The sequence below is a fragment of the Myxine glutinosa genome, chromosome 4 (assembly GCF_964187855.1).
Source record: "Myxine glutinosa chromosome 4, kmMyxGlut1.1, whole genome shotgun sequence".
NCBI classification, from domain to species: Eukaryota; Metazoa; Chordata; class Myxini; order Myxiniformes; family Myxinidae; genus Myxine; species Myxine glutinosa.
The window spans coordinates 28,634,732-28,923,089 of NC_136264.1; the positions used below are offsets into that span (position 1 = coordinate 28,634,732).

At 45.7% G+C, this 288,358-nt stretch overlaps 4 protein-coding genes and 2 long non-coding RNA genes across 10 annotated transcripts; 3 read left to right on the plus strand and 3 right to left on the minus strand.

Annotated features, from left to right (window-relative positions):
* Positions 1 to 7,960: 7,960 nt before the first annotated feature.
* On the minus strand, positions 7,961 to 13,345 carry SNAPC2 (small nuclear RNA activating complex polypeptide 2). Its single transcript, XM_078775546.1, has 7 exons — positions 13,216 to 13,345; positions 12,749 to 13,113; positions 11,642 to 11,734; positions 9,635 to 9,703; positions 9,451 to 9,516; positions 9,126 to 9,348; positions 7,961 to 9,035 (listed from the first exon to the last, which is right to left on the minus strand). Exons 1-7 carry the CDS (start codon positions 13,328 to 13,330, stop codon positions 8,797 to 8,799), a joined length of 1,170 nt encoding a protein of 389 aa, XP_078631672.1. The 5' UTR covers positions 13,331 to 13,345; the 3' UTR covers positions 7,961 to 8,796.
* A 3,165-nt stretch (positions 13,346 to 16,510) lies between these two features.
* On the plus strand, positions 16,511 to 17,853 carry LOC144891508 (uncharacterized). The gene is made up of 3 exons (XR_013622955.1): positions 16,511 to 17,491; positions 17,597 to 17,690; positions 17,789 to 17,853. It is a non-coding gene; the product is annotated as an uncharacterized LOC144891508 (long non-coding RNA).
* Positions 17,854 to 18,477: 624 nt separating this feature from the next.
* ANAPC11 (anaphase promoting complex subunit 11) lies at positions 18,478 to 22,911 on the plus strand. Its single transcript, XM_068112111.2, has 2 exons — positions 18,478 to 18,679; positions 22,137 to 22,911. The coding sequence occupies exons 1-2, from the start codon at positions 18,571 to 18,573 to the stop codon at positions 22,280 to 22,282; spliced, it is 255 nt and encodes an 84-aa protein (XP_067968212.1). The 5' UTR covers positions 18,478 to 18,570; the 3' UTR covers positions 22,283 to 22,911.
* Positions 22,912 to 24,748: 1,837 nt separating this feature from the next.
* BLOC1S2 (biogenesis of lysosomal organelles complex 1 subunit 2) lies at positions 24,749 to 44,245 on the plus strand. Of its 2 annotated transcripts, XM_078775547.1 has the most exons (7): positions 24,759 to 24,893; positions 24,930 to 24,977; positions 26,663 to 26,749; positions 37,706 to 37,792; positions 40,701 to 40,820; positions 42,479 to 42,583; positions 43,361 to 44,245. In XM_078775547.1, exons 1-7 carry the CDS (start codon positions 24,806 to 24,808, stop codon positions 43,390 to 43,392), a joined length of 567 nt encoding a protein of 188 aa, XP_078631673.1. In that variant the 5' UTR covers positions 24,759 to 24,805; the 3' UTR covers positions 43,393 to 44,245. The 2 variants fall into 2 exon arrangements, with proteins under 2 accessions (XP_067968213.2, XP_078631673.1); XM_068112112.2 differs by having other exon boundaries at positions 24,749 to 24,977.
* Positions 44,246 to 74,096: 29,851 nt separating this feature from the next.
* LOC137424547 (COP9 signalosome complex subunit 1) lies at positions 74,097 to 198,187 on the minus strand. Of its 4 annotated transcripts, none has more exons than XM_068112114.2 (15): positions 198,042 to 198,187; positions 186,743 to 186,835; positions 186,398 to 186,579; positions 182,489 to 182,659; positions 176,307 to 176,354; positions 152,987 to 153,122; positions 143,828 to 143,905; positions 143,671 to 143,728; positions 143,454 to 143,539; positions 143,237 to 143,331; positions 77,029 to 77,134; positions 76,789 to 76,869; positions 76,473 to 76,610; positions 76,149 to 76,283; positions 74,097 to 74,417 (listed from the first exon to the last, which is right to left on the minus strand). In XM_068112114.2, exons 1-15 carry the CDS (start codon positions 198,075 to 198,077, stop codon positions 74,343 to 74,345), a joined length of 1,518 nt encoding a protein of 505 aa, XP_067968215.1. In that variant the 5' UTR covers positions 198,078 to 198,187; the 3' UTR covers positions 74,097 to 74,342. The 4 variants fall into 4 exon arrangements, with proteins under 4 accessions (XP_067968215.1, XP_067968216.1, XP_067968217.1 ...); XM_068112115.2 differs by having other exon boundaries at positions 74,097 to 74,509; XM_068112116.2 differs by lacking the exon at positions 176,307 to 176,354.
* LOC144891695 (uncharacterized) lies at positions 79,941 to 104,098 on the minus strand. Its single transcript, XR_013623031.1, has 3 exons — positions 104,044 to 104,098; positions 80,933 to 80,990; positions 79,941 to 79,977 (listed from the first exon to the last, which is right to left on the minus strand). It is a non-coding gene; the product is annotated as an uncharacterized LOC144891695 (long non-coding RNA).
* Positions 198,188 to 288,358: the final 90,171 nt, after the last annotated feature.

The following is a 288,358-nucleotide window of genomic DNA, read 5'->3' on the forward strand; positions in this document are numbered from 1 at the left end:
AAGCACAGGGCCCAGAACACTACCTTGGGGAACTCCAGGCTGAACAGGAAGAGGAGATGAGAGAAACCCATTCAGGGCCACACGTTGACTACGACCAGAGAGGAAGTCCGCCAGCCATGCGTGGAGATTTCCATGGATACCAAAGGAGGGGAGTTTGGTGAGCAGAGCAGGGTGCCAGACCGTATCGAAGGCACGTGAAATGTCAAGGGAGACAGCTCTAATTTCCTGTTTGGCGTTGAGGACCTCCATCCATTGTTGAGAAAGCAGAAGCAGCATGTCCAGAGTGGAGTGACCAGGTCTGAAACCAAATTGATGATCAGAGATCAAGCCATTGGAGAAGAGGAAAGATTTCATATCTGAAGCAATGATGGATTCCATGACTTTGCTGATAATTGGGAGAAGGCTGATTGGTCTGTAGTTGCTAGGATCTGTTTTTGCACCTTTTTGTGCAAAGCGGTGATGTTGGCTGATTTCCAAGCAGATGGCAGATGACCTTGAGCAAAAGAGAGGGTGAAGAGAACAGAAAGAGGGAGTGAAAGAGCGGAAGAACATGATTTTAGGACCCGTGGGCTGATGCCGTCAGAAACAGTTGCAGAATCAGAGTCGAGGGTTGACAGAAACTTTTCCACCTTGTCAGGAGGAAAGGACACAGAGTCCAGGAGCAGCTGGGTACGACTGGGTACGGTGGGTACAGAGAGGGATGGGTTTGGGACACAAGATTTAGAGGCAAACACAGAGTTGAGGCATTCAGCTTTTTCACGTGCGGAGTCAGCCGTTAAGCCGTTTGAGGTGAGGGAGGGGATGGAGGGGGAACAAACACCAGAAACAGATTTGACCAGACGCCACCAGTATTTGGAAGAGGGAGACAGATAAGAGAGTTCGGTCTTGAGAATGGTGAGATATTGTTTCCTGGCTCTCCTGAGGGTGGACACACACTTGTTTCGGGCTTTGTGAAAGGAAATGAGATTTCCTTCCATTAGATTTGCTTTCCAGGAGACGAAAGCAAGTTGTTTCAGGGCAACAGCCTCACCACAAGATTCCGGGTACCATGGACGGGAGGAAGGGTATGACAACTGAAGACGAGATGGGATAAATCTGTGCATGAGAGAGAGCAATTTACTTTGAAAGAATTCCCAGGATGAGTTGATGTCAGAGGCGGTAGAGATGGGAGACCAGTCCAGATGATTGATGGCTGCTTGAAGACCGTGCCAGTTGGCCTGAGTGAAATGACAGACTCGTCGACGCTGAGGAGGCTCTCTGAGAATGGTCAGAGAGATGCCCACTTTGACAAGCACATGATCAGATGAGCCGATTGGAGCAGAAGAAGAGCAGCAGACATTTTCAGGGAAGTTAGTCATAACCAAATCCAGAAGAGAAGATGCTCCGTTGACTGAGATCCGGGTCGGGAAATTGACAGATTGTGTCAGTCCCAGTGAGTCGCAGAAGTCCTTTGCTGAAGAGCCATGGCTGGTGAGAGAGGTACTGGCATGGTGACAATTGAAATCACCACATATGAGGAAGAGAGAGTTGGGATGGGTAGATAGAAGTTGGTCCATATTATCAGACAGCGAGATGTAGATGGAGTCATCACTGTTTGGTGGATGGTACAACACACATATGAACAAAAGGTGGGAGCGAAGGGGAAGCCGTAGCCAAAGGTATTCCTGGGGGTGAGGTGGAGAGAGGGCAGTGGAGGGCGAGTGAGGAAGAGAGTTTTTTATAAAGATAGCAACCCCACCTCCAGGACGAGGCTCAGGTCTATCATACCGGTGGAGGGAGTAACCTGGGAGAGATACCAAGGCATCAGAGACATCATGAAGGAGGAAAGTTTCTGTTAAGCAGATCACATCTGGTTTGTCAGAAGCAACCTGTATGGAGAGATCAGTCAAGTTTGAGCGAAGGCCCCGGATGTTTGAGGTCCATACCGTTAATGAAGAGGAAAGGGGAGCATCGGGTACAGAACTGGGGGGGGAGGGGTAGGGTAAGATGTGGAAGAGGAGGAAGAGGTAGGGAGAGCTGTTGAAGGTGTGTCAGAGATTTCAGAGATTTCAGAATAGCTTGGAGAAAGGGAAGAATGGGGCGGACAAAAGGTTTGATGGAGATTGGGTGAGGCACAGTGAAGTGTTATTTGAGGAGGGGGAAGAGTGAGGCAGAAGGTTGGGGGAGATGAAGGTGAAAGTTGGAAGTGGGAAGAAGCAGGGAGGATGCTTTGAGGAGGAGGGGTGAGAGGGGAGTATAGGAGGGGAGGAGCGAGGGAGAGTCTCGGAGGGGAGGGGTGTGGGGGGAGTTTAGGAGGGGAGGGAAGGGGCAAGGGGGGAGATTTGAAAGGGATGGGTGATGGGGAGGATTTGGAGGGGAGGGGTGATGGGGAAGTTTTGGAGGGGAGGGGGGATGGGGAAGATTTGGAGGGGAGGGGTGAGATTGGATTTTGAAAAGTGTACGATTCATGGGAAACGAACATTTTTTGCAAAATGAGTTTGAGACCTTCGAGGCAAAAATACGTTTGAGGATACTGAAGGAGGGGTGGAGTTCTGGATTGTTTAGGGAATGTAGAAAAGAGGAACTGTAAGAGATGGTATTATATATATTTTTTGGAATGAATAGATTTGGTGAGCAAGACGAAAGCATCCTTTTGTAGGAGAAGAAGAAAAAGGTGTTATAATATATGAGAGAAAATAGTTGTTCAGGGGAGAGATTATACATTTCTAACCACGTGATCGCGTGATCGCGGACAACGTGAACGAAGAACGAACGAACAAATAAGAACAACAAATAAACGAATAAGACCTGAGAAGGAAATATTTTTTGGGGTTTTTTTTTTTTTGAGTAGAGATATTAAACAAGGAGGTATGGGGTGAACGACTGGGACGAAACAGAGAACGAAAACAATTGCAGCGCATTCGACGAACCGCTGAGAGAAAAACAAAACCACAAGGTCGGAGATGGTACGGTAGCCTAAGCCTACGAGTACTAGGCCTCAGAATACTCGATACGCATTTACCGACGATTGTGTATACACGTACGAAATCTTAGCACCGAAAATTTTCCTAAAGATACGCTGTAGGTACACACACCGAAAGATAGATACAGTCTCGACAAAAACACAATTGTGAAAGATTACTTAGCTTCGAAAGCGTGAGCGCATGGAACAGCTTCGAAAAGACGTGACCTCGCCGTGATCTCGCGAGATCTGAAGGATGGAGAGTTGCCGAGCTCGTTGCCGAGCCTTGCGGTCCCCATGACAATCTTCTCCATTTTTCCCTATTTTCTGCATCTCTCGTTAACCCCCTTTCCCGCATTTCTTCTCACACCATCTTTAGCCAAGTCTTTCTCGGTCTTCCCGGTCCTCTACTTCCTTCTACATTTCATTTCCATCACTCTTCTCAACCAGTCACTTTCATCCTTCCTCAACACATGACCAAACCATCTCAACCTGTTCCTCTTCACAGCATCAATCACAGGCTCTATTCCCATCATCTTTCGCAATTCATCATTTGTCTTCCTCTCTCTAAACGATACTCCACACATCCACCGAACCATTCGCATTTCCACCCTTTGTTGCTGCTCTGCGTTCATTACCCATGTCTCACTCCCATAAATCATAACACTTCTCACACATGCAGCATACACCTTTCCCTTCAGCTTCAACGACACTCTCCTCTTCATCAGCACGCCACTCAGTTCCCGAAACTTCTTCCATGCACATCTCACTCGAGCAATCGTTGCCGAGTCTGATCCACCTTCTCCATTCAGCATGTCTCCAAGGTAGCAAAATGTTTTCACACCTTCCAGCTTCACGCCGTCTCCAAGATCCAACTCAGCATTTCCTCCATCTGCAGCTCCCTATGTGCACACCTTACATTTGAATGTAGCTGCCACACTGGTTAATGACCCTCAGACCACTACATTTTTGATGAACCCACTCAGTGCACATTGTACATTGAATGGAGTTCACTCCGACACCCTTCCTGCACACAGCACATGGCCACTTCCCAGTTCTTTCCACCTCACCACATGCTTTACCACTTGCCATCACCTTCGTCTTTCCGATATTCACCTTCAGACCTTTTGTCTCCATACATTCCTTCCACTTGTTCATCTTTTCCTTCAGTCCATCCATACTCTCCACAATCAATACCAGATCATCTGCATACAACAACTCCCACGGTAAACCCTCCTTTACGTTCCGAGCCAGCACCTCCATCACAGCTACAAATAGTAGTGGACTTAGTACCGACCCCTGATGCACTCCGACCTTCACCTCAAACTCACCACTGTTCCCGTCCTTCGTCCTTACAGCTGTGCGCGCTCTGTTGTGCATTGACATCACTACTCTGATCAACCATTCCTCCACTCCTAACTTCCTCAATGCCCATGTAAATACTTCGCGTGGAACCCTATCAAATGCTTTCTCCAGATCAACAAACCCAAGAAACAACTTCTTCCTCTTCTCCATGTACTTCTCCTGCAACTGCCTCACAATAAAGAGCGCGTCTGTCGTTCCTATTCCTGGCATAAATCCAAACTGCATTTCGTCGATCTTCACCTTCTTCCTTATCCTCCTCTCCAACACCCTATCCAATACCTTCATTCCACGCTCCAATAACTTTATCGCTCGGTACGAGCCACTCTCCAGAGGGTCACCTTTCCCCTTGTATAGAGGGACGAGGGTACTCAGTTCCCAATCCACTGGAATGCGGCCTTCTTTCACCACCAGATTACAGATCTCTGTCATTCTCTTCACACCCCAACTTCCTGCTGCCTTCAACATATCTCTCACAACTCCCGTCGGCCCTCCCGCTTTTCTACTCTTCATTTCTTTTATCGCTTCCTCAACTTCCTTCTCAGTTATCTTCTCTGCCGGTCCTAAGACTGAGTTACTCTCTATGTTGCCATCCGATTCATTTTCTGTATTCAACAGCATTTCCATATGTCTTTTCCATCGTCCTTTAATTCCATCTGGGTCCACAACGATTTGTCCCACTTCATCCTTCAAGCAACTCACCCCCATCACATCACACCTCTCTTTCGCTATCTGCTTTGCAATCCTGAATACCGCTCTCTGACCCTCTTCCGAATCCAAGCGTTCTCTGAACATTTTCCTACATGCCTCCTGCGCCTTTGCTACCTCTTTCTTTGCAGCCTTCTTGGCTTCCTTATAACTTTCATGCTTTGCCGTTTCTGCCCCCATACCCTTCGCCTCTGCCACTCCTTGAACTTCTTCCTCTTCTCGTCAATCCTCTTTCCAACTTCATCATCCCACCACCATGTTTCCGAGTGCCTCGGTGGTCCTTTTGTCCATCCACATACCTCACCAACGGCTCCCAACAGACTATCTTTCATTGACATCCAACCACTTTCAAGCTCAACCACATCATACTCTACCCGACTCAGCCTCTCTTTTAATGCCTCCCTCACTGTCACCTCTTTCAACCTCCACACCTTCATTCTCGGTTGGTACTTCACCTGCCGAGCTCTCCTCACACCTTTCACTCTTATGTCGCAGACAACCAAGTGGTACTGTGAAACAGCCTCCTCCCCCAGGATCACCTTTGTGTCCTGGAGGTGCCCCCTATCTCGCCTACGCACCATCAGGTAGTCAATGGTTGTCTTCGACCCACCTGACGTGTATGTAACAAGCTTATTATCCTCTTTCTGGAACAGAGTATTACAAATCAATAAATCAGCTCCATCAGCAAACTCCAAAATCCTTTCACCTTCTCCATTTCTCACACCATATCCGTAACCCCCATGAACTCTCTCAAAACAGTCCATACTCCTTCCCACATGTCCATTTAGGTCTCCTCCTACCACAACAACTTCCTCATCTTTCACGTTTTCCATCAGCTTCTCTGTCGCACACCAGAACTTGTCCTTCTCTTCATCGCTCCGACCAACCTGCGGAGCATATCCCGAGATGACGTTCACCAAGAGCTTTCCAATCATCATTTTCACCATCATCAACCTATCACTCACTCTAGTCACTCACCACACTGTCTTCAAACTCCTCAGAAAACAGGACACCAACACCATTCAAGGCCTCCGGGCACCCTTGCCACACATACTTGTATTTCTGTCCCTGCCTACCCTTTACAATTCTCACACCACTTCCCTCCCATCCCGTCTCTTGCACACAACATATGTCCACTCTTCTTTTGACCAATACTTCCACCACTTCTCCTGATCTCCCTGTCATTGTCCCTACATTCCATGTCCCAAACCTCAGAAACCGATCTCCACTTCGGGCTGTACCCTGCCCATATGTAGTTGTAATTGTCATGGTTCTCTTTTTGAGGCAATGTTTTTATGACCGGATGCCCTTCCTAACGCCAACCCTCTTAGTCGCCTCATACGACATGCAGGGATACGGTGTACCTATTCTAAACCAGGGTACACACCGGCAGAGGCAAGCAGCTATAAGGCCGTGAAAACCAATTACATTTGGTCAGGCCCACACAAAAGTGGTGTAGAATTACTGTTCAACCAACTATATAATGTGACTTCGATAAAGGGAGAAATTTCAATTAATTTTCTCATAATCATACCGATAGCCTGGTGTTGGCTTAGTGGTTAGGGTGCCGGCTTGGGATCCTGAGTTTGAATCCCGGTTGATCATTGAATTAACACCAGAGGGGTTGACTCAGCCTTTCATCATTCTGAGGTTTGCTAATTAAGTACCAGCTTGCTGGGGTGAATGTGCTGGTGTGTGCCCCGGTTTATAACAGGTACACCATATCCCTGTGTGTCATAAGAGACGACTAAAGGGTTGGCGTCAGGAAGGGCATCCGGCAATAAAAACATTGCCTCAAAAAGGGAACCATGATGATTGTCATGGGGCCTGCAAGGCTATTGCCTGGAAAATGGCCTTAAAAAGGGAATTTTTTTTTAAATCTCATAATCGTACCTCAAATTGAGTGCTACGTCACATAATGCAGGATATGATTTTACATTGAGCATTTCATAGGGAATCACTAGGAATCACTGGGCTATTCTATTGGATTCCATGAAACCCATCATTTATTTAATAATTTTTAAACTTTCCTTCAACATTTTCCTTCATGCCCTCCACTGTGTACTCTACTGGACCTTTAACAGTAATGTACATACATGGAATACTGAAAAGTGCAGGGAGGCCGAGTTAATAATGTAGAACTAGTGGATTAGAGCAAAGCCTTTCCAGTTTTCATATGAAAACGAATCCAGGCACATCCGGGCTCCTCAAGCTCGGTTACCTGGAATGGTGATGGTGGACAAGCTTTCTTATGTGGCCATCTGATGTGTACGTGCTGAATGAGAGCACGCTGTCTCGTTGGGCGATGCAAGTCGACGTATGTATCCCATCCTCCCCTAAACCCCCAATGTTCTACGGAACTATCCTCGTGAAATGCAAGTCTTGGAGAATGTAGTTTTCACCTTTTGAAAATGGTTATCAGTGATTATTGAAATTAGTTTTGAAAACACTTCTATCTCAAGAGCCCATAAAGTATAAAAGTTGCCTTTTTCAAGCAGCGACTCCAATGAAGTTGAACTTGTAGAGAAACAAAAGCAGAAAAATCCTTTTAAAGATACATTATAGCGAATTCACCGATTTGTTCTCATTTGGCTTCGGTGTTAGTTACTTGTTGCTGGAGACATAAGACCACACACCTCCACTTCCCTTATCTCAATTCCATAAAATTAGAGATGCTGGAGATAATGTTAGTGGTCTTCAGGGACTGGATGCTCAAAGATTAAAATGCTGACCAAAGCTAGGAAGGTACTGTAATGCAAAGAAGTAAAACAGTCATCAAGTGTCGAGCAGAGCCTTTAGAGGAGGGTACATGTGGGAAGATTTGGGGAAAAAGTTTGGGAAATCCAAGGATATTCCTGGCTTTGAGAAACGATGCTGCACTGATGACTCACTGGATCCAAACTTTCACTTTGACCGTGGAATTAAAAGGAAGCTTGGACAACACCCCAGTTATCTCTGTTCCATATTTATTTGCATAACAATTATTCTTCACCATAATATTTGTACAACAAGAAAGGGCAATCAGAGATTGCAGGCCCTCGTCAGGACGTGATTGTGTGGTGTATTATATGTGGTGTTTATTAGCTGCTATGGGGTGGTTTATTGACGATGTAGATTTATGTTAAATCCAAAATGGCTGCCGAACCACGTGAATGACAATGTCATCAATTTAATTCTCACATGCAATGTTTCTGTAGATCACGCTCAAGAAATTTCAAACTGATCGGATCAAGCATTCTACGTCTAATTATGACATCATAATGAAGGCACCGATGACATCATGAATATCTATTGTTCCCCATGGGGAGTACTTGACAATGACATTTCATTTTTTTTTCCATGGAGTGGTTTTGGAGATATGGAGGTGTAATTTCTTTGGTTTTTCCAAGATGGCGCCCATACCACGTGACCTATGACGTCATAATTATCATTTAAAATGTAAACAGGGAGAGGTGCTCCTATGGTGAAACTTCATGTCAATCGGGCCAACGGTTTCAGAGAAAAGCATACTCGTTCTGTGCGGTCAAACAAACAAACGGACCCAAATGCAATAACTTCTCCTCTAGTGAGGGTAATTATCTTCACCATCTGGAAAGACTTTTAGACATCTATCTTTATTGTAACTTTATTCTTTATTTCAGTTTATATTTTCTTAAAATCCAAAAATGACGACAGATACACTTACGGAAACACTTTGCTTGCAATTTTAGATGAAAAAAAAAATCATAAACCTGATCGATTTCTGCATCGGACAGGTCAGGTTTGCTTTCTCTCCGAACATCCCGTTACTTCTGCTTCGATACGTTTAGCATGGCAAGAGAGGGAGGCAAAGCAAATGGGTTCAGAGGGGCAGGCTCTCCATCTTCCATCTCTCCTTCAATCGTGGCAGGTACCTCTGCACCTGCCTGCAAAGGGGTTGCCATTTTGGAAAAAGTACTTTGCAAATCTTTCCATTGCAAGTTTTCTTCATAGCGACTGATTTCCTCTGGAAGTGACAGTAGCAGGTCCAGAATAACCGCAGATTCTGGGGGAAAGGATTCCGAATGATGGTGTTAAAAAGATTTTTGTATAAAGATGACATATTCAGAACGGACCATTTTCACACGAGCCTTACCAAGGGGAGAGAGTTCAGGGGGTGAGATCTTGTCCTTGGCTTTGACGGCATCATGCAAAAAGAGGTAAATATTCTCGTAATCCAACTTTTGTGCAGCTTCTTGCATCGATGCTGCACCTTGAACGCTATCACTCGTCTCGCTTGTTCTCCCTCCATCGTGCTTCAAGCTTTCAGCATCTTGCGCTGCCATTCCACTCCTTTGTGGTTGCAGTCCTTGTTTGTTCTGCTCATCAATACGATTGCAACATATAAGATTTGACACAAGATTCATCTGACTCGTAATGAGAATACAAGATACTTCTCCTGCGCCTCCACACATACCCACCTGGGCTGTTAAAGCAGCTCTTTTTTTGACGTCGTCACATGCTACAGTTGCGGCCACCATGAACACCTTATGGGATCAAAAGAGACATGCGGATCTCAAATGCTTTTCAGCACACCTTCTTCATGCCCCTACCTTTAAAACTCACCTTACATCAAAATCGATTTTGTATTCCCAAATTGCTTACCCGAGCAAATGCATCTGTGATTTGGTCATTCAGGCTCCCAGTTGCTCTTTCTGCTAAGGAGTACCACACCTGTTGGCAAACAAAGCACGGCATTCACCTTCTTATATTTTAAAATCCTAAGCTAACACAGGAGCAATGTGCCATGCATATGTCAAAACAAAAACATTGTTGAAAAATAAAACCAGAATAAAGTCGATGTCGCACCATTGCAAATCCCCACGTTACCCACGAAAAGCAAAGGTGTGGATGATAGCTCGCCTGCACTTTGCGAAGGACACCGTGGGAACTTTAACGTCCACAAACTAATACCAGAAGACAGGATGCCCCTTTAATGTCTATCCGAGGGACGAGGGACGGCACACTCATCGATGAACCACCCTGCCTGTACTAGGATGACAGTTTATAGCTGGGTCCGGATTTGAACCCAGGCTACACAGCTTAGAGGCGAGTGTGCGTACCTCGAGGCCATCCTGCCAGTGCCAGCCCTTAATAGTGTTGTGGAAATGTCTCCTCAGGGCTAACATTGCTTAATACAGTATCGTTTAGTTCGCTACTTAGTAAATGTCTTGGCCTCCAATCAAACGGGACCCTCAGCCAAAGGTGAATGAGAGAGGAAGCGTGCGGCGTGTTATGGGTGACGTAGGTGGCAGTGGCAATACTGACGGATGCGTCGGCCGGAAAGAAAGAAAAGTTGGAATGCCTCTTATGGGGCGTGGGGGTGATTTGTGTTCGTGCCACAGCCCTGAGCTCCGCCCTGCCAGAGCCACACAACCTCTCGTCGCAAGAAGCAGTGATCTGCCTGGATCCATCCTGCGGAGTCCTGCCGGGGATTCCCTCTGCCTCTCTCCCATAGAATGATTAGGCCCGATAAGATTTACATACTTAAGAATCTCCGTTCGTCATCGTTTTGTGGGCACGTATGCACGAGGTGTTCATTGTTCATTCACTTCATTGCTTCTTGAATTTCCTCCCTCGTGACCACTGTTGTACTGTACAATTAAATATACCTGGTCTCAGGGTGAATTTGAACCGTGATGATCGTCATTTGCAATTAGGAGAAGTCTGTTGAGGACTAATTGGCAAGGGCAATTAATGCTGTATATCCAGACCATGCTGTATGTCCTCGGCTCGCTCGGCCAATTAGAGACGAGGAGCGTGGTACACGGTATCGGAGTGGAAAGACCCGTAATCTGGACCTGCATGGCCGAATTAGCTGGGAGTCACAGCCGCGGTTGCAGTGGCCCGCAGCTACATGTCACGAATGGATGATAAAACAAAAATTGGCTGCTGTACCCAGACTGCACTGTTGAGTGTTTAATAAAATTAATTAATCCATCAAATGTACCATACCCTTGACAAAGTGTCGGTGCTCTAGGCAACGGTTATGCTATGTCCGTTTGCCATTGGGTCAAAGCAAGAAATTGGAATTTTGGCCTCGTCTTTGCGAAAGACACCATGGCGTGTTTAATGTCCACCAACAACCAGCACCGGCAGACTGGTATTCCGGCTTACTGTCCATCCGACAAGTGCCGTGGTCATTCATGCATCGCCCTGTATCATCTCACGGATGCGTTTCAGCCAAGACCATGTTCAAATCTCGACCCAGTTATAAACTGCCACCCTGGTTCTTACATGCAGGGTACACACCAGACTCGGTGGCATAAGGGTATGACTCGGAATATAAGGGATGGTGTTGCACGCAGGTATGTCACTTCACCCATGCTCAGAAGCACACACTGCCTCACATTTTAGTAAGGAGCCATGTAATCTTCATCGCTAATAGAAGAGCACTCGCTGTCTAAACGTATACCCTGAAGAATGGCAAACCTCAAAGCAACAGGACCACAGTTTTGTAATCGTAGCTTATTCCAATGGGAATCAAACCCAGAGCGGACAACTCAGAAGTAAGTAAGTTACCTCCCATCAGTCCACACTCTCCTTATGATCATAAAGAGTACTAGAGCATCCCGTGCAGCCACGAGAAGAGCCGTCATGGCAGCTCCTTACCTCAATGTCTGAGAGACGTTCGAATATGGAATTGGTTTCCCGCTTCGTCTCCAACAGCACCATCTCCTTCAGGTACCGCAGCATTTGGAGCACCTGGAAAAGTCACCACGTGCTCATTCGAAACGGAAGTCAAAAGTGTGTGTGTGTGTGGTGTGTGCATTCGGAAATTAGACTGTCAGGATGATAGTGGTAAAAACTCCAATGCGTAAAGTATGACAAAACACACTCGGTAGAGCGCACACCTCCGCCAGGCTAAACAGTTTACGCTCTGTATCCCACGGATAGGCCGGATCTGGATTCGGACCTGAACCAAAAATTGTCTCGGCTTGTTCTCGTCACTGAACCAACTCACCCCCCAAGTTTTGTCATAACTCGTCCACAACTTCTTGAAATATCATGCCATACTGCTATAGTAACCGTCCCTATCTCTCAATGGTGAAGAATCATTTAAAATCTTTTTCTCATATCTGAATGTAGATTCGGATCTTCATCAAAATCGAATCAATTCTTCCTTGTCACACACTCAACCTGTCCACCAAGTTTAGTCCAAATCCGTCCACACCTTTTTGATATCCTGCTCACAGACAGACGGACAGGGGTTGAAAACATAACATCTGTCCCCTCCGTTGCGGAGGTAAAAACACGTGTATTAAAAGGTTACAGCTCTCCAGGTTAATGGAAAATCAGCACCCCATGGCAACATGCTCCTGTATGACAACAACTACTACTACCTGTACTACTGCCACGCCCCCAATCATTCCCACCTTGTGGGGTCAGCCAGGGAGCATCTCCAGCCTTTCACGAATTGGCTGACGAGGCCTGTCTATCTGATTGAAAATTATTTGTTCAGGGTGCCGGCGATAACTCGCCTACTCTTCGTGAAATACACGGTGGGATCTTTAACATCTACCAACTGATGCCGGCAGGCAGGACGTCCTGGTGGATGTCACAACAGGTGACTTTTTGTTTGTATTCGGATCAATAACAACCGGTTCCTTTCCGATTCATTGTCGGTGGGTAGTTGTGACGTCACTCTCGATAAGCCAGTTAAATTGGTCTACCTGTAGACCGCCGTTTTAAGTTAAGGTAAATGTCTGCGTCGCTCACCGCTTGTTCGTTGCGTTTTGGAAGACGTCGCAGCAAGCGGTGCACATCCGGGTCTACCTCCGGAGCGTCTCCACCTGGTGCCGCCCTTCCCGCCCGTTCTTTCTGCCGTTCTTCTCTCTGCATTCGCAGTTCCCGGTGCATGTTCTGTTTCTCTCGCAGGGTCCAGCTCCGCAGGTCAGGTCGGTCTGCGGTCTTCGCATTGCTGGACGCAGAGCTGCCGGAGTTCGGCTCGTTATCACCCAGACGGGACGGGAGGCAGCGTGTCCGTGGTGGAGGCTTCATCGAGAACCACCTCGATCGCAACACTGAGCTGGAGCTCAACACAGGAATAACCAGCAGAGAATTCCAATTTCCAACGGACTGAGCTGTTGTTGTTGTTTTAAAAAAAAAAAAAAAAATTTTTTTTTTTAATATATAAAAAAACATGATGCAGACCTTGATGTAAATGTGTAGAACTCATCTTTTACCTGGATGAAACCGCTTATCTTTATACTGACTGGATTGGCTGTTGCGACTGAATGTTGAAGTCAACTCGCCGCCATCTTGAGGCCCCCAAAAGAAGCGTCTGCACGCATTGTACATACCGAGCGTGACGCTTTAAAGTCGGCCACCCCATTCCCCAACGGCAACGAGCCGACAGAGAAATTTGGCGATTAATTTTTTTTCAAGTACATATCATTTACAAACGACCTGTCCTTAAAGTGTTTTTGTACGACTATTATTCCATGAGAACAGTGCATACTTTTATATCGGAATCATGTGATCATGTGATTTGATGTTGATATTCTATCAGTATCATTCGCCAAAAGTTTGTGGAATGCATCAACCACTTCTAGTGTGGTGGCCTCTTCAGGACATCCTGGTCTTGGCTCAGAGTCGGTGCCGTTTCTTAAAGAAATCCAGCTGCGCAGTTGTTGTTTTCCCATTGGCAGCCGAAGGGGCATCTTCCTCCAGTGTTGCCACCATGTCCTCATGGATTTCCTTTCGGGCCAAACCTGCGTTTTATCAAATAATTAATAATTAAATCAAAATATTTTTTCCATAATTTTTCGTTTTAAAATAATGAGGTAAACGCCCACTCGGCTGCTTGATATCTTCAGCGAGACGCCCATATTTTGCGAGAACACCTTGGGCGGTGTATAACGCTTCCGTACGCAAACGCTTCGTTTTATCCCCTCTTGAGTACTCAAGTCTACATTAGTAAACTATTTTAAACTAGTTTCGATGCGTTAGTAATTATAGAATGAAAGTTTTTATCCGCTAGTAAATCTCCAAATTGTAGCCGGCGAAGCCGGTGTTGTCAATAAACGCGTACGTATTATGTCGAAAACCAGATTATGCTGTATCCCTTGGCTTGAGAATACCAAAGCGCAATGGAGGCCGCCATCTTGCGGATGCGGAAGTATGCATAACAAATTGAAAAACGTTCAATAGGAGTTTCTTTCACCCGTCTTTGTTTGATTCACAATCTTAGGCACCTATAATTTATAATTAAAATACTTTAAGACCAACCTCGGCCGCACGGGCCTGGTTATCTTCAACGAAAATCGTCACCAAACACCGGAACCAATGAGATTCGGGCATTTGAAAAAATATTTCGAAAACCAAATCACGCAATGGAGGCCGCCATGGACCGGATGCGGAAGTTTGCGTAAAACAATTGCGAAAAAGTTCAATAGGAGTTTGTTTCACCCGTCTTTCTTTGATTCACAATCTAATGCACCTCTAATTTGTAATTAAAATACGTTAAAACCAACCTCGTTATCTTCAACGAAAATCGTCACCAAACACCAATCGTCACCAAATCGTCACCAAAAAATCGTCACCAAATCGTCACCAATGAGATTCGAGCATTTGAAAAAATATTTTTAAAAAGCTTATTACGCGTTTCGGAGGGTGAAAACGGCGTCAAATATTCTAAAATTGACGAAGAATTATTTTTTAGAAATCTCGCGGCCGTCGGGGATAGTTTTTCATGGCCAGAAATACGGTACAAGCGGTTTACATAGTGAAAGAAAGCTCGGTTTGATTAACGACAGTCACACATTGCCGGTGCATTAGATTGTGAATCAAACAAAGACGGGTGAAACAAACTCCTATTCAACTTTTTCGCAATTGTTTTATGCAAACTTCCGCATCCGGTCGATGGCGGCCTCCATTGCGTGATTTGGTTTTCGAAATATTTTTTCAAATGCCCGAATCTCATTGGTTCCGGTGTTTGGTGACGATTTTCGTTGAAGATAACCAGGCCCGTGCGGGCCGAGGTTGGTCTTAAAGTATTTTAATTATAAATTAGAGGTGCCTAAGATTGTGAATCAAACAAAGATGGGTGAAAGAAACTCCTATTGAACGTTTTTCAATTTGTTATGCATACTTCCGCATCCGCAAGATGGCGGCCTCCATTGCGCTTTGGTATTCTCAAGCCAAGGGATACAGCATAATCTGGTTTTCGACATAATACGTACGCGTTTATTGACAACACCGGCTTCGCCGGCTACTAGTACCCGACTGCAAAGCCGCAATGAGCCGGCGAAGCCAAAGCCTCTTGCCACTATTTTACCCATCACTATGGCATCAGTAGGTTAGGTAGTTGGTCGTAGGTAGATGTAGTCGGTACCGTCGGTATAGTAGGTGTAGTAGGTGTAGTAGGTACCATTTGCATTCTGGATGAGATTAAAATTGATAAAATATACTTTTTGATTAATTCGGTGAATTCCGTCTCAACTTCGGATATTTCCGGCCGTGAAAAACTATCCCCGACGGCCGCGAGATTTCTAAAAAAGAATTCTTCGTCAATTTTAGAATATTTGACGCCGTTTGCACCCTCCGAAACGCGTAATAAGCTTTTTAAAAATATTTTTCAAATGCTCGAATCTCATTGGTTCCGGTGTTTGGTGACGATTTTCGTTGAAGATAACGAGGTTGGTCTTAACGTATTTTAATTACAAATTAGAGGTGCATTAGATTGTGAATCAAACAAAGACGGGTGAAACAAACTGCTATTGAACTTTTTCACAATTGTTTTATGCATTCAAATGCTCGAATCTCATTGGTTCCGGTGTTTGGTGACGATTTTCGTTGAAGATAACGAGGTTGGCCTTAACGTATTTTAATTACAAATTAGAGGTGCATAAGATTGTGAATCAAACAAAGACGGGTGAAAGAAACTCCTATTGAACGTTTTCAATTTGTTATGCATTTTTGTTATGATCCGCATCCGCAAGATGGCGGCCTCGATTGCGCTTTGGAATTCTCAAGCCAAGGCATAATCTGGTTTTCGACATAATACGTACGCGTTTATTGACAACACCGGCTTCGCCGGCTATAATTAAAATACTTTAAGACCAACCTCGGCCCGCACGGGCCTGGTTATCTTCAACGAAAATCGTCACCAAACACCGGAACCAATGAGATTCGAGCATTTGAAAAATATTTTTAAAAAGCTTATTACGCGTTTCGGAGGGTGAAAACGGCGTCAAATATTCCAAAATTGACGAAGAATTATTTTTTAGTAATCTCGCGGCCGTCGGGGATAGTTTTTCACGGCCGGAAATATCCGAAGTTGAGACGGAATTCACCGAATTAATCAATAAGTGAATTTTATCAATTTTAATCTCATCCAGAATGCAAATGGTACCTACTACACCTACTACACCTACTACACCTACTACACCTACTACACCGACGGTACCTACTACACCTACCTACTACCAACTACCTACTACCAACTACCTAACCTACTAATGCCATAGTGATGGGTAAAATAGTGGCAATAGGCTTTGGCTTCGCCACCTCATTGAGGTTTTGCAGTCGGGTACTAGTATTAACATGTCTGTGTATATCAAGGTATTGCTGAAAAAATGGCAATCCCAGTGGGACACCACCATTAAAGGAGACCGGAAACGACCAAAACAACTTTGCAGATTTCGAAATAGAAACATATCTTAAACACTTCTATTGAGTTGATTTCACAAATATCTTCGCGGTTTTATTAGAATTTGTCAAAATATCGCCGAACAAGCAAAATCAGTTTTTTCAAAACCGCAAACCGGAAATGACGTTTGCGAAGTAACCCAGTTTTTGGCCCAGTAACCCAGTAACCCAGTAACCCAGTAACTCAGTTTTTGGCTTCGTGACGATCAGAACATCGCTTTGTTTTCGTTACGATCAGTTGGAATCATGCCCAGTCGTTGTGTGGCTGCTGGCTGTTCTAATTGTCCAAGTGAAACTGTCTCCGTTTTCAAATTCCCGAAGGATGTTAAGCTGAGAGATATTTGGACGAAACAAGTTCAGAGAACACGGGCGAAGTGGATGCCAACTTCATCGTCGGTGTTGTGCAGCGAACATTTTGAGCGCCACTGTTTCAATGAAATCCCACAACTTAAAGCAAGTTTGGGATTTGCTGTACACCATAAACGGGTGCTCATTCCCTCAGCTGTACCGTCTATTTTCGTTCGTTCGGCAGAGAAACCGGATAAAAAGACGCGCAAATCGAAAGCCGCAGAAAAAACTAGCAACGAAAAGGGCGAGTTGTGTGGCTTCTGTTTGTTTACATTTGACATTTGGTGACCTATATTCGAAATTTCTATCACTACATGCAGGTGAAATTGTGGTTTGTGATACATATTATTTATTTATTCACAGGAAGTTTCATCACTTCTCAAAGTAGCACAACCTGCTGCCACAACTTCTACATGTGATCAGAGCCAGGCACCTGCTGATTGTGAGGCTGTGTCCAGTGAGGTTCGTCACTTTGTCACAAATAATAGCCACAGCATAATTCTTGTTTTTGCAATTTTCTAGCGAAGTAATCGCATAACTAATGAAATATGTATGGTTTATTTCCAGGTTCAGTCAACAGAGACATCTCTTCAGCCTTGCACCAGACGACACGTGCGTGTTCAGGTGTCACAAACCAAGCTCGGCACTCTTAAACACAAAGGTATTACCTGCTGTATTATTATTAATATGCTTTTTCTGATTCTATTACTTTTCACTTGTTAATTGTTTTGATGTTTAATGTTCGCTGATGACTTCCAGGTACTCAAACTGATGTGCTCAGCCATGTGTCACACATTGGCACACAGACTGAGCCACTGCCAGGCCACTGTGTCGGATGTCGGAAACTCGGATATCTCACGATTCACGCATGCTGGAGCAACAATTTTTGCTCCAAACTTGATCTTTTTTGTTGCTACAATTAATTAATCTTAAGCATTTGATGTCTATACTCATGTCCGTTCTCCTTTAAGGGTCGGTTCTGTTGCAGGGTGACCCCAGAGGTGACCCCCCCCACCCCCCCCCCCCCTTTTCGGCTCCCTCAGTTGTTCCGCAGAGATCAGGTGGCTCTCTCCAGGCTTGGACTTGGGCACTGTCGCCTTAATTCGTATCTTCACGTGACCGGGTGTCACCCTTCCGGGACTTGCGACTCCTGGAGGGAACCCGAAGATTTATCCCACTTATTTCTGGTGTGCCGCCAATATGATGCTGATGGACCTACCCGTCGTCTTTGGTCATTTAAACCAGAAGCATCCCCGGTTGTGCAAGGCGGTCCGAAACGTTGTGAAAGCGTGTGGGAGACCTATATAGTTTTATGGATATCCCACAGGCCTCCTCTTCAATATATTTTCTTTTCAACACAGTCATGTTCAGCGCGTGGCGTGTATAGAGCCTCACAGCTCTAAAAACGCCATGAACACAAAATAAGCTGAAGAAGAAGAAGAACAATACCGCAGAAGAAGAAGCAGGCATTGCTGAATAACTCCAGCGACTCCGTCAGAGGTTCAGGTTCCGGAAGTTTCCGCGAGTCGTGTGTTTTCACCATGCGGGTTCGGATAAAGAGTTGGACTGGCGTGGCTACCTGGACCTGGGTGGCCAATGACGACAGTTGTGGAATCTGCCGAATGCCTTTCAACGGATGCTGTTCCGAGTGTTAGTAACAATCTCTTGCATTTTGATAGCGCCCGTTGGGCCTTTGCTGTTCCGAGTGTTAGTAACAATCTCTTGCATTTTGATAGCGCCCGTTGGGCCTTTGCTGTTCCGAGTGTTAGTAACAATCTCTTGCATTTTGATAGCGCCCGTTGGGCCTTTGCTGTTCCGAGTGTTCGTAACAATCTCTTGCATTTTGATAGCGCCCGTTGGGCCTTTGCTGTTCCGAGTGTTAGTAACAATCTCTTGCATTTTGATAGCGCCCGTTGGGCCTTTGCTGTTCCGAGTGTTCGTAACAATCTCTTGCATTTTGATAGCGCCCGTTGGGCCTTTGCTGTTTCGAGTGTTAGTAACAATCTCTTGCATTTTGATAGCGCCCGTTGGGCCTTTGCTGTTCCGAGTGTTGGTAACAATCTCTTGCATTTTGATAGCGCCCGTTGGGCCTTTGCTGTTCTGAGTGTTAGTAACAATCTCTTGCATTTTGATAGCGCCCGTTGGGCCTTTGCTGTTCCGAGTGTTGGTAACAATCTCTTGCATTTTGATAGCGCCCGTTGGGCCTTTGCTGTTCCGAGTGTTGGTAACAATCTCTTGCATTTTGATAGCGCCCGTTGGGCCTTTGCTGTTCCGAGTGTTCGTAACAATCTCTTGCATTTTGATAGCGCCCGTTGGGCCTTTGCTGTTCCGAGTGTTAGTAACAATCTCTTGCATTTTGATAGCGCCCGTTGGGCCTTTGCTGTTCCGAGTGTTGGTAACAATCTCTTGCATTTTGATAGCGCCCGTTGGGCCTTTGCTGTTCCGAGTGTTGGTAACAATCTCTTGCATTTTGATAGCGCCCGTTGGGCCTTTGCTGTTCCGAGTGTTCGTAACAATCTCTTGCATTTTGATAGCGCCCGTTGGGCCTTTGCTGTTCCGAGTGTTAGTAACAATCTCTTGCATTTTGATAGCGCCCGTTGGGCCTTTGCTGTTCCGAGTGTTAGTAACAATCTCTTGCATTTTGATAGCGCCCGTTGGGCCTTTGCTGTTCTGAGTGTTAGTAACAATCTCTTGCATTTTGATAGCGCCCGTTGGGCCTTTGCTGTTCCGAGTGTTAGTAACAATCTCTTGCATTTTGATAGCGCCCGTTGGGCCTTTGCTGTTCCGAGTGTTGGTAACAATCTCTTGCATTTTGATAGCGCCCGTTGGGCCTTTGCTGTTCCGAGTGTTGGTAACAATCTCTTGCATTTTGATAGCGCCCGTTGGGCCTTTGCTGTTCCGAGTGTTAGTAACAATCTCTTGCATTTTGATAGCGCCCGTTGGGCCTTTGCTGTTCTGAGTGTTAGTAACAATCTCTTGCATTTTGATAGCGCCCGTTGGGCCTTTGCTGTTCCGAGTGTTAGTAACAATCTCTTGCATTTTGATAGCGCCCGTTGGGCCTTTGCTGTTCCGAGTGTTGGTAACAATCTCTTGCATTTTGATAGCGCCCGTTGGGCCTTTGCTGTTCCGAGTGTTAGTAACAATCTCTTGCATTTTGATAGCGCCCGTTGGGCCTTTGCTGTTCCGAGTGTTGGTAACAATCTCTTGCATTTTGATAGCGCCCGTTGGGCCTTTGCTGTTCCGAGTGTTGGTAACAATCTCTTGCATTTTGATAGCGCCCGTTGGGCCTTTGCTGTTCCGAGTGTTGGTAACAATCTCTTGCATTTTGATAGCGCCCGTTGGGCCTTTGCTGTTCCGAGTGTTCGTAACAATCTCTTGCATTTTGATAGCGCCCGTTGGGCCTTTGCTGTTCCGAGTGTTGGTAACAATCTCTTGCATTTTGATAGCGCCCGTTGGGCCTTTGCTGTTCCGAGTGTTAGTAACAATCTCTTGCATTTTGATAGCGCCCGTTGGGCCTTTGCTGTTCCGAGTGTTGGTAACAATCTCTTGCATTTTGATAGCGCCCGTTGGGCCTTTGCTGTTCCGAGTGTTCGTAACAATCTCTTGCATTTTGATAGCGCCCGTTGGGCCTTTGCTGTTCCGAGTGTTGGTAACAATCTCTTGCATTTTGATAGCGCCCGTTGGGCCTTTGCTGTTCCGAGTGTTAGTAACAATCTCTTGCATTTTGATAGCGCCCGTTGGGCCTTTGCTGTTCCGAGTGTTCGTAACAATCTCTTGCATTTTGATAGCGCCCGTTGGGCCTTTGCTGTTCCGAGTGTTGGTAACAATCTCTTGCATTTTGATAGCGCCCGTTGGGCCTTTGCTGTTCCGAGTGTTCGTAACAATCTCTTGCATTTTGATAGCGCCCGTTGGGCCTTTGCTGTTCCGAGTGTTCGTAACAATCTCTTGCATTTTGATAGCGCCCGTTGGGCCTTTGCTGTTCCGAGAATGAATTTTTATTCTGTTTGTGCGAAAATGCCGTTCATGCAGCAATGTTGGACATAATGATAATATAATTTCCTTTTGTTATAATATATCTATCTATCTTTTAATATAATATATTTAATATAATATCAATTAATGGAAGAGAAAGACAAAGGATAAATAGGTAACGAGCGGACAGTGTGACAGATGCACAGACCAAGCCCACTCCCTCTTACTTCTCCTTCCTCACCGGCCTCCTCACCGACACTCTCACTCCTCACCCCTCCTCCCTCACTCTTCCCTCCTCACTCTCCTCCTACCTCACCCTCCTCCCTCACCTCTCCCCCCCCCCTTCCCAACCCCTCCCACTCCCTCTCACCCCCCCCCCCCCCCACACCACAACCTACCGCGTCCCTTCTCAACCTTCCCTCCTCTCCCTCTCACTCCTCTCCCACTCGCCGCCTCCCTCACCCCTTCGCCCCTTTCTATCCCTCCCACCCCTCACCCCCTACCCCTCACCCCCTACCACCTTCCTGCCCCCCTTCCTCCCTTCCCCCCTTCCTCCCTTCCCAACCCCCTCCCACTCCCACTTCATCTCACCCCTCAACTGCTCCTCCTCCTTCCTCACCCCTTCTCCTTCCTCACCCCTTCCCCCCTTCCTATCCCTCCCACTCCTCACCCCCTACCACTTTCCTACCCCCCTTCCCCCCTTCCTATCCCTCCCACTCCTCACCCCCTACCACTTTCCTACCCCCCTTCCTCCCTTCCCAACCCCCTCCCACTCCATCTCACCCCTCACCTGCTCCTCCTCCTCCCTCAACCCCTGCACCCATTCCCAACCGCCTCTCCTCACTCCCTCCCACCCCTCACCCCCACCGTACTCCTCCCCCCCTCACCCCACCGTACTCCTCCCCCTTATCTTTCTCTTGCCAATTGTCTTCCCTTAATTTTCTCAATTCCATTTTGTTCAACTCTATCCATCTGTACGTGATAAATAAATGGGTCATCATAGTGTTATTATTATGTAACATAGTGTTACTATTAAGATTGTAGTTCATGTCCAACAGATATTAACACCGATGATCCAAAGGATTCGGAAAAAAAAGAATCATTTTATTTCTGTTTGTTTACCTGTCGCCCTCAGGTCGCACGCCCGGGGATGATTGTCCTTTGGTGTGGGGTCAGTGCGGCCATGCTTTCCACATGCACTGCATCCTCAAATGGCTCAACACGCAGCAAGTGCAACAGCAGTGCCCCATGTGCAGGCAGGAGTGGAAGTTTAAAGAGTGAGCCGTGGGACCGTGGGTGCCATGGTGGAGCGAACGAGGCATCGTGGACACATGGACGGACAGTCGGACATCGGTCCCAGACGGACGTCGGTTTCGTGCCAAATCACGTTTCCTCAAGCCATGAACTCTCTGGATGAAAATGAATCAGTTCTTGAATAGATTTCACTTTTTTGTTTGCAGTTCATGAAACCTCTTTGTCGTTGTAGTCGTCGTCATTCGTTTGCAGCACCTGGCTGCGGATTAGTATCGGCAGGTGTGTGGCAATGTCGTTGTTGCAGTGCCCCCTGTCGGTTAGAGCATAAATTTGGTATGTTTCGTGGTGCTGGCGATAGCTTGCCTCCTCTTCATGAAGGACACCGTGGCATCTTTAATGTCCACCAACTAATGCTGGCAGAGGGGACGGCGTGCTCTTTGATGCCTTACCAATGCCTTACCAATGCCTTACCATGCACAACAACGAAACACCAGGAGTAATATAACACCAAAAGATGCCACTGCAGCCTTATGTCCCATTGGGACGAAGACGATGAGTGAGTGAGAAGGTGCCACTGTAAAACTAACACGTTTATCATGGTTGTCATTGACAGGTATGACCTATTTGTTCTAATAAAATGACTTTTTGCAAAGGTTTGATTTTCGCGTTTGTGAGTGCAGTGGTTTTCCCTCCAAAAGCTGTGCACTGTTAATCCTATCACGAATCAGGTGTCCCATTACCGAGCAGTTCACGAATCAGGTGTCCCATTACCAAGCAGCTCACGAATTAGGTGTCCCAGGACCAACCAGCTCACGAATCAGGTGTCTCCATTACCAAGCAGCTCACGAATCAGGTGTCCCATTACCAAGCAGCTCACGAATCAGGTGTCCCATTACCAAGCAGCTCACAAATCAGATGTCCCATTACTGAGCAGTTCACGAATCGGATGTCCCATTACCAAGCAGCTCACGAATCAGGTGTCCCAAGACCAAGCAGCTCACGAATCAGGTGTCCTATGACCAACTAGCTGACGAATCAGGTGCCCCATTACCAAGCAGCTCATGAATCAGGTGTCCCATTACCATGCAGCTCACGAACCAGGTGTCCCATTACCAAGCAGCTCACGAATCAGGTGTCCCATTACCAAGCAGCTCATGAATCAGGTGTCCCATTACCAAGCAGCTCACGAATCAGGTGTCCCATTGCCAAGCAGCTCGCGAATCAGGTGTCCCATGACTAAGCAGCTCACGAATCAGGTGTCCCATGGCCAAACAGCTGATGAATCAGGTGTCCCATTACCAAGCAGCTGATGAATCAGGTGCCCCATTACCAAGCAGCCCACGAATCAGGTGTCCCATTACCAAGCAGCTCACGAATCAGGTGTCCCATTACCAAGCAGCTCACGAATCAGGTGTCCCATTGCCAAGCAGCTGACGAATCAGGTGTGCCTTTGCCAAGCAGCTCACGAATCAGGTGTGTTCTGTCATCAAGCAGCTCACAAATCAGGTGCCCCATTACCAAGCAGCTCACAAATCAGGTGTCCCATTACCAAGCAGCTCACGAATCAGGTGTCCCATTACCGAGCAGCTCACTAGTCAGGTGTCCCATTACCAAGCAGCTGATGAATCAGGTGTCCCTTTACCAAGCAGCTCTCGAATTAGGTGTCCCATTAACAAGCAGCTCACGAATCAGGTGTCCCATTACCAAGCAGCTCTCGAATTAGGTGTCCCATTAACAAGCAGCTCTCGAATTAGGTGTCCCATTAACAAGCAGCTCACGAATCAGGTGTCCCATTACCAAGCAGCTCACGAATCAGGTGTCCCATTACCAAGCAGCTGATGAATCAGGTGTCCCATTATCAAGCAGCTCTCGAATTAGGTGTCCCATTAACAAGCAGCTCACGAATCAGGTGTCCCATTACCAAGCAGCTCACGAATCAGGTGTTACATTGCCAAGCAGCTCACGAATCAGGTGTTACATTGCCAAGCAGCTCACGAATCAGGTGTCCCATTACCAAGAAGCTCACGAATCAGGTGTCCCATTACCAAACAGCTCACTAATCGGCTGTCTCATTACCAAGCAGCTGACGAATCAGGTATCCCATTACCAAGCAGCTGTGTCCCGTTATCAAGCAGCTAGCTCGTGCTTGCCAAGCCTGCCGTTCCTCATCAACTGTTTCAAATGGAATGTTTAAGCCACTTGGGGAGTGCCCCACAGACATTGATAACTGAACAGTGAACACACCCCTGGTAGGTACTACCTAGTACAGGTACACCTACCTACCTACCTAAGGTAGGTAGGTGTACCGTTGGGCACGGCTAATATAGTAACAGTAATATTAATATTTTTCTTTTATCTCTTTCATTTACACAACTTTAGTAAATAATAAAATATGAACGTCTTACACATATAAGCTATAATGAGTGTTGTGTTTTGTTTGAAATTAATGAAAGTAATTAGGTCGTGTCGTCAGAGAACTTCGTTTAACAATAACAACCGGATATGACGTAATATATTGCCCGGGGCCGGGACTGGTTCCTTGCGAGTGTTATGGCTGAAGAAGTGGAAGAAAAGTGTTTGGTTGAAAAAGATGGAGATGAAGTGGAAGTTCGTCGAGAAGGCGAACAAGGCGAACAAGGTGAACGAGGTGAACAAGGCGAACAAGGTGAACGAGACACGGTAAATGAAGAAGCTAAATTGGAGGAACGTGAAGTTCAATCGGGTAAGTTGGTTCGAATCCCGACTCCGAACATATTTCAAGTGATGTGAGGAGTTTGCACATTTATCAAATGCAGGGCAGACTACACGATGCTAACATTGTATATAGAGGGTTTCCAGAGCTATCCCATAATGCCGTGCGCGCCGCAATGTTGGGTGTATTCACTTCCCTGGCAACGACAACATCTAGCACGTTTACCTCGTTATTCTGACTTGCTGCAATGGAAGGTTATACTAATGTTTTGGCCTTGGTCGATCTTGTTTACCTTTTCTCGCTTGTTTAGATTGCCAACCAATATGGCACCCACGCACCGAGGATAAATTGTGATCGGCTGATTTGTACGAGGAAATGGCTTTGTTGCTAAAGTCTGGTAAAGGAAGTGTATTAAAATGCATACATGAAAGTTCAAGTCTGATGACGAAAAATAGCCCCGTGGAGGACTGACGCTTATTTCCCCACAGTTTCTGAGAAGATTTTAAAAGAAATTACCTGAATTTGAGGTGAAACTCCCATTTTCATCTTCTTATAGGGGGGGGGGGGGGGGGGGCAGATCTGGATGAGGAGCATCACCCCATGAGACCTTGATGTTCTGATATAGGGTACCAAACTTGGTCCGTATCGGTTTGTGAGGAAAAATGTATTTTAGTGAATATTGCTATTAGGGGAGGGAGCTCGTGCCCCCTTTTCAGGGGAGATACAGCCATGGGGAGCACAACTTAAGGTGAGGGCATGGTCACGGTACCGTGTGGCCAGTTTGGTTTGGATCCTGTTGTTGGTTTCTGAGAAGATTTTGGAATAAAATATCAATATTTGGGGCAAAATCCCCTATTACCGTCTTTAAATGGATGGATTCGGTGGGGAGCACAATCCCATGAGACCTTGCTGTTCTGATACATCATACCAAATTTGGTCTACATCGGTCAGGTAGTTTGTGAGATTGTTTCGTAAAATGTTAAAATGACGGGCGGACACCGGGGACCACTCTGAGGTTATTTCGGGGAAATAGCCTAAAAAGTTAACGGTTTTCGATATGTTTTTTGGGATTGTGTTGCCAACTTCCTTGCAGTAAGAGTTCCGTACATAGCATGCTTGCAGTAGATGACGAGTGATAAGTGATGGACTTTGTTTCCGTTCTGCTATCTTCTGGTGCTTGAGGATGTTGAACTTGGCTACAATAAATACACACAGCGTGTTCCTCGTCCCACAGTAGAGGACATACACCAATGGAGCAGCATGGCCGCCTTTCACATTTTGCCCAAGGTTTGTGAGGGATCAGATAAATCGGCTTTACCTACTTTGGCAGTGGATGAATGGTGGCTGGTCTGTTTCTGGATCCAGAATCTCTGCAATGTGGGTCCATGACTCCACTCTGTCATCCAGTATGTCATCCTCTGACAACAACTGGTATCCAATGAGCCTAGAATTTGTACTTGAGTGAGGGGCGAGGGACGAGATGACGGTAAAACCATTTCTAGTAAAGTGCTCTCTATGAGATGTAGTTTGGTGGAAAAATAAATAAATAAAATAAATAATAAAGATCCATAAGGTTTCCTTCCCCCAGGAGTCGATAACCGAATGGATTTGATTAATCTGGTGTTGATTTTTGTGCAGGAATGATGTGTCCAATGGCCTTCTATGTTAAAGTTCCTCGCATATCCTACGATACATATTTAATGTAATTTTCCTAGTGGAAGATGGAGTGGAGAGAACAACAGAAATAAATGAGATTGAGGAGAAGCAAGTCGAGCCAAGAGGAAAGGATGAACCAGAACTCGGTGAGTGTGTTTTAAGCTTTTCTTTTGTCAATACGGCTCTCTTTGTGCACGACTGTCTTTTTGTTGCTTATGCAAATGTGTTGTTGTTTTGACCCCCACCTCCAATCCACATCTCCTCCAAAAGTTTTACCTTCTCTTCCCAGTCCTCACACTCCGCTACTCTCCTTTGTCCTATCATCCCATCCTACCTTGTCTCAATGTATTACCTTCCATCATATACGAGGTATATGCCCATTGCCATATAATTAATACCATTGCAATTTTTATACCATTGCCAAATAATTAATACCCCCAGTAAAGAACCCGTCGGTTAATTCTCATACTTTTATGGTTTATGGCATTTTATTATGACTTGTAATACCAGTCTTCACCAGGTGGCACCATATGATAAACAATTATTACATAGAGAAAAGTGGTGCTCCCCTAACCCTGAATCTCTGGAACTAAGGCATATTTGTTTTACCCTCTAAACCCCTTCCCCCCTCCAAAAAGCCCATGAGTACAATCACAAGTTCACATAATTGAGTTACATTTGAATTCAAAGATTTATTCGCCTTATGAATTTTCACACTCGCTTAGCCGATTATGTTTTACATTTGGCAATGTTATCATTATTATTATTAGGGTACTGAAGGAACCCTATTGTTACTGTTCCTTTTCTTATTATTTAATTATCCCGCCACATTTTTCAGGTTTATTACCTCCGCCACCAAAGGTGGAGGTTGTGTTTTCACCCCTGTCTGTCAGTCTGTTTGTTTGTCTGTCTGTCCGTTTGTGAATAAAATATCTCAAAAAGTTGTGGACGGATTCAGACGAAATTTGGCAGTATGTGACAAGGACAAAATGATTAGATTTAGGTGAAGATCCGGATTTTGATCCCGCTGGTATAATTTTTTTAAGTCATTCTTCACCATTGGGAGATAGGGCCAAAAACTATACAAAGCAGAATATCTCAAACAGTTGTGGACGGATCATTTTGATTAAATGTGATTCTGTATTGTGATTTTCTGGTCTACTCTGGGATACAAAACGTAAACTGTTCACCTGGCGGAGGTATGCTCTCTACTGAGTGCCATTCTAGTTCCCTTTTAAATTGCTTTTCTCCACAACTGCTTGAGCGATCGAAGCAAAACTTTAAAAGTAGGAGCGTCTACTGTTGGATAATCTTTTCATGATATTGTCACGCAACCGCGATTAACACCACAGTTGCGGATGGCCGATGACGAGGCTTTAACTCCCGAGGCGAAAACTCAATCGCGGATTCCAAATCAAACACTTAAACTAAAGTTAAACGCGCGGAATGGCGGGATGAGACACAGCAAAGCTCTGCCGCCTTATCTATTAAAATCCAACAGGAAAACTGTGTTCAGGTATATACAGAAAATAATATAAGGATTTATTAAATGAAAAGTAAAGACAGTGAAAAAGCACGCGCCGGTAATAACTCTAATAATAAGCCTAAATTGGGATCCCACACACAACAGATACCAAACACGATACGAGGGAGATGAATTGAAGAAAATAACACGTCTTTTATGTAAAGTGTATTCGCGGATACGGCCTTATCTCGTCCTTGTCGTCTTGGTGGCTGCCGTCCAACACCCAGCTCCTTTCGTCCCGCGGCACGCCTCGCTCCAAGTTCCAAAGCCCCGAGCACCACCAGGCCTCGTCGGTTCAACGGCACACCACGACTACGAGTTCCCTTGCTCCAAGGGTCCAACGCAGGGCTGTACGAAGCAAGCGAACTTCACTCGACCAGGGACAGGAAGGACTCTCCAAACTCGGAATCGCACCGGGACCTTCTCGAGCCGTGAACTCCTTCGAACTCCACTCACACCGGGAGTGCTGGCAGCCAACTCTTCTGCAGAACTCTTCTCAACTGCTGCGCAACTAAGAGCATGAACCACAAGAGACCAAAAGCTGCACTGCCAGACGCCAGAGAGGCAAGAGAACAAGAGCCAAGAGAGCGTTCGGCGCTCCCTTAAATAACCTCACTGGTGACGTCACGTCCCTTGGTGCGCCACCCAATCAGTGCCCTCCACCGAATCACAGGCCTGTAGTGTTGTGATAGCGCGTGGCACTCGAGGCCCAGCGGAGGTGTAGCTGGCTGCGGCCATCATCGGCAGTGTCCTGGCCTGGTTTCCTGTCCGTTTGTTCCGAAGTCATTGTCAGGGAAAGGAATTATTTAATGTTGCGCTAGGGACCTAACTAATGTTTATGTGGTCTGCAGTGCCATAATGGACAAAGGTTTGACTACTAGGTGAGACTCACAGGGGCGTTACCTTTAGTCCCTCACTACTTAACACTCGAATCTCCAGGTAGATCCACAATCATACATCTTACCCCGACAAATGCCTAAACATCAAGAACTTATTACATGTAGAGTCCCTGTCACGACAGTCGAATACCTACCTATACAGATCTACCTAGCTCTAGATATTGCTCTACCAAATTCATAACACAGTCCCCCCCCTGGAACCGTAGCTCCTGCAAGGTTCACCGCAGGCGCTACCATTCCAGCCTTAACACTTACTGTCACACACTTAATTAACCTATGAAATAAATCAGGAAGGGCTGTGGGAAGTGAGTCGGACTACCTACCTATACTTCCTTACCATGCTAAACCCCTTAACCATCATGCAAGTATGTACATTTTCTTCATTGTTCCTGCGGAGGGAGGAAACAAACAACACACCAAAACTCCTACCTTATCCACAAACTTAACCATCTTACAAAAACTCAAAACTCTAACCTTTGTACATACCCCGGTCTACAGACCGCGTCCCCCGGTGGATGCCACAAGACACAACCTTACCTGCGGGGCCATCCCAATGCACCCCCTAAATTTCCACGGGCCCTGTCCAGATGTTGCAGGTGAGTGACATGGCTCGGTGGATTTCGCCCACATTCATGCAACACAGACCCCTTAACCGCTCATCCTCATTCCAAAAATCAAGGCATTTCAAAAGTCAACAAAGCACTTATTTCAATACACCCCCCTGCAGGGCCATGGCACTGATGTCATTCGCGTGTGTGTGCATTCCTCAACTAGGCAGCGGGGAGGTACCGCACAAAAAGATGGTGGGGGCATATCAGGCTGTGGTGCCCGCAATCCCAAAAACAAGTCAACCGACTTACAAGTTCATTGCCCCCCCCCCCCCTTTACCTCTTGGCCCCGTGACAGCCCAACAGCCCCTTTCCGCCGTTACCTCGCCAGTGAGGGTCTCCACACACACCAGGCTCCCTTGCCTCCTGCTTCCGCGCAGCAACACGGGTCACCGGGGGACTTCCTCACCCCGCGGCGCCCAACCAGACCCTCCACCGACGAGCTCCAATTTCCAGTTACCACCGGCTGCCAGGGGTAATTGCCGCAGAGGGGGGGCCCGCAGGCATCGCTCCTCAGAGCTTGCTCTGTACCTGCGGACACACACACCTTCCCCACCCACAAGACCCCAAAACACACTTCCTCCCCCGCTGCCATTCAATTCTCCACACAACGCAGCACAATTCAGTACAATTCCATAGACGGTGTAAAAGGTGTTACAAGGCTTGCCATGGCCTGCTACATGTGAAATCCCATTCACAGTTCAAATCATTGAATCATTACACATTTCCATTTTCAAAACGCATTTCAAAACTCAATAATCACCACTCGCTCATATTTTTCCAACCTCACGACCACATCAAAACACATAACCACAACACAAAAACATACGCCACCCACAAGACACTGTGTGGCCCCCATTCCATCCCCTCACCGGCCATGTCATCACTCTCACCCGCCTCCCAACTCCAAATTACATGTCCCCAATTTCCAAAGCAAGTCCTGAAGCCTGGGACAGTACTCCTCAAAACACTCGCCTCAAATGCAGGTAGTTGCAGGTTGGTCGGGTCCAAAGTGCAATCCACCCTCAAAATACCAAAATTTCTCATTGAGCCTTCCAAATACTTCCAAATTTTTCTTTTGTCCCCATAACACTGGCAGGTATGTGGATCCGCATCCAACGGTGATAATCACTACACAACTACCTGTGGCCACGACAGCTCTGCACCTCTACCGTGCAAGGGTCACCGGGACAAGGTGAGCAGTCAAAACGCCAACATGGCCCATGAGTGTCCATAAGGGTGCGACCCACCATCCATCCTTCGGCCCCTTTTGCGAGGAACACAGCTACACCAGCCCCAGCTGGCCAATGTGGTGAGCACTTGCTGCCAAAACACACCCTACCGCACAAACAACCTCGGCCCTGGGGGCACGGTCGCAGTGCGTGGCATCCCTACAGCCACGTCCCCTGCACCTCCCCATCATCCCCCAGTCCGACTACCTACCTACTGCAGCCCCCCAGTGCTCACCCACACTTGACCACACCAAGGTCCAGTCAACAGCCATGCTCCACCAGGAGACCCATCCAGAAGACATGGTCCACACACCTCGGACACGCACAGCACCACGTTGACCCTCAGGCTACACAACTACATCCCCATAACCCCGCGTTCCAAATATCAGCACAGTTGCCCCCTCAACCAGTTGAAGCTGTGTCCTGCTACCCTATTAATTTTATCACAGCCTCCAACACTTTGGTCTACACACTGGGATCAATAATGGCGTCACTGTACAGTGTCCACCATGACATTTCAAAATCCACCCTTAAATTTCCATCTAACCCACAGATTACCCATGCCAAACATTTTTCACATTTCACTAACCTCACCAAAGAAAGATGCTTTGCCATACACATGCCAGCCGAGCACGGCCCATATGCTCGGCTCGTTATAGTTTCCCACACACTCTATTGCTGTTGGCCCAGGCCGAGGTGGTGGTCCTCTGTCTGGTGCCTGTGGACCTACTGGGGGCCCCCTCCTTTCTGGGCTGCGAAGCCTGTCAGGAGGTGGGGGCCCATATGGTTGCCGACAATTCCTCTGACTGTGCCCTCTTCTCCCGCATCTAAAACAAGTCCCCAAGAACGGACCCCTCTGGTAGCCAGGCGGAGCACCCCTTTCTCCCGGCCCAGCCCGATAAAAATCAGGCCGTCCCGATGGCAAACCTGGACCAAACTGTCGTGACTCGCTCCCTGCAAATTTGCCCCCGGTCAAATTTGTCAGCTGGCGGCAGATTCCCCTTAACATTCGCCCTATGTCATCCTCTGGCTTTTCCTGATCCCGCACCTCGGCCTGCCATACCGTCACAGGTGCCCTCTCCGATGCGCGGTTTGACCTTCTCAAAAAGGTCAGTCTCGCCGTGCATTCCGCCGCCCGGTGCACCGTGGGTGGGTCCTGTAACTCCACCAACGTCCGGACCTCGGGATCAGGAAGAGCCGCCATAAATTTTTCTATCGCCAACTTGTCCCACGCTTGTGCTGGTAGGTCCCTGTATGCTATCCTCACAGATTGGTATATATCCTGGCCCAGCTCCTGCAACGTCTCGTTAGGCTTTTGCCTGCGATGCAGCAGCTGTGCCCTGACCAGGTCGCACCTTGCGCCTGTCCCGTACCTGTTATTCAAGGCCTCACAGATGGCCTTGCTGGTCAATATTCCCTCTGGGGACTACGTTTAACACGTCTGCGGCTGACCCCCGCAGTGTCGCCACCAGATTCCCCATGCGCTCTCGCTCTCCCCAACCATTGAGCTGATACACGCACTCAAATTGTGTCAGGAAAGCCCCGAGGCTCCCTGATCCGTCAAAATGTACGAGGGGGATTGTTTTTCCAGAGACTCTATTCCCCGATTCCTCTCTGTCCAAATCCAGCCCGGGGCCAAAACACCCCCCCCCCCCCCCAACTGGGTATTCCGTTTCGGAGCCTCTGGTGTCCAAATGTGGCTCGTGGTGAGGGTCTCCTGGGTCACCTTAATCTGATCCTGAAGATGTTTAACCAACCTACTCACCTCTTCCCTCAGGCTCTCTTGAACCCGACCAACCTCCTCCTTGATGGTATTGTCCCAGGTCTCCAGTCGCTCCTGCATAAAATCACTCACCCTTTCATTATCCATTTGCGGCCCCCACAGGCCTTTCTCAATTAACCCTTGCTCCTGCTCTTTTATGCGGGTTTCCAACCCTTTCACCTTCTCGGCCAATTTGCCCCCCCCTGTCGGTTGAGCAGTCCCCATGCCTCACTCTGCTGTAGCATTCTGGCATCCACCCGGCCCCGATAGCCTTCCAGGTCCCCATTTGCTTTATCAATTCGACCCTCCAACGCTTCCCCCTTTCGGACAGCCTGGGTCACGCCCTCCTCTATTTTTGACATTAATTCTGTCCGTATCGATTCACTTGCCACCCCTATGGCTTTTTCCATCTCCCCCCCTCTAGTTTCTACTTTATCCTCCAATTCCCCCAGTCTGCCCGTAATTTGGTTTTGCACACTCCCTTCGATGCCATCAATTCGTTTCCCCGGCTGTTGTGCCATTTCCCCAATTTTTCCTTCCAATTTTTCAAATCCTCTCTTTCATTTGTTCATTCATTCGTTCATTCACTTTTCCCTCCAATCCCTCAATTTTGCTGTCCATCCCTTCGATCTGTTCTTTCAAACCCTCCTTTAATCTATCCATTTGCCCCTCCATGTTTTTTGTTTGGGCATTAATTTTGTTCTCCAATTGCTTGTTCTGAGCATTCATTTCCCCTTTTAATCCATTAATTTGGTCACTCATATCCTTCAGTCCTTCCCTCCATTCATTCCCCTGGGACTCAATTTTGTTTTTCATTTCTCCCATATCATTACTCATTCCCTCCATTTTATTTTCCATCCCTTCAATTTTATTTCCCATCCCTTCAATTTTATTTTCCAACCCACTTTTCATTTCTCCCATATCATTACTCATTTTATTTTCCAGCCCATCAATTTTATTACTCTGAGCATCCATTAATTCCTTTAAAAATTTCATTAAAGCCTGGTCGTCTCTGGGGGCCGTCCCACTTGTTCCCGGCTCCCCGGTAGGGGAGGGGCATAAGTTGGTGCTCGGGATGAGGGAGGTTCCAAGGCTCACCTCTACATCAAATTCCCCTATTTCCGGCTCACTCCCGACGCTGACGGAGGCCTCGCTGCGTACCTCCATTTCGTCCATCTCCGACATCCACCTTCCGGAAGATTATTTCCTGCGTGCGTATTTATTTTAATAATTCCAGTAACACTATTTAAATTTGACGAAGACGCGATATAGCGCTCCGTATGTCCAATTGACTATACAAATTTCTCCGCCTCGCCTATAAAAATTTTGCATTCGAACGTCGGGTGCAATGTACGCCTGACCGTGTCGATGTCTCGCCGCGGACAAAAAAAATATTTGTCCGATGGGTTCGAATCCTATACTTCTGACACCACTTGTCACGCAACCGCGATTAACACCACAGTTGCGGATGGCCGATGACGAGGCTTTAACTCCCGAGGCGAAAACTCAATCCGCGGATTCCAAATCAAACACTTAAACTAAAGTTAAACGTGCGGAATGGCGGGATGAGACACAGCAAAGCTCCGCCGCCTTATCTATTAAAATCCAACAGGAAAACTGCGTTCAGGTATATACAGAAAATAATATAAGGATTTATTAAATGAAAAGTAAAGACAGTGAAAAAGCACGCGCCGGTAATAACTCTAATAACAAGCCTAAATTGGGATCCCACACACAACAGATACCAAACACGATACGAGGGAGATGAATTAAAGAAAATAACACGTCTTTTATGTAAAGTGTATTCGCGGATACGGCCTTATCTCGTCCTTGTCGTCTTGGTGGCTGCCGTCCAACACCCGGCTCCTTTCGTCCCGCGGCATGCCTCGCTCCAAGTTCCAAAGCCCCGAGCACCACCAGGCCTCGTCGGTTCAACGGCACACCACGACTACGAGCTCCCTTGCTCCAAGGGTCCAACGCAGGGTTGCACGAAGCAAGCAAACTTCACTCGACCAGGGACAGGAAGGACTCTCCAAACTCGGAATCGCACCGGGACCTTCTCGAGCCGTGAACTCCTTCGAACTCCATCGAACTCCACTCACACCGGGAGTGCTGGCAGCCAACTCTTCTGCAGAACTCTTCTCAACTGCTGCGCAACTAAGAGCATGAACCACAGGAGACCAAAAGCTGCACTGCCAGACGCCAGAGAGGCAAGAGAACAAGAGCCAAGAGAGCGTTCGGCGCTCCCTTAAATAACCTCGCTGGTGACATCACGTCCCTTGGTGTGCCACCCAATCAGTGCCCTCCACTGAATCACAGGCCTGTAGTGTTGTGATAGCGCGTGGCACTCGAGGCACAGCGGAGGTGTAGCTGGCTGCGGCCATCATCGGCAGTGTCCTGGCCTGGTTTCCTGTCCGTTTGTTCCGAAGTCATTGTCAGGGAAAGGAATTATTTAATGTTGCGCTAGGGACCTAACTAATGTTTATGTGGTCTGCAGTGCCATAATGGACAAAGGTTTGACTACTAGGTGAGACTCACCGGTGCGTTACCTTTAATCCCTCACTACTTAACACTCGAATCTCCAGGTAGATCCACAATCATACATCTTACCCCGACAAACGCCTAAACATCAAGAACTTATTACATGTAGAGTCCCTGTCACGACAGTCGAATACCTACCTATACAGATCTACATAGCTCTAGATGTTGCTCTACCAAATTCATCACAATATGTATGACGTCTTCGGTGATGTGGTTTGGCAGCCATGTTGGGAAAAAGGAAAAACTTTGGACATCTCAGAAACCGCTGAACAAAAAATATATTAAACTTGGCACATTTGAACGCACTATTGGCAACATCATTTGATAACAATGGTGTCATCGGTGCCTTCATGATGATGTCATAATTGGATGTGTCAAATGCTTTATCCAATCAGTATGAAAAGATTTAATCGCCTCTACTATGAAAATTTTTGCTTCCAATCCTACACTCTTGACACCAATTTGTTCCAGAGGGTTCAAATCCCACTCCTCGACAACATTTGTCATGTGATTCCCCAGGTGAACACCACAGGGATCACGGCTAGCCAAAGCAAGCTTTAACTCTGAGGCGTTGATCACATGCGGGCTTTTATCATATGCGCCGGAGGAAGAAAGGGGAGGGGAGGAAGCTGAAGCGCTTACTTGAGCGATCCCGCCGGGCAGTCTTCAACCTGTAAAAAGTAACTCAAAACGAAACCGGATTTAAAATGTACAGGGAAAATAACAAAAGGGTTTATTAACACAGATTCCGATAAGAAACGCGACGGTAAACTAAATTCCTAAACGGAGCGCTCCCGCAACAGACCCAGACCCAGACACAGACACAGGGAAAGATAATGAAAATAAATGGGTGTGTGTGTGTGTGTGTGTGTGTGTGTGTGTGTGTGTGTGTGTGTGTGTGTGTGTGTGTGTGTGTGTGTGTGTGTGTGTGTGTGTGTGTGTGTGTGTGCGCTTAGCTCTGATCACTGGTGAGGTCTCGTCAGGCTGCGAACGGCCCCGGCGGTCCGTGCGCGCGAACACACCTTGGCGCGAAGTCCGTGCGTGGAACCAGGCCCGAGTGTTCGTCCACGCGTCGTTTCTGCCTGGCAAAACTGCAGCTCTCAGTCTGCGGCTCTTCCTCTTCACGTCAGACGAACAGGGGAACAAGGATACGATGCCGGCCCACAACTGCTTCCGCCAGAACCGAGGTCCAGAACGTCAAGACGGGGGAGAATCGTCAGCGCTCAACCGTCTTTCACCAAAGTCCGATACCAAGGGGCAAGATGTCGGTCAGCGCGTTCTTTTATCGGCCGTATCGTGACGTCGTCTGTGCCTCTCCACCAATGCCTGCAGGCCACCACTGCAGCTTTCTCAGCTTTCCATCAATCCACACGCAGTCCGCTTCTGACATCATCAGTCGAACCTTGCCAATCAGCGCGCTGCTTCCTCCTCGTCCTTCCTTCACCAATCAGCGAGTCCCTTCCTACCCCGGCCTTCCCGTTGGTCAACTCCCACCCAATCACTGTCCTTCTGGGCGTGGCTCTCGGCCTGCCTGAGCTATGTGTGCCTGCCAAGTCGGGGTTGTTAGCCCTAGTGCTTGATGCCTGGCTTCCGGTTGGTTTTTATTGTTATTTAGTGTCGTTTAATGGCAATTCTAACTAGTGTCTATGGTGCGGTGCCATAAAGGACAAAGGATAGATCACAGAGGTTTGACTAACAGGGGAATTAACATAATCCCTATAACAAGTTAACATGCCCCATTCCTCGTAATGGGGATGAAAATACACCTTAATCCGACATCTGGGCTAAACAGGTCCTCTACTTATTACAGGTTGGTGGTTGTTCTTCTTCACGACAGTCCAGAGCATGTTACCTACACAAATCTACCTGACCATATCACTACCCCACCGACATAACAATTTTCTCATAATAAAGCTTTGTTGGCTCACATTTGATGACAAAGACTCGATTGGTCACACACACACACACACACACACACACACACACACACACACACACACACACACACACACACACACACACACACACACACACACACACGCTAATAACAAAAACAGTGATCATATTGTAACAAAGCATATATTAATTAATACTAATAATATCAACAACAATAACAATAATAGTAGTATCATTTGGCCATAATAATAGCGAACGTATAATCCCCACCCTGCCCCAGACACATCTGGGCCTGGTGAAAGGTAAGCTTATACTCGAGGTGTACAGCAGGCAGGTATGCTACAAGAGCATGAAGATCAATGTAAATTTGGTCAAATGGACCAACGGGCCCACTAGTATAATAAGTAGGATTTCCCCCACCCCCTCCGACAAATGCACAATTTGATAGAAATGGCCGAAAGCAGAAAGATTGTTTTTTTTGGTGGTCATCGATATAATTTGTGTTCAGAAATCGGTTACCTTTGACAATTGCTTAAGAAATTTGACAACCATAACGTGATATTGCTGACAACAATTTGTCGGTTATTATTTGGGAGTTATCAATGCTGAATATTTTTTTCTTTTTGTTTTCTCTTGCAGGTGAAGAGCCAACTGAAATGGACGTACTCGACTTGGCGAGAGATATGTTTGACAAGATGGCTGTCTACCTGCAGGGAGAGATCACAGGTGTGCCACGATGCCCATTTAAGTGGTTGTTCAAGCCTTTTGGGCCAAAACCAGAAGCCTCGTGATTATAGAACCGGAAACCTCGTGATTATTATAGAACCGGAAACCTCGTGGTTATAGAACCGGAAACCTCGTGATTATTATAGAACCGGAAACCTCGTGCTTGTAGAACCGGAAACCTCGTGATTATAGAACCGGAAACCTCGTGATTATAGAACCGGAAACCTCGTGATTATAGAACCGGAAACCTCGTGCTTGTAGAACCGGAAACCTCGTGATTATAGAACCGGAAACCTCGTGATTGTAGAACCGGAAACCTCGTGATTATAGAACCGGAATCCTCATGATGATAACACCAGAAATCTAGTGATTATGGAAGCAGAAACCTCATGATTATCGAAGCAGAAACTTCATGGTTGTGGAAGCAGACACCTCGTGGTTATGGAAGCAGAAACCTCATGATTGTGGAAGCAGAAACTTCGTGATTGTGGAAGCAGACACCTCATTGTTGTGGAAGCAGACACCTCGTGGTTGTGGAAGCAGAAACCTCGTGGTTGTGGAAGCAGACACCTCGTGGTTGTGGAAGCAGACACCTCGTGGTTGTGGAAGCAGACACCTCGTGGTTGTGGAAGCAGACACCTCGTGGTTGTGGCAGCAGAAACCTCGTGGTTTTGGAAGAAGAAATCTCGTGATTGTGGAAGAAGAAACCTCGAGATTGTGGAAGAAGAAACCTCGTGATTGTGGAAGAAGAAACCTCGTGATTGTGGAAGAAGAAACCTCGTGATTGTGGAAGAAGAAACCTCGTGATTGTGGAAGCAGTAACCTCGTGATTGTGGAAGCAGTAACCTCTTGATTGTGGAAGCAGTAACCTCGCGATTGTGGAAGCGGTCACCTCGCGATTGTGGAAGCGGTCACCTCGCGATTGTGGAAGCGGTCACCTCGCGATTGTGGAAGCTGACACCTCGCGATTGTGGAAGCAGAAAGCTCGCGATTGTGGAAGCAGAAAGCTCGCGATTGTGGAAGCAGAAAGCTCGTGATTGTGGAAGCAGGGACCTCGCGATTGTGGAAGCAGTCACCTCGCGATTGTGGAAGCGGTCACCTCGCGATTGTGGAAGCTGACACCTCGCGATTGTGGAAGCAGAAAGCTCGCGATTGTGGAAGCAGAAAGCTCGCGATTGTGGAAGCAGAAAGCTCGCGATTGTGGACGCAGAAAGCTCGCGATTGTGGAAGCAGTAACCTCGCGATTGTGGAAGCAGTCACCTCGCGATTGTGGAAGCGGTCACCTCGCGATTGTGGAAGCGGTCACCTCGCGATTGTGGAAGCTGACACCTCGCGATTGTGGAAGCAGAAAGCTCGCGATTGTGGAAGCAGAAAGCTCGCGATTGTGGAAGCAGAAAGCTCGCGATTGTGGACGCAGAAAGCTCGCGATTGTGGAAGCAGAAAGCTCGTGATTGTGGAAGCAGGGACCTCGTGATTGTGGAAGCAGAAAGCTCGTGATTGTGGAAGCAGAAATCTCGTGATTGTGGAAGCAGCAAGCTCGTGATTGTGGAGGCAGAAAGCTCGTGATTGTGGAGGCAGAAAGCTCGTGATTGTGGATGCAGAAAGCTCGTGATTGTGGAAGCAGGAAGCTCGTGATTGTGGAAGCAGGAAGCTCGTGATTGTGGAAGCAGGAAACTCGTGATTGTGGAAGCAGGAAGCTCGTGATTATGCAAGCAGGAAGCTCGTGATTATGCAAGCAGGAAGCTCGTGATTGTGGAAGCAGGAAGCTCGTGATTGTGGAAGCAGGAAGCTCGTGATTGTGGAAGCAGGAAGCTCGTGATTGTGGAAGCAGGAAGCTCGTGATTGTGGACGCAGAAAGAAAGCTCGTGATTGTGGACGCAGAAAGAAAGCTCGTGATTGTGGACGCAGAAAGAAAGCTCGTGATTGTGGACGCAGAAAGCTCGTGATTGTGGAAGCAGAAAGCTCATGATTGTGGAAGCAGAAAGCTCGTGATTGTGGAAGCAGAAAGCTCGTGATTGTGGAAGCAGAAAGCTCGTGATTGTGGAAGCAGAAAGCTCGTGATTGTGGAAGCAAAAATCTCGTGATTGTGGAAGCAGACATTGTGGAAGCTCTGTATCCCAGTGCCCCATTGGCTGAAGCTCTGTCAACAGCCAATACAGCACCGAGATGGCCTCTTGTTGAGGCAGCACACCGCCATAAGGCTCGGGGCCGCGTGCACTGGTCCTTCCTCCTTTGGGTCTCTCTACCCATCTCTCTTTTAGCTTGCTATGTTCCTATTAAAGGGGAAACACGAAAGAACAACTTACCCAATCCCTTTCCCTCGCTGTTTACTGACAATTAAACATTAACCCCTTCCAAAAATGCACATTTAATAAACAAATTAGCACCTCTATGTTCCTAACATAATACATCGAGAGGCCAACGAATGGCATTTCCTATCTACACATTCTAACTACCCTTTGAATACTTAACCTCTTCCCCCCCCCCTCTAAACACAACAATATATACTTGTACCAAGTTTGGTCAAAATCCCATCACTGGTTCACAAGTTAACTTGGTAACAGAATTTTTACCTAACGAGACCGTTGACGTTTCACGTTTGTCCTCTTGACCCATAATCCAGTCGGGTCATCTTAACGTCGTAATACATACTTTTACCAAGTTTGACTTAGACCCCTTCAACTGTTTTTAAATTATCATGGTAACGAAAACATATCACAGACGGATGGTCAGCCGGACCCACAACCCGAAAACGTAATGCCTCCGGTGACTAAGTCGGCGGAGGCATAAAAGCATCTTTTATGGAAGCAAAAACCTCATGATTATGAAAGCAGAAACCTCAATATTATAAACGGATTTTATTTGTTAAAATAACAGCAATGCAGCTGATATTTAATACCTTATTCAGGTACGTCCGATGACTACCAACTGTTGAACCAGCTGACTAACGTATCGACCAGGCGAGTGCAAGCGATGGGTGAAACGGCGATGGCGGTGTCTGTGGCGATGAGGAAGCTCAACGAGCAGTGTGAGTGGGCGGGGATGGAAGTATTTTGGGTTCTGTTTTTGTTTCATCTGTTTGAATGAGATTAAGGAAAATGCGGCAAGTGTTTTTCACAGAGTGAAACATGTTGACCTCAAAAACGCATATTTCGTTGCATTTCTTTTCTCTGGAAGAGCTTGTGTGATTTTTTTTTTTTGATTTTTTTTTTTGATGCTCGGTTATTGATACAATCTCTTTGTGCAACAACATTGCCATTGATGAAAATATGTATAACTTGTTACCAATCCTTAAAGTTTAGCACTTTGTACTGGGATCAACGGAGCCTTTCTCGAGAATCGGAAGAAGAAACTTGCCGGATTTCGGTTTGTTTGTTTTTTCCCTTCATTTCTTGATCTTGATGAGATTTCTTTTCTTGATTCATTTGTCCATAAGCTTGAGGTTGCCCTTTTAGTATGGCAGATAGGTGCAGGAATTGTGCCCAGTGATGATACAAGCATGGCATTTGGCACACAGAGTATGTCCTAAGAAAGATATTTGGCGATAGGGCCATCGCAGATTTGTCCTTTTTTTGAAAAATGGCCGCCACTGTTGTCACAGGAAAGCTCGTGAATTTCAAATTTTGAAATTCAAAATGGCCGCCGAAGATACCGTTGAAAAAAATGGAACCAACTCTAGTCTTGTTGCCTATAGTATTAGGATGCCAAAAAACCTTGGTTCCACTAGTATAGCAAATTTTGCATCCAAATTACATAACACCGTGTATTATGGCTTTGACAGGCCATCACAGTTGGGTTTGGTAGTGGAGCAGTTTTCTACTGTCTGTATATGGTCTTGCCGCATCTCTCCTCTCAACTCTTGGAATCCCCTCTGAGTCTGCCATCAACCAAGTCATGATATCCTATGTCATTCTTTTTGATTCTCACTGACTTTTCTTTCCAGTCCACTTTCATTTACCCTTTTATAGCTCACCTGGAACCAAGTTCAGGGGAGTTTATGCGATGGCACGTCGTCCATCCGTCCGTCCATCCATCAGTCCGTCCGTAAACACTTGGAACTTATCTGAAACCGCTGAAGGGATTGTGACCAAACTTGGCACAAATGATATTTGTTGTGTTGTGACTAAAATTTATTCACGCATTAAGAAAATAGGGGTATAAGGGGGTTAACTCCCCCCCCCCCCCCCCCCAAAAAAGGTATTTGCTTTCTTCTCTGAAACTGCACATACGATTTTGATGAAACTTGACCAGAACCTTCACCACCCGTGATGTACCAATGTTTGTTCAAGGCATGAGAAAAATTGGGGTCTGAGGAGGTATACGGGGTTGCAGGTGGGAGGGGGGTGGGGGGGCTTTATCCCTCTTTGTTCCCTTGTATTGCCCATATGTCCCAACCTATTACGTGGCCTTTGTTCCTTACCAAATTCCCCATTGTTTGTCTACCTGGTGGTGGCGGCCACTTACCCCTCTGCAATGCAGCTCTTCCGCGAGCCTTGATTTGATACATTCAGTCTGGGTATTGGTGTGCTTCAATCATTGTCGATTTTTTTCTTCCTTAAAGCGTTGGAAAGCAGCGCACTACCCTTAACGCATCTCAGCCGCACTCACTCGTATTGTTTTGGATTATCTACTCATTAGCAGATGCCCTCTCTCTCCCGCTCCCCTTACCCCATTCTTTCTCTTTAGACATGGAGTTGACACCAGTGCTGGAACGAGTTGATGAGCTTGAGGAGGAGGTTTCTACTTTGGAACAGGCTGCTTACCGGTTGGATGCATATTCGAAACGACTTGGTAACTCACCTCCTCTCACATATTCATATGACTGTGCATGTTTGCCCTGTGCACTTGCATGACAGCTCAGAGGAAGCTTACTCACCTCAAGCCTGATTTGTTTTGGTTCAGTCCCTGCCAAAAGAAGGCCTGAATCCAACCTGTATTTTTGGTGCTTTAAACTTGGAGTCCATATTCTTTGGAAGAAATTGGGGCTGGCAGGATGGCCTTGAGGTACGCACACTCACCTCTAGGCTTTCTAGCCTGGCTTAGAATCTCGACCCAGGTTTGAACTGTCCTCCTGACACTTCCCAGGCAGGGTGATTCATCAGTACGCGTGTCGTCCCTTGAATGGACATCAGACTGGTGTCTGGTCTGCCAGCATTAGTTGGTGGACGTTAAAAAATCCCATGGTGTCCTTAGCGAAGAGTCGGCGAGCTATCACTGGCATCATAGCCAAATTCCAAATTTATGCCCAAACCTTAGTCGAGCTTCAGGCGTGGCCAACTGGTTCGTGAAAGACTTGGGCAAAAAACGTCCCCCGGCCAACCCCACAAGAATGTGGGAATAATTGTGACCACTAATGAAGAAGATTCTTTGGAAGAGATTAACGGATTATCCAGTTAAAATAATGTGTCCTGCACCCAACATATGAATGGTTTAGTATATCCTGGAGTATAAAAGTTCCATTCCTCAACAGATGGAGCTATTTGAATTGTTGATTTGCAAAATGTCTTCCTATGTCTCCTTAAATACAAGCTTACTCACTTTCCTCCACCATAACCACCTCCTTTGCAGAAGCAAGGTTCAAGAAGCTGGAAAAACGTTGATTGGATGCCATGAAATACTTGGACCACTTGGAAAACAAATTGCTTTTTTTCCCTCAAATCCTTGTACCGAATCTTTTAATTTTGTCTTTGTTCATTTACACGTTTAAATAAAACTGCACATTCAACCGTGGACGCCTCCTCTTCGCGGTGGTTGTACCACCCAACACATGGCGGGGGGCCAAATCTTCCCCATTCTTCCCTACTGCCTGGATTCGTCAGGCTAGCAGGGTCACGGTCAGATGGCCGATCAGTCCCCCATGGACAGGCCCTTTCCATCTTGTCTGTCTCATCTCTCTCTCTCCAACTGTCCTCGCCCTGACTTCGTGAAGGTGGGGGTACACCGTCCTGGATGTGGAGGGTCTCTAGGTCGCTCCTGGGACACCAATAGGCTTTCTTCGTGCCGCAGGCTTGTTCAAGAGTTACAAACTCCAAAGTCGGCTATACTTTCCAGTACACTGGATTGCTTTTTGTTTTTTTTAAACGTCATGCAATGAGAACTTGCTGGATTTTTACTCTTCGGCATGTAAAGTCCATTTACTCTTGTTTTTCTGTTTGTATTACAAATCTGCATATCCGATTTAATAGCCATCTTTATGTCTAAAACGATGAGTTGAACTCAGTCCTTGGAATAGCTGGTACTGTGTCCGTACAGCCACGGTTTAGTGTATCGTACTGCACCCAGTCATGACCTGTATATATGTTCGCAATGTAAGGGAAAATGTGCAGATTTCCGAATATTCCATCCAGCCTTTGCAGGCAAAGCTCTATGCACTCTTCAGTTTGTTGAAACGTTCCCAATAGTCTGTTACATGATTTATGAAAGTGCTTGACAATACATGTACTTTTGAAAGTCTTGCATGGTTTTTGGGCTATATACACAATACATATGGTATCATCATCATCATCATCATACTAAAATACGCCATTTGTGTCTGTCTGTCTGATGAATTTTTGACGCCAATACATTGTCCGTTACTTACCCAATCTCAACCAAACTTGACAGGATGCCGAAGGGTTACACAATGAAGGTTGTAGCGCATTCATTTCCCCCGTTTTCTCCCCCCAAGCGAGTTTGCCCGCCATTGCCGTCAATGGGGTTGCACGTTGAGGTGTATATAAATGTTAAATTGGCTTTATCGTGGCGTATTTCCAAAGACTCTTTTAATAACAAGATTAATGATAATCACATATTATTAATGTTATTACAAAACCATATTAATACTGTCGCGTGAACCCCCTCAGTGAAGACCGGGAAATCACGGATAGCAATCGAGCGTTACTCCGAGGCGTTGTTCAATAGTGGATTTATTATCTACGCGCGAGAGGAAGAGAGAAGAAGCTGGAAGCTTTTACCTGTCGATCCTGTGCGGCAGCCCCGATCCTGCAGGAAATGAACTCGCACGAAAAACGGAATTAAAATGTATAAAAATAAACAAGACTGTATTGCCGCGGATGCCGATAATACAAAATAAAACGCCATGCTCAAATAACTGTCCTAAATTGTGATCCCCACACCAGATTTGAACACAGACGGAGGGATAAAATAACGTTGGAAAGGAATCGTGATTATTGCACTTAGCTGCAAGCGGTTTGTGGGGTATCGTCAGGGTCGCCAAAAGTCGTCTGGTGCATTGGCGGGAGCCAGGCCTCGACGCGTGCTGCCAGGCCTCACCGTGCGCTGCCAGGCCTCACCGTGCGCTGCCAGGCCTCACCGTGCGCTGCCAGGCCTCACCGTGCGAAGCAAACGAGCATGCAGCCCGCTTGCTCCGCTGTGCAATGTCCTCACGAATTCAGCATGGAACTGCGATGCACCCAATGTCCGTATCAGAAGGGAGAGAGGGTCGAGGGTGAAGGAAGGCTGGAGGGTAAGAGGTCGGAGTAGAGGAACCGCAAGGGCAGCAGCGAATGATGTCCAGGCACCAAGGGATCCAAAACGAGAAGCAGAGAGAGAAACGTCGGTTTCTCTCCACCTTTTTATAATCTTCCCTTTGCCAATCAGCTCGTCGCTTCCCTATACCAATCAGCGGGTCGCTTCTTGTTCCGCCCCTGGCCAATCACAAGTCCTTCCTTACTCTGGCCTTTCATTGGTGTGATCTTCCCGTTAAACCCCCTCGACCAATCCATTGCGAGGTGGGCATGGCCTCAGTCTGCCTGAGCAATGTTTTATCGCCATGTTGGCGCAATGCATGGGCGCTTCCTGCCTGCACTTCCGGTGAGTTTTATTGTTATTCAAGTAGTGTGTGTGGTGCTATTGGGCCTTTCCTGCTATACGTGTTTAGTGCATTGCCATATGGGACGAAGGATAAATCACAACGTCTCACGAACAGGGGAATTAACATAATCCCTACTCTAGTTAACACAAGGCCATCCTCGTATGACCACAAATATACGAAATTAATCCAACATCCGGGCCAAACAGGTCCTCTACCTATGTACATCGAGATGGTTCTTCTTTACGACAGTCGGAGGGAGCATGATACCTACACAGATCTACCTGATCTATATATCACTCTACCCAAAAATTTATAATAATAATAATGTCCCACTTTCCCAAGGCGTTTTTCCTGCAGTGATAACGTGTATAAATAGCTTATCTTACTATAATTCACCAAATATCTGTCTGTCTGTTCGAAGGTACCGTAAAGACTGCTGAACCGATCGCAAAGATATTTTGGGTCTATAATGCTGGGATCCCCAGGAGTAAAATAGGCTATTTAGTTTTCCCAATTTCAGCTTTAGTCTCCAGCATTCTCAGGTTTGAACTCTCGCATAACATTCGCGTTTGCATGACGTTCATTGTGACGTCTTCTTACGTCGAGCAACGGTACCCGCCCCATGGGCGGGGCTTCAATTGGGAGACCCAAATGAAAAGGCTAAATATCGGAAATTGAAGCCTTTTTTTTCTTTTAAATGATTTTTATAAACCCGTCATGTGGAAACGTTATGCGGGAGCAAGTATCAGCAGGATGTGGCAGTGTGGGAGTCTACGTTTGCACCGATCGCTGCACCGTGTGCCGCACAAGGCTGCACCGATCGCTGCACCGTGTGCCGCACAAAGGACTGCACCGATCGCTGCACGGCTGCATCGATCGGATGTGGCATGAAGGAGGATCTGCACTTCGGCATGAAGGAGGATCAGATCTAACAGATCGCTGTCTCCATCGATCTTGCCAAGGCTGTAACACCTATCGGCTCAAAATCCTTTTAACTGTTGATTTAGTAGTTACACGTATCGGGAATTTGGTCCATGTATCGGGAGTACATACGACGTAGCGATTGTGAACACGATTATCGATCACGATCATCACGATCATAGTGTATCGATCACAATTTGAAACACGATGGAATAATATTTACCGATATGAACAATGTTGTGGCTTTTATTGAAATTCTAAAGATACTGTTTAGATTTTGATGATTTGCGTGTGATATGATTCAACGGATGTTTAAATGAATCGTTTAAAATAAAAAAAGCCTTCAATTTCTGATATTTTCCCATCGCCATATGCAGATTCGCCACGGACGCAGGATCGATGTTTCTCTATGTGAACGTACCCGTTTGTTTGCGAACAGGTATGTTTTTCATGGAAGTCATTCACGAACTTGCTGTCAATGTCTGACGTGCGACTGAGGGTGCTACAGGAATGTGGAATTTATTGGTTTCATGCTTTAGCATTCACCGTATCTATATTGCCTGTGTCCCTCCCAGGCCTCAAACCCGTGCGTAGCACGGGTATTTCTCTAGTAGTTATAATGGCGTTTCCGTGGGAGCAACGGCTTCTACAGGAAGTAAAACATTATAAACCACAAACACGTATGCTTAGCTTTTTAAACAGTCGCTAATGCTCTTTATAACACTAAATGAAGACATTTGGAGGAATCCCGACATCCGTGAAGTAAGGTTTACTTAGAGCTGAGCGAAGATCTACTGTACTCTTATATAACTCACAAATGTTGGGTTAATTACATGGCCCTTTCTGCCGCTACCGTGGCATTTTTTGTAGCAAACTTGTGAAACTCCATCCTGCTGTTTGATACGAAACTGAAAAGGAGAAGCTTGGGTTGTGCTCATTTACCAAGCAGCTAGCTTGCGCTTGCCAAGCCAGTTGTTCCTTAACGGTTTTGAATGGTGCTTGCTCAAATGCTTTAACCACTTGGCGATCTCCACAAGAAACTTCGTAAATGAACACACACCCAACGTTCTTGAGATCCGACCATAGATCGACTGTAATCTACATACCCCAAAGTGGAATGACCCTTTTTCCGCTCCCCTAGTGAGCGGATGTACTAGTCATACTAAAATACACCATTTCGTGTCTGTCTGTCTGTCTGATGAATTTTTGACGCCAATACATTCCGTCGTTACTTATCCAATCTCAACCAAACTTGACAGGATTACCAAGGGTTACATACTGAAAGTTGTAGCGCATTCATTTGCCCCCCTCCCCAAGGGTGTTTTCTCCCCCGAGTGGGTTTTCCCAGCCATTGCCATCAATGGCGTTGCGTGTTGAGGTGTATATCAATGTTAAATTAGCTTTATCGTGGCATTTGTCCAAAGAAGAAGATTTATCGTGGCCTTTTTCCAAAGACGCTTTTAATAACAAAATAAATGATAATCGCATATTGTTAATGTTATTACAAAACAATATTAATGCTAATAATGTCCCACTTCCCACTTCGCAACTGGTACTAACGTAGGGATAACGCGGATAAAAAATGTTGGCCCCACCCACTGATACAAAACGATGGTTGAAGTATCTTTTCGTACTCTCATAGTAGTTTATCGAGTGTATAATAAGTTTTGTTGACACTTCAAGTAAGCAAAACAGTAAACACCACAAGAGTGTCTTTCACATCCGGCCATGCATAAATTCCTCTCTCTCGAGGCTCCGCCCCTCCCCTCTGTCCACACCCTATTGGTTAGAGGGAAACTGCAGTAGTTATTTTTGGCATTTCTAAGTGCAGGTCATTGTGTGGCCTGAGGCTGGATGAAGACATTACTCTTTGAGAAATGAGCAATAAGACAGAGCTGCAAGATACAGTCAGGGTTACGTAAGACAATATAGGAACACATGCAGTGTTTAGAGAGTAGCTAACAGGATTTACCATCACATAACAATCCCTACATCACTGCCTCAAGACTAATGTCTAGGGCTAGGTCTAGCTAAAAGTATTAGAAGCTCCTATATGTCATTTCTGCATAAGTATAAGAAGCTCCAATATAATTTCAGGGACTTCTTGCAGCTTCAGTTGTCTTTCCAACTTTTCTTTTTTTTATCAACTTAGAGTAACCAATCACAAATACGGATAATTATAGAATGCTGTTATTAGAGATGTCCATGCAGTTTGTAAGAAGTTGATGATCATGTACTGATATTATAACATTGTACTCAGACTGCTAATTTGTAGTCTCAGTATGTGGCTACACTGGGTCATTCCATGTCAAATCATCAAAGAATCTGCCGTCATCTCTCAGATTTTTGTAAAACTTTGGGAACCAATTGGGACCCATGAAAAACGGCAAGAACTCAAATATTTTTGCTAACAGCCTCTTAATTAGTGAGATACAGACTAACGAACTTTGGACTAATTAGCGCGACGTCGCAAATTCAAATGGCCATATCTCTAAAAGTATAACACCTAGAGAGCTGGTTTTGGTGTCATTTTAAAGGTATTTTCATGCCCTATGAATTTGTCTGGGCAACATTTTCCTACCTCCAACCACAAAAAAGTTATCACAAAATATAAACTTCAATTGTGAATCCCCAAAATATGTATCCTTCAGATTTCCTCAAATTCATCCCAGAGGTACCTTATGATGTCAAGAAGCTTCCACATAAATTTTGTGATGGGCACTCCAATAGTTTCTGAGATATGAGCAATAATGTACATGTACATATGGCATATAGGTTCGAAAATCAGCATTTGTAATGTATTATACAATCAATAAGTGAGTTCAAGTACACAGTGTTCACTAACCTGACTTAGGCTTTCAATTTCCTCTTCAATGCAGCAACAGCAGCACTTGTTTCTTTCTTGGAAATACAATATGTCCTTCCAGTTGCAGTGGTTGGTTCAACAGTAGTAAGCACATCCTGGTAGTCAATAGTGAGAGGGTCTGCTGGTTCCGGAAATGTATATGATGGGGATGGTCCATGTGGATGGAGGAACTTAACATCCACCTCATGCCTCTCTGGGGTATGTTCCATGACACATGCAACCCACCAGTGACCATCATAATCCACTGTAACATAACCAGTTATGGCTGAGACATTGTGATCGATCATCCCAGGTGTAAGTTTCACATGTTCCTTTCGTTCTTCGGCTGAGAACGAAAAGGCTCGAACTGTGACTTTTTCCTTAGACACAGGAACAAAGCAATGTAGCTTTAGTGTACCTGGGATTGTGCGGGTCTCTTCGAATCTTGCTTTGAGTAGTTTAGATTCTTGTTCATACTGTTCTGCTGTTGCAAACTGGCAGTTGACATTTGCAATCTCTGAATCAGCAAATTCAAAAAGTTGGCGAGGAGTGATGATCTGTTGATCATATGGTCGTTGGAGACTGGCTTTAGCTGCTAACCGCTTAATTGTCCCGCCAACTCCATCAGATGGTCCCTTCCCATGCGACGTAGCAAAAAAGTGCCATTCAGCTGGGACACCGAAATCCTCTTCATGGAGGCATAAATTGCTGAAGTTCTTCCGATTCTTGTACTGGGCTGCCCAGATGAGAATTCCCCTCAGGCCCAGTTGAAAATGAAAGTATATGATACTTCAAAGCAATTGATGGTTGTTCCCTGTGTTCCCTGTCATGGCTAGGTTAGAATGATTGTATAATACATTACAAATGCTGATTTTCGAACCTATATGCCATACGTACATGTACATTATTGCTCATATCTCAGAAACTATTGGAGTGCCCATCACAAAACTTATGTGGAAGCTTCTTGACATCATAAGGTACATCTGGGATGAATTTGAGGAAATTTGAAGGATACATTTTTTTTGGATTCACGATTGAAGTTTATATTTTGTGATAACTTTTTTGTGATTGGAGGTAGGAAAATGTTGCCCAGACAAATTTATAGGGCATGAAAATACCTTTAAAATGACACCAAAACCAGCTCTCTAGGTGTTATACTTTTAGAGATATGGCCATTTGAATTCGCGACATCGCGCTAATTAGTCCAAAGTTCATTAACCTGTATCTCACTAATTAAGAGGCTGTTAGCAAAAATATTTGAGTTCTAGCTGTTTTTCATGGGTCCCAATTGGTTCCCAAAGTTTTACAAAAATCTGAGAGATGACGGCAGATTCTTTGATGATTTGACATGGAATGACCCCACTACAAGAGTAATCAAGTACTGATGTAACCAGTGGAGTGTAGTGAAGCAATAATTGATGAAGTGTAAATGAGGCAGTGATGTAGGGATTGTTATGTGATGGCAATACTGTTAGCTACTCTCTAAACCAACATCATCCCTATCTTATTTCGGACCTTTTTTAGACTAGTTTGTCATCCCTACATTGCCTTTTTAATTTAGCATAATTTTTTTTATTCACTTGTATTTATTATTAACAATCTGATTGCTCATATCCAGAGCTCTACTTTAGTTTCACAGAGTGACATTTTTCTTTCAAGAGTTATAAATGAAATGTGCGCAAGTCTTGTGTTGGTTTTGGAAAAGCTCGCAGGTATGCAAGACCCTTGAGATAAACTACTGAAAATGGACGGGTTGTGTGTGTGAGACATGTTTCTGTGGAGTTCCACTGGATCTTTCTGATGTGGAGTGTGAGACACTAAGATCGTCATGACCTCCTGAGTTGGTTACGTTATTTAACTACAAATAATCCAGAAGAATCCCATGTTTTAAATGCACGCTGTGTTGAGCTGTATAGAGCAGCTTAATATGTCCTTCAATGGCTTGGCCTTCTAAATACAAAGCAAATGTTGTAACAAATCAGATAATAATTCATCTTACTATAATTCACCAAATGTCCGTCTGTCTGTTCGAAGGTACCGCAAAAACGGCTCAACCGATTGCAACGTTATTTTGGGTGGGTATTCCTGGGACCCCTGGGAGTAAAATAGGCTATATTGTTTTTCCAATTTCTCCAAGTTTTCCAATTTTTCCAATTTTCCAGTTTTTCCAAACACGATGGAATACTATTTACCGATATGAAGTGATGTGGCTTTTGTTGAAATTCTACAAATACTGTTTAGATTTTGATGACAATTATGAACCTGCCACGAATGCGGAAGTGGACAGATGACGGAAATGTGTGGGTTTGATAATATCCAAATACAACCGTCATTCAATCGAGAAGATTGTCATGGGGACCGCAAGGCCAACCCCCGCTCTAGCAGGGAAAATGGCCTTTAAAATGCATGTTGTTGTTGTTGTTGTATTCAATCGTAATGTTAAATCGTTAAACGTTAATCGTGTTAATCATTTTGTTAAAGTATCAATTGATGATTGGAATTGAGTGAATACAATTACGATTTTGAATTCGTAATTGTATTTACCCAACCGTACAGAACTTCACATCAGGATTTAAATGTTTGTTTATGTCACAAATGTTGTTAAAAGTTTATTTTTTATATCAATGTTATTTCATTTGTGATTGGAGATTCGGACAAAACTTGGTGGAGACGTTGGGTGTGTGACAATTGGGTGAAATGATTAGATTTTATTGCAGATCCGAATCCAGATTCGGATACGAGAACTTTTAAAAGTGCCATCTAATTCTTCACCATTGAATGATTGGACCAAAACCAATATATAGCATGATATTTCAAAAAGTTGTGGACGAATTATGACAAAACTTGGTGAATGAGTTGGGTGACAAGAACAAGCTTCTTCGAGTTTGGTTCAAGCCCGGATCCAGATCTGACATATCAGTGGGATACAAAACGTAAACTGTTCAGCCTGATGGAGGTATGCGCTCTACCGAGTGCCATTCTAGTTGTATAATGGAAACATCAAATAACTAGAAACACTGCAGTTGTCAACGAGGTGAAACCAGCCAGCGCCAAAACCTTTGACAATGCAATTAAGTTATTCGTGCCATTCAGGACCAAATCAAAAGGGCTATTCGAGGGGACATAGTGTGGGATTGTTATTTTGAGCGCAACCTGAAAACACAGAAAGAAGGAACCATGGAAAATGAGCAAAAATAAGACTTTAAAAGTCAAATTTGCTTCCAAACAAACGGGCAGCAGTTTATTATTGTCGAAGACAACAAGTCGGAGCTCTTTGCCTTTCTGGAAAGACATGATTTGCAAATTGCAACAGACAAGGTAGTAGTTGCCACACAGACCCAATGTTTTGGGTATCCATCAACAAGATAGAAGCTCAGCTTTCTCGTCAGATCCATGAAGAAGCAGATACCGAATACTCCTGCACACAGCTCATGGTGCAAGCCAATTTTCCAGAAAGTAACTCGACATACAGTAAACACTGATATAGTTGCTATAGCTGTGGCTGTCACTCCCATAATTAATATCAAGGACCTGTGGTTGGCGTTTGTACAGGTCAGCATTTGAGATACATCCCTGCCCATGAGATTGCTACAATGCTACATCTTTCATCCAGAGAAGTAAAAAGCCCTTCCAATATCGCATGCATATAATTGTGGTTAACAACGGCAGAAAATATCATGGTTTACCACACCTGATATTAAAATTGGGGACGATCTGAGAAGGTGGTTTACCACACCAACATAAGTGCTAAAAGTGGGTTTTCAACACCAACACAAGTGCGAAAGGTTGTTTCCTACACCAACACAAGTGCGAAAAGTGGTTTTTCAACACCAACACAAGTGCGAAAAGAGGTTTTTCCACACTCATACAAGTGCGAAAAGTGGTTTCCTACACCAACCCAAGTGCGAAAAGTGGTTTTTCAACACGAACACAAGTGCGAAAAGTGGTTTCATACACCAACACAAGTGCGAAAAGTGGTTTTTCCACACTAATACAAGTGCGAAAAGTGGTTTCCGACACCAACACAAGTGCGAAAAGTGGTTTTTCAACACCAACACAAGTGCGAAAAGTGGTTTTTCCACACTAATACAAGTGCGAAAAGTGGTTTCCTTCACCAACACAAGTGCGAAAAGTGGTTTTTCAACACTTACACCAGTGCAAAAAGTGGTTTTTCCACAATAATACAAGTGCGAAAAGTGGTTTCCTACACCAACACAAGTGCGAAAAGTGGTTTTTCAACACTTACACCAGTGCAAAAAGAGGTTTTTCCACACTCATACAAGTGCGAAAAGTGGTTTCCTACACCAACCCAAGTGCAAAAAGTGGTTTTTCCACAATAATACAAGTGCGAAAAGTGGTTTCCTTCACCAACACAAGTGCGAAAAGTGGTTTTTCAACACTTACACCAGTGCAAAAAGAGGTTTTTCCACACTCATACAAGTGCGAAAAGTGGTTTCCTACACCAACCCAAGTGCGAAAAGTGGTTTTTCAACACTAACACAAGTGCGAAAAGTGGTTTCATACACGAACACAAGTGCGAAAAGTGGTTTCCGACACCAACACAAGTGCGAAAAGTGGTTTCAACACCAACACAAGTGGGAAAAGTGGGTTATTAACACTAAAACACAAATGCGAAAAGTGGTTTCATACACCAACACAAGTGCGAAAAGTGGTTTTTCCACACTAATACAAGTGCGAAAAGTGGTTTCCGATACCAACACAAGTGCGAAAAGTGGTTTTTCAACACCAACACAAGTGCGAAAAGTGGTTTTTCCACACTAATACAAGTGCGAAAAGTGGTTTCCTTCACCAACACAAGTGCGAAAAGTGGTTTTTCAACACTTACACCAGTGCAAAAAGTGGTTTTTCCACAATAATACAAGTGCGAAAAGTGGTTTCCTACACCAACACAAGTGCGAAAAGTGGTTTCATACACCAACACAAGTGCGAAAAGTGGTTTTTCTACACTAACACAAGTGCGAAAAGTGGTTTCATACACCAACACAAGTGCGAAAAGTGGGTTTTCAACACTAATACAAGTGCGAAAAGTGGTTTTTCCACAATAATACAAGTGCGAAAAGTGGTTTCCGACACCAACACAAGTGCGAAAAGTGGTTTATCAACGCTAACACAAGTGCGAAAAGTGGTTTCATACACCAACACAAGTACGAAAAGTGGGTTTTCAACACCAACACAAGTGCGAAAAGTGGTTTCATACACCAACACAAGTACGAAAAGTGGGTTTTCAACACTAATACAAGTGCGAAAAGCGGTTTCCGACACCAACACAAGTGCGAAAAGTGGTTTTTCCACACTAATACAAGTGCGAAAAGTGGTTTCCTCCACCAACACAAGTGTGAAAAGTTGATTTTCCACACGAATACAAGTGCGAAAAGTGGTTTTTCAACACTAACACAAGTGTGAAAAGTGGTTTTTCAACACTAACACAAGTGCGAAAAGTGGTTTTTCAACACTAACACAAGTGCGAAAAGTGGGTTTTCAACACCAACACAAGTGCGAAAAGTGGTTTTTCAACACTAACACAAGTGCGAAAAGTGGTTTCATACACCAACACAAGTGTGAAAAGTGGTTTTTCAACACTAACACAAGTGCGAAAAGTGGTTTTTCAACACTAACACAAGTGCGAAAAGTGGGTTTTCAACACCAACACAAGTGCGAAAAGTGGTTTTTCAACACTAACACAAGTGCGAAAAGTGGTTTCATACACCAACACAAGTGCGAAAAGTGGTTTTTCAACATTAACACAAGTGCGAAAAGTGGTTTTTCAACACTAACACAAGTGCGAAAAGTGGTTTCATACACCAACACAAGTGCGAAAAGTGGTTTTTCTACACTAACACAAGTGCGAAAAGTGGTTTCATACACCAACACAAGTGCGAAAAGTGGGGTTTCAACACTAATACAAGTGCGAAAAGTGGTTTTTCCACAATAATACAAGTGCGAAAAGTGGTTTCCGACACCAACACAAGTGCGAAAAGTGGTTTTTCAACACTAACACAAGTGCGAAAAGTGGTTTCATACACCAACACAAGTACGAAAAGTGGGTTTTCAACACCAACACAAGTGCGAAAAGTGGTTTCATACACCAACACAAGTACGAAAAGTGGGTTTTCAACACTAATACAAGTGCGAAAAGCGGTTTCCGACACCAACACAAGTGCGAAAAGTGGTTTTTCCACACTAATACAAGTGCGAAAAGTGGTTTCCTCCACCAACACAAGTGTGAAAAGTGGTTTTTCAACACTAACACAAGTGCGAAAAGTGGTTTTTCAACACTAACACAAGTGCGAAAAGTGGGTTTTCAACACCAACACAAGTGCGAAAAGTGGTTTTTCAACACTAACACAAGTGCGAAAAGTGGTTTCATACACCAACACAACTGCGAAAAGTGGTTTTTCAACATTAACACAAGTGCGAAAAGTGGTTTTTCAACACTAACACAAGGGCGAAAAGTGGTTTCCTCCACCAACACAAGTGCGAAAAGTGGTTTTTCAACACTAACACAAGTGCGAAAAGTGGTTTTTCAACACTAACACACGTGCGAAACGTTGTTTTCAACACTAACACAAGTACGAAAAGTTGTTTTTCATCACTAACACATGTGCGAAAAGTGGTTTCCTACACCAACACAAGTGCGAAAAGTTGTTTTTCCACACTAATCCTAATACAAATGAGGTAAAATACGCGAGCGGGAACCGTTTTAGCCAACAGCGTAATGGCGGCGGCCGCTGAATTGTGCGCGCAGGATGGAGATGCCGTAATGGCCTGTGCATGGGGCACAGGAGCAGGGAATTGCAATTGAAATTGAATGAGCGGGGGGAATTGATGAATGGAATGGAAGAGTGTGAGACCCAAGCCGATGTGCATGGGGCACAGGAGCCGGGAATGGCAGCAGAATTGGAATGTGTGGAAGTTAATGGGGAAGTTTGGGAAGGAAATGGGGAGTGTCAAAATTTGAATGGGGAGTGTCTGCAGGTGAATGGGGAGTGTCAAGATGTAAATAGGGGAGAATCAAATTTAAATGGGGAATGTTTGTCGCATGAAGGCCTGGAAGGTTATCGGGGCCGAGTGGATGCCGCAACACACCAACAGGAGGAGCAATTTGAATTTTTGCAGCACAAGAGCATTTGTGCAGAGCAAGAGGGGGTAGAGGTATTGGGGGTCCGGGTAATGGAGCCGGACCGAGTATTTATTGATGATGGCCTGTGGGGGCCAGAACTGATTGGTAATGATGATGTGCATGATTTGATCCAGCGGCTGGAGACCTGGGACAATAGCATCGAGGTAGAGGTTGACCAGGCCCAAAGGAGTTTGGGGGTTGAGGTGAGTCGGTCGGTTGTTGAGGTCAAGGTGACCGAGGGGACCCTCACCATGCACAATGATTAGGTACAGGAGGCTCCGAAATTGAATACCCAGCAGGGGGAGTGTTATGGCTCCGGACTGGATTCGGACATTGAGGAATCGGGAGATAGAGCCTCGGAGGATTTGGTCCCCGTAGGAAATGTGGAACAGCTGCAGGGAGGGACAGAACAATCTGAGGGAGGGGTTGTTACCTGCAGCTGCGGTTTGGCACAGGAGATAAAAATTGTTAAAAGGAAATTTAAAATTAAATGGAAATGGGAATGTGATTTGGAACAGCCTTGGTGGGAGTTGGTCCCCGGGCTGTGGAATGTGAACCAGGAGAGCTCATTGGTGATGGCCTCGGGGGAAAGGTGCCCCTTTCAAAATTTAGTTATGCCAGCCAGCTGGGGGGCTGTGCTGGCGATATTTGGACGTGGGGTCCGACCATGGGTGTCATGGTACGACCTGGGCCCCACGGGGGGTCTGGTGGAGTGTGGTGTCCCTTGTCCATCGGGGCGTCGCCCGAGCGGGTGTCTCGGGCCGGCAGGGTCACTGGACCCTGGTGGGGGTCAAGACCTCCAGGGGGTGTGAGTTGGTTTCTCAGGTACCTAGGATGGCATATTATGAGGACCACTAGGGGGAGGTGTTGTAGGTCACGCTTTGGTGGCGGCATTATGGATGGCCATCAAGGGCTTGATGTGGTGACTGCCCGGGCATGCGGCCTGGTACCCTCTCCCTGAGACTCTGGGACAGCCAGCATGTGATGACCTGCCACGCTGTGCTGGTCTATGGACGCGGGTCGAACCACATGGACAGGGATGGATTATAGCCCACCGGACAACCATTGGGGCATCTGTGGAACATGATGGTGTGAGAGTGATCTTCCACAGATGTTCTGTTATGATTTGTGGACTCTCGGCTTGGGAAGAGAGCCATGGGATTGTGGAATGGGAATGTGTAACAAGCCGAGCAGATGGGCCATGCTCGGCTGGTATGGAGAAGCAACCTTCTTTGGTGAGATTAGTAAAATGTGAAAATATTTGGCACTGGTAATCTGAGGGTTAGATGCAAATTTAAGGGTGAATTTTGAAATGCCATTGTGGATACTGACAGCAGTGACACCATTATTGATCCAGGTGTGTTAGACCAAAATGTTGGAGGCTGGGATAAAAATTATAGAGCAGCAGGACACAGCCTTCAACTGGTTGCGGGGGCGACTGTGCCAATATTTGGGAAACGGGGTTGTAGTTATGTAGTTGAGTAGTCTGGGGGTCAACGTGGTGCTGTGCGTGTCCGAGGTGTGTGGACCATGTCTTCTGGAGGAGTCTCCTGGTGGAGCATGGCTGTCTGCTGGACCTTGGTGTGGTCAAGTGTGGATGGGCACTGGGGGCTGCAGTTGTGTGGACTGGGGCATGAGGGTGGCGTAGGTGACGTGATGTGGATGCCACGCACTGCGACCGCCTCCCCCAGGGCTGAGGTTGTAAATGTGGTAGTGTTGTTGGCAGCAGGTGCTCACCACATTGGTCAGCTGGGGCTGTTGTGGCCGTGTTCCTCGCAGGGAGGTCGAAGGATGGATGGTGGGTTGCACCCTTATGGACACTCATGGGCCATGTTGACGTTTCGGCTTGTCGGCTTGTCCCGATGGCCCTTGCACGGTAGAGGTGCGGAGCTGTTGTAGCCAAATGTAGTAGTTTAGTACAGTTCACCGTTGGAGGCGGATCCACACACCTGCCTTACAGTAGGGAGAAAAGTATAATTTGGAAGAATTTGATTGGTCCCATGGGATAAATTTTGTGATTTTGTAAGGTGGATGGCACTTTGGAGCTGACCAACTGGCAAATACCTGCACATCAAGGTAGAGGTGAGTGACTTGATGGTTAATGTCCCAGGCTTCAGTACTTGCTTATGTAAATTGGGGACATGTAATTTGGAGAAGGGGACGGGTAAGAGTGATGGCATGGTCGGTGAGGGGATTGGAATATGTGCCACACAGTGTCTTGTGGGTGGCGTTTGTTTATGTGGAGGTGTAGTGTTTTTATGTGGTCGTGAGGTTGGAGTTTGAATTGTGATTGAGTGATTATTGTGAAATGTGTTGGAAATGGTTTAAAATGTGAATATGGGATTTCACATGGAAGCAGGCCATGGCAAAAACCTTTTTGAATGACATCTATGAACTATGTGTTGGAGAATTGAATGGCAGCGGGGAAGGAAATGTGTTTTGGGGATTTTGTGGGTGGGGAAGGTGTGCGTGTCCGCAGGTATGGACGAAGCTATGGAGGAGTGATGACTGTGGCTTAGGGTGGTCCAAAAATTTGAAGATTGGATTTTCATTTCTCCACAAGCCTGCCCCTATTCCTATTGAAGAAAGTAGTTTGTAGTGAAAATTTGAGCTCGATTGGACAATATTTAGAGGTTGCTCAAAATGTTGACAAATTTTAATGAATAATAAGATACATAATTTTTAGCTTCATACATCAATTCATAGATAATTATCTATTTTCAATTACTCAAATTATTTATTATTGTTGTTATTGTTGTTGTTTGTTTGTAAACTAATAAATAATTATGTACAATGTACCATTGTACAATATACATGTATGTTCAATTGTTCATTGTTCATTCATATAGTCAAATTAAGATTAAAAACAAAACAGTAGATTAAACATTCATGTATTCATTTGACAATAAATCATTTATCGGAAAAAATAAATCATCCATCAGAAAATATAAAATATCTATCAGAGACGATAAAACAAATCTATCGGAACAATTAAAACAAAGTAAACATCAGAATACACAAAATTTGTATGATTTTACGTAACATTGTTTTCAGAAACTTGTGTTTCAAAACATTGCCTACTTCTTTGACAATATGGCTTTGGTTGACACTGGAAAGTTGTCACGATGAAGTTTCACAACTCTCAACACAAATTGCTTCTGCTCTTCATTCTTGGTCAGAGTGTCATGGAAAGTTTGGATGAGAGCAACACCTCACTCAGCACAGTCATTGATAACCTTCATGCTGCGTATCTTCTTCTCAAGCTCTTGGTATGAGTTGGCTGTGTTCCAGAAGTGCGCCTCCTTTTCCAGAAAACTCAGTGATACTTATTTGTCAGACTCTGAGATGACAACACCAAATAATTCAAGAGATCGACTTGTGATGTAGGTGTCCACTGAGTCAGAAAGCCTGAAGGCTTTAGCATCTATCCTATGAAGATTGTTTGGCTTTGGAGCCCGCTTGAAGTTCTTCACCATCTTTGCCTTTGTCTCATCATCCACCTGGCTATCAAAAAGAGCTAATGCAGCAAGGTGTTCTGACAAATACCAGAGGTGTCTAGTGAATGCTTTGACAGCAGTTTCACGGACAACCATATCTGGGTAAGAATCAAGGGTTGAAAGAAGAAGCAAATCATTGAGAGGTGCCTTTGTGGGTAGCTGCGCCTCAAGCCAGAATCTCGCGTAGACAAGTGCAACAAAAAGAGCAATCTGTGTGATTCCCTTCAATTCACGTGATGTTAGCTTTATTTAGGCTTTGAAGAGAACCATCTTGAGAGCATATATGGCTTTCATCATCCAGCGGGCATTGTGCATAGCTCCTGGGGCACGGAATTTCACCTCTCTGGCCGCACATCCACCCAGAAATGTAAGGCATAGTCTCAGAAATTCTTCATAGTCATCACGTGGGTGTTGTTCTTCGAGTGCAGCTGCATAAAAATGTATCATATTCTGACGTTCAACAAGGTTATCGGAAAATATTTTATCTTCTCCTACTTGGAACCTCTTCTTGTCAATTAAAGGCCACTGTTTCTGAAACCTCTTGAACAGTCTGATCTCAGGTCCGCTAGTGGGTCCTATGACTTTAGTTGTAACATCAGAGACCATTACTTCAAACACATGATGACGACATGCAATCCAGACAAGCTTAGCATCCAAAGCTGCTTCAATGAGGGTACATGCTCTGTTTCTCAGCCCTGTGTTGGATGCAGTGGTGTCAAACACTATGCCTTTCACCAACTGTTTGACAATCCATTCCTCAAGAAGTTGTATGCATGCATTTGCTTGTGCTGCACCAGTGCCTTGGGGAATTTTTGGGACTCCAAGCAACTTCCCGGTATTCATACCTGTTACAAGTATCGCTACTCGATCAACAGATTCTTTGTGATTGCCAGTATAATCAGGGAGCAGTTTCCCATCCCAGTGTAGTAGGAGTGGGATATTACATGAGAAATTTGCCTTTTCTTCAGTGGCCATTATTTCCCTTCCACGAATTCGAGCACGACGAATTCCAATGTGTGACAGAGAAATGTCTTCAATGGTATGACCAAGAGATTGTGCAAAAGCACTGGCCACAAACATAGCATGCCGATCTGAGAGATTTACTCTGTCCAGAGTTGCCACTATTGCTGGAGTGATCACCTTGATGGGAGCCTTTTTCGCCTGTTTGGCAGAAGATGGACTTTGGAGTTTGAATTCATTGTCCCCTGAATCGGAGCTTTCAATTTCAGACTCCTCATCATCATCAACCACAGCCGATGTTGATGGAACAGATTGCATTGCTGTTGGAGTCTCAGCAGCATGTTTCTTCTTTCTTTTATCTTCATTCTCAAGCCTGATACGCTTTCTGTTCTCCTTCACTGCCAGAGTGTTGTCCACAGATCCCATACGTGAACTTGAGGGATCCTCACGCTGCATGATAAGGAATGCTTTGTCTTCTTCATTCGTCATTTTCTCAAGCTCATCATTTGGTGAGATATCGAAGAGGGATTGAAGATCATCTTTGAACATCTGCTCCTTCACTCTATAGTTTTCGAATGTCTTGGTTCTATTTTTCTTTACCAGTTTGTAGGCATAATACAACTTCAAAAGTTGGCGCTCTTAGGAATCTACTCTCTGCACTGGAATTTGTGCTTTCTCACAGTATGCACACACAGCTTGTACACTAAGTTTGGCACTTTCACGAACTGTATGGTGTTCTTGTATGTGATGGTACACCATTTTCTGCAATGTGTGTCCTTTGGTTGGTAGTCCCCCATATATTATTTCCTTTTCAGACTTGCCCAGCAACCAAACTGTGGAAGAGCTGCGAGTTTCTGCCATCTGAAAAAAACAGGATACATTAAAAATGTTATTTTTTGAGCAACCTCTAAATAAGTTCCAATTGACCTCATATTTAGTTCATATGATCTTTATAAACATAGGAACAAGGGCGGCCTTGTGGAGCATGGATTTTTAATAGTATTAAATATTACATATATTTGTGGACCACCCTACTGCGGCAATTACCCCTGGCAGCCAGTGGTGACTGGAAATTGGAGCCCGTCGGTGGTGGGGTCTGTTGGGCGCCTTGGGGTGGAAGAGACTCCCGGCGACCCGTGAAGCTGCAAGGAAGCAGGAGGCAATGGAGACTGGTGTGTGGAGACACCCACCGACGGGGTAACAGCGGAAAGCTCTTCTGCTGCTGCTCTTCTTCTGCTCCAATCGGATCATCTGATCATGTCCTTCTTAAAGTGGACATCTCTCTGACCATTCTCAGGGAGCCTGCTCAGCATCGACGAGTCTGGCATTTCACTCAGGCCAACTGGCACGGTCTTCAAGCAACCATCAATCATCTGGACTGGTCTCCCATCTCTACCACCTCTGGCATCAACTCATCCTGGGAATTCTTCCAAAGTAAATTGCTCTCTCTCGTGCACAGATTTATCCCATCTCGTCTTCAGTTGTCATACCCTTCCTCCCGTCCATGGTACACGGAATCTTGTGGTGAGGCTGTTGCCCAGAAACAACTTGCCTTCGTCTCCTGGAAAGCAAATCCAACGGAAGGAAATCTCATTTCCTTTCACAAAGCCCGAAACAAGTGTGTGTCCACCCTCAGGAGAGCCAGGAAACAATATCTCTCCGTTCTCAAGACCGAACTCTCTTATCTGTCTCCCTCTTCCAAATCCTGGTGGCGTCTGGTCAAATCTGTTTCTGGTGTTTGTTCCCCCTCCATCCCCTCCCTTACCTCAAACGGCTACACAGCTGACTCCGCACGTGAAAAAGCTGAATGCCTCAACTCTGTGTTTGCCTCGAAATCTTGTGTCCCAAACCCATCCCTCTCTGTACCCACCATACCCAGTCGTACCCAGCTGCTCCTGGACTCCGTGTCCTTTCCTCCTGACAAGGTGGAAAAGTTTCTGTCAACCCTCGACTCTGATTCTGCAACTGGACCTGACGGCATCAGCCCACGGGTCCTAAAATCCTGTTCTTCCGCTCTTTCACTCCCTCTCTCTGTTCTCTTCACCCTCTCTTTTGCTCAAGGTCAACTGCCATCTGCTTGGAAATCAGCCAACATCACCGCTTTGCACAAAAAAGGTGCAAAAACAGATCCTAGCAACGACAGACCAATCAGCCTTCTCCCAATTATCAGCAAAGTCATGGAATCCATCATTGCTTCGGATATGAAATCTTTCCTCTTCTCCAATGGCTTGATCTCTGATCATCAATTTGGTTTCAGACCAGGTCACTCTACTCTGGACATGCTGCTTCTGCTGTCTCAACAATGGATGGAGTTCCTCAATGCCAAACAGGAAATTAGAGCTGTCTCCCTCGACATATCACGTGCCTTCGATACGGTCTGGCACCCCGCTCTGCTCACCAAATTCTCCTCCTTTGGTATCCATGGAAATCTCCACGCATGCCTGGCGGACTTCCTCTCTAGTCGTCGTCAACGTGTGGCCCTGAATGGGTTTCTCTCATCTCCTCTTCCTGTTCAGGCTGGAGTTCCCCAAAGCAGTGTTCTGGGCCCTGTGCTTTTGCTGGTCTTCATCAATGATCTCTCTGACTCTTGAAAATCCTCTCTATCTCTTTGCTGATGACTCTACTCTCTGCCGCTCCATTCCTCATCCCTCAGATCGGCAGTCTGCAGCCTCCTCACTCTCTGCAGACCTGCACAAAATCACAGACTGTGCAAACAAGTGGAACATGTCTTTCAATCCTGACAAATCTCACACTCTTACGATGTCTCTCCGAAAAGACCGACTGGACAACCCTCCCATCTACTTTCTGAATAATCCTCTCCAAGAAGTTCTGTCACTCAAGCTTTTGGGTCTCACTATCTGCCATGATCTTTCCTGGGAAAACCACATTTCCAAGCTGGCCTCCAAAGCCAGTCGCCGACTGGGCATCCTCCGTCGTGCGAAGTCCTTCCTTGGCACACCTGAGCTCCTCACCACATACAAGGCTTTCATCTGCAGCTCAATGGAGTACTGCTCTCCCCTCTGGGCTGGTGCTCCTGACTCACACCTAGCCCATCTTCACGCTGTTGAAACCAAAGCGTTCAGAATCATTGGAATCTCCCGCGATGACGCTATCTCCGAGGGCCTTTCACTTAATCACCGCAGGCAGGTTGGCGGTCTTTCCGTCTTCTACCGACTCCTCTCCGGCCTTGCTCCCCCAGTTCTCTCTGGGCTCTGTCCCCCAAATATTCCTGCAGGTTGCACAAGATCTGCCTGCAACCCTCTTATGGTTAAACTGCCAAAATCAAGACTCTCTGCTCACCTTCACTCCTCTTTTCTCCCGCCTCTGGAACAAACTCCCTCACTCTCTTCAATCCCACTCCTCCCTCCAGGTCTTTAAAACGGCTGTTCACCACCATCTCTTATCTTCCCAAATCCAAAACCTTGATCTTTTCTACCCCCGCTAATTTCACCCCAAATCCACTTTTTTGAGGTGACTTTTGACTTCTTTCCTGGAAGTCCTTGGTGTCCTTGCGTTTTATACCTATCCTGCCTCCCCCCAGGCCCTCTCCCTCCAAAAACATCTCCCGATGTCCCTGCTCTCAAATGTTGTGTTTGTGTGCTTCCTCCCCTTCTCTCCCCACCTTGTCGACCGCTCCCCTTTTTATATACTTTGTTTGCTTGTTTGTTTGATTTGTTTGTTTGATAAATGTTAGCTCTTTCACGAGCCTCGACTCTGTACACAAAAAAAAAAAAAGGGGCTGTTTGACTGTCATGGGGCCAAGAGGTAAGGGGGGGTTGGGGGGAAATGAATTTGTAAGTCAAGTGACTTGCTTTTGGGACTGCGGGCACCACAGCCTGAAGCACCCCCACCATCTTGCTCATGCGGTACCTCACCGCTGCCTAGTAGAGAAACACACACATGTATATGACATCAATGCCATGGTCCTGCAAGGGGGTGAAATAAGTGCATGTGTAATGATTTTAGTGTTGTGATGATTTTTGGAATGTGTATGAGTGATTATGGGTTTGTGTTGAATGAATCAACCTGGTGTTGGCTTAGCCTGGTGTTGGCTTGGTGGTTAGGGTGCCGGCTTGGGATCCTCGGATCCTTGGTTCAAATCCCAGTCAATCGCTGAATTAACACCAGGGGTGTTGACTCAGCCTGTCATCCTTCTGAGGTCGGCAAATTGAGTACCAGTTCGCTGGTAATTCCCTGTGTGTCACAAGAGGCAACCAACAGGGTTGGCGGCAGGAAGGGCATCCGGCCGTAAAACATTGCTTCAAAAAGGGGACCACGGTGCCCGAATAAGGCCACCAGGGCTCTGCGGGGGAAAATGGCCTCTAAAGGTGGTTGGTTGGTTGTTGGATGTGGGCGAAATCCCCCAAGCCATGTCACTCACCTGTAACACCAAAACAGGGCCCGCGGAAATTTGGGGTGCATCGGGATGGCCCCGCAGGTAACATTACATCTTGTGTCATCCACCGGGGTCGCGGTCTGTAGGATGGGGTTGTATAAATGTTCATTGGAATTTTTGAAGTTTTGAATAAGGTTAGGTTTTGTGGTCAAGTTCGTTTTTGCATGTTGTTGTTTGTTTCCTCCCTCCGCAGGAACAACAAATCATAATCATTGTAAATATTTGAAATACATGGTTGGTTAAGGGGCTTAGCATGTTAAGAAGAAAAGGCAGGTAGCTTTGGCTCACTTCGCACAGCCTTCCTGATTTATTTCATAGATTAATTGTGAGACAGTAAGTGCTAAGACTTGAATGGTAGCACCTGCAGTGAACCTAGCAGGGGTTACGGTTCCGGGGGGGGGGGGGGGGGGGGCGTGGGGGGGCTGTATTATGTCGGTGGGGTAGGGGGATATGTAGATTTAGGTACATCTGCATAGGTAGGTGCTCCAATTTCACGAAGAAGATGAACCATTTCGATGTACAGTAAGTCAGGGACCTGTCCAGCCCGTTTGTCGGATTAAGTGTATATTCGTGGTCATACAAGGATGGCCCTGTGATAGGTAGAGTAGGGATGATGCTAATTCCCCCGTGTGTCAAACCTGTGATCATACCTGCGTCTCGTATGGCAACGCATCATATATATTAGTTATGCCCAATAGCGCACCACACTAATTAAATCCCCACTCCACCACAATAACTTGGGGAAGAACAGACAGGAAGCGACCACGTACTTGGGCTGACAACACCAGCATGGCGACAGACATTGCACAAGCAGGCCGACAGCCACGCCCAGGAGGACTCGTGATTGGCCGGGGGAGGGTCGAGTAACAACCAGGTCGCCGATTGGCAGAGTAAGGAAGGTGAAGGACGAGCCACACTGATTGGCCACCGACCGATGGCATGACACAAAAGGCACGAAGCGCTCGGCCAATCCAATAGGAGGGCACGAAAGGCGAGCAAGAAGCGACGCACTGGTTGGAGGGGAAGAGAGCTGACGTCATGAGACGGCCAGTAAAACCACTCACTGGCTGACATTTCCCTCTCCTCGGATTTGGATTCCTTCCTGCCCGGACCTCTCTTCCCTTCTCTCCCGTTTGGACCTCTTCCCGTTTAGACTTTCGCTTGTTGGGCGACGGCGAACGGTGGAGAGACGGTGGAGTGTCGACGATCATCCTCCCCTGTTGTTCTTGCTCCTGGTGCCTGCGTACGAGTGCTGTGGGGTGGGACGGACTGTGCAGCGAGGCCAGTGTTCACGCCAACGACCGAGCGGTTCGCGCCAACCAGAGCCGCGTCGGACAGAGCCTGACCGACCTGACATCCAGACAAAAGATAAGATGCATCACACGAACACGACATTTATTTTATTTATCCCTTCCATTTGTCGTGTAGTCGAAGTCTGTGTGGGAGCGCTCCATTGGAGGGGTTTAGTTCATCGGCGCTTTTCTTTGTTCTCCAGGTCCGGCAATAAAGCCGTGTTTATTTTTCTACCTTAATTCCGTTTGTGAGTTTCTTTTCAAAGGGTGAAGACATCGTCGAGGCCACCCAGGTAAGTCGGCATCCTCCCCAAACACGCCCCCTCGTGTATCATCCGCCATTGATTGAAGTGAACACCTCATTAAAGCTCGATTAGTCATCCGTGGATGCTCTGTCTTAATAGAGCCATCGACAGGACATTATTGTTGTTGTTTGTAAAAACGTATAAAAAAGTCACAGGGGGCAAGCCCATACTGGGAGAAACTAGCCTTAGACCCTACCTAGTTAATATAGCTCCACCACGGCACGAAGTCACAGGGGGCAATCACATACTGGGAGAAACTAGCCTTAGACCCTACCTAGTTAATATAGCTCCACCCCCTCCCCCCCCCCCCTCCCGTGTAAAGACACAAAAACAATCTTAAGCTCACAGTTTTTCCTACTTAAACACATCGAGATGTCTCCTACTCGTACACAGTCCATGCTATTACTATACAATCCTATCTCCAATATGGTATATCATCTATCCCCACAAACGTAACAATATGTACATGTAAAGGTGACGTTTATCTTGATTTCAGGCTTGTATCTCTTCATACTGTAATATATCTGTTCAACACAATACATGAAGAGACACAAGTCAAGGTGTGCAAGTCACAGAAGTTGGAACTCAAACTATAAATTATATATTATGTGTGGAGCATGGTCATGCAAATTGTTCTCGATATACTTGAAGGAATGGCTCAGAAGTCATCGTCCTCATTGTCACATGGCTCATCTTCGGCAGAACTATCATCACTCTCCACAGATGTTTGCTGATTGTCACAGGTATCGAGTTCGCACATGTCCGTGCACAAACTACTGGCCATGCATACACACTTGGGAAGCTTGCAGCTTTTGGGACAAAACCATGATCATGATTGATTGACAAAACCATGATTTTTGGGACAAAACCACCCCAATCCAAAACCATGATCTTTTTTGCCCTCGTTAATCCCTCCATCCCAAATCCCCCCCTCCTTCCAAATTTCCACTTTTCTCTCCTGAGAGTTTCCTTCTGTATCCATCTTGTCCAGCCCAAGCATCCTCTCCTGCTCCCCATTCGTCTGCAACACCCATTTGTTTTTGTCGAGGTCTCCCTATATCTTGTCCTTCAATTCTGCTGTTTGCGTTTCCCCCCTCTCTCTACTGTTCCTTTTGGCCTGTTGCGTCCTGATCTGTTCATTGTACTTGTATGAGCTCTTCCACGAGCCTCGACTATGTATATTAAAAAATGTTTTTGCTTGAGCGTTTTTATCTGCATTTGCTCTCAACAAAAATTTGACGAGGCGTTTATCAGGATGTGTATTTGCAGTATGGCTGTACTTGCGTTCATGATTGACCAAGATGGTATTTAGAAGCTACAATTTTAAATAGTTTCATTTTAAAAATTTCAATAATTTCCCTTTGTCATTATGGGGTATAATGGGGATCAGTGCCAAAAAAAAAATCTCAATTTAATCCATTTTAAATTCAGGCTGTAACAACAAAATGTGAAAAACGTCAAGGGGTGTGAATACTTTCTGAAGGCACTGTACATCATTTTAATGCAGATAGATATGCATTGCGAATGTGAGTTAGCATCTGTTCATGTTCTTTGCTTTTCTTCACTGGCACCTGTAGTGAAATTATACCAAAGTTGAACCCAGGGGAGTTACTCGCTTCAGCCACTGAAGGGCGTCTATAAAACCTGGGACGTCCGCGACGCGGAGCCACACCTGTGACATTTACTTTACATGTAGTCTTGAATGGTACGTATATGCTAGACTCGCACATATATGCTAGACTAGCTTGCTTTGTCTATTATTATCGGTCCGCTTAGTATGATACCAAGATCCTGATATCTATTGCATGATTGTATTTTACAGGATGATGTCAAAGATCTAATTGAGATTAAACCTACCTATGGGGCAAGTTGTGGATCTGGTTGATTTTCACAACACTTAATCTCAATTAGATCTACGGAAATGGCGGGACACAAGATGATCAACGTACTGATACTCGGCTCCGACCCACAAGCTGAGGAGTCGGGCTCGGTGTTCGCTCACTGGCTCAAAACGCTGGAGAACCAGTTCGGCGCCCAGGATGCCGTACCCACCGCTGAAACGAAGCTGTCTGTGCTACAGACCAAAGTCGACCACAACGTTTACAGGAGCACCGTTCGCTGTACGACGTACGATACCGCCATGGCGGAACTAAAGCGCCTTTACATTAAGAAACGGAGCGTGGTGTACAACCGGCATCTGCTCGCCACACGACGGCAACAGCCAACCAAGTCGATCGACCGCTTCGCTCAGGAGCTGCGGCACCTCCTCGCAGACAGTACTCAAGAGGTACGGACACACGAGCAAGTCCAGGACGATCTTGTCCGAGACGCTTTCGTCTCTGGAATCAGCTCTACAGATCTGAGACTCAGGCTCCTGGAGACAGCTGACCTAACGTTCGCGGAGGCTCTACGGGTGGCCAACGTTTACACTGAGGCCCAGAAACAATCCACCGCTTATGACCACTCTCGGATCGTTGCGGGGACTACTCAACTCGCGTGACTGGAGAGGGCTACCGCCGAGGATGCGGGTGCGGACTCGACTACGGCCGAGCCCCTGGGCGCTCCCGAGGTGGACTCGGCTTCCGGCCTAACAGCAGCTACAGCAGCCAGGCCCAGGCCTGACCGGAACGCGACGTGTTACTTCTGTGGCAACCGGCAGCATCCCAGGTCAGCGTGTCCGGCTCGGGAAGCCATATGCCATTTGTGTTCTACGAAAGGACACTTTGCTAAAGTCTGCAAGAAGGCCACGCGGGGCACACGAGCACGCGCGACCTTGAACGGGCTAATCGCCGAGCCAGCGGACCGAGCACGGAGTGGGGCGCCTCACCCGGCCTTAATGAGCTGTCCTCCTCCTCCCGGGCCCCTGGCTGCACGCATGTCCTTGGTGAAATACATCGGGCCGCCACAACAAATGTCGCGAACGCGACCGGCCGCGGAGCGATCGGCCTTGACTGGCGTTCGAACGCCTTCCTCAAACAAACGAAAAGTTCCGGCTTTGAAAGCTTCTCCTGATGTGCATGCGCATGCGCCATCTGACGGCAGTGAAAGTACTATTGACTGCGATCTTTCGCACGTGACACGAGCGCCATCTGACGGCGGCTCGTACGAACTACACGCTCTTGGATCGGCACGTCCAACTATGCGTTTGGCACGGGGGCCCTCCGGAGGCTCCTTCGACGACCGGAAAACTGCAGCCGGTGTGGGATCCACGCGTGAGGCGTGATCTTCTCGCTCGGACGGCGCAATACCTGCCGGATCTTCTGGCCTTGATCAGGCCATTATCCCGCTCTTGGTCGAAGGCATTTTTGCACGGGCCCTAATCGACACAGGATCTACGGATAGTTTCATCGATCAGCGGCTGGTGCGTCAACATGGTTGGCCGGTCATCGGGACTACACGACGGATCTTCATGGCCTCCCAGGGACTTTGGCTCAGCACGAAGGGGGAATGTCGATTAAAACTTGTGATAAAGGGACGCATGTTTTCCGATGTACATCTCATGGTCTTGCCTGCCTTATGTGCTGACATCCTGTTAGGACACGATTTCCCGAAGCGACATGGACGTTTGGAAATTGAATTCGGTGGGACGGACACGCTTGCTGTGTGTGCCCTTGCGAAAATGGAAATTGAGCCTCTTTCGCTGTTCCCCAACCTGACCACTGACTGCGCTCCTGTAGCAGTAAAATCACGGCGCTACTCACGAGCGGACGCGCAATTCATTGCGGAAGAAACGGCCCAACTCTTAAAGGACGGTGTTATCGAACCTAGCCGGTCGCCGTGGCGGGCCCAGGTCTTAGTGGTGCGAAGTGAGGTCCATCGCCGGCGCATGGTAATCGACTACTCACAGACGGTTAATCACTTTACACAGCTGGACGCCTACCCCTTACCGGGGATGGACGCGCTAGTACGACTGGTGGCCCAGTACTCCGTCTACAGCACTCTCGATCTGCGTAGTGCGTATCATCAGATCCCCATCTCTAGGGCTGATCGCATCTACACCGCCTTTGAATCGGGTCAAAGGTTATACCAGTTCACCCGATTACCTTTTGGGGTAACGAACGGGGTCGCCTGTTTGCAGAGGGCTATGGACGACCTCGTTACTAAGGAGAACTTGACAGATGTCTTTGTCTATCTGGACAATCTTACGGTTTGTGGGTATGACCAGGAGCATCACGATGCTAATCTGAGGCGCTTCCTCGAGGTCGCGCATAGGTATCGCCTAACCATGAATGAGGCTAGGTGTCGTTACTCTCAACGCACGATAGATCTCCTGGGGTACACCGTGACCCATGGCTCTGTCTCTCCGGATAAGGAGCGTCTGCGACCTTTGCTCGATATGGCCCTGCCCGGCGATCGAGCTTCGCTGAAGCGTGCTCTCGGGCTGTTAGCCCACTATTCGAAGTGGGTGCAAAATTTCTCCATGAAGCTCCGCCCCCTCGTGGCCTGCGACACGTTCCCCATGAGCCTGGCCGCCTTGGCGGCCTTAAGGCCGACATCGCTGGCGCCGCTGTGGCGACAATCGACGAGAGTGAATCTTTCGTCGTAGAAAGTGATGCCTCGGATCATGCGATAGCGGCGACTCTCTCCCAAGGGGGGCGCCCGGTGGCTTTCTTTTTGCGGACTCTCACCTCCGCTGAGCGGAGGCATTCATCTGTCGAAAAGGAAGCGTACGCGATCGTCGAGTCGATTCGGCGGTGGCGACCGTACTTACTCGGGCGATGCTTCCAAATCATCACGGACCAACAAAGCGTTGCGTTCATGTACGACACCTTACATGCTCAACGTATTAAGAATGAGAAAATCACTCGCTGGCGTATCGAACTCGCCGACTTCTGCTACACCATCAAATACCGCCCGGGGAAGGATAACCTGGTCGTCGACGCCTTATCGAGGCCGGCTACGTGCACGGGGATCGTAACTTTGGAGGGGCTGCGCACTCTGCACGACACTATGTGTCATCCCGGGGTGACGCGTTTCGCTCATTTTGTGCGTAGTAGTAATCTGCCGTACTCGGTTGAGGACATCCGCCGGATCTGCCGTGACTGCGCTATATGTGCGGAACTCAAACCGCGTTTTTACAACCCTCCCATGGGCTCGCTGGTTAGGGCTACTAGACCGTGGGAGAGATTGGCAATGGATTTCAAAGGACCGCTGCCGGTGTCGAGCAACTCTCGTTATCTGCTCACTATCGTTGATGAGTACTCGCGATTCCCCTTTGCTTACACGTGCGGGGATATGACGGCTGCCACGGTCATACGGTGCCTGCAGAATTTGTTTTCTATGTTTGGGTATCCGGCCTACGTGCATACCGATCGGGGTGCGGTGTTCCTGTCGCAGGAGGTGAGAGGTTATTTGCTCCAAAATAATGTTGCTTCGAGTTACACCACACCGTACAGACCCCAGGCGAATGGGCAGATCAAACGCTTCAATGGGATTATATGGAGGGCCGTCACGCTAAGCCTCCGGACCCTCGGCCGGGGTCTCGATAAATGGGCTTGGTCGCTACCTGCGGCTCTGAACTCGATCCGGGCTCTCCTATGTACGGCCACCAACCAGACTCCTCACGAACGACTGTTCCACCACCCTAGAAGCTCGGGTAGTATCCGATCTTTACCCAGCTGGCTCGCTGAGCCGGGGCCGGCTTATCTCAAACGAGCGGTGCGCACGAGCAAGTACGACCCCTTTGTGGATAAGGTGCAGGTACTCCAGGCTAATCCCGAGCATGCTCGTGTGCTGACGGCAGATGGACGCGAGTCCACTGTCTCCGTATGCCATCTCGCCCCTTGTGGGGTCATCGACCCTTATAGGGATATCGACGAACCGATTTACGAGTCTATGGACTCTACCAAAGCTTCCTCTATGGAACCTTTGCCGTCACCTCTGTCGTCACCTACACCCCTGCCTGAAGGCTCTGAGGTCCCCCCTCCGACACCTGCCTCCAGCGGCTACTCCGACGGGGACTCCGGGCTTGGGGACGCCGCACCCGGTAGTTTCCGGACGCGGGCTGGCAGGGTAGTTCGCCGCCCCGACCGCTACGGGTGGACCAACTGACATGGAATGACGTACCCTAATCAATTAATGCTGACGCACGCTTACGATCTACCTAGCGGCAGTATAGTTCTAACGGCGGGGAGAATGTAGTGAAATTATACCAAAGTTGAACCCAGGGGAGTTACTCGCTTCAGCCACTGAAGGGTGTCTATAAAACCTGGGACGTCCACGACGCGGAGCCACACCTGTGACATTTACTTTACATGTAGTCTTGAATGGTACGTATATGCTAGACTCGCACATATATGCTAGACTAGCTTGCTTTGTCTATTATTATCGGTCCGCTTAGTATGATACCAAGATCCTGATATCTATTGCATGATTGTATTTTACAGGATGATGTCAAAGATCTAATTGAGATTAAACCTACCTATGGGACAAGTTGTGGATCTGGTTGATTTTCACAACAGCACCAATAATGAATTCTTATGTTCTTCCTTGCGGTGGAGAATTTGGCCCAATTGGCTTGAAAGGGGAGTTGTCTGTCCCTCCGTGCTTCACGGAAGGAATCTCAGCAAAGGTCCCCTTTTGACCAATAAAACTCGGTTGCTGTGCAGATAGAGGGGACCTAGCAAAACACCAGAGGGACGGGGTGGGGTAGGGCATCGCCAACCCCGTTAGCCCAGCACCAACAAGGGGCCTCAAAGCCACGAAACTTAGGGGAGGGGAGAACCCATAAAAGACTACACGCAAGGGATTTTACAACAGATGAGATGAGAGATCGGAGATTCACACACAGATTTGCTCCTTCACTTGCTTTCTTTCCAACTTTTCTCTCAAACTTTCCTTTCCGATTTTCGTCTTCTCAGATCTTTACGTTCTCTTTCCAACTCCCTCTTTCACACACATGTGGGCACACACAGCCGCCGGTGTGGTTCCCCATCAACTTCAATAATCTAACAGGTATGGTAAACCGACCGTCGGCACGAAGATTCGGCCGGAGGTGAGTGTTGTGGATGGCGTCTGTGGTCTTTTTATAGACACATTGGCCTTTCGGAGTTATCTGGGCCACGTTTGTGACAATATACATGACGTTTCACTCCTTGAGTTAATGGATGAATCAAAACATTAATGACAAACATATCCAAGTTTGTATATAATTTATTCCACACCGTTAATGTCAAAATTATATCAGACCATTACTCAATTGTAATCGGTTAAAGCAACGACAGCAATATGCAAAGGTACTGATGGAACAAATAATGCACAAATTGGGAATTGAAGTGGGAGTAAGAGGTTCTGACAAGCATTCAAATCAGAGTTGGGAGAGATAGCTGACCGCAAGGTTGTGACGTATAACAATGAGGGTCATGTGAAAGCACAAAAGTTTCAGAGGTTGGTGCTGATTCGTGTCTGACTGTTGGCTGTGGTTGGATCGCCTTGACTTCCTTCACGTGGGAGGCACTGTGGTGTCAGGGTTACACAGTTTCACTGTATCAGTGAGTTCAACTGTTTACCGAGGAGCCATCTGCATATTGTGTACTTTGGAGAAGAGACTATGAGGGGAAAATAGAAGGAAAAGGAATAGAAAGGAATGAGATAGTTAAGAAAAAGAAAAAGGTGAAACCTTTCTGCCATTTCAATTTACACAATGTGCAAATGGCCCCAAAAATAACAGCATAAGAGAAATATTGGTTGTGAAGAAATATGCAAAAATAAATAAATGAACAGTTTTGTGGCTTCCTCAAACAGAAGCTGAACTCAAAAGTCCTCCAAATCTTCATTGTTACAAAAAACGAAAATCACGAATCATGTTGGCCTGCATAACATTTAGCGAGCATGTTATATTATCCAGGTCATGGTATGGCTGCTCAAAGATGCATCACACATGCGATTGCACTGCTCTTTTCATATATGATATATGGTCGTGGATAAGCAGAGGTGTAGTTCCTGCTTTAACGATTTTGTGCTGTTATGCCCTATTGTAACAACTTGTTGATGGATAAGCAGCATGAGCAAAAAACAATGATAATAAAATAAATGTGGAATACATTCTTGTTTGCCAAGTTAGGAGAATAATATTTATTTTGCGGAAGTGGAGTTTGGAGGGGGGTGAGGGAGGGAGTAGGAGGTTGGTGTGAAAATGTGGAGAAGATCAAGAAAAAGGAAAGGACGTGTTCTGGCCTTGATAGACAGGCGAATGGAAGTTCGTCGTCGTCATTCGTGGCTGTGGATTAGTACAATATCTGACAGGTGCGGGGTTGTGCCGCTGATAGTGCCCCTTGTAGGTTCGGGCAAGAATTTGTTCATGGTGCAGGTGATAGCTCGCCAAATCATCGCGAAGGACACCGTGGGATCCTTAACGTCCACTAACTAATACTAGCAGGCAGAACACCCCATTAATGTCCATCTGAGAGACAGCACCCACAAAGATGAATCAATCACCCTGGGAATGGAAGTTGAGAGTAAGGGAATGAAAATGGGATGTATTGGGCAGGTTCAAATTAACATTGTTCACCCAATACTTAGCCCCATACATTAATGCTCGAGGAAAATACTAAATTTAGGAACAACGTGCATGTGCGTGAATAGTGGTAGCCAACAAGCCAAGTTCTCTGAACTGCTTAAAATCTCTTCACCAACAGGTTTCCCTAAATCTAGGATAATGTGAATTGTCCACCGATTCTCTCCACTGACCTTTGCCCCTCACCTCCCACCCTACAATCCTTTTACTCATCACTGCAAATGTTACATTGCAACCAAACTACATTTAAACTTGTGGGAGGAATTCAGCAAGTCGACTTTTATTCTCAATTATCTTACATGGCCGAACATTAAACCAGGACACCAGCGTGACGTCACAGATGTGCAGGATGCGATGAAGGTGAGTGACTACATTACATCGTGATACTGCATTGCTGCATTTGTGGGTCACACAATTTTGAGTTGATAAAATGTCAGAGAAAAAACAAATTATGAGTAACTTAGAAACTGGAAGAATTCATGGGGCTGATGAGTGAACGTGGATAAAGTCTAAAAACAAAGGTAAGACCAGGTAGCATGTCATCACAAATATTTAGAAGATGCTGTAATTAAATGTCCGTGAATTTATTTCAGATACAGATGTCAGTCACAAACTTGGTTCCGATTTGAGGCGACCTGTGCTGTGGATCGCTCCCGATCTAATTCGCACACCTTGACGTGGATCTGGTTCCGCAACACTGCAGCACGCAGCACCATGGCCTTGGTTCGACGCTGGAAATCGCGGCCAATTTGCAAGGAGCGTTCAAACGTTGTGCTGCGTGCATCAACGTCACGTGCATACAAAGTCTGAACCACAACATCAGAAGGAGAGGAATAATGAAAAATAGATTGGAGGGGGAAAGGGTACAAAATTCAAAGTGAACAAGGACGGAATGAAAGAATCATAGGAAAAAAAAACAATTAGCAAATGGCAAATAAACGAAAGCACAAAATCAAAAGCAAAGAAAGAAAAATGTTGTAATAAAGATTGGTCACCTTGCTGTGGGAGTCGATGCGGGCGTTCAACAACCCATCAAGGATCAGCCGACTGACCTCATCTTCCAAACTGGCCAAAGAACTGTGGAAGGCTGCCGCCATCTTGTGCATGTCAGCTGACAAGTATGGACTGAAGTACTACCACACAACACCCACAGCATGCTCCAGTCAGCATCTCTTCCAACTGGTTCAATTGCAAGATGCAATCAAAGCATCCAATCAAACTATTTCGAGCATTGGTGGATACATGGCCGCCAGACAGACCCGCACAACAAATCCACATATATTCCCATATCTACTGAGAGGATAGACCAACCTGGATAAGAGCACGGTTGCGAATCTGCCCGTAGAGTGTACAAACGTGTGGAGCAAGATACATGTCCAAGAGAAGGTTGTCCTGTGTACAAAATAAGCGCCATATTCACACATATCAATCGTTTACTATACAATCTACTGCTAGAAGCTCACAGCTGCTGCGTGGATATCATTACAAAAATAACTACAAAGTACAACAATCCTACAGCTCTCAAGTGTACAAAACTGTCTTTCCGCTCACCCTCATGTCGTCGAGCATGCGAAGACAACAGGCGTACTTGGACTCGTAGAAATGGAAGATGACATCACGAACTTGAGGCTCCAACTCCAGAAAGAGCTTGAAGGAACTGCAAAGTGATGGAGAAATCCCTCTATGTTTCTTGAAATCCTATGATTATGTCAATGCCAAATGGTCTTCTTATTTATTCTCCCTTTATCCCCACATTTGGTGCAGATGGACTTTTAGGATCTCCCTCAAGAGCTGGTTTGTGTTGACTGTCTTTTTCAAAGTAATGTATAAATGTCCCATGTTTCGTGTGCAAAGGTCCCACCAAAAAGACCACTTGTCACTCGACACCGAGGTAGGAAACAACATCAGTAATTCCAGTGATGAGAAAAAGTTTGTGAACCCTTTATAATTTTCTGTATTTCTGTATAAATTTGAACGAAAACGTGATCACATCTTCATCCAAGTCCTAATAATAGATAAAGAGAACCTGATTAAACACACAGCACACAAAAAAAATGTACGTTTTCATTTATTTATTGAGCAAAATTATCCAACAACAAAAGTTTCTGTCAAACCTCGACCAATTCTGCAACTGCACCAAAAGGCATCAGCTCACGGGTCCGAACATTCTGCTCTGCCTCTCTATCACAGCCTCTCTCTTCCCTTCACCCTCTCTTTTGCTCAAGGTCATTTGCCATCTGCTTGGAAATCAGCCAACATTACCGCTTTAAACAAAAAGGTACAAAAACAGATCCATGTAACGACAGACCAATCAGGCTGCTTACAATCATCAGCAAAGTCATGGAATCCATCATTGCTTCTCATATTAAATCCTTCCTCTTCTCCAATGGCTTGATCTCTGATCATCAATTTGGATTCAGACCAGGTCACTCTTCTCTGCACATGCTGCTTCTGCTGTCTCAACAATGGATGAAGGTCCTCAACGCCAAACATGAAATCAAAGCCATCTCCCTTGACATATCTTGGTGCCTTCGATACAGTCTGGCACCCCACCCTGCTCACCAAACTCTCCTCTTATGGTATCCATGGAAATCTCCATGCATGGCTCGCAGACTTCCTCTCCTGTCGTAGTCAACGTGTGGCTCTAATTGGAATTCTCTCATCTCCCCTTTCTGCCTCGGCTGGAGTTCCTCAAGGCAGTGTACTGGGCCATGTGCTTTTTCTGGTCTTTATTAATAATTATCTCTCCGACTCTGGAAAATCCTCTCTATCGTTTTGCTGAAGGCTCCGCTCTCCGCCTTTGCATATCTCAACACCCAGATCGCCAGGCAGCAGCCTCTTTCAACTCCGAGGGCCTTTCAATTACTCACCGCAGGCAGGTTGGTGGTCTTTTTGTCTTCTACTGACTCCTCTCCGGCCTTGCTCCCCCAGCTCTCTCTGGGCTCTGTCCCCCAAATATTCCTACATGTCGCACAATATCTGCTTGTAACCCTCTTATGGTTAAACTGCCAAAATCAAGACTCTCTGCTCACCTTCACTCCTTCATTCCTCTTTTCTCCCGCCTCAGGAACAAACTCCCTCACTCTCTTCAATCCTACTCCTCCCTCCAGGTCTTTAAAACAGCTGTTCACCACCATCTCTGGTCTTCCCCCATCCAAAACCTTGATCTTTTCTACCCCCGCTAATTTCACCCCAGATTTACGTTTTTGAAATGCCAACTTCTTTCCTGGAGGTCCTTGCAGTGTCCTTGTGTTTTATACTTCTTCCACCCCCACCCCCCCCTTCCCACACCTCCTCCCCTCAAGCCCTCTCCCCCCACAGATCTCCCGATATCCCTGCTCTCAAATGTTGTGTTTGTGTGCTTCCCTTTCTCTCCCCATCTTGTCTCCCGCTCCCCTTATTATATATTTTGTGTGTCTGTTTGATTTTTTTTACGTGATAAATGTTAGCTCTTTCACGAGCCTCGATCCTGTATCCAACAAAAAAAAAAAAAAAAAAATCTCCTGCGATGAAGCCGATTCTGAGGGCCTTTCAATCTCTTGCCGCAGTCAGGTTGGTGGTCTTTGTCTTCTACTGACACCTCTCCGGCCTAGCTCCCCCTACACTGTCTATGCTCTGTCCCCCAAATATTCCTGCAGGACGCACAAGATCTGTCAGCAACCCTCTTCTGGTGAAACTGCCAAAAATCAAGACTCTTGGCTCACCTTCACTCTTTCATTCCTGTAAAGGGGTTTCGGTCGTTCGACCGATTAATTTGTTCGTCGGTGTCTGACTTGTGGGCATGCTACAATGAACATGACAGCACTTGTAGTAATTAAACAATGAACTGTATTGAAACAAATCTACAGTGGCAAATGCATAGGCAATATTCACTGTTATATTCGGTCAGTCCGATCTGCATCCGCGCACGGTGCTCCTTTGACGTTCACTAGTCTCCTCCTGGAATGTCCAATGATGCTTCCGGACGCCCGTGTTTGTCGCTCTTTAAATACCGTTCAGCAGTCACTCCACACACCTTTATCCACGGTGCAGTATGCCTTGGATCCTGCTCCGCAGCAAGTCGGATGATTAATCCACCATGCAGGCCTCGTCAGTATAATCAGAGCTCAACGGCGTTCTCACGCTTCACCAGAGATGCAAGCATTCCACCCGACACACAGTCCTAATGTAATGCGGTATGCTATACTGGCAAAATTTGTACATCAAACGTGACTTGAAACTATTATTATCGCTTTGCAAAAGCACTCGAGCAGCAATGCCCTCACTTGGCTCTCCTTCATCCTTTCGTTCTCGCGCGCTTCTCCTTACCCAATCAGCAAGTGCCACGGAACCATCTTGATATCTCGTGAGTAAGGCTTTGGTAGGTCATCGTACGATTGGTGGTATGCGTGGTTGTGCGATCACCAATGATTGGAGAAGATCGATCGCAAGATCAATCGTAGGTAATCGTGCGAATAGTGGTGGCGATCAGCGACCGATCGTATGGTCAATCATGGCGACCTGCGACCAAAACATTATTGCGACACCCTGCGCTTCCTTGTATTTTGAAGACATGAAACAAAGGTTCCCTTAGCCTGCGGTGCGATCCAACAATATAAATTAAACTATTTTCTAAACGAAACAATAACACCACGTAGTCAACAAATCATGCTTCCGCTTCCGGTGATCGATACATGGTTACATGGACACTTTAAAATTTCTTGCTCATTAACCAATTTTGTATGCTGTTGTATAATTTTGTATGCTGTTCTGTGTCCTTCTAAAGGGTTTCTCCTGTCGTAGAATAATAAATGTTTCCGTTCAAACTGCTGTGTGAATAAACCATACATTAGCACTTCTTCCTCTTCTTCAAACTCGCAAAAAGGCTTTTAGAACTAGCAAATTCGCGATTAAACAAACGATTTTTTTTACGGCGTAGAAGTTTGGTTCCTGTGTTTACAGCATTTGTCTCTCTGTATGTGTATGTATATCCCTCACATATTTATTCTACATATTGGGTGAGTTTTATAGACGACAATTACGCTTCTGAAAGGTAGAATGTAATGTCATTTGGCTTTGCCAGTTATGTTTCTTTCAATACCCTTGAGGGAACGTTCACATATTACGTCATATACTTGGTTGGGGTAAATTATCACACTTGATGATTGGGGGGAACGGAAATTATAACAGGGTAATGATATATTGATAATTATATTGGGAGAGAGGGGGTGCATGCCCCCCCCACCCCCCCGGATCATATATAATTAAAACTTTGATTAAGGGGTGTTCAAACATTGAAACATTTCTTATGACTGCCTTCAACCACCCTAAGCCTGGTGTTGGCTTAACGGTTAGGGCAGGGGCTTGGGATCCTAGGGTCCTGAGTTTGAATCCTGGTCAGCTGTTGAATTAACACAAGGTGTGGTTGACTCGGCCTGTCATCCTTCCGAGGTCGGAAAAATGAGTACCAACTCACTGGGTCCTCTCTCAAGGAGGTTGGTGGCAGGATTTGCACTCCGGCCGCTGTAAAACACCTCATTCCGTAACACACACAGTGGTGTGTGTCGGATGGTGCTGAGGTCACTTTGATAGTGTTGACTAACTGACCAACATATAGAATAAACCAGTCTCAATGCAATCTCTTCACTTCACTTCCATGGTGACAGACAGCTTAGAGACTTAAGAGTACTTCAAAATAATTTTATGCTTACATTGTTTGCTAACTGGTATCGCCACCCAGGTCATACTATCCTCTTCAGCTAAATTATCAAACAAGCCTGGCTACACTGCTGTTAGACTTCCGGTCTTGTTTTAAAGCACTCCGTTTAAACAGGAAGCTATGCTATATACAGTTGATAGTCTGCTCATACAATCAGCCCCCACGTTCTCAGATCCCTTAATAGCTTGGATATGGAACCGGTAGTTCTGGGGAAACAATGCCCACCGCATTATCCTCACACTGTCAATCTTGCACTTCTGAATGAAAGACAGGGGTTGATGGTTAGTGTGTATAATGAACTCTCACCCATACACGTAGTTCTGGAACTTATTGATGGAAAACACGATATCAAGACATTCACGCTCTATCGCCAAGTCTCTCCCTCTTCTTATGAAACTGCCAAAATCAAGACTCTCTGCTCACCTTCACTCTTTTATTCCTCTTTTTCCCACCTCTGGAACAAACTCCTACACTCTCTTCAATCCCACTCCTCCCTCCATGTCTTTAAAACAGCTGTTCACCCACCATCTGTTATCTACCCCCATCCAAAACCTTGATCTTTTCTACCCCCGTTAATATACCCCCAAATCCACCTCTTTCAATCTCTGACTTCAGTCCTGAAATTCCTAGTAGTGTCAATTTGTTTTATACCGTGTATCCCCTTCTCTCCCCAGAGAAGAGGAAGAAGTTGTTTCTTGGGTTTGTTGATCTGGAGAAAGCATTCGATAGGGTTCCACATGAAGTAGTGACATGGGCATTGAGGAAGTTAGGAGTGGAGGAATGGTTGATCAGAGTAGTGATGGCAATGTACAAAAGAGCGCGCACAGCTGTAAGGACGAAGGATGGGAACAGTGGTGAGTTTGAGGTGAAGGTGGGAGTGCATCAGGGGTCGGTACTAAGTCCACTACTATTTGTAGCTGTGATGGAGGTGCTGGCTCAGAACGTAAAGGAGGGTTTACCATGGGAGTTGTTGTATGCAGATGATCTGGTGTTGATTGCAGAAAGTATGGATGGACTGAAGGAGAAGATGAACAAGTGGAAGGAATGTGTGGAGACAAAAGGTCTGAAGGTGAATATCGGAAAAACGAAGGTGATGGCAAGTAAGCATGTGGTGAGGTGGAAAGAACTGGGAAGTGGCCGTGTCCTGTGTGCAGGAAGGGTGTTGGAGTGAATTCCATTCAATGTATAATGTGCGCTGAGTGGGTTCATCAAAAATGTAGTGGTTTGAGAGGGTCATTAACCAGTGTGGCAGCTACATTCAAGTGTAAGGTGTGCACAGAGGGAGCTGCAGATGGAGGAAATGTTGAGTTGGATCTTGGAGATGGCGTGAAGCTGGAAGGTGTGAAAACATTTTGTAACCTTGGAGACATGCTGAATGGAGAAGGTGGATCAGACTCGGCAACGGTTGCTCGAGTGAGATGTGCATGGAAGAAATTTCGGGAACTGGGTGGCGTGCTGACGAGGAGGGGAGTGTCATTGAAGCTGAAGGGAAAGGTGTATGCTGCATGTGTGAGAAGTGTTTTGATTTATGGGAGTGAGACATGGGTAATGAACGTAGAGCAGCAACGAAGGCTGGAAAGGGTGGAAATGCTAATGGTTCGGTGGATGTGTGGAGTATCGTTGAGAGAGAGGAAGACAAATGATGAATTGCGAAAGATGATGGGAATAGAGCCTGTGATGGATGCTGTGAAGAGAAACAGGTTGAGATGGTTTGGTCATGTGTTGAGGAAGGATGAAAGTGACTGGTTGAAAAGAGTGATGGAAATGAGTGTAGAAGGAAGTAGAGGACGGGGAAGACCGAGAAAGACGTGGCTAAAGATGGGGAAAATGCAGAAAATAGGGCAAAATGGAGAACATTGTCATGGGGACCGCAAGGCTAACCCCCGCTCTTGCAGGGAAAATGGCCTTAAAATGCCTGTTGTTGTGTTGTTGTATCCCCTTCTCTCCCCCTCCCAACGCTCCCCTTCCCCAGATCTCCCGATGGCCCTATTCTCTACTGGTGTGTTTGTTTCTTTTTCTTTTTCTTTTTCTTTTTCTTTTTCTTTTTCTTTTTCTTTCTCTTTCTCTTTCTCTTTCTCTTTCTCTTTCTCTTTCTCTTTCTCTTTCTCTCTCTCTCTCTCTCTCTCTCTCTCTCTCTCTCTCTCTCTCTCTCTCTCTCTCTCTCTCTCTCTCTCTCTCTCTCTCTCTCTCTCTCTCTCTCTCTTCTCTTCTCTTCTCTTCTCTCTCTCTCCTCCCTTTATTGTTTTATACTAGGGCATGCCCGTACGTGGGTGCAATGCCCGTACGTGGGTACGTGGGTACGTGGGTACGTGGGTGCGAGTACGGTGACAACCCCCCCCTCTATTTACATGAAATGGTTTGGTTCATGAAATGTTTTGGTCCATTCGCAACGCCAAAGCGAACGGCGAACGCTTTACATGAAATGGTTTGGTCCATGAAATGTTTTGGTTCATTCGCAACGCCAAAGCGAACGGCGAACGGCTTGCGAGTACAGTGACAATCCCCCCCCCCCCCCTCTATTTACATGAAATGGTTTTTATTAGTTTTAAAACATAGTTTAACGCCAACATAGCGCCAACATAGTTTGCAAACGTGAAATAAATGAATACGCTCTCAAATGTGCCATCCGAGGCAGAGTGTGTCCGCCACGTTCGGCACACGCGATAGCTCGCTGCTCTCTGATTGGTTGAATCGTTTTTTGGACATAGCTCGGTAAGTAATTGTCCGATTAATATGAAACCTTGAAAAGGCACATCCTCGGGTCCCCAGCAATATACCTGGCAAGTTTAAAGTATATCGGACCCGTGGTTGTCGAGAAACAGCGGTCACAGACAAACGTACAAACAAACAAACACACAGAGATTACTGGAATTATAGATAGATGTCCGTTTATGTTTATTGTGTTTTATATGCTAGCTCTCACACGAGCCTTGATACAAAATATAATAAGTAGTTCCTTTTTCGGGGTAAAAGCTTCTTGCTGGCGTACATGACAGAAACGTGTCCATCATCATATGCCTGCGTCAACACTGCTCCTACACCGATGTCCGACGCATCCACTTGTACTACAAATGGCCTGTTGAAGTCCAGCATCCGCAGGATAGGTGCTCTGCACAGAAGGGTCTTGATCCTTTGAAATGCCCTCTGTTGCAGTACCTCCCAGGGAATCTGGTTGGGTTGGCCCTTTTTGGTGACGTCAGTGAGAGGCGCAACTTCCTCTGCATAGTTTGACATGAACTTCCTGTAGTATCCCACCAAACCGAGGAATGACCTGACTTGTCTCTTAGTAGTTGGCACTGGGGCATCTCTGACGCGAGCAAGTTTCTCTTCCTCCATCTGCACTCGACCATTCCCCACTCTGTGTCCCACAAACTCCAGGATGTGGAATCCAACATGGCACTTGGAAGGCCTGATCGTCAAACCGGCTTCCCTGACGCGCTCGAACAGTCGCCGGAGTGCCTTGACATGGTCTTCCCATCTGACTGTGCGAGTCAGGATGTCATCCACATAATGGTCAATGTAAGATATGTTGCGCAGCATTTTCCTCATCATCCTGGTGAAGGTTGCTGCTGAGTTTACCAGTCCAAAAGGCATCTTCATGAACTGGTAGCAGCCATTTGAGGTCACAAATGCTTGCTGTCTTCTCCTTTGAAGCTTTTTCCATGGAGATTTGCCAGTAACCCTTGCTCAGGTCGATCTTCGTGAATAACCGATCGTGTTCCAGCTTCGCCATGATGGCTTCAGGATTCCCCATAGGTTCAGTGTCAAACCTAGTCACAAAGTTCAACTTCCGGAAGTCAATGCAGAAGCGTTTGGATCTGTCTTTCTTCCTGGCAATTACAACAGGAGAGTTAAAGGGGGATTTCGAAGGTTCGATAATGTCCACTTCTATCATGTTTCTACTTCGTCTTTGATTATTTCTTGCATGGCATATGGCATCTGATGCTACTTGACTCTCACTGGATCACTCAAGGTTGTCTCGATCTTGTATTTCTCTGGGTGGGTCGTACCCGGTACTTCAGTGAAAATATCCGCAAACTCCTGGAGTAACTTCTGGACTTCTTCCCTCTGTTTTGGTGGCAAGTCCTCACTGATGTTAACATCCTCGTGCTTCTCCTTGCCAGCCATGGGTTTCAGTTCCAGCAAATCTTCTTCCTCCGAGATAACTTATTGGTCACCGTCCGGCTCCAGGTCCAGGTCCATGTCAGTGTCCAGGTCAGTGTCCAGGTCAGTGTCCAGGTCAATGGTCAGTGTCCTAGGCCCCTTGTTCAATCCCCTTCATTTTGCGGCATAGCCTCCCTCCAAATTGGATTGCGCGTCTCTGCCAGCCGCAGCGCTGGCTCCAAACGCCATTAACCACGCAGTCAGAGCGGAGAAGAAGGGGGAGGAGTTATAAATTGTGTTCCCTTGCTTGACAGCAGCGTTCGCTGCCTGGCTCAAATGCCATTAACCACGTGATCAAGCTGGAGGAAAAGGGGGAGGAGTTGTCGGAGTGAGGCGTGGCCCCATCAACGTGTCACGAAGGGAGGAGCCGGTGAACCCTCGCGACCAATCAGGGCCGAGTCGTGTTCACCAGTAGGCGGACCTAAAAAGCATGCGGCTTGATACGCGAGCGCGTGATAAAAGCGCCCGCGTGGGACTACTTCAACAGAGAGAGAGAGAGAGAGAGAGAGAGGGAGAGATGGTGAGAGAGTCGAGTTGAGAGAGTTGAGAGTTGGGTCAAGAACGAGACCAGACACGAAGTTGAGTGAGAGAGTCGGTCCGCTACCGCGACAATACCAACTGCGCTGCCTGCCGGGTTTCGCCGCGAACTGAAGCGTGGACCGAACTGAAGCGTGCCGGAGTGGAGCGTGAACCTGGAGCTGGACCTCAATGCCTGAACCATCTGCCCGGACTTTCCTCCCCTGCCATCTGCCTGGACCTTCTCCTCCTTCCTGCTATTCCCCTTTCGTGTAAGTCTGTCTGTATTGTCCTGGGCGTGATATTTAAGACTGTGTAAGCTTGCCCTGTGTCCTTTTGCTCTACTCCCTGTACATGCCCTTCTTTCGTTTCCTCTTTCATTAATGTAGTTAATAAATGATATTTGTTCTTTCCTTACCTTTTCGTTTCCTCTCATCCGATCGTCCTTGTCTTTGTCTTTTCCCCATTGAGTATACGTGGCACGACTAGAACCGCTCAGAATCGGGTTAGTCTTATTGCTAACGGCTCTAGTCGCGGATTGCTAAACCGCTCGGCAATTTCCATCTCTCCGTGGTTCGAGCGGAAATTATCTCCCTGCTTTGCAGAGATTGGCACGCAGGTATTTGGGAATCCATCTTGTCCAATCACCCTGGCCAATCTCGACCGCAAAGGAGCGTATAATTTCCAGGGCTGGGGGGATCGGCCAGTGTAAAAGACAAAGGGATTAACCCCCCCTTGGTAAGGGGAGCGCCGACCCCCCGTATCCGCAACAATCACGCTCTGGCCATGTCCAACTGTACTACAGCACCAGCTGCATTCTCTGCCCTCTCATGGTACAACTTCATGAGGTTGGCATGGTAAATCTTAGTCTTGCCTTTGACGCAGATTTTGTAGTCCATCCTGTTGACTAATTCCTGGACTTCATACGGTCCTTGCCATTGGAGTGTCAGCTTGTTGTGCTCTGTAGGTAGTAGCACCAAGATTTTGTCTCCGACCTTGAGCTTCATGTCCTTAGCTTTCTTGTCGTATAAGTGTTTTTGCATTCCTTGCGCTGCATGCAAACTCTCCCGTGCTAGGCCGCAGGTGTCTTCTAGGCGATTGTGCAGGTCTAGGACGTACTGGTAGGTGTTACGGACATTTGGTGTGTTCTCTCCGGTCCACAGCAGTAGATAAGAAATGCTGATCCTGGAGCAGTCCCCCTCTCCCCCCCCCCAAAAATAAGTAATTAATTTAAAAATTAATTTATTTAAATTTCCGATTTTCTAAAATTTCAAAAAAAATATATAATTTCAGAATTATGACAATTAATGAAAAAAAAATTGAAATTTTAATTGAAAAAAATATATAAAAAAAGAATATTCTCAAAACGGTAAAAAAAAATTGTTGGAGTATATAAAATGAATGAACAACAAGACAGAATATTTCAATATATATTTAACGCAATTAAATGTTTGGTTGAGAAAATTCTAATATGTATACATAATTATAATAGAGATAACACACAGACTGAATGATTAAACGCTAAACCTTTTCAAAACCTATACAAAATGAATGATTTTTTACCCGTTTGGGAAAGTAAGATAAAATTTAATAATCATGAGAATCTCCCAAATTCATTAAGATGTCTAATAGTTGGTTCAAGTGGATGTGGGAAAAGCTGTTTGCTTTTAAAGATGCTCCTTACTCCAAACTTTTTAGATTATGAAAATTTAATAATTTTCACAAAGTCAAGTTTTCAGCCAGAGTATCAACTACAATCACAGGGTTTTAATGTGGACCTTCAAAAAGAAGATATAATCGGTTTATTTAAACTTCAACACAAACTAAATGAGTACAAGATTAAAGATTATAACACAACTATTTTATGATACTTCACAAAAAGTTAAAAAGAAATCAAAACTCACATCACCTACAGCTATAACTTGTATTCTCAGTGATAATACGGATGATTTTCCTTTACCCCAAGATTTAGATGAAACAAAAAAGAACCTCGTTATCTTTGACGATTGTGTTAATGAGAGAAACCAAATGGTTATGGACAGCTACTATACAAAGGGGCGACATTCTTCTTGTAATTGTATTTATCTCAGTTAATCATACTTTCAACTCCCTCGCCGCTCAATAAGAAATAATCCTAATACTTTTATTTTATTCAAACTAAATTCAATAGGTATAAATAATTTTTGGAGAGATAATTGTTCTACATTATGTAGTAAAAAGGAATTTGAGGGGTATATGAAACATACGGTTGAAAAATATAAATATATTGTTGTTAAAGAAGATGATATAATAACCAATTATATCATCATCTTTATTTATACAATTTTTTTTGTATAAATAAAATGAACGCTGAAGAACGAGCAAGAATATTTAAGGAATATAATCAATTAGTTTCAAAAGTTGTTAAACAACAGGAAGAGATAAAGAAGAAACGGAGACAGAAACTATCGGGTGAATAATTATTTGAAAGAAAACAAGAGAATATTTTTTTAACCTCCTTTAAAATCTTCCGAACAAAAAGCGGTTTCATTTCAAGTTCCTGCGATAGAATATACCCCCCAAAAAATTCATTTGTTGCGTGATTTCAGTCAAATGACGAAACAAGAACTTGAAAATATAGGAGCATCAAAATCTGATGATCAAGAATCATTCCGACACCTTGAGGAGATAAATCAACCGCCTGATTATGTTGTGAAAAAATAAAATAAAAAAACCACCTTTAGAGGCCATTTTTCCCCGCAAGCGGGGGTTGGCCTTTTTCGGGAACCGTGATTGTTGTTGTTTTTCGGTCCCCTTTTTGAAGCAATGTTTTACGGCCGGATGCTCTTCCTGACGCCAACCCTTTTTGCCGCCTTTAACGACAAACAGGGAATTACCAGTGAACTGGTCCTCAATTCCTGATTATGTTGTGAAAGCTCTTCAAAACAATGAATATTCAACGGAGACAAAAACCAAAGCGGGTGTCATTCCAACAGAAGAACCCGCACAGTTTTATCTTGTTAAAGAAAAGGTATTTATATTTAATGATAAATTGGCATTCTTAAGTTCTGACCTACCACCTGTTAAATTAACCCCTCGATTAATGTTTCTTCTCACAAAAGATGGGTATACTAATTCAAAATATTTTGATGAACCGCTTGATATGGAAAATGAGGAAGATAAGGTATATATTGATGGACTAAACTCACTTGATTATAAAGTTTCTGTTGCTGGTAAAAGTAAGAAGAATGAGAAGGAAAAAGATATTATTAATGCTTTAAGTAAGCTTGGTTCGGGTGTTAGTTTTCTTCCAAATGACTCATCACAATTAGTTAATAGACTATTACTGTTGTTGGGTAGTAAGGAGGCGGGAAACAACAATGGTTTCAATGAAGCATCAGCCATTTTAGATCAGTTGATGACTATGAAAATAATTAATAAATGTCAATACAAAGATATTTTATCACATATATAAAATGAGAAACACAATCCTTCGTTTTAATTTTAGAAAGAGTAATTCTACAGAATCATTCCAATAGCCGCTACAACTTGATCCCACAAAAGAATATGGAGCGGCGTTATTGTCTATGGAAACCGAAAATACCTTGTTTAATATCACAGAAAAAAATAACAAGTTTAGTTATAATCCAGGGAGTGGATATAAAACTATAGAAGTTACACCCGGAACTTACGAGATTTCTCAAATATCTTCTGAAATTGATCGTCTTATGAAAGAACAGGGAGATGAACCAAAAAATATTGTTATAGATATTCAAAAACACACATCAAAATCAACTATTCGACTTTAAAATAATTATAAAATTGATTTCACGATTAATAATTCATTCCGAGAGCTATTAGGTTTCTCTGCAAAAAAGATTGAAGGTAATAAGATGTTTTACAGCAATAGTCATTCAAATATCCACAGGTATAAATTCGGTATTGATTAACTGTGATTTGATTGATGGCGCTTATAACGACGGGGTAAAAACAAATACAATATTTTCATTCAGCGCTTACTCAACCCCAATAGGTTATAAATTCAATATGGAACCAAAGAATCTCGTCTATTTACCCGTCTCAGGAAAAAACATTTATAAAGTAAATTTTAGGATAACCGATCAAGATAATCGGATGATTTATTTCAATGATGAAATTATATCCATCAGAATTCACCTACGTGAAGTTTTTCAATAAATAAAAACCAGTTAATTAGATAAAGAATATAAAACTATTAATAAAATGAACATCCAACCGTTTTTTATGGAATGTAGTTTTAACACGAGTGATCAATATAAAAAGAAAACTTTCCAGGATTTGGCGTTTGGAAAAATAGGTCTTATATTTAATCGAGGGAAAAAAGAGGTTATGTTAACGTCGAGCGGGGAATTTTTAATTCAGTCAAAATTTTCAATGGAGGATAAATTCTATTTTGAAAAATTATTTTGGCCGGATACTAACTATTCTCGATTAGAACAAAAAATCAAAACGGAAAAATTGAAAAAAATTAAAACTAAAATGTTAAAAAGTTGAAATATTAAAAAGTTTTTATTCTATTTATAATAAAAACACGATGGTTGTTGTGAGAAAGCACGAGTTGAGAAAATATAAAATAATTACGAAAGATGCTGTTAAAACGGCTGGAGATGGGATTGGGGAAGGTATGTACCTTTCACTGAACTATAAGGGTGAAGGTATGTTTCTTGGGAGAGGATACTGTTATGGATTCGTCACTTCCGTTGTTGTGGTTTTCATCCACTGTAAACATTTTGATTCCATGTACTACTAGCAGAGGTACCCGGATTATTGTTGTCGTTTAAGGGAAATAGATATTACTATTTTCAAAAGGTAAAAAATTAATGTTTTAAATGAAACCGGAACCGAACGACGAGGAGGAGGAGGAAGAGGAGAAAAAGAAGACGGAGCGAGTGAGTCGGAGAAGAAGCATAGTTGCTTTGCGGTCTGGAGCGAACGTTGGCAAGCAAGAGTCACGAGTGAACTTTGGGTTTCCCAGGAAAGGGATTCCTGCAACAGAGTTGTTATCGCTGTGACGGATCAACCTGCGTGTCAGGTTTTTGGCGGTGGATTCCGAGGAGAATCATCGTCGGGCCGTTACGCCTCGAGAACGAGTCGTCGGCCATCTTGACTCGCGCTCTTTGCGCATCGCGCAAGGTCTTTGCTTCGCTTCAGCCGTTTTCACCGCGTTCAGACATTAATCTGGTGTGTGTGTGTGTGCAACGTGGCTTTTGAAGGTTAATTTGCGGTTCGCCGACTGTGAGCCGTGAAACGTCCATACCCGAGGGTGAGATTTCCCAGTCGCCTGTAGGGCGCCTTTGGATTTCCCAGTCGCCTTGAGGGCGCCTTTGTACAGCTTCGGCTGGGTGACTGTACTTGCCATCCGCACGGGATTCTGGTCTCGATTGGACATAGTTCTGGCGATCGCTGGAGCGAAACAACTTCGTCTTGAAGCCGGGAATAAGAGACATTGGGGAATGGTCTTGTTTCACTCACTTGGAGCACAGTGAGTTATATATTACAAAACTGATGGTACCATCATAGGACATATTCATATTGATTGTACTTTTGAACACTATTGTTGTTGTACTGTTATTCTTGTGTGATCTTAATACAATATTTGTTTGTGAGTAACAATTGGGGTGGCTTCTCCATTGATCTTTGACACACAGCATAACACATTTTTCTGCCGTGACTCCTCTCGGGGCTCGGAGGTACACTGTGACCAGGGGGTTTGGGGAGGAGCACGTAACAGAAATTGGGGGCTCGTCTGGGATAGAATAGAAATTGGAATTGAAATATTGGACATCCTAAAATAGAATCATCATAGAACAGAAATTGGAGGCTCGTCCAAAATTGGCCCAAATTGAAATTGGGGATTCGTCTTTCCTGACAAAAATCTCGTCCGGGATAGAATTCCCTAACATCCTCGTCCGGGATAGAATTCCCTAACATTCCCAAAATTCCCAAATTTGGAATTTTTCTAACATTCCCAAATTTGTCAAAAAAAAAAATTGGAAAATTTTTGTGTGAAGGTTAACAGGTGCTAACTAATAGTCACCATGGTGTTTGATGCAGAAAGGTTTGCGGCGTCCCCTAATGAGGCACAGTTCGAAGCGTTAAAAAGATCGGAACTCTTGATATTGGCCAAACATTTTAACTTGGAGGTCCGAGCTCATATGAAGAAAGCAGAGATGCAGACATTGGTGGTAGAATCTCTGGTGGGACAAGGAACATGGAAAGAGGTAGCCTTGGATTGATTACCTGAGGAAAAAGAAAATGTGGAGCTCCGGAAAATGGAGATGCAACTGCAGAGCCAGGAAAGGTTAAAAGAGTTGGAATGGAAAGCCGAGGAAAGAAGAGCAAAGGAAAGGAGAGCTGAAAGGGAACTCGAGGAAAGAAGAGCAGAACAGAAACGAGAACTCGAGGAGAGAAGAGCAGAGGAAAGGAGAGCTGAAAGGGAGTTAAAGGAACGTGACATGGAGTATCAGAAGGAACTTAAACTCAAGGAGCTAGAATTAATGGGAGAACGGAGAGAAGTAGTATCCATGCCGGCTAGTTCGACAACTAGTCAGAACACTTGGGATGTTGGTAGGCATGTGAGGCTGGTTCCACCCTTCAATGAAAAGGAGGTAGCCAAGTTGTTTTTACACTTTGAGAAAGTGCCTCAAATGCTAAAATGGCCTGTGGGGTCCTGGACTATGTTAGTGCAAAGTGTTTTGGTGGGTAAAGGTCAAGATATCTATTCGGCTTTACCGATTGACCAATGTGCAGATTATGAGAAAGTGAAGAAAGCCATTCTCAAAGCCTATGAATTGGTCCGTGAAGCTTACCAGCAAAAATTCAGGAATGCCAGGGAGAGGGAGAGTGAGACCCATGTGGAGTTTGCCAGAATGAAGGAAACCATGTTTGATCGGTGGTGTGACTCGAAGGGGATTGGGAAAGACTTCAACCTGTTACGACAATTGATCTTGGTGGAGGAATTCAAACAGTGTGTCCATGCGGACATTAAAGTACATCTGGATGAAAAGAAAGTACCAGAGTTGTATGAGGCAGCAACCGTGGCAGATGACTATGCCTTGACACACAGGATGGCGTTCCACAAACCTAACTTCCCGCCTAGAGTTAGCCAGGGGAGTTATGGTAAATCAGGTGCGGAGAACAAATATTCATGGAGGCGGCCTAGAGATTACTATGAGGACAAATCTGATACCGCGACTTTTAGGGATCAGAAGACTACAGTTCCAAGACAGACTTATCTTCCGGGGGGCCCGAGGCAGACCACTAGTTTTTCCTCCAGGCCTACTTGCGCTTTTTGCAAGAAACCTGGGCATTTGATGTCCCAATGTTATGCCCTGAAAAGGAAAAATCAGGAGCGGAGTCAGACTAGTACAACTCCGAATGCATTGGCCAATGCGAGAAATCGGCCTTGGAGGACAGTGCCTTGTGAAGGTTCCCATGCCAAAGTTACGGCATCACAGAACGACCTTGTTCAAGAGGGTTACAAACCTTTTATTTCAGAGGGGTTTGTGTCACTGGATGGAGACTTGACCAACCAGAGACCTGTTAGGGTATTGAGGGACACAGGAGCACATCAATCTTTGATGCTTGAAGGCATTTTGCCATTGTCAGAGAAGACAGCAACTGGTGTTAGTGTTCTTTTACAGAGGGTTGGTGGCTATGTTAAAGCTCCACTTCATGTCATCCATTTGAAGTCTGATTTGGTTTCAGGACCGGTCACCGTAGGTTTACAAGCCACTCTTCCTGTCGAGGGAATCTTTTATTATCGGGAATGATTTGGCCGGTGGTCGAGTTTCTGGTAATCCAATGTTGGTTGAAAAGCCCAGTATGGAAAATAACACTGCACAGTTAGAGCAGGAGATCCCGGGTATCTTTCCATCGTGTGCAGTGACTCGTGCTATAGGTAGGAAGCGCTCTGAAGAGAAGGGGAAGGAAGGCGATGTGGATTTGGGTTCCTTAGAGGTATTGGAGGAAAATTCTGAAAGAGGTAATAGGAAAGGGAGTGACATCAAGGAACTTAAGGAAAAGGTGGCATCTGGAACCAAAGAGGAAATGGAGTGTCCGTCGGAGATATCTGGGAACGAGGTTGAGCACACAGTGCTGGTCCGAAAGAGACTCGTTGAACAACACCCACGGGTCCTAAAATCCTGCTCTGCTGCTCTATCTCACCCTCTCTCTGTCCTTTTCACCCTCTCTTTTGCTCAAGGTCATCTGCCAGCATCCTGGAAATCAGCAAACATTACCGCTTTACACAAAAAAGGTGCAAAAACAGATCCTTGCAACTACAGACCAATCAGCCTGCTCCCAATTATCAGCAAAGTCATGGAATCCATCATTGCTTCGGATATGAAATCTTTCCTCTTCTCCAACGGCTTGATCTCTGATCATCAATTTGGTTTCAGACCAGGTCACTCTACTCTGGACATGCTGCTTCTGCTGTCTCAACAATGGATGGAGGTCCTCAATGCCAAACAGGAAATCAGAGCTGTCTCCCTCGACATATCACGTGCCTTCGATACGGTCTGGCACCCAGCTCTGCTCACCAAACTCTCCTCCTATGGTATCCATGGAAATCTCCATGCATGGCTTGCGGACTTCCTCTCTGGTCGTAGTCAACGTGTGGCCCTGAATGGATTTCTCTCAACTCCCCTTCCTGTTCAGGCTGGAGTTCCCCAAGGCAGTGTTCTGTGCTTTTTCTGGTCTTTATCAATGATCTCTCCGACTCTCTGGAAAATCCTCTCTATCTCTTTGCTGATGACTCCACTCTCTGCCACTCCATTCCTCTGCCCTCAGATCGGCAGTCTGCAGCCTCCTCACTCTCTGAAGACTTGGACAAAATCACAGACTGGTCAAACAAGTGGAACATGTCTTTCAATCCTGACAAATCTCACACTCTTACTATGTCTCTCCAAAAAGATCGACTGGACAACCCTCCCATCTACTTTCTCAACAATCCTCTCCAAGAAGTTCTGTCGCTCAAGCTTTTGGGTCTCACTATCTGCCATGATCTTTCTTGGGAAAACCACATTTCCAAGCTGGCCTCCAAAGCCAGTCGCCGACTGGGCATCCTCCGTCGTGCGAAGTCCTTCCTCGGCACACCTGAGCTCCTCACCACATACAAGGCTTTCATCCGCAGCTCAATGGAATACTGTTCTCCCCTATGGGCCGGTGCTCCTGCCTCACACCTAGCTCGGCTTCACGCTGTCGAAACCAAAGCTTTCAGAATTATTGGAATCTCCTGCGATGAAGCTATCTCTGAGGGCCTTTCACTCACTCGCCGCAGGCAGGTCGGTGGTCTTTCTGTCTTCTACCGACTCCTCTCCGGCCTTGCACCCCCAGCTCTCTCTGTGCTCTGTCCCCCAAATATTCCTACAGGTCGCACAAGATCTGCCAGCAACCCTCTGATGGTTAAACTGCCGAAATCTCGGCTCTCTGCTCACCTTCACTCTTTCATTCCTCTTTTCTCCCGCCTCTGGAACAAACTCCCTCACTCCCTTCAATCCCACTCGTCCCTCCAGGTCTTTAAAACAGCTGTTCACCACCATCTCTTATCTTCCCCCATCCAAAACCTTGATCTTTTCTACCCCCGCTAATTCACCCCAGATCCACCTTGTTTGAAATTCCAACTTCTTTCCTGGAAGTCCTAGCAGTGTCCATATGTTTTATACCTCTCCCACCCCCGCCCCTACCCATGCCCCCCCCCAATGCCCTCCCCCTCTCACAGATCTCTCGATGTCTCCATGTCTCTCGGTCCCTGCTCTCAAAATAATGTTGTGTTTGTGTCCTTCCTCCTCTCTCCCCATCTTGTCTACCGCTCCCGATGTTATATGTTTTATGTGTCGGTTTGTCTTTCTGTGTGATTAATGTTCGCTCTTTCACGAGCCTCGATCTTGTATACACAAAAAAAAACAAAAAAAAAACAACAAAAAAAACGAAGATTCGGACATCCAGAGTTTAATTGGTAAAGCCGTTACAGAGGAAGAGGCTATGAAGATACCTGTTGGTTACTTCATGAAAGGGGAAATACTCATGAGAAAATGGAGACCACCAGAGGTGCCAGCAAACGATGAGTGGAAAGTTCATTACCAAATTGTGGTGCCACCGCCGTACCGGAAGGAGATATTGAGTTTGGCGCATGAGACACCTTTGGCCGGGCACCTTGGAGTGAACAAGACCTGTGACAGAATATTGGTACATTTTTTCTGGCCAGGATAGCGACGTGATGTGGCGGAGTACTGCAAATCTAGCCATTCTTGCCAGCTGGTGGGAAAACCTAATCAGAAAGTCCATTCTGCACCTTTAAAACCCATTCCAGCTTTTGAAGAGCCATTCAGCCGTGTCATTATTGACTGTGTAGGCCATTTACCTAAAACTAAGGCTGGACATCAGTATTTGTTGACCATCATGTGCGCGTCCACAAGGTTCCCAGAGGCAGTGCCTCTTAGAAAAATTACTGCAGCAGTTATTGCGAAGGCCTTGATTAAATTTTTCACTTTGGTTGGCCTACCTAAGGTCATCCAGTCTGATCAGGGTTCCAATTTCATGTCAACGCTTTTTCAGCAAGTGGTACACCTGTTGGGAGTGGAGCAAGTAAGAAGGAGCAAGGACCGTTGAAATTGGTGAAAGAACAGTGGCTACAGAAGGAGTCACAGTCAACAGTGGTGGAGTATGTGTCAACGGTTAGGCACAGATTGGCAAAGGCTTGTGAAGTTGCGAGAAGAAACTTGAAAGTGACACAGGATAAAATGAAAGTGAGACATGACAAGAAATCTCAGATAAGAAATTTCAGTCCTGAGGACCGAGTGTTAGTGTTGCTTCCGGTTCCAGGTCAGCCACTACAGGCTAGATATTTTGGTCCCTATGCAATCGAAAGGAGGGTTAATGAAACAGATTACGTGGTGACAACTCCCGACCGACGGAAAAAGCGGCAGCTGTGTCATGTCAACCGACTGAAGAAATATCATGAGAGGAAGCCTGTGGAAGAAATGGTTCCTGTCTCACCTGTAGTCGGGGTGCAAGAGAATCCAGAGGTTGACGCCGGTGTGAAGTTTGATAACTTTGATGACAAGGCTTGTCCCAGATTGACGAACACAGAAGTGTTGAGTCATTTAGATGAGAAATTAGGTCATTTGACGAGGGAACAACAAGGGCAGCTGTCCAGCCTAATTTTTGAATTTGCACATTTGTTCACAGATGTACCTGGTCGTACTGACTTGGTATATCATGATATTGAGGTGGGGGAAGCCACTCCTGTGAAACAACACCCCTATCGGATGAACCCTGTGAAGATGGAGTATCTTCGGAAGGAGGTTCAGTATATGTTGGAGAATGACATCATCGAACCAAGTAGCAGTGAATGGAGCTCACCATGTGTGTTGGTTCCAAAACCCGATGGCAGTTTTCGCTATTGTACGGATTTAAAACGGGTTAATGCAGTGACCAAGACCGACTCATATCCCATCCAGGATATCCCATATCCCATCCATATCCCATCCAGATTGATGACTGTATTGATAGAATAGGCCCAGCTAAATTTGTAACTAAATTTGACTTGTTGAAAGGGTATTGGCAGATTCCTCTTACTGATAGAGCCAAGAAAATCTCGGCTTTAGTCACACCAAATGGGTTGTATCAGTACAAGGTTCTTCCCTTTGGATTGAAAAACGGGCCTGCTATATTTCAACGGCTGATTAATAAGCTTATTGCAGACCTTGAGAGGGTGGAGGCTTATCTGGATGATGTCATCATCCACACCATGACCATGGAAGATCATATTAAATAAATCCATGCATTTTTCAAGAAACTGACCGAGGCAGGGTTGACCATCAACTTATCTAAGAGTGAGTTTGTAAAGGCACAGGTGGTGTTCCTAGGCCATGTAGTAGGTCAGGATCAGGTGCAACCGGTGACAGCCAAGATAGAAGCCATTGATCGCTTCCAAGTTCAAAAAGGGAAGAAGGAGCTTATAAGATTCTTGGGTATGGCTGGTTGGTACCGGCGGTTCTGCAGGAATTTTTCTGATGTGGTAGCCCCTTTAACGAATTTGCTGAGGAAAGAGACCAAGTTTGTTTGGGATGACAAATGTCAGGCTGCCTTTGCCCACGTCAAAGCAATATTAATGAGCTCTCCTGGCCTAGCAGCCCTGGATTTTCAAGCACCTTTCAAGTTGGCCATTGATGCAAGTGATGTGGGGGCTGGGGCAGTTATATTACAGGAAGATGAGGATGGAGTGGATCACCCGGTGTGCTACTATTCCAAAAAGTTTAACAAACACCAGGCAAATTATGCCACCGTGGAAAAAGAGACCCTTGCTCTCCTGCTAGCGCTTCAGCATTATGAGGTGTATCTGGGAACTACTACCTTTCCTATAAAAGTCTTCGCTGATCACAACCCCTTAACCTTCATTCAAAAAATGAAAAATAAAAACCAGAGGTTGATGAGATGGAGTTTGGCTTTGCAGGAGTTCAACTTGGAAATTGAGCATGTAAAGCCGCTGTCACACCTTGACGTTTTAGCCAGCGTATGCAGACGTATGAAAAATTTGGCTACGTTAAGAGCACGCTGGCATACGTCGTAGTACGCCGAGCTCGTCGACAAATTTCGTGCATGCACAAAATTTGTCGACGTATGCCAGCTTATGACTCACACCAGCACTCAATTTTGATACGTCGGCATACGCTGGCTAAATCGTCAAGGTGTGACAGGGGCTTAAAGGGCAGGGACAATGTCGTTGCTGATGCTTTGTCCAGAGGGAACTAACTTTGGAAATTTCTGTAGGTTGTTTGGAAGTTTTGTTGCTTTATTTTGGGAAATATTAATTATCGTTGCTCACGGGAATTGGTGATTTGGGGGTGAGTTTTACTTTTGTTTGTTAAAAGAGTTTTGCCTGCAAAGAAAGTTTTCACTATGTTCAAACTTTCTTTCTTGAGGGGGGGAAGTGTTATGGATTCGTCACTTCAGTTGTTGTGGTTTTCATCCACTGTAAACATTTTTGATTCCATGTACTATTATTGTTGTCATTTAAGGGAAATAGATATTACTATTTTCAAAAGGTAAAAAATTAATGTTTTAAATGAAACCGGAACCGAACGACGAGGAGGAGGAGGAAGAGGAGAAAAAGAAGACGGAGCGAGTGAGTCGGAGAAGAAGCATAGTTGCTTTGCGGTCTGGAGCGAACGTTGGCAAGCAAGAGTCACGAGTGAACTTTGGGTTTCCCAGGAAAGGGATTCCTGCAACAGAGTTGTTATCGCTGTGACGGATCAACCTGCGTGTCAGGTTTTTGGCGGTGGATTCCGAGGAGAATCATCGTCGGGCCGCTATGCCTCGAGAACGGGTCGTCGGCCATTTTGACTCGCGCGCTTTGCGCATCGCGCAAGGTCTTTGCTTCGCTTCAGCCGTTTTCACCACGTTCAGACATTAATCTGGTGTGTGTGTGTGCAATGTGGCTTTTGAAGGTTAATTTGCGGTTCGCCGACTGTGAGCCGTGAAACGTCCATACCCGAGGGTGAGATTTCCCAGTCGCCTGGAGGGCGCCTTGTGATTTCCCAGTCGCCTGGAGGGCGCCTTTACGCAGCTTTGGCAGCAGGACTGTAACTGCCAACCCAACGGGATTCTGGTCTCGATTGGACATTGATCTGACGATCGCTGGAGCGGATCGACTTTGGCTTGAAGCCGGAATCAACTTTGGCTTGAAGCCGGGATTAGAGACATTGAGAATCTTCTTCTTTTCGCTCACTTGGAGCACAGTGAGTTATATTGTACGAACCTGATGGTACCATCATAGGATATATATTGATTGTACTTTTGATTACGCTATTATTGTTGTACTGTTATTCTTGTGTGATCCTAATACAATATTTGTTTGTTGGTAACAATTGGTGCGGCTTCACCATTGATCTTTGACATACAGAATAACACATTTTTCTGCCGTGACTCCTCTCAGGGCTCGGAGGTACACCGTGACCAGGGGGTTTGGGGAGGAGCACGTAACAATACTATAAACCGAAGAGACAAATAGGTATAGGACATCAATTTAGAAATAAAGGAGATGGGATAATTGATACTCTAATGGGTAATGGTTCAACTATTCTTAAACATAAAGACCTAATTGGTTCAACCGCTTCTGCCATGGTAAATGTAGCGGGTGCTGTAAAGAGTATAAAAGATGCTCAAAAGGAGTCTCATAAATTACAAGCAATCAAAGAAATTAAAAAAAGGTAAAACTTCACCAACTCCGCAAGAAAAACAAAAATTAATTAAATTATTTGGGTCGGGTTTTCAAAAGTTTTAAATATTTTATATTATTCTTAAATGTAATAAATTTATTTATTATATATTTTTTTGTTATATCAAAAAGGTATGGAAGCAATTGATACTATTTATGATTTGGATGATACGATTATCATTTCAAATTCTACTATAAAAGCAGATTATTTTAAGGTAAATGCTATAACGGGAACAGATTGGAATACGAATGGAACAAAAAGTTTTGAGATAAATATAATCAACAAACTTACTTGAATCTAGCCGATAGTTTCATGTTGTGTAAATTTAAATTCACCTAGGCGGCGAATAACACAAATGCTACACTCGTAAATGATTTCTTCTGGAAAATGTTTGATAGTATTCGTTTGTATATTGGAACGCATGAAGTGGAAGCGGTTGATTATGTCTCTGCTACAGCTGAAATGATGAAATTCACGTTAGGCCTATATTCGTTTAATGACAGAATGGGTAAGGGGTCTGCCGAAGGTTTTATTCCTGATATGTCAACGGGAAAAGATGATGACCCTGGTTATAAGCAAAGGAAGGGAATGTATAACGATGATACCCAAGCTGAGAATAGTTTTACCGTAGCTGTACCCCTTAAAGGTATACTTGGCTTTTGTGATTATGATAAAGTTCTCTATGGACTCAAAATTAGATATCAACGACAAAGGAATGATAAGGAAAATAGATTGCTTTTTGGGGCTGAGAAGGCTTTCCGTGATAATAAATTTGTTATTAATGATCTGTGTTGGTACATCAGCGAATATACTCCTAACCTTAAAACGGAAGAGATGTTGAATAGAAGACTTAACTCAAAGACCCCACTAAATGTATCGTACCTTAAAAGAAGATGCCAACACGTTAAACTGAATCAAACCACTTACACGTGGAATTTGGGTGTTCTTGAAGGAAAGCCTCGGTACCTGTGGCTCATTTTTAAGAAACCAGATGGAGATGAAGGTACTAATAAGAATAATGCTTTGAGTGATAATGCTAAGGTAAAACAACTTCGGGTTTCTCTAGAATCTCGATGGAACATTTTACCCACGAGATAGGTTGGAAATTAATTGGGAAAAAAATGATTATGCTGAAGCCTACAAGTCTTACCAAAAGGTGTGTGAAAGCAACGGTAATAAGGATCCCATTTTGGACATGGTAGCATTTAAAAGTCTATATACAATCTACGCGATTGACCTGAGCGCTCAAAAGGAAACTATAAAGTCTAATAGAGTCGATACTTCTCTATACATTGAAAGGGAGGAAAGTGAAGAAGTTGATACGTATTGTTTGCTCTTGGAAGAAACAGAACTGCAGATTAATACGGATAATGGCGTTATGATTAATATCACATATGTAATGATTGAAAATGTGTATGTTTACATGGTATTGCTGATTTTTTTCTCATATAACTCGAAAAAAATCTTTTCGTAATAACTAGAAAAAATTTCTCATAATATATAAAAATGAGTAAAGTAACAACCGATGTATATGTTAATCAAATCAATCTTGATAAACTATTGTATGGTATTCAAAATCAAAATCCTTGTATGATTACCGTTAATACAATTCAGAGAAAAGGAGCTGTAAGAATTGCTGTTTTGCTTACAAGAAAACAGCAGAAAACACTAAATGATACTGACTCCCTTCAAATTAAAATGACAAAACCAATGTTGAAGAAATATTCAATAGAGGATACAAGAGGAGGATTTCTTCCATTTCTAATTCCTCTATTTGCTGGTTTAAGTGCAGCGGGAGCTTTGACGGGTGGTATTTCAGCAGCGGTAAAATCTGCTAACGAAAAGAAAGCTCAACTAAAAACTCAAAAAGAATTGGAAAGACATAATCAGGAGGTGGAGAAACAAATTAGTGGAAACGGTGTAATTGTAGATTTTGCTGAAAAACTTGAAAGCCTACCTGATAAAGCGAGATCGTTAGTTGGAGATATGCATTCTTCTATCACACAGGCAGGTGTAAAACTAACTAAAAGGGGTAATGGATTATATCTTTCTCATAAATAAAATGGAGGAGTGGTTTAAATATTTTGGAAAGAATACAACATCAAATATAGAACTCGATAAATATTGTAAAAAACTAAAACTCGATAACGTAATTATTTGTATGAGAGATGAATTACCGAAGATACCTAAAAATACAAAGAATATTATTCTGAATTTAGATGATAATAGTGGGAATGGGTCTCATTGGACTTGTATTCATAATAGTCGGGATAAATATTATTTCGATAGTTATAGACTTCCGCCGCCTCTTGAAGTAATTAAATTCTTACAGAATGGTGTTTATCAAACATTTTAAGTCCAAGAAGTAAATTCCAAATGTTGTGGGCAATTATGTTTATACGTATTATTTCATCTCAACAATAATGAAAATTTTTCTGATATTATTTTAAATCTTATTTAAAATGACTTATGTTGGAAAAGATGGCTCTATCTTTGGAGCACCCCAAGAGTCGGGTATTGATTTATCAAATGATTATACAAAGGCACAAGCCGAACAACAAAAACAAAATATAACAAAAAATATTAATATGAAAAATACTTATAAATTAATCAATTATCCAAGCCCCACAGATGACAATGACTTGGTGAGATTAGGTGATGTAACAAAATATTCTTCAGCCTCATTTCTTAAACAAGTAAAATTTACAACCACAACACTCAGTTATACAAACCATACACCTTTTCTTATTAAATTTAACTAACTATCTAAGATTGAATTTTTAAAAGAAAGATGCATAGTTATTATGAGAATAGAAAGATGGGGGTATGATATACCTGATTTAGGGTATAACTGGTCCTTTTCAATAAATCTACAAGACTTATACAATTCAAAACAATCTCAAAAAGAAGGCTATTACCCCCTTAGTGAGGATAATGATATATGTGAAAGCATAGATAGCATACAACAAATACACGATTTCAATAATGGAAAATTATACGATAGCAAAGCGATAGTTTATATGATAAAGAAAGACAAAAATTGGATAAAGATAGAAAGCCGAGGAATACAAACCAATTTAACAATAGGAAGATGGGGTGGCATTACCTGTCATAATATTAATCTCACGTATATTTCAGAATTTTTTTATTATTATTTAATTTGAAATTATTTAATTTAATTTCAAATTATCTTTATCAATTCCATCATCATTATCATCTATAATATGTTCCTTATTTCCATGTAGTCGCTCCTGCTACCCAGTCCTCCTCATCCCTTGCTACCCCTGTTACTCCTACTACCCCTTCCTTTGTTACCCCTGTTACTCCTGTTACCCCTTCCTTTGATACCCCTGTTACCCCTTCCTTTACTCCCCTTCCTTTGTTACCCCTGCTACTCCTACTACCCCCTCCTTTGCTACACCTCCACCCCTACCATCTTCATCCTCATCCGTATCCATTAGTATAGTTAATAAAGCGGATTCATCTATAGATTCCCACATCGTCTCCCCCCTTGCTATCACCTCCTTCCTTCTTTTTATTATTTCCCTTGCTGCTGCTTCCCTTATTTCCCTTGCTGCTGCTTCCCTGTTTCCCCTATTTTCCACGTCCCCTCACCTATTTTCCTTATTGTTGCTGCCCTTGCTACCTTGAATGTTGCTTCCCTTATTTCCCTTGTTTCCCTTATTGTCCTTGCTGCTTCTTCCCATATTTCCCTTATTACCCTTACTTTCCTTGCTTTCTCCTCCTCCTCTTCCCTTGCTTCCCTTGAACTCCATAGAATATTATACATATATAAATCTGGATCTTGAGTTATTTTTGGTATCTATATCATTAAAACGCTTATTTCTGAAGTTACAGCGACTCGAGCGACTCGCAGCGACTCGAGAGGCATGCTACGCATTTTAATACAAATATAAATGCGATTAGAAATGTAAAGGGGATACTTACCAGTAACCACACTATAAGAGACAATACTGCAGTTGAATACAAAGTGATATTCAGGAGATCCGCCAGAATGAATGTTGGTGCCAACTGACAATTATTTTGAAAGGAAGCGGAAAGGAAGAGGAAGGGCAAGTTAGTTTGTATGAACATAAACACTATTTATGCCCGTGATTTTCACGGGTTACCGCCAGTTATAATAATTTTCAAAGTCTATTTCTTCTTTAATAACATTTTTCTTTATTCCTTTTAACTTCACATCACATCTTTCAATATTATTCTCAATATATTTATAAACGCCTTAGATCTCAATCCTACATATTCACTCATTACCTTTCCCCCTAATTCATCCTTAAACTTTCCAATAACCTCTTTATTCTTTGAGGAAAACAACTTATCGTCCGACTTATAATTACTCGTATCATACTTACTTACTTTTTATTACTCTTAATTATATTTTATTACTAATTTTATTTTTACTCTTAACTAAATTAACTTAACTAAATTTTATTACTCTTAACTTATTATTACTTTAATTACTCGTATCATAAAAACCAAAATGGTTTTTTTGGTTTTATACGAGTCAATATCATCAATCATATCTGAATAAACATCTTCCGTCTTAATTTCCAAAATAAAACTATCCGTATCCATATAAGGTAGAGCAACATTATCTTGGTATTTCTTCTTCAAGTTATTGTAAAACTAATCATACATTAATGACTTTGATAAATCAAGAACCGCCGTTCCTATATAAATAGGTTTATCCATTTCAATACTCTCTTTAAGCAAATAAATAGCAACAAAGTTATCTGAAAACACCACCTCTCTTTGAAAACTGGGTTTATTAATTAATTTTGATGCTCGTTTCCAAGATGTAGTAAGTTTTATGTTTTGTCTATTTCTAAGATTTTCCATCGTCTTTCCAAATACAGAATTATTCATCAAGTTATAAAAGTCTTTCTCAAAATCAGTTTTTACTTCGGTTCTCCTTTGCGTGTTAAAATCAATATACTCCTTCAACCAATGACTTTGTTTAAACTGTATAACTGAATCTTCTTTAGTATCAATCCTGCTGATAAATATTGCTTTAAGTTCCTTTGGTGTAAAACATAATTTTCTTTATCATATAATGTAGTAAGTAATTTTTCTGTTGGTTTACCTTTTTTATTGAATGATTGTTGATAATCACTTAACCATTCTTTTTTCGGACATTCTTTAACATGGGAGATATTTATGTTTATTATGAAGTTCTTCAGGATATTTTAAATCAACATCAAAATAATATCCAACTTTCGAATCATCCAATTCTTTTTGTGAGGATGTAAGAATGTTTTGTGAAACCTTTTCATAATCTTTCTCTTCAACCCATTTGAGTTCTCCATAAGGTAGAGCTTGAGACATAGCCCATCCATACAAATTATTAGCATCATAATACATCAGGTATGTACATCATAATACACCAGGGAGCCTGGTGTTGGGCTAGCGGCTAGGGTGCCAGCTTAGGATCCTAGGATCCTGGGTTCGAATCCCGGTCGATCGCTGAATTAACGCCAGGGGGGTTGACTCAGCCTGTCATCCTTCCGAGGTCGGCAAATTGAGTACCAGTTCACTGGTAATTCCCTGTTTGTCGTAAAAAGGCGACAAAAAGGGTTGGCGGCAGGAAGGGCATCCGGCCGTAAAACATTGCTTCAAAAAAGGGGACCAAAAAACAACAACAACAACCACGGTCCCCGAAAAAGGCCAACCCCCGCTTGCGGGGAAAAATGGCCTCTAAAGGTGGGTTTTTAATTTTATTTATAATACATCAGGTAAGAACTATCTTTCGTATCATCATAATTAGGAAGATACTTATTGTTGGCTTTAGCATATCTCTTCGAACATACTTGTGATATTCCTCCTCTTTTAGCCTTTTCTATCATCAAAAGCATATCTACATCGCCGATTAACTCCAACTCCTGTTTCGTCATTTTTAGCATATCACTCCAAGCCAATCCAGGAGCAGTGTAGTAGTGGGCAGGATCTAACCCATATGATTGTTTATTATGACAGACTGTTCTAAAGGTTTCAAAGACGTCAGCCAGTAATAGGACGTCGGTTTTAAGATACAAATCATGATACTCTCCAAGGGTCTTTATGTTAAACGTTTTCCAAATATTTTGTGCTTGAGTATAATCTTTATCAGTTATATCACTTTTATTTAACTCGTTATAGAAATGTTATTTTGAGGGAAGTTGTGTTTCTTTAAACCTTTCAATTGAATCCATGTAATCATACGGATATATCCCCTTTTGTGATAAGAGTTCAATTTCTTTTTGATTTGATATATACTCTGAAAGACTTGGAAAGTTTTTAATATTTGATGCTAAGTTAGATAATTGACTTGCCATAAATTTAAATGTGTCAAGAAACCTGATGTGAGTTATAGTATCTGAATAAATTGAAGGAATTGTTTTTGTGAATGAAATGTATTTCTGATCTGTGTTAGGAATTGCTGAAATGTATCCGGGCGTCTTTGAAAGTTCATTAATAAATAGATGCGTATCATAATGAGCGTTGTTGTGAAGAAAGATGGGAATGAAAGTGGGAGATTTATAATCAAGATTACAACCCTCATGAGCCGGGCCGGCTCATATAGCCGGACCTCTATATTTACCGGTGAGATGACAATGATCTCTAACCTTTTTTTTGGTTTTTATCAATTTTCTCATCACAAATATGACATATATTATCCCGCCTAAACTTACTCATCTCTTCTTTTGTTAGATTCATTGGTATATTTTTTGTTTTCATTATCTCTATTAAACAAACACAGTCCTTTTCTAATCGTTTTACAAACTCACAAGATGCATCTTCCCCCCTATAAAGTTCTAGTTTGTTGTATTTATCGCCAACGGTCGATTTGATATAATAACAGAAACCACAAGGAGCATGTTTTTGATATTTATTCGTGGATGATTCGTTTGGATTTGAAGAAGCGGTATCTATCTTTTCAAGAATACATTCAAAGTCGGCATATATCACGAATGGATGTCTTATAGTTTTATTGAAATCTTTGAATGATATGTTTGGTGTTGGACTAGCCAACCCTGGTGATGGGCTAGCGGCTAGGGTGCCGGCTTAGGATCCTAGGATCCTGGGTTTGAATCCCGGTCGATCGCTGAATTAACGCCAGGGGGGTTGACTCAGCCTGTCATCCTTCCGAGGTCGGCTAATTGAGTACCAGTTCACTGGTAATTCCCTGCTTGTCGTTAAAGGCGGCAAAAAGGGTTGGCGTCAGGAAGGGCATCCGGCCATAAAACATTGCTTCAAAAAGGGGACCGAAAAACAACAACAACCACAGTTCCCGAAAAAGGCCAACCCCCGCTTGCGGGGAAAAATGGCCTCTAAAGGTGGTTTTTTTTTTTGTTTTTTTTTGAATGATATGTTTGAACCTTCTGGCAGCATATTAATTACGGTGGATTTATGTTCGACACAGTATTGTGTTTGTCTAATCTTTCTTGACTATTAAAGAAGTTGAGGCATCGCTTACAGATGTATTTTTTAGCGCCGCGTTTGTTTATTTGTGAAGAAACTAATTTTCCCAAATTTTTGATGTAAGCATAATGTGAATTTTCTGCTGATTTATAATATAGAAGATCAATATGACTTTCATCACTATTACAGTTATCAGAAATTTTCAAAATCTGAACTTTGTTTTTATCCATTAGTCCATAAACATTAACAGATAGATTATTCATTTTCTCAAATTTAGGAATATCAGATTCCTAAATCCATTGGATTAAATTGGAAATTGTAGATCATTAGTACAAAGCGTATTTTCATATTTCTTATAATGTGATACTAGTAAGGGAAACATATGAAAATCTGTTAACTAAATTGTTACCAAAAAATTTCTTCACCAATATGTTTGTAAAGGTGTGTAATAACATGTGTTAAAATGTTGAAGGTCAACTCCCGTGGGAAACCCAGAAAAAAAGCTGTTGAATTCGGGTACCGAAAAATTATTTTCGAGAATTTTTTTTTTTTTTTTAATCGGCCCTTAAGTAACTTATGAGGGGTCAAATAAGGGTTTTTCATGATTCTGAGTTGATTGTTAACATTTATATTTCACCACAGACACTCCTTTGTGGAAAAATAATTTCTAAATATATCTCATTTTCTACTTTGCAGGACATGGAGTCTAGCAATATGGATGAAGACGTTACTCCACCTGTGCTCAATTGCTTCATCTGTGCATGCTCGGATACACCAGCTGAAAGGCTCATACAGGCAACTCCAAAGGGATACTCAACTTTATTGAAACAAGCAGAAACTGTCGAAAATGTTACTGTTGTGGAACGTATGAAGGAGGCTCAAAAGGAAGGAAAACTGAGGTACCACCAGAAGTGTAAAAATGATCTGTACAACAACTTTGTTGCAACCACCAAGAAGTCAGCTCAAGCATCAAAGGCAGAGAAAGAGTCATCAAAGTTGAAGAGAAGACGCACTACTTGTGAGTTCAGTTCATCAACTGGCTGCAGTTCTAGAAGATCACAGTCAGTTGACCTCCTGTATAAGGATGTATGCATTCTTTGCAACCAACCAGCCCAGCTCTACAAAAATAATCCAGCACAAGCTAGAAAGAAATACAGAGTGCCAGATAATTTGACTGCAGATACACTGAAGGCAAGCTTGCTGAAGACAGCACGGAGTCGCGGGGATGACTGGGGCACTGAAGTCACTGGACGCCTGGAAGGGATCAACGACTTGGTAGCAGAAGAAACACTGTACCATTTGCGATGCAAACTTATGTTTGCGAGAGGTGACAGTTTGTCCAAGACTGATGAGGAAGGAAAAAGGAAGAGAGGACAGAGGAGTATTGATGAGGAGCGAGAGGCAGTTTTTATTGAATTCTGTGAATGGTTAGACTCAGAATTAGAGCATGGGGTAATGAACATGGACCAAGTCCATGAAAAGCTGCGGGAGTTTGATCAGTCACCAGAGAAGAGCCTTTCTTATTCAAAGCATTGGCTAAAGATAAAACTTCTAGAGAAATACGAAGACACCTTGTATTTCACAACACAGGAAAGAAGGGCAGACGTACTCTGTCTCAAAGATGGCACCGACAATATTCTGCGAGAGCATCATGCTAATCTTGACCATGGAGATGAGAAGACTCAGATCATAAAGACGGCACTCAAGTTCATATCCAATGATATTGCCTTGATTGATTTAGATCCAAAGTCATACCCCACCACACACAGTATGACTGACATCGATAGTCAGCTGACACTTGTTCCTGCAAGCCTTCAGATGTTCTTGAGACCGATTGTCAAGACAGACGAAAGAGTTGCCGTTTGGGGGCAGAATTTTATTAAGGCCTGTTGACCTCGGTCTGGAGTATTGCCACACCAAATGGGGCTTGCCATACAACTTGATCATAGATTTGGGTCAAAATGGATGCTCAACAAGTTCCACCGGCTGGGATACACTGAGTCTTACACGGAGACACAAAACTACAAATACTGCTTCCTTAATAGTAGGAGTGGAGATGATGTTCCAGATACTTCTGGCACTCTTGACACCATTGTGGAGGAAACCGATGAACAGATCAATGATGAGGTTGCGGTTGATGCTGCGCTTGAGGATCAATCAGTGATGACAGCCAAAGTGCCAGCCAGTGAAAGTGAATTGTCAAGTAATGATCAGGTGGTCTTTATGGAGGTTGGGGAAACAAACAATGCAGTCACTCAGTTTGTTGGAGACAATATAGATTTAAACATTGTCTCTATTCACGGAAACACTCCCTTTCACTCAATGGGTTGGATCTAAGTCACCTCTCCGGCACCACCTTTGCCAGATCCACAGACAACAGCAGCTTTCCCCCGGGTGAAGTTGAAGGCACTCGACAAAGCTAAGATCCTGAGAGGAACTGAAGTAAAGATTATTCCATTTACGAACAGGAAAAAGATAGGAACGAACGCGATCATGTTTCTCCCCCTCGCTGAGCTTTCCTCCTCCCTGGCTCATGATCAGCCACTCCTCACTCCAGGTGACACACTCTCTGAACCCCAGTGACTATGGATGGACAATAGGTGTGCATGGGTATGAGCCAGTTCCAACACTGGACCAGGCATGTCTCTGAACCCCAGTGACTATGGATGGACAATAGGTGTGCATGGGTATGAGCCAGTTCCAACACTGGGCCCCACGGCTCCTGAGGAGCTATTGCAGTTCACGAGCTGTAATTGTCATGGAGATTGCAGCAACCGGCGATGCAGCTGCAAGAAGAATGGGGTCACGTGCATCTCGGCCTGTGGAGTCTGTAATGGCATTACATGCAGAACTGCAGTCATGATGTTGTTGAGTCTGAAGAAGACATAGACAATGACTGTTGAAACTTCTGACATTGTGAATGAGAAATAACTCTTGAGTATTATATATGTATGTGAAATAAAAGCTACTTTGTGTGTAAATGTAAAAGTGAAAATATAAATGTTAACAATCAACTCAGAATCATGAAAAACCCTTATTTGACCCCTCATAAGTTACTTAAGGGCCGATGAAAAAAAATAAAAATTCTCGAAAATAATTTTTCGGTACCCGAATTCAACAGCTTTTTTTCTGGGTTTCCCACGGGAGTTGAACTTCAACATTTTAACACATGTTATTACACACCTTTACAAACATATTGGTGAAGAAATTTTATGGTAACAATTTAGTTAACAGATTTGTGAAATATCTCATAAAATGCCCTTACTATACCCTTTCAACGCTCCATTTAGGAGGGTGTAAGTGTGCAAGAACAGACCATAGAAAACATTTATTATCTTGGCTTTGAATATTAACAAGCGTTACGCCTAGGTCCCCCGTCGTTGAAGTGATGTGAGTTGACAAAGTGGAAGACGCAAGGCGGCCATCTTGGATTTTGACGTGGCGACCCAATTTTCAATAGCGTTCTCCCTTATGCGTAGATACACCCACACACCAGATTAGAAGTTTGTAGTTCGTTTATTTTTCATGATATTTCGCTCACAAGGTTCAGACATATATATGGTGGCAGCCATCTTGGATTTTGACGTGGCGACCCAATTTTCAATAGCGTTCTTTCTTATGCCTAGATACACCCACACTACAGATTAGAAGTTGGTACTTCGCTTATTTTTCAAGATATTCCGCTCACAAGGTTCAGACATACATGGCGTCAGACATACATGGCGGCGGCCATCTTGGATTTTGACATGGGTTGCACCCACACACCAAATTAGAATTCGGTCCTTCGCTTACGCACGCACGCACGCATGTTCGCACGCACGGACGGAGGGGGAAAACCATAGTCCCCCTTTCGCTCCGCGGTGCGACGGGGGACAATAACTGCCTTTTTAAGTTTTATCTCTCTTGGTAAATCAATGTAAGAAGAGGCTTTGAGGGGATCTGCTTTTAGAACGTGTATATTGATGAAAAGTACTTTAGTAATAACAAATCCACTACCTACAAGCGCATTATATACATCTTGTTCCTGTTTTATAAGTTCATCATAAACGTCCGTTAATAAGAAACCCTGGAGTGATGCGATAAAATAAGTTGGCATCCTCATATAGCAAGTTATTATAGTAGGCTCCCTTTTTTCAATACGCTCCTCCTCTTTTTCACTATTTGTTTTTTTCAATTCCATTTTTACACCCATATAAAATTTAGTGGGATTAATCTTAACCAACGTATTCTTTACATACGTTTCAATGGCAGGTTTGACTTTTTCAACTGCCTCGGCAATTGATTTTGGTTCTGGGGGTATAAAATTAGAAACTCTTATTTTAATATGATTCTTAAATGCCACATCAGAGTCCTTAATAGAGTAACCAAGCAACTTCTTGTGTTTTTGTGATTTTATATGAGTGGGAAAGCTCCTCTTCAAGACTGTCTTAGCACAAACATCACAATATTTTGTTTCTCGTTCAAGCGGGGCTATCATCTGTGAAAGTTTGGCCTTGTGTTTGTTGGTTCGAAGATGCCTAGGAAAGCACCGTTTTAACACGGTCTTAGAACAGACATCTCAATATTTATGTGCGTTCAAACGGGGTTAATCTATCTATAATTCCAGTAATCTCTGTGTGTATGTTTGTATGTTTGTATGTTTGTATGTCTGTATGTCTGTGACCGCTGTTTCTCGACAACCACGGGTCCGATATACTTTAAACTTGCCAGGTATATTGCTGGGGACCCGAGGATGTGCCTTTTCAAGGTTTCATATTAATCGGACAAGTAGTTACCGAGCTATGTCCAAAAAACGATTCAACCAATCAGAGAGCAGCGAGCTATCACGTGTGCCGAACGTGGCGAACAGACTCTGCCTCGGACGGCACATTTGAGAGCGTATTCATTTATTTCCCGTTGGCAAACTATGTTGGCGTTCAACTATGTTTTAAAACTAATTAAAACTAATTTGCGATTCTTTCGCTTTCCTGCGCGTTTGTGCACGCTATGGCGATTTCTTTACCAAACTCCGCAAGCCGTTCGCTTTGGACCAAACCATTTCATGTAAATAGAGGGGGGGGATTGTCACCGTACTCGCAAGCCGTTCGCTTTGGACCAAACCATTTCATGTAAATAGAGGGGGGGGGGGGGGGGGGGGATTGTCACCGTACTCGCAAGCCGTTCGCTTTGGACCAAACCATTTCATGTAAATAGAGGGGGGGGGGGGGGATATAATTTTAGATATATATATAGTACGGGCATGCCCTAGTCTATCTATAATTCCAGTAATGTGTGTGTGTGTGTGTGTGTGTGTGTGTTTGTCTGTGACCGCTGTTTCTCGACAACTACCGGTCCGATATACTTGAAACTTGCCAGGTATATTGCTGGGGACCCGAGGATGTGCCTTTTCAAGGTTTCATATTAATCGGAGAAGTAGTTACCGAGCTATGGCGATTTCTTTACCAAACTCCGCAAGCCGTTCGCTTTGGACCAAACCATTTCATGTAAATAGAGGGGGGGGGGGGGGGGGGGGTTCTGTGGTCGTTGCGAATGGACCAAACCATTTCATGTAAATAGAGGGGGGGGTTCTGTGGTCGTTACTGCCACGTGGTTTCAAAGTTTTTTTTTGTTGTTGTTGTTTGCACGCATCCTTTTTTGCACGCCCGTACGGGCACCCACGTACGGGCACGTCCTAGTCTATCTATAATTCCAGTAATCTCTGTGTGTCTGTGTGTCTGTGTGTTTGTGTGTTTGTCTGTGACCGCTGTTTCTCGACAACCACGGGTCCGATATACTTGAAACTTGCCAGGTATATTGCTGGGGACCCGAGGATGTGCCTTTTCAAGGTTTCATATTAATCGGAGAAGTAGTTACCGAGCTCTGGCGATTTCTTTACCAAACTCCGCAAGCCGTTCGCTTTGGACCAAACCATTTCATGTAAATAGAGGGGGGGGATTGTCACCGTACTCGCAAGCCGTTCGCTTTGGACCAAACCATTTCATGTAAATAGAGGGGGGGGATTGTCACCGTACTCGCAAGCCGTTCGCTTTGGACCAAACCATTTCATGTAAATAGAGGGGGGGGGGATTGTCACCGTACTCGCAAGCCGTTCGCTTTGGCTTTGCGAATGGACCAAACCATTTCATGTAAATAGAGGGGGGGGGATATAATTTTAGATATAAGTAGTGTAATAATGTTGCTTCTGGGACACCTCCGTTTAACATGGGAAATCCCTATCTAATGTCATTTACCCCCTTGTCTTTTTCAAAAATCATAAACACCTCTATTTCTCCCACCCTCATCTTTATGAACCTTTTGTCTGTAGTACCTATCCTTAATGTTGTTCATTAGACCACTCAAACACTACAAATATTTGTTTTCTCTTATAGACCTATCATCCTTCTTCTACATATCATCTGGCAGCTTAATCTTTGACCCACTCAAACATTGACCCATTCACTTCCATATTAATTCTTTCCCTCCCTCATTGCCCCTAAACACCTATATTTCTCTCACCCTGTTCTTTACGAACCTTCTAACCTTTTGACATGTTATCCTTATTCATTAGACCACTTAAACACCTGTGATCCTTCTGACCTCATGGACCTTTTAACCTTTTACTCTTAATATCATCTGGTGAATATAACCCACTCAAACAACGACCCTACAAATATTTGTTTATGCGTGGGAAATAATTTAATTCTCTTGCCACTCTCTTCACCATCTAATATATTAACAAAAAATATGTTTGAGTTTGGTTCTTTATTAAGATATTTTAACTGAGCTAAGATAAAATGGTAAACCTCCCTCAATGTTCTTATTTGAGCGCCTCCAGTGCCACACACTTTTTGGTAGGCTCTGCCCACCTTTTGTTAAGCTCCGTCCACTTTTTGGAAAAACCCCGCCCACTTTTTGGTAAGCCACGCCCACCTTTTACTAAGCCCCGCCCACTTTTTGTTAAGCCACGCCCACTTTTTGCTATACCCCGCCCACTTTTGCTAAGCTCCGCCCACTTTTGCTAAGTCCCACCCACTTTATAAACTCTTCAGCATTGTATCATTTCCAGGTAATACATAACATCATTTTCAGGGAATTTCCATCACATCATTTCCAGTTAAGACACGCCCAGGGAATTTCCACAGGAAATGACACACACCCAGCCCTTCTTATAAAAGGCACCGACCACACAGGCTTTTTCAAACACGCTTTCTGCTTCACTTGAGAATGGACTCCTATGCCGAAATGGAATGGGATAACTTTGCTATTCCTTGGAGTCCTACTACCTGTGTAGCGCTCAACCTTCAGATTGATGAACTGGACTCGAACCTCTTGTCGATGGAGGAAATTGTATCTGAGCTACGAAATGAAAATTCTACTTTTAACACAACTTGGGATAAAGTTATTTTTTTGTTTGAAGATCTTTTGAACAACCAAGACCCACAGAACGAGTTCTACCTTGATGACCCAGCCAAAGAGTTATACCTTGGAGATCCACAAAATCCTGAAAAAGAGTTCTACCATGATGATACTTATTGTGAGTTATCAAAACAAAACCCACTGAACGAGTTCTACCTTGATGACCCAGCCAAAGAGTTATACCTTGGAGACTCACTAAATTTGGGAAAAACAAATTATGAGGTCTGCCTAGATGGTTCTAACTGTGGAGCCTACCTTGGAGACTCACTAAATTTGGGAAAAACAAATTATGAGGTTTGCCTAGATGGTTCTAACTGTGGAGCCTACCTTGGAGACTCACTAAATTTGGGAAAAACAAATTATGAGGTTTGCCTAGATGGTTCTAACTGTGGAGCCTACCTTGGAGACTCACTAAATTTGGGAAAAACAAATTATGAGGTTTGCCTAGATGGTTCTAACTGTGGAGCCTACCTTGGAGACTCACTAAATTTGGGAAAAACAAATTATGAGGTCTGCCTAGATGGTTCTAACTGTGGAGCCTACCTTGGAGACTCACTAAATTTGGGAAAAACAAATTATGAGGTTTGCCTAGATGGTTCTAACTGTGGAGCCTACCTTGGAGACTCACTAAATTTGGGAAAAACAAATTATGAGGTCTGCCTAGATGGTTCTAACTGTGGAGCCTACCTTGGAGACTCACTAAATTTGGGAAAAACAAATTATGAGGTTTGCCTAGATGGTTCTAACTGTGGAGCCTACCTTGGAGACTCACTAAATTTGGGAAAAACAAATTATGAGGTCTGCCTAGATGGTTCTAACTGTGGAGCCTACCTTGGAGACTCACTAAATTTGGGAAAAACTAATTATGAGGTCTGCCTAGATGGTTCTAACTGTGGAGCCTACCTTGGAGACTCACTAAATTTCATAAAATTAGGAAAAGAGTTTTACCTTGGAGACTTTGAAAACTGGTTTCGTTTTGGAGACTCGGAATGGGGGTTTTGTTTTGATGACTCGGAATGTGATACCTATCTTGGAGGCTCAACAGGAATGTGGTTATACCTTGGGAACTTGGAAAGTTGGTTTTATTTTGGAGACTCTACCTGTGGGGTTCCTCTTGGAGACTCTTTGGATTCTAAAGCAATGAACAATGTTCTTTATTTAATGACGCTTGATTTAAGCAATATCAAGAAAGTTCGAGGAAGAAAATGCTGGAAAATTCTTTCTTCCCATTTCTACTTCTTCAAACTTAAAAGCCTTGAAAGACAGAATTGGAGGAAGAGGAAAAAAAAAAAGAAATACGTATTTAAAAAAGAAGAAAAGAAAGATTATGTTAGGGTTTGGGTGGGATTTTGAATGTGAGGGTTAGGGATGGGGTTGGGTTAGGGTTGGGATTTTGAATGTGAGGGTTAGGGTTGGGGTTGGGTTAGGGATGGGGTTGGGTTAGGGATGGGGTTGGGTTAGGGATGGGTTGGGTTAGGGTTGGGATTTTGAATGTGAGGGTTAGGGTTGGGGTTGGGTTAGGGATGGGATTGGGTTAGGGTTGGGATTTTGAATGTGAGGGTTAGGGATGGGGTTGGGTTAGGGATGGGGTTGGGTTGGGGATGGGGTTGGGTTAGGGATGGGGTTGGGTTAGGGATGGGGTTGGGTTAGGGATGGGGTTGGGTTGGGGATGGGGTTGGGTTAGGGATGGGGTTGGGTTAGGGATGGGTTGGGTTAGGGATGGGTTTGGGTTAGGGATGGGGTTGGGTTAGGGTTTGTATATTATTATGACTCACTCGCACATACACACACACACAAAAGTTAAGCCCCAACTAAAAAGTTGTGGGATTCTGTGTTTGGGGTTCACAGATTTAAAAACGTATCCCCATTATACACACACAAAAGTTAAGCCCCAACTAAAAAGTTGTGGGATTCTGTGTTTGGGGTTCACAGATTTAAAAACGTATCCCCATTATACACACACAAAAGTTAAGCCCCAACTAAAAAGTTGTGGGATTCTGTGTTTGGGGTTCACAGATTTAAAAACGTATCCCCATTATACACACACAAAAGTTAAGCCCCAACTAAAAAGTTGTGGGATTCTGTGTTTGGGGTTCACAGATTTAAAAACGTATCCCCATTACATTTTATTTATTTATTTATTATTTTCAAGGGTATTATCTGCTTACTTGTGTTTTTTGTAATTCTTGTGAGTAAAATGAACCCAAGATTTCTTCTCCATTTAAATCATATAATTTGTAGGTCCAAGGGACTGTATCCATTACATCAATGATTTTAAATAATTCACGAGTCCATTTTTGTGTATAACCTTTCTCAAAATGACTTTTCCATTTGTATATTCTTACAATATCACCAACTTTAAACTTGGGCTTTCTCAAATTAATCTCCTTTTCATATTCTAATTTTGTAAATGTTTCTGATGGTTTTGATTGTGTTGATGAATGAACTGTATTATTGTAATTATCTACAATATCCTGAATTAAATACACCCATTTTTGAGAACCGAGTTGTGTGAATTTTTTATATAATTTCTCTTTTAAAGTACGATTAAAACGCTCAATAACAACTGCCTTTCCTTCATTAAAGGTGCTGTATAATTTAATACCCTTCCCCTTAAGAAATTTCATGAATATTTTGTTATAGAACTCTGTTCCCTCATCAGTCCATAACTTCTTTGGTTTCCTTTTATCCCGATCAAATATTAGCTTAAAGGCTAACATTAAAGTATCACCCCTTTTATTTTTTAAAGGGACAACCCAGGCAAATCTACTCCTCAAATCAATAACGGTTAAAGCATACCTGTATCCCCTGTCATTATTCAATTCAATTAAATCAGCGGACCATATGTGGTCAGTGTATTTAGAATAAACCTTCCTTCTTTTAAACTTTGTGATTATAGGTTTGTGCAATTCTTCAGCCAAAAGCTCCTCAGTCTTGATGGCATCATTAGAGCCTAATAGTTTTTTGAGGAATAACCAAGACCAAGTTTCAATTTAGCATTTATCAAATTTCTCACAATAAACCTATCAACTTTCTCTCTCAACGTTGGATTTTGTATCAAAGACAAATTATACAACATTTCGCTGTCGGCTTTATGTTTTTCAGTCAACGTAGTGGTTTTCCCATAAGCAATATCATGCTTCATACACACTTCGTCAACCCTATTTGTAGGTTTAGACCAAGGTTTAGGATTGTCAGCCTCATCTAATCTTTTATCCAAGTTTGTTCCTGGACCACAGAAAGAATACCCTGGAAGGTGTAATTCCCCTGGAATTCCAGTTGTTGTAAATTTACTTCCTGACAGAAACTTTTGTATGTCTCCTCCTCTTTTAGGAGAGATGAATTGGCACTTTTTAGAGCCACATACTTGACATATTCCTTTTTGATAAACTCTATTATTTTTAGCTTTAACATAAGAGATATTTTTAGATTTAGTTTTCTTTTTACATTTGAGACAATAACTCATATTTATTTATCAGAAAAATTCCGACAGAGTATCAAAACCTTTTTGGTTTTCAACATATACATTTCAATCTTTATTTTTAAAACATAAAGAATCCTAAGGAATGCCTTCACTCTCTCCTCCATTTATTTACAAATAAAAACTAACTAAAGTCAATGACACCAACATCATCAATCACATAATCTTTTCCTTCTTCTTCTTCTTCTTCTTCACCACTTTCTCGTTTAAATCTCTGAAATTGAAGACATTGACGTTCTTATTTTTGAAACCATTATCTTCATAAGAGTTGTTAATTCTTTAATTTCCTCTTCGGTGCGTTGAGATTGATTTATTTGCTTTAATACACTCAATCTTTTATGAATCTCAGTGATTTCCATCTTTTTATATTTTTCCTCCCTCTCTCTTTGCTCCCTCTCCTCCTCCTCCATTTTCTCCCTCTCCTCCTTCTCCTTTTTCTCCCTTTTCTCCCTTTCCTCCTTCTCCCTTTTCTCCCTTTCCTCCTTCTCCTTTTTCTCCCTTTCCTCCTTCTCCTTTTTCTCCCTTTTCTCCCTTTCCTCCTTCTCCTTTTTCTCCCTCTCCTCCTTCTCCTCCTTTTTCTCCCTCTCCTCCTTCTCCTCCCTCTCCCTTTCCTCCTTCTCCTTTTTCTCTCTTTCCTCCTTCTCTTCTTCAACTCCTTCCTCATCCCTTGCTACCCTTGAGTTTGAACCCCAAAGAATATTATACATATACTCATCTGGATTTTGAGATATTCTTGTATCTATAATTATTTTTCTCATAATAGGATACCAATAAGATTTGTTGACGATTTCTAAAAGAGTTTTATATTTCATAACTTTGAGAAGTTCATTTTTATTTAATATTTTAAACAAGTCTCTATTTGTGGGTTTAACAATATCAGTATAAGGCCAGTTTTTTATGACAAAATTCCCATGTATATGCTCCAAATCATAAGGTATGTAATACCGAGCACCCTTTTCTTGTAGGTATCCTTGAATACAAAAATTATAATTCTCTTGTAGTCTTCTTCCTGCCATTTATGTATCAGAAATATATGTGAGATTAATATTATGACAGGTAATACCACCCCATCTTCCCACTACCAAATCGGTTTGTATTCCTCGGCTTTCTATCCTTATCTCATTACCTTCCTTCTTTGTCATGCGAACCATCGCTATACTATCATATATTTTTATTTTCTTAAAATCACGTATTTGTTGTTTACTAATTGTACTTCCACATAAATCCTTATCTTCACCAAGTGGATAATATTCTTCTTTACGAGACTGATTTAAATCATGTAGGTCTTCTATGTTTATTGAAAAAGACCAATTATACCCTAAATCAGGCATATCATACCCCCATTTATTAATTCGCATATTAACTAAATGTCCTTCTTTATAAAATTTAATTGTAAGCAGGTAGTTAAATTCAATGAGGAAAGGTGTATGGTCAGTATAACCAGGTGTTGTGGTTGTAAATTTTACTTGTTTCACAAAACGTGCTGTTTTCTTTAAAGATATATATTGTGATAAATCACTGAATCTAATCAAGTCATTCGCATCTGTAGGGTTTGGATAATTGATTAATTTATAAGTATTCTTCATATTAATATTTTTACTTACACTATATTTTTGTCGTTCAGCCTGTGCCTTTGTATAATAATTTGATAAATCAATATCCTGAGAGGATTTTCCAAAGATAGAACCATCTTTTCCAACATAGGTCATTTATATTAGATAAAAAATGATATCATAAAAATTTTCATTATTGTTGAGTTGAAATAATACATATAAACATAATTGGCCACAACATTTAGAATTAATTTCTTGAACTTGGAATGTTTGATAAACACCATTCTGTAAGAATTGTATTACTTCAACAGGTGGTGGCATACCATAACTATCAAAATAATATTTATCCTGACTATTATGAATACAAACCCAATGAGAACCATTCTGTGTGTCTAAATTCATAATAATATTCTTTGTATTCTTATTTATATGTATTAATTCATCTCTCATACAGATTACCACATTATCAATTTTTAGTGTTTTACAATACTTGGCTAGTTCTATATTTGACGTTGTATTCTTTCCAAATTGTTTAAACCATTTATCCATTTATTTATGAGAAAGATACAATCCATTACCCCGTTTAGTTAGTTTAACACCCGCTTGAGCGATAGAGGAAAGCATATCACCAACCAACAATCTAGCTTTATCAGGTAGACTTTCAAGTTTTTGAGCAAAATCTACAATTACACCACTTCCACTAATTTGTTTCTCCAACTCCTTGTTATGTCTTTCCAATTCTTTTTGAGCTTTTAGTTGTGCCTTCCTTTCGTTAGCAGTTTTTACCGCTGCTGAAATACCACCAGTCAATGCTCCCGCCGCACTTAAACCAGCAAATAAAGGAATTAGAAACGGGAGAAATCCTCCTCTTGACTCGTCTATTGAATATTTCTTTAACATAGGTTTCGTCATTTTAATTTTAAGTGATCCAACATCATTTAGTGTTTTTACTTGTGTGTGTGTGAGTAAAACATCAATTCTTACAGCTCCTTTTCTTTGAATTGTATTAACATTAATAATACAAGGCTTTTGATTTTGAATACAAGATGTTAATTTATTAAGATTGATTTGATTAACATATACCCCTACCATTTATTTATGAGAAAAAACCTATGTGATATTAATCATAACACCATTATCTGTATTAATCTGTAATTCTGTTTCCTCCAAAAGCAAACAATAAGCATCAACTTCTTCATTCTCCCCTCTTTCAATGTATAGAGAAGTATCCACTCGATTAGACTTTATAGTTTCCTTTTGAGAACTCAGGTCAATTGCGTAGATTGTATATAAACCTTTAAATGCAACCATATCCAAAATAGGGTCATTATTACCATTACTTTCACACACTTTTTGGTAGGACTTGTAGGCTTCCGCATAATCATTTTTTTCCCAATCAATTTCCAATCTATCTCGCGGATAAAATGTGCCATCAAGAGAAACCCGAAGTTGTTTCACCTTAGCATTATCACTCAGCGCATTATTCTTATTAGTACCCTCCTCTCCATCTGGTTTTTTAAAAATGAGCCATAGGTATCGTGGCTTTCCTTCAAGAACACCCAAATTCCAAGTGTAGGTAGTGTGTTCCAGTTTAACGTGTTGACATCTTCTTTTAAGGTATGATACATTTAGCGGTTTCTTTGAGTTAAGTCTTCTATTTAACATCTCCTCCGTTTTAAGATTAGGAGTATATTCATTGATATACCAACACAAATCATTAATAACAAATTTATTATTGTCGCCAAAAGCATTTTCAGCCCCAAAAAGCAATCTATTTACATTATCATTCCTTTGTAGTTGAAATCTAATTTTAAGACCATACAAAACTTTATCATAATCACAAAATCCAAATATACCTTTAAGAGGTACTGCTACGGTAAAACTATTCTCAGCTTTTGCGTCATCATTATACATTGACTTCCTTTGACTATAACCAGGGTCTGCGTTTGTACCCGTTGACATATCAGGAATAAAACCTTCAACAGCTCCCTTACCCATTCTATCACTAAACGAATATAGTGTAAATTTCATCATTTCAGATGTAGCAGAGACATAATCAACCGCTTCAACCTCTTGTGTTCCAATATACAGGCGGACACTGTCAAACATTTTCCAGAAGAAATCATTTACGAGTGTAGCATTAGTATTATTCGCAGCCTTAGTGAATTTAAATTTACACAGCAAGAAACTATCAGCTATATTCAAGTAAGTTTGTTGATTATTTATTTCAAAACTTTTTGTTCCGTTTGAATTCCAGTCTGTTCCTGTTATAGCATTTACCTTAAAATAGTCTTCCTTTTTAGTGGAGTTTGAAATGATAATCGTATCATCCAAATCATAGATACTATCAATCGCTTCCATACTTGTATTTATATAGCATTAAAATTGTTGAAACCCTGACCCAAGTATTTTAATGATTTTTTGTCGTTCTTGTGAAGATAGTTGAGTTTTACCTTTTTTTATTTCTTTGATTGCTTGTAATTTATGAGACTCCTTTTGAGCATCTTTTATACTCTTTATAGCACCCGCAACGGAGCCCACGGCAGAAGCAGTTGAACCAATTAGGTCTTTATGTTTAAGGATGGTTGAACCAATACCCATTAGAGTATCAATTATCCCATCTCCTTTATTTCGAAATTGATGACCTACACCTCGTTGTCTCTTAGGTTTATAGTATCCTCTACCCACATACCTTGTATAGTCTGGTGAAAGGAACATGCCCTCCCCTGTAATTATTTTATATTTTCCCAACTCGTGTTTTCTCACAATAACCATTATTTATTTATTGAAAAACTTCACGTAGGTGAATTCTGATGGATATAATTTCATCATTAAAGGATATCATACGATTATCTTGGTCGGTTATCCTAAAATTTACTCTGTATATGGTTTTTCCTGACACAGGTAAATAGACAAGATTTTTTGGTTCCATATTAAATTTATAACCAATCGGGGTTGAGTATGCACTGAATGAAAATATTGTATTTGTTCTTATTCCATCGTTATAAGCACCATCAATCAAATCACAATGAATTAATACTGAATTTATACCGGAGGATATTTGGATAACATTATCACTGTAAAACGTCCCGTTATTTTCAATCTTTTTTGAAGAGAAACCCAATAGCTCTCTAAACGAATTTTCAATCGTGAAATCAACTTTATAATTATTTTTAAGTTTAATAGTTGATTTTGAAGTGTGTTTTTGAATATCTATTACAATATTTTTTGGTTCATCACCTTTTTCTTTCATAAGGCGAGAGACTTCTGAAGATATTTGAGAAATCTCGTAAGCTCCAGGTGAAACAGTTATAGTTTTATATCCACTTCCTGGATTATAACTAAACTTGCTGTTTTTCTCTGTGATATTAAACAAGGTATTATAAGTTTCCATCGACAATAAAGATGCCTCATATGAGGTAAGGGGGTCAAGTTGTAGTGGGTAAGGGAATGAAGCTGTGTAATCGCTCGTTGTGAAATTAAAACTAAGAATTGTGCTTCTCATCTTATTTAATATCTAATAAAATATCTTTGTATTGACATTTATTAATTATTTTCATATTCATCAACTGATCTAAAATGGCTGAGGATTCATTAAAACAATTGTTGTTTCCAGCCTTCTTACTACCTAACAACAATAATAGCCTATTAACTAATTGTGATGGGTCATTTGGAAGAAAACTAACACCTGAACCAAGTTTACTTAAAGCATCAATAATATGTTTCTCCTTCTCATTCTTCTTACTTTTACCAGCAACAGAAACTCCATAATCAAGTGCATTTAACAACTCAATATATACCCTATCTTCCTCTCTTTCCATATCAAGTGGTTCCTCAAAATATTTTGAACCGCTGAATCCGGGGTTTGTTAGAAGAAACATTAATCTTGGAGTTAATTTAACATTTGGTTGAGTAGAACTCAAGAACATCAATTCATCATTAAATATCAATACCTTTTCTTCCACAAGATGAAACACTGCTGGTTCTTCTGTTGGAATGAGACCTGCTCTGGTTTTTGAACCCGCCGAATATTCATTGTTTTGAAGAGCTTCCACAACATAATTAGGGGGTTGATTTACCTGCTCAAGTTTCCGAAATAATCCCTCGTCATCATATTCTAATTCACCAAGTTCTTGTTTTGTTATCTGACTAAAATCTTTGAGCATTTGAAGTTTTTTCGGAGTAAATTCTACCGTGGGAACTGTAGGTGAGTGTTGAGTTTTCAAAAGTGGTTTAAAGAATTTCTCTTGTTTTCTTTCAAAGGCTTCTTCACCAGTTAGTTTCTGTCTCCGTTTCTTCTTTATCTCTTCCTGTTGTTTAACAACTTTTGAAACTAATTGTTGATGTTCCTTAAACTTTCTTTCTCTTTCTTCGGTATTCATTTTCTGTATTTATTTATTGAAAAATATCATTTAGTATCTCATCTTGTTTCACAACAATATATTTATATTTTCCAATCGTGTGTTTCATATAATTTTCAAATTCTTTTTTACTACATAACGTAGAGCAATTATCTCTCCAAAAATTATTTACATCTATTGAATTTAACTTAAATAAAATAAAAGTATTGGCATTGTTTCTTATTGAGCGTCGAGGGAGTTGAAAATATGATTGACTAAGATATATACAATTACAAGAAGAATGTCTCCCTCTTGTATAGTAGCTATCCATTACTGTTTGGTTTCTCTCATTAACACAATCATCAAAGATGACGAGGTTCTTTTTTGATTTATCTAAATCTTGAGGTGAAGGTATATCATCCGTATTATCACTGAGAATACAAGTTATGGGTTTCGATTTTGATTTCTGTGTATCACAAAATAATTGTATTATATCTTCAATATTATAATCATTCAGTTTGTTTTGAAGTTTAAATAAACCGATAATGTCTTCCTTTTTAAGACCTGCATTAAAACCCTGTGAGAGTAGTTGATACTCGGGTTGAAAACTTGACTTTGTAAAAATTATTAAATTATCATAATCTAAAAAATTAGGACCAAGGAGCATCTTTAAAAGTAAACAGGTTTTCCCACATCCGCTTGAACCAACTATTAGACATCTCAATGAATTTGGAATGTTTTTATGGTTATTAAACTTTATCTTATTTTCCCAAACGGGTAAAAAATCATTCATTTATATATTTGGAAAACAAGTCATCTAACTTTTTTTGAGCTATTTTAGAAACTCTATATTTTATCCTGAGTTCGGGTTTAATTTCAAAATAATTCATTATTTTATTTATATAGTATCTTGTATTAACATTTCCATTAAAATTATTTTGAATAATAAATATCATTAAACCCTTATACATTTCCTCAATACAAAGAGTCTCTTTCCTTGTAAGAAATGGTGTATTATCACCATAATGCTTAACATTCATCTCTCTTATTAATCTTGTAAAGTAATTCATTTTTGGTTCTAATTTAAAAGAGTTATATGTTTTTTTATATTTCTTATTATCATTAATTAGAATATAATCACAGAATAAACATTGTTTATATGAACCCTCATTATTAAGCCCTATTCTATCACAAGCTGGACAATTCTCTAATTTATCATATGGAGAGTCTGGAAATTCTAAATATCCTTCAGAACTTATCATATTTATATAGTAAATTTTTACTTAAACTAAACGCAAGTTTATTCATTAATAAATACAATGTTTCAAAGCACAAAAGACAAATTTCAATCAATCTCTACTTCGGTGGAAGATATAGAAAAATATGTCAAAGATGTTAAATTGAACAAAGATAAATATGGAAATTTTTGGGTAAAACCAGTTATGGAAAATAACATGAGCCCCTCTATTTCATTTAAAGGAAGAGCTCTAACTATACCTGGAAAGACATCCATTAAAGTAAATCTAACAAAAGTTTCTCCTCTACTCCTGGCAATTTATTCAAAGCTTGAAAAAGTGATTGACCACGATACTTTGAAAAAGAATGATAAGACCATTAATAATTCTAGAGGAGACATTTGTATTTTCTTTAATAATCCAAAGGGTGTAGATCTAAGTAAAATGAATGATGTTAATATTTCTGGTGAAATGTCATTTCGTTCTATGATAGTTAGAGATTATTTAAAGATAACTTTTGATATTAAAAATGTAGAGATTGAATCCGTTAATGAAAGAAAGTATATTGGTATAGATGGAAAGGTTTTTTCTGCTAATTAAATATGAGTCATTACAGCAGTGAAGATTTTACTATTTCATTGAACTCGGACGATAGTGATGATAGTATTTCATTGAACTCGGACGATGGTGATGATAGTATTTCATTGAACACAGATGATAGTTATGATACTAATAGTTTGTGCTCAAATGATAGTTATGAGAGTAGCTTTATTGATGACTCTGAGTATGATTCTGAGTATTCATGTGATAGTTATGACTTAGATGATTCTGAGTGAAAAAGTGTTTTAGTTTAAGCACAGCGATATATATAAAACGGAGCTGTAAAGCTCAAAAGTGTTTTATTTTAAGCACAGTGATATATATAAAACACCACGTTTTCTCACGCTATAAATATGGTTTATTGTGATACTTGCGAGAAGGAAGTAAAATATTATAAACAACATATTCTCACTGCAAAACATACATACAACATTTTAAACAAACTTTCCCCTCTTCCACCTGAAACAAAACACTGTTCTACATGTAATAAAAATATCCTCAAGAAAGGCTTCAAAATACATCTTAAAACAAATCTACATTTATCAAATTTTATCACAACTAAAAACTCTGATGGAGCATTCAAAGGACATATTAAAATAAGAGTCTTTAACTTCAAACCTCCTGAACCAGAGTCTATAGTTGATGCTGTAGAAATAGTTAAACCTGCTGTTCAAACGTTGATTGAAAAAACACTAAAGGAAATGAAACCACTTAAATTTTATATGGGAGTAAAATTAGAAATGACAAAGGATGAAGGAGTTATAGATGCACCATACATGAGAACTGAGCCACACTTTATATCTTCATATCAAGATTTTAAAACATCAGGAGTCTATGATGAACTTATTAAACAAGAGCAAGATGTGGATAATTCAATCGTAGGAAGTGGATTCAATATAGGAAAAATTATTTACATAGACATTCATATTCTTAAATCAGATCCTCTAAAAGCTTCTTCTTACATTGATTTACCCAGTGTTATCAAAAATAGAAAAGCAGTTATCAATATCAAAAATAAAGACAATAAATGTTTTCTCTGGTCTATTTTAGCACACTTACATCCTCCACATTTTCATGATGAAAGAGTATCTCATTATAAAAAATATGAGAATACATTAAATACGAAAGATCTAAAGTTTCCGATGACTTTAAATGATATTCCTAAATTTGAAAAGATGAATAATTTATCAGTTAATGTTTATGGTCTAACAGAAACAAACAACATTCAGGTTTTAAAGCTTTCTGACAATTGTAAACAAACTCATATTAATCTTCTATATTTTAATTCAGACGAAAATTCACATTATACATACATCAAAGATATTGCTAAATTAATAAAACCACAAGTCTGTAAGAGAACAAATAAAATATATATTTGTTTGCGTTGTCTTAACTTCTTCAATTCACAAGAAAGATTAGATAAACATTCAAATTATTGTGGCGAACATAAATCAACGGTAATCAATATGCCTAAAGAAGGCTCAAATATCACATTCAAAGATGAAAATAAAAAGATCAAACATCCATTTGTTATATATGCTGATTTTGAAAGTATTTTAGAAAAAATTGATACTGCTTCTCAAGATCCAAAAGAATCATACACAAATAAATATCAAAAACATACTCCTTGTGGTTTTTGTTATTATATCAAATCATCCGTTGGTGATAAATATAACAAGTTAGAGATGTATAGAGGCTCAAATACCCCAGAGGAGTTTGTGAAACGACTAGAAAAAGACTGTGTTCGATTAACCAAGATAATGAGAGAAACCAATAAACCAATGTCCTTAACAAGTAAAGAAAAAAGGGAATTTATAAAAAACAATGTCTGTCATATTTGTGAGGAGAAAATTGGTAAAGGTCTAAAGGTTAGAGACCATTGTCATCTCACTGGTAAATATAGAGGTCTGGCTCATCAAAGTTGTAATATTAATTATCAACTCCCCTCTTTCATTCCTGTCTTTCTTCATAACAACGCTCATTATGATACACATCTATTTATCAAGGAACTCTCAAAGACTTCTGGAAGTATCTCAGCAATTCCAAACACGGATCAGAAATACATTTCATTCACAAAAACAATTCACACATCTCCTATTACTCATATCAGATTTCTTGATACATTTAAATTCATGGCAAGTCCATTGGTTAACTTGGTTCAAAATCTAAAAGAGTTTCCATGTCTTTCAGAGTATTTTTTAGATAAAGATTTTCTAACACAAAAGGGAATTTACCCCTATGACTATATGGACTCATTTGAGAGATTCAATGAAACACAACTTCCTTCAAAAGAAAATTTCTATAACAAATTAAACAACAGTAATATATCTGATAAAGATTATGTACACGCACAAAATGTTTGGGAAAAATATAACATCAGGAATCTTGGCGAGTATCACGATTTGTATCTCAAAACTGATGTGCTTTTATTGGCCGATGTATTTGAAGCCTTTAGATCTGTTTGTCGCACTGGATATGGATTGGATCCTGCTCACTACTACACAGCACCTGGATTGGCCTGGAGTGCGATGTTGAAAATGACAAAACAAGATTTGGATTTGATAACCGATGTTGATATGCTTTTGATGATTGAAAAGGCAAAAAGAGGTGGAATTTCACAAGTCTGCTCGAGTAGATACGCAAAAGCAAATAACAAATATCTTCCAAATTATGATCCAACGAAAGAGAGTTCTTACTTGATGTACTATGACGCAAACAACCTGTATGGCTGGGCAATGTCTCAGGCTCTTCCTTATGGAAAACTTAGATGGGTAAAGGAAAAAGACTACAAAAACGTTTTACAAGATGTATGTATCTCTACACAAAAAGAATTGGATGAAGAAAAAGTTGGTTATTATTTTGAAATTGATTTAAAATATCCAGAGGAACTCCATAACCTACACAAAGATCTCCCATTTGCTTGTGAGAAAGAAAGTCCAAAGAAAGAATGGTTGAGTGATTATCAACGATCGTTTGATATAGGTGAATCAACAGAAAAATTACTTACTACATTATATAACAAGAAAAATTATGTTCTACACCAAAGAAATTTGCGACAATATTTATCAAAAGGTCTAAGAGTAGAGAAGATCCATAGGGTTCTAAAGTTCAATCAAAGTCATTGGTTAAAGGGGTACATTGATTTTAATACACAAAGAAGAACAGAGTCAAAAACAGATTTTGAGAAAGACTTTTATAAATTGATGAATAATGCGGTCTTTGGTAAGACTATGGAGAATGTGAGGAAAAGACAAAATATCAGATTATCAACATCTTGGGAACAAGCATCAAAATTAATTAATAGACCGAGTTTTACTCGAGCTGAGGTCTTTACTGAGAACTTTTGTGCGATCCATTTGATTAAAGAGAGTATTGAAATGAACAAACCTATTTATATTGGGACAACAATTCTTGATTTATCAAAGTCATTAATGTATGATTACTTTTATAATAACTTGAGGAAGAAATATCAAAATGATGTTAATCTACTTTATATGGATACAGATAGTTTTATTTTGAAAATTAATACCAACGATGTTTATTCAGACATGAAAAGAGACATTAATATCTATGACACGAGTAATTACAGTCCAGAGAGTGAGTTGTTCTCTTCTAAAAATAAAAAGGTGATTGGAAAGTTCAAGGATGAATTAGGAGGAAATGTCATGAGTGAATTTGTGGGATTGAGGTCTAAGGCTTATGCTTATAAATACATTGTGAATAACGTTGAAAAAACTGATAAGAAATTAAAAGGTGTAAAGAAAAATGTCATTAAAGAAACAATAAACTTTAAGGATTATTATAACTGTTTAACAACAAAGAAAGAAGAGTTTAGAAAGATTAATGGAATAAGAAGTTATAAACATCAATTATATTCAGAAGAGGTGAATAAGAAAGCATTGGGGGCTTTTGATGATAAGAGGTTTATTTTAGAAAATGGAATTGATAGTCTCCCTTATGGTTATATAAGTATATAAGTGATAAGATATATATAAGTGATAAGATATATATAAGTGATAAGATATATATAAGTGATAAGATATACATAAGTGATAAGATATATATAAGTGATAAGTTAAAAAGGGGGGGTTGGGGATTTTAACGGGCTACCGCCGCCTTTTTTACTATTATATAAATGATAGAACCAAGTATCAACCAGACTAAAGAGTGGAGGTGTAATCAACCTTGGTATATAAATGGAAAACATAATGAATGTGAAAAATATCAAATAGGTATAATTGAAAAGGCAACTGGTAAAAAAATTCACAAAACAAATAAGAGAATTAATTTAAATACCGGTGAATTGGGTAAAAAAGATGGAAATATTTTTGAGTGGACGGAAAACTTTGATGGTTGTCAGGAAAATATATACTTTAATTTAAAAATGGTATGTGGCACTGGAGGTGCTCAAACAAGAACATTGAGGGAGGTTTACCATTTTATCTTAGCTCAGTTAAAATATCTTAATAAAGAACCAAACTCAATCATCTTTTTTGTTAATATATTAGATGGTGAAGAGAGTGGCAAGAGAATTAAATTATTTCCCACGCATAAACAAATATTTGTAGGGTCGTTGTTTGAGTGGGTTATATTCACCAGATGATATTAAGAGTAAAAGGTTAAAAGGTCCATGAGGTCAGAAGGATCACAGGTGTTTAAGTGGTCTAATGAATAAGGATAACATGTCAAAAGGTTAGAAGGTTCGTAAAGAACAGGGTGAGAGAAATATAGGTGTTTAGGGGCAATGAGGGAGGGAAAGAATTAATATGGAAGTGAATGGGTCAATGTTTGAGTGGGTCAAAGATTAAGCTGCCAGATGATATGTAGAAGAAGGATGATAGGTCTATAAGAGAAAACAAATATTTGTAGTGTTTGAGTGGTCTAATGAACAACATTAAGGATAGGTACTGTAGTGAAATCGTATCCGTACTGAACCCGGGTGGGGATGCTCGCTGCTCGCTGTCATTGTTGTCCCCACTAGGGGCGTGACTATAAGACCCGTTGCTGTGTCAGTGCTCCGAGACTTCTCCCTTGTGACATGTTACATCGGTAGCCTCGTTAATGGTACGCCTTTATAGAATATCTAGCTTGCTTGCATTGACTGATATGAATGGCTTTATGAGATGTCGCATCGTATGCTTATTGTGTATTTCTACTTACAGGAATGATGTGATGATCTAAATGCAATTAAACCAAACCGTTGGACTAAAAGTTGTGCGGACCTGAATGGTTTTCCACAACACTTAATTGCATTTAAGATCTGCTGACATGGCTGGCAACAAGACGTTGACGGTGTCCATTTTCAGCGCCGACCCACAAGCCACGGACGGAGGCTTGCAACTCAAGCACTGGCTCAAGCAACTGGAGCATCTCTTTAATGAGCCTGATACCGCTCCGACGCCTGCCGCGAAGCTGGCAATATTACACTCAAAAATCGACTACCGGGTCTACCACTCGGTCGCTCAATGCACGACGTATGATCTTACCGTCGCGGAGCTCAAGCGGCTTTATATAAAAGAAAAAAGCCCTGTGTATGCGCGTTATTTGCTGCAGACGCGACGGCAGCAACCCAACGAGCCTATGGATCATTACGCCCAGGAGCTCCGGCAGCTCATGCTGGACAGCGCCCAGCCACGGACTCCCGAGCAGGCTAAAGATGATCGACTTTTAGATGCCTTCATAGCAGGGGTCTCCTCTCAGGAACTACGTCTCAAACTCTTGGAGAAGACCGACCTGACCTTCGCTACGGCGGTTGAGCAAGCGACGGTGTATACTGAAGCGCGGATGCAATCGAACGCCTATGATCGCACGCGCCTTTTGGCGGGCACCTCACTACACGCCCGGCCGGAGAGGACCACTGACGAGGACGTGGATCCGCCTGCTGAACTCCGGGATGCTCCGGAGGATGACCCTACCCTGACAGCTGCCGTTACGACCAGCAGACCCAAGGCCTTGCGCGGGGCCGCATGTTTTTTTTGTGGAGGGCCTCGTCATGCCCGAGTCGTGTGTCCGGCACGTGACGCTATTTGCCATTTGTGCTCGCTAAAGGGACATTACGCGAAAGTGTGCAAGAAATCGGCACGCGGCTCGCGGCCCTTCGACTCGCGCAGCCGCGGTCGCGCAGGCGCGGCAACCTTGAACGGGCTTGTAGCAGAACCCACGAGCCCAGCGCCTTACCCGTCTTCGAAGGGGAGGGCCTCTCGCTGCGGCCCGCTGGGCGCTCAGACAACCTTGACTGGCGCCACCGGAAAGCCACCACCGTCTCATTCTCCATCGGGGACAAAGGCCGCGTCCTTGGCCAAACCTCGAGCCACGCAAGGGAAGAAACAGCTTTCGAATACTACGGAAGCCTGTTGTCAAAGCGACCAAACGAAAAAGGCGATTTCGAATACTACTACGGAAGCCTGTTGTCAAAGCGACCAAACGAAAAAGGCGATTTCGAATACTACGGAAGCCTTTTGTCAAAGCGACCAAACGGAAAAGGCGATTTCGGCTACAACGGAAGCCTTTATCTGCCAGGAGTGTCAAAAGGCGATGTCAAATACTACTGAGGCCTTTTCTCATCGGATTTTGAATCGCGAAACACCGGAATGCTGGGGAAAGCCCTCTGATGACGATAATGGATTCCCCATGGTCAACGCAGACTCCGGTCACGATCGCAAAACTGCTGCTGGTGTAGGATCCACCCGCGAGGCTGGTCCGACCCATTCGGGGGGCTCAGTCCCGCTCCCAGCTGCCTCGTCTGGCCTGGCTCAAGCCCTTATTCCCCTTATGGTTGAGGGCCATTGTGTTCAGGCCTTGGTGGACACCGGATCTACGGATAGTTTTATCGACCAGCGACTTGTGCTCAGGCATGGATGGCGGATCGGGCGGTCTACACGACGGATCTTCATGGCATCCCAGGGACTCCGGCTTAGCACAAAAGGGGAATGCCGATTGAAACTAGTGCTAAAGGGACGGGTTTTCCCTGATGTACACCTTATGGTTTTACCCGCATTATGTGCCGATATTCTGCTAGGACACGATTTTCTTAAGCTGCATGGACGTCTGGTAATGGAGTTCGGTGGGCCTGACACTCTTGTTGTGGGGACGGACGACGCGCTAACGGTGTGCGCCCTAGCGCAAATGGACGTCCGTCCGCTTTCGCTGTTCCCCAATCTAACCTCCGACTGTACCCCTGTCGCGGTAAAATCGAGACGCTACTCCCGCGCGGACATGCAATTCATTGCGGACGAAACGACTCAGCTCTTGAAAGACGGCATCATAGAACCTAGTAGGTCACCGTGGCGTGCCCAGGTCTTAGTGGTGCGCAGTGAGGCCCATCGCAAACGCATGGTAATCGACTATTCCCAAACGATTAACCGCTTTACACAGCTGGATGCCTACCCCCTTCCGGGGATGGACGCGCTAGTGCAACAGGTGTCCCAGTATTCGGTCTATAGTACTCTCGATCTCCGTAGTGCGTACCACCAGATCCCTATCTCTAGGGCGGATCGTATCTATACCGCTTTCGAGTCGGGGCAGCGGTTGTACCAATTTACACGATTGCCCTTTGGGGTGACGAACGGGGTCGCTTGTTTCCAGAGGGCCATGGATGACCTCGTTGCGCGGGAGCACTTAACCGATGTTTTCGTCTACCTCGATAACCTTACGGTTTGTGGATATGACCAAGGGCACCATGACGCTAATCTGAAGCGCTTCCTTGAGGTCGCGCAACGGTATCACTTAACTATGAACGAGGATAAGTGCCGATACTCCCTACGCACCATAGATCTTCTGGGGTACACCGTGACCCATGGCTCTGTCTCTCCGGATAAGGAACGTCTGCGACCTTTGCTCGACATGGCCCCTCCCTGCGATCGGGCTTCCCTGAAACGCGCCCTTGGGCTGTTCGCCCATTACTCCAAATGGGTGCAAAATTTCTCCGCGAAACTTCGCCCCCTTGTGGCCTGCGACACCTTTCCCCTGTGTTCGGCCGCATTGACGGCCTTTGAAGGACTTAAGACCGACATCGCCCGAGCCGCCGTAGCAACCATTGACGAGAGCGGCTCGTTCGTCCTCGAAAGTGACGCCTCGGATCAGGCCATCGCGGCGACCCTCTCCCAAGGGGGACGTCCCGTGGCTTTCTTTTCACGGACTCTTACCTCCGCTGAGCGACGGCACTCGTCCGTTGAAAAGGAAGCGTATGCGATCGTCGAGTCTATTCGGCGATGGCGCCCGTACCTCCTCGGGCGGAGCTTCCAAATCATCACGGACCAGCAAAGCGTTGCGTTCATGTACGACACCTTACACGCCCAGCGCATTAAGAACGAGAAAATCACTCGCTGGCGTATCGAACTCGCCGACTTCTGTTACACCATCAAATATCGCCCAGGGAAGGATAACCAGGCCGCCGATGCCTTATCGCGCCCCACTACATGTGCTGGTATCACCTCGTTGGAGGGCCTACGGGTGCTGCATGCTACTGCGGGCCATCCCGGCGTAACGCGTTTCGCTCATTTCGTGCGGAGTGGGAATCTCCCTTACTCGATTGACGATATCCGCCGTATCTGTCGCGACTGCGCTATCTGCGCGGAAATCAAACCGCGTTTCTATAACCCCCCTATGGGGACTCTGGTGAAGGCTACACGCCCGTGGGAACGCTTGGCGATGGATTTCAAGGGCCCTTTGCCGGTGTCGAGCGGCTCTCGCTATCTGCTCACTATCGTTGATGAGTACTCACGATTCCCCTTTGCTTATATGTGCGCGGACATGACTGCTGCCACGGTGATGCGTTGCTTACAGAACTTGTTCTCAATGTTCGGTTACCCGGCCTATGTCCATACCGACCGGGGTGCAGTCTTCTTGTCTCAGGAGGTGCGCGGCTATCTGCTCCAAAACAACGTTGCGTCTAGTTACACCACGCCGTATAGACCCCAGGCTAATGGGCAGATCGAACGCTTCAACGGGATTATCTGGAGGGCCGTCATGCTCCATCTCCGGACCCACGGCCGGGGCCTCGATAAATGGGCTTGGTCGCTACCTGCGGCGTTGAACTCAATCCGGGCACTCCTGAGTACGGCAACTAACCAAACTCCCCACGAGCGTCTTTTCCACCACCCCAGGAGCTCGGGGTGTATACGGTCTTTGCCCAGTTGGCTCGCTGGGCCCGGGCCGGCCTACCTTAAACGGGCAGTTCGCGCGAGCAAGTACGACCCCCTTGTGGACAAAGTGCAGATTCTCCAGGCTAATCCTGAGCATGCTCGTGTGATGACGTCTGATGGTCGTGAGACTACTGTCTCCGTTCGTCATCTTGCCCCTTGCGGGGTCGACGACCTTAGTAGGGAATCGGACGGACCAGTCGAACCCGTCTATGAGACTATGACCTCTCCCGACGCTCCCATCGCCGACAGTCCACCGACCCTCCCCCCGTCGAGACTGCCCGGGTCCGACGACTTGGCGTTACCCCCTTCATCACCCGACCCTGTTGACGCCTCTGACACCGGGGATACAGGGTTACGAGACGCCGTACCCGGGGAATTTCGAACGCGTGCTGGCAGAGAAATTCGCCGCCCGGCCCGCTACGGTTGGGCCGACTAATACTCCGCGCCCATGCTGACGCTCACTCGCTTTTAGCCGCGCGGCCGTATAATTCTGACGGGGGGTGAATGTAGTGAAATCGTATCCGTACTGAACCCGGGTGGGGATGCTCGCTGCTCGCTGTCATTGTTGTCCCCACTAGGGGCGTGACTATAAGACCCGTTGCTGTGTCAGTGCTCCGAGACTTCTCCCTTGTGACATGTTACATCGGTAGCCTCGTTAATGGTACGCCTTTATAGAATATCTAGCTTGCTTGCATTGACTGATATGAATGGCTTTATGAGATGTCGCATCGTATGCTTATTGTGTATTTCTACTTACAGGAATGATGTGATGATCTAAATGCAATTAAACCAAACCGTTGGACTAAAAGTTGTGCGGACCTGAATGGTTTTCCACAACAGGTACTACAGACAAAAGGTTCATAAAGATGAGGGTGGGAGAAATAGAGGTGTTTATGATTTTTGAAAAAGACAAGGGGGTAAATGACATTAGATAGGGATTTCCCATGTTAAACGGAGGTGTCCCAGAAGCAACATTATTACACTACTGATATATATATAGTACGGGCATGCCCTAGTATATATAATGCTAAAATATAATGCTAATCTATCTATAATTCCACTAATCTCTGTGTGTGTGTATGTTTGTATGTTTGTTTGTGACCGCTGTTTCTCGACAACCACGGGTCCGATATACTTGAAACTTGCCAGGTATATTGCTGGGGACCCGAGGATGTGCCTTTTCAAGGTTTCATATTAATCGGACAAGTAGTTACCGAGCTATGTCCAAAAAACGATTCAACCAATCAGAGAGCAGCGAGTTATCACGTGTGCCGAACGTGGCGAACAGACTCTGCCTCGGACGGCACATTTGAGAGCGTATTCATTTATTTCACGTTGGCAAACTATGTTGGCGTTAAACTATGTTTTAAAACTAATTAAAACTAATTTGCGAATAATCGTAACTGCGATTCGTAACTGCCGTTCGCTTTGGCTTTGCGAATGGACCAAACCATTTCATGTAAATAGAGGGGGTGGTTCTGTGGTCGTTGCGAATGGACCAAACCATTTCATGTAAATAGAGGGGGGGGATTGTCACCGTACTCGCAAGCCGTTCGCTTTGGCTTTGCGAATGGACCAAACCATTTCATGTAAATAGAGGGGGGGGATATAATTTTAGATATATATATAGTACGGGCATGCCCTAGTAATATATAATGCTAAAAGATTGATGGCATGTTTTTTGGATTGAAGGTGTTTTTTATAATTATTTTTATATTCATGTTCGCAAACATTGCAACATGTAACAATCATTTTATAATAATAGTTTTTTGTACAAAAAAAGCAAATTGTTTTTGAAATTATAATTTTTTGGGGTTTTTTTTGGAAATTTGGAAATTTGAGAAAAACCTAATTTTTTTGAAAATAAATTTTCTTTAGGAAAAAAAATGTTTTTTTTAGAAAATTATTTTTTGTCTACTTTTGCTTTTTTAGAAATTTTGGAAATGTAAATTTTTTTACATTTTTTTTTTTTTTACATTTTTTTTTTTTTAAATAGAAATTTTTAGAAAATCGGAAAAATCGGAAAATCTGGAAAATCGGAATTTTGAAAAGTTTTTCCTATGTATGATTGTGGTCTACCTACGTATTTTTGATATCGTATTTTTTTTATATATTTTTGATTGTTGATATCGACCTACGTATTTTTTCCTACACCCTCCCACGTATGATTTAATTAATTAATTAATTATTTTCTTCAATTAATTGGTGTTGGCTTCGCGGTTAGGGTGCCGGCTTGGGATCCTAGGATCCTGGGTTCGAATCCCGGTCAATCGCTAAATTAACACCAGGGGGGTTGACTCAGCCTGTCATCCTTCCGAGGTTGGCAAATTGAGTACCAGCTTGCTGGGATAAATGATCCCGGTGTGTACCCCGGTTTAGAATAGGTACACCGTATCCCTGCGCATCGTAAGAGGCGACTAAGGGTTGGCGCCAGGAAGGGCATCCGGCCATAAAAACATTGCCTCAAACAGGGAACCATGATCGTCATGGGGCCCGCAAGGCTAACCCCTGCTCTAGCGGGGAAAATGGCCTTAAAACGATCATTCATTCATTTCATTCAATTAATTAATTTTGAGGGGGCTGATCCAGGATCAGCATTTCTTATCTACTCACAGCTCCAACAACTGCATGGGACCCCTTACAGTTCGGCCATAGAGTAATTCAAATGGTGAGAACCCAGTACTTGCCTGGGCAACCTCTCTGTAGGCGAATACGACTGCCTGCAGGTATCGGTCCCAGTCACATGGTCTCTCTTGACACATCTTTTTCAGCATGCTCTTCAAAACTCCGTTAATCCTTCCTCCGCTGTCAATCAAAACTCCACTGTCAATGGACTGTGCAGTCCATTGCATCTGGGGTTGTATGTTGGTGTGAAGAGTTGCTTCATTGCAATGAGTCAGCAAACTTCTTTCATCAGGTCCGAGGTTAACTGTGTACCTCGGTCACTCAGTACTTCTTGTGGGAATCCCACTCTGGTGAAGACCTCCAGCAGTGCTTCCACGACTCTCTCCGTCTCAATCTTGGGTAGTGCAACTGCCTCAGGGTACCTGGTGGCGTAGTCCATGATAGTCAGGATGTACCCGTTACCCTTGTCGGATACCGGGGACAATGGTCCAATTAGGTCCAGAGCCACTCTGCCAAACGGCTCCCCTATCAAAGGCATGGTCCACAGTGGTAGCTGGAGACCCTTCCCTAAGGAACAGTCCTCTGGCAGATGTCGCATGACCTCCAGAATCTGCTCACATCACTGGTAATCCTGAGCCAATATAAACTGCTGGTGATTCTATCTGTCTCCTTTGCTCTGAGATGCCCTCTGACAATTGACTCGTGCGCCAACTTCATCACTGCCTTGGTCAGAACGATGACTTGCTTCACCTCAGTCATGCCAGTTGTGTAGATGAGGTGTAGCACACCCTTGCAGATTTCAAGTCGGTACTTGCTCCTGTCCCGCACCTGATGACGTCTGTCATCTTGCGCACTCTTCCACAACTTCTGAAGTGAGCCGTCCTCCTTCTGAGCTTGCTTGAGCTCTTGCACTGTCACATTTGGAATATCAGACTGTGACACCTTCAGTGGCTTGATGTCGGTCTTGTTACGCTTGGCTTGCGCCCTGGTCACCGCTGCCTGTGCCAGTTGCGGAGTCCAATCCAAGTCTGGATTGTTGGCCTCTCGTGCCCCTGGTACGTTGCCGATCACAAGATCACAGAGGGGGTTCTTCAGGCACATTGCCTCGACTTCGCAGACATAGTATGGTGTATCCACACAGATCTTGGCCACTGGATAGCGATGCAGTGTACTGTCAATCAGCTTGCAGGAGTAGACCTTTCCAGTCATCTGGTTGGTCGTCACCAGAGCTTGCTTTACTGCAGCACCGGTACATCCTGAGTCTTGCAGTACTGTCAACTTGTGTGAGCCTACGAAGCCTTCACTCACGGTAAGGATGCCGTTGGTGGTTTCCTCGCAACTGCTGAATACCACTGGTGTTGCTTAAAGCTCTCCTCTGTTAGCCTGGATCACGTCAGGACACTTTTGCAAAGCTGATGCAGACTCTTCTTTTGGCTCTGCCTTGGTCATATTATCCTTCCTCCTGAAATCACAGTGTGCTGCACTGGCGGCCTTCTGCTGCAACCTCATCTGGGCTGCCTTCAGTCGACATTCAGCCATCATGTGACCCCTCTTATGACAAAAGAAGCACTCTTTGCCGTTCTCGTTGAATCGACCTTTCTCCAGCTGGGGTTGATCAGACTTCTGCAAAAAACTGCCAGGCCTCAGCTTTGGTGGAAAATCTTTATTTTTGGCTAACTTCCCAGTGATACCTGTACCATGGGCTTCCATGTAATGCTTCGCTAAGGTTGCCATTGCCTCTGCATTCTGAGGCACCCTCCCACGTATGAACAGAACCATCTCCATTGCACACACACTGAGGAACTGTTCACGAACCAATAAGGCCACAAGTGCTGCAAAGCTGGTTTCACACTTAGCCATCACTGTCCACTGTGTGAGGCACCGTCTCAGACGTGCCACAAATTGCAATACAGTTTCACCTTCATCACGCTTCATCTCCCTAAACTTCCGGCACAGTCCTTCTTCTGTTAGTTCGTATCTCTTTAACAAGATCATTTTCAACTCGTCCTAGTTGTTCGCTTCCTCTAGCGACATGCTGGTGTAGGCCTGAAAAGCCAGCCTTTCCTGTCAATTGTGGGCTGAGACTGACTGCCCACTCACCTCCCTCCCACTGCTGACTTGCAGCGAAATGCTCAAACCTCTCCAAGTATGCGTCAATCTCATCACGTTTCTCATCGAAGGTCGGGAGTTTTGGTCTGTTAGCTTTGACCCGCACATCACTTGTCATAAGTGCAATGCGAGCAAGCACAGCTGCTTCTGATTCAAACTGAATTCTCGCAAGTTCAATCCTTATGCTTGCTTCTTCTTTATGTGCTTCACGGTTAGCTTGCTCCTTACGTTATTCACGGTCATCTTTTTTCGCCTTGCATTCTCTAATCCTTTCTTCTTTTGCAGCTGCTTGTTGTTCCCTGACAAACATCAGTAGTGCCTCCTCCTTTAGTCCGAGTCGCTCACCCCGTTCAATCCACTTGTCAAACTCCATGACTTATGGGTAGGTAGTGCAGTTTAATCACCGTTCACAATTACTACACAGTCACTGTACTCACTGCCCAGTGTTGTTCACTTACTGTCGTTTTAGTGACACTGTAGACTTGCCTGTTACCACTAACAGACTGCTGCCTGGCTCGCCAATGTAAAGGGTTTCGGTCGTTCGACCGTGGAACTTGTTAGCCGGTGTCTGTGACTTGTGGGCATGCTACAATGAACACGACAGCACTTGCAGTAATTAATCAATGAACTGTATGGAGTCCCTGTTCTCTACTCTTGTTGTGTTTCCTTCTCTTTCCCCCTCTTGTCTCCCACTCCCTTTATTATACGTTTCATGTGCGTTTCTGTTTATGTTTTTATGGGTTTTATTTGTTAGCTGTTACACAAGCCTCGACTTTGTATACAAAATAAATAAACATTCAATTTCTTTGTCGGAAAGAGTATGTGAACCTCCAGGTTAATCAGCTCAATTATGGGGGGTTTGGCTGACCCTGCCCCATATGAAAAAGATAAACTTTGTTCGTCAACTTCAGAGTCTGGTCTTCACCACACAGGTTTGTGGAAGCATGTCATGCCTGAGGAGCTCAGAAAAAGAGTTCTCAATGCTCATTGGTCTGGAAAGGGTTACAAACCCAATCAATAGTGTACAAATGAAGGAAAATAGTGTACAAAGGCAGATAGTGTACAAATGAAGGAAATTCAACACAATTGTTACTCTTTCTAGGAGCAGTCATCCAACGAAAATCACTACAAGAGCAAGGTGTACAATAGTCCAGGAGGTAACAAAAAACCCCAGAGTAACGTCTTCAGGTCTCTCTTGCATTGGTTAATGTCAGTGTTCATGAGTTCACCATTAGGAGAACACTGTACATGAATGGTGTGCATGGGAGGAAGGCAAGGAGGAAGCCACTGCTCTCCAAGAAGAACACTGCCACCCCAATGTTAAGTTTGCCAAAGACCACCTGGATGATCCGGAAGGCTATTGGAAGAATTTTCTGTGGGCAGATGAAAAACTTTAGTTTAAATGAGAAACGTTGTTTGGCGAAAACCAAACACCGCATTTCAACAAAAGAACCTCATCCCAACCACGAAGCATGGTGGTAGTAGTATCATGGTTTGGGGCTGCTTTGCTGCCTTTGGCTTGCCATCATTGACGGATTGTACCAGCAAATTCTACAGGAGAATGTCAGGGCATCCGTCTGTGAGATGAAGCTGAGCACAAAGTGAGTCATGCAGCAAGACAACGATCCCAAACACACAAGTAAATCTACAACAGAATGGCTGAAACAGAAGAGATATTGCATTTTGGAATGGCCATGTCAAAGTCCAAACCATAACCTAACTGAAATGTTGTGGCAGAACCTGAAGCAAGCAGTTCATGCAAGAAAGTCCAAAAGATCTCTGAAATGAATTAAAGCAGTCTGCAAGGAGGAATGGGCCAAAATTCCTCCAAACCGATGTGCAGGACTGATAGAGTTACAGGGAAAGTTTTTTTTTGAAGTTATTGCTGTTCAAGGAGGTGCCATCAGTTACTGAATGTAAAACTTCACGTACTTTTTCTGACAAAGAAATTAAATGTTGGATCATTTTGCTCAATAAATAAATGTAAAAGTAGATTTTTTGTGTGCTATTAGTTTAATCAATACCTCTTTATATATTATTAGAACATAGATGAAGACCTGATCACATTTTAGGTCAAATTTATGCAGAAATACGGGATATTTTTAAGGGTTCACAAACTTTTTCTCACTACTGGAGCAATCAATATCGTTAGCAATGATGCTGCCACCACGATGCTTCACAAAAGGGATCGTGTTAGAAGGGTGATGAGCTGTGCTCAGTTTCTGCCAGACGTAGCACTTTGCATTCAGGCCAAAAAGTTCAATTTTCGTCAAATCAGACCATATAATCTTTTGCCTCATGCTCTCAAAGTCTCTCTCATGCCTTTTTGCTCCAGGCGTGCTGTTATATGCATGTTCTCAGGAGTGGCTTCCATCTGAACACTCTCCCATAAAGCCTAGATTTGTGAAATGAGAGACTGTTGTTCTTCCGGCAGGTTCTCCCATCTCAGCCAAGGAACTCTATAGTTACGTCAGAGTGGTCATTGGGTTATTGGTCACCTCCCTGACCAAGGTCCTTCTTGCCCCATTGCTCAGTTTTGTCGGAAGGCCAGATCTAGGAAGAGTCTGGGTAGTAACATATTCCTTCCATTTCCTAATGATGGAGCTCACTGTACACTTGGGTACTTTCAACACTTTTAGAATTGTTTTATAGATATACGCCTCCTCACAATTCTATCTTGGAGTTCTCTGGACAGTTCCTTGGACTTTATGGTGGAGTTTTTGCTCTGACATGCAGTCAACTGTGAGCCCTTACAATGAAAGTTGTTTCTTTCGAAATAATGTTCAATCAATTGAACTGGTAGACCATAAAGCGAGCTGTTACATGCATCCAATCGGCTGGTAACAAACGAGTGCACAAAAACGAGTGTAGCTTGCTTCGTAAGATAGTTCGGAATTTGTCCAGTGCATCTAATTGCTGCAGTGGCAGAGCAGCAAGCATTCTTCATTTGTTCTTTCATGGTTAGATGACAATCGATGACAACACAAGGTTTCTTGCATGGACAGTGGGAGACACGTCGACCTCACCAACCTCTACGTTCAGTGCATGAGGGTCAAATTTTTATATATAGTTTGATTATTAGTTAAATTCAGCATCAAGTGTTATTCTTTGCGGCTTTTTAAAAAAAGTTTGAAATGCATTGTTTAGACATCTTAAAAACATCGATTTATTGATATCAATAATACAATTCCGCACTCAACAAATGGCGCTGGACAACCTTAGGAACCGTATTGAGCCTTACCTACTACTGATGATATTCCTCTGTAGTTCTTGCCGATCAAACGTAGCGAGTGCACACAATCCACCATACACAGCCACATTGTTTGGGGACAGCATCTGTCAATGAATCGAAGAATCTACATCAGCACCAATGTGATTGATAAAGCACTTATAATAAATAATAAATCAGCACCAAAAATAAACTCCTTCGCCTTTTAAGCAATTCACAAATTGCATGCCTCAGGAAAGTCACAGTGATCAAAAGAAGCCAGGAGGAAGAACTTCGCCGCTTGTTTGTACTTCTTTGTGGCAAGTTCAGCGAGACCTGTGGACACACATCAGAAGGTAGTTTACCCTGCACTGCTAGGGCAGATAACTGGGAGATTGCCTTAACGCAACGTGCACACCAGTGTGCACCAGAAGCAAACAGTGGTAAACAAAATGGTGTGCATATACCTGCGGCACACTTGAGTCGTGTAACGACTGCCATCTGTTGGCTGTCTCTGTCTGTACGCTGTGGTCACATGAGTGAACAGAGAGCAAAAAAAGTCAGAACAAACACGGGTATTGGCAAGTGTCGTAATAACGTCCTTAAAATGAAACACAAACACACCTCTGCTATCTCCGGAGTTGTTTCAGCCTTGCTCACGTAGCTAAGAACATGAGACCAGTTCTGCAGGTACACGCTCACCTGGAGGGCACAAGATGGCATGAGATTATGGTGTAGCAATTCAAAAACAACAGTAAAACAGAACATGGTGTTATTGAAATTTGTTGAAATTCACATGCAGGAACGGCTCCAGATCAGGTTGTGATCCAGCAATGGTCTGGCCATTGAGAGAGGGTCTGGACATTAACAGAATCCTTAACCCACAGTAATCTCTGACTACATAGTGTCTCTCTTGGCTATTGTCTCCTCCGATTTGACAGGCCTGAACCCCACCTTGGAGGCGTAGCTACACTTTACATCAATAACAATTTATTTTATCACTGTCCTTCTGCTGATTTGACAAGTCCCAACCCCAGAAGTACATTTAGCTGCAACTTCCCCTCCACTCCACTCCCATCCCTTTTTTGTCTGCGTGTTGTATCGTCCTCCAAACAGTGATGACTTTATCTATATCTCCACATATCTCCAATATGGACCAACTTTTATCCACTAATTTATTTAGTTTTATCCACTTTTATCGCCCCTTTGGATTACCACATCTTTGGGCCACTTGAGGAGGCATTTAGTGGAACCATTTTCCAATCCGACAAAAAGGTCGAAGAGGCAGTGCACGAATGGACTACACAAGTACCCAAAATATATATTTTTTCCGAGATGAATCCAGGCCTTAGTAAAGCGATGGAAAAAATGCCTCCATTAACAATGACGTTAGTCTGGGATGGATTTAACACTTGTTTCCTCCTTAAGGAAGAGGAAAACACCTCGGGATGTGCCCCCATTCTGTAAGAAAAAGGTTGTTAAAGAGTCAGAAGCGTTGGACACAGTTCCAGCATTAACTGATCAGATATCGATGAGTAATCAATATGAGTTACTGGGGAATGAGAATGTAGATTCTCTGCTTGTAGAGGACTCGGACCCTCAGATTATTATGGACGATGTGCACACGGCCTTATCTGGCTACCTCCAGATAAGGCCGAAATCCAAACTGCCTTAAATCCTTGTGCGGATGATGACAAGTTGGGTCGAGACTCAACTAGGGGAGAAAAGGACCAAAATTAGATTCCACAGTGTCCCAACTTACCTAACGACGACCTTTCAACCCTAATAGTCGTTGTGCCGGCTTCCTTAGAAAGCATTCCCAAGGAGAAATGCCAGATTGTCCAACATGTTGCGGAAACTCCCCTCCCCCCCCCCCCCACATTACCCGAGGATCCAGTGAGACCCGCCCCTCAACCTGCTCCTGCAGTAATAGTGCAGGCTGACACCTGCACACCACAGATTACTCCAGTGTCTCGGGAGCCAATGATCACAAATTTCCCGGATAGGACCTCTGACATGTCTGAGGAGCAATCCTATGATATTTTAGAGTTCCCTACATCGAATGAATTTGATGTTTCACCAACTGAAATTCTTCATTTTCTCAACCACGCCTTCAGAAAAAGACACAACGTTATTAAAGATTATTTTTCTGATCTGCATGGGTTTATTAATACGGCGAGGAGCATTATCCGCCGGCCTAGCGATTACCACTTCAAGGAACCTGTGTAGCAGGCTAAAAAAAGTATATTGTTAAAGCAAAAGGGGAGGTGAATTAAATGATTTTTGGTAGCCTAAACATTAATGGTGGTGCAAGCCAGCTACGTAAACTCCAGGTGGTAAATCTGGTATTACAAAAAAAGCTAGATGCGGTGTTTTTGCAGGAAACCCATACTATTCCGACAGCTCATGCGGAACGGAACCGAATGATAAAAAGAACAGGTTTTTTTTAGCGATTCAAATTCCTGTACTGTGGGAGATGCGTTTCTGCTGAACATTCATTTTTATCCATCACAGCTATCTTTCCAAGGTATAATTCCAGGACATTTTGCTTCCCTGGAATTTTGTGCTAACAATATCAATTTTACTTGACTGAATGTGTATGCCCCTGCAAATAGTACAGACCGACAGGCGTTTTATGCCAGATTAGGATCTTACATAAGGCAAATTGACTTACAAAGGTGCATTATAATGGGGTGTGATTTTAACTGCACTCTGCAACCTAATCTTGGCCGTAATGGTGCAGAACCCCATCCCGGACAGGCCGAATTACTGGCTACGTTAGTAAGAAACTTTGACTTCCATGATCTTTGGCGGCTACAGAACCCCACTACACATCAATTTACTTGGTGTAAGACTGCCAATAACCGGGTGTCCTTAGCTAGGCTCGACCGGTTTTACGTCAATTCGCCTTTCATAAACCTCTCTCCTACTACAGGAATTTTTCCTTCTGACTTCTCAGATCACCACCTAATTACTTTGAGCTACCACAGACGTGTTCCCCAATCGCCACTCGTTTTGAAAACTTAACGTCGCAATTTTGGACAACACCTCATTTAGGGATGCTTTTTAAAATGTATGGTCCATTCTGGTAAATTCTAAGGACCACTTTATAGACCAGGCGACTATGGTGGGACAACACAAAGGCCCAAATCCAGAGTTTTTGCCAACAATTTTGCTTCTTAAATACAAAAGAGGAACGTAGAAAAGTTAGTTTGGAAAAACAAATTCTGCAGATCTAAACACATTTAAAGATTCATTCTTCCCCCCAACAAAAGCTGAGACTGCGGGAAAAGAAAGCTTTCCTTAATAACGTAATTGAGAACCAAACTCGTGGAGCCCTTACAAGACTGTGGTTTCAACATCTCAATTGCCTGGACACACAAACTCGGTTCTTCTTCGATTTTGAATCTAAGGTTCCTCACCCCTATATTACCACCTTGAAACGTCTGGATAACTCCATTATTACTCACCCCAAAGAAATCAAAGTGGAAGCTAAACTCAATTTCTCCAAGCTTTACAAAGCAACAGAGGTTGATCTAAATTCTAAATGGTGTCTCCAATTTGTTTGACGGCATTAACTCCCTAACCCCAGAGCAAACGTCAAGCCTGGAAAAAACACTCACACTCAAGGAACTCTCTACTGCTCTCAAGAGCCTTGGAAAAGGGAAATCACCCGGTCTTGATGGACTGCCATGAGAGTTCTTTGAACTTTTTTGGGACTTGATTGGGCCTGAACTGCTTTCAGTCCTCCAAGAGAGCCTCATGAGAAACAACCTCCCATTGAGTTGCAGAAGAACAGTACTTACCTTGCTCCCCAAGAAAGCTGACTTCATTTCCCATTGGAGACCGGTATTGTTACTTTGCACCGACTATAAGATTTTTTCCAAAGCCATTCCTTTGTGCCTTTCGCCCTTTCTAAAGGACATTGTAAATGTGGATCAAACCTATTGTGTTCCGGGTCGTAATATCTACGATGACATTTCTGTCATTCGCGATGTTATTAATGTTTGCGACATGTATCATGAACGCGTTGGTCTTGTTTTCTTGGATCAAGAAAAGGCATTTGATTTTGTTTCTCACAGATATTTGTTTGAAGTATTGCAACAGTTTGGATTTGGCCCCTTTTTCACCCCTCAGCCCAAATTGGGCTAAGGGGTATTGTCGTCACGGGCGTTGTCCGGGCGTCCGTCAACTTTTGGTTTCCGTCAATTTCAAGGAGATCGGCTTGTCCGATTAAATCCATTTTTGCAGTGTGTGTTGGGGTTGAGTAGAGGAAGGTTCCTTTCGAAAATGGGCGCGCTGCGATTTTCAATATGGCCGCCACGACAGCCATCTTGAAATTGGTTTCCGTCAATTTCGCGCAGAACGGCTTGTCAGATTAAATCCATTTGTACAGTGTGTGTTGGAGTTGAGTAGAGGAAGGTTCCTTTCGAAAATGGGCGCGCTGCGATTTTCAATATGGCCGCCATGACAGGCAGCTTGAAATTGGTTTCCGTCAATTTCGAGCAGAACGGCTTGTCCGATTAAATTCATTTTTGCAGTGTGTGTTGGGGTTGAGTAGAGGAAGGTGCCTTTCGAAAATGGGCACGCTGCGATTTTCAATATGGCCGCCATGACAGGCATCTTGAAATTGGTTTCCGTCAATTTCTAGCAGAACGGCTTGTCCGATTAAATCCATTTTTGCAGTGTGTGTTGGGGTTGAGTAGAGGAAGGTTCATGGGTGTGCTGCGATTTTCAATATGGCCGCCACGGCAGCCATCTTGATATTGGTTTCCGTCAATTTCGAGCAGAACGGCTTGTCCGATTAAATCCATTTTTGCAGTGTGTGTTGGGGTTGAGTAGAGGAAGGTTCATGGGCATGCTGCGATTTTCAATATGGCCACCACGGCAGCCATCTTGAAATTGGTTTCCACCATGCATGGGCTGAGGGGTTACGCCTGCTTTGCGGTTCTATTTATTCTGGTCTGGAAAGCACTGGCTGCGCCCAGAAAGGTTGAACCTACCAGTATCTGAGGGTGGCCAAGGGATAGTCAACATAAAGTGCCGAATCATGGCCTTCCGTATTTAGACGATTTGGCAGTTCTTGCATGAGCCTTTGTTGTATTGGAGAGACCTTGCTGACTGTATCCTGTCTCATGTGGGGGATTTTGGTTATGCTAAGGAACTTTTTCAAATGGACCTAACCAGGGTTGATTCATCCTCACTGCCTTCCTTTTACCAAAGTATGATAAATGTTTGGCAAGCCTTTTCCTGGTCCCGGGACTTTACCATGTATGAGCAGTCAATGTTCTTAAGTGAGCCACTGTTTCACAACATACTTTTCGATGGCTTTGATAATAGCAGGGCCTTCATTCAAAAATGTATCAATGCTTCAATAACCAAGGTATGCCACCTTAAAAGTAATGGCAATGGAACATGGTTAAGTGCTGCTGCTCTTGCATCAGCGACCGGCATTAGGTCCTGTCGTAAGTTAGAAAGGGGCTTAAAAGCAGTGCTTAGTGCGTAACGTACTTTCCAAACTCGGTGGAATTGTCCGGTACCTCCTTCCGAGCTGAGCCTTTCCCATTTTCCAAATCTTCACTTATCTGCTTCTGCCAGCTTGGAACCATTCAATTTCAGTTGCTCTTTTTCTTTTTCCAGCAACAACCGTAAAATTCAGTACTTGCAATGTCTAAAAGCCCTTTTTCCTTCCCTGTCCACCCCTGCACCTTGTAAGTGGTCCACACTCCTGCCACATACCCCTCCTTTCTGCCCTAGTTGGGGATGGTATTACAAGAAACCTGTGACTAAACGTGCTGGCAATCTCTAATGGAGAATCGCACACTGGATACTGCCAACAAACTCACTCATTCACCGCTTTTCAGAAGCGATAAGCGAGCAGTGTGCTTTTTGTGGACAAGCTGAAACATTGTCACACACATATGTTCGGTGTGACCGACTAACCTCCCTATTCATAAAAAGTGCTGTTTTCACGCCTTTCACTTGGTTTTAGCTTCCCAATATATATGTATGGTCCAAGTGATCCTCGCAGCCTTCCTAAGGCAATTCCAGCAAATTTCCTTATTTCTCAGGCCAAGCTGGCAATTTAGAAGACTATAATGTCTAAATTAAGGGTGTAGTACTGGTGAACAGGTGATTTTTTTTTTTTTTTTTTTTAAAGCTGAACAGTTTCCTTATAGTCTTATAAACAAGAATCATGCTATTAGAGGTCATAGAAGTACCCCTAAATATTGAAAAATTCAAATTTCAATTCAATTCAATATAATATTTTGCATTTTGCATGCATGAAATTTGTTATAACTTTAATTTGCATCATTCTTTTGGGCTGAAATTGGGACAGGATATTCAGAATATCACTTCCTTTAAAATGATGAAGGCTTTTGTTTATAGGAGTAGCCATTGTGGATTTATTGAAGGACAACCAAGTTTTATCTGGTAATTGGCATAATTAGCTAATTAGTGAACATTTGACATAATTTCACAAAATCCTCTCATCAGGTAGTAGAGTAACACATCTATATATATAAAGTAGAGTTGGCCTCTATCTATGATCTCTAAGATCTCGAGAACCCGTGGACGGATTTGCGAGCGGAAAGTACTGTTCGACTCGGGATGGTCCCAGGAATGTCACGGAGACATAAACATTTAAAAAATTTCGGGTTTTAAAATTAGCGTAGCAGAAGCATTGCCGGCGCAGAAGCGGCAGAAGAGAGAGGGATTCGAAGGGAGGGAGCGCAGCGCTTCTAGCGCTTCTGACTACAGCACACCTTAAAATTAAAAAAACTTCGGGTTTTAAAATTAGTGTGTTACGCGTAATTAGTGCTAGCAGAAGAGGGAGGGAATCTAAGGGAGGGAGCGCAGTGCTCCCTCCAGCGCTTCTGTTAGCGTAATTAGCGTATTTCGGAACGTTAACCACAGACTAACGTCTACCGTCTACAACACCACTACCGTCTACCGGACCGCCTGCAACCCCACTTCCATTAACCAGCCCGCCGGCAACCCCACTACCGTCTACCAGGCCACCTACAACACCGGTAACAGGTGAGTTAACAATATTAACTTACAAAATATGTTAAGTGTTCAAGTTTTTGTAAATTTGCATCATTTAACAAGCCGCAATTTTACATTGTCAATTAAACCACCCAACCCCACTACCGTCTACTAGCCCGCCTACCAGTGTTCACAATAATCATAATTTTTAGAATTATGTATCCCGATAACGTCTGCCAGCCCGCATACACTCTCCACTACGCCCAGTTTTGACTTGCGCATTTTTTTTTTTACTACGCCGCTGAACTATTGTTGCTATAATCTCTGCTTAACTTAAGGCAGTTAAATTTAACATTTATGGTTATTGTTCACTTCAGATATGCCAAGAAAGAGGCCAGCTCTCGGACGCAATACGGCTGCCGCCAAAAGATTCCGTGCTGCGCGGGAAGCAGAACAGCCAGAGCAACGGCAAGTACGACTTGATGCAAATCGCCGTCGCAACGCCGCAGCTCTACAGACTTCACAAGCACGAGCCAGTGAGACCGTCGAGCAACACCGTCACTCCAATAGCATGGCCTTCACCTATGACCGCGGTAACCCAGTGAATTTTGCAAATGTTGGACAAATGAACGACAAGTGCAGGCATTGTGCAGCTATGAAGTTTAATGGAGAGACAAAAGGGGTGTGCTGCAGTGATGGCAAAGTCATCCTTACCCCTTACCCAGCCCTACCACCATTTCTCAATGAGCTCATCTCTGGTACAGATGCCACCAGCAGGCACTTCCTTGCCAACATCAGAAGGTTAGCGTAATTAGCGTATTTCGGAACGTTAATTTTTCAACTTCATTATTCGGAATCAGTACGTCCCAGAGAACCTTCGTAACGTTAATTTTTCAACTTCATCCGATTGACATGGGACCAACGGCATGTGACAAAGAGTGAAACATACAGGCTACATTTATTTGACGACAATGAGTTCCGACTTCCGACCTCGGTGGGATGACAGGCTGAGTCAACCCCCCTGGTGTGAAGGGGGAGGAGGAGGGGAGGGGGAAGAGAAGGGGAGGGGAACGAGGGGGAAGGGGATGGGAGGGGGGGAGGGGAGGGGGAAGGGGGAGGGGGAGGGGAGGGGGGGGAGGGGAAAGGGGGGGAGGGGGGAGGGGAGGGGCCCTTCTTCCCCTGGGCACCCCCGCACCCTTCCCTCCCCCCTTCCCCTCCCCCCTCCCCCCTCCCCCCCATTCCCCTCCCCTCCTCTTCCCCCTCCCCTCCTCCTCCCCCGCTTCCACCTCCCCCCTCCCCCCCGTTCCCCTCCCCTCCTCTTCCCCCTCCCCTCCTCCTCCCACTCCCGTGCAAAGCCGGGTACCTCTGCTAGTGTATAATACATGTACCAAGTTTTGTGTGAAAAGAATGATAGGTGACATAGAAGATAGAAGTAGAAATGTGTTCTTTGTTTTTCCTTGTTTTTTATTGACGGTCTAATTTATGCAAATTATATGCATGTAATATGACAAAGAAGCGTTGAAACTGGTCTGAGTTAAAGCCAAGATTATATCTTTCAAGAAAAACTGAAAATTAGATACCTCTCAAAGGTACCTATGTAGTTTTCTCAATTTTTCACCAGTACTACACCCTTAAAGAATGATTTGTACAGCACGGACTTTTAAGTGACTGTAAATGGTAACTTTTAAGGCACTTTGTGAAATCCGTATAAAACTCGAATTTTACTGTTGCTCTCATTCCAGTCAGTTTGAGCTTTTTGAGAAGCTATGGTGTATGAATGTTGAATTTTGTAAAGTACCTGAGGGCTCTATGGTACTCACTTTCTATAACTGGCTTCATTATTGTGTTTACCATGTCAGTTTAAATTTCCTTATGTGGTTTATATTTCCTCCTTTGTAAACTGTCTGTAACTACTGGTTCTGATGTATTTGAGTTTGTTGTAAAAACTCTTTTATTTTATATATTTTTGTAATAATCAAAGTTGGCCTACAAAGCCATTCACCGACTGAGTATCCTTGGTTATACAAAGTCCTTCCTTGGCATACCTTTCTGGTCTTTGCACACGTCTCCTCTCTGGTCTTGCAACCATTGCTCTTTCCATGCTTTGTCCACCCCCTACTTCCCCAGGTTTCTGCAAGGCACGCACGGCCCACCATCAACCCTCTTCTGGTGAAACTACCAAAAACTAGGACCACCCCTCACATCCACTAACTCGTTCCTTTTTTCCTGTCTGTGGAATCAACTTCCACATTCTCTTCAATGTCATTCTTTCCTCCAGGTCTTCAAGACAGCTGTTCACCACCATCTCAGATTCACCCCCATCAAAAAACATGATATTTTCTACCGGCATTGACCTTCCTAACACCAAGCCCACCTCCTTACAAGTTTACAGTTTTTCCTTCCTGAGAGTTTGCTTCTGTATCCATCTTGTCCATCCCATGTATCCTCCCATATGCCTCTTTCTTCTCCCTTTCTTGTCTAACTCTATTTTATCTTTCAACCCTGCTGTTGGTGTTTCCCCCCTCTTTCTGCTGTTCCTTTTGTTCTGCTGCATCCTGATCTGTTCAGTGTTCTCGCTCTTCCATGAGCCTTGACATTGTGTAAAAAAAGTGTTAAAGATCAACTCTGACATTCAGGTGGAGATTATCCATTTAGTTGGATGTTGTGAATGACTGCTGCGTACCTGAAGACCCCATCAATTTATAGTATATGGTTTATGAAGATGAGACACTTATACGAAACGATACAATCTACCCAAAACCATGTACCTGTGTGTACAATGAAATACTGCACCTTAATAACATTCAGACACATGTTGACAACATGCTTGGATGAGGTGCAGTAGTCACGTGCACGAGAGAAGCACTTGAGAGCATTCGAAAGGTCCCCGCAGTCTAGGTAATGGTCACCCAAATCATCATGTCCTCGCCTGTGGTGGTAGGATATTTGGAGTAAAAGGGGAGGAAGTAAGGGGTAGGGGTGGTTACAGCTCGACACGCTCGATGATGTGTAGTGTACGATTAATACATGGCTGGGAAACTGTTACTCATGAATGCTCTGCATCAGCAAAAGGAGAAGGCCCGATTCTTCTGTATGCGGCATTCAACCCTCAAGGCTGCTTCATTGACGTTTGTGGCTGTTACAGGGAGGTTAGATGATAACTAAAATGACAATGAAACAAGAGAGTTCATAGAACACGTTGCCCCACGCAGTCTTGAGAAAAAGGACATGGGAAGGGTCTTTTTAAATTTTGCTTTGCCTTTTCAAGGACGATCTATATTTCCTACGAGCTACAATTTTTTCTGAATCTCGATATTCCCTAACGCTGAGAGCACTCGTGGCAAATATGATTGGTCGAGATAACATAAAATGGCGTATCAATTTACTATTAAACTGGAGGTTTTTAGAAGTGCCAACAAGGCGATTTATGTTCTACAGTTTTCAAGTAGGTATGTTAGCAGAGCCCCACAGAACATCCCTTCCACGCAATGTAAAATGTCACTTCAAGTCCTCAACTTTTTCAACTTCAAGTCCTCAACTTTTGACGATTTTTCGAAGCTGTCCACGACCTTCACGCACGCTCGAAGTTAAGTAATTATCCACAATTGCATTTTTGTCGAAACTGTATTTATCTCACGTGTGTGTACCTAAAGTGCGTCCCTTTGAAGATTATCAGTGTTAATCTTTCATACCTGTATATAATAGTCGCGTATTTTGTGCCACGGAATTTTGCGGCCTAGTTCTTTCCTACCTTGAGGCTTGTTTTCTCCCAGTGGTCGATTGTGGTCCTTCTACTCTCGTTCTCTCCGTCTTTTCCCAGTCTTTTCACCCCATACGTCCTTGTTTAAATTCTTAACTATAAAAAAAATAAAATAATAACTTCCTTCTTTTCATTCGTTCTGCGACCACGTGTTTCACCCCCATTTCACCCCCATTTTCACGCCATTCCCCAGATCTGTTTTGCCCTGTTCCTTTTGCTGACACCTTTTGCCCTGTTCACGTGACTCGTAGTTGTCCCTTTAGGCTCCCTCTCCCCGTTGGTATTTTTGTAAATATTAGATTGTTCTTCACGGTTCTGTTTAAATATGTTTAAACTCCCCCCTGCAGTGTTTTATTCAGTGGTATATTACAACACGCTGTTTTTCTTCCTATTTAAAAGGCTATTTTTAATTTCCTCTCCAACTCATTCCATTTCAAAAAAATATTCAATCTCTTATAATTCTAAATCACAACATGCTCTAAATTCAAATTCATTCCACCCCTCCTCCATCGTTCTTAAATGGATCTTTAACTTGAAAATCACAATAAACCCAATTTGTTATCAATGTTCGTCTTTCATAAATCATCTACTTTCTAAACTCCCCCCTTGCCCCTCCCCTCCTAAACTCCCCCCTTGCCCCCCCCTCCAAAAATCCCGCCTTGCCCCTCCCCTCCAAAACTCCCCCCTAACTCCTCCCCTTCAAAACTCCCTCCTACCCCTCCCCTTCAAATCCCCCCCCCCCCTACTATCCCTCTCCAATTCTACCCCCTCCCACCTCCTTCTCAAAGCTGCCTCCTCCCCACTTCATCTCCCTTCTATCTCATACCTCCACCTCCCCCAACCTTCTACTTTCCTCTGCCCCCCCCTCAAAGAACCCTTCACTGTGCCTCATCCCATCACCATCAAACCCTTCGTCCTCCTCATCCTTCGCTTTCTTGTAACTCTTCTGTAATCTCTGACACACTATCAACTGCTCTTCCTACCTCCCCCTCTCATCCTTCATCTGACCCTACCCCACCCCTCCCCTCTCCTGCACCCGATGCTCCCCCTCTCTCCTCATTAGGTGAGAAATCCTTTTCCTTTGCTGCACCTCTGCTCTGGAATGACTTGCCTTCCTCTGTTCGACATCTTGACTCTCTTCCTGCCTTTAAAACCTCCCTCAAAATCTATCTGTTTCACAAGTCTTTCAAAGTCTAAGTCCTGTTTTCCCTTTGGTTTGAGGTGGGACAGAGATCGAGAGTATGTCTGTGTACATGTGCGGGGGAGGGAGGGGAGGAGGAGGGGGAGTACACATCTGTGGGTTTTGAATGGGGAGGGAGAGGAATAGGGCAAGAGTGAAGGTGTGTCTGTGTGTGTGTATGTTTGTGTATGTGTGTGCGGTGTGGGTGCGTTCGCATGATAATGTAAAGCGCCATGAGGGTCGTTTACTCTGCTTGATGGGACTATACAAGACTCCTTTATTATTATTATTATTATTATTATTATTAACGATATGGACCTCAAACATAATGAGGCACCTTCGCTCAAACCTGATTGATCTCTCCATTCAGGTTGCTTCTGACAATCCAGACTTGATCTGCTTAACAGAAACTTTCCTCCTTCAAGATGTCTCTGATTCCTTAATATCTCTTCCTGGTTACGCCCCCCCCCCCCCCAGAATTTACATGTTTTAAACGTTTCCCAGTGTGTACCCTGGTCAGAATAGGTACACCGTATCCCTGCGTGTCGTAAGAGACGACTAAGAGGGTTGGCGTCAGGAAGGGCATCCGGCCATAAAAACATTGCCTCAAAAAGAGAACCATGACAATCACAAGTACATATGGGCAGGGTGCAGCCCGAAGTGGAGATCGGTTTCTGAGGTTTGGGACATGGAATGTGGGGACAATGACAGGGAGATCAGGTGAAGTGGTGGAAGTATTGGTCAGAAGAAGAGTGGACATATGTTGTGTGCAAGAGACGAGATGGAAGGGAAGTGGTGTGAGAATGGTGAAGGGTAGGCAGGGACAGAAATACAAGTTTGTGTGGCAAGGGTGCCCGGAGGGCGTGAATGGTGTTGGTGTCCTGTTTTCTGAGGAGTTTGTAGACAGTGTGGTGAGTGTGACTAGAGTGAGTGATAGGTTGATGATGGTGAAAATGATGATTGGAAAGCTCTTGGTGAACGTCCATCTCGGGATATGCTCCGCAGGTTGGTCGAAGCGATGAAGAGGACAAGTTCTGGTGTGCGATAGAGAAGCTGATGGAAAACGTGAAAGATGAGGAAGTTGTTGTGGTGGGAGGAGACCTGAATGGACATGTGGGAAGGAGTATGGATGGTTTTGAGGGAGTTCATGGGGGTTACGGATATGGTGTGAGAAATGGAGAAGGTGAAAGGATTTTGGAGTTTGCTGATGGAGCTGATTTGTTGATTTGTAATACTCAGTTCCAGAAAGAGGACAATAAGCTTGTTACATACACGTCAGGTGGGTTGACGACAACCGTTGACTACCTGATGGTGCGTCGGCGAGATAGGGGGCACCTCCGGGACACAAAGGTGATCCCGGGGGAGGAGGCTGTTTCACAGCACCACTTGGTTGTCTGCGACATAAGGGTGAAAGGTGCGAGAAGAGCTCGGCGGGTGAAGTACCAACCGAGAATGAAGGTGTGGAGGTTGAAAGAGGTGACAGTAAGGGAGGCATTAAAAGAGAGGCTGAGTAGGGTAGAGGATGATGTGGTTGAGCTTGAAAGTGGTTGGATGTCAATGAAAGCTAGTCTGTTGGGAGCCGTTGGTGAGGTATGTGGATGGACAAAAGGACCACCGAGGCACTCGGAAACATGGTGGTGGGATGTTAAGGTTGGAAAGAGGATTGACGAGAAGAGGAAGAAGTTCAAAGAGTAGCAGAAGGCGAAGGGTACGGGAGCAGAAACAGCAGAGCATGAAAGTTATAAGGCAGCCAGGAAGGCTGCAAAGAAAGAGGTAGCAAAGGCGCAGGAGGCATGTAGGAAAATGTTCGGAGAACGCTTGGATTCGGAAGAGGGTCAGAAAGCAGTATTCAGGATTGCAAAGCACATAGCGAAAGAGAGGTGTGATGTGATGGGGGTGAGTTGCTTGAAGGATGAAGTGGGACAAATCGTTGTCGACCCAGATGGAATTAAAGGAAGATGGAAAAGATATATGGAAATGCTGTTGAATACAGAGAATGAATGGGATGGCAACATAGAGAGTAACCCAGTTTTAGGACCGGCAGAGAAGATAACTGAGAAGGAAGTTGAGGAAGCGATAAAAGCAATGAAGAGTGGAAAAGCGGGAGGGCCGACGGGAGTTGTGGGAGATATGTTGAAGGCAGCAGGAAGTTGGGGTGTGAAGAGAATGACAGAGATCTGTAATCTGGTGGTGAAAGAAGGCCGCATTCCAGTGTATTGGGAACTGAGTACCCTCGTCCCTCTATACAAGGGGAAAGGTGACCCTCTGGAGTGTGGCTCGTATCGAGCGATAAAGTTATTGGAGCATGGAATGAAGGTATTGGAAAGGGTGTTGGAGAGGAGGATAAGGAAGAAAGTGAAGATCGACGAAATGCAGTTTGGATTTATGCCAGGAAGAGGAACGACAGATGCGCTTTTCATTGTGAGGCAGTTGCAGGAGAAGTACATGGATAAGAGGAAGAAGTTGTTTTTTGGGTTTGTTGATCTGGAGAAAGCATTCGATAGGGTTCCACGCAAAGTATTGACATGGGCATTGAGGAAGTTAGGAGTGGAGGAATGGTTGATCAGAGTAGTGATGGCAATGTACAAAAGAGTACGCACAGCTGTAAGGACGAAGGACGGGAACAGTGGTGAGTTTGAGGTGAAGGTGGGAGTGCATCAGGGGTCGGTACTAAGTCCACTACTATTTGTAGCTGTGATGGAGGTGCTGGCTCAGACCGTAAAGGAGGGTTTACCATGGGAGTTGTTGTATGCAGATGATCTGGTGTTGATTGCGGAAAGTATGGATGGACTGAAGGAAAAGATGAACAAGTGGAAGGAATGTATGGAGACAAAAGGTCTGAAGGTGAATATCGGAAAGACAAAGGTGATGGCAAGTGGTAAAGCATGTGGTGAGGTGGAAAGAACTGGGAAGTGGCTGTGTGCTGTGTGCAGGAAGGGTGTCGGAGTGAACTCCATTCAATGTACAATGTGTGCTGAGTGGGTTCATCAAAAATGTAGTGGTCTGAGAGGGTCATTAACCAGTGTGGCAGCTACATTCAAATGTAAGGTGTGCACAGAGGGAGCTGCAGATGGAGGAAATGTTGAGTTGGATCTTGGAGACGGCGTGAAGCTGGAAGGTGTGAAAACATTTTGCTACCTCGGAGACATGCTGAATGGAGAAGGTGGATCAGACTCGGCAACGGTTGCTCGAGTGAGATGTGCATGGAAGAAGTTTCGGGAACTGAGTGGCGTGCTGATGAGGAGGAGAGTGTCGCTGAAGCTGAAGGGAAAGGTGTATGCTGCATGTGTGAGAAGTGTTATGATTTATGGGAGCGAGACATGGGTAATGAACGTAGAGCAGCAACGAAGGCTGGAAAGGGTGGAAATGCGAATGGTTCGATGGATGTGCGGAGTATCGTTGAGAGAGAGGAAGACAAATGATGAATTGCGAAAGATGATGGGAATATTGCCTGTGATTGATGCTGTGAAGAGGAACAGGTTGAGATGGTTTGGTCATGTATTGAGGAAGGATGAAAGTGACTGGTTGAGAAGAGTGATGGAAGTTAATGTAGAAGGAAGTAGAGGACGGGGAAGACCGAGAAAGACTTGGCTAAAGATGGTGGAAGAAGAAATGCGGGCAAGGGGGTTATAACAAGGAGAGATGCAGAAAATAGGGCAAAATGCAGAAGATTGTCATGGGGACCGCAAGGCTAACCCCCGCTCTAGCAGGGAACATAGCCTTAAAATGCATGTTGTTGTTGTTGGTTACTCCCTCCTCTGCTATGATAGACCTGAGCCTCGTCCTGGTGGTGGAGTTGCTATCTTTATCAAAAACTCTCTTCCTCACTCTCCTTGCACTGTCCTCTCTCCACCCCACCCCCAGGAGTACCTCTGGCTATGGCTTCCTCTCTGCTCCCACCTTTTGTTCATATGTGTTCTGTACCGTCCTCCAAACAGTGATGACTCCATTTACATGTCGCTGTCTGACAACATGGACCAACTTCTATCAACTCATCCCAACTCTCTCTTCCTCATATGTGGCGACTTCAACTGTCATCATGCCAGCTGGCTGGGTGTGGGTTCCTCTCTCACCAGCCATGGCACCTCAGCAAAGGACTTCTGTGACTCATTGGGACTGAGACAATCTGTCAATTTCCCAACCCGGTTCTCAGTCAATGGAGTATCTTCACTTCTAGACTTGGTTATGACAAACTTCCCTGCAAATGTCTGCTGCTCTTCTTCTGCTCCAATCGGTTCTTCTGATCATCTGCTTGTTAAAGTGGACATCTCTCTGGCCATTCTCAGAGAGCCTCCTCAGTGCCGACAAGTCTGGCATTTCACTCAGGCTGACTGGCATGGTCTGCAAGCAGCCATCAATCATCTGGACTGGTCTCCCATCTCTACTGCCTATGACATCAATTCTTCCTGGGAATTCTTCCAAAGCAAACTGCTCTCTCTCATGCACAGATTTATCCCATCTAGTCTTCAGTTGTCTTACCCTTCCTCCCGTCCATGGTACACTGAATCTTGTGGTGAGGCAGTTGCCCTGAAACAACTGGCCTTTGCCTCTTGGAAGGCAAATCCAACTGAAGGCAATCTCAGTTCCTTCCACCAAGCTCGGAACAAGTGTGTGTCTACTGTCTACCCTCAGGAGTGCCAGAAAGCAGTATCTCTCCACACTCAAGAATGAACTCTCAAACCTGTCTCCTTCCTCCAAATCCTGGTGGGGTCTGGTCAAATCCGTTTCTGGTGTTTGTTCCCCCTCCATCCCCTCCCTCACCTCAAATGGCTACACAGTTGACACCGCACGTGACAAAGCCGAATGCCTCAACTCTGTGTTTGCCTCAAAATCTTGTGTCCCAAACCGATCTCTCTCTGTTCCCGCCTTACCCAGTCGAACCCAACTGCTCCTGGACTCTGTGTCCTTCTCTCCTGACAAGGTGGAGAAGTTTTTGTCAAACCTCGACTCTGATTCTGCAACTGGACCAGACGGCATCAGCTCACGGGTCCAAAAATCCTGCTCTGCCGCTCCATCTCACCCCCTCTCTGTTCTTTTCACCCTCTCTTTTGCTCAAGGTCATCTGCCAGCATCTTGGAAATCAGCAAACATTACCACGTTACACAAAAAAGTTGCAAAAACAGATCCTTGCAACTACAGACCAATCAGCCTGCTCCCAATTATCAGCAAAGTCATGGAATCCATCATTGCTTCGGATATCAAATCCTTCCTCTTCTCCAATGGCTTGATCTCCCATCATCAATTTGGATTCAGACCAGGTCATTCTACTATGGACGTGTTGCTTCTGCTGTCTCAACAATGGATGGAGGTCCTCAATGCCAAACAGGAAATCAGAGCTGTCTCCCTTGACATCACGTGCCTTCGATACGATCTAGCACCCCGCTCTGCTCACCAAACTCTCCTCCTATGGCATCCATGGAAATCTACACGCTTGGCTTGCGGACTTCCTCTCTGGTCGTAGTCACCGTGTGGCCCTGAATGGATTTCTCTCATCGCCCCTTCCTGTTCTGGCTGGAGTTCCCCAAGGTAGTGTTCTGGGCCCTGTGCTTTTTCTGGTCTTCATCAATGATCTGTCCGACTCTCTGGAAAATCCTCTCTATCTCTTTGCTGATGACTCCACTCTCTGCCGCTCCATTCCTCATCCCTCAGATCGGCAGTCTGCAGCCTCCTCACTCTCTGCAGACCTGGACAAAATCACAGACTGGTCAAACAAGTGGAACATGTCTTTCAATCCTGACAAATTTCACACTCTTACGATGTCTCTCCGAAAAGACCGAATGGAAAACCCTCCCATCTACTTTCTCAACAATCCTCTCCAAGAAGTTCTGTCGCTCAAGCTTTTGGGTCTCACTATCTGCCATGATCTTTCTTGGGAAAACCAAATTTCCAAGCTGGCCTCCAAAGCCAGTCGCTGACTGGGCATCCTCCGTCGTGCGGTCTTTCCTTGGCACACCTGAGCTCCTCACCACATACAAGGCTTTCATCCGCAGCTCAATGGAATACTGTTCCCCCCTCTGGGCCGGTGCTCCTGCCTCACACCTAGCTCGACTTCACGCTGTTGAAACCAAAGCTTTCAGAATCATTGGAATCTCCTGCGATGAAGCTAACTCCGAGGGCCTTTCACTCACTCACCGCAGGCAGGTTGGTGGTCTTTCTGTCTTCTACCGACTCCTCTCCGGCCCTACTCCCCCAGCTCTCTCTGTGCTCTGTCCCCCAAATATTTCTACAGGTCGAACAAGATCTGCCAGCAACCTCTTATGGTTAAACTGCCAAAATCTAGGCTCTCTGCTCACTTTCACTCTTTTATTCCCCTTTTTGCCCGCCTCTGGAACAAACTCCCCCTCTCCCTTCAATCCCACTCCTCCCTCCAGGTCTTTAAAACCAGCTGTTCACCACCATCTCTTATCTTCCCCAATCCAAAACCTTGATCTTTTCTACCCCCGCTAATTCACCCCAGATACACTTTTTCGAAATTCCAACTTCTTTCCTGGAAGTCCTTGCAGTGTCCATATATTTTATACCTCTCCCACCTCCCCCCAAGCCCTCTCCCTCCCACAGTTGTCTTGATGTCCCTGCTCTCAAATGTTGTGTTTGTGTCCTTCCCCCTCTCTCCCCATCTTGTCTACCGCTCCCCTTATTTTGTGTTTTATGTGTTGGTTTGTGTCGGTTTCACTTTTTGTGTGATTAATGGTAGCTCTTTCACGAGCCTTGATCTTGTATACAAAAAAAATAAAAAATAAACTCCCCTCACGTCCAAAACCCCAACTCCTCAACCTACCCCTCACCCTCACAACCCAAAGGCTTCAATCCCCTTCCCACTCAAAGCCATCAAACGTGATCCCCAGCATAACTCTTCAATAGGGTGGTTCTTAGCTCAATAAGGAAAAAATAAAAATTGAATCGTTTTACTCCTAACCTTTACATTTTTTAGTAGTGAGGTAAAACTTCTGCCTGTGAAATATTTTTTGAATACATCAGGTTTTAGGGGTTGCACAGTGACTCATGGTTTCCAGCCACTCAATGTTTGTGCCCGATAAGCATAGTGCCCGATAAGCGTCGATTTCCTGCAATTGGGAAACCTCTTGTGATGTTCTGTCACAACTTGAAGCAGATACTGGGTTTGCTGTCCATCCCTTGTCAGGAGACGATTGTACTCTTCAATGAGAGCAACTGCATACACCAGAGTAGAGCTGCACTGTATTCAATTAACTTAAAAACAACTTCAAAATGTGCAGTACATAGCAAGGTCATAGATCAACTGTAATGGTCAAAATCACAAGTATAGCGGTGGAGAATAAATAATCAACTCCAAACATTTATTCGAGCCAAATATGTGAAATTACAAACTCCGTGTGCAACTCCTAAATTTAGTCCAAATGGCTTAAAATTTCACCACAAGGGTTTTTCTTACATTCTTACATACAAAATTGTTTTAAGTGTTCGGAGCATGACTTTTCTAACTTTCATTTTTAAGAACCACCCTACTCCTCAACCACCCCCCTACACCCACCAAAAGTCTACAACCCCTGGCCCCCCAACACCATCCCATTTTGGCGTCCCCCCCCCCCCCCACCCCATCTGAACCCCAATGTCCTCCCATCCCCTCTCCCCTTCACCTGCTCATAAAAGTGAATGGTCATTCTTACATATTATTACATACTAGCAGAGTACCCACCCTTTGGGTGACGTTGTTCTTAGCATGCAACACGTTCATCTAACACCTTTATTTGGGTGGTATATAGGCAACTGATAGCTCCATCAAACACTCAATAACGCTCAATATAAAAACAAGTACAAAAAGTTTTAATTAAAACAAAAGCCGCGTCGATGTTACACAATGCCTAGATGCAGCTGTGCCTATAACGTCGATGTTATAGGCACAGGACATTCCTATTGATTCGATTACTTGATGTTATTTTTGTGCAAAGTGAAAATATATCTCGGCAATTTCCCGTGTGTGGCGACGAATTTTTAATATATCTCGGCATTTTCCCGTCTGTTATTTCAGGCGGTGTATGACTGACCATGCCGCGATTAAAAAAAAAAAAATCTCGGCAATTTCCCGTGTGCGGCGACACGTGAACAAAGCTATGCTCCTCTCTCCACATTATTGTGACGACGTATAAATTAAATATTTCATCGTGACGATTGTCATCAAATGGACGAATTTTTAATACTAGGACGTGCCCGTTCCTTGCCAAAAAAAAAAAAAAAAATGTCTTCGCCCATGCATGCATGGGCGTGCCCATGGGCCCATGGGCGTGCCCGTAAGTGCGTGATGTGACCGTACAATGAATGTATCGTCCCGACGCCGCAGCTCGGATGGCGCTGCAGTTAATCGGGCCTGTATCGGCAGAGTTATTATAAACGTGTACTACAATCGATCGTACCTTACAACAATCAACACAGATTGCAACGTCAAATAAATGAATACGCTCTCAAATGTGCCGTCCGAGGCAGCGTCTGCTCGCCACGTTCAGCATCAGTACGTCGTCACTATGACTATCCGTAAGTCCGGAAGTGACGTCCTCATTTGACTGTCCGGAAGGTCGCATATCGCAGTTACGATGAATCGCAAATTAGTTTTAATTAGTTTTAAAACATAGTTTAACGCCAACATAGTTTGCCAACGTGAAATAAATGAATACGCTCTCAAATGTGCCGTCCGAGGCAGAGTCTGTTCGGCACGTTCGGCACACGTGATAGCTCGCTGCTCTCTGATTGGTTGAATCGTTTTTTGGACATAGCTCGGTAACTACTTCTCCGATTAATATGAAACCTTGAAAAGGCACATCCTCAGGTCCCCAGCAATATACCTGGCAAGTTTAAAGTATATCGGACCCGTGGTTGTCGAGAAACAGCGGTCACAGACACACAGACATACACACAGACATACAGAGATTACTGGAATTATAGATAGATATCTCGGCATTTTCCCATCTGTTATTTCGGGCGGTGTACGACTGACCATGCCGCGATTTAAACAAAATATATATATCTCGGCATTTTCCCGTCTCTTATTTCGGGCGGTGTATGACTGACCATGCCGCGATTTAAAAAATATATATCTCAATGGACTTGAAGTTACAGGCCTTTGAGAATTCATTTCGTTCTATAAGGGGCAACTTTCATCGGATTTTCTTCCCGTTTTTTTTCAACCGAGTCTAAAACTATGTTAGCGACTGTGAAAAATGAAATGATATATCGAATTTGATTTGAAATAAAACTGTGTGAGAGAGGAAGACACCACGGGCCTACAAAACAGGCCTCAAAGCTATGCGAGTTAATAAAATGGTGGATATTTGTTTATATGAAGGCTCTCCCAGAATGGGTGGAGCTATGGTTCCCAGAATGGGTTTTGTCTTCTCTGCAAGAACAAGAAGAAGAACAAGAAGAACAACAACAACAGGAGACGGCACTCTATGAGCAGCGTCCGCGACGCGGCTAAAATCCCCAGGTTACGTGCATGAAGCAAAAACATGCCAACTGCTTATAATTCAAAACACTCCACTGCACTGGAAAACATGTGGACAGTCATACTGTACTGCAAAAGTAGGACTTGTAATACCCTCTCCCACCTGGAAGAGACAACACGATACACATTTGCGTAAAGAATTTGCAATCCCCTCCCTCCTGACCCCAAAAGCAGCCCTATACGTGAATTAGGGTCGTGCTGTTACTATGTAGCAAGTCTGGATGTAATTGGGCCACAACTGTAGCAGGAGTAGCGTAGCAAACAAACACACAAGTCCGTGAATTATATATAGTAAGGTTTTAACATCGTGTCACCACAATCACCAAGTTCGAAGTTGTATCACTTGGAACCTCCTCATTACCCGTCAACAAACGGCTCAGCATTCTGGTGTATTTTGTGTCACTGACAATCTCTTGAACCGCGTTTTTACCAGGTTTGGTAAAAAAAAAAAATAAACAAACTAAAACCCACTTTCGATTCCTACCAACCTGCTTTTCGTTACCTCCAATTTCCAAGGATTTTAATTACTTCACATGATATGTGCATTACATGCCCATATACATTTGAAATACCGTTTATGAATCTTGTATTTGCACACTATTCGGCCTTGAAAACTCAGGCAAAAAACAAAATTACAACCTTCCATTTATTTTCCCGGTCCTTTACATAAAAGGCCACTGGTTGGAGTTTCTTTTGGGCGATGTATTGTAGATCGCTCCCGAAAAAAAACAACCCAATACCTTACCTCATTTCCTGTACGTGGGCTGCCGTGGAAGCATCCATTCAGTTCCCAACCCCATTTAGTGAGATGTGTTAATAATCTCATGGTGTATTTCGTGGAGAGTAGGTGAATCATCACCGGCATTCTTGACTAGGTTCATGTTCCTCCCCGAACCATTTCTCAGGATGGCAAACTGTCGAGTGTAATCCTTTGTTACTGTTAAAATTCTTACGAACCAACAAAGGCAATGGCAAACCAATCAGTGTAATCTTTCATGTAACTGTGTTGCTTTATAAATGAAGTAATCCAATTAGATATGTTGTGGTAGTACTTTAATAATTATTTTACTTAGTAATACATGATGTTATATATAGGAATAAGTTTTCTTATTTAGTTAGGGTATAAAGGTAGCTTTCCCAGTGTGTAAATTGCCTCTGTGGTTTTCCTTTCGTTCCTTATGACACACAACACCAGCCATGCGATCAGCACCGAAATTAAATGACATTGTAGCGGTTACCGCTGGATGCACACAATCGCCTTGCACCGGCCAGAACACGGCCAGACGCGCCTCTCCCGGGCATGCCCGGACTCACTGTTCCCGGGCACGCCCGAACCTCCCGGGCACGCCCGGACTCACTGTTCCCGGGCACGCCCGAACCTCCCGGGCACGCCCGGTCTCGTCTTTCCCGGGCATGCCCGCTCTCGCCTTTCCAGGGCTCGCCCAGAGCGTCCGGGCATGCCCGCTATCGCCTTTTCAGGGCTCGCCCAGAGCGTCCGGGCATGCCCGCTATCGCCTTTCCAGGGCTCGTCCAGAGCGCCCGGGCACGCCCAGCCTCGACTTGCCAGGCCGCAGCCAAACACGCCCGGGCAGGTCCAGACTCGCCTTTCCAAGGCTCGCCCTTGACACCCGGGCATGCCCGGTATAGCTTTTGCCGGGCAAACTTCCCGACATAAATGTGTATATATATTGCTGCCCGATAAACGGGCTTGAGAGAATACCTGAGCTGTTTTGTTTCAATAAAGCAACTCGGACGAATTCCGTCTTTGGTCGCGTCAATTCTTTCGACTCGCGTTGGAGCGCAGTTCATTCATTGGTGACCTACCGACATGGATACGGCAGTGACGCTTAAACTGCCTACCTTCTGGGAGGCTCACGCGGCTGTTTGGTTCGCTCAGGCGGACTCTCAGTTCGCCCTGCAAGGCATCACCGCGGACGACACCCGCTTCCACCATGTTGTGGCGGCGCTCGGTTCCGCCACCGCGGCCCGCGCCTTGAGCCTCCTCGAGCACCCGCCGGCTGCTGACAAATACGACGCGCTGAAGACACTCCTCCTCAACGCTTTCGCCCTCTCACCGGCAGCATGCGCACGGCGCCTGCTCGCTCTGCCCGAGCTCGGCGACACGCGCCCATCCGAGCGCATGGACTATATGCTCTCATTGCTCGGTGAGCACTCTCCGGATTTTCTGTTCCGCAAGCTGTTCCTTCGCCAGCTGCCTCACCCGGTACGCCTCGCCCGGTACGCCTCGCCCTGGCTGGCACGTTGATCACGGATTCCCGCGCCCTCGCCAGGGAAGCCGATAAGATCTCCTCGGCGGGCCAGCACATCGGCGCGGTTACCTGGAGCCCGCCGCCGTCCGAGGCGACGCCCACGACACCCGAGCGCCCTGCGCGGTTGGAGGCCGAACTGCCGGTGCAACTGGCGGCCGCCACGCCGCACCACCCGCTTCCGACACGACGGCCGGGGCCTCCACCTGACCGGGCGTGGTGTTATTACCACGCCAGGTTCGGACACAAGGCTCGGACGTGCCGGCCCCCGTGCACTTTCGGCAGGTCGGGAAACGGCCGGGCCGGCGTTCATTCCCAGCCATGAGCGCCGGCCACTCGGGCAACTTGCTGTTTATTCGGGACAAAGCGTCTGGGCGGCGTTTCCTGTGTTACACCGGCGCCCAACTGAGCGTCATACCCGCCTCCGAGCAGGACAGGCGGGACGCCGTTTGCGGCCCCTCTTTGGTCGCTGCTAATGGCTCGGCCATACGCACTTACGGCCCACGCGTCGTCACCCTCTGCTTCGGCAGCCAGCGTTTTCAATTGACTTTTGTGACCGCCTGCGTCCCCATGGCTTTGCTGGGCGCCGACTTCCTCTGCGCGCACGGGCTGCTGGTCGACGTCAAACGTCGTCGCCTTGTCAACGCCGAGACCTTCAGCTCCCTGGCGTGCACGATGAGCAGCTCCGCGCCGACCGAACTGGCGTGCGCCCTCCCGGCAGCGAACGAGTTCGCTCGCCTGCTCGCGGAATTCCTGGCCCTCACGCGGCCGACGTTTTCGGCCGTCGCAGTGCGGCACGGGATCGAGCACCACATACCGACTACGGGCCCGCCGGTCTACGCCAGGGCCCGCCGCCTTGACCCGGCCAAGCTCGCCGTGGCGGAGCACCTCGGCATCGTGCGGCGCTCCGATAGCGCGTGGGCCTCGCCACTGCACATCGTGCCAAAGCCGGGGGGTGGATGGCGCCCGTGTGGCGACTACCGCCGTCTCAACGACGCTACCACCCCCGACAGGTACCCGATCCCGCATATTCAGGACTTTTCCGCCCGTTTGGCGGGACGGGTCATCTTTTCGAAAATTGACCTGATACGGGGCTACCACCAGGTACCTGTCCGGGCGGCCGACGTCCCGAAGATGGCCGTCATCACGCTGTTCGGCCTGTTCGAATTTTTGCGGATGCCGTTTGGCCTCAAGAACGCGGCCCAGGCGTTCCAGCGCTTGATTGTCGGCGTGCTGCGCGACCTGCCGTTTCTTTTCGTCTATCTGGACGATATCCTCGTCGCCAGCACGTCCCGCGCCGAGCACCTCCTCCACCTCCGAACACTGTTCGGTCGCCTCAGCGAGTACGGCTTAATTGTCAACCCGGTCAAATGCCACTTCGGCGCGACGACCGTTGACTTTTTGGGCCACCGCATCACCAAGACCGGGGCCGTGCCGCTGCCGACCAAGGTCGAGGCCATCACCACGTTCCCGCGTCCCCGTTCCATCAAGGCCCTCCAAGAGTTCCTCGGCATGGTGAATTTTTATCACCGATTCGTGCCCCACGCTGCTCAGCTCATGCGGCCCCTTTACGAGGCCCTCCGGGGCAAGCCGGCCAAGCATGACATTGTTTGGTCCGCGGCCATGGACGCGGCCTTCGCCAGCGCCAAACGGGCCCTCGCCGACGCAACGCTGCTGGCTCACCCGGTGCTCAACGCGCCCATTGCCCTCACTACGGACGCCTCCAACTACGCGGTGGGCGCCGTCCATGAGCAATGGGTGGACGGGGTTTGGCAGCCACTCGCTTTTTTCAGCCGGCAACTCCGGCCGAACGAGTTAAACTACAGCACGTTCGACCGCGAGCTGCTCGGGCTATTCCTGGCCGTTCGCCATTTCCGACACCTCCTGGAGGGCCGCCCGTTCACGGCTTTCGTCGACCACAAGCCGTTGGTCTACGCAATGGCTAAGGTCACGGAGCCGTGGTCGGCCCGCCAGCAGCGCCACCTCTCCGCTGTGCCGGAGTTCACCACGTACATCCGGCACGTCGCCGGCAAAGACAACGCCGTGGCCGACTGTCTTTCTCGGGCCAGCGCGAACGCGGTCCACCTCGGCGTGGACTTCGCGCTCATGGCGGCCGACCAGACCACCGATGCCTCGTTGCAGGCACTCCGTGCGGCGGACACGGGCCTCCGCCTGGCCGACATTCCCTTCGCGGGCACCGTCCTGCTCTGCGATGTCTCCCAGGGCCAGCCTCGCCCCATCGTGCCCGTTTCCTGGCAGCGCCGCATCTTCGCCTCCATCCACGGCCTTTCTCACCCGGGCCGGAAAGCTTCTCAGAAGCTGGTGTCGGCGCGTTTCGTCTGGCACGGCCTTCGACGAAACATCCGCGACTGGGCCAACGCCTGCACGGCCTGCCAGCGGGTCAAGGTCCACCGCCACACCCAGGCCCCGCTGGCACCTTTCGCCGTGCCTGAACGGCGTTTCGACCACGTCCACGTGGACCTGGTGGGTCCCCTGCCCCCCTCGCGGGGGTTCACCCACCTGCTCACCATGGTGGACAGGACCACCAGGTGGCCGGAGGCCGTGCCCCTCGCCTCCACCACCACCGCCGACGTGGCGCAGGCGTTCATCGCCACCTGGGTCACGCGCTTCGGCGCACCAGCGGACATCTCGTCCGACCGCGGCCCACAGTTCACGTCTGAGCTTTGGGGCGCGGTCGCCCGTTCGTTGGGGGTCACGCTGCACTGCACCACGGCCTACCACCCCCAAGCCAACGGGTTGTGCGAGCGGTTTCACCGCTCCATGAAGGCCGCACTCATGGCCGGCCTTCAGGACGACGGTTGGGCCGACCGGCTGCCGTGGGTCCTTTTGGGCCTTCGCACGGCCCCCAAGGAAGACCTCCAGGTGTCCGCCGCCGAGCTCGTCTACGGCCAGCCGCTCCGCGTCCCGGGCGAATTCGTGCCCGACGCTACCAGTCCCTGGTCCGCCGCTCGCCAGCGATCGGACCTCCAGGAGGCCGCCCGACGATTTGCCCCCGTGCCGACGTCCCGCCATGGTGGCCCCCAGTCCTAAGTCCCCCCCGGCGCTTCGCACAGCGGAGTACGTCTTTGTGCGTCATGACGCGCACCGGGGGCCACTCCGGCCGCCGTACGACGGGCCCTTCCGGGTCCTGCGACGGGGCGACAAGTCTTTCATCGTCGACTTCGGCGGCCGGCCGGACCGGATTTCTGTGGACCGCCTCAAACCGGCGCACATGGACGTCGACCGACCACCACGGTTGGCCCTTCCTCCGCGGCAAGGCCGCCCCCCGTCCACAGTTCCCCCCGCTCGACCACCCACCACCACGTCGGAACCCTCCCCACGACCCTCCAGGGGTCGCTTCGGCCGGGTCATCCGGACCCCCCTTAAATTGACCCTGCCGGTGCAGGTCGATTCTGGAGGGGCGTGTGTAGCGGTTACCGCTGGATGCACACAATCGCCTTGCACCGGCCAGAACACGGCCAGACGCGCCTCTCCCGGGCATGCCCGGACTCACTGTTCCCGGGCACGCCCGAACCTCCCGGGCACGCCCGGTCTCGTCTTTCCCGGGCATGCCCGCTCTCGCCTTTCCAGGGCTCGCCCAGAGCGTCCGGGCATGCCCGCTATCGCCTTTTCAGGGCTCGCCAAGAGCGTCCGGGCATGCCCGCTATCGCCTTTCCAGGGCTCGCCCAGAGCGTCAGGGCATGCCCGCTATCGCCTTTCCAGGGCTCGTCCAGAGCGCCCGGGCACGCCCAGCCTCGACTTGCCAGGCCGCAGCCAAACACGCCCGGGCAGGTCCAGACTCGCCTTTCCAAGGCTCGCCCTTGACACCCGGGCATGCCCGGTATAGCTTTTGCCGGGCAAACTTCCCGACATAAATGTGTATATACGTATATTGCTGCCCGATAAACGGGCTTGAGAGAATACCTGAGCTGTTTTGTTTCAATAAAGCAACTCGGACGAATTCCGTCTTTGGTCGCGTCAATTCTTTCGACTCGCGTTGGAGCGCAGTTCCTTCAACATAATCGCTAACCGGATCCGACTATTACCACTGATGCCACCCAGCCGAGTCATCTCAAGGGGCGTCAAGAAGAGCCGCGAGGCCCCGCCCCAAAAGGTATGATTGGTTGGAGCGTTGAGATGGCGCTCATCAATTGGAGCGCGTGCGACGTCATCACAGAATGTTCTAGCGCCAGGGACAAAAAGGCAGAGCACTGCCATTTTCCCTCTCTCTCTCTGTTCCGGCGTTCGTGGCAGGTGGTTACATTTTGAATTCCCTGTCTCTCTCTCTTGCACTGCCTTCACTGCGAGCAGTCACATTTTCTATCCCTCTGTTCCAGGCTGCACGAGGGCGGACGCAACTCTCTCCCTCTTGGTGTTGGCTCGTGGCAGTTGTGCTTGGTGCCGTGTGCGCCTGAGAGGAACATTGGGGCTCGGTGCAGCCGAGTAAGGAGGTCGGGCCTGTTCGCTTTGCATAGGTGGCTGGTGGGGACCGCAACTTTGCGCGAAGGCAAGGTTTCCGGCGCAGAGACTCGGGGACCCGTGCGACGACCGACAGGGTTCGAGGGCCGCTTCTTTTCCTTTTTTTTTGTATACAACATCGAGGCTTGTGTAAGAGCTAACATTAATGACAAAAAAAAACAAACGGAAACATAAGACATACAAGCATTCTGAGTATTGCGCTGCAATACATGTCCCCTACCGGCAGTCTGTTGTCCGGAAAACTGTTGGGGAAATTACCAAGGGTTATTTATCCACAGGTTCTGAATCGTTCCCAATCGCTAATTACCTCAGGACGGGCTCACCTGTGATTCGCACTCGGGACTTCGATTTAGACACCGTGCAGACAGGTCAGCCGAAGCACGAGAAAATAAGTTGTTAATAAAGAACCTTTCGAGTCGCTAAATATCAGTAATTTATTATATTTTCCGGTTCACGATCAATGATCGATGTGTATGTATATGTTGCTCGGCTTAGCTCCGCCCCTCCGGAAAGCACGCGCTGTGTCGCGCTTTTAACGTTCACGAGACGAGGCTGAGGGCGCGCGATGCGGCTTGAGGAGAACTCTAGAATAAACAAGAGATATCCATTTTTAAAATATTTTCGTTTAATTAACGATATCTGCCAAACCACGTGCCCCATCGCAAATTCCGAAAGGACATTTTAGTAGATTGACATGCTGAACAGATCTGTGAAGTTTTCCCTCGATTGGATCAAAAATGAGGGAGGAGCTCAGTTTTAAAGGTTCATGCTTAAAAACGTCATAACTCTGAAACCATGTGACACATGACATCATGCTCGTTGACTTTTTGTTCGTCATGGGTATGCGATTCTGCCTGCAAAGTTTGGCCTCGATCTGTTCAGCCGTTGCAGAGAAAAAGGGGTTTTCGTGTTTTCACGAAAAACAATATGGCGGCCGAACCACGTGACCTGCGACGTCATAATTACCATTAAAATATTCTACAGACAGAGTCCCTCCAATGGTGAAAATTTTATCTCAATCGGTCCAATTATTGCATAGAAAATCTTTTTTAAAGGAAATTAAAACTTAAAATGGCACTGAGTTGAGGATCATCAGAATTATCAGAATTCCTAAAGTTCAAAGTGCCATAACTTTGTCAAAAATGATCGAAACGTCGTGAAGTTCGAACTCGATCTGTAACTTATCATGAGGAAACCATGTGCCAAGTTTGAAATCATTAGCCGTTAGCGTTTAGAAAAAAGGTCCGGAAAGCTATTCTTTGCGTGACGGACTGACGGGACTGATGGACTGACAGACTGACGGATGGAGGGACGGCGTGCAAACCTATAGTCCCCTCCGGTGTACACCGGTACGGGACTAATAATAAAGGGAGCGGGAGACAAGATGGGGAGAGAGGGGGAAGCTCACAAGTACAACATTTGAGAGCAGGGACATCGGAAGATCTGTGGGAGGGAGATGGCTTGGGGGGAGGAGGCGTGGGAAGGTGGGTGGGGGTAGGAGGTAAAAAAAAACAAAAAACACATGGACACTGCTCGGACTTCCAGGAAAGAAGTCGGTATTTCAGAAAAGTGGATCTGGGTTGAAATTAACGGTGGTAGAAAAGATCAAGGTTTTGGATGGGGGAAGATAAGAGATGGTGGTGAACAGCTGTTTTAAAAACCTGGAGGGAGGAGTGGGATTGAAGAGAGTGAGGGAGTTTGTTCAAGAGGCGGGAGTAAAGAGGAATGAAAGAGTGAAGGTTAGCAGAGAGTCTTGATTTTGGCAATTTCACCAAAAGAGGGCTGCTGGCAGATCTTGTGCGACCTGTAGGAATATTTGGGGGACAGAGCACAGAGAGAGCTGGGGGGGCTAGGCCAGATAGGAGTCGGTAGAAGACAGAAAGACCACCTACCTGCCTGCGGTAAGTGAGTGAAAGGCACTCACAATCAGCTTCATCACGGGACATTCCAATGATTCTGAAAGCTTTGGTTTCAATAGCGTGAAGCGGAGCTCGGTGTGAGGCAGGAGCACCAGCCCAGAGGGGAGAGCAGTATTCCATCGAGCTTCGGATGAAAGCCTTGTATGTGGTGAGGAGCTCAGGTGTGCCACGTGTTACGGATTCCGGGTTTAGGTGAATTACTATTCATGTCATTGCTTATTAATGTTTCTTCTATTAAAGGTTGTTGTGGTTAAATGGTTAGAGAGGCTCCGGATAACAGGAGACCGGAAACAGGATGGTGAACCGGAAGAGAAAAAAAAGACACGAGGTCCGGGAGAAGCGGCCATCTTCTTCTTCCTCGCCCAGCTCCGACGCGAGCGGTGTCGATATTGATTAGCGTGGGGAACGCCGAGTTTGAAAAGCCCGTCTGGCGAGAGGAGTTACCTGCGCGGGGTGATTGCCTGTTACGTGTCAGGTTGCCGTGGCTTCCTGGAAGGAACCAAGCGTCCGGCACTGTTCGCCTCGACGCCTCCGAGGGCGTGAACGGGTCGCATCTTGGGCCTCGCGCGCTTTGCGAGCAGCGCTTTGCTTTGCCCGCTTTGCTTTGCAAGGAGGTGTGCGCTGCAGCAGCTGTTCCCGGTACGCGACGTGCACGTTTGGAGCACGTCAGCCAGGGGTCCGTTCAACCGCCCGTGTGCGGAGAAGTCGACCTTCACCTTGGTCTGGAGGGGCCCAGAGACATTGTGAGGGACAGTGACTATTGAGGGGTCATGAGTGGGGAAAGGGGGGAAATATATGAGATGGCCATCTTAGTAACATTGTTGATGGATTGTTGATTGTTGGTTGATGGATTGAGAATATATTATTAATTAATCCGGATCCTTGGTGTGGGGTTGCTTATTGACCTGAATTGTTTGTGTCTTTCATATCGATTGCATTACGAAAGCGTATAAATCAGAGATCTTTCTGGCGGGGTCCTCCCACGGTCCGGGGGTCACCAAGACCAGGTAGTTACCGGGAGGACCACGTAACACAAGGAAGGACTTCGCACGACACAGGATGCCTTGTCGGCGACTGGCTTTGGAGGCAAGCTTGGAAATATGGTTTTCCCAGCTTGGAGACCAGAGCTGAGTACCAGCTCGGGTACTTTCATTTATTTCTACCCGTGTTTGGATTTAATTCCGCATGGAGGGCCCCTCGGTTAGGGGGCCTTTACACAGGATGGCGACCTTTGTGCCTCCCTTGTGCGACCATAAAATTTGCCAGGTTGCCGTTGGAGGCTCAAAGAAGGCAGAATGGTTGCCTAGGTCGTTCAAAGGTGGTACACAGGAGGGTCAGATATCGCCATGTATGGACGCCATGGACGCCATAAATTTTTGAACATGTTCAAAACAGTCGCACAAAGGTCGCCGAGGAGGTTGGTTGCTCAAAGGTGGCTCAAAGGAGGCACAAGCATTGCCGTGGTTGCAGAATGGAGGCACAGTGGTCGCCCAATGGTCGCCAGGTAATAGATGCGTTCTGCTGCAAATTTTCCTGTCAATCTGGGCGATGCTTCTGCCTCCCTTGTGCCTCCTTTGGGCGACCAATAGCGTGCATTGAATGATGACTGCGGCGACCGCTGTGCCTCCATTCGGCGACCACGGCAACCCTTGAGCCACCATGGCAAAGCTTTTGCCTCCCTTCTGCCTCCTTTGAGCCACCTGTAGTGCCTCCTCAGCCTGCCTATAAATAGAGGGCTGGTACCTGCAGTGGTTCATTGTGTTTGCAGTGAATGGTGAACAACTCGACTCAAGAAAGTCTCCAGACTCAACAGGCACAAGACATCATGCCTCCCAAGAAGTGCACAAGACCAAGGGCAAAGAACCGCAGAGGTGCCAGGACTACTGAAGAAGAAGGTCCTGCTGGCCATGGTGATCGCCAAGAAGAAGTCCCTGCTGGCCAAGGTGGTGGACCTGATGGTGCAGCGCATGCTGCCCAAAGTCAAGAGAATAAAGGTCCTCAAGACCAAGGTGAAGGGGATGAAGATACCCATGTTGATGGCCAAGGTGATGGTGATCAACAGGCCACAAGTGCCCTACAACCCTCCTGTAAGAAGAGGAAAATAAAGGAAAAGGCAGCTTTGGCAGCTAGGATGAAACTGATGGAAAAGCGCCAGAATCAGGGCATATATATACCCAGGCACTCCAGGTTGCCCAGCAGTCGCCAGGGGTCGCCCAAACAATGCTCAAGGGTCGCCTAGGAGGCAGAAGCATGGCTGAATGGTCGCCCAGTGGTCGCCGTTAGTTGCCGTTGGTCGCCGATGATGGCACAGAGGAGGCACAGAGGAGGCTCAATGGTTGCCCAAACATTGCTCGGGGGTCGCCTATGTAGCTTCTAATCGCGTTGGTTGCCGTAGGTTGCACAGGGGAAGCAGGCAGATGGCGCAGTGGACGCACACACAGGTCGCTCATAGATCGCCATGAAAATGCCCGAAAATTGCATTTTTGGTGGTTCAAGGGAGGCACAAGGATCGCTGGAGCAGTTACATAGAAACAGGATTTTCTGGGTTTAGGCGACCATTGAGCGTCCTGGCCATTTTTTGGTCGTTCAAAGGTGGCACAAAGGTCGCAGCCCTGTGTAAAGGGGGTCTTAGGAATTTAGTGTCATTGGTTTTTATTGTATTGCATTAATTTTATTAAACCATTATTTGTTACATTTTCAATTCCTGTGTCTTGTACGTTTGGTTGTTTGTGGTTCGGAAAACCCTCGTCGTGTCCGCCCATACAGGTAAGGACCTCGCTGCCCTGCACTACCTCCCGTCCGCGCGTGTCACTACCAACATAGTCGAGTATACGCCTCGGAGTTAAAGCTTGATCGGCCATCCGCCACCCTGCGGTGTTCACTATAGGGGAGACACGTGACAATATTGTCAAGTCCGCAGCAGATGAAGACCGGCCTTGGATGGATAGCCGGTCGGTCTACTCCGAGGTGGTCAAGCCAAAAATTGGCGGCACTTTTTGGCGCACGCGGGACAAAAGGCAACGGGGTCCTTACCTGCATGGACGAAAGCCACACGGGTTTATCCTCGGACCCCTGAACACACTGCAAACAAGACACAACAAAGAAAATGCAACAATAATAATGGTTTAATGAAAATAAATACAATACGATAAAAATAATGAAAGGTAAGGTAAAACTAAATCCTAATTGAGGTACCTCCACACGCAGACTCAAAAACAGACAGGAGACTGATAAAATAAAAAATAAAACAATGTTCTTGTTGTATCGGCAGGCACTCAGCTTGCTCAACGAGATTTTTAAGAGCTTGCTGGTCGTCGAAGCTCGAAGCACCACAGGAGGGAAGCGCACAAGATGGCCACTTCTCGGCGCCACAAACCTGAGGTCCTTTTTGAGGGCAGTCCTCCCTCGGGTCCGTCAGCTGTCCGGGGAAGTACAATGCGGACCCACAAACCACCACTAACACCTCCTCCTCACGATCGCAAAAGTCCACCCGAGCTCCGAAAGTTCTCCTCACGATCGCACACGAGAAAATGTGACTGCCCGCCATGAAAGCCAGAACAAGAGAGAGAGACTGATTATTCTTCTTTTCTCCTCCTCGAACCTTGCTCTGACGTCACACTGACATCACCCCGACCAATCGTCGCGTTCCACTCAATCGCTCCATTGTTGGCTCGACCAAAGATGAATCTCAGGGCGTGGTCCGCCGGTTACAATCGTTTCCACGCCACTCGTCCCACTCTGGGGGTGTGGCCTTGCTCCTTAGTCTGTTGGAGGGGCAGGGTTAATTGTCCGATCGGGAATGTTCGGCACTGTCTGCGGGGGGTGGTTGTTGGTTAATGTATGGCAGTGATTTAATGGACGTTTTGTATGGCCGGCCTCGTAAAAACAAAAACATTGGGAAAATCACAGGGAGCAACCACATACTGGGAGAACTTCAACCCCTTTGCAAAGACACTCCAAATTGAGCTCATGTGCATCCAATTTCCTTTGATCAACCTTGAGATGTCTCTACAACTTGATTGCAGTCACCCTGTGACCAATTCAATTGATTGGACACGATTTAGAAAGAAACACACCTTTGTGGGACAAGGTCCCACAATTGACGGTGCATGTCAGAGAAGAAACTCTGCCATGGAGTCCAAGGAACGTTGTATAGAACTCGAGACATAATTGTGAGGAGGTGTAGATCTTGGGAGGGGTATAAAACAACTTTTAGAGTGTCGAACGTTCCCAAGAGTACAGTGAGCTCAATCATCAGGAAATGGAAAGAATATGGAACGACCAAGACACTTCCTCGAGCTGGCCATCCGCCCGCCCAAACTGAGGAACTGGGCAAGAGGGACCTTGATCAAAGAGGTGACCGAGAACCCAATGACCACTCTGCAGCACTTCACAAATATAGGCTTTATGGGAGAGTGGCTAGACAGAAGCCACTCCTCAAAAAAAAGGCACATGACAGCACATTTGGAGTTTCTAAAAAGGCATGTGAAATACTCAGAGCATCAGGCAAAAAAATTCAGTGGTCTAATGAGACGAAAATTGAACTCTTTGTTCTGAGCTCTTTGAACTGAGCACAGCTCATCGCCTATCAAACATCATCCCTATTGTGAAGCATGGTGGTGGCAGCATCATGCTATGCGGATGCTTTTTAGCAGCAGGGACTGGGATTGTTTTTTTGGTTTTTTTTGTATACAAGATCGAGGCTCGTGAAAGAGCTAACATTAATCACACAAAAAATCAAACAGACACATAAAACATATAATGAGGGGAGCGGTAGACAAGATGGGGAGAGATGGGGAAGCACACAAACACAACATTTGAGAGCAGGGACATCAGGAGATCTGTGGGAGGGAGAGAGCTTGGGGGCAGGAGGCATGGGGGGGGGGGGGGGGGGGTGGGGGGAGAAGTATAAAACACAAGGACACTGCAAGGACTTCTCGGAAAGGAATTTCAAAAAAGTGGATCTGGGGTGAATTAGCGGGGGTAGAAAAGATCAAGGTTTTGGATGGGGGAAGATAAGAGATGGTGGTGAACAGCTGTTTTAAAGACCTGGAGGGAGGAGTGGGATTGAAGAGAGTGAGGGAGTTTGTTCCAGAGGCGGGAGTAAAGAGGAATGAAGGAGTGAAGGTGGGCAGAGAGTCTTGATTTTGGCAGTTTAACCATAAGAGGGTTGCTGGCAGATCTTGTGCGACCTGTAGGAATATTTTGGGGACAGAGCCCAGAGAGAGCTGGGGGAGCAAGGCCGGAGAGGAGTGGGTAGAAGACAGAAAGACCACCAACCTGCCTGTGTTGAGTAAGTGAAAGGCCCTCGGAGTTAGCTTCATCGCGGGAGATTCCAATGATTCTGAAAGCTTTGGATTCAACAGCGTGAAGCCGAGCTAGGTGTGAGGTAGGAGCACCGGCCCAGAGGGGAGAGCAGTATTCCATTGAGCTGTGGATGAAAGCCTTGTGTGTGGTGAGGAGCTCATGTATGCTAAGGAAGGACTTCACACATGACAGAGGATGCCCAGTCGGCGACTGGCTTTGGAGGCCAGCTTGGAAATGTGGCTTTCCCAGGAAAGATCATGGCAGAAGTGTGAGTGAGTCCCAAAAGCTTGAGAGACAGAACTTCTTCGAGAGGATTTTTGAGAAGATAGATGAGAGGGTTTTCCAGATGGTCTTTTCAGAGCGACACAGTGAGTGTGAGATGTGTCAGTATTGAAAGACATGTTCCACTTGTTTGACCAGTTTGTGATTTTATCTAGGTCTGCAGAGCGTAAGAGGCTGCTGCCTGCTGAGAGGCTTTTCCAGAGAGTCGTACAGATAAATTAATGAAGACCAGAAAAAGCACAGGGGGCAGAACACTGCCTTGAGGAACTCCAGCATGGACAGGAAGAGGAGATGAGAGAATTCCATTTAGAGCCACAATTTGACTACGACAGGAGGTGACGTCTACGAGCCCCAAGTAGAGATTTCCATGGATACCATAAGAGGAGAGTTTGGAGAACAGGGCGGGGTGCCAGACCATATCGAAGGCACGTGATATGTCATGGGAGACGGCTCTGATTTCCTGTCTGGCATTAAGGACCTCCATCCATTGTTGAGACAGCAGTAGGCAGCAGAGTAGAGTGGTCTGGTCTGAACCCAAATTGATGATCTGAGATCAGGCCATTGGAGAAGAGGATGGATTCCTTGACTGTGATACTCATTGAATATCAGATGCGATGATAGATTCCATGACTTTGATGATGATTGGAAGCAGGCTGATTGGTCTGTAGTTGTAAGAATCTGTTTTTACACCTTTTTTTTTTGTATAAAGCAGTAACGTTGGCTGATTTCCAAGCAGATGGCAGATGACTATGAGCAAAAGAGAGGGTGAAGAGAACAGAGAGAGGGTGAGATAGAGGAGTTTAGGACCCGTGGACTGATGCCGTCTGGTCCAGTTGTAGAATCGGTGTCAAGGTTTGACAGAAACTTCTCCACATTGTTATTGTTTTCGTGCACCTTCGTTGGGCATCAGATATGCAGCTTGTGGCAAAGTTTCATCAAAACTGTGTGTTTGGTTCAAGCGGTAATGACTGAAGTGTTTATGGATTCACTCACTCATTCACTCAACTCACTCACTCATTCATTGACTGACTTACCTACGGACACTGCTCGATTGCATTAGCTCACCGGACTATAGTCCAGGTGAGCAAAAAACGATGCACACTGCTAAGGAATCCATCTTTCATTTGATAGATCAAAGTGAATCTAAGTTCATAGTGGAACCTAAGTTGACTCAGCACCAGACATTCCCAAGTTCATTCTCAAAGTCGTCAATAGATTTGACAAGTTTATGCATACAAGGGTAACAGGAAAACAAGGTACCTCGGTCATTCACCTGATGAATGTTGAGTGACCTATCTTGTAATTTAATTGATAAGCCAACCTACCTTCCTTCAACAGTGCTTGGAAATGGTGAGACTATGTCGCTTCAAATTCTCCTTTTTTTATTTTTTTTGTATACTGAATCGAGGCTCGTGAAAGAGCTAACATTTACTTCACAAACAAATTCACCAGACAAATAAAATATATAAAAAGAGGGAGCAGAAGACAAGATGGGGAGAGAAGGAGAAGCACACAAACACAACATTTGAGAGCAGGGAGATGTGTGGAAGGGAGAGGGCTTGGGGGGAGGAGGCATGGGAAGGGGGGGGGGGGGGGGAGGGAGAAGTATAAAACACAAGGACACCAAGGACTTCCAGGACAGAAGTTGGTATTTCAAAAAAGTGGAATTGGGGTGAAATTAGCGGGGGTAGAAAAGATCAAGGTTTTGGATGGGGGAAGATAAGAGATGGTGGTGAACAGCTGTTTTAAAGACCTGGAGGGTGGAGTGGGATTGAAGAGAGTGAGGGAGTTTGTTCCAGAGGTGGGAGAAAAGAGGAATGAAGGAGTGAAGGTGAGCAGAGAGTCTTGATTTTGGCAGTTTAACCATAAGAGGGTTGCAGGCAGATCTTGTGCGACCTGTAGGAATATTTGCGGGACAGAGCCCAGAGAGAGCTGGGGGGGCAAGGCCAGAGCGGAGTCGGTAGAAGACGGAAAGACCACCAACCTGCCTGCGGTGAGTGAGTGAGAGGCCCTCGGAGTTAGCTTCATCGCGGGAGATTCCAATGATTCTGAATGCTTTGGTTTCAACAGCGTGAAGACGAGCTAGGTGTGAGGCAGGAGCACCAGCCCAGAGGGGGGGAACAGTATTCCATTGAGCTGCGGATGAAAGCCTTGTATGTGGTGAGGAGCTCAGGTGTGCCAAGGAAGGACTTCGCACGACGGAGGATGCCCAGTCGGCGACTGGCTTTGGAGGCGCGCTTGGAAATGTAGTTTTCCCAAGAAAGATCATGGCAGATAGTGAGACCCAAAAGCTTGAGCGACAGAACTTCTTGGAGAGGATTGTTGAGAAAGTGGATGGGAGGGTTGTCCAGTCGGTCTTTTCGGAGAGACATCGTAAGAGTGTGAGATTTGTCAGGATTGAAAGACATGTTCCACTTGTTTGCCCAGTCTGTGATTTTGTCCAGGTCTGCAGAGAGTGAGGAGGCTGCAGACTGCTGATCTGAGGGATGAAGAATGGAGCGACAGAGCATAGAGTCATCAGCAAAGAGATAGAGAGGATTTTCCAGAGAGTCAGAGAGATCATTGATGAAGACCAGAAAAAGCACAGGGCCCAGAACACTACCTTGGAGAAGTTAATGCTCCACATTAATTATATTTTAGTTTGCAAGTGGGAGCATGTGACGAACGTTTTTGAAGGGATAGATTATGGCCTAACAGCCAAAGCAACACTGGAATGGCTTCAAAACAAGAACGTGAAAGTCCTTGAGTGGCCCAGCTAAACCCAGACTTTAATCCCATTGAGAATCTGTGGAAAGACTTCAAGATTGCTGTTCACTGACGCTTCCCATTCAACTTGACAGAGCTTGAGCAAATCTGCAAGGAAGAAACTCACAAATCCAGTTGGACAAAACCGATACAGATATAACCAAGAAGACTAAAGCTGTATTCGCTGCCAAAGACGCGTCTATGAATTACTGACTTAGGGGCTTGAATACTTACGTAAATTAGATATTTCTGTATTTCATTTAGAATTATTTTGTAAAGATTTCTAAAAAAATAATTCCACTTGACATTAAGGGGTATTATGTGCAGATCAGTGACAAAAATCTCACTTTAATCCATTTTAATTTCAGGCTGCAATACAACAAAATGTGAAAAAGTCAAGGGGTGTGAATACTTTCTGAAGGCACTGTATACTTTTATCACGTTTGGTCAAAATCCAATCACTGGTTAACAAGTAACCATGGTAACAGAATTTTCAAACATGACCTTTGACCTCTAGACTTCAAAATCTAACCGTTTCAAAAAGACTTCATCATTGCCTCATTATAATACTTGTACCAAGTTTTGACTTGTATCCCTTTAGCCCTTTTTACGTTATTGCGGCAACGAAAACCTATCACAGATGAATGGACACACGGTCAGACTGACAGACATACGAACAGACAACCCAAAAACATAACGCCTGCGGCGACTTCGTCTGTGGAGGTATTAAAATCATAACACATGCTGGCAATAACAACCTCAAATGTAACGACACCCAAATCTGGAGATGCAAAATGTACGCTTCAAATTTTGGCACAATGTCTCCAACTCAATGGCCCCAGATTAATATGGAGAACCTCGAGCACATATCCTTCTCTTACCGAATGCTCTCCTTGATTGAGTTGCCCTTGTAGTTCTTGAGGTCCGTGTCTAGTTTCTCCAGCTTCAGAAGTGCCTTCTTGCGCTGAGACTCTGCCCAGGCTGTGTCCAATGGAGGGATGTCCGCCTGGGTAGCCCCACCTTCTGCTACATCAGGCAGCACAGATGACTGACTGTTCAAGGAACACGGAATCAGAAAGAGAGAGTGATAACAAGTATGAACTAGAGGCAATAGTCGGTAATAAACACTGGAAATACGGTAACTTTCCCCCATTTTCCCAAGCATCAGAGCTGTGGGGTTTAAATTATGCACTCCGATGGTACAATTTTGCATCAAATCACGTCGAGCCATGACCGCCTTCAAAACATGACTCTCATAAACAGATTAAAGTCTATTATTTAGGTAGGGAGTTGTGTTATTTAGGTAGGGCTTATGGGTAATAATTCCCCTGTATGTAAAGGCCTCTTGTAATTTTCCCTTCGTTTTTATATTCATCAAAAAGCCATGCCACAAATGCTCCATTCACCCACAACACTGGCAGTGCTAGCAAAAACCCCACAGCTGCCGGATAGGACTAAACCACGCCCTCCTACAACCGACGTCACGCGCACTTTCTCGATGAAGGACTAGGCTCCGCCTCGATGACGCGTATAAAAGGAAACCACGCCCCGACCTTTGCGAGTGGTTGAGGAACGATGGAGTGATTCAATCACGCTCGGCGATTGGTGATGTGACGTCAGGCAGCTCGGGCTGAAAAGGATAAGGAGGGAAGATTCCGCCTAAATCGCTCTCTCTCTTTGTTCTGGTTTTGGTCGGGGCGGTCTCTCTTTTCTGGTTGCTTGCTTTTCGTCTCTTCTTGCCTGGTCGCCGACAAGGGACGCGATCATGCTGCGCTTTGTGCGGGGTGCGCCTAAGAGACGGTCGGAGCTCGCTGCAGCCAAACGACAAGGACCAAGGGAGGAGCTCTTGCCTGTTTGCCTCGCACCGGCAGCTGGCTGTGGACGCGACTTCGCACCAACGCGTGTTTTCCCGCGCAGGGACGCGGGACCTGAGAACCACACAAACCTTGCTGAGCCTGGAGCTAAGTGGCTGCACGACACTGAACATTTATTGTCCCCCGTCGCACCGCGGAGCAAAAGGGGGACTATGGTTTTCCCCTCCGTCCGTGTGTGCGTCCGTGCGTGCGTAAGCGAAGGACCGAATTCTAATTTGGTGTGTGGGTGCAACTAGGCATATGGAAGAACCCTATTGAAAATTAGGTCGCCACGTCAAAATCCAAGATGGACGCCGCCATGTATGTCTGACGCCATGTATGTCTGAACCTTGTGAGCGGAATATCTTGAAAAATAAGCGAAGTACCAACTTCTAATCTGGTGTGTGGGTGTATATTGGCATTAGGAAGACGCTATTGAAAATTGGGTCACCATGTCAAAATCCAAGATGGCCACTGCCATGTATGTCTGAACCTTGTGAGCGGAATATCTTGAAAAATAAGCGAAGTACCAACTTCTAATCTGGTATGTGGGTGTATCTAGACATAAGGACGAACGCTATTGAAAAGTGGGTCGCCACGTCAAAATCCAAGATGGCCACCACCATATATATATGTCTGAACCTTGTGAGCGAAATATCTTGAAAAATAAACGAACTACTAACTTCTAATCTGGTGTGTGGGTGTATCTATGAATAAGGAATAATGCTCTTGAAAATTGGGTCGCCACGTCAAAATCCAAGATGGCCGCCTTGCGTCTTCCACTTTGTCAACTCACATCACCTCAACGACGGGGGACCTAGCGTTACGGATTCGGCACTTATTATTATTATTTCTGTTATTATTATTTGTGTGGGTTCTAATTATTAGGGGTATTGTTGTTTAAGGGAAATGGTTATTGTGGTTAAAAGGTTAAAAGCGCTCATGGTAAAAATGAGACAGGAAACCGGATGGTGACCCGGAAGAGAAAGGCGTTGAAGAAGAAGAAGGCAGAGGACAGTGAAAGATTTGCCTTGAAGCTCTGTACGGAGCATGGTTGAGCGAACGTTGCGAGTGGACTTCGAGTCCTTGAAAGGAAGATCGAGCGATAGGTGATATCGCCGGAGTATTGTGGAGCCTGCGTAGATGGGTATCGGCATTGAGATTCCGGAGAATCCTTGCCTAGAAGCTCCTGCTCGAGTGAGGGCCGTCCGCCATTCCGCCCCGCACGCTACCTTCATCGGAAAAGGTTTTGGTCGCGTCGGCTGGGCTTATCCTCTGGTGGTTTGCCGGGGACAGCTGTGCAACAAAGCGGCGTCTGAAGATTGCACTGCGGTTTGCTGATTGAACGGTGCAGGTGCACGTCTGGATCGTGTCTTTGGGAGTTGGCTTTCTACCGTGAGTTTGCTGGGTGTTGGACCACGTGACTTCTGTGTCGCTTCGACCATCTACGCCTCGGTTGCTCTTGATTGGACATTGTTCCAACGATCGCCGGAGCGCATCAACTTCGTCTTGGAGGGTTATAGAGACATTGAGGAGGGCTCGGTTCCGTTTCCTGGGAGTGCCGTGAGTTTAGGGTTAAGTTACCATCTTAAGATATTGCTTGTACTGTATTGTATTTATGGTATTGTATTGTATTATTCCCGTGTGATTTTTAATACATTCTTTTCGTTGATACCCATTGGTGTGGTTTCGATCTTGATTTTGACACGGAGTAATATATCTTTTTCTGCCGTGATTCCTCCCAGGGTCCGGAGGTATACCGAGACCAGGAGGTCGGGGAGGAACACGTAACACTAGGCGTAATGCTTGTTTTCGTTATTTTTCCCTTGTTCATGTCTTTGAGTCTATGTGGAGGGATCCTCATTTCGAACTTTTAGTTTACCTCACCTTCCCTGTTACTTTGCATTATTTAAATAAACCCCGTATTGATTGCATTTCTTTGTCGTGCCTGTCTTGTTCGTTTATTCGTTTGTGGGGCGAGGAATAAACCCCTGTCGCGACCACCCGTTCAGGTAAGGCCTTGGACCCTCCCACGCAAGCGCCAAAGAGATAATCCCACCAGGTTCGGGTTATAAGCGTCAGAGTAAAGCTCGTTTTGGCCATCCGTCACCCTGAGGTGTTCACTACAGGTTCAACACGACAGTATTAAATTATTTTGAAGTACTCTAAGTCTCTAAGCTGTCTGTCACCATGGAAGTGAAGATATTGCATTGAGACTGGTTTATTCTATATGTTGGTTAGTTAGTCAACACTATCAAAGTGACCTCAGCACCACCCCGACACACACCACTGTGTGCATTACAGAATGAGGTGGCCGGAGTGCAAATCCTGCCAGTTTACAGTGGCCGGAGTGCAAATCCTGCCACCAACCTCCTTGAGAGAGGACTCAGTGAGTTGGTACTCATTTTGCCGACCTCGGAAGGATGACAGGCTGAGTTAACCCCACCGGGTGTTAATTCAACAGCTTACCGGGATTCAAACTCAGGATCCTAGGATCCCAATCCCCCCACCCTAACCGTTAAGCCAACACCAGGCTTAGGGTGGTTGGAGGCAGTCATAAGAAATGCTTCAATGTTTGAAGAGCCCTTAATCAAAGTTTTAATTATATACGATCTGGGGGTTGCACATTCAGCAGATTACAAAAGGTGCAGTTATGAAACTACATTCATGACCCTGCAGAGGGGGAGAACACAAAAGGTAGAATAATTTGCTCCACGTGCCTGCCGAGGACTTGAATGGTGACCATAAAAATTTAAATTGAGCCTTGATAATGTTATTGACCAAAAAAAGTGAGGTTTCAGCAGGAGAAGTGGTGAGATGAGGTGAGGTGAGGTGCACAAGACTGTTATGGTGAATGTGATTTGACTCTCATATAATAAAAACAAGGAGAATGACATCCGTTGACTCCAGCAGACATGAGATGAAGATCACAATCACCTTAGTGCAAGGGCCAGCTTGCGGTGCAGCTCCTCATAGAGGTCTACATTGAAGGTCTTCTGCACATGAAGCAGAGCTGCACGCAAGGCCTCCACACGTAGTAGAGGACAGTGTTCAGCCACGAAAGCAAGTCTCTCGACACGCATTGGCCCAGCGTACCCTGCTGCATATGCCTCCAGATCCTGCAAGGGACAACACAAAGGTATCAACATAGAGGAGAGAGAAACATTCGTCAGGTGGACCAACAAAGCAAGGAAAAAATGGTGTATGGATGTCTTGGTGTGTCAACTGTGACTGGTACAGTGGCATATAATATTAATTTTCAGGAGGTGCTGGTGCAAGTACCAAAGTTGGGTTTTCTACGGTGTAGCTGGCATCTGGTGGTGCGGACGGCTCCTCCTGCAGGTCTACGTCCATATGCATTGGTTCCACCGATGCCTGCGGACCAAAGTTGGGTTTTCTACGGTCCTACAGGTTCTACGGTTTCTACGGTTCTGGATCCTACAGATCGTACAATACCATTATTTTAAAAAAGCAATGCATGCTGTTTTGCTTTACACCACCTTCTGCAAGTTCACAAAACGTGGTGGTAGTTGGGAAGAATCCATAATTCAACATCAATAGCTGCCCTGCAGGTAATAGTGTGGTATGAAGTGTAATCCCGTGCGATTTGCGTGCTAAAATTGATTTTTTTGCATTGTTGGATTAATTCGAGGTCAAAATATTGAAAAATAATGGGGTTCAAATTTTCCGACCCCTGGACCCCCTTTTATGGGGTGTTTTGTTTCCAGTGACCCCCGGGGCTGACCATGCGACTTTCTCCCCTAACAGATTTTATCGATCTCGGGGTCGTTAGAGAGGTTTTCGATGACGCTAAATCCATTTATGATACTTTCGAAGCGACCGGAAGTGGCGATCCCAGATTTCCGTTCACCAAAGATGCTAAGGTCAAGGTCATTTCAATTGTAGCAATAAACTTAATAATAATAATAATAATTCATTTATTTTGTATAGCGCTTTTCCAGAAGCCCAAAGGCGCTTTGACAGAGTGGAAAACATAATGCATAACAATACATGAAAACAACAATTGCAAAAAGACAAGAATCAAGAAAACAAACAGCAGCGATATACGGCATATATATAAGACAAGAATCAAAAAGACAAGACAAGAATCAATAGGGAAATATTTAAAGCAAAAGGAGGGAGAAGGAGAAGAGATAGTCAGGGGTTAAATGCTGTGGGTTGAATGTTGAATGCAGCGTTGAACAGGTGGGTCTTTAGTGATGTTTTGAATGTGGTGAGTGAGGAGTCTCTGATGGTGTGAGGTAGTGAGTTCCAGAGGGTGGGAGCAGCGATGGAGAAGGCCCTGTCCCCCCAGGATCTGAATTTGGTCCGGATGGAGGGGGTCAGGAGGTTGGTACCAGCAGAGCGGAGGTTGCGGGTGGGAGTGTGTCTGGAGAGGAGGTCAGCCAGGTAGGATGGGGCCAGGTTATGGAGGGCTTTGTATGTCAAGAGGAGGATTTTGTACTGGATTCTCTGGGGGATGGGGAGCCAGTGAAGCTTGTAAAGGACGGGGGTGATGTGGTCACGGGTCCGGGAATGAGTGAGTAGACGGGCAGCGGAGTTCTGAATGTATTGGAGTTTATTGGTGATTTTTGAGGGTGAACCATAGAGGAGGCTATTGCAGTAGTCCAGACGGGAGGTGATGAAGGCGTGGATGAGGGTTTCTGCAGCCGTGGAGGAGAGGGATGAGCGGAGACGGGCAATGTTTTTCAGGTGAAAGAAGGCTGACTTTGTGATCTGTTTAGTGTATTTGTCGAAGGAAAGGGTTTGGTCAAAGATGACGCCAAGATTCCGGATGTGAGGGGAGGTGGATACTGGGATACCGTCGATGTTGAGGGCAAAGTTATGGGTGGATTTTGTGAGCGTTTTTGGGCCAATGATGATTATTTTTTGGGCCAATGCATAAATAACTTAGGCATGTAATACCTCTTTTTTATGGTTTTCAGGCACAGGAAGACGTTTGGTGCAGTTATTTTTGCGATCTAGATGCCCGATCTAGATAAGGACAAAAAAATATTGGTAAAATGCTCAAGGCTTTTTTTTGTTTGTTTTTCAGAAAGAAGGCTGACAGAGACTAGTACAAAACCATCTAGAGGTCATGTCTGAGAAGAACAGCGTGTGCATCATCTGCAATGAGGGAGCTACATCAAAGAAGCGACTGATAAACAATCCTGATATGATTGGCGAACTTATTTATTGTGCTAACGAGCGACTGTCTTTGGGTCAGGGTGATATTAAGCGACTTACAGATCGGTTAGCTAGCTTAGGTGAATCTGAACGGAAATCAGTATGGTATCATAGCGAATGTCGAAAACCCATCGTCAACACAAGCATGATTGAACGGCTAAGGGTTAAACGAGTCCGGTTTGATTCTCCTGCATGCCCTGCGCGTGGGCCTGGACGACCTTCCAGTGTGGCTGACTCTACCCGACCTAAAAGAACAAAAACCATCCCGAAGGAAAAGGTGTGTCTGTTCTCGTCATGTAGCTTTTGTTCTAATAACATATCAGAACCTCTCCATCGCGTTTACTCTGACAAGATGGGTGAAAACTTCCTCGAGATAAAGCTCAAGACTCAGGATGACCGCATCAGAACTTGCGTGTCCGAGTTAGAAGACGCTGGGGATGCCTCTGCTCTTGAAAAATACTATCATAGGAAATGTTTACGATACGCGCAGCGCACTTTAACGCGAAAAGATCGTAGTAATACCCAGCTTATTGGCTCTCTATGTGATGAACAGTTGCTTCTCTCCGTCCAAAATACTCTTACTGCGGACGATCTTACTCTGAACATGGCTGAAGAGAATGGTGCATATTTGTCCATTTTGAAGAGGTATAATGTAGAGATCAATCAGACAACCAACTACCGCAAGCATTTGAAAAAGCTCATTACTGAACGGCTTCCGAATATCCAGTTTGTCCAATCGCTATGCAAAAATGAGCCTGACAACCTCGTTCTTTCACTGGCGGTTAGGAAGGCCATGCAACTGAGGTCTGCACAGCTGGATAACGACGACACAGTTGGCAACTTGAAGAACATGGCAAACATTCTAAGGGAAGAGATAATGCAGCATTGAAGCTGGTCGTTCAGGGGAATGTTTGAAGACTTTGAGAATCCTCCACTTCTCCAGTTCTTCCTCACTCATCTCCTATTTGGCCATCATGTTCTCAAAGTTTCTGAAATGCGCAATGCACAAGTGGACAAAACTGTTGATGTTGCTTGCCAGTTTCTCGTCCAGAATACTCGAACCGATCACCAGGTAAAGCATCAGCCAAAACAAAACGAAATATTTCAGCAAACTGCCCAGACGCCCCTCTCAATAGGCTTGCCGCTCACCATTCATTCCAGAGTTCGTAACAAAAACCTTGTCAATAACCTATCAGAAGTTTACATTGGGAGCGACTACCAGAGGCTCCTTGATCTCGAAAAGCGCATAGAGCAAGGCGTTCTTCAGCGAATGAAGGAGGCTGGTGGATTTTGTCTGCCTGATTTCATCAAGAAGGGATTGAACATCTGGTTCGCTGTTGATAACATCGACCTCTTAGAAGACACACCGACTTGACAGAACACATTCCATGGCACAGTGATCGTGATCAACCAGCGAGCAGAAGATGGCGAGCCCATCAACCAACCACTTGTCATCCCAGAGAAACTTCTCGCACCGGCACCACTCGCGTTCGAAGTCAAGTACCTGCAAGAGCCAATCATTAAACCTAAACCAATTCGATTTGAGGTCTACCATCTAGAAAAGCAGAGGAGTAAGATTTCCAAAGACTTCACTCACACCTGGGCGCTTGCCAACTACTACGGTACTGATGACAGAGGTGGTGAAAAGCTAAATGACCAACGTGTGGAGAATATAGAGCAGCAAGAGACTGAAGAACTGCAAGGTCAGACCACAGGTCAAAACCCCAGATATTCCGACGATCCTATTCTTTCAGTGACAAAACGAATCCTTAAAGGTAAGGAGTTAGCAAAGGAAGAAGTTATGCCAACATGGGGTGCTACTAAATCTCTTCTGTTATCACGCTCCTGTCAGAGTCTGAGCCCGACTAACACAGAAGTGATCGCTCCGCTATTCAAGACTTCTCCAACGGATTACTCGACCCTCTATACTGTTCTGATGTTGACTCAAGGCATATCTGCTTTTGTGGTTGGTCCTGAGAGAAGAACCCTCATAATGCTCGATCTTGATCTTTACAGCCACGCCCTCAAGATTCAGCAGTCAGTGAATAACACCAACTGGATTCTCCGAGCGGGCGTTCTGCATATTGCGTTTGCTGCCCTGCACGCTCTTGGCAAAACAATCGACGGAAGTGGCATTGACACGTGTGCGATTGAAAGCGGCACATACACTTCTGCAGGTCTTCGTGGGGTCTATGGTGGCAAGGCATACAAGCGAGGAGTTGAGTACCACATCACGACTAGCCTGGCGATCATGATGATGAAGTTTGACGCCATTTTCTCTGATCATCCACCTGAACCACTTCGTGACCAATGCGTTGCTCTCAAGAAAGCTCTCCACGACCGTAGCCAAGACATGGAATTGTGTTACATTATTACATACTTGTGTAAACAAAAACATTTTGTGACATTAAACAAGCTAAACACACATAGTTCTGTATTTATATCATTTGTAAGACTTTTGCTATTTCGGTAAATATTTTCTAAATTTGACTAAGAATGGCTTTAAAACGTAGATTTATTTGTGACTGGCCAGTCTGATCGCAAAAATAACTGCTTCAGCCGTCTTCTCGTGCATGAAAACCCTCAGAGAGTGGTACTATATGACCAGGTTTTATCGCTACCTTCGAAATGACCTTGGCATGGAACCTAACCGGAAGTCGGGGATCGCCACTTCCGGTCACTTCAAAAGTATCATAAATGGATTTAGCGTCATCGAAAACCTCTCTAATGACCCCGAGATCGGTAAAATCTCTCAGTTGTTAGGGGAGAAATTCGCATGGTCAGTCCCGGGGGTCACTGGAAACAAAACACCCCTTAAAAGGGGGTCCAGGGGTCGGAAAATTTGAACCCCATTATTTTCGAATAAATTGACCTAAAATCAATCCAACAAAGCAAAAAAAACAATTTTAGCACGCAAATCGCACGGGAGCTGTTTTTCATGACACCTCATACCACACTATAAGGCCCAAGTCTGATATTTTGATAATCAGCTGCTCTTCATCTGGAACTGTGCAGTAACGTTACTGCAATTAGCAGATGGCAAAACCAAACGTCGTTTCTACAATTGCGCCTGAAGCATCATTTTCAGGCGATGATGAAAACGATGTTGGGTCTCGTCATCTACTTATTGCAGTCACGTGATACCCCCATCTGCCTGAGGAGGGTATTTAAGGCTGCACACAATACCTGCACAGTCGGAGATGATGATCACTTAGTTGGACCTCACCCTTGCCACTTGGCAGGTATAAGAATTGGCGGTGCCTCCATTTTTGAACATTACCTAGTACAGTACTACGATATACGAATACCATGCTGTTCCGATACGTTTCTGGATCCCACAGATTATGTAAATGTAAAGCTTTATTTCAATAAATATCACACAAGCATGACATTTAAGATGAATAAATCGGAACTAAGTATCAGATTAGAGAAGCAATCGATTCATTGCAAATGCACCATCAAGCCTATCAAACCAAACAGTTTGTCAGATATCAACCTGGGATGAAACACGTTGTTTTTCAGTGCAAGCAACAAGTTGCAATATCACTCGGTTAAATAGAGTGTACAACAAACATGGATACTGATTACTGCAAAACTGTGCATGATAAGGGGGCAGGGTTGGGAAATTACACAGGTACATATACAAGTTTAGATCCAAGTGAAATACGTGACCAAGGTGTGGTCCGATAGTGCGATGCCAAGCTTCCATCCTCCTGTTCCACCATCTCAAAGCTTGTTGTATGTTTTTCATCATCACTATCTTGATCTTCCACTTTGATAAAAAAGGTTCATTCATTGTTTTAAAAATTGTTTTTCTTCCAAACCTCAGAAGGAGTGGTGGTGGGAGGGAAATAAAAAAAAAGGCTTGCGGCATTCTTTGAAAACTGATGCAATCGGTTTCCCAATCTTACCTGTGAAAACCAAGATACCGGCCACTATTTACATTGCAAATATGATCGGTTTGTGTGAAAGGAAAAAACTCAATCGGCCTGCAGACTGAACGTACTTTACTGATAAACGCAACGAAATGGTGGGACTCAAAGTTTGGGAACGATATCTTGATTTTCACAGGTAAGATTAGGAAACTGATTGCATCAGTTGTCAAAGAACGCTGCAAGCCTTTTTATTTCCCTTTCCCCCTCCCGCTTAAATGAGGTTTGGAAGAAAAACAATTTTTAAAAAAATGAATGAACGTCTTTGATGAAAATGAATGGGAAAAAATGAAAGGAAAAAAAAAGGATTTAAAAAAAAAGATTCAAGAAAGATTGGGACCGGCTCACAATGGCTCAAGAGAACGAGAACAACACCTCTTCGGGGGTTCAGCGACGATGGTGAAGATATCCGAGGTTTTTCAGATATCCTTTCAGATTTTGAACTGGAAGAACGCTCAGAAGACCTGTACCAGCGCTTAACAGCTTTTATTGATGACAATCCGCCAAACCATGGTGAAATTCCTGCAGATGACGAGGAGTTAACTCCATCCCTCGAAAATGTTGTCGTCCTCAGCTGGCTGCAAAGAATCCACCCGACGATACAAAAAATAGTCCAACAACATAATGGTACTGAACTACGTTATTGGCATCCATTAAACCAGAAATTTCCCTGGCCCTGCCATCCTTGCTAGACGAAATACGTTCCTGTGAAGATACAACAGTCATGCGGGCCCGTGTTTCTAAAAGTCAGAAGAGACCTTTACACCTATGACACCAAGACCAACATATAAACCCTCACAGCGCTCTCAAAAATCCTGCCCATTATATCACCAAGTGGGGCATGTTGGACTGCCATTTTCTCAGCAAGTGTAGTTACCTCCCTGAACAAGATCATAAATATACGGCCAAGGCGAGACAAATATCTAACATCTTGGACATACATACATCTCTGACAAGGAAGTGGAAGATCCCCCTGTCGACTCTCCAGATGACTATGACAAGTCCTCCACCCATGTGTATAGAATTCAAGTATGCCAGTCACCTTACTTGGACACATTTTATGGTCAACACACTATCCGTTTACAGTGGAGCCACTGGAAACATGATGATGAGCCTGTTGACCACCAAACGTCTCAGTTTACCCATGAGAAAGATTTCTCAGTCAGCACGCCAGGCCGGTGGCTCCTCCCCACTCACAGTACTTGGCGAAATCAGTTTTAGCATGACCCGTGATGATCGACAGTTTACCTTCAAAGGCCTCGTCGTTGAAACCCTGGATGTTCTAGTTCCTAGTTCCTCAAAAACTCATGGGAACATGAACCGAAAGCAATAACTGAAACCAAGGAGGTAATGGTCATGGATGACCTAATGATCCCATCAAGCATGAAGATAGAAAACAAGAAAGATGTCGTGCAGAGCTCGATACTTGTGAAATCCAACAATTTGATCTTTAAAATAACTGGCAGTTGAATTCAAAGACAAAATATGCGAGTCCTGTTCAAATTTCAAGTCAATCAGATTAAAGTTGAGGATTTTAAAAATGACACCTAAGTTGTTGACCTTTGACCTATGTAGATCTTTTGGCCTATGCTGACCTCAAAGATAATTGGTGGTTAAATTTGCAGACTTGGCGCTGGTTGCTAGAAGCCCGGATAAGCGTGGATAAATCACATATCCAGCTCATTAAATTTATCCACTGGTCAGCCTCTGGCAATCGGGCCCTGATGTGCAATTCCTATTCAAATTTCAAGTCGATCAGATGAAAACTGATGATTTTAGAAATTTGATAAAATTGTTGACCTTTGCCCTATGTTGATTTCAAAAATAGTTAGTGGTTGAATTCAATTCGCCAATATGAAAATCCTATTCAAATTTCAAGTCAATTGGATGAAAATTGAGGATTTTAGAAATTTTGAAAAAAGTGGTTGACCTTTGGCCGATGTTGACCTTGTGACCTATGTTGACCTTTTGACCTCAAAATGAATAAGCGTCTTGCTTATGACCAACTCTACCATTTAATGAAGTTTAGTGGTCTAGTGAAGTGCTGTACACACCTGAACCCGCACTGACTGACTGAAGTCACTGAAGACTGAAGAACTGAAGTCACTGACTGACTGACTGACTGACTGAGTGAGTGAACCCTCACTGACTGCCCGGGGGGGGGGGGGGGGGGGGGGCAGTGGTCTAGTGAAGTGAAGTGAAGTGAAGAAGCCTGGTGTGGGCTTAGCGGTTAGGGTGCCGGCTTGGGATCCTAGGATCCTGGGTTCGAATCCTGGTCGATTGCTAAATTAACACCAGGGGGGTTGACTCAGCCTGTCATCCTTCTGAGGTCGGCAAATTGAGTACCAGCTTGCTGGGATGAATGATCCCGGTGTGTACCCCGATTTAGAATAGGTACACCGTATCCCTGTGCATCGTAAGAGGCGACCAAGGGTTGGCGTCAGGAAGGGCATCCGGCCATAAAAACATTGCCTCAAACAGGGAACCATGATTGTCATGGGGCCCGCAAGGCGAACCCCCGCTTCAGCGGGGAAAATGGCCTTAAAACGATCATTCATATTCATTCATTCATTCAGTGGTCTAGTGAAGATTGGCTTAAAACTGTGAACTGAAGATGATTGACATAAAAACAGACAAACAGACAGATGGAATAACACACGTAACCAACCAATATAACATCATTGATTTTCACAAGTAATAAAGCATTGCGACCGGATATAGTACTACGGTACAAAAAAGAAAGGCAAGCAGTGCTAATGGAGGTGTCAGTACCCAGCGATTTTGGCCTAAACAACGCAGAAATCAAGAAAATAACCAAATACCAAGATTTCAAAAATTCAGTGAAAAGACCCTGGAAGCTGAAGAGCATCGAAATTGTACCAGTGATTTTTGGAGCACTAGGAATGATAAAGAAGAACCCTCACTGACATTTTAAAAACCATCCCCAGGAATATTACCACAAATGAACTACAACTGGAGACAATCCGGGGTTCTGTGATGATCCTGAAAAGAGCCCTTGGAACAAAACTCTGAAAAAGTTGAACAGCTTGGTCCATGAACATTGATTCATGACCGAAGAGGAGGGTGGATACTTTGGTTCCTGGGAGGAATCCGTCCACCTCCTGAAATCCTCTAATGGAGATACCAACCAACGACCCACAAACACATAAACATACACATCAACATACACATACACATCAACATACACATACACATAAACACACACTTACACATAAACACACACTTACACATAAACACACACTTACACATAAACACACACTTACACATAAACACACACTTACACATAAACACACACTTACACATAAACACACACTTACACATAAACACACACTTACACATAAACACACACTTACACATAAACACACACTTACACATAAACACACACTTACACATAAACACACACTTACACATAAACACACACTTACACATAAACACACTTACACATAAACACACACTTACACATAAACACACACTTACACATAAACACACACTTACACATAAACACACACTTACACATAAACACACACTTACACATAAACACACACTTACACATAAACACACACTTACACATAAACACACACTTACACATAAACACACACTTACACATAAACACACACTTACACATAAACACACATACACATAAACACACATACACATAAACACACTTGCACATAAACACACTTGCACATAAACACACATACACATAAACACACTTGCACATAAACACACATACACATAAACACACTTGCACATAAACACACATACACATAAACACACTTGCACATAAACACACTTGCACATAAACACACTTGCACATAAACACACTTGCACATAAACACACTTGCACATAAACACACTTGCACATAAACACACTTGCACATAAACACACTTGCACATAAACACACATACACATAAACACACTTGCACATAAACACACATACACATAAACACACTTGCACATAAACACACTTGCACATAAACACACTTGCACATAAACACACTTGCACATAAACACACTTGCACATAAACACACTTGCACATAAACACACATGCACATAAACACACTTGCACATAAACACACATACACATAAACACACTTGCACATAAACACACTTGCACATAAACACACTTGCACATAAACACACTTGCACATAAACACACTTGCACATAAACACACACGCACATAAACACACACGCACATAAACACATACACATAAACACACATACACATAAACACACACACACATAAACACACACACACACATAAACACACAAACACATAAACACACAAACACACACACACATAAACACACTTGCACATAAACACACATGCACATAAACACACACACACATAAACACACATACACATAAACACACACACACACATAAACACACACATACACATAAACACACATACACATAAACACACACACACACACATAAACACACACACACATAAACACACACACACATAAACACACATACACATAAACACACACACACATAAACACACAAACACACACACACATAAACACACACACATAAACACACATACACATAAACACACATACACATAAACACACACACATAAACACACACACATAAACACACATACACAAACACACACACACATAAACACACACACACATAAACACACACACACATAAACACACACACACATAAACACACACGCACATAAACACACATGCACATAAACACACATACACATAAACACACATACACATACACACACTTGCACATAAACACACACTTGCACATAAACACACACACACATAAACACACACACACACACACACACACACACACACACATATAAACACACATAAACACACAGAAACACAGACACAAACACACAAACACACATATATACATAAACACACACACACATAAACACACACAAACACACACACACACATAAACACACATAAACACACACATATATACATAAACACACACACATAAACACATAAACACACATAAACACACACACACACACACATAAACACACACACACACACATAAACACACACACACATAAACACACACACATAAACACACACACATAAACACACACACATAAACACACACACACACACACATAAACACACACACACACACATAAACACACACACACACACATAAACACACACACACACACATAAACACACACACACATAAACACACACACACACACACATAAACACACACACACATAAACACACACACACATAAACACACACACATAAACACACACACATAAACACACACACATAAACACACACACTTCTCTCAAACGTGTGCGTGTCAGTGACGGTACTGTAACTGTGTGTTTAGTCGAGTATCAGGCAAGGCCTGAGGTCTGATTATCTCTGAACGACTTGTTATTGCAAAACTACTCATAAGCCTTCACCTTCGCGTACCTGGAAATTGAAGACCTGCACTGGCAGCGGCATCATGAGCAACTGACGAAGCACCTGGTTACGAACAGGCCGCAAAAACCTGAAGAAAAAAAAACTTGCGGCAACGCGATGACGTCTTGACGTCCTTCGCTTGCTGGATGATATCAAGCCAGGCACACAGTTATTGCGTAATGACGTTACGAGGGCGGCACATGGAATGACGTCACCATCAGATTTAATCGAGGCGCAAGTCCCGCGAATCGCATTTCCAAGTGAGGCTTCTGCGCTTATAGTAGGTTTGGGGTTTGGGATTCATACCTGGATAATTCTTTTGCAAGTGATCCTGGTGAAGAAGAGTTTGAACCAGTTCAAAAAGTTTCCCAAATTGTCCGAATCCCCGAAACAAATTGTGAATTCTCTGATATCAATTAATTTATTTCCTTTAATTCGGAATCTTCTTCCTTCCCTATCCCTGAAGAGATGGGGAATGCTGTGCCCTGTGGGCTGAGCTTGCTTGGTGCACCAAAGCAGGAGGAATTCGGTCATTTTCGGGTTTTATCTTTGTAAAGTTTATTTATTGGAAGTGTGTGTTTATTATTGTGTTTATTTAGTGTGTGTTATTATTATTATTAGTGTGTTATTATTATTAGTGTGTTATTATTATTAGTTATTGTTAGTTATTATTATTAGTTATTAGTTATTATTATTAGTTATTATTATTATTATTAGTTATTATTATTAGTTATTATTATTATTAGTTATATTATTATTATGTTATTGTTATTAGTGTGTTATTAGTGTGTTAGTGTGTTATTATTATTTAGTGTTATTATTAGTGTGTGTTTATTGGTTTGTGTTTATTTATTGGTTTTATTGGAAGAGGGAGATTTTGCCTGTTGATTGGTCGGACACAGTTGAGAGCATTTTCCATGAGTGAGCTAGGATAGAAAATCTATGAAAAACGAACACATCTCGCTGCATTTAGATCCAAAATCCAAGTCATCATTGCAGAGGCGACGTCATTTGGAATAACAGTGTAAAGTGATTAAATGTCCATTGTCCATGGTAAATATAAATTTGTTGTTGCAAGTGTGGCACCCAGGGGGAGTCCAGGGCTCCTGGTAGTTTGTTTACAGACGACACCACTCCCAAATATGGGATGGGAGACCCTAAATAAGTAATTTTAAGGCAAATCCTCAAAGGTAAGTGTTCAATTAACTGAACAACTCAGAGATTTCAAACAAATGGCATTTATTTGAAAGTTTGGTTGGAGAGCACAATACAATACTTTATTAACATTTGATAATATCCCAAAAGGCGAATAGCAGCCAAGTAATAAAAACTATCAAAAGAACAGCAGCTGACAGCACTGTGCAAATATCCTTTTCACAAGACATCAGGGGTTACCCAGGTCACGGTGGAAACACTCCACTGTACCTCTACCTTCGTCTGCCGGTTACATGCACACACCTACTGGACCAAGGGTTATTTACCCACAGGTTCTGAATTGTTCCCAATCGCTAATTACCTCAGGTCGGGCTCACCTGTGATTCGCACTCGGGACTTCGATTTATACACCTTGCAGACAGGTCAGCAGAAGCACGACAAAATAAGTTGTTGATGAAGAACCTTTCGATTCGCTAAATATCAGTAATTCATGATATTTTCCAGTTCACGATCAATGATCGATGTGTATATATATATGTTGCTCGGCTTGGCTCCGACCCTCCCGAAAGCTTGCGCTGTGTCGCGCTTTTGACGTTCGCAGACGAGGCTGAGGGCGCGCGGTGCGGCTTGAGGAGAACTCCAGAATAAACAAGAGATATCCATTTAAAAAAATATATATTTTCGTTTAATTAACGATATGTGCCAAACCACGTGCCCTATCGAAAATTCCAAAAGGACATTTTGGTAGACTAACATGCTGAACAGATCTGTGAAGTTTCCCCTCGATTGGATCAAAAATGAGGGAGCGGCTCAGTTTTGAAGGTGCATGCTTGAAAACGTCATAACTCTGAAACCATGTGACGCATGACGTCATGCTCGCTGACTTTTTTGTTCGTCATGGGTATGCAATTCTGCCTGCAAAGTTTGGCCTCGATCTGTTCAGCCATTGCAGAGAAAAAGGCGTTTTCGTGTTTTCACGAAAAACAATATGGCGGCCGAACCACGTGACCTGTGACGTCATAATTACCATTAAAATATTCTACAGACCGAGTCCCCCCTACCGTGTTAATTTGATCGCAATCGGTCCTATTATTGCAGAGAAATTGGTTTTTAAAAGAAATTAAAATTTAAAATGGCACTGAGTTAAGGATCATCAGAATTATCAGAATTCCCAAAGTTCAAAGTGCCATAACTTTGTCAAAAATGATCGAAACGTCGTGAAGTTAGAACTCGATCTGTAACTTATCATGAGGAAACCATGTGCCAAGTTTGAAATCATTAGCATTAAGCGTTTAGAAAAAAAAGTCCAGAAAACTGTTCTTTGCGTGACGGGCTGACGGACTGACAGACTGACGGACTGACAGACGGACAGACGGAGGGACGGCGTGCAAACCTATAGTCTCCTCCGGTGCACACCGGTAGGGGACTAATAACTGGCAAAACCGAGGAAAGAACGCAGTTCAGCCAGATGAGAGGGGCGTTTTCATTCAAGCACCATAGCCACTTTGTCCGGGTCTGTAGCCACGCCCTGTTCAGAGACAACATGTCCCAAATATTTGACTTGTTTTGGAAAAAGTGACATTTGGAAAGCTTTACCTTCAACCCTTGTTGTTTAAGTCTGGAAAATACCTCTTCCAGACGATCCAGGTGCTGGTGTACTGCAGATGAAAAAACAACAACGTCATCAATGTACAACAGGACGGATTGGAAACGTTGGTCCCCGAACATGCGCTCCATTAAGTGCTGAAAGATCCCGGGCGCATTACATAAACCAAATGGCATTCTATTAAACTCAAACAAGCCAAATGGGGTACAGAACTCCGTTTTGGCCCAATCAGCTTCAGCCATCGCCACTTGGTTGTACCCACTAGCGAGATCCACGTTGAGAACCACCTAGATCCTGTTAAAGCATCAAGGGACTCTTCAATTCTCGGAAGTGGATATGCATCCTTCCGGTTCTTAGCATTCAGCTGCCTGTAATCGACACACATACGGAGGCCTCCATCTTTCTTCACCACCAAAACAATCGGGGATGAATAAGGGCTGCTGCGTTCCCTAATTATTTGACTGTCCAGCAACTGCTTGATGTGTGCCCTAAATGATTCATACTGTGAGGGGGGAATGCGCCAATAAAATTGGCGCACAGGCACGTCGTCTAAAAGCGGATCTCATGTGTAATTAAGAGGGTTAATTAAGAGGGTGGTAATTTAATTTGAAGAAGAAGAAGACGTTTTCGTTGCATATAAACATAACGACATAACGACATAACCATATACGTTTGCTCTATTATAATAAGATTACAAAACAATATTAATACTAATAATGTCCCACTTCCCCGAGGCGTTTTTCCTGCAGTGATAACGTGTATCAATAGCTTTTAGTTCTGATGGCGTTTCCGTGGGAGCAACAGCTTCTACAGGAAGTAAAAATGTAATAAACCACAAACACGTATGCTTAGATTTTTAAACAGTCGATAATGCTCTTTTAACACTAAATGAAGAAATTTGGAGGAAATCCCAACATCCGTGAGGTAAATTTTACTTACAAAACTGACCGAATATCTACTGTACTCTATGTACCCCACATGGTTTGGGTAACTCACATGACCCTTCCTGGCGCGAACATGTCGTTATTCATGGCGGCCTTTTGAAACTCGCTCCGGCTGTTTAACACGAAACTGAAAGGGAGGAAGCCCGGGTTGTGCTCATTTACCAAGCAGCTAGCGAGCTCTTGCCAAGCCAGCCATTCCTTCACAGTTTTGAATGGAGTACTTGCTCGAATGCTTAAACCACTTGGCAATCTCTCCACAAGAAACTTGGTAAATGAACACACCCAATGTTCTTGAGACCTGACCATAGATCGACTGTATTCTATAGACCTCAAAGAGGAATGACCCTTCCTGCCCCTTTGTGTGCGGGTGTACTAGTTCTGAAAATTCTTAAAATTGCAGGTCATTCAGATGAAAATTTATTATTTTATGCGACCTGACCTTTGGCCTTTTGACCAAATTATTACTTTTTCTTCTCCATATTCTCATAATAAAGCTTTGTTAAACATCTGATGACAAAGCTCAAATGGTAAATTAAAATTTCAAGTCGATTGGATGAAAATGGATGATTTTTGGATTTTTTTTTAGGTGTCGCTGACCTTTGACCTTTTGACATAATTAATAATTTACCTTGTCCATATTCTCGTGATAAACTTTGTTGAAAATTAGATGCGAAAAGCTCAAATGGTAAAAACGTTACGGCCCAGACAGACACACAGAAGTGATTGCAAAACCCCGTGTCCTGCTGTGCGGGGTATGGGATAATGAGATATCTGAAGATCCCTTATGTGTTGAGTGTGTCACCCCGGGGTCTCTTTCCATAAGCACAACAATATACAGTACTTGTGAAAACACTCACTGCCCAAACAATTCCCACACCCGCCTAGTGTGGTACAGTACAGTACCTAATCTTACGAGAATTCACCAAATGTCCGTCCGTCCATCCGTTCGAAGGTACCGCAAAAACGGCTGAACCAATCGCAACGATATTTTGGGTGGGTAATCCTGGGATCCCCTGGAGTAAAATAGGCTATGTTGTTTTTCCAATTTCAGCTTTGGCCTCCAGCATTTTCAGGTTTGGACTCCCGCATAACGTTATTTTCCCGGGTGCCGCACAAAGGGCTGCACCGATCGGACTGGGTGACCTCGGACAAAGACCTTTTATAAGGACATGGGTTGAATCCCTGCTTGAGAGAATGCCAACCGCCTCCCCGCCATCATGGTCGTCTTTCCAACTCACAATCCCACGAGACATGCAGAAAGGACGACCCAAAACCAATTATCTTCTTTTTGATTCGTATATAAACATCATTAAAAGTAAATAATGACCTCGGCCAAAGTTCAAATGATGTGGGTTTAATCTCTCCATGAGAGAATTCCACAAAACTATTTGGGCGGTGTATAAGCTAACAGATCGGTCTCCATCGATCTTGCCAAGGCCGTAACACCTATTGGCTTTTTAACTGTTGACTTGGTAGTTTTTACAATGAAGGAAACACATATGGGGAGTACATACGACTTAGCGATTGTGAATGTGACAGCTCTGAGGCGTCTTTCGCTTCGCTTCAAATTATTCAATACATTCATTCATTCATTTAATGATTATTACGCTCATTATTACGCTCATTAAACGTTCATTAAACATTAAACGTTCATTGAACGATTATGAAAATGAAAACGAAAAACATTACGAAATTACGTTCACACCGTCACATCAAACACTACCGTGAACACAAACATCGTCACAACATCGTCACAATGAAAACATCGTCACAAACGTTACGTTACGTAATTCAAACCGTGAACACATCGAATATTGGAGAGCCCATTGCCCAAATTTGAAACACGATGGAATAATATTTACCGATATGAACAGTGATGTGGCTTTCATTGAAATTCTACAACTACTGTTTAGATTTTGATGATTTGCGTGTGATATGATTTAACGGATGTTTATATAAATCGTTTAAAATATAAAGAAAGCCTTCAATTTCTGATATTTTGCCTTTTCATTTGGGCCTCCAAATTGAAGCCCCGCCCATAGGGCGGGTACCGTTGCTCGTAATTATATAATTTGTGAAATTCAATGCTTTGATTCAGCACCTTGTCAAACTAATCGTATTAATTAATTAATCAATGGTTGAAAAAATATTTTTCTTTTGAAGTACGTCTTGGTTTTTGTATTTTACAGGTAAATATAAAACTAGATGGTATTCTTCGAATACTTACCCTGCGCAGTCAACCTGGTGTGAGCCAACTCTTGTTTTTGAACGTTTTTTTTTTCTTTGATCCAAATGGCTGCCAGACCACGTGAGTGATGACATCATTAATTTATATTCTCTAATATAATTGTTGCAGAGATTATGCTGAATAAATTTCAAACTGATCAGACTAAGCATTGCCCTGTGAAATTATGACATCATAATTATGACGTCATAGTTAAAAACATATTCCCCATGCGGAGTTCTTCACAATGAGCCACGTTTCAATATTTTCTATGGAGCGCCTATGGAGCTACTAGTACCCGACTGCAAAGCCGCAATGAGCCGGCGAAGCCAAAGCCTCTTGCCACTATTTTACCCATCACTATGGCATCAGTAGGTTAGGTAGTTGGTAGTAGGTAGGTGTAGGTTCCGTACCTGGTAAGAATTGGTAAAAGAGAAGAGCAGACAGTCCTCCCCAATACCTACATACAATAAATGTCACAAGAAGCTGAAGGAAGTAACTATACGATGTGCTAGGTTAAGGCCTGTTTTAAGAAATTTTAACTGGGCTTAACATACGTTTTCACAGTATGTGTGTAGTCTTCTAACTTCAGTCGCTGTCAGGGCTGGTTCTCTCCGGGCACTGCGACTTCCTCCACCAGAAGAAGTTAGCTTGCAGTAAGATCAGTGCCGACAGATCAGACGATAGTCCCGTTTCAACGGCAATGTGTGACTGTCGTTAATCAAACCGAGCTTTCTTTCTTTATGTAAACCGCTTATACCGTATTTCTGGCCGTGAAAAACTATCCCCGACGGCCGCGAGATTTCTAAAAAATAATTCTTCGTCAATTTTAGAATATTTGACGCCGTTTACACCCTCCGAAATGCGTAATAAGATTTTAAAAAATATTTTTTCAAATGCTCGAATCTCATTGGTTCCGGTGTTTGGTGATGATTTTCGTTGAAGATAACGAGGTTGGTCTTAACGTATTTTAATTACAAATTAGAGGTGCATTAGATTGTGAATCAAACAAAGACGGGTGAAACAAACTCCTTTTGAACTTTTTCGCAATTGTTTTATGCAAACTTCCGCATCCGGTCCATGGCGGCCTCCATTGCGTGATTTGGTTTTCGAAATATTTTTTGAAATGCTCGAATCTCATTGGTTCCGGTGTTTGGTGACGCTTTTCGTTGAAGATAACCAGGCCCGTGCGGGCCGAGGTTGGTCTTAAAGTATTTTAATAATAAATTGGAGGTGCATAAGAATGTGAATCAAACAAAGACGGGTGAAAGAAACTCCTTTTGAACGTTTTTCAATTTGTTATGCATACTTCCGCATCCGCAAGATGGCGGCCTCCATTGCGCTTCGGAATTCTCAAGCCAAGGCATAATCTGGTTTTCGACATAATACGTACGCGTTTATTGACAACACCGGCTTCGCCGGCTATTAGTCAGATTCACTATGTTTTTTCATTCAAAAAATTTGGAGATTAGCAAAACTATACATTTTTGGAATATTCAGAGCATGAGGAATCCAAAAATTAATGTTAGCATTTGCGTAGACACATGCATTGGATTTTCAAAATGGCCACCATAAAATACATAATTTGCGCTATCTCGGCTTCTAGTCAACCTAGAATTTTACTTAAATATGCTAATCCTATGTTTTCTGCGTCAAGAAAACCATTGGTGGGATCATTAGACTTCTAATTCAAACACTTGCTTCACTTTTAGGACTTTCCAGATGTTCATGATCCAAAAAATATGCTGCATATTCCTGAACGGTATAGATCTAGTAGATCCTGTGTATAGGACTTACAGTTCAATCTGATACTAACAAGGCTGCTTTCTTGCTTTATAAACCCATTGTCGTGGTTACCTTATTCACATGTCGCGGTTACCTTATTCACTTGTCGCGGTTAACTTATCCGCATGTGACGGTTACCATTACGATGGGTTTGGTCTAACCCACGCACACGGGCTTTTGGTTGTGTCGTCGTGACGCACGCGTGGCTGTTGGAGCCACGCCCTCCGAAGAGGGTTCTTGGTTTTATATAAGCCGTTGCGACTTCCATTCGCTAGCAGTTGCTGGAGATTTCTGTACAATAAACAACATTTTGTACCCAACGAAATGGCCTCTTCTTGTCGTCTTCGGCAACCGCTAAACCATAACTATTGTTGTAAAAGCAGAGATACAACATTGTCTCAAGTTAAAGCGCGGCGTTACGCGCGCTGCTTGTGAGCAAGGAGGAAGCGGACAAGCGGTAACATATAAACGTCTTTATTGTAAGACTACACTGTAACACTCAACTCCTCCGGGCTGGTCGCCCGGGGTATATCATGAGGCCACGCCTACCCCTCGGGCGTGGCCACCGCCCACTCGGTGCGTGGAATGATGTCACCACGCCAGTGGGCTTTTGTGTCCGCCACACGCGCCCCCCCAGAATTCCCGCGCACCTGGAGGGCCAGTTTGCGGGGCAGACGAATGACCCGGCCGAAGCGCCCCCTGGCGATCGGCGGCGTCCGGGGTGCAGGGATACCAGGTGGGATGCCCCTGGCTGCCCCTGGGATGGGTGCAGGACCGGGGGGCGCCGTGGCGGCGGGGCTGGGCGGTGCCGGGGGTCCGCCCGCAGGAGGGCGGCCCCGACGTGGGGGTCGGGCCACTGGCGGTGGATGGTCCACATCGAGGTGGGCCGGCTTGAGGCGGTCTACCGAAACGCGGTCAGGAGTACCGCCGATGTCCAGGGTGAAGTGCTTCGCCCCGGTCTCCAGCACGCGGAAAGGCCCGTCGTACGGGGGCCGCAGTGGTGTCCGATGGGCATCGTGGCGGACGAAGACGTACTCCGCCGTGCGAAGCTCCGGGGCGACGTGCGTCGGTGGGTGCCCGTGGCATGCCGTTGGCACCGGGGCGAACCTCTGGGCGGTCTCTTGCAGAGCGGAGCGCTGCTGTGCCGCGGACCATGGTGCCGTGGAGTCGGGGAGGAACTCGCCCGGCACCCGCAGCGGTTGCCCGAAGACCAACTCCGCCGCGGATGCGCGCAGGTCCTCCTTGGGCGCCGTCCGGAGGCCCAGCAGGACCCAGGGGAGCCTGTCGACCCAGCCGCCGTCACGGAGGGTGGCCCGGAGCGCGGCCTTCAATGAGCGGTGAAATCGCTCACACAGGCCGTTAGCCTGGGGGTGGTAGGCCGTGGTTCGGTGCAGCCGGACCCCGAGCCCCTGCGCAACCGCCCCCCAGAGCTCCGAGGTGAACTGGGGGCCGCGGTCGGATGAGATGTCTGAGGGGGCGCCGAACCGGGCGACCCAGGTGGCGATGAAAGCCTGCGCGACATCGGCCGCCGTTGTCGACGCCAAGGGCACGGCCTCCGGCCACCGGGTGGTGCGGTCCACCATGGTGAGGACGTAGGTGAAACCCCGCGAGGGGGGCAGAGGTCCCACCAGGTCCACTTGGACGTGGTCAAACCGGCGTTCCGGCACCGTGAACGGGGCCAACGGGGCCTGGGTGTGCCGGTGCACCTTGGCGCGCTGGCACGCGAGGCACGTCCTGGCCCAGCCGCGGACGGCCTTCCGGAGGCCATGCCAGACGAACTTGTCGGCGATCAGCCTTTGGGAGGCCCTCGCGCCCGGGTGGGACAGGCCGTGGATGGCGTCAAACACCTGGCGCTGCCAGCCCGCGGGCACAATGGGGCGAGGACGCCCGAGGGAGACGTCGCACAAGAGAGCCACGCCCGCGCCGTCGAACGGCACCTCGGTGACGCGGAGGCCCGTGACGGCGGTCCGCAAGGCCTGGACGTCGGGGTCAGCGGCCTGGTCCGCTGCCATCCGGGCATAGTCGATGCCGAGGTGGACTGCGTGGGCGACGGCCCGGGAAAGGCAATCCGCCACCGGGTTGTCCTTCCCCGCGACGTGCTGGATGTCCGTCGTGTACTCGGACACGGCCGAGAGGTGACGCTGCTGCCGGGCCGACCACGGCTCGGTGACCTTGCCCATCGCGAAGATCAGCGGCTTGTGGTCGACGAAGGCAGTGAACGCCCGGCCCTCGAGCAGATGGCGGAAGTGCCTGACCGCCAAGTGAAGTCCGAGCAACTCGCGGTCGAAGGTACTGTAACGGCGTTCGGGCGGGCGAAGCTGCCGGCTAAAGAACGCCAGCGGTTGCCAAGCTCCACGCACCCATTGCTCGTGCACCGCACCCACCGCGTAGTCCGAGGCATCGGTGGTGAGGGCGATCGGTGCATCGGGCGCCGGGTGCGCGAGCATGGTGGCGTTAGCCAAGGCGAGCTTCGCGCCCGTGAACGCCGTGTCCATCTGCTCGGTCCAGGTAACGTCGCCTTTGCCCGGCTTACCTCGGAGAGCTTCGTGCAGGGGGCGCAGGAGCTGGGCGATACGGGGCAGGAACCGATGCTAAAAGTTCACCATGCCCAGGAACTCCTGCAGCCCTCTGATCGTGCGGGGGCGCGGAAACCCCTTCACCGCCTCCACCTTGGCCGGCAGGGGGACGGCGCCGTGCCTGGTGACACGGTGCCCCAGAAAATCGATTGTGGCGGCGCCGAACCGGCACTTTGCGGGGTTCACAATCAGGCCATGCTGGCCCAGGCGTTCGAAGAGTGTGCGGAGGTGGCGTAGGTGCTCTTCCCGGGACGCGCTGGCGACGAGGATATCGTCCAGGTAGACGTAGACAAAATCCAAGTCGCGCAGGACGCTGTCCATCAGTCGCTGGAACGCCTGAGCCGCATTCTTCAGACCGAAGGGCATGCGCAGGAACTCGAAGAGTCCGAATGGAGTGATGACCGCCGTCTTCGGGACGTCCTCCGGCCTGACGGGGACCTGATGGTAGCCGCGTATGAGGTCCACCTTCGAGAAGAAGGACCTGCCCGCCAAACGGGCGGAAAAGTCCTGAATGTGGGGGACGGGGTAGCGGTCGGGAGTCGTGGCGTCATTGAGACGGCGATAGTCCCCGCACGGTCGCCATCCCCCGCCGGGCTTCGGCACGATGTGCAGCGGCGACGCCCAAGCGCTCTCTGAGCGCCGAACGATGCCGAGTCGCTCCAGGGTAGCGAACACCGCTTTTGCCACCGCCAGCTTTGTCGGCTCGAGGCGGCGTGCCCGGGCGTAGACCGGTGGCCCGACGGTGGGGATGTGATGGGCCACCCCGTGCTTGACGGCCCCCGCCGAGAAGGTGGGCCGCATGAGGGCCGGGAAGCCGGCGAGGAGGCGGGTGAATGCGTCCGCTGCCGGAAGCGTACAGACCAACGTGGCCGGAACCGAATCGTTCGGCAAGCCGCTTGTTGAGCTGGGCAACGCACATGCGAGCGAGCTGAACGTCTCGGCCTGGACAAGCCGTCTGCGCTTGACGTCGACCAGGAGCCCATTAGCGCACAGGAAGTCCGCGCCAAGCAGTGCCATGGGCACGTCGGCGGTGACGAACGTCCATCGGAAAACCTGCCCTCCAAACCGCAGAGAGAGGCAGCGTTTTCCGTACGTACGGATGGGCGTCCCGTTCGCGGCAAGCAGCGCGGGGCCCCCACCCGCGGCGTGCTTGTCTGACGTGCCGGCGGGAATGACACTCACCTGTGCTCCCGTGTCGCACAGGTAACGGCGCCCGGAGAAGGTGTCCGTTATGAACAGCAGGCTGCTCGAACGGCCGGCGCTCATCGCCACAATTGAGCGCCGGCCCGGGCGTTTCCCGACCCGTTGAAGGAGCACGGCGGATGACACCGCCGAGCTTCGTGGCCGAACTTGGCGTGGAACCAGCACCAGGTGGTGGAGCTGGAGGAGTGCGGCTGGCTCCGCCAGGCCGGTGGAGTCGACGGGTTTCCCCGCGGTGGCGGTTTTCGCCGCGGCGGTGGGCGGGGCGTGGCGGCGTTCATGAGGTGCGTATCAGCATGCTGCTGAACCACAGCGTGCTGTAGAAGATGATGCTGTGGAACATCAGCGTGCTGTAGAAGATGATGCTGTGGAACATCAGCGTGCTGTAGAAGATGATGCTGTGGAACATCAGCGTGCTGTAGAAGATGATGCTGTGGAACATCAGCGTCGAAGGCCGTGACGGCCACGCCAACGCTCGCCCGCGTGTCCGAAGCGGCGAAGTACTTGTCCGCCTCGGCCGCCAATGCTCGGGGTTCCGTTAGCCCGGTCCCGGCCAACGCGAGGCGAACCTGCGCTGGAAGTTGGCGACGGAAAAGTGCCCGGAATAGCGAACCGGGGGCTTCGTCGCCCAACAGTGACAGCATATGGTCCATTCGGACCGACGGGCGCGTCTCACCGAGCTCGGGGAGATCCAGGAGGCGGTCGGCCCGTGCGTCGTCCGTGAGGCTGAACGTGGCTAGGAGTAGCCGCTTGAGTGCCTCGTACTTGTGGCCGTCCGGTGGGTGGCGAAGGACGGACACAACTCGAGCGGCCGTGCCGGGCCCGAGGGAGGCGACGACGTGGCAGTAGCGCGTGTCATCGCCGGTGAGGTGCCGAAGCTGAAATTGGGCTTCGGCCTGGACGAACCAGACTTCGGCCTGAGCCTCCCAAAATTCCGGAAGTTTGACGAAGGCGGCCATGGCGATGGCGTCGCGTGTGGAAGGATCGCTCCGGCAGATCCAACGTCGAGGGTCACCAGTAAAGCGCGGCGTTACGCGCGCTGCTTGTGAGCAAGGAGGAAGCGGACAAGCGGTAACATATAAACGTCTTTATTGTAAGACTACACTGTAACACTCAACTCCTCCGGGCTGGTCGCCCGGGGTATATCATGAGGCCACGCCTACCCCTCGGGCGTGGCCACCGCCCACTCGGTGCGTGGAATGATGTCACCACGCCAGTGGGCTTTTGTGTCCGCCACAAAGTAGAGTTTAATCGTGATCGATCTCAGGTAGCATCTAGAAATAGAATCAACATTCATAGTATTCGTATTACTTCAGGTACATACAGGTAATCTCCAGTCAAGCAAGCATGTAGCGCACAATACAGAATCTTTACCATTCTACGGAAGCCCGGAGGTGCTATAGAGTTACATGGCACAGTTACAGTTACATGGATCTTCAATCAGGTACACAGTCATTGGAATTACATGTGGTAGGAATTTAACAGAGATGATTTTTAAATGTTTTATTATCTATTTCTACCCATCTATTTATACATTTTGTCAATACATTTTGTAATTAACAGATACATGGCAGTTTTAGTAAAGCTTTACATAACATACTCAACAGTCATACAAAACATTAGGTGTTCTTCTGATAATGGCGGAGGGGATTGTTAAATTCCTTTATATTAAATTAAATAAAATAAAATTTAAATTAAATAAAATAATAAATTTTAAATTTTAAAAATAAAAGTTAAATAAAACATTTAAAAATCATCTCTGTTAAATTCCTACCACATGTAATTCCAATGACTGTGTACCTGATTGAAGAGCACCATTCTGTCAACACATTCCTTCAAGGTGAACAACACATCCGCAGATGGCGCAGACCCATCGGCCGATGGGTCTGCATTGTCATTTCTCGTGCATCCACAGATGGGTCAGACGCATCGGCCGATGGGACCGATTCACAGATGGGTTCCAACATATATATATATATATATATATATATATATATATATATATATATATATATATATATATATATATATATAAATAAATATATATATATAAATATATATATATATATATATATATATATATAAATAAATATATACAGATATATATATATATATATATATATATATATATATATATATATATATATATATGTAGGGAAAGGAGATCCCAAGCAAGAAGATATCAAACAAAGCAAGCAGTGCACTCCCCGTGGGTCCCGGGAGAAGACGAAGAGTCCGTCGGTGGAACCGTCGGACTGGGCCCATCGGATTCCCGCTAAATTTGAGATGAAAGGTCGCCAGAGTCATACAGTGGTAGTCAGCACAATAGCTAGGTCGGATAATGTACCTTGTCAAAGAACGAATCGTCGTTTGTAGCACGGCGCATTTTGTCGCACGGCGCATTTACAGGAATCCTCCACGTCGGCCTTTACCTGTACTAAGCCCCAGCGGATCATTCGTGTTAACCAATCACTGGCAGCGATGCATAATTGCAACCGACCAAGCAGAAGCCGCATACAGCTCCAAGGGTCCATGTTGGATCCATGTTGGATCCATGTTGGGTCCACGTTGTAATGGAATAATAGCGAGAACAGGGGTACTCATCGAGGGAGAGAGAGAGCAACGATATGAGCCATTCGGAGCCAATAGTTCGGAGCCAATAGCTAATGCCTCCCACGGCCGTCTGTCGCGAACCAAGGCCAAAGTATTTGTATTTGTAGACGCACGGCCGCAGCCCCTCACGACCAGGCCTCGCTTGGCACAGACGACGAGCGTCCCCACGCACGTTAAAGTCAAACGTCAAAGAAACCGTTCTCGCGTAATATGGCGATTCATGAGAATCGCAGAGTGTGACGCCCTCGGTGAGGCCCGCTCAGGCGGCCCTCAACTTCACAACTGCAGCGAGGGCCCTTTCCAAGATCCCCACACCGGACGATAAGAGAAGGCCCCATGAAGCCTCTGTTCATCTCGAACACACAGACGGCATGACACGTCCCGCGCAGCAGCACAGCGCTCTGTGGATCGATAATTACCCCGGACGAACACGCACTGCATGTGATGTCACGTGTAACCCAACCTAAATTGTCCACATGGAGCCTTAATCATGACGTGACGCACTGACCGTGGATTCGCACGCGATGTCCTGGATGGATTTGCCCTATTAGTGGGGCAGATATGTAAAAAAGATGTTCATTTCCGGCAGAAAGTGTGAAATTTCGCATACAGGGGTATTTTGGGGCGCTGATTTCAAAAATTGGCGGATCCAAGAGATCTAACCAATGGACCGGCCGCCATCTTGAATTCCAATATGGCCGCCAAGACGAAATGTTGAAATTCCCTATCTTGGGTTCTAAATGACCTGTGGCGCTGAAATTTGGTACACAAGGGTATGTTGACATGCTGAGTTCAATAATGCAATAATTTTAAATGTCTGACAAACGGTATGGCCGCCATTTTAAATTCCAATATGGCCGCCAAGACAAACATCGATGTTTTCATTGCTTTAATAGCACAGTGTACGGTAATGTCATAATGTTAAATCATTTGAGCATTATTATGATAACTGGAAAATTGTTGCATCTCAAATCTACTGATGGGTTTGTAATTTTGTCGAAGGCAGTAGAAATTTGGGAAATTCAGCGCCCCAAAATACCCCTGTATGTGAAATTTAACACTTTCTGCCGGAACTGAACATTCACATGACATTCCAATAATTTTTTTTTTTAATGTTTTTTCTCTTTCAGATCCAATGTCGAAATCAAAGAAAACATCGTCGACAATTCCAATGCCAACAGACTGGAACATTTGCGCTCTTTGCCAGAAACGTTCTGAAAATGAACCACTAAGAGATGCACGTAAGGGCAGCAATCAGTCGTGTCTAGACGTCTACGAGAATCTTGCTCAAAATCTCAAGGCATTGAATGATTTAGGTGCCTTGCCTTGCGGGATAAACATTTCCCGACTAGATGATGGTTGCGGTATTGCAGAAACCCTAGCTGTGCATGCTGCCAAATGGCACAAAAACTGTTATGTGCAGTGCAGCAGCTCTCGTGTGGCCAGGGCTGAATCAAGGGAAAGAAAGCAAAGTTCAGACCTTAAACTTGGTGAAGAAACTTACTCGCCTGTTAAGAAAAGACTCAGAACAAGTTTCAAATCTCCATCCGTTGAACAGAGTACTGCTAGCACATGTTTCTTTTGTGATAGCATTATCAGTAATGAAGAAATAGTCCACAGAGCGGCAACAAAAAATGTAGATTCCAATGTTCGATTGATGGCAACAGAATTGAGGGATACAAAACTCCTGGCTAGATTGTCTGTAGGTGATATGACGGCATCAGATGCTGTTTATCACAAGAAGTGCATGACTGTTCTCCACACTCGATACAGATCATTTGTAAGAAAGAATGAGGAAGCCAGTTCAAGTGAAAATATGCCACCAGAATCAGTAGCTTTGGCCGAATTGATAGCCTATTTGGAAGAAATGAAGTGTACAGATGACAGTTACACTTTCAAGTTAGCCGATCTCACAAAGCTTTATACAGAACGTCTGGCACAACTGGGAGGTGATATCTCAAAGAGGATTAATTCAACTCACCTTAAGGACAAGCTTCTCAGACACCTTCCGCAACTTGAGGCACATAAGAGCAACCATGAAGTGGTACTGTCATTCAAAGAGGACATTGGTGAAGCTTTATTGCATGCTTGTAGACAAAGCTCTGACAACGACGCGGTCATTCTCATGAGAGCTGCCCAGATTGTGCGCAAAGATATTTTGCAAAAGCAATACCAATTCAATGGATCCCTAGTTAACGAATCATATAACAACTCACCACCATCATTGGCAGCGTTGATGGAAATGATTCTTGCTGGTACAAACATACAAAAACAAAACGCAAACAACAAGGGAGGCGTCTCTGTGCAATCCTTAACTCAACTTGTAACATTCAACACTATGAAACGAGGAAGGTTGGAAACTACAGCAGTACGTCACAATTTGAAACGTGAAACATCACTGCCACTTTACCTGGGTCTTCTCATTCATAGCAAAACAAGGAAACGGGATCTCGTTGACGTTCTTTTTCAACATGGTTTGTGTGTTTCCTATGATCGCATACTGGAGGTATCCACAGATGAGGCCAACAGAGTCATAGAAATATACAAACATGACGGCGTTGTGTGTCCAACAAAATTGCGAAGTGGAATATTCACAACAGGCAACCTAGACAACATAGATCACAACCCATCATCAGCATCAGCACAAAGTTCATTTCATGGAACCGCGTTATCACTGACACAACATGTTTCACATGACAAAAGTGGCAGCATTCGAAATCATGAGAATGTCACTGAGAATGAGAACAAACAGCGCTCCAAAACCATAGCCGCCCTTCCTGCATCTTACAGTGATGTGCCTCCTGAAACATTTCCAACTAATAATCCCATTCCAAGAAAACCAAAAGGTCCATCCACTCCAAGTGTGTCCTCCGGAATACAGGACAAAGAAAGTCAGTGGCTTTCGTTTGTACAAAGTCTGCAGGAGAAGGAAGGTCTTGAGAGTGAAGATAATATCTCCTGGTCAGCATACATGGCAAATCTGCAGGTTGAAGTTCCTCGGCCTCCTGCAATTACAGGACTGCTACCTCTGTTCCGCGAGAGTGCTCACACATTGGCAATGGTGAAGCATGGAATTAATTTAATCAAGCAGGCGACAGAACTAGTAAACCCCGGACAAGTTCCAGTTCTGACCGTTGATCAACCACTCTATGCAATTGCAAAGAAGATTCAATGGACTTGGCCAGGTATATATGGTGAAGACAAGTTTGTTGTGATGATGGGAGGACTTCATGTAGAGATGGCCTTGTTGAAAGCGATCGGCAGCTTCCTGGAGGGGAGTGGCTGGGCAAGTGTAATGACCAGTGCTGGTGTAACAACAGAGGGAAGAGCAGATAGTCTTCACAAAGGTTCGCAAATATCGAGGTCACAATGGGCACACCAAGTCACAGTAGCGGCGTTGTACGCTCTGCAGCGAAAGGCATACGATGACTACCGGAAAACATGTGAAACTGAAGATTTACAATCATTTGATCTTTGGAGCAAGAAGATGGCTACAAAGTACCCCCAGTTTTGCTACTGGAATAAAGTCCTGCAGTTGGAGTGTCTTCTCTTGGCATTCATAAGATCACAACGGGAAGCCAACTACACGCTCTATGTGGAGACTCTCACGGCGATCATTCCGTGGATGTTTGCCATGGACCATTACCATTACGCCAGATGGTTGACAGTGCATGTAACAGACCTTCAGGAACTTTCAAACGATTCCATGGATATCCATCGTGAATTTGTCAAGGGGAACTTTGTCACTCAGAAGTCATCACACAAGTTCTCTGCTATGGCACACGATCAGATACACGAACAGCAGAACGCTTATGTGAAAGGTGATGGTGGAGTCATTGGAATTACTGAGAATGAAGGGGCTCTTCACCGGTGGATGGTAGCTGGTGCAGAAATAGCCAGAATCCTGAATGAGTTTGAGGACCAGTTTCAAAGACAGAGGCAAACTGATGTCCGCCACCACAAACAATTGCCTAGTGTCCAGAAATCCTTTGCATCAGATCTCAATAATGCAATCAGTTCCTTTGAAAAACTTGGAAACCCGTTTGCGGAAGACAGTAATGACTTGTATGTGCTTGACACAAAGGTCATCATGCCTGATGAAGTGATAGCCGCAGTGCGATCCATGGAGGACACTGGCAAAACACAATTTGACGGATTTGTGGGGCAGCGAATCAAGGATCCTTCTGACAATTTCTATGATAGCATTTCAAAGAACAATCTGCCACTGTTGAAATCGAAGCCCAAGAAAACACCTGGAAAGTCTGAGGCGAAGATTACACGTATGAAAAGTAATGTGGAGCTCTTCTCACGAATGTACATTTCTTGCCAAACTAGAGATGGTGATCTTAACACATTTTATGAATATGAGTGTCATGGGTGGCCACCTGCATTGGCTGAAGGTATCAATACAATGCGGCCACCAACCGGCAAGGCTGATCTTTTGCCCTGTTTGGAAGCTTTAGCACAACGTCCCCGTGATGCGCCCAAAGGAGAAGTTCGTATTTTCGATGGGGCTGCCTTAGTCCATCATTTGGAGCCTAAGAAGTGCAACAGTGTGATCAGGACATTTGGTGACTATGCACAGAAACAGGTCCTTCCGTACATTGCCCGAAAGTTAAATGAGGGGACTGTGATGCGTGTTGATGTGGTGTGGGACACCTACAGAACGGACAGTCTCAAAGAAGGCACCAGGCTTGGTCGTGGCACTGGCATACCACTCCATGTGACTGAACAGACATCCGTGCCACGAAACTGGAGCAGCTTCCTTCGTGTAGATTCCAACAAAAAGACATTATTCAGTTTCCTTGCTGATTCCCTGCAAACGATGCCTATTCCAGAGGGAAAAACACTTCTTACAACCTTAGAAGAAGAGGTTAAATCAAAGCCCCCTTCTGATGTTTCTCAAATTCAACCATGTACGCATGAAGAGGCTGATTCACGAATGATGCTACATGCTTGGCATGCATATCAGCAGGGGTACAGAAGTATCGTCATTCATGCAACAGACACGGATGTGGTTGTGTTGGCTATCGCAATGGCAAGCATTATGGACGGTTGTGCAATGTGGTTGGCATTTGGACATGGAAACTATTTCAGGCACATTGCTGCTCACACTATTGCGACTCACATTGGCCCTGAACGCTCATGGGGGCTTCTATTCCTGCATACTGTTTCCGGATGCGATACTGTTTCTGCCATATGTGGGATTGGCAAAAAGACTGTGTGGAGCATATGGAATTCCATGCCAAACTTGGGGGAGGTCTTCAATCATCTCTCACATGCACCAGCGGAAGTAACAGATGATGACATGGACAACATAGAGAGGTTCTTCGTTGTTCTGTACAGTAGAACTTCCCCTCTGAAGAAAGTGAACGAAGCACGCAAGCAGCTGTTTGCTCAGGGAAATCGGCAATCGGAAAATATTCCACCGACAAAAGAGGCACTGCGTCAACATGTGAAGAGGGCAGTCTTTCAGGCCGGTCACATCTGGGGACAGTCCCAAATTGCTAACCCAGAGCTGCCTTCACCTGCAGATTGGGGATGGGCTAAAAATGCAGATGATGTCTGGCATCCATTTTGGACAGTAATGCCAGAGGCGTCAAAAGCGTGCCGAGAGCTGATCAAGTGCAAGTGTAAAAAACGGTGTGCTGGAAATTGCAAATGTACTGCTGCTAATCTACCATGCACAGAACTATGTTTCTGCTCTGGACAATGCTTCCGAGATGAGCAGTAGGAGAAGTAAAACGGATGGAAAAAAGCTTGCAGCATGTTACGGCTGCCAACTGGTACGAAATATACTTTGAAATGAGCTCTTTGACTTGTTATATGATTTGTCAACTAGGGATCCATTGAATTGGTATTGCTTTTGCAAAGAACCCGGGATTTTCAACATTTCGTCTTGGCGGTCATATTGGAATTCAAAATGGCGGCCATACCATTTGTCAGACATTTCAAATTATTGCCTTATTGAACTCAGCATGTCAACATACCCTTGTGTACAAAATTTGAGCACCACAGGTCATTTAGAACCCAAGATAGGGATTATCAACATTTCGTCTTGGCAGCCATATTGGAATTAAAGATGGCGGCCTGTCCATTGATCAGACCTCTTGGATCCGCCAATTTTTGAACTCAGCATGTCAATATACCCCTGTATGCAAAATTTCAAACTTTCTGCCGGATGTGAACATCTCGTGCAATTTTTGTTACATATCTGCCCCACTATCTATCTATAATTCCAGTAATCTCTGTGTGTCTGTGACCGCTGTTTCTCGACAACCACGGGTCCGATATACTTGAAACTTGCCAGGTATATTGCTGGGGACCTGAGGATGTGCCTTTTCAAGGTTTCATATTAATCGGAGAAGTAGTTACCGAGCTATGTCCAAAAAACGATTCAACCAATCAGAGAGCAGCGAGCTATCACGTGTGCCGAACGTGGCGAACAGACTCTGCCTCGGACGGCACATTTGAGAGCGTATTCATTTATTTCACGTTGGCAAACTATGTTGGCGTTAAACTATGTTTTAAAACTAATTAAAACTAATTTGCGATTCATCGTAACTGCGATATGCGACCTTCCGGACAGTCAAATGAGGACGTCACTTCCGGACTTACGGATAGTCATAGTGACGACGTACTGATGCTGAACGTGGCGAGCAGACGCTGTAAGGTACGATCGATTGTAGTACACGTTTATAATAACTCTGCCGATACAGGCCCGATTAACTGCAGCGCCATCCGAGCTGCGGCGTCGGGACGATACATTCATTGTACGGTCACATCACGCAGTTACGGGCACGCCCATGGGCCCATGGGCACGCCCAGACATTTTTTTTTTTTTTTTTGGCAAGGAACGGGCACCCACGTACGGGCACGTCCTAGTATCGACAAAACCGAGAGAATGTTCTCATCTACCCCCCTCATCCGTCCTGGATGGATTTGCCCTATCGACACAACCGAGAGAATGTTCTCATCCACCCCCTCATCTATCCCCTCCTCCGAGATTGCAGCTGCGCTCTGTGTACCGAAGTCGAGCGACCTTCGCAGTCTAGGTCAGAGGGAAAGTATGCAGGCAACAACCGGACGAGGTGTCTCGCAGTCGCGATCCCGGCGCGAATGTCGTGGAAACAAGCCAAGAGCTCTGTTCTGGAAACAACAAGCCAAGAGTCAAGGGCGAACAGGCGGGATGGCACCACCGTGTCTAGCACAGGAGACAAGGGAGTCGGGCGCCGCGCTCAATGTTATCATCTCATGGGTCACCGTGTACCCTGAATGCCCCATGGTCCTAGCGAATAACGGCATGAGTCCTCGTTGATGGCTAGATGCCCCGAAGGCACTATGGTCCTAGCAAATAACGGTATGAGTCCTCGTTGATGGCTCGATGCCCCGAAGGCACTATGGTCCTAGCGAATAACGGCATGAGTCCTCGTTGATGGCTAGATGCCCCGAAGGCACTATGGTCCTAGCGAATAACGGCATGAGTCCTCGTTGATGGCTAGATGCCCCGAAGGCACTATGGTCCTAGCAAATAATGGTATGAGTCCTCGTTGATGGCTCGATGCCCCGAAGGCACTATGGTCCTAGCAAATAACAGTATGAGTCCTCGTTGATGGCTCGATGCCCCGAAGGCACTATGGTCCTAGCGAATAACGGCATGAGTCCTCGTTGATGGCTAGATGGCATGGGCGCGCGACCTCTAGGAAGCACCGCAGATAACTTTATGACACGCACGTATGTGCTGGAGCGGTCAGGTTGAGTATGTCCGCAAACCGTGGAGTTACCAAAGGTACATGGAAACTCGGATAAACGAAACTACGATGACGAGAGCACTTGAAGCACGCAATTACATGGAAGACGCCTAAGGGCAAACACGTGATTGGACGATTACGCCATCGGTTGCACCCGAGAAGCACGCAATAATGGTAATGACGCCTTAGGGCAACCGCGTGATTTGTAGGTGACGTCATCAATTGGTTCGGGCGCGTGCGGGCGGGTTTGACGGCGAATTGCCCCGTCCTCGGGTTCCCCGAGCTGAGCTCCAGCTGAGCGGTATCCCCGCACGGAGCAAAGTGAGCACCGAAACTATAGACTCGCGTCCATTTGGCAGCAGCACTCGAGCGGGGTCGGGATTGGGCTACCGAATACGAACCTGGTCGACGAGTGGATCGTATTTACTCGGGCGAACCGCATGTTTGAGGGAAAACCAAAAAAGTCGAACTCGGCCTGTCGAACCAGCGCGGCACGCCGAGTCGAGTCGGCGAGCACGCTGGGCAGCAACAAATTGCACGTCCTGAAGTAGCGTCTCGTTTGATAGCTATCGGGCTGTGTTTGTCAGGAGTTAGATGCGGGGATAGCATCAACAGTACGGTAGCCATTCCCGCTAACACCCGACTAAAGAGGATTGTGGGCAAGACCGTTAGGCGGTCATCCGAATACAACATGCTGTGGTGTATCATCATCTAGCTTGATACGACCGACATTCCCCTGTATGCTGTGGTGTATCATCATCTAGCTTGATAATACATTCCACTGTAGTGCCCGAGTGCCAGGAAAGTCTATGAAGATCCCGCGCCTGAGCATGGGAGTCTATGAAGATCCCGCTCGATGTCCTCAGAATCGGCCTCCCTGCCGTCAGACGAGGCTCGCTGCCTGTCCGTTAGTCGGGACAGAGATGACGGCGTCGACAAGCTGGGCATCCGTGCAGTGTCGGGTCCTCTAGTGATGCCAAACGAGCCTCAAGCGTTGAGGCGATTCTGGCCAGCGGGGTTCGCCGGCCCCGCGGAGTAGACACGCGTAGGCGGGATTCCGACGAGCAGCAATTGGGGCCGCCGGCCTCGCAGAGTAGGGCTCGCGATGGGTGCAGCGCGCGATTCGCGCGTTGAAGGGGATCCATCCAGCGGTGGTCGGATACACCGGCGAAGTGAAGCACGTTAGACATGGGAGTTGTGTGCACACGCGCAGAAAATCACATCTCGTGCCGGGCACGCAAATCCACAGGACTCCGATCTCGCATAAGCAGCCGCTAGCGTTTCCCGTAACCGAGGCAGTCACAGCCAGACTCGTACCTTCGGCTCCGAGCACATCTGTCGACCCGACGGGGTTTCAGCTGTCGGACGTTTCCCAGTAGCATCTTTCTCCAGGCGTCTTGCTGGAGTTCGTCACACCTGCTTCGGCGTTCAGACCTCGGGAGAGCAGTACGTGCTCAAACGGCGTAGTTCCTGAACGAAATGCTTGAGGGGTTCCAATGCATCCGGTCTCATCGTGGCAGACTGGTAGCGAGAGTAGTTGGTGCTCCTTGGCTGGAGCTGGCTCGGCGGGTCCTCCGCTGGTCGTTCTTCCCCGAGGTGGGCAGTCGCAGGAGCGTGGGCATCATCTCGATTCCGAATGATGTCAGGAGAGGATCACGATTAATTGTTGTAAAATCAGAGATACAACATTGTCTCAAGTAGAGTTTAATCATGATCGATCTCAGCTAGCATCTAGAAATAGAATCAACATTCATAGTATTCGTATTATTTCAGGTACACACAGGTAATCTCTAGTCAAGCGAGCATGTAGCGCACAATACAGAATCCTTACCATTCTACGGAAGCCCGGAGGTGCTTTCGAGTGGCACAGAACTGCCCTCTGCATGGAACGACAGTCTCTTTATAGTCAGCCGCAGAGGAGTCACGAAGTGGCAACTCGTAGAATAACATCAGGGTCGTAACTTAGGACAATTTCATCACACCTATAACTTCCAAGGACTTGCAATATCATGTATTATGTAATACAGTTATATCACAAATATAAAGACAATGGTTTTCAATTGCCTTTGTTTGTTGCTTTTCTATAATCCTGAGCACTATTTTGAGGCCTTTATTGGATTCCTTGACCCAGAAAACATAGGATTAGCATATTGAATTAAGTTTCTAGGTTTACTAGAAGCCGAGATCGCACAAAATATGTATTTTATGGCGGCCATTTTGAAAAATCCAAAATGGCGGCCATGCAGGTGTCTGTGCAAATGCCAACATTGATTTTCGGCTTCTCCATGCTCTGCTGATTCCAAAAATGTACAGGTTTGCTAATCTCCCAAAATTTTGAACGAAATTATATTTGTTAACATAATGAACCTGACCATATAGAGGTGTAACGTTTTTCCGTTTTTCCAAGATGGCGCCTGCACCACGTGACCTATTACATCACAATTATCATTCAAATATTCTACAGGAGGAGGCGCTTCTTAAGTGACAATTTCGTGTCCATCGTTCCAAGAATTGCAGAGAAAAAAAAACAATTCATACTGATCGAATCAAGCTTTGAACTTGTCGGATTATGACGTCACAAATAAGGCACCGATGACATCATAATGAACATATCTTATTCCCCGTGGGGAGTGTGGTACTTTTCTCCGGAAGTGGACGTTGACGACGGAATCTGAATCACAAACGACTGACTGCCCGTTTCTTGGACATCATGCCTTTGAGAAACAGAAGACGGCGACGTCGTCACGGTCGGTCCGGGACACGTCGTCACCGTGCTCAAAGCATTCGAAGGAGAATCCGCAAACATCGAGAATTAGCAGGTAAAGCTCGCAACGATCCCCAGGGATGACGTCACAACACGAATGTTGATAAAACGCGCACGAATACGAGACGGTGGGTTACAAGTTAAAATATTTTCATATCCATTCCCGATGGCGGCATTGGGTAAGTTTTAGGGGTCGCACACAAAATACGTCACTTTTTTGATACCCCTCCCCCTCCATGACATCTGATGACGCTTCACATGACCCCTACCTCCTGCGCCTCAGGACCACAAAGCAAAAAATGTCCCCTTCATGAAGTTGCCAAATAAAAACTTGAGTCGAACAGATTTTAAGAACATGCATTACAACAAATAAAACCCTGTGGGCTGTCTTAATTCCTTGATAGCTTGTACTCCAAAGTTTACAAGTAGATGTGGGACTTTACACAAGTTTAAGTAATGATACATTGACTTGAGACTTCCCCTCAAAGACTTCAGACTTGACTTAAGACTTGCCCTCAAAGACTTCAGACTTGCCCTCAAAGACTTGACTTGAGACCTGATCTGAGACGCCCTCAAACACTTCAGACTTGCCCTCAAAGACCTGACTTGAGACTTGCCCTCAAATACTTCATACTTTACCTGAGACTTGCCCTCAAACACTTGAGACTTGCCCTCAAAGACTTGAAACTTGCCCTCAAAGACTTGAGACTTGCCATCATAGACTTGAGACTTGCCCTCATAGACTTGAGACTTGACCAGCGACTTCCCCTCAAAGACTTCAGACTTGACATGAGACTTTCCCTCTAAGACTTCAGACTTCACTTGAGACTTGCCCTCAAAGACTTGACTTGAGACTTGCCCTCAAACACTCCAGACTTGCCCTCAAACACTTCAGACTTGCCCTCAAAGTCTTGAGACTTGCCCTCAAAGACTTGACTTGAGACTTGCCCTCAAAGCCTTGACTTGAGACTTACCCACAAAGACTTGGAACTTGACATGAGATTTGCCCTCAAAGACCAGAGATTTGACTTGAAACTTGGAAAAAGTCACTTGTTGACATCTCTGCCATCTAACTATTACGTCTGCAAAGGCATGGTTGAGGATTGCTGGAGAAAAAGCAAAATATTGAGAAAATACAAAGGAAGAGGGGAGAATATGGAGGAAACGAGGCCAATGTAGAGGGAGAAGGAGTTTGGTAGGATATCAGAGGAAAGAGAAGGGAGATGTGTAGGGCAGATAAGAGGACTTGTGTCCATCTTATCCTTTTTTATGGTGTATGCCATATGTTGAATGCCTTTTCGAAGGACGGAGATTTTTCCTTTCTTCCACCTTTGCTCATGCCCATCAGATAAAAGGGGGATACCGATAGTCATCTCACTCTAGGTAAAAAAAACCCGTCGGCCGATTGAACGAAAGCAATGGGAATGATCTGAAGGGTTACGTAACACAGTCTTAATTTTCAAATATTGTTCTACTTTTACAAGTTAGTTGTTTCCTTGTTTGATTAATCATTACATCCTGGCCTCCTGAAATAGACATTGCCTAAAGTTGATATTTTGTTTCTGACACTTTTACATCAGGAGGTGAACGATTCAAGATTAAGAATGCAGTCTTCAATGAACTGTATTCAATCATCAACTTTTATTGAGTTCGTCGGGAAGGCTGATGTTCCTGATTAAACGAAGAGATGCCACGTGACCCTTGATCAGCCTCCGAACAAGCCTGATGATTCAGAAAATTTAACTTCAAGATCACACAACTCGACTGAATGAACAAAGTTCTGCATCTCCCCCTCCATGGGGGAGATGAACACCTACTTGGTGAATGAACACCTACTTGCACCCCCAGCTCTCTCCGTGCTCTGTCCCCCAAATATTCCTACAGGTCGCACAAGATCTGCCAGCAACCCTCTGATGGTTAAACTGCCGAAATCTCGGCTCTCTGCTCACCTTCACTCTTTCATTCCTCTTTTCTCCCGCCTGTGGAACAAACTCCCACACTCCCTTCAATCCCTCTCCTCCCTCCAGGTCTTTAAAACAGCTGTTCGCCACCATCTCTTATCTTCCCCCATCCATAACCTTGATCTTTTCTACCCCCACTAATTCACCCCAGATCCACCTTGTTTGAAATTCCAACTTATTTCCTGGAAATCCTGGCAGTGTCCATATGTTTATACCTCTCCCACCCCCCCCCTTCACATGCCTCCCCCCCTTCACATGCCTCCCCCCTTCACATGCCTCCCCCCCAAAGCCCTCTCCCTCCCACAGATCTCTCGATGTCTCCATGTCTCTCGGTCCCTGCTCTCAAATGTTGTGTTTGTGTCCTTCCCCCTCTCTCCCCATCTTGTCTACCGCTCCCGATGTTATTTGTTTTATGTGTCTGTTTGTCTTTCTGTGTGATTAATTTTCGCTCTTTCACGAGCCTCGATCTTGTATACAAAAAAAAAAAAAAAAAAAAAAAAAAAAAAAAATCTCTTCATACGAATTACCTCTTCTAATTTAATTTACGAGTGGGGTCACCCGTGGGAATCCCACGGGCATGGACGTGTGTGACATTTCGACATATTGAGTTAGATGCTGCACCTGCACATTCAGTTTCACAAAATGGTCACTGGCAATTTATCAGATGCACAAATGATGTCATCTACACAATGTATTTACTTCTGATAACATGTGAATGCATGTGCGTGCACACCCACACACACATACACACACACATACACACACACACACACACATACACACACACACACACACGTACACCTACACATGTCCCACATGTATATATCCCACATCCCACATGTATGTACATGTTTAAAGTGTACGTGCCCTTCCCCACTCCATCCCCCACCCGGCAACACCGGGTACTTCTGCTCGTAACTAATAAAATAAAAACGAAGAAATATCTCTCGGTAATTTCCAGTCTGTTCATTTATTTATTTTACATATGTGAATTACACGTCCATGCACACGTTAAATGGAGTTTGCTTTTTCACACGTGAAATGAACACGTGAACCTTTACTTCCGGATAATAATGTTGAATGAAATAAGAACGAAGAAATATATGTCGGCATCATTGTTGACGTTTTTGTGACGACTGTCATCAAACGGAAAGGTAATATATTGTTGCGGATCCCGGGTTCGTCGACATACAAAGGGGGGTTATGCCCCATTCCCCCCACGAACTCCGGTTCGAATTAGGCCGCCGACCGCGAGCAATTAGAGTCGTGATTGACGGATTGCTAAGCAATTCCCGGATAAGCTCAAACTTTATGGCCTTCCTTTGCCAGGATGCACCTTTCGCAATTGCGACACCATGTTTCCACATCCATTGGCATACCTGGCCAATAACCCCGGTCCTGGGCGAGCTGTAAAGTACGGTCCACACCCTGGTGTGCATGTCCGTTCGTCATGCACAAACTTGAGCACTTCTTCTCTGAGGCATTGCGGTAAAAGAATTTGGAACACTTCGTAGATCCGACGATAGAGCACACCTTCCCTTTCCACCAGAGGAACCCACTGGCGAAACAACTCCCTACTTTCCTGACTCAGTTGTTCACATTCCTTTGGTTCTGGGGTTCGACCCTCCCTCCAATGTTTCCACACGGGACCAATTGCTGGATCTCGATTCTGCAAAGTGGATAAATCTAGCTATGAATAACCAGGCAGGGCAGAAATCTCATTTTTGTGAACTTCCTGAGAAACAGAGGAGTCAGCTGAGGGAGGATGACATAAAGCAGGAGGGACAGCCATTCCTGGGGCAAACCGTTCAAGGTACTGCCACGACAAGGCATCTGCATTGTCATTATTACGACCTGAGCGGTATTCCAACGTATAGTCAAAGGAAGCCAATTGAGAAGCCCATCACTGCTCCAGTGCTCCTAATTTAGCAGTTTGAAGATAACTGAGGAGATTGTTGTCAGTGAAAATTGCAACCCTATTACCTCATAAATACTCCCAGAATTTTTCTGTGACAGCCCATTTGAGAGCTTAAAATTCCAGCTTCATGGAGCTGTAATTATCCATGTTTTTTTCTGCCGGTTTCAGGCTTCGACTGACAATGGCTATGGGCCTGCACTTTCCGTCATGCTCTTGGGAGAGTACTGCACCAAACCCACCATGACTGGCATCGATCTCGAGGATGAACGGCTTTTGAAAGTCGGCATAGGCTAAAACTGGTGCTTTGATCAGGGGTTCTCTAAGGGCCAAAAATGCCTGCTCACAATGGTCATCCCAAGCGGCGGACAAAGGGGTCTGGGGGGTCTTACCCATCTTGTTCAGCCCACTCAGCTGTGCTACCAAATGATGGAGGGGGGCTGCTAACTTAGCAAAGCCATCTACCAACCGACGGTAACAAGCATTCTGAGTATTGCGTTGCAATACATGTCCCCTACCGGCAGTCTGTCGTCCGGAAAACTGTTCGGGATATTACCAAGGGTTATTTACCCACAGGTTCTGAATCGTTCCCAATCGCTAATTACCTCAGGTCGGGCTCACCTGTGATTCGCACTCGGGACTTCGATTTATACACCTTGCAGACAGGTCAGCAGAAGCACGACAGAATAAGTTGTTGATGAAGAACCTTTCGATTCGCTAAATATCAGTAATTTATTTTATTTTCCGGTTCACGATCAATGATCGATGTGTATATACATATATATATATGTTGCTCGGCTTGGCTCCGCCCCTCCCGAAAGCATGCGCTGTGTCGCGCTTTTGACGTTCGCAGACGAGGCTGAGGGCGCGCGGTACGGCTTGAGGAGAACTCTAGAATAAACAAGAGATATCCATTTTTTATGATTATTTTTTTCGTTTAATTAACGATATCTGCCAAACCACGTGCCCTATCGCAAATTCCAAAAAGACATTTTGGTAGACTAACATGCTGAACAGATCTGTGAAGTTTCCCCTCGATTGGATCAAAAATGAGGGAGCGGCTCGGTTTTAAAGGTTCATGCTTGAAAACGTCATAACTCTGAAACCATGTGACGCATGACGTCATGCTCGCTGACTTTTTTGTCCGTCATGGGTATGCAATTCTGCCTGCAAAGTTTGGCCTCGATCTGTTCAGCCGTTGCAGAGAAAAAGGTGTTTTCGTGTTTTCACGAAAAACAATATGGCGGCCGAACAACGTGACCTGTGACGTCATAATTACAATTAAAATATTCTACAGCCCGAGTCCCCCCCTACCGTGTTAATTTGATCTCAATCGGTCGTATTATTGCAGAGAAATTGGTTTTTAAAGGAAATTAAAATTTAAAATGGCACTGAGTTAAGGATCATCAGAATTATCAGAATTCCCAAAGTTCAAAGTGCCATAACTTTGTCAAAAATAATCGAAACGTCGTGAAGTTCGAACTCCATCTGTAAGTTATCATGAGGAAACCATGTGCCAAGTTTGAAATCATTAGCTTTAAGCGTTTAGAAAAAAAAGTCCAGAAAACTGTTCTTTGTGTGACGGACTGACGGACTGACAGACTGACGGACTGACAGACGGACAGACGGAGGGACGGCGTGCAAAGCTCTAGTCCCCTCCGGTGCACACCGGGAGGGGACTAATAACTGGCAAAACTCAGGAAAGAACGCAGATCAGCCAGATGAGAGGGGCGTTTTCATTCACGCACCACAGCCACTTTGTCCGGGTCTGTAGCCACGCCCTGTTCAGAGACAACATGTCCCAAATATTTGACTTGTTTTGGAAAAAGTGACATTTGGAAAGCTTTACCTTCAACCCTTGTTATTTAAGTCTGGAAAATACCTCTTCCAGACGATCCAGGTGCTGGTGCACTGCAGATGAAAAAACAACAACGTCATCAATGTACAACAGGACGGATTGGAAACGTTGCTCCCCGAACATGCGCTCCATTAAGCGCTGAAAGATCCCAGGCGCATTACATAAACCAAATGGCATTCCATTAAACTCAAACAAGCCAAATGTGGTACAGAACTCCGTTTTGGCCCAATCAGCTTCAGCCATCGCCACTTGGTTGTACCCACGAGCTAGATCCAACGTTGAGAACCACCTAGATCCTGTAAAAGCATCAAGGGAGTCTTCAATTCTCGGCAGTGGATATGCATCCTTCCGGTTCTTAGCATTCAGCTGCCTGTGATCGACACACATACGGAGGCCTCCATCTTTCTTCACCACCAAAACATTCGGGGATGAGTAAGGGCTGCTGCTTTCCCTAATTATTTGACTGTCCAGCAACTGTTTGATGTGTGCCCTAAATGCTTCATACTGCAAGGGGGGAATGCGGCAATAAAATTGGCGCACAGGCACGTCGTCTAAAAGCGGGAACTCTTGTGTAATTAAGAGGGTTAATGCAGAGGGTGGTAATTTAATTTGAAGAAGAAGAAGACGTTTTCGTGTCATATAAACATAACGACATAACGACATAACCATATACGTTTGCTCTATTATAATAAGATTACAAAACAATATTAATACTAATAATGTCCCACTTCCCCGAGGCGTTTTTCCTGCAGTGATAACGTGTATAAATAACTTTTAGTTCTGATGGCGTTTCCGTGGGAGCAACAGCTTCTACAGGAAGTAAAAATATAATAAACCACAAACACGTATGCTTAGATTTTTATTAAACAGTCGATAATGCTCTTTATAACACAAAATGAAGAAATTTGGAGGAAATCCCAACATCCGTGAAGTAAATTTTACTTACAAAACTGAGCGAAGATCAACTGTGCCCTAAATGTGTGTTGGGCCTGTAAAAGGTTTGGGTAACTGTGCTATGTACGCCACAATGTTTGGGTAACTAACATGACCCTTCCTGGCGCTAACATGGCGTTATTCATGGCGGCCTTTTGAAACTCGCTCCTGCTGTTTAACACGAAACTGAAAGGGAGGAAGCCCGGGTTGTGCTCATTTACCAAGCAGCTAGCTAGCGCTTGCCGAACCAGCCATTCCTTAACAGTTTTGAATGGAGTACTTGCTCGAATGTTTAAACCACTTGGCAATCTCTCCACAAGAAACTTGGTAAATGAACACACCCAATGTTCTTGAGACCCGACCATAGATCGACTGTATTCTATATACCTCAATATAGAACTTTGTGTGCGGGTGTACTAGTTATGAAGATTCTTAAAATTGCAGGTCATTCAGATGAAAATTGATGATTTTATGTGACGCTGACCTTTGACCTTTTGACCAAATTATTACTTTTTCTTCTCCATATTCTCGTAATAAAGCTTTGTTAAACATCTGATGACAAAGCTCAAATGGTAAATTAAAATTTCAGGTCGATTGGATGAAAAGGGATGATTTTAGGATTTTTTTTTTAGGTGTCGCTGACCTTTAACCTTTTGACATAATTAATAATTTGCCTTGTCCATATTCTCGTGATAACCTTTGTTGAAAATTAGATGCAAAAAGCTCAAATGGTAAAACGTTACGGCCCAGACAGACACACAGAAGTGATTGCAAAACCCCATATCCTGCTGTGCGGGGTATGGGATAATGAGATATCTGAGGATCCCTTATGTGTTGAGTGTGTCACCCCAGGGTCTCTTACCATAAACACAACTATATACAGTACTTGTAAAAACATTCACTGCCCAAACAATTCCCACACCCGCCTAGTGTGGTTCAGTACAGTACCTAACCTTACTAGAATTCACCAAATGTCCGTCTGTCTGAAGGTACCGCAAAAACGGCTGAACCAATCGCAACAATATTTTGGGTGGGTAATCCTGGGATCCCCTGGAGTAAAATAGGCGATGTTGTTTTTCCAATTTCAGCTTTGGCCTCCAGCATTTTCAGGTTTGGACTCCTGCATAACGTTATTTTCATGGGTGCCGCACAAAGGGCTGCACCGATCGCTGCATAGCTGCACCGATTGGACTCGGTGACCTCGGACAAAGACCTTTTATAAGGACATGGGTTGAATCGCGGCTTGAGAGAATGCCAACCTCCTCCCCGCCATCACGGTCATCTTTCCAACTCACAATCCCATGAGACATGCAGAAAGGACGACCCAAAACCAATTATCTTCTTTTTGATTCATATATAAACATCATTAAAAATAAATAATGACCTCGGCCAAAGTTCAAATCACGTGGGTTTAATCTCTACATGAGAGAATTCCACAAAACTATTTGGGCGGTGTATAAGCTAACAGATCGCTGTCTCCATCGATCTTGCCAAGGCCGTAACACCTATCGGCTTTTTAACTGTTGACTTGGTAGTTTTAACAATGAAGGAAACATGTATGGGGAGTACGTACGACCTAGCGATTGTGAATGTGACAGCCCTGAGGCGTCTTTCGCTTCGCATCAAATTATTCAATGCATTCATTCATTCATTTCATGATTATTACGCTCATTATTACGCTCATTAAACGTTCATTAAACATTAAATGTTCATTGAACGATTATGAAAATAAAAACGAAAAACATTACGAAATTACATTCACACCGTCACATCAAACACTACCGCGAACACAAACATCGTCACAACATCGTCACAATGAAAACATCGTCACAAACGTTACGTTACGTAATTCAAACCATGAACACATCGAATATTGGAGAGCCCATTGCCCAAATTTGAAACACGATGGAATAATATTTACCGATATGAACAGTGATGTGGCTTTCATTGAAATTCTACAAATACTGTTTAGATTTTGATGATTTGCATGTGATATGATGTAACGGATGTTTATATAAATCGTTTAAAATAAAATAAAAAGCCTTCAATTTCTGATATTTTGCCTTTTCATTTGGGCCTCCCAATTGAAGCCCCGCCCATAGGGCCGGTACCGTTGCTAGTAATTATATAATTTGTGAAATTCAATGCTTTGATTCAGCATCTTGTCAAACTAATCGTATTAATTAATTAATCAATGGTTGGAAAAATATTTTTCTTTTGAAGTACGTCTTGGTTTCGTGTTTTACAGGTAAATATAAAAATAGATGGTATTCTTCGAATACTTACCCTGCGCAGTCAACCTGGTGCGAGCCAACTCTTGTTTTTGAACGTTTTTTAAAACTTTGATCCAAATGGATGCCAGACCACGTGAGTGATGACATCATTAATTTATATTCTCTAATATAATTGTTGCAGAGATTACGCTGAATAAATTTCAAACTGATCAGACTAAGCATTGCCCTGTCAAATTATGACATCATAATTATGACGTCATAGTTAAAAACATATTCCCCATGCGGAGTTCTTCACAATGAGCCACGTTTCAATATTTTCCATGGAGCGGTTATGGAGCTATTAGTCATGTTCACTATGTTTTTTTGTTCAAAAATTTTGGAGATTAGCAAAACTATACATTTTTGGAATATTCAGAGCATGAGGAATCCAAAAATTAATGTTATCATTTGCGTAGACACATGCATTGGATTTTCAAAATGGCCACCATAAAATACATAATTTGCGCTATCTCGGCTTCTAGTCAACCTAGAATTTTACTTAAATATGCTAATCCTATGTTTTCTGCGTCAAGAAAACCATTGGTGGGATCATTAGACTTCTAATTCAAACACTTGCTTCACTTTTAGGACTTTCCAGATGTTCATGATCCAAAAAATATGCTGCATATTCCTGAACGGTATAGATCTAGTAGATCCTGTGTATAGGACTTACAGTTCAATCTGATACTAACAAGGCTGCTTTCTTGCTTTATAAACCCATACCTATTGTTGTAAAAGCAGAGATACAACATTGTCTCAAGTAGAGTTTAATCGTGATCGATCTCAGGCAGCATCTAGAAATAGAATCAACATTCATAGTATTCGTATTACTTCAGGTACATACAGGTAATCTCCAGTCAAGCAAGCATGTAGCGCACAATACAGAATCTTTACCATTCTACGGAAGCCCGGAGGTGCTATAGAGTTACATGGCACAGAACTGCCCTCTGCGCGGAACGACAGTCTCTTTATAGTCAGCCGCGGAGGAGTCGCGTAGTGGCAACTCGTAGAATAACATCAGGGTCGTAACTTAGGACAATTTCATCACATTCTCCCCACGTTTAGAACTTTACTAGCAGGTCATGAACGGTAGACACATATTGATAAACAGCAGTTGAATGTATAGAAATGTGAAGAATCGAAATGCATCTGAAAGGATGTTACTACCAGTCGAAACGTCCGGGCGTCGTCAATCCCGATGACAAGGTTACTGCAATTCAACCGCGCACTCATAGTCTGATTAGCAACCAGTTTGTGGAGATATGTATCTTATATATATATATATATACAGACTTGGCATTTAATATGGAATATTTTTTTTGTGCGGTGAACTTACTTTTCAAGATGACTTAGAACCAAAAGTTCATTGGAATTATGTTGAAATTACTCTAGATTTTGTTATTGTGACCTTTAGAAGAAACAAAAACCACATTTGACATTTCGAAACAAATAAATTGATCCTTGAAAGTGATGTAAACTGATATCGAACTCAATTCATGGACAGTACTGTGTTAAACTTCTGTATGTTTTCCAGAAGTATCTCTTTATTTTGCACATTAGCCAATTTTTTTAAACAAAAACAAAAGTTAAATTACGACTGGGATTATGGACAGTAAAATTTCAGTTCAGTACTTCGTGTAACCCCCCGAGCATTCAGGAGAGCACATACACGTTGAGCCATGCTGTTCATGAGATTTGCCAAGGTTTGGACAGGAATCGCTTGCCATGCAGTGACAAAAGCCTGCTGCAATTCACTCACAGAGGTCGGCTGCTGGTCCAAGTGGTCGATTTGACGCGTTAATTCTGCCCACAGGTTCTCTATCGGATTCATATCCGGGGACATGGCAGGCCACTCCATATGCTCTACACCACGGTCAGCAAGAAAGTGTTGGATCATGCGAGCACGATGAGTCCGTGCATTGTCATCTTGGAAGACAAATTTCCTCGAAAGGCTGCACGAGAAAATGGAAGCAATGTTTCTTCCAGAATGGCCCTGTACTTGAACTGGTTCAGGTTTCCATTCAGAACAACCAGGTCAGTTTTGCCCCCTGCATGAAAAGCAGCCCAAACAGTCACCCCACCACCTCCAGCTAGGACTCTTGGCACTATACAATCTTTGTTGTAGGCTTCATGCACTTGTCTGCGCACTCGGACGCAGCCATCTTGACGATAGACCAGAAATCTGGACTCGTCACTGAAGATCGCGTGATTCCAGTGTCCTGGCTGCCATTGACGGTGCTCTCTGGCCCACTGCAATCGGCGCTGGCGGTGTTGTCTAGTCAGGCGTGGCTTTCTCAGGGGACGCCTGGCACGATAGTCTGCTTGAACCAGTCGTTGGTTGACTAGCCTTCTGGATACAGGCACATTTGTCAGTTGCTGCCATTCAGCCCTAAGCCGATTAGCTGACTTGGTATGGCCATTGCGGACTAACCGGTGCAGCTGGCGATCATCCCTCCTTGTGGTTCTGCCGGGACGTCTTGGCCTCGGTATTGGAGTATGGACACCCCTCTGAGCATTTCGTTTCAGGATCTTTGACACCTGACCTTGAGTGATGCCATACTGCCGAGCAATAGCTCGCTGTTTCATGCCATAATTTCGTAAAGCCACCACTCCATGACAAACAGCATTGTCGAGTTGATGGACCATCTCCAGAGGAAGCGGCAATAACTTTTGGAGACGTGCAGCAGTTGTTTTCCACTAATACAGAACGCAACAACCCTTGTATACCCGACTGTGAAGCCAATCATCAAATGCACCTGTCCGTACATTTTGCCACGTCACCTATGATATAATCCTGTTGTTGACTTCTTGCTGCGACAGACAATCAGTGACATGGTTCTTTTAACAAATAAATCACCAAAGTGTAAAAGCAACTCACCAGATTGATATACTGAGTTAAGAAAGTAAACCCAAGTCAAGAAAAAAAAAATATTCCATATTAAATGCCAAGTCTGGATATATATATATATATATATATATATATATATATATATATATATATATATATATATATATATATATATATGTATATATTGTTGTGGAAATGGAGTACGGCTCTTCCCCTTAGCAAGAGGGGGGTTAATCCCCCTTTTATTTCCACTGGCCATCTCCGCTCCTGAAGCCACGCTGCTCCCTCCAGAGACCTCGTTCAAGACCTCGTTCAAGACCGCGGACAAGATGTTATTTGCCGAGTGGATTAGCAGCCCGCAGCTCGAACCATTAGCAATACTAAACCCGATCCTAAACGTTGGCCAAATCGTGCCACAGGTGTTCAATGATGGAAATCACAAAGACGAATGGATGTGAAGAAACAAAAGGGGTAAAGAAAGAACACAGGGATTTATTAATTATTTACACAAACCAAAATCAAGAAGAGAAGAAATAAAAGTAATATACAGGAAAATGGTAGGATCAGAAGGACACAGAGCAATTTCTAGCTTATACAAGCTTAAATTATTCCCAGGGACAAGACACACAAAACAAACTCACGTACACAAAAGGATGGAATGGCAGGAATGGGTGGAGGGATGAGAAGGTTCAGGTCCGTGCAAACGGCAGGGCTGGAGGTGACAGCTCCGACTCCTCGCACTCTGGTTCACAGAACGGGCGATAGGGAGATCCAAGGACCGCGGCACGTCGAGGTTCGCGTGCCCGCACTGGTTGTTCTTCAGAGTGCTGGTTGGTATCGCGAGCAGGGCGTGCCGATTCTCATTCGCTTTCCTCTCCAGAACTCACTCTCTCCTCCTCAACTGAACTCTCTCAACTGGGCTCCGGTGGACTCCGTGGGAGGCTCCGGGCGACGGGTTATATAACCACGCCCATGGAACTTTCGTGAACCTCCTCGAACGCTCTCTCTCCGCCCTCTCGGGCCAAACCCCTCATCCTTGGTTGGTTGATCGGGGGCTGGCTCACTCCTCCTTCTCATGACGAGGTGGAGACACGCCTTTCTTCTGCAAGCTGACCGCGTGCGTAGTGGAGTTTGGGGTGAAGAAAACCACCCAATGCACTGGCACTTCGAAGAGATGATTGGGGGAAACTTGAAAAGGGAACTATCTTATGTCAAGAATAAGAAATAACTATTTAGAAGGGTATATGATTTTCTACGTGCATGCGATGGATTAACTAAGGGGACGACCTTTGACCTTTACACACAAAACAGAGGTATTTACAAGAATTACTACTGGAGGGTCATATTTACAAACAAAGGATTCTCAAATCCGCAACACTGCACCCTCATCCCCCAGGCATGTCCCGGGCCTATAAAACTTTAACTTAGTGTGACATGTAGGTGTAGTTCCCTCTACAATTAACCTGACCCTGAGTGTGACAGTTTTAAAACACAAATAAGTATGCCCCTCTGCTGCATTGCATCCTACCTAACAGATTCACCCCCACAGGATAACCGAATTGCGGAATGGTTTTCAAACTAAACATGTACGGTGGGGAGCATTATTTACAAGTGACGTTACTTGGACTATTTACAAAACTCAACCCAGGACCTGTGATTTTTCTTTTAGGGGGGGGGGGGGGGGGAGACAGCCTGCGCTGCATCGATGCACCAGCACCAATAAAGAGCACCATAAAGCACCATAAAGCACCAGTCAGTGCACAATCACCACAGTTCAAATTTAAAAAAAAACCCTTTTGGTGGTCTCGTTCTTCGGCTCCCTTTGCTGGCCATTGTTCTTCCTGATGTTGTCTTTCTTCATGTTCTTCTTGCTGGCGGCCTATTTGACGGAAATTAAAAGGCACACAACGCGTCCATTTTTATTTATGGCCCACAGGGGCCGACTATGGGTGGTTCACCTGTGGGCTTGGTGCCACCTCACCGGGTCCGCAAGCAAGATCTTGGGCCATCGTGGCCGGTCCCAGCAGAGGGGCCATGCCCCAACCCGTGGGGTCCATGAGTGGTGCTCAGCCACAGACATGTGGTCCATAAGTGGTGCGTGGATGCAGGCAGCTGGTTGCGAGGATTCTGGCACACCGACGCGGCCCCCTGCACGCTCCCCTCAGTGCCCAGAGAGCACGATCCATGGGTCGGGGAAGGAAGACAGAGAGGGCAGGTTAGCGAGGGGTAAGGGCGCAAGGGTACACACCAACACAGGTAATGCAGAACAAGGTGCGCACTGAGAGCGAAGTGAGAAAGCTCGTCCCTACCGTACGTCACCCCCCACTGTTACCTACTCCACCCTTGCCGTTACCCATATTTACAACAATCTACACATTTACAAATCCGTCACTACGTCTCGTCCTCCCCATATTTCCCCTCTACCAAATTCATCACAATCCCATTAATCAAAAATTTGCCATCACCAATTCATCATCAATCCTCATAAGGAGGGAGAGATGGAACATCAGCACAATGTCACACCCACGTCATGATGCGTCTCACATTCCAAACATTTGCACAAAAATAACAAAAACACATGGCATGGAGTTACGTCGCCCCAGGTGAGTGGATGTAGATGGTGCGAGGAGATTTCCATCCTATCTACCTTCTAAATGACATTAACACACTTCACACTACCCGGGGTCTTTCCCTGCCAATCCATTGGCAATCTTACTCTATGCGGTTTTAAGAACCAAATTCCCATTGACCAAACTGTGGTGCTTCATCAATTTGGGATCTCACTCCCCCGGTTCAACTCCCTGTGCCTTTGCACAATTTCAGGACTGGGTCGTGTGGCTCTCCCAGCAGGTCTACCCACCTGCACACCTCCACCACTGCAGTTGCCTCCGAGCTTACCTGATCCTTACCCTAACCTATCTACCTGGGAAAGGCCCTCTGGCGCTCTCCCCTCTCGGTGCCCTCTCTGGCACTGGGCTACCCGGGTCCGTCCTCCGGATCCTCAGGCCCCATCCACAACTCTAACGGCTCCCAGAGCCCACCTGCGGCCTCACCTGGCCAACATCCTAACAGTGGTGGAGTGCCCATTTAACTACACACACTAACAGTCCACACGCCCAGCCATTTCCACGTCACTAATGCACCCATCCAAATACCATTCTTCCACCACGCACCACAGATGCCAATATCCAACCACAATTTACCTACTACCTCTACCTAACTCTTACACTACCCTCCCCGGGTATTCGTGATGGGGTCCAACCTTTGCACCATCCACTCCACTCCACAGTTTCCACCATACTCACTCCACACCATCCATTCCATACTCCATGTATTCCATACTCCATGTATTCTACACACCTGTTCATTTGCACACCTGTGCAATCACACCTGGTGCCACCTGCACCCTCCTTCCTCCCAGGCTTCTTCAATCATTCAATACAATGCACAACCACAATTGTTCCTCATACACTGCTCCATACACTTCCACGCTCAATACAATCCACAATCACCATTACTCACTCATACACTGCTCCATACACTTTCGATTCTCAAACACATGGCATCATCTGATCTATCTGGTTTCCTTCTAACTTGGTGCTCCCCGTCTTCCCTTTAAACTAGGCACATCCCACGTCATTAACAACCATTCTAACCTCTCTATGTCCCCGACTACCTGTCCAATGTCGCTACTTACCTCTACCGTTACCTATGGTCATCTCTAGGTCCCTATACATTGTCCAAACCCTCCCTCGGTGACCTTACACTGCCATAAACCCCATAAAACTATAGCTCATGTGCCCCCTGTGATGTGAGGGATCGCAGAGTTGCCATCCCACCACATCGGGCATGTCCCACTATCAATTTTGCCATCAAATTCCTGCAAATCATAATTTGCCAATCACTGCCAATCCTATTCACTATTTCAAAATTTCGGATCAAAAACACTATCACCATCACAGTCCACTATATCTGAGCCTCGGTGCGTCGTTACCTCATTATAACTCGGCTTCGCAAAGCCGAGCAATGAATTCGGGTGGTTTGGTCGCCTGCAGGTTGAATCCGTCTGGCATTCGGTTCAGGGGAGGCGGTTTGGTCAGGCCAAGATTCCACGCACCATCTGGGCGCGGATCCTTGCGGTCTCCAGCCCGATGGCTCAATCTCGCCTGGTCGGAACCCCGTCCCCGCCAGGGGGTGAAGGTCCGACCTGGCCCCCCTCCCCCGGAATCGCGCCGATCGCCGCTCTGACGCGGCACCGACCATTCAGTGCGGGACCCGGCCCGAATCGCGCACGACGCTCCGAAGAGCGACGCGCTTACGGCCCCGGCCGGTCCTCGCTGCAAACAAAGCGCACCGCGCACGGAGTGCTCGCCTCGGCTATCTGTCGCCCTGAACGCTGCCCCGGTCAACGTCGATGCCTCCTGGACATGCTCACACCACTCGTTCCATTTGATGCTCATACATCCCATGCACTTCGTCAATTCCACCACCGTACTCCCTGTCACACACCACACCTCTCGCGCACCCTCTCCCGGTACGTACTCCGTACCACTCATGGGGGTGCACTCTTGCATCCACCCACTCACGCGCTTCAATGGGCTCTCCCGCACCCGCGCCACAACCAACTCAGGTGTGCGTTCTCGCACACGCTCGACCATTCCAGGTGTGCATTCTCGCACCCGCTCCACCACCAACTCATACTCCGTGTCACTCTCACCCTCGCACGTACACTCCGTATCGCTCTCACTCTCTGTGTCATACTCCGAACACTCCGATGTGCATTCCCGTTCGCACTCGGTTTTACATTCGCGCTCCGATGTGCTCTCTCGCACCTGCGCCACCACCAACCCACTCTCCGTGTCACACTCCGTCGTGCATTCTTTCTCCGACGCACACTCTTTCCTCACAAGCGCGCCATTTCCACTCACACCACTCACAGGGGACCCTTCACCAACGCCCGGATGCTTTCTCGATCCCAAGCGCGCGAAAATTCTTTCTGCGCCAAACATCCTCCTGCAAAATCTTCCCGCACAATATACAGCACGACTCACCTGGGGGATTCTTCTCCTTCGCTCCAACACCACCTGCAAACTTTCATGGGTGTTATTAAGCACAGCATCGTGATGTGAGCAGGGACTTTGCACATTTTCCATCTTTCCCTGCCGCGAGGGCTTTTATAAGTCCCCGGTCTCTCCAATTTCGATTGCCACTACTGCTTCGAATGATTCAGACTTAATTTCTTTTTTATTTCCCTCGACGACCGCTGGTCCGAATAAAATTTCTTTTTCTACCTCGGCGGTCGCCTGCTTTTCCATACCCCGGGTCGCGATGTCTACCCCGGTCCAGTTACCTGTGCCTTGCTCAGACTCGCTCAACCTTCGCTCCTCGAGTCGCGTTACCTCGTCGTGCACCCATGTGCCTCTCCCGCCTCCCATGCTGTCTATGATCTCCCCCATTTTTTTTATGCTGGCGTTTATTTGCTCCCGATATCCCTCCCGGTTCTCGATAACCGAGAGAATGTTCTCATCCACCCCCTCATCCGTCCCGGATGGATTTGCCCTATCGACACAACCGAGAGAATGTTCTCATCCACCCCCTCATCCATCCCCTCCTCCGAGATTGCAGCTGTGCTCTGTGTACCGAAGTCGAGCGACCTTCGAAGTCTCGGTCAGAGGGAAAGTATGCAGGCAACAACCAGACGAGGTGACTCGCAGTCTCGATCCTGGCGCGAATGTCGTGGAAACAAGCCAAGAGCTCTGTTCTGGAAACAACAAGCCAAGAGTCAAGGGCGAACAGGCGGGATGGCACCACCGTGTCTAGCACAGGAGACAAGGGATTCGGGCGCCACGCTCAATGTTATCATCTCATGGGTCACCGTGTACCCCGAATGCCCCATGGTCCTAGCGAATAACGGCATGAGTCCTCGTTGATGGCTCGATGCCCCGAAGGCACTATGGTCCTAGCAAATAATGGTATGAGTCCTCGTTGATGGCTAGATGCCCTGAAGGCACTATGGTCCTAGCGAATAACGGCATGAGTCCTCGTTGATGGCTAGATGCCCCGAGGGCACTATGGTCCGAGCGAATAATGGCATGAGTCCTCGTTGATGGCTAGATGGCATGGGTGCGCGACCTCTAGGAAGCACCGCAGATAACTTTATGACACGCACCTATGTGCTGGAGCGGTCAGGTTGAGTATGTCCGCAAACCGTGCAGTTACCAAAGGTACATGGAAACTCGGATAAACGAAACTCCGATGACTAGAGCGCTTGAAGCACGCAATTACGTGGAAGACGCCTAAGGGCAAACACGTGATTGGACGATTACATCATCCGTCGCACTCGAGAAGCACGCAATTATGGTAATGACGCCTTAGGGCAAACGCGTGATTTGTAGGTGACGTCATCAATTGGTTCGGGTGCGTGCGGGCGGGTTTGACAGCGAATTGCCCTGTCCTCGGGTTTCCCGACCTGAGCTCCAGCTGAGCGGTATCCCCGCAAGGAGCAAAGTGAGAACCGAAACTATAGACTTGCGTCCATTTGGCAGCAGCACTCGAGCGGGGTCGGTATTGGGGTACCGAATACGAACCTGGCCGACGAGTGGATCGTATTTACTCGGGCGAACCGCGTGTTTGAGGGAAAACCGAAAATGACGAACTCGGCCTGTCGAACCAGCACGGCACGCCGAGTCGAGTGGGCGAGCATGCTGGGCAGCAACAAATTGCACGGCCTGAAGTAGCGTCTTGTGTGATAGCTATCGGGCCGTGTTTGTCAGGAGTTAGATGCGGGGATAGCATCAACAATGCGGTAGCCATTCCCGCTAACACCCGAGCAAAGAGGATGGTGGGCAAGACCGTTAGGCGGTCATCCGAATACATCATGCTATGGTGTATCATCATCTAAGCTTAATACGACCGACATTCCCCTGTATGCTATGGTGTATCATCATCTAGCTTGATACTAAACAAGGATGTATCAATTGAATGCAGGTTTATTAGCAACAACGATGAACAATCAATCTGCAAGACAAAGAAAGCGATGGTAGATATTAGAATAAGATAATAGATACAGAATATGCAAATAACAATGCGCAGTATTACACAAGATGAGAACGCAATAGAGAACAGCACCATACAAGAGTTGTCTATCTCCCTTTCCCAAAAACGTTCAATTGTGACACAGAATAGAACGAAACTGGAGACCGAGAAAAAGGATCACATGAGTTTATAATTGATATTCTACTGAATTGAATCGGGCTGGTGGTTTGATAATTCGCTTCGGGCGGCCCGTCACCACCCGATCAATCGTCGGAGTCCTCTGAGGGCAGTTCGTAATTTCCTGGTCCATTGTGGGAGTCTCCGGTGGGTGGTTCACTATCGCCCTGTCCGACGCCGGAGTCCCCTCCAGCTGGTCCATCATCACCCGAACCGTCAAGGGGGCAGAAATAGGCAGTGACCGTGGAGGTGTGGTGGTGGTCTGCACATGTGGTTGGTTAGCGACTCTCGCGGGTGGTGTCATCGCGGTGGTGGAGCGGAGTGTCTGTGAAGGTAAGCCCGGCGCAATGACATGTTGGGGTTCACCCTTCTGGGGAGTGGTAACAGGATTGAGGCAGACTCTTGGAGCGGCGATGGGTTGGGTACCAGACATTAAGTATTTCGGTACGATTGGCATAACACTTGGCATAACGGTTGGCAGCATGCCACTTTTGCCAGTCGTAGTGGGAGTTGTCATGCTGAAAGGCGTAAAACGTCGCAGGAACTTACGATTCCGGAGAGTGATTCTTCCGGAGCCATCCACCTTGACAACGTATTGATCGAATTGTTTTACCTCAATCACGGTTCCGGTCCGGTCCCATTTTCGTGGTTCCAGGCCGGTCTGGTTCTGGATCCGGACATGGTCCCCGACGGCCAGTGGAGGTAGTTTTGTCGTGTGTTCAGAGAGTCTTTCGATCTCCCTGGCATGCCGAATGCGCAAAGCTTCCTCACGATTGTTGCGTGTTTCCCGCCAGGTGTCCGATGGCAAGTATCTGCCTGGGATGATGGGTATGAAGTCCTTGACTGGCCTCTTGGAGATGATCATGGCTGGAGACAACCTAGTGTCCTGATCCGGTGCATTCCGGTACTGGAGTATTGCACGTTGGAACCGATCAGTGTCTAGTTCACCATTGGAACCAGTGTTATCGGTGATCAATCTTTTCGATGTTTTGACTGCGATCTCGGCATGACAGTTGCTGTGTGGGAAGGCAGTGGATGACAACCGATGGTTAACGCCCCACCGACGCAAGAAGTCTTGGGTGTCATGTGCCGTGAATTCTGGTCCACAGTCAGATGCCAATTCGTCGGGGATACCATAAGTGGCGAAGTTCGACCGCAGACATTTCACTAGGCCTTGTGCCCCGCCAGTTGTTAGCTGAATGATTGGCCAATTAGAGTAACGATCAACGGTGACCAAATAACTCCGACCCTTGTGATGAAAGTAATCTGAACAAACGTACTGGAAAGGGTAGGCAGGTTCAGCTGAGGCTGTAGGTGGAGCGCTTGGTTGCGATGGGGCCATCCGATTGCAGTGTGAGCAGCGATCGCGCATCTCATGAATCTGGGGAGTGATTCCAGGCCAAAAGATCGAGCTGCTGGCCCGGGTGGTCATAGCCGTGACTCCTTGGTGAGCAGCATGAAGATTCTCAAGGACAAGCTTCCGTAGCTTCGGTGGGATGATAATCCTCCCCTTGTAGACCACTATGCCATCAATAGTGTAGAGGTGTTCACGGAAGGGAAAGTATTCCAAAATGGACACAGGGAAATCGTCCCGACTGGCAGGTAGACCCTGCTCAATAGAATTGAGTAACTGCAGCATCTGAGTGTCACTTGCTGTTTCGTCCCGAACATCGTCCCAAGTGACGGACCGCACAGAATCGAGTGTCTTGATGGCTGCCATAGAAATAGCCATTTCCATGCCAGTGTCGTCATCTGTGGTCCACAGCCCAGTCAAGGTGTGCTGTCTTAGTGTAGTCGATGTGGCCACATCCATAATGGAGGAAATGTCATCCACCAGTGGCAGTCGTTCCGATGGTCTGGCACCCGACGGATGTCGTGAAATCGCATCTGGTACGCAGTGTCGTTTTCCCGGGATGTGGATAATTCGGAAACGATATGCTAGGGTCCTTTCTTTCAAGTTGGCAAGCCGCGTGTTATGGATGTCCTCTAATCGTCTGTCACCAAGAAGCTTGATTAAGGGCTTGTGATCGACGGCAATAATCAGGTTCTTGCATCCCAACACAAAATACTTTACTTTTTCCAGGCTGTCCGCCACTGCTAGAGCTTCACCCTCTATCGGAGCATAGCGCGACTCCGCTGCATGGGTGAAGCGGCCTCCAGCAAGGGTGATTTTCCAGCCATCGGGGCAGCACTGTGGGGTTTCACCAGGGCATCTGCAGTGTTTTTGGAGGAGCCAGAAGCCAATCCCATCCTTCGACCAGTCAGTTGCGAGACATGTTGTCCGTTCCTTGTCAAAGATCCGGACCCCATTTGCGACTTCAGATATGATGAGTCGTTTTGATTCTTCGAATAGGGATTGTAGTGTTGCATCCCAGTAGAAGGGGGTGCATGGTTTTAGGAGGTCCCGAAAAGGTCGCATCCTCTCGGTCATGCTGAAGCAGTATGTTACCTGATTGACTAGCCCAAACCAGGAGCGAATGTCAGTAATTGTTTTTGGTGTGGGGAAGTCCTGTATCGCTTGGAGATACCTTTGGCATGGTCGTACACTGTCCATGGTGATCTCGAATCCAGCGAATTCGACCGTGTCCTGACCAAAATGGAATTTCGTCGGATTTTGCGTAATCCCATTACGGCCGCACAGGTCGAGCCAGTTGCATGCCTGAAAAAAGCTCTCTTCCAATGTGTCGCTCCACATGATGGTATCATCAATACATTTGGACTTGTTTTTGAAGTCCGATACAATTTCGTCAAATCGTCTGGAGTATCCATCACCTGAAGCGATGTAACCTTGGGGAGTGGTGCAGTAACGGTATCGGCCCCATGGTGTGATGAACGTTGTCAGATGGCGGTCACATTCTCTGATTGGAACGCTGTGATAGCCATTCCAGGCGTCTGTTACCGTCTTTTTGGTGTTATGTGGCACCGCCATTGCTTGATGGAAGGGTGACTGGGTGTGGTGGGTCTCACGTGTGCAGTGCGCATTCAGTGGTTGCAGATCAACTGTCCTCCGTGGGGTCCCATCCTTCTTTGGACAGACGACCATTCTGCTGCACCATGTCACTGGTTCACCAATTGGCACCGGTTCCAGAACCCCTAACCTGATGTCGCGATCGATACCAGCCTTGACTTCTGCCTGCCAGTGTAAGGGGACAGGCACTGGGGTGTGCACCGCTTTTGGTGTTGCCTCGGGGTCAACCATCAGTGTGAGAGGCGGACCTTCCATGTGGGGTAGTGGCTGGTGTTCGCAGACATTGAATGTGCTGCTTTTGTGGTACTCCAGTAGCCATTTCTCCAGCCTCTCTCGGTTCTCGTCAGTGGCCGGAAATGGGATAGATGTAGGCAGTGTAGGGGGAAGCGATCTTTCCGGGCAGTTACAATTTGCATCGATAACTGCTGCCACTGCAGCACCAACTGTGTTGGATTCGCCAATGGTTGGGAAGCTACTAGACACGAGGCCTAGATCGACGCATGCTTCACGACTGAGATACATGTTCCGTGTGTCAGGTGAGATGTAGCAGATTTGTCGGGTTTCAATAATGTCGCCATTGGCTGTGCGACCAGACAGGTGTAGGAGCATGGCGCCGATAATCCGGACCCTTCCACTGTTAACAGCATTCATCTTCAGGTTGACAGGTAACAGGTCTTCATTACGCAGCCCGAGTTTGTGGAAAATATTAAGTCCTGTGAGGCAGCTTTGACAGCCAGTGTCGGCCATGGCCTGGAGCCTGGCCGATTTTGGTCGGGATGACAGTGGCTGGCCGAAATGGTCATAAGATTCCTTATCGATCCGTGCTATGAGTTTTATGTACGGCTGTGGTTGAGACTTCTTCTTGGTCCAGCCAGAGAGGTGGTCAAATATATGGTGGTCGAGGTGTAGTGGAGTTGACAAGGTGGCCATGGCCCTTTTAATTTGCGGCTTCCAAATGGCCGTTTCTCGTTCCGTGACAGAGCAGAGGAGATCGTGGACCTGGCTGCTTTCTTCCACATCATGAGCATCCATTGATTTGTCCGTAGGTTTGTTGTCCGCCTTTTTCGTGCCTCCCCGGCAGACATGTGCAAAATGGCCGCGAGTGGCGCATTTACTGCATGTTTTCCCGTAGGCATTGCAGAATTGACGCCTTTGGTCGATGTTCGGCTGTTTGCCATGACCAGTTTTGCCGCAATAACTACAAATGGCCGCCTGCTTGTCGGTAGTGATCAGGGCTCTTTTGTTCTTCCAGTTTTTGTATTGGCTTGCGCCATGAGCGCCTTCACTATCGAGCAAGGCATTCTGGGAACGTTTCCCTGCTTCCTTGGCCTCGACGAAAATGAGAACTTCCTCCAAGCTCATGTTCTGATTTTGATCGCCGAGAATGTCCTGTTGTATATCTTGATCGGCGAGTCCCCGACATAGGACATCGCGAACCATGTCCTTGGTGTAGTTGACATCAGTAGGGGGATTGCATGAGCATACAACAGAAAACTTGCAGATCTCAGCTTGACCAGCCAGACGGGCTGCGTAGGTACGAATTGGTTCTTCTCGGTCCTGTCGCATGTTGTGGAGGTTTACGCGAGACACCATGGTATTCTCCTCTCGGACAGCAAGGGACCGAATGGCTTGTAGTATAGCTGCCTCGTCCTTGATTTCAATGCGTGGGTTGCTGCGGTGGAGGTCACGTCGTAGGTTATCATCACAACATTCAAGGAGTTGAACGCGAACATCATTGCCGATTATCTGGGTCGCTGCCTTGTAACCATCCCATCTTCTGGTGAAATATTGCCAATCTTCACTGGTACCGCCGGTTTGGATACGAGGACGGCTGACTTTGTCCGGTTTGGCTGGTGCAATGGACGTGTGAGTCATGGCGTGGATGGAGAGCTGGATAGCAGCAACGGCATTGTCAGTGCTGTCAGTAACGTAGACACAGCTCGGGAAGGGGCAGACTGCAGCAGGCATCTTCAGATGAGTTGATTGTTCATAAACAAGGATGTATCAATCGAATGCAGGTTTATTAGCAACAACGATGAACAATCAATCTGCAAGACAAAGAAAGCGATGGTAGATATTAGAATAAGATAATAGATACAGAATATGCAAATAACAATGCGCAGTATTACACAAGATGAGAACGCAATAGAGAACAGCACCATACAAGAGTTGTCTAGATACGACATTCCCCTGTAGTGCCAGAGTGCCGGGAATGTCTATGAAGATCCCGCGCCTGAGCATGGGAGTCTTTGAAGATCCCGCTCGATGTCCTCAGAATCGGCCTCCCTGCCGTCAGACGAGGCTCGCTGCCTGTCCGTTAGTCGGGACAGAGATGACGGCGCGGACAAGCTGGGCATCCGTGCAGTGTTGGGTCCTCTAGTGATGCCAAACGAGCCTCAAGCGTTGAGGCGATTCTGGCCAGCGGGGTTCGCCGGCCCCGCTGAGTAGACACGCGTAGGCGGGATTCCGACGAGCAGCAATCGGGGCCGCCGGCCTCGCAGAGTAGGGCCCGCGATGGGGGCAGCGCGCGCGATTCGCGCGTTGAAGGGGTTCCATCCAGCGGTGGTCGGATACACCGGCGAAGTGAAGCATGTTAGACAGGGGAGTCATGTGCACACGCGCAGAAAATCACATCTCGTGCTGGGCACGCAAATCCATGAGGACTCCGATTCTCGCATAAGCAGCCGCTAGCGTTTCCCGTAACCGAGGCAGTCACAGCCAGACTCGCACCTTCGGCTCCGAGCACATCCGTCGACCCAACAGGGTTTCAGCTATAGGACGTTTCCCAGTAGCATCGTTCTCCAGGCGTCTTGCTGGAGTTCGTCACACCTGCTCCGGCGTTCAGACCTCGGGAGAGCAGTACGTGCTCAGACGGCATAGTTCCTGAACGAAATGCTTGAGGGGTTCCAATGCATCCGGTCTCATCGTGGCAGACTGGTAGCGAGAGTAGTTGGCGCTCCGTGGCTAGAGCTGGACCGGCGGGTCCTCCGCTGGTCGTTCTTCCCCGAGGTGGGCAGTCGCAGGAGCGTGGGCATCATCGCGATTCCGAACGATGTCAGGAGAGGACCACGATTAATTGTTGTAAAATCAGAGGTACAACATTGTCTCAAGTAGAGTTTAATCGTGATCGATCTCAGGTAGCATCTAAAAATAGAATCAACATTCATAGTATTCGTATTACTTCAGGTACATACAGGTAATCTTGAGTCAAGCGAGCATGTAGCACACAATACAGAATCCTTACCATTCTACGGAAGCCCGGAGGTGCTTTCGAGTGGCACAGAACTGCCCTCTACGTGGAACGACAGTCTCTTTATAGTCAGCCACGGAGGAGTCACATAGTGGCAACTCGTAGAATAACATCAGGGTCGTAACTTAGGACAATTTCATCATACCTATAACTTCAAAGGACTTGCAATATCATGTATTATGTAATATAGTTATATCACAAATTTTTAAGACAATGGTTTTCAATTACCTTTGTTTGTTGCTTTTATATAATCCTGAGCACTATTTTGAGGCCTTTAATGGATTCCTTGACCCAGAAAACATAGGATTAGCATATTTAATTAAGTTTCTAGGTTGACTAGAAGCCGAGATAGCACAAAATATGTATTTTATGGCGGCCATTTTGAAAATCCAAAATGGCGGCCATGCATGTGTCTGTGCAAATGCCAACATTGATTTTCGGATTCTCCATACTATGCTGATTCCAAAAATGTACAGGTTTGCTAATCTCCCAAAATTTTGAACGAAATTGTATTTGTTGACATAGTGAACCTGACCATATAGAGGTGTAACGTTTTTCCGTATTTCCAAGATGGCGCCTGCACCACGTGACCTATTACATCACACTCATCATTCAAATATTCTACAGGAGGAGGCGCTTCTATGGTGACAATTTCGTGTCCATCGTACCAAGAATTGCAGAGAAAAAAAACAATTCGTTCTGATCGAATCAAGCCTTGAACTTGTCGGATTATGACGTCACAAATAGGGTACCGATGACATCAAAATGAACAAATCTTATTCCCCGTGGGGAGTGTTGTCCTTTTCTCCGGAAGTGCACGTTGACGACGGAATCTGAATCACAAACGACTGACTGCACGTTTCTTGCACATCATGCCTTTGAGAAACAGAAGACGGCGACGTCGTCACGGTCGGTCCGGGACACGTCGTCACCGTGCTCAAAGCATTCGAAGGAGAATCCGCAAACATCGAGAATTAGCAGGTAAAGCTCGCAACGATCCCCAGGGATGACGTCACAACACGATTATTGATAAAACGCGCACGAATACGAGACGGTGGGTTACAAGTTAAAATATTTTCATATCCATTCCCGATGGCGGCATTGGGTAAGTTTTAGGGGTCGCACACAAAATACGTCACTTTTTTGATACCCCTCCCCCTCCGTGACACCTGATGACGCTTCACACGACCCCGACCTCCTGCGCCTCAGGACCACACAGCAAAAAATGTCCACTTAATGAAGTTGCAAAATAAAAACTTGAGTCACACAGATTTTAAGAACATGCATTACAACAAATAAAACCCTGTGGGCTGTCTTAATTCCTTGATAGCTTGTACTCCAAAGTTTTCAAGTAGATGTGGGACTTTACACAAGTTTAAGTAATGACACATTGACTTGAGAATTGCCCTCAAAGACTTCAGAATTGACTTGAGACTTGCCCTCAAAGACTTCAAACTTGCCCTCAAAGACTTGACTTGAGACGTGACCTGTGACGCCCTCAAACACTTCAGACTTGCCCTCAAAGACCTGACTTGAGACTTGCCCTAAAAGACTTGAGACTTGACTTGAGACTTGCCCTCATAGACTTGACTTGAGACCTGACCTGAGACGCCCTCAAACACTTCAGACTTGCCCTCAAAGACCTGACTTGAGAATTGCCCTCAATGACTTCAGACTTGACTTGAGACTTGCCCTCAAAGACTTCAGACTTTCCCTCAAAGACTTGACTTGAGACCTGACCTGAGACGCCCTCAAACACTTCAGACTTGCCCTCAAAGACCTGACTTGAGACTTGCCCTCAAATACTTCATGCTTGACCTGAGACTTTCCCTCAAAGACTTGAGACTTGCCCTAAAAGACTTGAGACTTGCCCTCAAATACTTGAAACTTGCCCTCAAAGACTTGAAACTTGCCCTCAAAGACTTGAGACTTGCCCTCAAAGACTTGAGACTTGACCTGAGACTTGCCCTCAAAGACTTCAGACTTGACATGAGACTTTCCCTCAAAGACTTCAGACTTCACTTGAGACTTGCCCTCAAAGACTTCAGACTTGACTTGAGACTTGCCCTCAAAGACTTGACTTGAGACCTGACCTGAGACGCCCTGAAACATTTCAGACTTGCCCTCAAACACTTGACTTGCCCTCAAAGACTTGACTTGAGACTTGCCCTCAAAGACCAGAGATTTGACTTGAGACTTGGAAAAAGTTACTTGTTGACATCTCTGCCATCTAACTATTACGTCTGCAAAGGCATCGTTGAGGATTGCTGGAGAAAAAGCAAAATATTGAGAAAATACAAAGGAAGAGGGGAGAATATGGAGGAAACGAGGCCAATGTAAAGGGAGAAGGAGTTTGGTAGGATATCAGAGGAAAGAGAAGGGAGATGTGTAGGGCAGATAAGAGGACTTGTGTCCATCTTATGCTTTTTTATGGTGTATGCCATATGTAGAATGCCTTTTCGAAGGACGGAGATTTTTCCTTTCTTCCACCTTTGCTCATGCCCATCAGACAAAAGGGGGATACCGATAGTCATCGCACTCTAGGTAAAAAAAACCCGTCGGCCGATTGAACGAAAGCAATGGGAATGATCGGAAGGGTTACGAAACAAAGTCTTAATTTTCAAATATTGTTCTACTTTTACAAGTTAGTTGTTTCCTTGTTTGATTAATCATTACATCCTGGCCTCCAGAAATTGACATTGCCTAAAGTTGATATTTTGTTTCTGACACTTTTACATCAGGAGGTGAACGATACAAGATTAAGAATGCAGTCTTCAATGAACTGTATTCAATCATCAATTTTTATTGAGTTCGTCGGGAAGGCTGATGTGCCTGATTAAACGAAGAGATGCCACGTGACCCTTGATCAGCCTCCGAACAAGCCTGATGATTCAGAAAATTGAACTTCAAGATCATACAACTCCACTGAATGAACAAAGTTCTGCATCTCTTCATACCAATTACCTCTTCTAATTTAATTTACGAGTGGGGTCGCCCATGGGAATCCCACGGGCATGGTCGTGTGAGACATTTCGACATATTGAGTTAGATGCTGCACCTGCACATTCAGTTTCACAAAATGGTCACTGGCAATTTATCAGATGCACAAATGATGTCATCTACACAATGTATTTACTTCTGATAACATGTGAATGCATGTGCGTGCACACCCACACACACAGACACACACACACATTCACACACACACACACACACACACACACACACACACACACACACACACACACACACACACATACACACACACATACACACACACACACACATACACACACACATGCACACACACACACGCACATACACACACACACACATACACACACACACACACACACACACACATATATACATACACACACACACACACACATACACACACACACACACACACACACACACACACACACACACACACACACACACACACATACACACACACACACACACGTACACCTACACATGTCCCACATGTATATATCCCACATCCCACATGTATGTACATGTTTAAAGTGTACGTGCCCTTCCCCCCCTCCATCCCCCACACGGCAACGCCGGGTACTTCTGCTCGTAACTAATAAAATAAAAACGAAGAAATATCTCTCGGTAATTTCCCGTCTGTTCATTTATTTATTTTACATATGTGAATTACACGTCCATGCACACGTTAAATGGAGTTTCCTTTTTCACACGTGAAATGAACACGTGAACCTTTACTTCCGGATAATAATGTTGAATGAAATAAGAACGAAGAAATATATGTCGGCATCATTGTTGACGTTTTTGTGACGACTGTCATCAAACGGAAAAGTAATATATTGTTGCGGATCCCGGGTTCGTCGACGTACAAAGGGGGGTTATGCCCCATTCCCCCCACGAACTCCGGTTCGAATTAGGCCGCCGACCGCGAGCAACTAGACTCGTGATTGACGGATTGCTAAGCAATTCCCGGATAAGCTCAAACTTTAGGGCCTTCCTTTGCCAGGATGCACCTTTCGCAATTGCGACACCATGTTTCCACATCCTTTGGCATACCTGGCCAATAACCCCGGGTCCTGGGCGAGCTGTAAAGTACGGTCTACACCCTGGTGTGCATGTCCGTCCGTCATGCACAAACTTGAGCACTTCTTCTCTGAGGCATTGTGGTAATATAATTTGGAACACTTCTCTACCGCCCCCTGGAGGGTAGATCCGACGATAGAGCACACCTTCCCTTTCCACCAGAGGAACCCACTGGCGAAACAACTCCCTACTTTCCTGACTCAGTTGTTCACATTCCTTTGGTTCTGGGGTTCGACCCTCCCTCCAATGTTTCCACACGGGACTAATTGCTGGATCTCGATTCTGCAAGGTGGATAAATCTAGCTATGAATAACCAGGCAGGGCAGAAATCTCATTTTTGTGAACTTCCTGAGAAACAGAGGAGTCAGCTGAGGGAGGATGACATAATGCAGGAGGGACAGCCATTCCTGGGGCAAACCGTTCAAGGTACTGCCTCGACAAGGCGTCTGCATTGCCATTATTATGACTTGAGCGGTATTCCAATGTATTGTTACGGACGCGGTTTAGATGTTATTTTGACCGAGCGGTTGGTATGACCGCGACCGAACAGTTATTCCCCGACTAGACCCCGATTCCACCCAGACGTTGACCAAATCGCGCTATGCTAAATCAATGATGGAAAGGACACAACGACTGGGATAGATGAAACGACGCCAGGGGTACAGTTCTCAAGACCTCCGGAGGAGGGTATAATTACAGTGGTGGAGAAAAGGGGGTAGATTACACGGCAGAGTGAGGTAAAAGACACAGAAGAGATGGGCACTTAATTACCGTCTTATCTTATCCCAGACAGACCACAGACAAACGGAACAAGGCTGACTTACACAGGGATTGATGGCAGGAAGGGACAGGTAGTCGATAGCACAAGGTGCACCTTGGCTCGGGGACAGGATAAAGCACGGTCCAGTCCAGAGATGCGGGGAGGCCTCACAGCGCTCGGAGGGTACGTCTTGCTTGCTCCAAGCTCAGCGCGCATCTGACGTCACCTCCCTCTTCCTGCGCATGCTCAGCGGGGAGTGACACGCCCTCGGCTGGTTGGCTCCGCCCCCCTGAGGCCGGTCCGCCACTTCCATTGGGTGCGGGGGTTACCGGGCTCCGCCCTTGACGAGGAGCTGACAGGGAGCCCCTATTTGGTAACCCCGTCGAGCACATGTTCAATGGCGGCTCGTTGGGAAGGCCTCATGCCCTCCCAACACCCCCTACCAACCAAGCCGGAGTGAGGACTCGCACTCCCTGTGCACGCCGCCGCCGTTGCTGTTGTTGTTGTTGTTGTTGTTGCTGAACCGTGAGGAAGAGCTGCGGGGAGGTATTGGGAGGTCCTAAACTTCCTAACGGTGCCATACAATCACATTCTGGTGCAACGAAGGGTCAGAATTAATGGAAACGAGTCCTTAACTGACATAGACTAAGAATAACTAGCAAGATGTCCTATAGTTGTCTTACATGAGATGCGGTGAACCTGGGCACGACATTTAATGGGGGAAATAGGGGGAGGTCGGGTCTACAGAGTGTTGTTTACAGAAAATGGGACTAGGGAATGGGGGATTGGGGATAGTTGGGAAGTATTGAGGAAATAGGGGAATATTTACAAGCGGATATGGATGGATGCAAATCCCATATCCGCAACATTGCACCCTTCTCTACCTCGGGGCGTCCCGACCCGATAAATTTTTACCTACTTTAGTGTGGCACTCAGATGTAGTTCCCTCTACTATTAACTCAACCCTGAGTGCGACAGTTTTACAGATGTTCACAAATGAGTAAATATGTCCCCCTGCGACGTTGCACCCTTCTCCTAACAGAAACACACCCACAGGATAACCGAATCGTGGAAAGCATCCTCAAACTAAACATACAGCCGGTAGGGAGCATCATTTATACAAGACTACACTGATATTTACACTACGATCCAGGACCTGTTCTTTGAGGAACACATGCAGATGTTATGCATAGGGAGAGCACGCATGCCAGCATCGATACACCAACCCACGAGTGCCCTGTGGCCCTACGGCCTTTAATAATGTGCAGAGCACCCCGTCCAAGCACCAAAAGCACCACCCCATTACGCACAGTCAGCACCATCCGGTGCACCAATAAAGTGTTCATAAAAATGCACAATCAAGTGTCCATGGTCACCGGTGGTGTCGCAGCCGGCCGATGTTCTGCCGCTGGTCTTGCCTTCTTGGAGTGCACTTGGCCTTCTGGCTTCTTTAGAAATAAAGAAAGGCGCCAACCGCGTCCATTTCTTAATTGTGGCCGTCAGGGGGCCAACTAAAAGTGGTTCACCTGTATGGCATAGGTGCCACGTTGACCCAGAGGTCCATCCACGGGTGGTGCTTGACCGCAAAAGAACTGCGGTCCATTGTGGGCGGCCACAAAAATTGCGGTCCATATGGTGTATCGATCCAGGCAGCAAGCAGCGGAAGTACAGGCCCACAACTGCGGAGCCAGCACCTCTCTCTCCTCTCTCTCTGCCCCAAAGCCAGATCCTCGGAGGTGGGAGACAAAAGAAGACAAGTGAGTAAGGTGGTAAGGGCGCAAAAGTGCACGCAATACAAGGTAATGCACACTGGGGGCACATGGGAACCAGGTGAGACAGGTACGTTCCTACCGTACGCCCCCCCCCCCCACCAGGTAACCTACATTGCCCCTCCCTTACACCTTACTGTATCCACAAAACACAACACTACCCATAAACATCTACTTTACACATCAGCAACGTCCCTACTGTCTTCCCCGTTCCTCCCATAAACGAAATTCGTCTTCTCTCCCTCCTAACCAATCAAATTTGCCATTTCCAACTCTCATTAAAATTTGCCATCTCCAACTCAACATCAAAATATGCCATCACCAATTCATCATCAGTCCCTCCTAAGGAGGGAGAGATGGAATCACCCCAATGTCTCATCCACGTCGTGATGCGTCTCACAAATCCACACAGCAATTCTCCTTTCCTGCAACACAGAACAAAGGAACACAGGTGTGGTGCCCACATTGTGGAACCCATTGCCCACATTTGAAACACGATGGAATAATATTTACCGATATGAACAGTGATGTGGCTTTCATTGAAATTCTACAAATGCTGTTTAGATTTTGATGATTTGCGTGTGATATGATTTAACGGATGTTTATATAAATCGTTTAAAATAAAATAAAAAGCCTTCAATTTCTGATATTTTGCCTTTTCATTTGGGCCTCCCAATTGAAGATTGCCCATAGGGCGGGTACCGTTGCTAGTAACTATATAATTTGTGAAATTCAATGCTTTGATTCAGCACCTTGTCAAACTAATCGTTTTAATTAATGAATCAATGGTTGGAAAAATATTTTTCTTTTGAAGCACGTCTTGGTTTCGTATTTTACAGGTAAATATAAAACGAGATGGTATTCTTCGAATACTTACCCTGCGCAGTCAACCTGGTGCGAGTCAACTTTTGTTTTTGAACGTTTTTTTTTACTTTGATCCAAATGGATGCCAGACCACGTGAGTGATGACATCATTAATTTATATTCTCTAATATAATTGTTGCAGAGATTACGCTGAATAAATTTCAAACTGATCAGACTAAGCATTGCCCTGTCAAATTATGACATCATAATTATGACGTCATAGTTAAACACATATTCCCCATGCGGAGTTCTTCACAATGAGGCACGTTTCAATATTTTCCATGGAGCAGTTATGGAGCTATTAGTCATGTTCACCATGTTTTTTCGTTCAAAAATTTTGGAGATTAGCAAAACTATACATTTTTGGAATATTCAGAGCATGAGAAATCCAAAAATTAATGTTAGCATTTGCGTAGACACATGCATTTGATTTTCAAAATGGCCACCATAAAATACATAATTTGCGCTATCTCGGCTTCTTGTCAACCTAGAATCTTATTTAAATATGCTAATCCTATGTTTTCTGCGCCAAGAAAACCATTGGTGGGGTCATTAGACTTATAATTCAAACACTTGCTTCACTTTTAGGACTTTCCAGATGTTCATGATACAAAAAATATTCCGCATATTCCTGAACGGTATAGACCTAGTAGATCCTGTGTATAGGACTTACAGTTCAATCTGATACTAACAAGGCTGCTTTATTGCTTTATAAACCCATAACTATTGTTGTAAAAGCAGAGATACAGCATTGTCTCAAGTAGAGTTTAATTGTGATCGATCTCAGGTAGCATCGGGAAATAGAATCAACATTCATAGTATTCGTATTACTTCAGGTACATACAGGGAATCTCTAGTCAAGCAAGCATGCAGCGCACAATACAGAATCTTTACCATTCTACGGAAGCCCGGAGGTGCTATAGAGTTACATGGCACAGAACTGCCCTCTGCGCGGAACGACAGTCTCTTTATAGTCAGCCGCAGCGGAGTTGCGTAGTGGCAACTCGTATAATAACATCAGGGTCGTAACTTAGGACAATTTCTTCACATTCTCCCCACGTTTAGAACTTTACTAGCAGGTCATGAACGGTAGACACATATTGATAAACAGCAGATGAATATATAGAAATGTGAAGAATCGAAATGCATCTGAAAGGATGTTACTGCCAGTCGAAACGTCCGGGCGTCGTCAATCCTGATGACAAGGTTACTGCAATTCAACCGCGCACTCATAGTCTGATTAGCAACCAGTTTGTGGATATATGTATATATATATTGTTACGGAACCCACCGTCGGCCTCTATTCCCCTTATCGAGGGGGGATTAATCCCCTCGTCTTATGACGGACCGATGTGGTCCCGGGGGTATGATGTCATGCCCGGTCAGCGCTGGGTAGGGTATTAGGCCCAACCGTCCTATGACCTAAATACCAGCGCCTCCCGGTACGCAAGAAAACACCCCCACCCCCCCCCCCCCCCCCGCTCACGGCCGCAGCGTAATGGACTGGTTGCGCCGAGCGAAGCGAACTGCGGCGTGATTCGTTTATCAAAGGGGCTAAACCCGATTCATATGTGTTGGCCGAATCGCGCCACGTGCACTCAATGTGGAAACCTCTGAAGCGACCGAATGTGAAGAAGAAGACAAGGTAGGAAGAACAGGAATTTATTATTATTTACACACAATCAAAAAGAACCAAGGAGAAGGAAAGATAACGAAAGTAACTGGAAGAAGAAGAAGAAGAAGACACAGTGCAAATATTAAATTATACTACAGTCTTACTTATACCCCAGGACAACATGAAAGACAGACGACAATCACACTTACACGGGGGATGAAGGCAGGAACGACTGGCAGGTGGATGGCTGGACGGATAAGGTGGGATCTCGGGGCGGGAAGGATGCGGGTCCGGTTCGTGTGTGCTCGATGGTGTGCAGCCACCGTTAAAGCTCAAAGCGCGGCGGTTCAAGCTGCGATGGCTCAAGCTCCGGTGGTTCAAGCTGCTGTGTCTGCCGCATCTGATGCATCCCTCTAATCTCTCCCCGCAGTCCTTCCGCACCTCCTTTTATCAGGTGCGTCGCGATCAAGCCGCCGGCCTCTTAGGAACGCCCATCGGTGAGCTCGCCTCGGCCTTGATTGGTCGCGAGGGCTCACCGATCCCGCCCCTCGAGGAGGCGTTGGCAAAGCCACGCCTTGTTCCTGGCGGTTTGCTGAATCCTCCCACCTTCGGCTCCGAGATGACCTCGTGTGCAATGGAGTCTTGGGGTAAAGGTGATGCCAAAAACCCCACCCAAAGTTACTGGCGCTTTGAAGAGGCCATGGGGGTGTCGAAGGGATCCTATCTTATTTAATTGACGCAACGCAATGAATTAGTGGACCACAGAGCCTTATACTGACATTTACTAAGGACATAACTAATGAGGGAAACTTTATGATTTGCTACGTGTGTGCGATGGCCTAACTAAGGACGACCTTTGACCTTTACAATTGGAGGTATTTACAAGGAATATTTACAGCACACAAAAGGGTATATTTTACAGCAAATTACACACATAGTTCCCAAATCCTCAACAATATATATATATATATATATATATATATATATACATATGTGGGGGTTCAGGCCCCCCCCCCCCCACCTCCCCCCTTGTGTTCTATTTATCGTTTGACCTATTACCAAGTATAAACAAGAAAATGTTCTGTTTTTGATTGATTTCTGTATACTCATAATACTTTCATGTTCTTTGGAAACCTGTTATCCCAGTATTAGGCTAAAGATGTTGCTCAATTACCAAAAATAACTAATTTGTATGTGTTGCTTTGTAAACCTTATCCATTATATTTCCTGTTAAAGAATTAAGTTACTGTGATGGCATGTTCTCTTACTGTCGAAATATTCCTTTGGAAACTTGTTATAAAAAGTTATATGCTTTGTAAATCCAGACCCTGATGATATAATCCCTCTGTGAAGACCAACCTATCTTTCCCAGTCCCCCTTAAAGGACTGCGTTATATCACTTTCATGTTTGACATTTTTACGACTTGCTGAACTCCCCCAAAAATCAGGTTTCTAGAAAGTAGTCAACATGTTGTTTGACCCTTTAATGACCTTGGAGACCACTCTGTCTTTCCTTTGTCTCGAGAGCTAAAACCACACCCCAATATTCCCTTTATAAAATGAAAGGCTTGACCGAATTATTTTAGAGCATCATGTTGGAACCCTGGTCCTTGTGGGCCTCAGTTTAAGCATTTTGCTTTCCACAAGCTTGTGTGTTTGATGAATCAAATAAATATCTCAGTTGTTCCTTCTCTCAATCATGAGTCTTGAGTCCTAAGTCACGGATCCATCAAATGGCGACCCAGACAGGACATCAGCTCCGGCAGACTCGGGACGCGGCTCCAGGCGAGAGTGAGTGGGAAAAAACACCAGCTGGTTTGATCGGTCTGGGTGAGGTGAGCCTTGGGTTTATTTTGTTATAGACTGGGATGTTAGGCTAAATTGGAACTCACTCTGTCGCTCGGTGTCGTTTGCCTGTTTCCTGCTTCGAGCCTGATCCTCGAACAAAATTTAAGAACGAGCCGTTTTTGGGCTCCAGAACAACTGAGCTGTTTATAGGATTCGTCAGGGTAACGTTACGGGACGGGAGAGTAAGGTGCCCCAAGAGGGCGCTGAGGATAAGGAATAAATTGGTTTCGTAAAGTAAGGTTAGAAGCGTCATAAGGACGCCGGCAAAAGTAAGGTACAGTTAGCATATATGTGGGAGAGATCTCTGATTAGGCGGCTATATGTAGGAGAGATCTCTCGGGAATAAGGAGTAAGGTTGCCTGATTACCTGGCGGTTAGCTGGACAGGTAAGATACGGTTAGCACACAGAAAGTTGAGATGAGGTGGTCGAACCTCTTCAGGAGTTATGTTAGAGAGCTGAGATGAGGTGGGCGAACCTCTAGGAGTTACACTAGAAAGCTATGAGTTAGGGTAGAAAGTTGTGGGGCGGGCGAGCCTCTAGGAGTTAGGGTAGACAGCTGTGCAGGCGGATGAGCCTCTTGGAAAGTGCAGGCGGTCGAGCCTCTCGATGGCCTGAGGAAGCAGGCAAACTAATTGCATGTGCAGGATGAGGCGATTAAGGAAATAAGATAGGTAAGCGAGCCAGGGAGCGACCAATGTCGCTCGTTGAAGATCAAGACCCGTGGAGGGGTTAGGTAGATCAAACCCCTACCCCCCAAGCCCTAAGCTCTGTCCCGGGGCTTCAGGCAACACCCCCTGCGCAGTGAGCCCCCACTGACCCCGCCCTTCCCCTGCTTCACCCTTCTCACCCCTTTCCTCCCCTTGTCCCAAAAATCCCCTTTTCCTCTGAATGAAATGAGACATATACGAATGAATGGGAATTGCTGCACAAGATGTTGAACAGGATTGTACAAGGTACGCGTGTGCATGAATCCACGTGTGCTGTAATGTACGCGGTTAGTATCAAGTTGGTCGGATATAAGGAAACGCATGAAATGCGAGCCGGTTTGACAGTCACGTGGTATGAGGAACATGAACGAATGTGGATTTTGATGACCACTTGATGTGCAACACCACTGTGTGGGCTTCCAATCATTGTGATTGGCCGCTTGCAGTGCGGGAATCCAGACCGGGATTGCCTATTCTGGCATCCATCCGAGGGTCCTGGTGATGTTCGGTAATTGACGTGTGTATTTTTATTTGTTTGGGACGAGAGGCGAACGGATGGTCTGGCGGTTCTTTTATGGTGTGCGAGCGGGCACATTGAAGTGTGTGAGGGGAGATTCAGTCGGCTTGGGGTTGGTGTAGACCTGGGTGTTCGTGAGAGGCCGCTGGTAAGGTGTGCGACAGGTACAGAGTGTGACAGGAGAGGATGCAATCAACGATTATATTGTGGCGGACACAAAAGCCCACTGGCCTGGTGACATCATTCCACGCACCAAGTGGGCGGTGGCCACGCCCGAGGGGTAGGCGTGGCCTCATGATATACCCCGGGCGACCAGCCCGGAGGCGTACAGTGTTACAGTGTAGTCTTACAATAAAGACGTTTATATGTTACCGCTTGTCCGCTTCCTCCTTGCTCACAAGCAGCGCGCGTAACGCCGCGCTTTACTGGTGACCCTCGACGTTGGATCTGCCGGAGCGATCCTTCCACACGCGACGCCATCGCCATGGCCGCCTTTGTCGAACTTCCGGAATTTTGGGAGGCTCAGGCCGAAGTCTGGTTCGTCCAGGCCGAAGCCCAATTTCAGCTTCGGCACCTCACCGGCGATGACACGCGCTACTGCCACGTCGTCGCCTCCCTCGGGCCCGGCACGGCCGCTCGAGTTGTGTCCGTCCTTCGCCACCCACCGGACGGCCACAAGTACGAGGCACTCAAGCGGCTACTCCTAGCCACGTTCAGCCTCACGGACGACGCACGGGCCGACCGCCTCCTGGATCTCCCCGAGCTCGGTGAGACGCGCCCGTCGGTCCGAATGGACCATATGCTGTCACTGTTGGGCGACGAAGCCCCCGGTTCGCTATTCCGGGCGCTTTTCCGTCGCCAACTTCCAGCGCAGGTTCGCCTCGCGTTGGCCGGGACCGGGCTAACGGAACCCCGAGCATTGGCGGCCGAGGCGGACAAGTACTTCGCCGCTTCGGACACGCGGGCGAGCGTTGGTGTGGCCGTCACGGCCTTCGACGCTGCTGTTCCACAGCATCATCTTCTACAGCACGCTGAGTTTCAGCAGCATGCTGATACGCACCTCGTGAACGCCGCCACGCCCCGCCCACCGCCGCGGCGAAAACCGCCACCGCGGGGAAACCCGTCGACTCCACCAGCCTGGCGGAGCCAGCCGCGCTCCTCCAGCTCCACCACCTGGTGCTGGTTCCACGCCAAGTTCGGCCACGAAGCTCGGCGGTGTCATCCGCCGTGCTCCTTCAACGGGTCGGGAAACGCCCGGGCCGGCGCTCAATTGTGGCGATGAGCGCCGGCCGTTCGAGCAGCCTGCTGTTCATAACGGACACCTTCTCCGGGCGCCGTTACCTGTGCGACACGGGAGCACAGGTGAGTGTCATTCCCGCCGGCACGTCAGACAAGCACGCCGCGGGTGGGGGCCCCGCGCTGCTTGCCGCGAACGGGACGCCCATCCGTACGTACGGAAAACGCTGCCTCTCTCTGCGGTTTGGAGGGCAGGTTTTCCGATGGACGTTCGTCACCGCCGACGCGCCCATGGCACTGCTTGGCGCGGACTTCCTGTGCGCTAATGGGCTCCTGGTCGACGTCAAGCGCAGACGGCTTGTCCAGGCCGAGACGTTCAGCTCGCTCGCATGTGCGTTGCCCAGCTCAACGAGCGGCTTGCCAAGCGGCTTGCCGAACGATTCGGTTCCGGCCACGTTGGTCTGTACGCTTCCGGCAGCGGACGCATTCACCCGCCTCCTCGCTGGCTTCCCGGCCCTCACGCGGCCCACCTTCTCGGCGGGGGCCGTCAAGCACGGGGTGGCCCATCACATCCCCACCGTCGGGCCACCGGTCTACGCCCGGGCACGCCGCCTCGAGCCGACGAAGCTGGCGGTGGCAAAAGCGGCGTTCGCTACCCTGGAGCGACTCGGCATCGTTCGGCGCTCAGAGAGCGCTTGGGCGTCGCCGCTGCACATCGTGCCGAAGCCCGGCGGGGGATGGCGACCGTGCGGGGACTATCGCCGTCTCAATGACGCCACGACTCCCGACCGCTACCCCGTCCCCCACATTCAGGACTTTTCCGCCCGTTTGGCGGGCAGGTCCTTCTTCTCGAAGGTGGACCTCATACGCGGCTACCATCAGGTCCCCGTCAGGCCGGAGGACGTCCCGAAGACGGCGGTCATTACGCCATTCGGACTCTTCGAGTTCCTGCGCATGCCCTTCGGTCTGAAGAATGCGGCTCAGGCGTTCCAGCGACTGATGGACAGCATCCTGCGCGACTTGGATTTTGTCTACGTCTAGCTGGACGATATCCTCGTCGCCAGCGCGTCCCGCGAAGAGCACCTACGCCACCTCCGCACGCTCTTCGAACGCCTGGGCCAGCATGGCCTGATTGTGAACCCCGCAAAGTGCCGGTTCGGCGCCGCCACAATCGATTTTCTGGGGCACCGTGTCACCAGGCACGGAGCCGTCCCCCTGCCGGCCAAGGTGGAGGCGGTGAAGGGGTTTCCGCGCCCCCGCACGATCAGAGGGCTGCAGGAGTTCCTGGGCATGGTGAACTTTTACCATCGGTTCCTGCCCCGTATCGCCCAGCTCCTGCGCCCCCTGCACGAAGCTCTCCGAGGTAAGCCGGGCAAAGGCGACGTTACCTGGACCGAGCAGATGGACACGGCGTTCACGGGCGCGAAGCTCGCCTTGGCTAACGCCACCATGCTCGCGCACCCGGCACCCGATGCACCGATCGCCCTCACCACCGATGCCTCGGACTACGCGGTGGGCGCGGTGCACGAGCAATGGGTGCGTGGAGCTTGGCAACCGCTGGCGTTCTTTAGCCGGCAGCTTCGCCCGCCCGAACGCCGTTACAGTACCTTCGACCGCGAGTTGCTCGGACTTCACTTGGCGGTCAGGCACTTCCGCCATCTGCTCGAGGGCCGGGCGTTCACTGCCTTCGTCGACCACAAGCCGCTGATCTTCGCGATGGGCAAGGTCACCGAGCCGTGGTCGGCCCGGCAGCAGCGTCACCTCTCGGCCGTGTCCGAGTACACGACGGACATCCAGCACGTCGCGGGGAAGGACAACCCGGTGGCGGATTGCCTTTCCCGGGCCGTCGCCCACGCAGTCCACCTCGGCATCGACTATGCCCGGATGGCAGCGGACCAGGCCGCTGACCCCGACGTCCAGGCCTTGCGGACCGCCGTCACGGGCCTCCGCGTCACCGAGGTGCCGTTCGACGGCGCGGGCGCGGCCCTCTTGTGCGACGTCTCCCTCGGGCGTCCTCGCCCCATTGTGCCCGCGGGCTGGCAGCGCCAGGTGTTTGACGCCATCCACGGCCTGTCCCACCCGGGCGCGAGGGCCTCCCAAAGGCTGATCGCCGACAAGTTCGTCTGGCATGGCCTCCGGAAGGCCGTCCGCGGCTGGGCCAGGACATGCCTCGCGTGCCAGCGCGCCAAGGTGCACCGGCACACCCAGGCCCCGTTGGCCCCGTTCACGGTGCCGGAACGCCGGTTTGACCACGTCCACGTGGACCTGGTGGGACCTCTGCCCCCCTCGCGGGGTTTCACCCACGTCCTCACCATGGTGGACCGCACCACCCGGTGGCCGGAGGCCGTGCCCTTGGCGTCGACAACGGCGGCCGATGTCGCGCAGGCTTTCATCGCCACCTGGGTCGCCCGGTTCGGCGCCCCCTCAGACATCTCATCCGACCGCGGCCCCCAGTTCACCTCGGAGCTCTGGGGGGCGGTTGCGCAGGGGCTCGGGGTCCGGCTGCACCGAACCACGGCCTACCACCCCCAGGCTAACGGCCTGTGTGAGCGATTTCACCGCTCATTGAAGGCCGCGCTCCGGGCCACCCTCCGCGACGGCGGCTGGGTCGACAGGCTCCCCTGGGTCCTGCTGGGCCTCCGGACGGCGCCCAAGGAGGACCTGCGCGCATCCGCGGCGGAGTTGGTCTTCGGGCAACCGCTGCGGGTGCCGGGCGAGTTCCTCCCCGACTCCACGGCACCATGGTCCGCGGCACAGCAGCGCTCCGCTCTGCAAGAGACCGCCCAGAGGTTCGCCCCGGTGCCAACGGCATGCCACGGGCACCCACCGACGCACGTCGCCCCGGAGCTTCGCATGGCGGAGTACGTCTTCGTCCGCCACGATGCCCATCGGACACCACTGCGGCCCCCGTACGACGGGCCTTTCCGCGTGCTGGAGACCGGGGCGAAGCACTTCACCCTGGACATCGGCGGTACTCCTGACCGCGTTTCGGTAGACCGCCTCAAGCCGGCCCACCTCGATGTGGACCATCCACCGCCAGTGGCCCGCCGCCACGCCGCCCCCCGGTCCTGCACCCATCCCAGGAGCAGCCAGGGGCATCCCACCTGGCATCCCTGCACCCCGGACGCCGCCGATCGCCAGGGGGCGCTTCGGCCGGGTCATTCGTCTGCCCCGCAAACTGGCCCTCCAGGTGCGCGGGAATTCTGGGGGGGCGCGTGTGGCGGACACAAAAGCCCACTGGCGTGGTGACATCATTCCACGCACCAAGTGGGCGGTGGCCACGCCCGAGGGGTAGGCGTGGCCTCATGATATACCCCGGGCGACCAGCCCGGAGGCGTACAGTGTTACAGTGTAGTCTTACAATAAAGACGTTTATATGTTACCGCTTGTCCGCTTCCTCCTTGCTCACAAGCAGCGCGCGTAACGCCGCGCTTTAATATTGTGTATTGGTGACTCGTGTATTGGTATATCCCTGACTGATTGACAGCTAACTATGTTGACAGCTCAATGTTTTGACAGCGGACTGTTATGACAGCTGTCAAACTCGTTTGAAAAGACACGTCCCGACGTGAGGTAAACCCCGCCGTGAACGCGAATAGAGCGGCATGCAGGCTGGTTGCCGCGGCAACGGCCCTCGCAGGAAACCACGAGGCGGGAGTGTTGGGATTCGTGTGGAGGCACGAGGATGCGCGCCGGGACGGGGGGCGGCATGGCGTCGTCGCGTTGAGTTGGTTGTGCCAGGTCGATCGGCGATCTCTGAATTTAAATCGGATTTTTGTCGTGTGTATTGTGCATTCGTCATTGACGTGTGTGTGTCGATTTTAGCGTCTATCCGAGGATCCTGGCGACGTTCGTTTAATTAAAGTTCTGTTGGTGTGGAATGCTGTCAGAGGTGCGAAATACACACCTTTGATCTGGAGGTGAGGTATTTTGGTAACTTACTTCCGTGATTTCCGTTTCATTGGATGGGAATTGGGAAATGCGAGCCCTGCCGGGGTTTTGAGTTTGTTGAATTGGGTTCGGAGCATGGGATTTGCTCAGAGTGCCGGTGATAACTTGCCTACTCTCAGAGGGGATGTGTCCCGCACAGGGGGAGAATACTGCTATGAGGTTGCTCGGAGGATGTGCCCAGATGCATTGTGGGTCATTGCGACTTTGCTGAATGTCGGTGAGCCAGGGAGACGTTCGTGTGTGTTTTGTGCGGTGTGCTGGACGCCATGTCAGAATGGTGGGCGCCTGCGACATGCCATGCATTGTCATAAGGAATACGTTGTTTAAGATGGAATTATAAGGGGGACTGGAAAAGAATAAACGTAATGTAACGCGAGGTATATGAAATGAGACGTTTGGCGTGGTCGGATGCAGGATTTTAGGGGAATAATGAATTTCCGGTTCCAACAGGAAGTCTTGTTCATGCAGTAAACGAGGTACAGTGTGAATGATGAGATTCCGAGAGATCTCTGAATGAGGTTGTCTAGAGCGGATGAAATAGAGAATGGCAGTTGCAAGACCGAGGTACGGATGTGATGCGGAGTGGCGGCTGGAAGATGCATCGATGCATTTGTGTTGATCGATGCGCCGAATGAAGACCTTTTGGGTTTGCTGGCAAGCGATGCTGGTAAGATTTAGTTATGAAAATGCATGTGGTTCTAAGGGCAGATAATGTGGGACAAGCTGCCTCACGGGCGGTGCAGGGAGAGTATTGGAAATTCAACAAGATTCTGTGTTCAATAATTTGAGCAGAAATGTCGCGTTTTCAACCGAACGCTCATCCGAGGGATGAAAACGGTCGAGGTTTCAACTGTCGGTATGTGATGTGGTTCACGCCGGGCGAATGATGTGTGGATGGGTTGCGTAATGGCTAATGCATCTTGGAGATGCATCGGTGCAAAGACACAGGGAAGGTGCTGAGAGTGACACGGAGCACGAGTTGGTTGTGGCAGGTGCGAGAGGATGCACACCTGGAATGAAAGAATGCACGCTTGAGTTGGTAGTAGAGCACATGATTGGGTGTGCGGAGGAGTTGTCACAGAGGAGTGGGCGCGAGGAGATGTGTTGAGGAATGTGCCGAGCGAGCACACGTGCGAAAGGTGTGCACCAGGTAGGGAGGGTGCTGTGGTCAGGGGTGTAACGAAGCTTGGGAGCGGAATGTGTGTACCTGGGAGGATATTGTTCCAGGCACGGAGATGGTAGAGCATGCCTCCCAAGAGAGGCTGTGGGATTTTGGCGGGAGTTCTTGCAGAGGCAAGATGCACCTTTCTTCGTTTGAAATTTGACCTTTTTTTGAAGTTCATTTGACCTATGTTTGAGAATGATTTGAGATCATGGGAATGATTTGGAATGGGAATGAGGTCAGAGTGAATTCGCTAGCCTTGAAAGGGCGTCAGGCTGAGTCAATCTATTGGGTGTTAGTTCAACGAATTGATATAGAAGTTAAATCGAAAAAGGAACAATATATTGTTGGTTAAAACTGAAATTGTGGACGTAATTTGTGGATAGAAGAATATCGGTTTCTGAAATTTGTAAGTTGTTGTGGTGGACGTCTTAATAGGTGATGTCCTTTGTTGGGGCTTGTGATACGCCTCTGTTATCTGTCTGACTGTGAGTTACAGTGTGTCTGGAGAGGAGGTCAGTCAGGTAGGATGGGGCCAGGTTATGGAGGACTTTGTAGGTCAAGAGGAGGATTTTGTACTGGATTCTCTGGGGAATGAGGAGCCAGTTTCAGTTATAATGACGGGGGTGATGTGGTCACGGGTCCGGGAATGGGTAAGTAGACGGGCAGCGGAGTTCTGACTGCATTGGATTATTGAGGTTTGGTGATTATTGATGATTATCGAGGGTGAACCATAGAGAAGACTGTCTTTGTGATCTGTTTGGTGTATTTGTCGAAGGAGAGGGTTTGGTCAAAGATGGTGCCAAGATTCCGGTTGTGAGTGGAGGCGGATACTGGGAAACCATCGATGTTGGGGGCAAAGTTATGGGTGGATTTGGTAAGCGGTTTTGGGTAAATGAAGATTAATTCAGATTTATCATAGTTAAGTTTGAGGAAGTCGATTTGAAGCCAGGATTTTATTTCAGTAATGCAGTTTGTCAGGAGATGGATTTGGTGGAGATGAAAAGCTGGATGTCATCGGTGAAGCAGTGGAATTGGAGACCATGGTGCATTGGCCATGGTGCACGACGGATTAAGTGACCGAGGGGGGATAGGTACAGGATGAAGAGGAGCGTTTTGGGCCAAGAACTGAACCTTGAGGGGGAGCGAATTGTGGTGATTAAGCTGGTGTAGATGCTGTCAATTTTGCTTTGGATGAATGAAAGGAAGGAAATGCAGTTTCTACTGTAAAGGACTGGTGGTGGTGTTCAGGGCGCTGAGGAGTTTGTTCGTAGTTGTATTTGAGGTTGTTTGTTCACGTTGTAGAGTTTGTTTATGTATTTGTTTGTTTATTTAGTTTGTTTATTGTAGAGAAGAGTGCTTTTGGGTTTTCCGGAGCCAGAGTGGATAATTTGAGAGTAGCAGGCGGAGCGGAAGAGGGCATCTTTGTAGTGCTTTAGGTGGTCCTTGTAGGCTTGGGAGTGAATTGTGAGACCTGTTTTATTGCGGAGTCTTTCAAGTTGGCGAGCACGAGTTTTCATCAGGCAGAGTTCAGGGGTAAACCAGGGAGCAGAATGGGTGGAAGAAACTGATTTGGGTTTAATAGGCGCAAGCTGGTCTAAGCAGGGTGAGGAGGATGGTGTGATTGATGATGTCAAAGGCGGTGCTGAGGTCGAGGAGGATGAGAATGTTGAGGTTGATGTTTGAGTTGTGGCCACAGAGCGTTCCAAAACTTTGACAGAAAGGGTAGGTTGGAGATGGGTCTGAAGTTATTTAGGGAGTCAGGGTTTAGTCCAGGTTTTTTCCAGAATGGGAGTGAAGTTTCACGAGGTTTTGGGAAATCGGTATGTGAAGCTGGATTAAGTTTGAGTGGTTATTACATATGCTCTGGGTCCATGTGGTTAATGTGATGTGACTTTAAAAAAAAAATGAATTGGAATCGCTGTAAACAGTGTAGATGGAAAAAACATATGAGACAGGGACAATGGGCTGCTTGGTGAGCCATGGATATTGGTGGATATTTTGAGTACGTTTCAACGGGGACTGGACATATGAGACGGGGACGGTAAGACATATGAGAACTATTGTATTATCTTTATTTTATTTTTATTTTTCTATTTTATTATTCTATTTTTATTTTCAATATTTATTTCCACTATTTTTATAAATAGACCAGGTTATTTTTATTATTTGTTTATTTACGAAAATAAATAAATAATAGGGGGAGGTTAATGGTGGTGTGTTGGTGGAAAAAGTCGTTGTCATTGAAAGTCGAGTTGAAACAATTTATATTGGGATTTATATTGTAGATATTGGACAGCGATTGGGCCAGAGGCTGAAACAACCTTGTAGGGAATTCTTGTAGGGAATTTGGAAAATGCGAGGTGTCCTCACATTCGCAGGTTCGGTGATAAAGAATTTGGAAGAATTTGGAGAGATAAATAGATAAAGAGATAAAGAATTTGGAGGCCACCAAAGGGCGGACACTGACGTTGCTCGGGGCAACGCAAGGGCGGACAGGAAGGGCCGCCAACCCATGGATAGGATGCACAGATTGTCAAAAGGATAGGATGCACAGATTGTCAACATATACCACCAAAATTAGGGCAGGAATAGGGAGTTGGTTGAGAATGCCGGCGATAACTCACCGATGTGTGTCCCTGTGTCTGTCTGGTCGCCTAGCAGGCCATGGAGTTATATTTCTGAAACATGGATTTCAAAGAGGCAGGTGTGTGCCCTGAGAAAATTTCTGATGGGTCTGATGGATTTTTGGATGGATGGGTTTGATGGATTTTGATGGATTTTGATGGAGTGGGCACTTTTTGATTGGCACTGGGGGCTGCTGTTGTGTGGACTGGGGAACGAGGGCGGCGTAGGTGACTTGAGGGGAATGCCATGCACTGCGACCGTCTCCCCCCAAGACCGAGGTTGTCGGGGACATGAGTGGGATGTCGATTGCAGTGATGTGGGATGTCGATCACAACCTGACGATGTTGTTCGTGGAGGAGGTCTTGTGTTAAAGTTGGGACGCGTTGCTGGGGATCTGGGTGGCTGGCACCCCGTGTGGTTGGGGGTTGCAGGTTCACAGAAGGAGGTTGGAATCCAGTGTTATGTTCGGAGCACGCAAGGCTGAGCAGGATGGATTGCCATTGGGACGTGTTCTCAAATGATTTTATCAAAATGATGGCTCCTGAGTAAGGGGAGGGAGCAGGGAAAAATATTCACTGTAACAGGTGTTGTTAAACTGTTTGTCTGCATGAGGATGGCAGAGTTGGCCTTCGAGACTCATGTGAGTTGTGTCTGGAGGCAAGGTTCGGGAGGGAGTGTGAAGAAGGAAGGACAAAGGGTTGTAAAACGTTGATGGTAAGGCAGGGTATAAGGGAAAGTGGTTGTGAAATGCTGTCTTAGTGATAAGGAAGTGTTGGTGGTTGGCCTGCACTGGGAAGAGTGTGACAATGAATGGAAAGTTGTGGCTTTTATTTGACAAAATGGTGCTAGGTTGCCACAACACAGGTTGGGGCTGGTGCAGATGGGATCACGGCTCTGCAGACCAGGTGAGCAGAACTCCACTAGGTACGCTGGAATCACATCAGTTGAATTATTGTTCGGAAAGGAAGGTATTTTCGGAAATTGGTGAAAGTAAAAATAACATTTGAATTTCCAGACATGACGCAGGAAATGCAGCTATAAATAGAGATGAGGTAACTAAATGCCAATTGGTGGGCAGAGGGGCTAGGAATACTAATCAAGGATTTAGTCCTTGCATGTGTGAGCAAATGTTCCACAGGATGAACCCAAATGAACCTCCGGCTGTCGACGTGACTGCGGACCATGGAACGATGACCCAAACGAGTCACTGAGCAGCAATGATGAGATCTCCGCGTCTGAAGAATGTTCTTCCATTTTATTTTGAAAATGATTTTGATTATACTGAAAAATTGAATTTGGATCCAGATGTGGACTTGCTCTTCACGGACCCAGTCTAGTAATTCTCTTGTCACTTATGTCTCACGAGCTCACAGCAGTTCAACCCTTGCTGTCCCAGCCCTGGATTTTGACTCGGCTCCGGACCCAGATGCATCGCTGGGCCCGCCTGCCAGGAAACCGATTATCCTGGATCCCAACATGTCGCATGCAGACGCAAACGACTACTTAAAAGGAAGTTTCTCTCTTTTTCATGGAATGTAAGGCTCTGACTGCTGGTCTTCCAGGCTGCAGGTCTAAGCCACTTGATACTAATGTTGATATGTACTCCCCGGCAGAACGACGGCACATTAACGGCCTCATGAACATGAATATCGACTGAGCGCCAAGATCGACAAGGACTGCGCCTGCAGAAGCTTGGGCGAGCTCCAGCTAGGGAGGGGTCTCGGTTGCACCGTCGAGGCCAAAGGGTGAGCCGGGAGATCCTCTCGGGTGTGGACCCCTGTGGAAGCAGACGATTTCGTTGCGGATCCAACGAGCTATTGGATATTCATGTCTCTGTGGCCAGCACACTTAACACACGCACCACACTTAACACACGCACCCACACACACGCGAATCGTCCTGCTGGGTGCTATGCGAGGTGCTTTGGGTGCGGGGCATGCCCACTGGGCCGCATTCGCGTGGTATTTTCATTGACTGTCTCCCTACCTTGATTTAATAAAGGCCCTTTTTTTGGCTCGTAGATAGCGTTGTATCTTTGATCCAAGAGGACGGTATGTGGGGGTTCAGACCCCCCCCCCACCTCCCCCCCCTTGTGTTCTATTATCGTTTGACCTATTACCAAGTATAAACAAGAAAATGTTCTGTTTTTGATTGATTTCTGTATACTCATAATACTTTCATGTTCTTTGGAAACCTGTTATCCCAGTATTAGGCTAAAGATGTTGCTCAATTACAAAACATAACTAATTTGTTGTATGTGTTGCTTTGTAAACCTTATCCATTATATTTCCTGTTAAAGAATTAAGTTACTGTGATGGCATGTTCTCTTACTGTCGAAATATTCCTTTGGAAACTGGTTATAAAAAGTTATATGCTTTGTAAATCCAGACCCTGATGATATAATCCCTCTGTGAAGACCAACCTATCTTTCCCAGTCCCCCTTAAAGGACTGCGTTATATCACTTTCATGTGTGACATTTTTACGACTTGCTGAACTCCCCCAAAAATGAGGTTTCTAGAAAGTAGTCAACATGTTGTTTGACCCTTTAATGACCTGGGAGACCACTCTGTCTTTCCTTTGTCTCGAGAGCTAAAACCACACCCCAATATTCCCTTTATAAAATGAAAGGCTTGACCGAATTATTTTAGAGCATCATGTTGGAATCCTGGTCCTTGTGGGCCTCAGTTTAAGCATTTTGCTTTCCACAAGCTTGTGTGTTTGATGAATCAAATTAATATCTCAGTTGTTCCTTCTCTCAATCATGAGTCTTGAGTCCTAAGTCACGGATCCATCATATATATATATATATATACATATATATATATATATATATATATATATATATATATATGTATATATATATATATATATATATATATATATATATATATATATATATATATATATGTATATATATACAGTCACGTGAAAAAGTAAGTACTCCCCATGTAAGGTTTTGACTTTTTCAACATATTTCAACATACAGCTATTTGATCTTCATTTCAACAATATTGATAGATAAAGGTGATATAATATAACAAACATCATGAAACATTTACATCTTGTAGTCCATTGTATAATTTAAATAAACATAAATGCAAATTTCTCATGTGGAAAAAGTAAGTACACCCCTACATTTATCACTACTTCAAACACCTAAAATTAGAATCAGGTGCACCAGCTCAGGTGCAAATGATTAGAACATCGTTAGAGAGGATCTTGGAGGAACCTGTCTTATTTAAACCTCAGACATTCCGTTTGGTTTGCTCTTTGTTGTTGAAGTGTGCGGCGTCACCATGCCTAGATCAAAAGAGCTCTCTGAGGCCTTCAAAAAGAAGGTTATAGATGCCTATGAGTCTGGGAAGGGATTTAAAAAGACCTCCAAACAATTTGAAATCAATCATTCAACTGTCCAGAAGATCATCTACAAATGGAGAAGATTCCAAACAACTGCCAACTTGTTCAGGCCAGGCCGCCCCAGCAAGTTCAGCCCGAGAGCAGACCGCAAGATGCTGAAATAAGGCTCGAAGAACCCCAGAGTGTCATCACGGGACCGACAGGTAGCTCTTGCCACTGTTGATGTCAAAGTGCACGAGTCTCCCATTAGAAAGAGGCTGCACAAATTTGATCTACATGGGAGGTGTGCCAGGAGGAAACCTTTGCTGTCCAGAAAGAACATCAGAGCAAGACTAAAGTTTGCCAATGAACACCTAGGCAAAGACCAGCACTTCTGGAACAATGTGCTCTGGACAGATGAGTAAAAGGTAGAGCTATTTGGCCACAGTACCAGAAGACATGTTTGGCGAAAACCAAAGACAGCATTTGACCACAAGAACCTGATACCAACTGTAAAGCATGGTGGTGGAAATATTATGGTTTGGGGCAGCTTTGCTGCATCAGGGCCTGGGCAGCTCACCATCATAGAATCCACTATGAATTCTTCATTGTACCAGAGGGTGCTTGAGGATAATGTGAGGCCTCAACCTCACCTCAACCTTTTCAACATCTGTCGAAAAGTTGAAGCTCAACCGAAGGTGGACCTTGCAACATGACAATGACCCTAAACATACCAGTAAATCCACCAAGGAATGGCTGAAAAGAAAGAAATGGAGGGTTCTAGAATGGCCAAGTCAAAGCCTGGATCTAAATCCCATCGAGATGTTGTGGAGGGATTTGAAACGAGCTGTGCATGCAAGAAACCCCTCAAACATCTCACAGCTGAAATAATTCTGCATGGAGGAGTGGGCAAAAATTTCTCCCAGTTGATGTCAGAGACAGGTAGACAGTTATGAGAAACGCCAACTTGAGGTTGTTTCTGCCAAAGGGGGCAATACCACCTATTTGAGCCAAGGGTGTACTTACTTTTTCCACATGTGAAATTTGCATTTATGTTTATTTAAATCATACAATGGACTCCAAAATGTAAATGTTTCATGACATTTGTTATATTATATCACTTTTATCTATCAATATTGTTGAAATGAAGATCAAACAGCTGTTTGTTGAAATATGTTGAAAAAGTCAAAACTTTACATGGACGTGTACTTACTTTTTCACATGACTGTATATATATATATATATATATATATATATATATATATATATATATGTATATATAGGGAAAGGACATCCCAAGCAAGTAGATATCAAAGAAAGCAAGCAGTGCACTCCCCGTGGGTCCCGGGAGAAGACGAAGAGCCCGTTGGTGGAACCGTCGGACTGGGCCCATCGGATTCCCGCTAGATTTGAGATGAAAGGTCGCCATAGTTGTACAGTGGTAGTCAGCACAATAGCTAGGTCGGATAATGTACCTTGTCAAAGAACGAATCGTCGTTTGTAGCACGGCGCATTTTGTCACACGGCACATTTACAGGAATCCTCCACGTCGGCCTTTACCTGTACTAAGCCCCAGCGGATCATTCGTGTTAACCATTCACTGGCAGCGATGCATAATCACAACTGACCAAGCAGAAGCTGCATACAGCTCCAATGGTCCATGTTGGATCAATGTTGGATCCATGTTGGGTCCACGTTGTCATGAAATAATAGCGAGAACAGGGGTACTCATCGAGGGAGAGAGAGCGCAACGATATGAGCCATTCGGAGCCAATAGTTCGGAGCCAATAGCTAATGCATCCCATGGCCGTCTGTCGCGAACCAAGGCCAAAGTATTTGTATTTGTGGACGCACGGCTGCAGCCCCTCACGACCAGGCCTCGCTCGGCACAGACGACGATCGTCCCCACGCACGTTAAAGTGAAACGTCAAAGAAACCGTTCTCGCGTAACATGGCGATTCATGAGAATCGCGGAGAGTGACGCCCTAGGTGAGGCCCGCTCAGGCGGCCCTCAATTTCACACCCGCAGCGAGGTCCCTTTGCCAGATCCCCACACCGAACGATAAGAGAAGGCCCCACGTCGCCTCTGTTCATCTCGAACACACAGACGGCATGACACGTCCCGCCCAGCAGCACAGCGCTCTGTGGATCGATAATTACCCCGGACGAGCACGCACGGCATGTGATGTCACGTGTAACCCAACCTAACTTGTCCACACGGAACCTTAATCATGACATGACGCACTGACCGTGGATTCGCACGTGATGTCCTGGATGGATTTGCCCTATCGACAAAACCGAGAGAATGTTCTCATCCACCCCCTCATCCGTCCTGGATGGATTTGCCCTATCCACACAACCGAGAGAATGTTCTCATCCACCCCCTCATCCATCCCCTCTTCCGAGATCTCAGCTGTGCTCTGTGTACAGAAGTCGAGCGACCTTCGCAGTCTAGGTCAGAGGGAAGGTATGCAGGCAACAACCGGACGAGGCATCTCGCAGTCTCGATCCCGGCGTGAATGTCGTGGAAACAAGCCAAGAGCTCTGTTCTGGAAACAACAAGCCAAGAGTCAAGGGCGAACAGGCGGGATGGCACCACCGTGTCTAGCACAGGAGACAAGGGAGTCGGGCGCCGCGCTCAATGTTATCATCTCACGGGTCACCGTGTACCCCGAATGCCCCATGGTCCTAGCGCATAACGGCATGAGTCCTCGTTGATGGCGAGATGCCCCGAAGGCACTATGGTCCTTGCGAATAACGGCATGAGTCCTTGTTGATGGCTAGATGCCCCAAAGGCACTATGGTCTGAGCGAATAACGGCATGAGTCCTCGTTGATGGCGAGATGGCACAGGCACGCGACCTCTAGGAAGCACCGCAGATAACTTTATGACACGCACGTATGTGCTGGAGCGGTCAGGTTGAGTATGTCCGCAAACCATGGAGTTACCAAAGGTACGTGGAAACTCGGATAAACGAAACTCTGATGACGAGAGCGCTTGAAGCACGCAATTACGTGGAAGATGCCTTCGGGCAAACGCGTGATTGGACGATTACGTCATTGGTCGCACTCGAGAAGCACGCAATTATGGTAATGACGCCTTAGGGCAAACGCGTGATTTGTAGGTGACGTCATCAATTGGTTCGGGCGCGTGCGGGCGGGTTTGATGGCGAATTGCCCCGTCCTCGGGTTCCCCGAGCTGAGCTCCAGCTGAGCGGTATCCCCGCACGGAGCAAAGTGAGCACCGAAACTATAGACTCGCGTCCATTTGGCAGCAGCACTCGAGCGGGGTCGGGATTGGGGTACCGAATACGAACCTGGTCGACGAGTGGATCTCGGGCGAACCGCGTGTTTGAGGGAAAACCGAAAATGTCAAACTCGGCCTGTCGATCCAGCGCGGCACGCCGAGTCGAGTGGGTGAGCACGCTGGGCAGCAACAAATTGCACGTCCTGAAGTAGCGTCTCGTTTGATAGCTATCGGGGCGTGTTTGTCAGGAGTTAGATGCGGGGATAGCATCAGCAGTGCGGTAGCCATTCCCGCTAACACCCGAGCAAAGAGGATGGTGGGCAAGACCGTTAGGCAGTCATTCGAATACATCATGCTATGGTGTATCATCATCTAGCTTGATACGACCGACATTCCCCTGTATGCTATGGTGTATTATCATCTAGCTTGATACGACATTCCCCTGTAGTGCCCGAGTACCGGGAAAGTCTATGAAGATCCCGCGCCCGAGCATGGGAGTCTATGAAGATCCCGCTCGATGTCCTCAGAATCGGCCTCCCTGCCGTCAGACGAGGCTCGCTGCCTGTCCGTTAGTCGGGACAGAGATGATGGCACCAACAAGCTGGGCATCCGTGCAGTGTCGGGTCCTCTAGTGATGCCAAACGAGCCTCAAGCGTTGAGGCGATTCTGGCCAGTGGGGTTCGCCGGCCCCGCTGATTAGACAAGCGTAGGCGGAATTCCGACAAACAGCAATCGGGGCCGCCGGCCTCGCTGAGTAGGGCCCGCGATGGGTGCAGCGCGCGCGATTTGCGCGTTGAAGGGGTTCCATCCAGCCTTGGTCGGATACACCGGCGTAGTGAAGCATGTTAGACATGGGAGTCGTGTGCACACGCGCAGAAAATCACATCTCGTGCCAGGCACGCAAATCCAAGAGGACTCCGATTCTCGCATAAGCAGCCGCTAGCATTTCCCGTAACCGAGGCAGTCACTGCCAGACTCGTACCTTCGGCTCAGAGCACATCCGTCGACCCGACGGGGTTTCAGCTGTAGGACGTTTCCCAGTAGCATCGTTCTCCAGGCGTCTTGCTGGAGTTCGTCACACCTGCTCCGGCGTTCAGACCTCGGGAGAGCAGTACGTGCTCAGACGGCGTAGTTCCTGAACGAAATGCTTGAGGGGTTCCAATGCATCCAGTCTCATCGTGGCAGACAGGTAGCGAGAGTAGTTGGCGCCTCGTGGGTAGAGCTGGCTCGGCGGGTCCTCCGCTGGTCGTTCTTCCCTGAGGTGGGCAGTTGCAGGAGCGTGGGCATCATCTCGATTCCGAACGATGTCAGGAGAGGATCACGATTAATTGTTGTAAAATCAGAGATACAACATTGTCTCAAGTAGAGTTTAATCGTGATCGATCTCAGGTAGCATCTAGAAATAGAATCAACATTCATAGTATTCGTATTACTTCAGGTACATACAGGTAATCTCTAGTCAAGCGAGCATGTAGCGCACAATACAGAATCCTTACCATTCTACGGAAGTCCAGAGGTGCTTTCGAGTGGCACAGAACTGCCCTCTGCGTGGAACGACAGTCTCTTTATAGTCAGCCGCGGAGGAGTCACGTAGTGGCAACTCGTAGAATAACATCAGGGTCGTAACTTAGGACAATTTCATCACACCTATAACTTCAAAGGACTTGCAATATCATGTATTATGTAATACAGTTATATCACAAATATAAAGACAATGGTTTTCAATTACCATTGTTTGAAGCTTTTCTATAATCCTGAGCACTATTTTGAGGCCTTTATTGGATTCATTGACCCAGAAAACATAGGATTAGCATATTTAATTACTTTTCTAGGTTGACTAGAAGCCGAGATAGCACAAAATATGTATTTGATGGCGGCCATTTTGAAAATCCAAAATGGCGGCCATCAGGTGTCTGTGCAAATGCCAACATTGATTTTAGGATTCTCCATGCTCTGCTGATTCCAAAAATGTACACGTTGGCTAATCTCCCAAAATTTTGAACGAAACTATATTTGTTAACATGGTGAACCTGACCATATAGAGGTGTAACGTTTTTGCCGTTTTTCCAAGATGGCGGCTGCACCACGTGACCTATTACATCACAATTATCATTGAAATATTCTACAGGAGGAGGCGCTTCTTTGGTGACAATTTCGTGTCCATCGTACCAAGAATTGCAGAGAAAAAAAAACAATTCATACTGATCGAATCAAGCTTTGAACTTGTCGGATTATGACGTCACAAATAAGGTACCTATGACATCATAATGAACATATCTTATTCCCCGTGGGGAGTGTGTTCCCTTTTCTCCGGAAGTGCACGTTGACGACGGAATCTGAATCACAAACGACTGACTGCACGTTTCTTGGACATCATGCCTTTGAGAAACAGAAGACGGCGACGTCGTCACGGTCGGTCCGGGACACGTCGTCACCGTGCTCAAAGCATTCGAAGGAGAATCCGCAAACATCGAGAATTAGCAGGTAAAGCTCGCAACGATCCCCAGGGATGACGTCACAACACGATCGTTGATAAAACGCGCACGAATACGAGACGGTGGGTTACAAGTTAAAATATTTTCATATCCATTCCCGATGGCGGCATTGGGTAAGTTTTAGGGGTCGCACACAAAATACGTCACTTTTTTGATACCCCTCCCCCTCCATGACACCTGATGACGCTTCACACGACCCCAACCTCCTCCGCCTCAGGACCACAAAGCAAAAAATGTCCACTTCATGAAGTTGCAAAATAAAAACTTGAGTCAAACAGATTTTAAGAACACACATTACAACAAATAAAACCCTGTGGGCTGTCTTAATTCCTTGATAGCTTGTACTCCAAAGTTTACAAGTAGATGTGGGACTTTACACAAGTTTAAGTAATGACACATTGACTTGAGACTTGCCCTCAAAGACTTCAGAATTGACTTGAGACTTTCCCTCAAATACTTGAAACTTGCCCTCAAAGACTTCAAACTTGCCCTCAAAGACTTGACTTGAGACCTGACCTGAGACACCCTCAAACACTTTAGACTTTCCCTCAAAGACCTGACTTGAGACTTGCCATCAAAGACTTCAGACTTGACTTGAGACTTGTCCTCAAATACTTGAAACTTGCCCTCAAAGACTTGAAACTTGCCCTCAAAGACTTGAGACTTGCCCTCAAAGACTTGAGACTTGACCTGAGACTTGCCCTCAAAGACTTCAGACTTGACATGAGACTTTCCCTCAAAGACTTCAGACTTCACTTGAGATTTGCCCTCAAAGACTTGAGACTTGCCCTCAAAGACTTGACTTGAGACCTGACCTGAGACGCCCTCAAACACTTCAGACTTGCCCTCAAACACTTCAGACTTGCCCTCAAAGACTTGACTTTTTTTTTTCTTTTTTTCTTTTTTTGTATACAAGATCGAGGCTCGTGAAAGAGCTAACATTAATCACACAAAAAGACAAACCGACACACAAAAAACAAGGGGAGCGGCAGACAAGATGGGAATAGAGGGGGAAGGACACAAAAGAGAGGGGGAAGAGGGGGAAGGACACAAAAGAGAGGGGGAAGAGGGGGAAGGACACAAACACAACATTTGAGAGCAGGGACATCGGGAGGACTTGGGGGGGAGGTGGGAGAGGAATAAAACATATGAACACTGCAAGGACTCTGGGGTGAATTACCGGGGGTAGAAAAGATCAAGGTTTTCGATGGGGGAAGATAAGAGATGGTGGTGAACAGCTGTTTTAAAGACCTGGAGGGAGGAGTGGGATTGAAGGGAGTGGGGGAGTTTGTTCCAGAGGCGGGAGAAAAGGGGAATGAAAGAGTGAAGGTGAGCAGAGAGCCTAGACTTTGGCAGTTTAACCATAAGAGGGTTGCAGGCAGATCTTGTGCGACCTGAAGGAATATTGGGGGGACAGAGCACAGAGAGAGCTGGGGGAGCAAGGCCGGAGAGGAGACGGTAGAAGACAGAAAGACCACCAACCTGCCTGCGGTGAGTGAGTGAAAGGCCCTCGGTGTTGACTACATCGCAGGAGATTCCAATGATTCTGAAAGCTTTGGCCTCAACAGCGTGAAGCCGAGCGAGGTGTGAGGCAGGAGCACCAGCCCAGAGGGGGGAACAGTATTCCATTGAGCTGCGGATGAAAGCCTTGTATGTGGTGAGGAGCTCAGGTGTGCCAAGGAAGGACTTCGCACGACGGAGGATGCCCAGTCAGCGACTGGCTTTGGAGGCCAGCTTGGAAATGTGGTTTTCCCAAGAAAGATCATGGCAGATAGTGAGACCCAAAAGCTTGAGCGACAGAACTTCTTGGAGAGGATTGTTGAGAAAGTAGATGGGAGGGTTGTCCAGTCGGTCCTTTCGGAGAGACATTGTAAGAGTGTGAGATTTGTCAGGATTGAAAAACATGTTCCACTTGTTTGACCAGTCTGTGATTTTGTCCAGGTCTGCAGAGAGTGAGGAGGCTGCAGACTGCCGATCTGAGGGATGAGGAATGGAGCGACAGAGAGTAGAGTCGTCAGCAAAGAGATAGAGAGGATTTTCAAGAGAGTCAGAGAGATCATTGATGAAGACCAGAAAAAGCACAGGGCCCAGAACACTACCTTGGGGAACTCCAGCCTGAACAGGAAGAGGAGATGAGAGAAACCCATTCAGGGCCACACGTTGACTACGACCAGAGAGGAAGTCCGCAAGCCATGTGTGGAGATTTCCATGGATACCAAAGGAGGAGAGTTTGGTGAGCAGAGCAGGGTGCCAGACCGTATCGAAGGCACGTGAAATGTCAAGGGAGACAGCTCTAATTTCCTGTTTGGCGTTGAGGACCTCCATCCATTGTTGAGAAAGCAGAAGCAGCATGTCCAGAGTAGAGTGACCAGGTCTGAAACCAAATTGATGATCAGAGATCAAGCCATTGGAGAAGAGGAAAGATTTAATATCTGAAGCAATGATGGATTCCATGACTTTGCTGATAATTGGGAGAAGGCTGATTGGTCTGTAGTTGCTGGGATCTGTTTTTGCACCTTTTTTGTGCAAACCGGTGATGTTGGCTGATTTCCAAGCAGATGGCAGATGACCTTGAGCAAAAGAGAGGGTGAAGAGAACAGAAAGAGGGAGTGAAAGAGCAGAAGAACATGATTTTAGGACCCGTGGGCTGATACCGTCAGGACCAGTTGCAGAATCAGAGTCGAGGGTTGACAGAAACTTTTCCACCTTGTCAGGAGGAAAGGACACAGAGTCCAGGAGCAGCTGGGTACGACTGGGTACGGTGGGTACAGAGAGGGATGGGTTTGGGGCACAAGATTTAGAGACAAACACAGAGTTGAGGCATTCAGCTTTTTCACGTGCGGAGTCAGCCGTTAAGCCGTTTGAGGTGAGGGAGGGGATGGAGGAGGAACAAACACCAGAAACAGATTTGACCAGACGCCACCAGGATTTGGAAGAGGGAGACAGATAAGAGAGTTCGGTCTTGAGAATGGTGAGATATTGTTTCCTGGCTCTCCTGAGGGTGGACACACACTTGTTTCGGGCTTTGTGAAAGGAAATGAGATTTCCTTCCGTTGGATTTGCTTTCCAGGAGACGAAAGCAAGTTGTTTCAGGGCAACAGCCTCACCACAAGATTCCGTGTACCATGGATGGGAGGAAGGGTATGACAACTGAAGACGAGATGGTATAAATCTGTGCGTGAGAGAGAGCAATTTACTTTGAAAGAATTCCCAGGATGAATTGATGTCAGAGGCGGTAGAGATGGGAGACCAGTCCAGATGATTGATGGCTGCTTGAAGACCGTGCCAGTTGGCCTGAGTGAAATGCCAGACTCGTCGACACTGAGGAGGCTCTCTGAGAATGGTCAGAGAGATGTCCACTTTGACAAGCACATGATCAGATGAGCCGATTGGAGCAGAAGAAGAGCAGCAGACATTTTCAGGGAAGTTTGTCATAACCAAATCCAGAAGAGAAGATGCTCCGTTGACTGAGATCCGGGTCGGGAAATTGACAGATTGTGTCAGTCCCAGTGAGTCGCAGAAGTCCTTTGCTGAAGAGCCATGGCTGGTGAGAGAGGTACCCACACCCAGCCAACTGGCATGGTGACAATTGAAATCACCACATATGAGGAAGAGAGAGTTGGGATGGGTAGATAGAAGTTGGTCCATATTATCAGACAGTGAGATGTAGATGGAGTCATCGCTGTTTGGTGGATGGTACAACACACATATGAACAAAAGGTGGGAGCGAAGGGGAAGCCGTAGCCAAAGGTATTCCTGGGGGTGAGGTGGAGAGAGGGCAGTGGAGGGCAAGTGAGGAAGAGAGTTTTTTATAAAGATAGCAACCCCACCTCCAGGACGAGGCTCAGGTCTATCATACCGGAGGAGGGAGCAACCTGGGAGAGATACCAAGGCATCAGAGACATCATGAAGGAGGAAAGTTTCTGTTAAGCAGATCTTGTTAAGTTAAGTTAAGACTTGAGACTTGCCCTCAAAGACCAGAGATTTGACTTGAGACTTGGAAAAATTCACTTGTTGACATTTCTGCCATCTAACTATTACGTCTGCAAAGGCTTGGTTGAGGATTGCTGGAGAAAAAGAAAAATATGGAGAAAATACAAAGGAAGAGGGGAGAATATGGAGGAACCGAGGCCAATGTAGAGGGAGAAGGAGTTTGGTAGGATATCAGAGGAAAGAGAAGGGAGATGTGTAGGGCAGATAAGAGGACTTGTGTCCATCTTATGCTTTTTTTATGGTGTATGCCATATGTAGAATGCCTTTTCGAAGGACGGAGATTTTTCCTTTCTTCCACCTTTGCTCATGCCCATCAGATAAAAGGGGGATACCGATAGTCATCTCACTCTCGGTAAAAAAAACCCGTCGGCCGATTGAACGAAAGCAATGGGAATGATCTGAAGGGTTACGTAACACAGTCTTAATTTTCAAATATTGTTCTACTTTTACAAGTTAGTTGTTTCCGTGTTTGATAATCATTACATCCTGGCCTCCTGAAATCGACATTGTAGTCAGGTTTGTTATGTAATTTCGTTCTTTTTTTGTGGAGATTAGCAAAACTATACATTTTTGGAAAGCTGATAGCACCAGGAATCCGAAAAACCATGTTTCCATTTGCGCAAATTTTTCTTTGGCGGCCATATTGGATTTTCAAAATGGCCACCATCGGAAACCTATTTTTCGCGATATCTCAACATCCGAACCACCTAGAGTGCTGATTCCAACACCTATACCCACATTTTTGGGGATGAGGAATCACATGAAGCCATCTAAAATAATCTACACCTACCCTGGGATACCAGGTGGCAGCCTACAGCGGATTTTCAAGATGGCCGCCATCGGAAACCTATTTTTCGCGATATCTCAACATCCGAACCACCTAGAGTGCTGATTCCAACACCTATACCCACATTTTTGGGGATGAGGAATCACATGGAACCATCTAAAATGATGTACACCTACCGTGGGATACCAGGTGGCAGCCTACAGTGGATTTTCAAGATGGCCACTTTCAGGAAACATGTTTTTTCTGAATATGTATACCACATTGAGTGATGTTTCGCTACATTGTGGCACACGGATCATAATTATGAAACCACATCCCTCATATATCCTAAACAGGTGATTTATGTATTCAAGAGGTAAGTATATAGAGATGAGGCTATACAATCCATAATTATACATGTAATAATTACTTTTATTTGAACATAGAATATTTCCCATAGATGAAATTTTATCTTTGTCAACATTCATCAACATTTTGTCCTCATAGGTTTTCAAATGTCCTCATCACTGTCGTCAGAGCAGAGAACAGGTTGACAGTCATCGTCGTTTTCACATTCGGAGCTGCACAAACACAAGTCTGTGCATGCCAAGTCATTGGCACGGCACGAACACCGTCTCGATGAGCAGTCTCCTTTGCACTGACATCTGACCATCTCAAGTATTGCTTTCGGTGCTGGTAGTACATCTGTCATTAGTGGTTTCAATTCCCCATCGTTGTCCTTGAAGTAGCCATGTTGCTGTGGATCCAGGAACACTTGATGTGCGATAGTAGCCTGAGCCCATACCCTTGCCTGAAGATGTACACGATCAACATGCTGATTTAGAGCCCCTAGCGTTGGAGGTAACTTGTGACTTTCAGTCATGTGTTTACAGAAAAGGTACCAGCGCAACTCCGGAATGCTGTTGATACATATTCCCTTTGGTACGTACACTGCACATACAAATCTTGCCAAGTTGGACATCTGATCTGCGGTCACATCTGCAGCATCACCGAGCATTCTCATGGCCTGTATCACGTCACTATCGGCTCTGACGAAAGCTTCAAACCATGTTGTTTTGCCTATTCGCGAAAACCGTCCAGTATTGTCTGCTCCTGTGAATGTGTGGAATGCTGGCAATGCCTTGGCCTTTTCGACGCCAAGATTGTTCCAGATTGGTTGTACTTGCACAAGGCCCGACACAAGGGAGACAGCAGTGTTTTTGAGCAGAACATCATAGTTAGCTATGACCAAGACCAGGACATCCGTATCAGGAGAGAAGAAGGTAAGCTGTTCTGCGTTGGGATTGCGGCGAGTTGCCAGCACTGCTTGGTGAATCATCAGAGTGTCTGCCTCCTCATGATTATTGTCTTCAAAATGCACGCCTTTGTTGCTCTTGGCCTTTCCTGCTGCACATACAATTATCAGCTTGGAGGCATCTCTGTTGTACTCCAACGTTTTCTCAGCCAGATATTCTGCCAAATCTGACTTTGTCTGATCGTGTGACAAGAACCGCTTCATGGTGATGTGTTGGATCTTGGTATTGTCCTTCACTTGGTACTGGACTGGATTGTGCCCCCCTCGTCTTTTTTGTCTTGTGCTACATGGATGTAAAAACAAATGATTGGGCTGTCACTGGATAAGGAAAAAAAATTGGCTTAGGATAAAAAAGACCCCCCCCAATGAAATGATCACCCCCTTATTGTAAAACTGGGTAAGAATGCATACTAATTTATTGCCTCTCCCCATCCAGTGAAACAGGATAGGAGGCCACATTTGCCTCTCCCCATCAGAATAAATTGGTCAAAGATGCACCATTTAATATTTGTGGGGGTGGAGGGTGGGGAGAGATTTTTTTAAAGTATTGTGGATAATTGACTATAAACTATATTCAGAGCAAAATTTATATTTATCCAGGAAATATAATTAATATAAAACTGTATCTGCATATTATGTTGGTATGTTTGAAAACAACACTGGGGTATCATGCTGCATACACACTCATAATAGTACACAGTTATACTCTATATGGCTTGATTTATGGCTTCCTGTGACTTGTGGTCAGGGTGTGTAACCCCCAAATCCCTCTCACAATGAACCAGGTCAGTTAGGGATAGAGCCATGACACAGAGTGGAGTGTACTGCTGGGTGGAGAGCAAAGTCTTGTATCTTGTCTCAAATAAAAAAGTTTTATTATATATCTTTATGGATGAACACAAATGGATGAACACAAATGGATTTAAACCTAGGGCTACAAAATTATGCTAGCTCAGATTTATGTAAACAACATTCAGGAACTTTGGAGTATTACTTGTGTCTCAAGTCCAAACATCACTTATCAAGTAAGTTTGACAGCTGCTCCCCGCCATTTTGACCACAAACACATGGTGCTCAGACTCCATGTGTCCAGATATATAAACAACTCTTTTGACCTGGGTCACGACCCATGTGACCTGCCAATCAAGCCTAGTGGGCCAATAAGAGCTTCCTTCACAGGCTTCAGTTCAAAAGTTTCAAGCTTTATATTTATCAAAATAGTGCATTAAAATACAACTGAAAATATATGTAGATGCTTTGTACATTCATAAGTTTGGTAGAAAATTTGTGGTAAGTAAATCTCATTAGTTTCATTACTAGCCAGAATAAACTTTCAATTTTGGCTTCTGGTTTAAACTGTGTTTGAATGGCCACCCCCAAAATATAGATATTATATAGGTTGTGAAATCAATATAATAAATACTGCTAAGTGTTTCGGCTGTTGAGATATCGTGAAAAAACTGGTTTCCGATGGCGGCCATCTTGAAAATCCGCTGTAGGCTGCCACCTGGTATCCCAGGGTAGGTGTAGATTATTTTAGATGGCTTCATGTGATTCCTCATCCCCAAAAATGTGGGTATAGGTGTTGGAATCAGCACTCTAGGTGGTTCGGATGTTGAGATATCGCGAAAAATAGGTTTCCGATGGCGGCCATTTTGAAAATCCAATATGGCCGCCAAAAAAAATTTTGCGCAAATGGAAACATGGTTTTTCGGATTCCTGGTGCTATAAGCTTTCCAAAAATGTATAGGTTTGCTAATCTCCACAAAAAAAGAACGAAATTATAAATCTGAACATAATGAACCTGACTATTGCCTAAAGTTGTTATTTTGTTTCTGACACTTTTACATCAGGAGGTGAACGATACAAGATTAAGAATGCAGTCTTCAATGAACTGTATTCAATCATCAACTTTTATGGAGTTCGTCGGGAAGGCTGATGTGCCTGATGAAACGAAGAGATGCCACGTGACCCTTGATCAGCCTACGAACAAGCCCGATGATTCAGAAAATTGAACTTCAAGATCACACAACTCTACTGAATGAACAAAGTTCTTCATCTCTTCACACCAATTACCTCTTCTAATTTAATTTACGAGTGGGGTCACCCATGGGAATCCCACGGGCATGGTCGTGTGTGACATTTCGACATATTGAGTTAGATGCTGCACCTGCACATTCAGTTTCACCAAATGGTCACTGGCAATTTATCAGATGCACAAATGATGTCATCTACACAATGTATTTACTTCTGATAACATGTGAATGCATGTGCGTGCACACCCACACACACATACACACACACACAGACACACAGACACACACACACACATTCACACACACACACACACACACACACACACACACACGCACATACACACACACACATACATACACACACATACACACACACACACACACACACACACACACACACACACACACACACACACACACACACACATACACACACACATACACACACACATACACACACACACACACACGTACACCTACACATGTCCCACATGTATATATCCCACATCCCACATGTATATACATGTTTAAAGTGTACGTGCCCTTCCCCCCTCCAACCCCCACCCGGCAACGCGGGGTACTTCTGCTCGTAACTAATAAAATAAAAACGAAGAAATATCTCTCTGTAATTTCCCGTCTGTTCATTTATTTATTTTATATATGTGAATTATACGTCCATGCACACGTTAAATGGAGTTTGCTTTTTCACACGTGAAATGAACACGTGAACCTTTACTTCCGGATAATAATGTTGAATAAAATAAGAACGAAGAAATATATGTCGGCATCATTGTTGACGTTTTTGTGACGACTGTCATCAAACGGAAAAGTAATATATTGTTGCATATCCCGGGTTCGTCGACGTACAAAGGGGGGTTATGCCCCATTCCCCCCACGAATTCCGGTACCAATTAGGCCGCCGACCGCGAGCAACGAGACTCGTTATTGACGGATTGCTAAGCAATTCCCCGATAAGCTCAAACTTTATGGCCTTCCTTTGCCAGGATGCACCTTTCGCAATTGCGACACCATGTTTCCACATCCATTGGAATACCTGGCCAATAACCCCGGTCCTGGGCGAGCTGTAAAGTACGGTCTACACCTATTGGTGTGCATGTCCATCATGCACACACTTGAGCACTTCTTCTCTGGGGCATTGCGGTAATAGAATTTGGAACACTTCTCCACTGCCCCCTGGAGGGGAGATCCGACGATAGAGCACACCTTCCCTTTCCACCAGACGAACTCACTGGCGAAACAACTCCCTACTTTCCTGACTCAGTTGTTCACATTCCTTTGGTGCTGGGGTTCGACCCTCCCTCCAATGTTTCCACACGGGACCAATTGCTGGATCTCGATTCTGCAAAGTGGATAAATCTAGCTATGAATAACCGGGCAGGGCAGAAATCTCATTTTTGTGAACTTCCTGAGAAACAGAGGAGTCAGCTGAGGGAGGATGACATAAAGCAGGAGGGACAGCCATTCCTGGGGCAAACCGTTCAAGGTACTGCCACGGCAAGGCGTCTGCATTGCCATTATTACGACCTGAGCGGTATTCCAACGTATAGTCAAAGGAAGCCAATTGAGAAGCCCATCACTGCTCCAGTGCTCCTAATTTAGCAGTTTGAAGATAACTGAGGAGATTGTTGTCAGTGAAAATTGCAATCCTATTACCTCATAAATACTCCCGGAATTTTTCTGTGACAGCCCATTTGAGAGCTTAAAATTCCAGCTTCATGGAGCTGTAATTATCCATGTTTTTTTCTGCCGGTTTCAGGCTTCGACCGGCAATGGCTATGGGCCTGCACTTTCCGTCATGCTCTTGGGAGGGTACTGCACCAAGCCCACCATGACTAGCATCGATCTCGAGGATGAACGGCTTTTGAAAGTCGGCGTAGGCTAAAACTGGTGCGTTGATCAGGGGTTCTGTAAGGGCCAAAAATGCCTGCTCACAATGGTCATCCCAAGCGGATGACAAAGGGGTCTGGGAGGGCTTACCCTTCTTGTTCAGCCCACTCAGCTGTGCTACCAAATGATGGAGGGGGGATGCTAACTTAGCAAAGCCATCTACCAACCGACGGTAACAAGCATTCTGAGTATTGCGCTGCAATACATGTCCCCTACCGGCAGTCTGTCGTCCGGAAAACTGTTCGGGAAATTACCA

What these genes read in the sequence shown, in the direction of transcription:
- ANAPC11 (XM_068112111.2), top strand. Translation starts at nt 18,571, where the DNA reads ATGCGGGTTCGGATAAAGAGTTGGACTGGCGTGGCTACCTGGACCTGG. An exon ending in CAACGGATGCTGTTCCGAGT is followed by an intron (nt 18,680 to 22,136) that starts GTTAGTAACAAT and finishes TGTCGCCCTCAG; the next exon opens with GTCGCACGCCCGGGGATGAT.
- LOC137424547 (XM_068112114.2), bottom strand. Translation starts at nt 198,077, where the DNA reads ATGATGCCGCTGCCAGTGCAGGTCTTCAATTTCCAG. An exon ending in TGCAGGTCTTCAATTTCCAG is followed by an intron (nt 186,836 to 198,041) that starts GTACGCGAAGGT and finishes TTTGGTCCGCAG; the next exon opens with GCATCGGTGGAACCAATGCA. An exon ending in AAGCTGGCCCTTGCACTAAG is followed by an intron (nt 182,660 to 186,397) that starts GTGATTGTGATC and finishes TTCCTTGAACAG; the next exon opens with TCAGTCATCTGTGCTGCCTG.
- SNAPC2 (XM_078775546.1), bottom strand. Translation starts at nt 13,330, where the DNA reads ATGTACAATGCGTGCAGACGCTTCTTTTGGGGGCCTCAAGATGGCGGC. An exon ending in AACGTCTCTCAGACATTGAG is followed by an intron (nt 9,704 to 11,641) that starts GTAAGGAGCTGC and finishes GTTTGCCAACAG; the next exon opens with GTGTGGTACTCCTTAGCAGA. An exon ending in GAGCTGCTTTAACAGCCCAG is followed by an intron (nt 9,349 to 9,450) that starts GTGGGTATGTGT and finishes ATTGATGAGCAG; the next exon opens with AACAAACAAGGACTGCAACC.
- BLOC1S2 (XM_068112112.2), top strand. Translation starts at nt 24,806, where the DNA reads ATGGCTGAAGAAGTGGAAGAAAAGTGTTTGGTTGAAAAAGATGGAGAT. An exon ending in AAAGGATGAACCAGAACTCG is followed by an intron (nt 26,750 to 37,705) that starts GTGAGTGTGTTT and finishes TTTCTCTTGCAG; the next exon opens with GTGAAGAGCCAACTGAAATG. An exon ending in TGCATATTCGAAACGACTTG is followed by an intron (nt 42,584 to 43,360) that starts GTAACTCACCTC and finishes CCTCCTTTGCAG; the next exon opens with AAGCAAGGTTCAAGAAGCTG.